This window comes from Armigeres subalbatus, chromosome 2 (assembly GCF_024139115.2).
Source record: "Armigeres subalbatus isolate Guangzhou_Male chromosome 2, GZ_Asu_2, whole genome shotgun sequence".
NCBI lineage: Eukaryota > Metazoa > Arthropoda > Insecta > Diptera > Culicidae > Armigeres > Armigeres subalbatus.
The window spans coordinates 366,942,090-367,206,935 of NC_085140.1; the positions used below are offsets into that span (position 1 = coordinate 366,942,090).

The window sequence follows — 264,846 nt, forward strand, 5'->3', positions numbered from 1 at the left end:
AGGTCTTTAATACACCACAAAATCTATTGATACTTTTGTGAATAACACATTATAAAAACAAAACTATGCATAAAGAAGTGCTATGTATAATCAATGTAATCATGACGAATAATGTATAATGTTCAATTATCAAAAGTATTAATTCGTCTCGGAGTTCGTTCATTGTTGTCAGAAAACGAGAGAAGGGTAAAGCAAAGTCCGATAGATTTTTTCTTAAAAATACTCATGTTGAAGATACTTCCCAGCTTAAAATGCTATATTGGGAATTTGGAACCGTTTTCTGCTGTGACCTATGGATTATTTGTATGGGATTCGTCTGTGAGGGAATACCCGAAAAATGTAGTGTAGAGAACAATCATGAGAACATAGAGCAACATTGAATTTATCCCAGGGTCTTGGAGAAAAAACTTTGATGTTATGTCAAACCGCTAGAGTCAGTGGAGTGGAGCCCTATTGTTAAAATTTAAGGACACGATATGTGGTTGAGAGCTGGGCTCAGTGAGTATGACAGGGGTCATAGGAAAATCCAATACTATCTGTTCGAATTCCAGTTCAGTAAACTTCCTGTCAGATCATTTAGTAACATGGTATCATATGTTCTGGCATCAACCATATAGTTTTGGTATCAATAATGTCTGAAATGAGAGAGAAATTAGTAAATTTTTTAATGACTTTAATTGACGGCTTTTGATCTTGCGCAAATATCCTTGTTGTTTGAAAAATAAACAACTTAATGGATGTCGTTGGTAACGGTACCAATGTTTGCTCTGATGGAAATTCCAGTTCAGTGTCGGGAAACAGTTCTTATCAATCTTTTTATAGCATCCGCCATTATGGTGAGCGTGGAAAGCTGGATAATGAAAGCACTTCTTTAGCACCACTGATGCTATTTTAATGCAGCAAATGGTCCTGTCAAGTCTGACAGCCCGTTTATAACACTGGTAATGCTATTGCTATGCAGTAATGCTATGCATTCAATGTTTTTCAAGCTCCCTTTAGGATTTTTTTTGTATTTTTAACGGTTTTAGTTTTCAATGAAGATGCAATAGAAATGATAAAATAGAGTTGTCTTCTACCCTTTCGTTACATTATTTCGGGATATGAATTAGCAGAAATTTAACATAATTGAAATTGACTTCTTCTAGTCTCGAACTGAAGTATCTCTTGTTGTTTCGTCGTCCTTCACTGGAGTGTTTCTTTGCTGCCTGGGCCATACGGGATGTATCCAGTTTTCCGCGAGCGGTAATGGCTGCCGGCTTGCTTGCGGGTTGGTCTCTGATTTGACGTTTGTGGAGGTCAACTGCACCCACCGCTCCGAGCATTCTGACCAATGTGGTATATAAAAAGGTGCTGATTCAGTGAATTCAAGCCTTCTCATATATACCACATTGATAAAAATGCTCGAATGGTGGGTGCAGTTGACCTCCAGAAACGTCAAATCAGAGACCAACCCGCAGGCAGGCTGGCGGCCATTACCGCTCGCGGAAAACTGGATATGAATACGGTGGAATGTGATCAATTTAAACCGATTCAATTTATATCAAGCTCAAATTCACAGGGGTGCCAGTATCGTGTTGTAGTCGTAACAATGTAAAAGTTTCCATTCCATTTCGAATTCCAACAAGATTATGTTGATCATATACAGGCTTATAAATAATATAAACATACATATGTATACATAATTTTTGCACGATCCATACAAGCTATTCATTTATATATTTTATAATTACAATTTGAAAATATATCTATTACAGTGCTTCAGTTTTATTTACTGTAAAACTGGCAACTCTGCTCTAAAATTCGAAGGTGCATGAAACGTCAAATTCGATTTCAAAGCAAAACATAAATAGTGCCTGATGTGATGTTATTAATCCAGCCTTGTTCCAATTATTATAATATGTACAGCTACAATTTTGGAATCATTTGATACTCCTAATTATCCCAGCGTTATCGGTAAGTTGTTTATAACGAAATAAAACACCTATGTATAGTGAAAATATGGAAAATACATTTTATCCCGTACAGGTGCAATGAGCTGTCTGATCTACCTTCGCTGTGGGCCGGTAAAAACCAATGGAGTACGGAAGACCTGGACATCGAGTTCGATTAGTGCTACTCTTGGTGCTACTATAGCTGAAAGGCATACCGGCGAGTACCAAAAAGCTTCGCGCATACCGGCTCAAATTGAAGCGGAACAAATTTCTTATGTAAGCTGCCTTTAGTTTAGTTAACATATGACTGCATAAGTTATTATATTATTTTATTTTCCTACAGACAATTTTGGAGTGAAAACGAACGGGGAATTGAGGCAGCGTCGCACGACGAGAATTTAGTTACAACCTTGCTTACAACCCAAAATACTAGCGAGATCAAAATGCGACGGAGAAATGAAACGAGCTACAAAGACACTTCACCGACACGGATGTCACAAAAAAGAAAAAACAACCAAATCCTCTGTCCCAAAGCTCCACGTATATACCATCAACCCCATCCTCAGACCTCAGTTTGATTTAGTAATTCATCAGGAAGAATGAGAAGAAACCTACCATTGGAACGAATCTTACTTTTTCTTCTGGTTTATGGAGTTTTGGACGAAGCGACTTCCTTTGCCACTGGTGTGCCAATGAACTTGAATGCAGGACCGGATAAATAAATATTGCATTATTGCTGAATAATAAAAGGCTTATAATTATTTAGCACTGATATTTTTTCAGCTTTGCTACGACATGCTTTTTTATCTATACAGCTGCTCATGATTGACAACAAAGTTTTCAATATCTAAAAATAGATTTAAGGATTGCATTCCTAATGCAGGTTAACAGCAAATATGCTTTTGAAGTGTCCAGTGTTTCAATGCACTAAATGAGCCGTGTAACCGAATATAATGTTGCTATTAATGCCGTATTTGTGTATGCTGTAATGCATTAGCGATGCTAGTATAAGGCATGTAAGCTTCAAGAATGCTATTATTTGGCTTCCATGCAGCTCAAATGCCAATTTAAGGCCATTACCATGCAGTCGCTTAATGCTTACGGTTACCTGGGTAGAGAAGTTGAATTTTTCTCGTAATCCGTATGCTAAACCTAACTACGCTAGTACGCTAATTAGACTAAATCATCACTAGCGATGTAAACTTTAACATACGGATCGCGAGAAAAATCCAAGTTCGAGTCCACCATTGATTGAGTATATGGACGTCATACACATTATGCGTCAATTTTTCGCGCCAAATTACCTTCTTTTGTGATAAGTTTTTCACCCCTACCTACATTGAGTATTATGAGTGAGCATCATGCGTCGGGCATGGATTTATTATTTAAGCTACAGTGTGGTTCAGTGTGTATTAATAGTTTTGAGTCATCTTTATTAATACAATGTGATCGCGTAGCTCCTATTTTTAAGCTATCAGTCTTGTCACTTTTGCCAATCAGTAGCTTCAACGTTATACTATAAATTTTCATCCACAGGTTGCTTTGTATGCATCCTATATAGTTTATAAAGTAAACCAGAGAAAATTGTTGTTCATTCTAGATTACGAGAACTTTCCAAATCTCACCGACAAAGAGATATTCAACTCAACCTACATCTTGAACAACAGCTCCGTCAATCAAATAAATTTAAGACTTAACAAATCTGTCAATCTAACGCGCTGCATAGTGGATGAGTTCCAAGCATAACTGGTAATTGATTTTAAAATGATTTTTTTAAATTATATTTCTCAATATTGCTTATTTTGCTCATTGAAACACAATCTATTTTTTTCTTTTATCACTACTCTGTCAAAAATCTCTCGCCTATTAAAACTCCTTATTTTTTTCATGTGTGTAATTTTTTTCATTACTTTTCTTAATTTGTTTTGGCCATATTATTTTCTCTCTCTCTCTCTCTTTCTATATGCCCTATTTTTATCATGAAATAAGAAATACGTTCCACTTTATCCATCAATGTAACCAACAAATGCAAATGCATTTTCGGACTTACTTTATTCCCCACAATTGTGTGTTTCGTTTAGCATGCAAATACAACAGACCATGACCAGACCAAATACAACATGCCAACAGATAATTCTAACATGAATACCTGTTTTTGCAGTATTCTTCTATGGGGCTGTTCATATGCCACGAGGGCAGGTTTTAATCAGTTTAATATACCCCCCTCACCCAGCGTTAAGAACTGCTCATATAAATTTTCAATAATTTGTGTGAGTCGTGGAAATTCGCCATACACCCTTCCCCCCTAAACTGTTCACGTGGTATATGGACAGTCCCCATTATGGTTCCAGTTGAAAGTCGAATATCGAACTCGCAAAAACCGATTTTATTCGCGTTCAACTTATGGCGCATCATTGCGCAACTAGTGTTATTGGAACAAAAAAAAATATAAACACTTAACTGATTGAGTTGAAACATAATTTTAAAGTGCGTCAAATTAGGAATGACCGTGTCAAATAAGTAAGTAAGTCAGCGTCAAATAACACACATGTGCGTCAAGTAGTTAGGCACCTCAAGTACCACATAAAAACTTATTATTAATCTAAGAAATACACCTATCTTGAAGTTTTATTATTTGTACTCGCTCTATAACATAAAGAAGCTAGCTAATATCCAGCTTTCCACGCTAGCCATAATGGCGGCTGCTATAAAGCAATCTGACAGCAACTGCTTCCGACGCTGAGCTGCTTGCGACGCTTGTAGTAGCTTAGCAACCATTCTACATTGTTTATTTATTCTTACGAAAATGGTCACCAAACGAAAAAAATCTGGAAGAACAATTTCGTAACAAGAATTTCAGAATTAGAAGCTATTTTTTATAAGAATAATAATTAAATCTTTCTTTATTTTAGGTTGACGTAATATTCCCAAATAACTTTTCCGCTGCCTGGCTGAAACAAACAATGTTAAGCTTAAACGTAAGATGATTGAAACACAATTACCAATCCTATCTGCATAAAGAAACCTAATCCGCAAATATACTAAAGGAACATCACAGTGGTTTAGATTGGTTTCAGTAGTATTTAAGTATTTTCGAGGTGTTCCGGTTTAAATAACACGGACATATACACCCATCTGTATATTTTCGGCTAATTTATTCACCAAGCGTCTCCGTTGCTAACGGGTTGAAATTATTGCAAGTTTCTATCTCCGAAAGTCAGTCTCGGAGAAGTCCAAGCTGAGATTGCAGTTCTCAAATAAAATCGAAATACGACATAGAGCCTCCATGCGGCTTTGTTATCCGTGTCAACCCCTTGGTAGTACATATTCAGAATCGTTTAATAAAACTCATCCAAAGAATGGAATGGAGAGTACAAGTACCAGAAGTATCAGCGATTGTTCAAATTCAATAGCGCTCGTAACCCATACGATATGTTTCTTGCTAATCAACGTGGTTGAAAGATTCTCAGGAGTTTTTTCAAGTAACAAATTAAATAAGGTTTCACTTATCCAGATATGTTACATTCTAGCGCACATTGTATCTAAGCATGAAAAGTTGTGTATTGCGTCTGAGAAATAGACTTGCAACCGATTCGTAGGTGTTTTACATTTTTTTTAATAATTTGTTCATCATTTTTTGGAATCTCGAAAAGCCACCGATTTATGTTTAGATTAGCTTAGAACAACCGATGTGAAATTGGTAAAGGAAGTTATGATTTGGCACATGATGAATAAAGAAATTGACGACAAACCCTGCTCTTTACTTTACATTTAACTGAGATATAGGACCAGAAGCTGTCATCGTTCATGTCCGCTACCTCCACACAAATGCCATCGTCCAACACAAACGCCTTATCAAAAAATCTATAATTTCTGTAGTCATTGCTTCCGTCAGCCGTTAGCAATAATTAAGACAACTAAATTATACTAGGTATAACAATAACTTCTACAATATCAGCAATTACTTCCAATATGATTCGCATAATGATAGAAACGGGAGTTGCAACTTTGGAAAGAGTATCAGTGCGTAGGTATAAGTTTTCTTTGTGCAGATAGTAGGACATTCCAGCCGAATTGTGCGAAGCTATCTGGAGAATTGCGTCAATCTAAAAGAAATAATGAACATGTTAATCATATCTAAAAATAGTTTCTAATTCAGGAATGCTCGTCACGAATTTTTTTTTCCAGATTTTACGTTTCGTAACAATTTTCGAAAGAATAAACAAACAATGTAAAATGGTTACTAAGCTACTACAAGCGTCGGAAGCAGGTCAGCGTCGGAAGCAGTTACTGTCAGATTTATTTATGGCACCCGCCATTATGGCTAGCGTGGAAAGCTGGATAAAGAAGCAGAATATTTTGTTAATCAATTTTATCCCATGTCCCATTTGCCTCAAAATTGATCCTGTGTATCCATTAGGGATATAGCAAGTGGGTAAACGATCTACATCATGCGCAATATATATTACAGTACAAATTCGAAAGGAAATTGGAACAATTATTTTGCGTTGAAGTATTTTGTGAGTAAAAATTACTAGTGAGTGAGTAAATAATTTCTTCATACTCACTCGCGAGTATGAGTATTACAGTTCAAACTCACGTGTGAGTATACTCACAGTGAGCTTGAATTGGAATACTCATACTCGCGAGTGAGTGAGCAGGTTTCAAGCGATGCATTGTACAAACTCGTCTTATGACAAGTGAAGACATTACTCTAATTTTCTTAACAGAAATAATGTAGTTTGAGTCACAGAACATATTATTCTTGATTTATATGATCCATATGATTGTCTTATAAAACTTAGTATTAGTCAAAATTATAAATTTTAAAAGTCTAATAATTTTTTTTAAAATACTAAGCAATGATTAAAAATGTTTTTTTTTGTTGTATTTAGCGGGACATTATCTAGAAATAAGCTGAATGCGGGACGTTTAGCGGGACGCTTTTCAGCGTGGGACAAATAGTGAAAATGTGGGACTGTCCCGCGAAACGCGTATGGTCAAATTAATCTTCACGATAGTTACGGATATTACTATTCTATTATTACGGAAGAAGGTGGTATTTCGCACTCATTGTTCACCAGAGTGGTATTTTTTTCACTGGAGTGTGTAACTGATCCAAACATGGTTTTCTTAATGATAATTTCTTCAATAACCGTGAGCCAATGTTAGAGTTGAAAGGGAAGAAGTTCCATGCAACTGGACCTTTGAGGGAGAATAGAGTGGCCTAATCAGAGCATAAAATATTCGGCTTCATGAAGAAACTTCAGCCCGAATATTGACAAACGTCGCATGACTATTCAAAACATAGAATGACTTACTCAGTTTTCTCTTTCACAATTTCACTCATATGACTGCTACTGAGAATGGTTACTGCGTTCGAAGAAAACATAATAAACCGTTAATAAATTGATTTTTGGCGCTTAAAGTGTCCCTCAGTTGAACATCAGGGTCAGATCTGTGTAGGTCATTGTTTAAATCAAGAAGGGCAATACGCTTCACCAAGAACTTTCGATTATTTAAAAAGTTCTGCTCTGTAGTCTGAAAAACCAATGCAGAAAATTACGAGAGGCCATGATTTCTATGATATCAAGAGCCAATAAGTAGACGTTCGATAACTGCAAGTCATTAAACTGCAATGCTTTTTGACTGCAATTCGATAGTTGCAACAGTTTTGCAGTTATCGGACCGCTAAACTTCAAACTGATGTCAAACGCATTGACAGCTGCATTGCGCTGCACATTTAGATGAACTTTTATTGCATCTGGCGTCGATTGACAACCGTTTGACGTTTAGAATGCGTTGCAGTTATCGAACGGCATTCGTTAACTGAAAAGTAAACATTTTGCAGTTATCGAACGGCTACTGTACATTGTCAAATGACAAAACAATATCCGGACGTCTAAACTAGACCGCCGCAACTGCCTTAAACTCTCATCAGCTCGAAAAAATGTAATAGATGTGTGTGTAAAACACTTGGAGAAATGATGTCGGTATTGAAATTAAATCACCCGTCCAACATTCGAATCAAAATATGATTGTCATCAGCTAAATGGATGTGGAACTCTTGGGACTGACAATTAAAAATAAAATTTATTCTCATAAATATTGTACAAATTTTAAATATGTTTCCATCATTTTTAATCCTTAACAAATACGTATTTACAAACAATATTCGCATCACTCATTTCCATCTTGTTTCTTCTTCAGTTCAACGCCATTCGTCTACCCATTCCTTGTCAGCAAATAATTGTTTTCACTATCATCGTGAAAATCCTAGTTTGGGAATAGCTTTGTTGACCTAAGGAAAATGCTTGACGATTTGCGTTTAGTTCGATTTAATTATAAATATAAATAAATAAATAATTTTGTTATTCTAATTTCTAACAAACCCTCACACTCTCGAGCAACCTTCGATTGCATTGTTTCAACAAATCATTCTAAACTCACATTCACAACCAAATATCACAACTAAGATAAGATTGTCTAAAAGTACGATGCACATTCCGAAACGTAATCACTCCAATCATTCACGCATGTCAATATCCGAATATCAAATTCATCTCGCGCTACGTAAGTCACGAATGGTTTTTTTTCCGTAGTTTAAAACTTCTATCCCCTTCAATTTCTCCAATTAAAACAAAATATAACGAGTACAGTTTCTTGATACTTTTGAGGTGTTTTCGTTCACTGGTTGTTGCTTTGAGCGATTTTTCTTGTGCTAAAATGTTTCCCCTAGATGTGGTTGTATATTTATCGATCTATCGATAAAATTCTCCACCAACCGAGTGTGAAATCAGTTGTAAAATTCGATTCCATCGACAGATCAATGCATTTCGCTTACCCTCATTAGCCAACTAATAACAAATCAACAATGAAGGAACAAATTCTTGGATTCTGTTCCGCTTCGTACTACCATCGTTGCGCCAATTTCTCATCGTGAATACTGAACACTGCGTTCGTTGATCCCAGCTGTCGTGGTTCTTACTTGTTCGGAGTATCCGGAAGAAGCATCTGAACCACTGGGAACGAAATGCAACTGATTTTCCCTTGTACGTTTAATTCTTTTCCCGTCAGTCGCTTAGAATTGCAAAATCTGATTGATCCAGTCCCGGAACTCCGATATCCTCGTGTAGACACCGGGTTGGTTTGGTTCCGCACAACCGATACCCCACGATATGACACCAGCTAGGAGGAAGCGTTTGTCCGGTCGCTGGATCACCATCGGTCCACCAGAGTCACCTACAATTAGAGAAACAATTGTAAGGATTGTTCCAAGCATCAGGTTTTGTAAACATTACCTTCACAGGAATCGTATCCTCCCTTTTTCCAACCGGCACAAATAAAGATATGTGGAATGTGCTCGATGTAGCCCGCACTTCGGTACATTGTCTCACAGATCTTGTTTTCGATCACGGGAACCGTCACCTCCTGCAGAACACTTGGCAATGGTCCATCTGAAATATAAATTTGTGATTAGTATACTGCCCACAATCGCATATTTTCCCCATATTCATATGGAGAAAATCCAACAAAGATGGGACTAATACACGATCATAGGTAGTATATGATATCGGAATGAAATGAATTCTCAAATTGCTAACTACGAGCGAAAGGGTTATACGTTATACGCAAGACCATGGTGCACGCATCTGACCAAGATTTTTTTATGTACAGGTTATCCGACTTGTCAATATCCCCAACTCAGCCATCTTGGATTTTTGTATGGAATTTATGCTCGTTTGTTTACGTTTTGCACTGAAAATGTATGTTCCCCCCCCGCGCTGGTTATTCCCATCTACTGACGAGGTCGGATAACCTGTACATAAAAAAAATCTTGCATCTGACGTCATACGTGATGAGTGAGTGCGAAAAACGAAATCTAGTTTTCCACGAGCGGTAATGGCCTCCAGCTTTCCTGTGGGCAAGTCTCTGATATGACGTTTCTGGAGGCCAACTGCACCCACCGTTCCAAGCATCAATGTGGTAAATATAAAGGCGTGAATTCACTTCAACATCACCTTCTTATTTACCGCTGCGGTAGCTTGTAGACGGATTGTTCTACAACAATTCCATTCCATGCATAAAAGAAAAATATCCCGACGCCATTCATGGAATTTGTAGGGGAAAAAACTGACAGTCAACAAATGTGGACACTGTACATCCCAAGGGCGATGTAATGCCAATAAGTGAGTTAATATATTCTGGTGGAATACCTGAACAATATTCCGGGAAAAAAGTTTTCTGGGTGATTTCTTGACGAAATGTTGAGGGAAGTACATGGATAACTTTTAGAAGAGAACTTTTTGAAGAAGTTATAAAGTACACCGGGGCAAGATGAAATGCGGGGTAAGTTGAAACGAAAGCTGTCATTAAGACCGGAAATGACCGAAAGCTCTGGTTATTTTTCTCAAAAAAACTACTCCACTAAATGCACCTTCTGAGAGTCATTTCCGGAAGCTTGCAGCTTCTCATAGCACTCCCTGCCATTGTTTACTTTTCGCCATTGGCAAAATTCAAACCAACTTTACAGATCTCATAAAAAAATTATTGGAACAGTTTCACGGTAGATAATCATCCAATGCTGAATAAGCATAATTCTTCTAAAAAAAATGTTTAAAGACCTGATTTTTCTTTAGATTTTAATCGTTTTAAATTGCTCCGCATTTTCAACCCATCGGGGCAATTATAAATGCGTGCTGCAAGTTGAAACAACAATTCAGAACGTCACCCTTGCATTTAAAAGTAATATTTTGTTCAAGAATTCAATGTCCGTGAATACATCCGGCAAGCCAGCTTGGCTTAGTTTGATTGACTGTACACTTCGTTGTTGCTAGTCGTAATTGGCCGAGAAAATAAAGACACACATGTCACTGTAGAGTCCATATCATTCATTTATTTAGTTTACATCTAAACAGATAACACTGAATCAACAATTTGACGCCACAATACACGGTTCGAGGCCGCATCTCTCCAACCTCGGATACGCCCCACGCTCGCCAAGTCGTTTTGCACCTGGTCTGCCCATCTCGATCGCTGCGCTCCACGTCGTCTCGTACCTGCTGGATCGGAAGCGAACACCATATTTGCAGGGTTACTGTCCGGCATTCTTGCAACATATCCTGCCCATCGTACCCTTCCGGCTTTAGCTACCCTCTGGATACTGGGTTCGCCGTAGAGTTGGGCGAGCTCATGGTTCATTCTTCGCCGCCACACACCGTCTTCTTGCACACCGCCAAAGATGGTCCTAAGCACCCATCTCTCGAATACTCCGAGTGCTTGCAAGTCCTCCTCGAGCATTGTCCATGTTTCATGTCCGTAGAGGACAACCGGTCTTATAAGCGTCTTGTACATGACACATTTGGTGCGGTGGCGAATCTTTTTCGACCGCAGTTTCTTCTGGAGCCCGTAGTAGGCCCGACTTCCACAGATGATGCGCCTTCGTATTTCACGACTTACGTTGTTGTCAGCCGTTAGCAAGGATCCGAGGTAGACGAATTCCTCGACCACCTCGAAGGTATCCCCGTCTATCGTAACACTGCTTCCCAGGCGGGCCCTGTCGCGCTTGGTTCCGCCCACAAGAATGTACTTTATCTTTGACGCATTCACCACCAGTCCAACTTTTGTTACTTCACGTTTCAGCCGGGTGTACAGTTCTGCCACCTTTGCAAATGTTCGGCCGACAATGTCCATGTCATCCGCAAAACAAATGAATTGACTGGATCTGTTAAAAATCGTACCCCGGCTGTTACACCCGGCTCTCCGCATGACACCTTCTAGCGCAATGTTGAACAACAGGCACGAAAGTCCATCACCTTGTCTTAGTCCCCGGCGCGATTCGAACGAACTGGAGTGTTCGCCCAAAATCTTCTCACAGTTTTGCACCATTCACCGTTGCTTTGATCAGTCTGGTAAGCTTCCCAGGGAAGCTGTTCTCGTCCATAATTTTCCATAGCTCTACGCGGTCTACACTGTCGTATGCCGCCTTGAAATCAACGAACAGATGGTGCGTTGGGACCTGGTATTCACGGCATTTTTGAAGGATTTGCCGTACAGTAAAGATCTGGTCCGTTGTCGAGCGGCCGTCAACGAAGCCGGCTTGATAACTTCCCACGAACTCGTTCACTAATGGTGACAGACGACGGAAGATGATCTGGGATATCACTTTGTAGGCGGCATTAAGGATGGTGATCGCTCGAAAGTTCTCACACTCCAGTTGGTCGCCTTTCTTGTAGATGGGGCATATAACCCCTTCCTTCCACTCCTCCGGTAGCTGTTCGGTTTCCCAGATTCTGACTATCAGTTTGTGCAGGCAAGTGGCCAGCTTTTCCGGGGCCATCTTGATGAGCTCAGTTCCCATACCATTCTTACCAGCTGCTTTATTGGTCTTTAGCTGTTGGATGGCATCCTTAACTTCCCTCAAGGTGGGGGCTGGTTGGCTTCCATCGTCCGCTGAACTGACGTAGTCATCTACTCCGCTGCCTTGACTTTCACTGCCTGTACTCTCAGCGCCATGTCCCTCGTAGTGCTGCTTCCACCTTTCGATCACCACACATTCGTCCTTCAAGATGCTCCCATCCTTATCCCGGCACATTTCGGCTCGCGGCACGAAGCCTTTTCGGGATGCGTTGAGCTTCTGGTAGAACTTGCGTGTTTCTTGAGAACGGAACAGCTGTTTCATCTCCTCGCACTTCGCTTCTTCCAGGCGGCTTTTCTTCTCCTGAAAAGGCGGGTCTGCTGTCTCCGCTTCCGTCTATAACGTTCCACGTTCTGCCGGGTACCTTGCTGCAGCGTGACCGCCCGCGCTGCGTCCTTCTCCTCCAGAATCGTCGACTTCGTCCCATATACCCGACGTTGTTCTCCGCTGCGTCATTAATGGCTGCTTTGACTGTATTCTAGCAGTCCTCAAGAGGGGCCCCATCGAGCTAACCCTCTTCCGGCAACGTTGCCTCGAGATACTGTGCGTATGCAGTGGCGACATCAGGTTGCCTCAGTCACTCTAGGTCGTACCGCGGCGGTCGTCGGTACCGAACATTGTTGACGCTATCCGTCGTGGGCGCAGTTTAACCATCACCAGATAGTAGTCAGAGTCGATGCTAGCGCCACGATATGTCCTGACGTCGATAATGTCGGAGAAGTGCCGTCGATCAATCAGAACGTGGTCGATTTGTGATTCTGTCTGCAGTGGTGATCTCCAGGTGTACCGATACGGGAGGCTGTGTTGGAAGTAGGTGCTGCGAATGGCCATATTCTTGGAGGCGGCGAAATCAATTAGTCGTAGGCCGTTTTCGTTCGTCAGCCGGTGAGCGCTGAACTTCCCAATAGTCGGTCTAAACTCCTCCTCTTGGCCAACCTGAGCGTTCAAATCTCCTATGATGATTTTGACGTCGTGGCTTGGGCAGCTGTCGTATTCACGTTCTAGCTATGCGTAGAATGCGTCCTTGTCATCATCAGTGCCTCTGGAGTGTGGGCTATGGGCGTTGATTATGCTGAATTAAAGAAATGGCCTTTGATCCTCAACCTGCACATTCTTTCATTGATCGGCCACCACCCGATCACGCGCCTTTGAATATCGCCCATCACTATGAAAGCTGTTCCCAGCTCGTGTGTGTTGCTGCAGCTCTGATAGATGGTATGATTACCTCTAAACGTTCACACCATTGATCCCGTCCAACAAACCTCCTGCAGCGCTACGATGCCGAATCCACGGCCCATGAGCACATTGGCGAGTATGCGTGTGCTCCCGATGAAGTTGAGAGATTTGCAGTTCCATGAACCGAGTTTCCAATCGCTAGTCCCTTTTCGTCGCGTTGGTTTTCGCCGATGGTTCCGGCCCGTACTCTCTTGTTGATTGTTCATTGCTTATGTTTTTTAAAGGCTGGTTTGCAGGGCCTGACACCAAACCCCCTAAATTTCCGGAGGACCATTCCTCCTTATTTCCGGTGGACCATGGTGCACAGTTTCAATTAGAGTCCCTCACTGGCACTTGGACGATGATCAGCCGCACCTAACATGGAGAACAGACGCTGTTGTGAGCCGATCCTGACATGGAGAACAGACGGTCAGTAAGTTTTGCACCTCCGGAGAAGAGCAAACTCCCCCTTCCCTGACAGCATACGACCATAGTTCCCACCGGGGTTGGTTACCCGATCTTCCCTAAGGATACTCGTATCCCGGTCAGCACCACGGGGAGGTAGGGATAGGAGTTGCTGGGTAAGAGGCTAAGGACCGCGAGATGGGGTCTATTTTATTCCTTCATGTACGCGAAGTACCAATGCTACGCTTTACCCGTACAACCACGGCGCTGCAGATACGTATTTCGACCACAACTGTGATGCAGTCTTCAGTGTCTCGTACTTGACTCGATGTCGAAGTGACCTTGTCTAAGTAATCAAGATGAAAAAGAAATCTCAATCTGGTATTTCCCAGAGAAGCATTTCCCAAGATTTTTTAAATTTTTTTTGTTTAGTTCACTTCAACAAATTTGATTTGTAATTTGTGGAGGCTCCTCTTTCGATATTGATTTTCTAACTAAACAAGAAAGCCATTTATCCGAATGCCACTAACCATTAGGCCGAAATCCATCAGGCTAAAAGTCATTCTGACCGATCCCGTTTGGCTGAAAAGGTAATTTTTCCATTTGGTTCAATAGGTCATTTAGCCAAACAGTTCATTTGGCCGAATAAGTCATTTCAACGAAAATTACATTTGGCCGAAACGGTCGTTCAGTAGAAAGGGGCATTTGTCCGAAAATGTCGTTTGGCCGAACAGATCATTTAGTCGAAAAAGTAGTTTGGTCAAATAGGTCATTTGGACGAAAAATGCCGCTTGACCTTAATGGCAAAAAGGGTCACTGTGAAAAGGGAGACATGACGAGCGAGAGTGAATCCTCTGACTTATTACTTCGCACTTCTCACTTTCCACAGTGTGAGTAATGAGGAGTGAGGAGTGATTCTGAATCGATGGAAGCAAAAGCCTTGTTCGCTTCATACATTTCTCCCGGTGTCGAATGTTGGGAGCCGGATACTAAATTTTGATCACATTCATGAGATTCTACACGTGGTGTGTGTTCGGATGCCACTTTCGGTTGTTAGATAAATGTTTTCAAGAAAAAGGTAAGTGGCTAACTAGTTCACATTTGTTCAAAAACTAATTTACTATTTCTCAAATTAATTCACACATTTTTTTTCTTTGCTTTTTATCCAATTCATAAATGCATTAATCTCTTAGACTGTGTATCCCATGATTGATCAGCACTATCCTCCTTATGTGCTGAGCTGAAATGATTTGTTTCATATTTCAATTGTCTGGCTGACGGAATTTTTTCACTGGTTGAATTGAATCATGTGTCCATGTATAATATTTTTAACTTACATTGAACTTAACCTTATTGGTACTGGATGTACAAGGAGATAGTCGTAACAATGAAAGATTGTCACGATTTTTGACGAAAAATTGGAAATTATTTCGTTTGATATTCGTCCAGTGTTTCAATATTAAAAGAGAGATGACGCTCATTGGCACTACATCAGAGAGTCAGCTTCAAAATCAATCAATTTTTATGATCAACATTCTTCACTCATTTTTTCTGATATTTCAGCAACTAGTACATATTTGCTTGCATATTTGCACTGTCACTAATCAGTTTCATTGATTGATGATTAAAGTAATATGAATTCCCGAACAAGGTTTTTTGTAAGTATGAAATTTTGGTTTTGTTTTGGATTTTATTTTATTCTATTATATTTTATTTTGTATTATCTCGTTTCAGAGAGCGAGTAATGGCGCTTCAGCCTAGGCACTGAGCCAGGACATATGGAAGAAAATCTTATGTCCCATCCCTGGAAGTTGGATCAGCAAGGAGTGACAACAACCCACCGAAGGGGCGGTTACCCTCCAATACCTTTTCCGAACTAAATCTATCACATGTTGTACATATGCATAATCAAGTTTCAGACATAGTAATTAATTTCCACTCCGGGTGGCTTAATACCCGGCATATAGGCAATTAGCTTTGAATGTACTTCTTAGCAATGTCACTCCCAACGTCACCTTTCGTATACACCCTGAATGTGAAACGGTTGGTACGGCTATGTCCTCGATTCCTTCCTTTCGTGAATTTAAAACTTCTCGTTGATCATGTTATTCATTACCAAATAATCTGATTGCCAGTGAGTTATGAATTATCACCCAGTTTCAAGAATGCACGGTGGGCATGGCCGCTTTAAAATTTGTGTCATATTTATGATATGCTACAAATATTAAGGCCCAAATTACCGTAATCCAGTCATTGACAAGAAAACAGCCACGTGCTTGTACCACCCCCAGGAAGAAATCCGCCCACTGAGGAGAAAATGCATTCCCCAGCTGAATCGGAGAAGCACTCTTGTTTTAAAACTACATCAACATATATTGGTGACTTCAATACATCCGTGGGATGCTTCATTTGGATGAATTTCGTAATATTTTTTGAAAAAACTGCCTTTTGCAGAAAATATTGCAAAGTTGAAAAAATATTTTTCCAGGAGGGGAAACCGTCGATTTACTTTCACGCTCTCTTATATTGTAGATCCAGTTGAAAACCGAACTGAGCTCTCGCGACAATCGCATTTTCTCCCATTTCCGAATGTCGCGACTGCATCACGAGTGATGCGCATGATGGCGCACGGCTATGGTATAGATGCGCTCTACTCGCGATGCAATTGTGACATCCGGAAATGGGAGAAAATGCGATTGTCGCGGGAGCTTAGTTCGGTTTTCAACTGGATCTACAATACTTTGCAGATACTCGAAAATCATCGTTCAGTGTTGCGTGTTGATTTGTTCTATATGTTATGCCTGGTTTCTCGAATATGTACGTAAACATCAAGCAATTATCTATGAAAATTATGCTTTTCATGCTATATATTGACACTAAATATTAGATGTGAGCTAGAACTGTAAAAACGCAAGCATTCATAAGCAACGCAGGATATTTATTTTTTCATAATTCAAGTGTTGATAATGTAATGTAATGCTAAAATAATAATGTAGTGCTAAAACGGCATCACTTTTCATGTACACAGAGAGAAGACCGATCATATGGTCATGTAAACAATCCATTGAATCTGGACGAACATTTGAGAAGGTAGTCAACTACATCATAATTTTACATTCATGTAAAATGCATGTAGGAAATTGTGTAATTAGGAGAAGGATGCACAACAAATCAATCTCAGATGCATGTTTGAGGTAGGTATCACTATAATCTGTGCGCTGTACAGGTATTGAAAAGGACGTTAATATTTTGTGGAAATATATAGAGTTTGATACCTTTTGAAATGTTTGTGTACTTTGTACAAAATCAGATCTGAGCGAATGAGTAGGCTCTCCGTAAAAAAAGAAGCGAACAGCAAGAAAAAGAAGTCGATTTGATGTATGACATTTGAACCTTAATGCTGACAAGAAAGTTCTCGAATATACAGACGACATTTCCAGTATGCTTTTCAATACTGGCTGTCCAGTAAACCACATATCGTATAACAAACATTAAATAAAGTCACATCCCAAGTAACATTTTAAGATTTATCATGCTCTATAAGAGGTTTTCATGACAAGTTGCTAATAAAACTAATAACTCCAACAAATCCTCTTCCTAACATCATTAAGATAGCCTTCCGGGCCTAATGGACCAATCTAGAAGAAGTTATTAAAACCGTATTAAGAGTAGTAATAAAACTGCAATAAAACATTGTATTGAATTTGTTGATACTCTATAAGAGGTTTTCGTGACCATCGTAAGAGTAACAATAAAACTGTTTCAATTTCATATTATGGATTAAATTTATTGTCATTCCATTGCCTTTGTTTTTATTTTCACTAGAAAACAATGTCCCCTGATGTGTGGAAAATGAAGCTTCCGATTTTACTTGTAATGGTTGATGTTGAAAATGAAGTATTGTTTAAGTAGCTCATACAACAGAATGACATGTGCAACCAAATTTATCGTGAATATTGAGTTTGTAGAAGCTTAAAATTAAAGCGCCTCGAAATTATCGAATAATCCCATGAAAATAGGAAATTAAATAATTTTCTAAACTGCTCAAAATATTTCAATTTCAAATAGTTTTCAATAAAGCAACTGTGCTTCTATCAGGAAACCTCTGAAATAATTTAATTCCACTAATGAATAATCAATTTGGTCGTAATTGATGTAATTTTTCAACCACGGCTATGACGTTGATCATTTTTTCAACATGGCGACATTCCTTTTTATGAAAACAAAAAATCTGACGATAAATAGCTCAATGGCTTTTGTGATAACCTCAATAATTCTCATTGGTTACTTCATGACCTTTTTAAACTTGCTATAAAACTTTGTCAAGATTACACTTCTCTACAACAGATGGCTTTCGATTCGATAACACGCAGTCTAGTGGCTGAGGCGGGAAGCACTTTTTCATCCTACGGGCAACGATGCCAAATCTGTGGGAATTAAAGCTCTCGGCAGATTTGCGGATCCGTATAAGAAATTTACGAATGCTAGTTATTTCCTGAAATTAGTGAACCTGCGAATATATGGAATATTACCCATTTGTATTTTTGGTGTAATTTGTAGGAATCAAAAATGTGAATTTCTTTTTTTTTTTTTTGAAATGGAATCGTGCGCAAAACTTTTCAGTACTTCAATTCCCAAAATGTTCTTTGGAGCCTTTCTGCTGGCCTCTCTATTCGCGTCCCAAGTGAGATAAAAAATGGCATCCAATCCAGCTGTACAGCTCTACTCCAGCGGCTTCCGTAATATCCAGCAGCTCTGCGGACTAAGTGGTCAGACAGCTTTTCATGAAAACCAATGAAAAGAAGGCAATGAAAAGAAGATTAAGACTCAGGAAAGTCGTTGGTCGATTTGTGTTCTATTACTTAATTTGCGATGCATCAGTGGTGCAACGGAATCGGAATAACATACCAATAGTGTCATCTGGATTTCTCGGAAATTGTGTAAAAGTGATGCCTAGACACTAATTCGTGCACGTTGAGGTGGAAACCGTCTAGTAATTTCCCGGAAACTATCAAGAAGAAAAGTATTGTCACGGATTCGCCAAATTGGATGTTCCCCGGATATGTCGATTCAAGTATAACCTGATTTTAACCAGAACCTCGACGAACAATTGGTCTTTCCATCTCTGGAGAAAACCATTCATATCAAAACAGTCTGATGTTGAAGAAAGGATCCTGCATATTCAGGACAGATTTGGTGAGAAAATTCCATTGCAAATTATCATAATTTACATTAAAACTATATAATTATATATAAAATATCTATCAGGGCACCCGATTGAAGCGATTTGGATAGGAAGAGTGGAATTGCCAACTTCCTATTGTTAACATTTCGTGGATAAAGGGCGGGCTCTTCTCCCCATCTATTGGGTCAATCTGGGGAACGAGGGCTAGGTTGTATTATTGTATGTACGAACTTTCACGTACGAACTTTCATGTACGCCAGTGTTATCGGCAGGTGCCTTGCTACAATAGATGGTAGTATACCGCCGGAAATAAGTATAAAGACAAGCATGATTTTTATACATTTTCATCATGATTGAGGATCGATATCTCGATTCGTAGCGATTCGATTTGGCTGAAATTTTACTAGGCACCTGTTTTTAACTTGAACTTTCGATCTTTGAGTAAATTTTATACATCTCTGTTGATTTTGACCTCAAAATCTGGAAATAATTATAAAGACACCACTTTTTTATATGGAGCTTCATACAACGGAACTGTCTTTATAATTATTTCCAACAGAAACGCGTATAACCAGAATATATGCATAAATATAACTATCATTGAATAAAAATTTAAGTCATTTTAGGCTTGTTGGCAAAAAATCAGCACAATCGAATCGCTAAGAATCGAGATATTGACTTCCCAATATGGCCATTTTGTATGGAAACCGAGCTTGTCTTTATACTTATTTCCACCAGTGTATCATCATCATCATCATCAATTTGTAGGAATCAAATATGTGTGTATGTTACAAGGACAAATTCTTTAACCAGTAGCACATTAGCATGAGGAAAAATGCAAAAATTATTTTCTCCTTCACTTTTTTTTAGAAATCGGAAACTCGAAATCATCGTGAATTAAAATGATTTTTCATCGCATCGGCTTTTCATGAAAAGCCGCAAGTCAATTAAATGCATATATTCAATAGCATTTCACATTTATGTATCTCATTTCCCAAATCTAAATCAAAACTAACTTTTTTTTTAATTTGGGAAATGAGAAGCATCTTAAGTTTATCAGACACACATGTCACTCACATTATGTCGGTAAAAATATGCTAACCTCATCATGCGTCTTATTGCGTAATTCACGTATGAGTTATACAGCAACACTGCTTTCCAAATTCAACATGGCGAATAGATCGAGTCACGTTGAGTAGTTTGGAAGCAGTGACCCAAACTGGTTTCATGACGCATTTGAAAGCAATAATAAAACTATTATTAAAACTTCATAGCTAACAAAAAGTTTAGTTTTAAAACATGGTTTATATGTGTTTTATGGATATCCCAAGAGTAACTTAAAACCTTTGTTCGTAAGCATTATTTATGACCACCATAGAACAATAGGCTTTAATTATTCCAATAATAAAACCTTATTAAAATACATATAAAACCCAACGGTCACAGAATTGTTATTTGGAATTTGCGTCCATCAAAAATCTAAATCGCATTGCATATCAAACTTTGTCAGATTGTTTTCGAAAAATGTTGTATAGAATGGATAGTTTACGATAATTTTTACCGTAGTGAAAATCATTCGTAATTGTATGAATAAAAACTCGTAATCACTTATCTTCCTTGCAATATCCTATATCAGTGCGAATGAATGTGTATGTGATTCGTTAAACAATCGAAACCACTTCAGTGCAAATGACTTGTAGAAGTTTCAAGCAGTTGTAAATATAAAAGTTGTGTAGTTTGTGTTGGACAACAATCCGATTAAAGATTTGCAGTAGAGTATCCGCCTGCGAATCCAAAAATCGCATGTTCAAGACTTGGTACAGGTGAGACTTATTTTTATTTTTATATTTTAATGTTTAATCGTAACACTGTTCTTATGATGAGCGGAAAAATCGTAAAATAAAACTCGTATTACTTATATCCTCTCCACTTTGGTACGTATATAGCCAATCTGTGCACTATATACGATTAAGTTGGTTCTTATAGAATAACCTATATCAAGAGTTACCAAAATGTTGACTGGTTGTGCCAAGAGTCTCACCAGGCATGGGAAAAATCAAATTTTCAAATAATCGAGGATGAGCAACACTCTCATGCGATCACAAATCCAAATTATTAATTGATAAAAACTCGCTAGCGAGTGAAAATCGTTCGACAATTGTATCTCGATTTAAGCACTTACCGTTACTTTCTGAACTTAGTTCTCTACATAACAATAAAACACAATGCCAAGCATCAGATTGACCTTCATTGTTGACATTAAATTTGTATTGGAAAGGTTTACATTTAATTGATAATTTTGTGTTTATTATCAATTGATTCCAAAATTTGAAAAGTTATCGCCGAGGACAACTCGCCTACTTCTCACACCTGAGCAGTAATCAAATGATAACTCCAATCATTATCGTGCGAGAATGATTCAGCACAACCCTGGCTAAGACAAGACAAGACAAACTACATTTTCGGCCAAATGGCCCTTTCTACCTAACGACCGTTCTGGCCAAACTGCATTTACGTTAAGATGACCTTTTCGGCCAAATGACCTATTCGGCTATATGACCCTTCTGGCCTAATGGTCGGAATGGTAAATTCAGCAAAATAACTTTCGGCCTAGTCGCTTTTGGACCAAATGCCTTTCGGTCAAAAAGTTTTAGGCCAAATGGCCCTTCCCCGTTCAGGTTGGTATAATGTTCGTGCAATTAAAAAATTTTAAACAATTTTTGTAAAGAGTTACTCCAGGATTTTTTCAAGAAACTTCTCCAGGAATAGGTCCAGGGAGAGAAATACCTCTAAATGTCTAGAGGTGAAAATCCACTGAAGAATAACTGAGGTGCTTAGAGAATGAAATTCCCAAACTTCATAGGAGAAGATTCGAATTCTTGTAGCGGCAGTTCCTCAGAACTTTTGGGGTAACCAATTTTTCAGGATTCCTGGATGAAAATTCTATAAAACTCCGTGGGAGAGTTTCCCCAGAACACCTGAGGGTAAAATTCAACTGAACCTCTGCAACAAAAATGAATTGAAAGCAAAAACTGCTTTCTAACCCAAAAGTTTACGGAGAAAGTCAAAGATAAATTTGTGGAGGAAAGAAAAGCTCCCAAGAGAAATGGCGGAAATGTACAATGGGTACATCAACACTGTCACCCTGCAGGGAACGTATCGACAGTTTGAATTGATGTGATGAACTCATTGTTTGAAATTCAAGAACAATTATTAGAAAAATTTCAATATTTAGTTTTCAAATTTTGAATCATAATGCACCACACTTCTACAAATTTAGCAGATCCAGTTTATCACAAATCGTATCGGACGTCCCTCACCTGATAATTGATAATATCCTACAGCAAACGCAGACAGAATTAATTTAAGCTTTATTTTTTACGAGGTAAATGAAAAAGGCGTTTTGTGCGAATTCGCAGAACTCTGACCAATGTCATTTTAAAATACATAAACTGCTTACCTTCATACAGGCGACCCCACCCGGTGACGAAGGCCGTTCGTCCGATGAAGTTCTCGTCGCTTTCTGGCACGCAAACCGGAATAATGTTCGGCTGGAATACCACTGGCTCGTAGAACCTAAAATCGATACCACCCGTTAGATGTTCGTCGATTGGAGATAAACTCCGTCGCAAAAAAATGAAAACTGATCGCTATCCACTGGAAGCCCAGCAGCAGCGTGGTTTACCTCAGCAGGGCCAGATCATATTCGAACGTTCGCGGGTCGAACTGCGGGTGGGAGGCCACAATCTGCACACGTCGCTCCTGGTAGCCGTAGGGTTCCTCTTCCAGGGCCAAATCGTACTCGCCCAGCCGCAGCAGCAGGTCCGATGGTGGAACGCTGAAAATTCCAAAATATAGAAATAATAAAATCAATGAAGTAATCACGCCCATACTTATCCACGCAGTGAGCCGCCGTGATGGCCCAGTTCTCGTTCAGCAGAGCGGCGCCACACTTGTGCAGGTAGGTCGATGTTCGCCACTGACGCAGCGAAATTTGCCACGGCCACCGCCCAAAGGCCGCCTTCGTTCCACCGACGATTCGAGGCTCCGGGAACATTCGCTTACCGCACACTGTCAATATAATAAAAGTAGAGCTTAATACGGGAGATAAGCCGGAGGGGAAACAGTTCGTCACGGGAAGGCGGATTTTTTATGTATCAAGAATGAGAAGGGTGTAAATAATAAATTTGGCAAATGTCGACCGACAGAAACCCCGCCTTTGTATTCTTTAAGGGGTAACAACTGCTGCGATCAAAAGTTGAAGCTTAATAGAACAAATTTATTCAGATTATTTGCTTAAACTGAAACGGATAAGATTGCTTGGTAATGACGAGAAAAAAGAGAAAAACATTGGATTAACTTGTTCCAATCCCCCAAGAGAAGATCGAGTATTTAATTTTAAATATCCGTAAGGCACTGTAGAAGACTCATTTATTTTAACTAGACAGGCAAATGAGTTTATACTTTTGCCATAAAGGAATACAAAATAAACTAGATTTCCGACAAATAACAATTCAGGCAAAATGTTCGTTGCGTTTACTTTCGTCTGCTTATTTTGCATAAGCTGAATTAGCAAAAAATGAAGTTGCGAGCAATATATAATTAAATTTAAATTATATGTTAAGCGATGAGGAAGCAAAATTTGCCTCCGGGTTCAATAGAACAAACAGCCAACGATCAGATCATTATTTGATCAGGGAGAGTAGCCTTACTGTCGATTGCGGATCTTGCGTGAACCGTGATTGCATGTGGGTGCTAAATTTTCAGACGATGATTCTTTTTTGGTTGTACTGACTAGGTCGTGACACTGAACGATTTTTTATTGTGTTGCACGCTTGAAGGTTAGATATGAAAACGACTAGGGCTCAAAGGAGATACGATCTGAATGATTCATTTTATACAAATGCGATACATTTGGAGTCTTTATGTTTTCATCATTAGCATATACAGTGTTGACCCGATTTTGTCACCATCCGAATTTTTTCCGCCCCCGATTTTATCACGTCCCGATTTTATCATGTTTTGACCTGATTTAGGGGAAAGGTCTTTTGGCCGAAAACCATTCGGCCGAATGCCAGTTGGCCGAAAGCCAGTGGGTCGAAAGTTGTTTGGCCGAACAGGTCATTGGGCCGAATATGTCATTAGGCCGAATAGGTCATTTCGGCATCAACATTTCAAAAGGGCGAAACTGCTTTGGTAAACAAGAACTTGTCACGTCGCTGGTGGGCTAATTTGAGCCCACTCACGCAATCCAACGCCATTGATGGAAGCAGCGAATCCTCTTCTATCAATCAATGGTGCTGGATGTTGTGGGTGGGCTCAAATTAGGCCACCAACGACGTGAGAAGCTCTTGTTTACAAAAGCAGTTTCGCCCTTTTGAAATGTTGGTGCCGATTTGGCCGAAAACGTCATTTGTTCCAATAGATCATTTGGTCGGACAGGTCATTTGGCCGAATAAGTCATTTGGCCGAACAAGTCATTCGGTTGAATATGTTATTTGACCAAATAGGTCATTTGACTTTTTATTTCTCACTTTTGCAGTGAGAAGTGAGAAATGTGAGTTAGAAGTGGAACGTCATATGACCTATTTGGTCGGCCTATTTTTCGGTAAAATGACCTGTCCGACCACATGTTTTGTTCTCCCAAATGATCTATTCGACCAAATGACGTTTCCGGCCAAATGATCTATTCTTCCATATGACTTTCGCCCAGATGGGTTTCGGCCTAATGGTTTGTTTGGCCAAATGGCTTTCGGCTGAATGAGCCAATCGACGCTTCGATTTTGTCACTCCAAACAATTTTGAAAGTTTGCGTCGTTCTTTTTATTTTCGTAAATAATACCGCGAACAACAATGATTTTCATAAAATAACTTTCGCCGTCTGAAGTTTATTATGAATGGATTCTGAGTACCTGTGAAGGATTGTATGCGAGGTTTCTAAGCCAAATTACCATTTTTGCATTCGTATATCATGAGGCTAACACGATGATACTTTTATGCCCAGGGAAGTCGCGACAATTTCCAATCCGAAAATTGACTAGCCGGCACCGGGAATCGAACCCAGCCACCCTTAGCATGGTCTTGCTTAGTAGCCGCGCGTCTTACCGCACGGCTAAGGAGGGCCCACATGAGCATTATCGACTAGAAATAACGGGTACCATTAACGCATTTTGACTTCCCAAAGCATTAATTGAATCATAATTGTGAAACGAATTGAAAAATTGGAATTTTTTTTTCGATTTTGTCAACCCAAACTTCACCAAAGAAGTGATAAAATCAGGATGTAACTGTATTTATTAATTTCTAAGCTTGTTGTGGGTTTCAACTGATTAAGTTTTGCTGTATAGATAGAAAATGTATTTTGGCTACTATTACTGAGAAGTAAATTAGTTATGTTTAATATATTTTTATTGATGATCAAACCTCTTATCACAATATTGTGATTATTGAATACGAACCATCAAGAATACAATTCTTTTAACATGATAAAGCATTTATGTATTCTCCCACAATAATCTACGAACACAATCTCTCTGTGATATGAATCTGTACTCTTCTATACTCGCTTATTCTAGATGACTCCGCACCACGCAAATCGCCAACCGCATGCATGTTTTGCCCAATCAAATCCCATTAGCGTCTCTGTCAACATTACGAGCGATTTCCCCCGCTGTGTGCTTTAAATGCATTTAATCCTTTCAACCACGCATAAATAATCCTTCGCCGGCGAAGATCCTCCACAGTCGCAGCCCCACCACGCAGTTAACGCACGCAGTTCTGCACAGAATGAGTTGTAATCGATCGAAACTGGTTTATCCATCGCTCGGTCTGCGATCCCGCATCCCGGTCGTCCATTCGTATCTTTGTTGCGGTCTTTGCCTCGAGCTTGTATCCCATAAAGGCCACCCCGGAGAACCCTGCTGACCCACGCACAATATGATTCTTACTATGCGTGTCGAATTGCGCCATCCGATCGACTTTCCTCGGCGGGGCTCTGGACCGACGACAATGCAACAATCCGGTTCGCCGTTGTGTTACCTCAATTAATTACATAATGTTAACAATTGTTACCGAATAAGAGCACGGCAACGACATCATAAAGAATAAAAAGCAACATCAGGGGGAAAAGGAGGAATGACACACGATCGCTCGATATCGGATCGCGTTTTCCTTCACCTTGTGTGTGAACTCGACTCAGCATGAGAACTTGTTCTGATCCGCCGATGCTGTAATACAAACTTACTGGCTGGTTTGCTTTGGGCAAAAAGGATGCTGGATGGTGTTCTGTTCATGCACCTTTAACACTTGAGTGATCGCGATCTTTTTTTTGTTGCTGTTTTGATATTTCAAAAAATATTTCTTTAGTGGAATTGATCTCTTCTGAGAAAATTGTTTTCAGGACATTCCTACAATTCTCCGTTTGAAACATGCTTGAAATTATGTCGTGTGTAAAAAAAAGTGCTTATTTCGAATCGAATCTTCAAAGGCCAGATGTCGATGGTCATCCGAAGTATTCTTGCCGGTAGGTGTAGAATAAAAGCACTGGCACTAATTAGTTTTGCCGAAGAGGCTCCAGGAGATTGGACGCCCTTGGTGACCGACTCCTTCCAGTTCGTTAGCAATGCCATTCCCACATATTCCTCAGTGCTGCAGGGGGCGCTGTTAAACCACTATCAAAGCCACCATGCGCCGCTTAAAGTACACTAGCCCAGGCTAGGAGCTTCGACAACGGCAACATCAGCAGACATGACCGGAAACCGAAATGGATGCAATGTATCAAGGGTTGGAATGGGAAAAGCATGATGACGCCGTCTTGAAATGACGGGTGGAGTAATGATATTAGCTGCCTTCGTTCCCGTAAAATTGTGGTAGGATTTTGGGCACGCCGTCTTAATCCGGCCGTCCGGCTCACCCAACCAGATGAGAGTAGGACCAGTTGAATTCTTCGTGGCTTATGTTGCCGGTCCAGCTCTAAACGCCGAGGTATCAACCCCCACATGGCCTCACTGCATCAGCAAATACAAACATGCACACCAAAAAAATATGAATATTACAGGTGACGTACGTGAATAAAATGACACAAAACCACATGACATAAACTGAATCGCATATTTTTCCATGTTAGATGATTTAAAATTACATGTCATGAAACCCAAACACAGCACCCGATGCGACGCACCTAATGCTTTGACAGTCGATGCCTTGATGCAGTGAAATACTTGTTCAGTGCAAATCGTGGAACATGCTTTACTTCGATCACCCCTCTTTCAAGAGACGAAGATAGCTGAGTGGTAACGTGTTGGGCTCTCACTCAGCGGGCTTATGTTCGATCCTCGTTCTAATCCTTCATTTTTTTTTGTCAATATAGCTGTGATGTAAAAATTAAATTATCACCTAATTTTACGTCAAAATGACGCTCGAATATGTCGTTGTCACAGCACCTAAAATTACATTATTATTTTTAGGTGTGTGGGATCAAGAAGACGACTATTCCAGGTGGGTTCGAGGGCAGCCCAAGGGGCAGCCCTAAGGGAGCCCAACAAACATGAATCAAGCTCAACCAACCAACAAAGCAACAGAAGTAATCCCCTTCAATAGGTGAGGTTTAGAGAGGTCTCCAACCACGAAACAGTAGTCGAGGAGAGCGATAACGGCGTGCTAATGGCCGGCATGGAGCAACACAATACGGTGTAGACAGGGTCGAGTGACATCCTGTCGAGAATAACCATCGTCATGTTGCAATTCGATGGCTTTATCGACTTCACCAAAGGGGGCAACATGTCAAGAGACCTGAAGCTGAACCTTATTAAGGTGATTATAGAACGAAGCCCGTGGTGAATTTCAAATTCACCACAAGTTTATCTACATACATTTCAAGAAGCCCAAATCTGGCTTAATAGTTTTCGTACAGTGCCGAAACTCAAATTATGATTGTTCAGCATAACTAAGCAAACGATCTGCCATTATTTCAGCCCCATACGCATTATGGTTTTTTCATCTCGTGCTCTTAAAAAAATATTGGAAAAGCACGTGGTTTACAAAATGGCTGATTTCTGGCTTTATTGTATAATCACTTTAAGAAACATGAATAGTTCATTGTTTGTGGCTGGGATGGAAGTCTGTGGCAAGGCGGAAAAGAGCACACATACAGCTCCCTTCTCCATCCATAGTACCATAACCATGGCACAGAAGGCATTAGATTTTGCACTTCGATAGAGCGGCAGAAAGTAGGACATACAATTATGTCAGAGATTCACCTGGCCATAAGCGCCATCCGCAGAATGCAAAAAAGGCGCCAGAAGAGCGCAAACCAGGAGAGCAGGCCCACGAAAGTCATAAGAAAAGGCGAAGATCGTTAGAAGAGAGCAAGGGCGAAATCACTGGAGGCGACAAGCCAAACCGACCAAGAGAACCAGCGATCGGGCGGTCCATGGAAAACGATAGCCAGGAAATCGAAGAAGGGGATAGCGGCAAACAGACACCCTGCGAGAGCCAGGGAGAAGCAGAATGTGCTGCTTAACTAAACAAAGAGAGAGAGCTACGCTGACGTTCTCAAGACGAAACCGTGTTGAGAAGGTGGCGGACCTCGGTGAGGAGGTTCGCAGCATGAGAGTGGGCGAGATGATCCTTGTCCTAAAGAAGGGATCACAGACGGGCGGTACCTCATATAAAGCACCATCCCAGGAAACCCTAGGTGAGGGTGTAAAATTGAGAGGCTGGTGACCCGCCGACGAGGTGATCCGCCAATGTAAGCAGCTGGACGAGGTCACGACATCGGAAGAGATAGCCTCGTCCATCAAGGGCCAAGGAGTAGTGGTGGTAGTAAAGGCGTCCAGACGTATGCCTGTGAAGAGGACCGCAGAGGATGCAGATTGCCACGGTGAAGTTACCTGCCACCGATCCCAACAAGGTGATCAAAGCTGGTGAGTTGAAAGATCGCTGGTCAGTATGTTCAGTCAGCCTCTACCAACCACCGGTAGTCGATAAGTGCTTCCACTGACTGTTTAAAAGTTGGACATAAACCGTGTGCGTGCAAAGGCTTCGGACATGAGTAACCTATGTAGCCGGTGCGGCGAAGATGGCCATAAAGCGGACATGTGCAATAAAGTACCATCGTTCAAGCTATGTACGGGCAGGAAACAGGCACAGAACAGGCTTGATTGTCCGTTCGGTATTAATAGGGCATTGCACGGACAATTTTCTTTCTCTTTCGTTATTCATAAATTTTGACATTTACTGGCCTTGTTGTTTTCTAATTTTTTTTTTCTGCGAGAAAGAGACAAAGCAGTCCGTGCAGTGCCGTATACGAGGAAGCCGCGTTAGTAATATGCAGCTCAACCTGAGAAATTGTACGGCCGCTCAGTAGTTGCTGTGGAAGTTGGTACCAAGCGCGAGCATGGAAATCGCTATCCTGGCAGACCCGTACCGCATCCCCGCGAATAACGGGAACTGGGTACCGGATGGATCCAGATCAGCGGTGATTTTTACGATGGAAAGACTCCCGATACAGGAAGCGCTGAACACAGCTTCAGCAAAAATAAATGGAGTGTAATACGGCAGCTGCTATGCTAAACAAAGGTGACCGATAGAACAATTCATTGAGATGGTCGATCGGCTGACATCAGACCTGGTGGATCGCAAGCCAGCAGTCATTGCAGGAGACTTTCATGTGTGGGTGACAGCGTAGGGAAGGCGCTGAACTAACCGGAGAAGAAGCCCTTATCCAAGCTGGACGTCGAGCTGCAAAGGACGGTTCGAGAAGTTCCTTACAGCGAAATGCAATGGACAGCAACAACATACTTTGTCAGAGCGCTAACTCGAACTTATGGGGAGACGCCTATCGGGTGGTGAAGCCCAAAACAAGAGGAGCACTGGTTCCTTCCAAGCGATCTCCAATGAGGCTGAGGGAGGGCGATAATTGAAGTACTATTCCCGCATCACGGCCCAACCCACTAGCCGCAAGCAGCGAGGTTTGGGGCAGGAGACGAAGAGGTTTCAAGGGTGACGGTAGAAGAGCCAATGGTGGTGGCAAAGTCGGTCAACCTGAGTAAAGCACCTGTTGGGAATAGTCACTTTCAAAAACCATTTGACAACAGGTTCATTTTGATCAGCTTCAAAGCTAAAAATTGAATTATTTATTATTCTTATAATCGTTCACCTTCATTCGTACTTCCGCACTTTCTACCCAGTCAATACAAAATCGTATATGATGCGATATAAGATGCTAAAGTGGAGACGATTTACGCACATGTTGTATGGGGAAGTACGTATGTATATCGCCTCCATTTTCGCATCTTATATAACATCATTTACGATTGGTCATATTGATTGCATGAATTCGATCCATTTCTGGCATATGACGTAAAAATTGTAAAGAAGAGGGCTCAAACATACCTGAGTCGAGGGGGTGAAGTTGCCGAGTCACCATGAGAATAAATCCTCTGATAACAAATTGTACAAATAGTTGTCCAAATTTGGTGGAAGTTTACTCGAGTGGAGTTTGTCGGATAAGACATCGACGCAAACTGAATCAAAAGCCCCCTAATGTCCAAAAACACTGAGCCCATTTGCTTTGTTTTAGCGAAAGTAAGTTGAATTTCTGAAGAAAGCAACGTAAGGCAGTCGTTCGCAGAGGCGGAAACCATCTGACAAAATACTATTCGATTGAACCCATTTGTCTACCCGGAAGAGAATCATTTTCTCCAACAGCTTTCGAAGACAGGACAGCATCGCGATGGGGTGATACGAGTTACAATCCGACGCGGGTTTTCTGGGCTTCTGGATGGCTATCAACCTCACTTGCTTCCAATCATCCGGAAAAATGTTGCACGCCAGAAACTGATTGAACAAGCTCAATACGCCTGGGAGGGTTTTGAGTAAATTGAACTTGATTCTATCTATTCCGGGAGCGGAATTGTTACACGGAAGGAGAGCAAGCGAGAATTCAATCATCGAAAGGCGCGATCCATATCATCCCTGTCAGCAAAAGTATCACGTGACTCTTGCTTTACCGGCACTGAATCCGGATAAACTTTCTTCGCGAAGTCGAGTATCCACCGCGACGAGCTTTCACGATCTTCGTTTACGGACGACACGTTGCGATTTCTTCTTCCGACGGAACACTTTGACCAGTTTCTTGAACTGGATCTCGAGCCGTGATCGAACCGTGTTTCCGATTTTTTTTTAACGCGCCGAATTTGTCGCATTAAGTTGTGTACACTCGACATCCCACCACGGACTGTGTGGTTTCCTACGAGCCAAAGCTCCTGGCACTGGCCGGCGTTGTGCCTGAAAAGCGCTGTCAAGGATCAACTGGGATAGAAACTCGTACTCTTCTCGCGGGGGAAGTGCTTCTATCGACATTACGCCATCATCGATGGCCTCCACATATTTTCCCCAATCGATGTGCTTCGTGTGGTAATATGAGAGATCGATATCAACAGATTGATTACGTCCATTGGAGATCGAGACTTGAACCACCTTCCAAGTACAGTCTAACGATAATGAGCTCGAACAAATGGAAAGATTTAGATGGCTATCTCTTGCTGAAGTAGTCACTCATGTAACTTCTCCTGTATTCAAAATTGACATATAAAAGTCGTTGCAGAGGTTGTATATCATTGTTGAACGGTTGTCGTCGTACAGCTCCCCCCAGCCGGTTAAAATCTCCCAAAAGCAACGGTGGCTCGGGCATAACCGAGCAGATGTGCGAAAGATATTTACGAGATATCGCGGGGTTTGGAGGAAGATATATCGAGGCGATAATGAGATCTTTTCCTCGGATAGTCACCTGGCATGCGACAGCTTCGCACACTGGTTCAAAAGCCCCCAAAACGTGCGTTTTTGAGTTTTCGACCTGAAAACTACCTTTTAGAGTCACGATGTCTTCAGAAGAGTTGAAGGATATTTCTTGGGCTTTCTTTTGATAAGAAAATATCAATGATCTATCCACCTTGAAGGGCGGTATGGAATAAAAATTTACGCAGATGTACAAAAGCAGTGGTTGTTCTATGCAATGTTATATAGAATGTGAATTGGAATATCTTTTCTGAAGATACACTATTGGAATAACGGTTTGGTAACGTAACTCGTTTTGTATGAAGCGCGTTTTGTATGAATGACTCCCAACAATCATATTTTGAGGATAACTTTTTATAAAATGATTTTAGCAGTATGATTTATTCTAGAAAGTTGTTCATAATGCCAAAAAAACATGTTTGTCTAGAAGACTACATGTTTGTCTAGTTTCAAGATCAATCTTGAAACCTGTCAAAGTTATTGAGAAATCTTTAGAAAAATAGTCAATTTTCACATCAACACACCATGAAAAGCGGCAAGAGGCGGCAAGCCAAACAGCTACCATCTAAAAGATTCGGTTTGAGCTACCGAATGCACGATGTTTTGTTTTTTTCCGTCGTGTTCCACTATTGTTTTGAATCAACTTAAAATAGTCCTTAGTGTACGTTTTTCAGTACAACTGTTATGTAAACAATTAAAAAGTGGCTAACATGATTGGTTATTTATTGCATAGTAACAATCTCCATCAAGACGAAACAGCAGCATTTAAGACAAATGGCTGCCATTTGTCGAGATTGTAACCATGCAATAAATAACTAGGTAATCATGTTAGCCACTTTTTAATGAATCGCCTGCTTTGAGCGTGCTTACAGTGGCACACTAAGAGTTAATTTTCCGAAATCAATATGGCGAAAGGTATCTAAGATTCGATTTCTCAAAATTAAGCACCTTCATCAAAAAATATTTGGTGGGCGTAGTAGCGAACACCTTCCTATACAACTGGTACCAAATAGTTTTTCGTGAAAAGTTCCTACTGTTGATAAATCCTTAGATAACTTTCGCCATATAAATTTCTGGTGGTTAACTCATGCTGGCATATACGATAGCGCCTGGATGTGGCAGCAGCGGGTAGAAAATCAGCCACTGCCAATAATTCATTGTTTACGTAACACTTGTACTGAAAAACGTACATTAAGGACTATTTTAATTTGATTCAAAACAATAGTGGAACACGATGGAACAAAATAAAACATTGTGCATTCGGTAGCTTAAAACCGAATCTTTCAGATGGTGGCTGTTTGGCTTGCCGCTTCTTGCCGCTTTTCATGGTGTTTTGATGTGAAAATTGACTATTTTTTCTAAAGATTCCTTAATAACTTTGACAGGTTTCACGATAGATCAAAGTAGTCTTCTAGACAAACATGTTTTGCCTTTCTCGTATACTAAGTATACGTAAAGGCTATATGATCACTCCAAAAACAAGCTTTTGATAGAAGGCTCGGAGACCCATAGTGTTATATACCCATCGACTCAGCTCGACGAATCGAGGTGATGTTTGTTTGTGTGTGCGTGTGTGTGTGTTTGTGTGTGTGTGTGTGTGTGTGTGTGTATGTGCGCACCAAAAGAGCAAAAGTTTGGCTCACTTTTTTTCACTTACCCTCAACCAATTTACTCGCAACAGGTTGCATTCGACGCAGTATACTGCCCCATTGTTTCCTATTGAAAATTGGGCGATTCGGACTATGGGCTCAGAAGTTATGGCCAAAATACTTTTCCTCATAAAAAAGCGCGTAGAAAAGTCTAGCTCACTTTTAATGCACTTACTCTAAACGGATTCCCTCACTACAGGCTGTATTCGACGCAGTATACTGCCCCATTATTTCCTATTGAAAATTGGACGGATCGGACAATGGGCTTGGTAGTTATGGCCAAAATACTTTTTCTCAGAAAAAAGCGCGTAAACAAATCTAGCTCACTTTTTTTAATGCACTTATCCTGAACCGATTTCCTCGCAACAGGTTGCATTAGACGCAGAATCTTGTCTATTATTTCCTATTGAAAATTGGCCCAAACGGACGATGGGCTTAGAAGTAATGCCCAAAATACTATTTTTTTTACCGCACGAGAAAGGCATCATCACCGCTAGGTGGATTAATCTGGGTTTTGTCATTATGAACAACTTTCTAGAATACAGTCGGAATTCGCTGGTTGGGATCTTAATACTTGGGTCACTTTTTGGTTGGGCCTCCGCTGGTTGGGCCTCCGCTGGTTGGGCAATGGCCCAACTAAAAAGCAACCGTACGTCAAAATTCAATGTAAACACGGAAAACGGGATTGGGCGTCACTGTACATCATTTGTGATGTTCAAGTCGAAATACACGTGTGTTTTGCATTGCGCGGCCGGTAATAAAGTTAATTAGTTCAGTGCGTGTTGGCTCTTGTTTCCGGACGTCAGAACGACCGCGCGATTTCCCAAAATTTTGTGTTTTGCATTGCGCGGCCGGTAATAAAGTTAATTAGTTCAGTGCGTGTTGGCTCTTGTTTCGGACGGCAGAACGATTGCGCGATTTGCGAAATTTTGTGTTTTGTTTTGTTTTTCCCTTAGGATGGTTCGTAAGTAAATTGATGAATATATTTTATTATTTTTACAGCAAATACTGTTATTGACAAACGCTCTATATTGTCGAATAGAGCTCCCTATTATTCATTTTTCCCACTAACACAAATTTTCCTTCCCGAGACATTTATGAAGGTAGTATGGGTTCCCTGCATCTTCACTAGTAGATGTTGAACTAACATTCCTTCCCTTCCTTCCGTGATTGTAAGGACGTGGCCAGGTGTACAACTGCTACTGTATAGGAAAAGGTACTAATCCCAAGTACCAATTTGCGACAATATACAGTAGATTGCGCAATTCAAGCTCTGTCTGGTAGGTGGGCGGGTGTCGCGGGAGAGGTTCTTTTCGTCGACTTCCCTCATTTGAATGAAAGTGACAGACAGGGAGTTTCTTTGCAGTTTATCACCTCAGAATGCAAGTTCGCATTGTTTTCTTTCGTTCTGAAGTGATAAACCATAGAGAGATCTGCTGCTTGTCACTTTTTGTTTAAGGGGGGGTCGACAGGGAGAGTCTTCTCTTGCGACCTTCGCCCTTATTCCGGATGGAGCTTGAATTGAGCATTGTATAGCCACCCACGATTTGTACAATCACATATGCTATGCTATGCTATGCTATGCTTCAAGTCGAAATACACGTGTTTAAATGGCTGTCAGTTAACCCAACTAAAAAACCGAATTCGTTAGTTGGGCCGAGGTCGTGGCCCAACCATCGAATCGCGACTGTAAACCATAGTGCTAAAATCATTTCCAAAAAAGTTATGCTCAAAATATGATTTTTGGTCTAATTCCTTACAAAACCGTTTGTCCAATATTGTGTCTTCAGAAAAGATGTTCCAATTCACATTCTTTATAACATTGCAAAGAACAACCACTGCTTTTGTACATCTGCGTAAATTTTTTATTCCATACCGCCCTTCAAGGTGGATAGATCATTGATATTTTCTTATCAAAAGAAAGCCCAAGAAATATCCTTCAACTCTTCTGAAGACATCATGACTCTAAAATGTACTTTTCAGGTCGAAAACTAAAAAACGCACGTTTTGGGGGCTCCTGAACCAGTGTGCTTCGGTGCCAGACATTGGCGCAAGATTGACAAGAAGGAGTGCTGTTTTTTTTATCCCTAAAAGCACCCCTCCATATCGATTTGCTCGATCGCGGCGGATTATGTTGAAATCAGGAAGACGAAGGTTCACATCTGGTGTTAGACATGTTTTACATAAAGCAAAAGCATCGCACTGTTATTTGTTTACTAAAAATTTGAAAATATCTAATATCGTTCTTCGTTCTTCAGAAGCATCAAAGAAGTTGAGGGTGGGCTCCATGACACCAGAAAGCGTGAACATAGCCCTAGTAACATTTTGGTTTTATGCTGGTTTCAAAACACTCTTGTAGAGTTAAGGTTCCCCCAGACCTAGTCGACAACTAGTCGCCGCGATTCTATCGTTTCGTCGCTGCAGGCAATGTTCTATTTACACTTCCAAACCAACGGCGACAGAATCGCTGTCGCCAAGCGATAGAATCGTGTCGCGACTGTAGCGTCGCGTGTGTTTGGGGGAACCTTTAATTATGATCTTCAAGAGCATTATAAAACTTGATATGTTACTTGGGAGGAATGCCCGGAGGTTGCTCTCTTTCTGGCTGAAAATTCGAAAAACTTGAACGTCTGGGATTTCCTGATCCTGATATGGAACCACAAAAGTCGATCTTTTTCGAGTATTTCCAACCGTTTGCGGATTGACCATGGTGTATTGGGAAACACTTTGTGGCTGTTTTCTAGGCTTTTTGGTCGTTGGTTCTATTTTACTCTTTTCTTGTCGAGCCTTTGAAAACAAAGAGGACCCCATTTTGAACTTCAGAAACAAAGCTTCCTTGATCGTCCAAAGAAATAGACGAGTAGATGGTGTCAGGAACAACCGGTGAAGCGACTTTCCTCAGCATCTCGAGCCGTAATATTGTCTTAAATATGTAGGCCAGCTTCCACAGCTTTCTTTGACAACCGTTAAGTGGCTCCGGAAGGTGAGGCACCTTTCGATGCTGACTCCTAATATCCGGATGGTCCATGATTCATGACGTCATCATCATTAGGAAAGTGACCGTAAAGTAAACGCCCTTAGAGACCTACATCGGGAAGCCTACTTCAGTTCTGCGGTGGATGGCGGAATTGGCCGTTCAAGCACAAAACACAACAACACAAAACAGACCTGACACGACGGCCCTCTGACGAGACAGGAGGTTTGCACAGGCCCAATAAGCCGCCTGGAAAACCAATAATTACGAGCAATATAAGAGATGATACGACTCGATATAATCGGCAAAGACCTAGGCGACGAAAAAAGGATCACGAGTGGAAGCTTGGAACATGGAACTGCAAGTCGCTAGGTTTCGCAGGTTGCGACAGAAAGTGTGGAAAAGCGGGCATCGAGCGGCTACCTTCTACCAAAGCTGTGGCACCACCAACGAGCTGGGAACCAGCTTCATAGTGCTGGGTGGCAGCCAATCAACGCAAGGATATGCAAGCTGAAGATAAAAGGTCGTTTCTTCAACTATGGTCATCAACGTGCACTGCCCACACGAAGGGAGACCCGACGACGAGAAAGAAGCGTTCTACGCACAGCTGAAGCAGACATACAATAGATGCCCACTGCGGGATGCCCAAAATGTATAGACCGGTCATCGGACCGGATAGTCTGCACACCGTATCGAATGATAACGGCCAACTATGCATAAACTTCGCCGCCTCCCGCGGAATGGTAGTCCGAAGCACATTCTCTCCCCGCAAAAATATCCACAAGGCCACATGGAGATCACCTAATCAAGAAACGAAAAACCAAATCAACCACGTTCTAGTTGACGGTAAATTCTTCTCTGACATCACGAACGTACGCACTTACCGGAGTGCGAATATTGAATTCGACCACTACCTCGTTGCAGGAGGAAGTTTTGCCGCAGGAATGGATGGAAGGCGTCGTGTGTCCCATCTACAAGAAGGGCGATAAGCTGGATTGTAGCAACTACCACGCAATCACATTTCTGAACGCCGCCTACAAGGTACTCTCCCAAATTGTATGCCGTCGACTAGCACCAATTGCAAGGGAGTTCGTGGGGCAATACCAGGCGGAATTTATGGGCGAACGCTCCACCACGGACCAGGTGTTCGCCATTCGCCAAGTACTGCAGAAATGCCGCGAATACAACGTGCCCACACATCATCTATTCATCGACTTCAAAGCCGCATATGATACAATCGATTGGGACCAGCTATGGCAGCTAATGCACGAACATGGATTTCCGGATAAACTGACACGGTTGATCAAAGCGACGATGGATCGGGTGATGTGCGTAGTTCGAGTTTCAGGGGCATTACGGCAAGGTGATGGTCTTTCGTGTCTGCTATTCAACATCGCTTATGAAGGGGTAATTCGAAGAGCAGGGATTAATACGAGTGGTACAATTTTCAATAAGTCCGTCCAGCTATTTGGCTTCGCCGACAACATAGATATTATGGCACGTAACTTTGAGAAGATGGAGAAAGCCTACATCAGGCTGAAGAGGGAAGCTAAGCGGTCGACTGCGGTGGGCCGGGCACGTAGCCAGAATGTCGTACAGTAACCTGGTTAAAATGGTTTTCGACAACGATCCGACGGGCACAAGAAGATGAGGTGCACAGCGGGCAAGGTGGAAGATGACTTGCGGACCCTCCGTAGAGTGCGTGGATGGCAACGTGTAGCCAAGGACCGAGCTGAATCGAGAAGACTCTTATATACCGCACAGGCCACTTCGGCCTTAGTCTGAATAAATAATAATAATAGCTATGAGGTTTCCTGTGAACATCCAACAGCTGGTGGAGTATCATGGGGTCCGTTGTAGACATTGTAGATGTTCAGAGACACCAAGAGAACACACACAGAGAATGCTCCTTGATGATGAGGATGTGCTGTGTATCGGGACAACTAAAATGTATCTCTATTTCCCTAGGAATAGGATAGAGTAGATTAGATATAGGGTAAAGGTGATCAAGGGAAGATTCTTGTGTAGGCAAATTACATGGATATTTTGTAGTATTTCCCGTTAGATTTCTCGTGAAATCTCCCAAGAATTTCCTATTCAAATTTAACTTTAAAGTTAACTTTAAAGTTAACTTTAAAAAATGACTAGTAGATTTTTTAAAAAGAATTTCCCGTGGAAATTTCGGAGAGAGTTTCCCGGAAACATTCAAACGAACCTCTAGGGTAATTCAGAAGATTTCCGATGATAATGAATAATATTTTCCTGGGAATAGTGAAAAATAAAAAAGTAGAAGGTTGTATCTGAGTCACGACCGCAAATTAGACGCAAGATTACGTAAAATGTAAAATACCGTCGTCGGAGGTGACAATGGGTCACTGTTTCAACTACTTAGCATGCTTGTAGAATCCGTTAACTGTCGTTGAGAGAAATGACCCATTCTCACCCCATAGACCCATTGTCACTCCCGATAGCGGTATTCAATTTTGAAATATTTAAGACGTTTACTAAAGCTGATGGTAAATCGCTGGGACCTTCCCCGATGTCATCGCTGTGAATGATTTCTAGTCCTCAGGCGATTGTGGTTTTCATTTTTAAGAAAATTCTTGTCGAATTAACTTTCTCTTGTATTAAGTGATGGCATTGAAAAATTCTGATTTATTTTCAATATTGTGCTTTTCCAAACACTTACAGCAACAAAACCGAAATCTGAATGCTGAGAAAATAATGGCAGCTAAATAAAATTTCCATTTAAAATTAGAAATTTTCCATAAACAATTAGGAAATTGCCAATAAAAAAATCAGGGTATGAGCAATAAATAATTATAAAATTTCCACAAATAAAACAAATTTTCCATAAACTATTAAGAATTTTCAACAAAACAAAAATAAATTAGCACTTTCAAAAGCAAAAATTGCAATTAAAAAAGAAATTTTCCATAAAGAAATAAAAACATTCCACAAAAAAATCCAAAATTTCCATAACATAAAACAATAAATGTTAGCAAGAAACAATTACAAAATTTTCCACAAAATAAATATATTTTTTCCATAAAAAATCAAAATTTTCCACAAAATAATCAATAAAGAGCAAGAAAAAAATAAGAAAATTTCCATTAAAAAATACAAGAAAGCAATAAAGCTAATGAAATTTTACATGAATTTTAAACGCTTTTAAAGAAGGGTCATCTATGGAAAAAAGCACAGTTTGATTGCTTTTTATAGTTCTTTATGGACATTTTCTTATTTTTTTATGGCTTTTTATTGATCATTTCGTGGAAATTTTTATTTTTTTATGGAAAAAAATATTTATTGTTTGGAAAATTTTGTTATTGTTTATTGCAAAAATTGATTTATTTATGGAATTTTTTTTTCGTGGAACATTTAAATTTTTTATGAAAATTCTTCTTTATAATTGCAATTTTGTTTTTAAAAGCGCTTATTTATTTTGTTTTGTTGTAAATTTTTAATTGTTTATGGAAATTTTATTTATTTGTGGAAATTTTATATTTATTTATTGCTCATACTGATTTCTTTATTGGCAATTTTCTATTTTCATGGGAAATTTTCTAATTGTTTAGGGGAGTATTTATTTTAGTCGAAAATAATACTTTTGACTATTATTGACGACAACGTCAATTATTCGATGATTTGCCACCAAACCCCGATAGACGCCATTCATGCGAATTCATTTTCCCAGCGTCTCTCTCCGACGAGCGTTTGCATTGCTACCGACTTCAAGAGAATAGGATTTGCACTTGAAGAAAATGCCTTGACTCTGTTTTTGTACTGGAGCACTGGCATCCAACGAACGAAAGGCGGAGCCAACGAGCCGGCACCAACGGAATTTCAATCGGATATTTGTTTTTTATTCATTGCTTCTATTGATCGTTGTAGCCACAGGAAATCTGTTTCATTTTCCTGTTCTTGTGAACGTTCGATATTTCTTCCAGAAATTCAGAGGTGACAACTGGGTTAGTTTCTCCTTTCCTGTTTAGCACTGAAATACTCTGATGTTTCACGAAGTTCGTAAAGTTAACATTTTTCTGCTCCAGCAGTCGAACTGTTACCAGCGCAGAGCACGGTGAAGAACGATCTACAGACGACGATGGCGACGATCCAAAACCGGGCAGGATAAAACCCGCCTTTTGTTGTACTGATTCTTTAGGAAATAAATCAATTTTTGCTTTTGGCTGCTGCCTGCTGTTGCCCGGATAGTAATGAGACCATTAAGTAAATACAAATAATTTATATCGGCAGTGGCACGAAGGGATGAACTGGAGCGAACCCGTATAAATCAGGTGATTGCATTGTGTTCCGCGAAGACCGGTGCAGGGCGTTCCTGTGACTAAGTGCAGATGAACGGGTTCGAAATGTTCTTCGGCTGTTTGTGTCGTACTGGCTTGCGCAAGCGGACCTGCGGCAGGAGTGCGAGCAGAAGAAAAATGTGGGCATGTCGGCTAAGGGTCGGATGAACCGTATCGGAACAACTTTTATGTGTAATGCGCATGCCAAAGGCGATAATTCATGGTTTTCATTATGCATTCTGATCTGATTTTTTATCACTCTTTTTGCGATTCGCGAATATGCATGAGATGCAGAATGAGAGCATCGCCGCTTTTTTACATAAACAAGTCGAGGGCAAAGGATAATACTGCGCAATCATGATGCGACACAGTAGCTATTGCTTGGCAGGAGCATGCTGGGCAAATTATACTTAGTCGGGATTTTATGTCGTCCTCGTGTCATTTGGTTATGGGTAATATCATTTAACAATTTATGCAATAGAAAGAGGATACTATTAAATTAAGAAATGCACTTTCGCACCAACCTCAATTTTGAAAACGAAGAATTTTTGTTGTCATATCTTTTTTGTGTACATCTTCCTTCACCACTTTTAGGATCTTCATTGGTTTACAGGATTGGTTACTTGGTTTTCCGAGGTATTCCAGGTTTCAAATTCCTGCTGAAGTTCTAAAAAAAATCTCAAGGAAATTCAGTAGCAGTAGCCTTGGAAATTCTATAAATTATACTCTGAAGAATTCTTAAATTGGCCGAGTTTTCCTAATTTGCCAAATTGATTTATGAACTAATTCTACCATTTCACAATATTTGATTGTTAATCTTATGTTTGCCCAATTTATCAACCAAGCCATTTTTTTTTCTTTTCACTAGTTTTGCCGATTTTTCACACGTTTAGGTTGTTAAATTCAATAAAATTCCGATACTTGCAATAGCAATACCAGAGTATTATCTTAGCTGTGATCTTTGATAAGTTAAATTGGACACCCAATAAAATCAAGTAGAATCTTGCCTGAATATTTGTTTGAAGCCAACTCTTATGTTGAGCCTTTTTGCATTATCGTCTCCTACAGATATCTGTTTATTTCTTATCTCCTTACTCAATATCCATTTGAATGATCGTAATTGTATCTTTGCGGTTTTATGCAATCGATTCAAACATCAACCAAGAGCAGCACACCAACAACACTATAAACAACTTTCCCCACTAGGCTACCCCGCTGCCCGTCCTTCACCATGACCACCGCAGTCGCGTCGATCGTGACTCATGATACCAAAGCAATGAACTTCTCCGACCACCCTTCAAGGTCAAGATTGTTTTACGCTATTATCAATTATTTATGTTATAGTTTATTACTGCAGCAAGGTTCATCTTTCTCGGTTTGATCGCATCTGGCGCATATTACGAGATAGAACTGCATCCTCGGAAGCTGTGACGGTGAAGAGCAGCACCCAACCATAACCGGCGAACGATCGCCCGGTGATGATCTGTTCGTTCGGTGCTCGATCCACAGCAGTACCAAACAACACAAGGAATGATAAAAATTTGCTCTCGCTTTGTTGCGCCCCACGTCGTCGTTGACCGGGTGCGAAGTAAGAAGTAAAGGACTTTCCATCTCGTGGCGAACTGGTAGTTATTAGAGTAGGAATTGTTTTGAACTTACCGGCACGATAATCGATGCCCTCGAGCAGCGAACTGGGCGAGGAGGTGGAGAAGTCGGACGACATCGTGACTCGATCCGGAGTGGCCGAGGTGACATTGTCTGCCGGGAACCGCACCGGCATCCCGGTACTGGTGCTGATGTTGAACATCGACGCTATCGATTGCAGCGAGCTGGTGATGTTGAGGGTTGTTGTGCTGGTGACGGTTGTACTTTCGGCGGCTGTGCTGGAACTGCTGCTCGGTGAACTGCTGGATAATGTCGAGTTGGGGTACCTGCTCGCATCGGTAACGGTTGAACCGGTCGGTTCCGAAGTGGATTCGTAGCTTTCATAGCTGGAGCTTTCTTCTTCGCCGGATTCTTCTTCGCTACCACTTCCTTCCTCAGAACCGGACTCTTCGGTAGTGGAATCCGTAATGGTTTCAATGGTGGATGGCTCAACGGTAGAAGAGGCCAGTGTGGTAGACGGCACTTTGGGTGAACTCGTTGTTGGACTGAATATTTCAATGAGAATCTCTGGAGAGATCGTCGTTGTGGTTGCTGTGTTGGATCAAGAGTTGAAGCGTTAGTTGAAGTTTAGATTTAGTAGAATGCGGAAAGGTTAGACGTTCTACAAGATAGAAGTGAATCAAGCGGTCAACACATGCACAAAATATTACCCGGTGACATCTCCTGTTCTGTAGTAGTAGTAGTGGTAGTGGTGAGCACCATGCTTGTTGGATCTAAAGAGTTGGGATATGATTCTGAGGTTGAACTACTAGTAACATGCGATGGGGTGGTGTCAGCTACCGTACTGCTACTGGTTGAAACAGTAGCAGCCGCACTGACACTCGGAGTAGTTCGTTCACTGGTCGACGTGGTGGTTGTTGTAATAAGCGCTGGAGTTGTCGGCACTGTTGGGGTCGTTGCAATTGTCTCTTTCTCAGTGGTTAAAGTGCTTGGGCTACCAGCAGTGCTGGTAGTGGCACTAACGGCTGTAGTCTTGCTCGGGGTAGTTGTTTCAAGCGTACTACTAACAGCCTCAATATTGCTAATAGTGATTTCTTCGGATTTGCTAGATGTAGAAGCTGATGGACTATCCTCTGTGGTGTGCGAAGAAGCAAGTTGCGAATGAGGGATGAGATCGCCGGATTGTGTTTGATTAGTTTCGTCATGAATGGTGTAGATATAGGCCGCTTCGGGAAGCAGCGGATCGAGTGGAGGTAGAATGATGTCCGGCGAGAGATCCGGATCCACGAGGTCGATTAACGATGCGGATGGCGATGAGGGTTGAGTGAGTGAACTGTGATTGTTAGTCTGATTGGCGCCGAGCACCTCTTCCGGGGTTAATGTGTGAATCAGTATCCAACTATTGGACGTAGTGGGACCTGTTGGCACTGATGGGCAAATGGCATTAGTTACGGCTGGATGGTTACCGACGAATGATGCTAAACTAAATGAGATGGATGATTCTTACCTGAATCGGAGGGGATTTTTTCACTGCTAGAAGGCTCGTCTACGATGCTGGACCAGGTAACCAAACCGGCAGCTCCGGTAGTTTCATCCAGCGAACCTTCGGTTTGCGAGGTTTCTGGTTGATAGTCAGCGTCAGCTGGTGGTGTTATTCGTCCTGCAGGTGTAGTCTTCGTCGTTCGGGTTGTCGTCGTTGTCGGAGGTTCAGTCGTGGTCGTTGTGGTCGTTGTAGTTGTTGTCGTCGTGCTGGCCGTGGTCCGAACAGGGGTTGTTGTCGTAATCGTAGACGTAGATGTTTTGGTAGTCGTTATAGGAGATGTTTCAGTTGTTGATGGTGTTGTCGATGGTGTTGTCGATTGAGTTGTGCTGGCCGTCGTGGTTGTTCTTCGTTGTGTCGATGTCGTCTGAGGAGTCGTGGATGGTTTTTCCCGAGTTTCTTTTATGGTAGGGCTAGTAGAGGTTTCAATTGTAGTGATATCCTGACCGGTAGATGTGAGCAGGTCTTCAATAAGATGTTCGAGAGATGTCGCGGGTACAGTTGCAATCTCTGCAGTTGGTCTTGGACGGGGTCGAGGTGCTTTGGTAGTATCGGGTTCGACTACAGTTGTGGGACTCGTTGTAGGTCTTCGTCGAACGGTAGGTCGTGTTAGCGGTTGAATTGAAGGAGGTCTTCGCGAAGGAATTATGTAAGTCGAGTCATCGGAAATTTGAAACGAAGTGGTTGGCTTTTTCGTCTGCGTCGTTGTTCGCCTTATTGTCGTTGAACTAGCGGTAGTTGGTTGGTGAGATGAAGTTGTAATCAAATCAGCAGACGTGACCGGTATTCTTGTAACCGTTGTCCACGTGGTTACGTTCCGCTTAGTTTCCGGGAAGGTTGTTATTACAGATTTAGAAGTTGTAGTTTGCGTAGTGGGCCTTCTGGTTGTATTTCTATTGGGAGTTGGTCTTCTAGTTTTATACGGTTTGGTCGTATTTCTTGGTGGAGTCCTCCTGGTAGTTGTCGTTCGGCGAGTTGTCTCTGTCGAACCGGGAGTCGGATTTTTACTGCTTTGAACGTATTGGAAGGTGGAAAATTCTTGATACTCAGTCGTAGAAGGTACATCATCCTTCTGATCTAGTTTTACAGTCGTAGCTGTTGCTGTAGTGTTTCTTCGACTAAACTTCGTAGTCGTTCGGCGGGTAGTTGTCGATGAAGTGCTTATCAGTTCGTATTTGGTAGTGTTGTTTGGTTTTCCAGTCGTTGGCAGTATCGTTTCCGTTAGTGGAGGTTTCTTATTCATATCGATCACAGTTGGAAAGTGTTGGTAGTGTGAACCAGAATGGTTATTGTCTATGCTGTTGTCCGTAATTTCGTTTTTGAACAACAGAGTATCATCCTACAGGGTAAGGAAGAAAAATAATGCATGTTCACTGAATTGTCATAAAGGTAAAGATTTGAATGGCTTACGTGAACTTGGCAGCAAGATCCGAAGAATATTTTGTCTATGCAGACACCGAGATGGGTGCCGTTGGCTTTGAAGCAATCGATGGCAAACATGCATACGCCTTCCGCGCCCGAACTCCGCACCACGCATGGTAGATGCCGCAGATTTCGACTGATTACTGGAAATAAATTAAGATAACAATCATATCAGTAATTAGACATAGAACATAGTTGACGAGGGGACGAGGGAACGAAAATTATGTCAAGCTTCCCTGCAGCACATATTGTAAAAGCGGAAGAATGGATTCAATTTTTGCCACACATTTTCAATTTTCGCCACCTCCGTGATCTAGCTTTCGCCACCCCTTTTTTGTCCTCTTGAAATAGTGGTTTGAACGGATACCCAAGAAACAATTCAGAGCCATAAATCAACAAGCTTGTTGAACAATTGTTGTATAGAAGCGATGGTAGTTGAACAATAAAGCATGTTTAAGAAGTTGTTTAATAAATGTTATACTGATTGAAATCATTGCATTAGTTCCCTGTTTTGTTGTTATTTGAATAAAGCATCGAATAAAAGTTTAACAAATGTTGCCCTAAAATTTCCCTGGCAGGGTGAAGTACAGTTGTATTATTCACTGTAAATATTCTTTATTCCACCAAAATAAATCCTATTTTGTGAAATCAAGTTGATATTGAATAACATGTTTATGTGATGCTTAATAACATTTGTTAGAATTTGTTATTCAGCACTAATAAAAATTCAAACCTAAACATTATGTCCTCAATTCTTATACCTTTTATTTGATATCAAAGGCATTAGTATTATGAATATTTGCATAATCTTCATGAGCTTATTTTTCGATGTTATAATAAAAACCATAACACTCATTTGTATTCGCATCGTACGTATATATGATCACACATAACGATTATGGTTAGAAACTTATAGTTGAAAATTATAAATTTTTCCACATAGTCCATACGTTTGACCATTTATCAAAGGCAAGTAAGATGGCGTTTGGCTTTTGCATTAGTCTTGCCGATGTTCGATAATGTTCCAAGAGGTTTTTTGTTTTGTGATCTCGATCTGCAGAATACATATAAGGTATTGGATCTGGTTTATAAACTATTTGCTTATTTAATTATATTTTAATTTGCATTTCAGCTAAATCGTTCAGTTCAAACGAAAGCACTCCAAGTGTCCAAGAGGCGTTGGAGTTTTCCACCAGCACATCTTACTTTATGAGCATGTGGATAGGCAGATTTCATGACCTAAAGATGGTAAGACGATTGTTTCGTTTATTGGAAATGCTTGGTAATTAATCTGTGGACTCTATCGTCATTCCTAGGTACATTTTCCTAACGCAAAGAACAGCTGAGACAGTAAAACGAGAAGTTGCAATCACACCTTTCCATCAAACTTTGAATCTGAAAATGCTAGCTTCATCGTCTACCGGAACTTCGAAATGCCGCCCATGGGAGATCCTCGCAATAATAATTAAATATTACTGTTTTGTAATAAATTTCTAATAATCACTTCAGCCAATATTTTCATTGCATCTTATTTTTGCATACTACCAAATTATTAAATCTGAAACATAAAGTTTATTGACCAATCACTATATAAAAGTTATGTGTTTCCGAAACATAAAATTTATTTTCGCACACCACATAAAACTTATTGGAGCAAATCCTTATATTTTTTATGTTCCTCGTACATATTTGTTATTTACAATTTCTAATTGCAAAAATTTATGTAGTTTCACACATAATGGGTATGCGGAAATTTGCCTCGGTGAACAGCGCTGCCGAAGTTGTACAATTCAATGAAGTAATGTGTCTTATATTAGATTGTAAGTCTTTGAACCAAACATGTTGATTAATTGTGAATGAATGAATTGTGAATTAATACTGTATGACAACTATTAAAATAACTTACTTATTTATTTATAGTGATGTTCTTTCAAATGTTGTTCAACACAACATAATTGCTGTTGATTCATCATTATTGACTAAATCAATTATGTCGTATCTGGCTGTGCGGATGTCACTGTGCATTGAATTTTTGTAAAGTTGGATAAATCTTGTTGTTGTGTAGGACGCTACAAATACAACACAAAACAGTGGAAAATGCAGCGACATTCGCAGAACTCAAAGCTGTACCAGATCCTACGAATGGTATAAAGCTTGTTTTTGCTTAATACTATAAAATTATACTAAAAAGCATAATTTCAGACCGAAATACGCGAGACAATACATCGATACCTTATCAATATAAAGAATCAAATTGTAAACCTTCACAAAATTCAATCGTGGGGGCCCTTTGCAATGAAGGGTCTCCAGTGACCTTGCGATAAAAGGCGTAGAATTATCAATCCGGAGATCGCGAGTTCGATTCTCGGTCCGGTCTTGGATGTTTTCGGAAACATTCTCGACTCCCTGGACACAGTGTATCCATTGTACTTGCAACGCAATATACATACTCATGCAATGGCGGGCATAGAAAAGCTTTCAAGTAATAACTGAGGAAATGGTAATAGAATAGTTGAAAAGCAGGCCAAGTTCCAGTTGGAATGTAGAGCCATTGAAGAAGAAGAAGAAGAAGGCCCTGTGCAATTGAATTTTGCAATTACCTCAAAAAGACTGCCGGCCTCGATTGTCTCCACAACAAGAATGAAATCTACAATAAATTAACTTTTGATACTTTTGCTCATTTTTTTTGATTACTGCACCGCACTGTTTGTTGTTGATGTTTAGACAGTGATGGGCAACAGATGCGCGCACGGATTAACTATTGGAAGCAGGTTGTTTCAGAATTCATTATTCAACGATTCTTAAACTGCAATCGGGGCAACTACATTCGATGCTTATCTGAATTTGTATAAACGTTGCTGTGCAAACGTTTTCAACAATATTGTTGTCATGTACATTCTATTTAATAAACATGTTCAAATGTTGTTTATTCAATGTTTGTGCAATAAATTGTTCAATTTGGTAATAAATAATTTATAACTACATTTAACATGGTCGATTTATATGACCTTGCATGGAGCAGCGGAAGAGCAGACGGATGTCAATCGAAGGGTCCTGGGTTCGAGCCTCACATCGTTCGAGATTGTAATAGCTAGTTGATGTAAAAAAACAAGTCACAGTTCTATAAATTAATTAGTTGAAAAATCGATAGCTCTTGAAAGCCATAAAAAATTAATATCAAGATCAAAATTATCCCTAAGAATTAGTCCTCTTTTAACATTTTTATAAAAAATGCTTGTTGTGGAAACTTGTAATAAGCTTTATTTGAGATATACCTTACAACAATTGAGATGTATTATAGCCACCAAAATCAACGTTATTTCTCAAACTAATGTTGAATAATAGTTTCCTCCAATCTTCTATATTACACAATCAACAGTATATCAAACAGCCTTATTTGTAAAACATTGAACAAACGCTTTATTAGTTCGGGTAATACGCTTTGTAGTAACAAGCGTTGAATTAATGTTGTTGTAGCTCTTTTATTGTTTTTGCAGTTGAACAATCGAGGCAAGGTGATAGCTTAAACATTTATTTCAACATGCTTATAGAACTACTGCTGTTGAATAGATTCTCCACTTTTAGGCGAACAAGGTTGGTATAGAAGTATCAAATGCAATAAATCAATCATAATTAAACATACAGCTGAATAGCGTAGCTGTAAGAGACATTTCTTCAAACAACAATTGTTTCTTGGGTATTGAATTCACTACCGCCCGTAGCCTAGGCAACACGCTCATAAAATCTGTTTTAAATAGACGAATCTAAATAAAAATAAGAAGAAGCCAACCGATGCTGGTGATGGTGGCGAAAATTAACTCAGGCCTAAATTTCAGAACTATGAATAGAATTTCACCAGTGGTAATAATTGAAATCACCAAATTTGATATGTTAAATTTCGCCACCTTTTATTTAACTAATTTAAGACAAAAACATGAACTCTATTATATAAAACCGTTAGTAATCGCATTTCTGAATAGTTTTAATGATTGTGTACGTATGTTGTTAATATTTTTGAAGGTTTGATCAGTTATCCGGAATTTGTTTATTTTGGCCTGTTCTTCGAACGGACAAAAATTGCCATGGTATCGAGATAACTATTTTTAGATGCATTTTTCATCAGTAATCGTAGACAACATTTTTAGTCAACGTATGCGTGTTTACTAGAGCTATATGATTGTTTAATACAGTTAGGTAAAATATTGCATTGGAGCGTTAAAAAATTATTTGTTTTACCAAGATGGCAAAATATAACACAGTGGGTAGTACATCTACCTTATCGAGAAAGCGGTCGACCAGGTTTCATTGGATTCAACGCCAATCCATGCCCATTTTATTTATTTCCTAGGAAAAGTGAGTGACTTATTCCTTTATCAATAAACCTTGGAATGTTTGTGAGAATCGTTACGTTAACTCACATCCCGAAATATATCAGTAAGAGGGCTGAATCGGATTTGTTGAAGTTGTCAATCAAGGGGCACTATGCCAAGCTAGAGAGGATGAACTTGGTGTGCTACAATCTGCACCTCAAGCTGGCAAAGGAGAACCCAGACTCTTTCGATCTATTCCTAAAGAAGGTACAGCGAGCCGAAGAGTGTGAAGCGGACAGGAAGAGGAGACTGCACAGGAAGAAATTGACCATTCTACGAGGGAAATCAGCGACGGAAGGTAGAACGACTAACCCCACAGTACAAATGATCGAGGGATTCGTCGTTAACCGTTCGACACAGCAGTTTACGGAGGAACAATTAGCACACCTCAACAAGGGGAAAGGGTATGCGACAACCCAGAAAGCGGACCTAGAGCAGATAATCGTGGATACTGAGACAGCGATTTCACGAAATGTTGATCAACGGGACCAGAATAGTGTGAGAAACATCGTAGCAGACGCCATCAAAGCAGGACAGCATGGGACATCGAACAAAGACAAGAGGAGGGTTTTAAAGGAGTTGAAGGAGTTTACTACATGAAGGCGGACAAAGGCGGACAACGCAGTGGTGATAATTGACAAAGAAGACTACGATGAACAGATGACAACAAAAATCAACGGAGGACCATACAGGCATTTGAGAGTGGACTACCCGGAATAATCAGACTTACGGATAAAACGATAAAGGAATGCAAGACGATCATCGGAGAAGCCCGGCTTAAAATGACGAACCCTGTGTTACCAATCAAGAATCAAAGGATTACCAAAGATACATAAACCAGGTACAGAGACGCGAGAAATAGTTTCATCAGTGGGATCCCCTACGCAAAACTTGGCCAAGTGGTTAGTCAAGGAGTTCCAAAGTATGCCGAAGCCGTTCCCCAGCAGATCAGTTGTAAACGCCCAGGAGTTCACCAAGAGGATATTGGAATCAGGAAACATCGGAGAAGAGGACATCATGGTATCATTCGACGTAGCGGCATTGTTCCCAAACGTTCTAGTGAAGGACGCTCTGAACCTTTTGGAGGATTCCCAAGGAACCGAAAGTTCGGATAAGCGGGGATGTTTTGGCTTAATCAGCTCGCATTTCAGGTAATGTTTTGTATGGTGGGAGCGCAAAAGTGAACTTTGAAGTTGCGTTAAGGTGCTTGGAACTCAATGTGAACCAAAAGTGAACCAATTGGTTCGGTTAGGAACAAATTTAAGTAAAATCTGAACTTTTGGTTACTTGGGTTGGTTACTAAAGCTCGATCCACTTAGTATTTGGCCGTTTCTTTCCAATTACTGCGGCGCCTCTGGTGGCCGTACCGAGAAATAAAATACATCACATCGTTGCTGAAGGTTTGGTTAATTTACGGTGAATGTTTCATCAGTATTGATGATCACGTTCAAAAATTATCGAAAATGGAACGCGAGAGATGGGAACAAATTTTGTACACTAGCGTTGGAAATCCAATATGGTCTGGAGGAATGATTCCTCAAATAATCTGTCGGCGCGAAGGTTTCAAGTCGTATGATGTCTGTAACGTCCCAACAGGACCCTGAAACAGAACCTAGTTGCCAATCATCGCGCAAGAATGTTGGTCGAGCAAGTTCTGATGAAATACAATTGATGTATTTTGATGGGCAATGAAGTTAATATTAAAATTGACTTTCAATTCCCGGGACACAAGTTTTACCTTGCCAAAGAAAGCGTAATGCCCCAGAAAAATTGAAATATGTATATGCAGGCAAGATTGCCCACAAATTAATGGTATGTCAAAGCATCTGCAGTTGTGGAAAGAAAACTAAAGTTTTCATCACTGGAGCGACCATAAATGGGCAAATATACAAGGAGGAGTGTCTTCAGAAGCGATTTTTGCCATCCATTAAATCATACGACTGTCCGGTGTTGCTTTGGCCTGACTTAACAAGCTGCCATCACAGACGGGATGTAATGGAATGTATGAACCGAATGATAATGACGTTATTGAAAAAACTTCATCCCAACGAAAAATATTAGGCAATTATCATGGGGAAACTTGAAAAATGGTGCAAAACAATCAGAAAACCATCTTATATGGAGAAGTGGTGTGAAAAAATGGCAGATTAAGTTGACCGTTCTACTGTGCAAAAAATAACGAGTGGTATTGAGAGAAAAATCCGAGAATTCATCCGAAATGCCAATTAATCATTTTTCTATATTTTTTCCTTCAAAGTTTATTAAATTTCCTGTATAATAAAACCTGAACCACCTTTTTATGTACTTTTTCGGCAAAGAAATGTCTAATTTCGTGCGGCCAAATTCTAAGTGGATCAAGCTTTAGCACAAAAGACGGATACAGCATGGCGAGAAAAGGTAAAGATGTATCTCAAGCTTGCAAGATTGTGCATGAATGAGAACTACTTCACATTCCGTGGAAGCTTCTACAAACGAACGAAGGGTGCACCGATGGGAAATCCGCTATCACCGTTTTTGTGCGAATTATTCATGGGAAATTTGGAGGACAACCTAGAGGAACAAGGAGTACTATCATAGAAATGGTGGAGATACGTGGACGACATTTTCAGCATTATCAACCGGAAAGATCTACCCAGGATTCTGGAAGCGATAAACAACGTGCATAGAGAAATCAAACTCACCCACGAGGAGGAAAAAGAAGGTAAATTATTTTTGTCGGATTTACTGGTTATCCTACATGGAAAAGTTCTAAAAAAATTGCAGAAGTATGTTCTAAAGGAGTTTCTGGAGGATTTTTTTTAGCAATTCCTGCAAGAATTTCTGTAGAAATTTCTGCAGGTATTTTTGAAAGAATCCTCATAGGAATTTCCTAAGGAACTCCTAAATAAATCCCTCAAAAAAACAAAAGTAATTTTTGAAGCAATTTTCAAAGAAATTTCAAAACCTCAAGAAATTTTCAAAAGAATTTCCGAATAAATCTTCTAAGGACTGGTCAAAGGAATTTCCGTAGGTATTCCAGGAGTTTCCGAAGGTATTATCGAAATTAATTCTAAAGGAATTCGTAATGTATTTCTTGTGTTTGGATGAATTTAATTGGATTACTGGTGAAATTTTCGAAAGCATAATTACCTGGGGCTATTTTCGAAGGAATTCCTGGAGAAATCCGAAATGAAAAAAATCCAAAAGGTATTCTTGAAGGAGATCCTGAGGAAATTTCCGGAAGAATTCCTGGATGAATCTAAGGGGTTTGTACGGAAATTCTATTTGGAGTTACTTCCTAGAAACCTTCAAGAATTTCCTTTCGGAATTTTTTTTGAAATTTCATTGGAAATTCTTTAAAATATTCTTCCATAAATTTCATTATGAATTCGTTACATTTTTTTTTTTCGAGAATCGATACCGAAATTTCTCCTGAAATTATCTTAGAAATTCCTACAAGAACTCCTCCAAAAATCCTCCAGAAAATTATTCTGGAGCTCCTCTAGAAATTTCTTTTAGGATTCTCCAATTCCGCTGAAGAATTGTGAGGATCATATTGTCAGGGTTCTGCCACCCAGCGCCAACAAAAAATAACCTATTTTTCTGCCCATTTTCGTTTGATGGATCTTATTGATCGCAAATCGTATCGAATATCCCCCAACCCCATAACTGAAGATATCGTACAACAAATATAAGTATGAATTGATATGTAATGATTCCCGTTCTCCTTGTGCGAACATAATATTACAAGTCAGTCAAAAAACCGCTAGGTGCGGTTTGGCAGAGTCCAGACCATATTGTGAAATGAATAACACAGAAACAAGAATGCCTCTAGGCCAGCGGTTCCCAACCTGGCTCAGAAGCTTCCTTTCAAGAGGCTCGGAAGCCTCCTTCCAAGAGGCTCGGAAGCCTCCTTCCAAGAGGCTCGGAAGCCTCCTTCCAAGAGGCTCGGGAAGCCTCCTTCCAAGAGGCTCGGGAAGCCTCCTTCCAAGAGGCTCGGGAAGCCTCCTTCCAAGAGGCTCGGGAAGCCTCCTTCCAAGAGGCTCGGGAAGCCTCCTTCCAAGAGGCTCGGGAAGCCTCCTTCCAAGAGGCTCGGGAAGCCTCCTTCCAAGAGGCTCGGGAAGCCTCCTTCCAAGAGGCTCGGGAAGCCTCCTTCCAAGAGGCTGGGAAGCCTCCTTTAAAGGGGCTCGAAAGCCTCCTTCCAAGAGGCCTCAAAGCCTCCTTCCAAGAGGCTCGGAAGCCTCCTTCCAAGAGCTCGGAAGCCTCCTTGCAAGGGGCTCTGTAGCCTCCTTCCAAGAGGCACGGAAGCCCCCCTCCTAGAGGCTCGGCAGCCTCCTTCCAAGAGGCTCGGAAGCCTCCTTCCAAGAGGCTCGGAAGCCTCCTTCCTAGAGGATCAGAGCCTCCTTCCAAGAGGCTCGGAAGCCTCCTTCCAAGAGGCTCAGAAGCCTCCTTCCAAGAGGCTCAGGAAGCCTCCTTCCAAGAGGCTCAGAAGCCTCCTTCCAAGAGGCTCAGGAAGCCTCCTTCCAAGGGGCTCAGAAGCCTACTTCCAAGAGGCTCGGAAGCCTCCTTTCAAGAGGCTTGGAAGCCTCCTGCCAGGAGGCTCAGCCGCCTCCTTCCAAGAGGCTCGGAAGCTTCCTTTCAAGAGGCTCGGAAGCCTCCTTTCAAGAGGCTCGGAAGCCTCCTTTCAAGAGGCTCAGGCCTCCTTCCTAGAGGCTCGAATGCCACCTACCAAGAGGCTCAGAAGATTCCTTCCAAGAGGCTCGGAAGCCTCCTTCCAAGAGGCTCGGAAGCCTCCTTCCAAGAGGCTCGGAAGCCTCCTCCAAGAGGCTCAGAAGCCTCCTTCCAAGAGGCTCAGAAGCCTCCTTCCAAGAGGCTCGGAAGCCTCCTTCCAAGAGGCTCAGGAAGCCTCCTTCCAAGAGGCTCAGGAAGCCTCCTTCCAAGAGGCTCAGAAGCCTCCTTCCAAGAGGCTCGGAAGCCTCCTTCCAAGAGGCTCGGAAGCCTCCTTCCAAGAGGCTCAGAAGCCTCCTTCCAAGAGGCTCAGAAGCCTCCTTCCAAGAGGCTCAGGAAGCCTCCTTCCAAGAGGCTCAGAAGCCTCCTTCCAAGAGGCTCAGAAGCCTCCCTTCCAAGAGGCTCAGGAAGCCTCCTTCCAAGAGGCTCAGAAGCCTCCTTCCAAGAGGCTCAGAAGCCTCCTTCCAAGAGGCTCAGGAAGCCTCCTTCCAAGAGGCTCAGGAAGCCTCCTTCCAAGAGGCTCAAAGCCTCCTTCCAAGAGGCTCAGAGCCTCCTTCCAAGAGGCTCAGGAAGCCTCCTTCCAAGAGGCTCCAGGCCTCCTTCCAAGAGGCTCAGAAGCCTCCTTCCAAGAGGCTCAGAAGCCTCCTTCCAAGAGGCTCAGAAGCCTCCTTCCAAGAGGCTCGGAAGCCTCCTTCCAAGAGGCTCGGAAGCCTCCTTCCAAGAGGCTCAGAAGCCTCCTTCCAAGAGGCTCGGAAGCCTCCTTCCAAGAGGCTCGGAAGCCTCCTTCCAAGAGGCTCGGAAGCCTCCTTCCAAGAGGCTCGGAAGCCTCCTTCCAAGAGGCTCGGAAGCCTCCTTCCAAGAGGCTCGGAAGCCTCCTTCCAAGAGGCTCGGAAGCCTCCTTCCAAGAGGCTCGGAAGCCTCCTTCCAAGAAGCTCAGAAGTTCCTTTCCAAGAGGCTCGGAAGCCTTCTTTCAAGAAGCTCTGAAGCCTCCTTGTATTCGGCTCAGAACTTTCAAACGGTTTAAAGGTATCCTTCCAAGAGGCTCGGAAGCCTTTAAAAATCCTCAAAGTATTGTAAGAAGCTTGATGTATGAACTTAATATGAATTGAAAACTTTCACGGAATAATGAAATAGGTAACGCTTATTTTCGCGGAAAAAATAGTGGTACCTGAGTTAATGCAAAAGTAATTAGGGGTACCTCTCAAGAAAAAGGTTGAGAACCGCTGCTCTAGGCGATAAAATTAGACTTCATAAGATTATATCATCCCTATATGAATGATCATAACAATTTAGTTGATTATTACAGAATAACTACCCAAATTAAAGTTATTTCTCAAAGTGTACGTTATATCGGGGGAAAATGTACGCTATATTGAGTTATCGAGTATACGTTCTACTGGGGGTACGATATATCAAAGATTACCTGTATGACCTATTTGTCCTGAAAGAGTTGAAGATCACTTCATTACATTCACAAAGAATGCTGCAAAGAATTTCCGAAGACGGGTTTCCAAATAATCCTGAGAAGGATTCATAAAGAATCATGTTTGAAATTTTCGTACAACCCAGAGATCGATGGTTAAATAATCCTACAAACGATTTAGTAAGAATCTGGCAAAGGTACTTCGAAGAATTAATCTTCTTATGCCATGCTATAGATTCTAAGGCATCTGGGAGTTGGAATTGAACGCAGTGGACATCTATTTGCGCTATTTACTTCTATGTACTATGTACTTCTGTACTACTTTGTTTTCAGTGATCAAAATTAGTGATAAAGAACACGTTTGAGGCTTGGCGTAAGCATGGTCAATATCACCACCATAAGGGTAGTCGAGTTTAAGTTGCAGATTTTGCGTGAAGGAAAAAAACACTAAAAACTTCGAATGCTTTACTTTATTTCAATTACTCATGCTATTTTTGCAAAAATAAGTTTGCTCAGCACGAGTTTTTTTCTAACATCCCAAATGTTCGTGTCTCATCAATGTTTAAAAAACGCACAAGTACGAATGCACGAATTTCAAACATTTTTAAACTGTAGTCTAAGACAAGAACTGACTACGAATCTAACCGAATTGGAATTTTGAAAAAGCTGAGTCAATGCTATTTTCAACAAGAAGTCAAAGATCTTCGAACAGATTCAAAACAGGTTTACACAATTCCAAAGCGTGTTTACAATGATAACGCACCAACTGTGACTTTCGACGCTTACTAAAGCGCACCAGATTATACGAGTACAACGAACAGTAAAAACATGTGCTTCCAGTAATTATAGTTTTTATCACAACACGTATCACATATGTTACCGGTGTGATGTTTGGTCAATCACCTTCCTAAAATAATGACCCAAGGCGTCATATTTGTGTGTTTTTCTTAATTGATTAATTTATGACATGACTTTCAATTGAACCGGTGCCAGCGAAAGTGGTACATAAACCATTTTTGTCAATTTTGAGTTTTTTACACCAACGGCTTCTATTTGCAAATATCTAGCAAAGGAATAACGAAAATGTAATTTTTGGCTACTAAATCTGGAGATATGCACATTTTATTTTCTGGTATATATCACAATAGCCATTTCGTTGCCAGAAAAAGTGGTACATGTACAGTTCCACCCGCTAAAATCAGCTTATTTAAAAGAAAACTCGGCAACATGACTGTTTTTACAACAGATTTTAATCCTATTTTGAATTTCAAGATAGTTTACTGCCGTTTAGAATGATTTTAAAAATGTACATGTACCACTTTTACTGTCAACGTTTTTCGGTTTCTGTTTCCTTTTGTACCCATTAATAGTGGTACATGTGCAATTTTTTCTAATAAACTTGAATTTTGTCATAAAATTCGCTTATTTTTCACTACTATCTTTAGGCACATCAGTCATAACATGTTGGTACAGTTTAGTTGCAAAAAATTGCAAATATGAATTTATTATTCGATGTTTTTGGGAAAATGCGTCTCCTGAAAAATTTACTCAATGTAACATGTACCACTTTCGCTGGCACCGGTTCAATTAGTCTTGAATTTTTGTCCATTGTTTTCACACGATGGACTCTTCATTCGATCGAGTTGATACCACCTAATAAATAAGATCGGTGACAGGCAATGTGGCTTCGGGATCAAATATGCATTTTTCAGCATTTCTCCTTGGTCCGAAAACGAGGTGATTGCGCTCGCAGCAAATCAGCTCTCATTGTACATCCTACTCGAAACTAAATCAACTGCATGCAACCACCACCACCGCTCGGAAATGGGTCAATATTGTTCCATTTCGCCGTGTTGTGTACCTCGCAGCGGGCTCGCTGCAATTTGCATTTCTCTGAATCCAAGTGAAATCAACGCGTACACGATCCTGCCAATTTGTTTGCGGGGAATCGCCCCAAAATCCAGTTTCAGTCACGATCGAATATAATAAATCTGCACAGTGTCTTCATTGGACTTTACGATATTAGTGTTGGTGGGTATAATGCAATAATTAGGATAGGCATACATTCATATTTTCTATAATATTCCTAACATCACCACCATAAAGGTTTATTATCTACCATTTGTGATTTAGCAGCTGTTTTTGTTGACCTCTTACATATGATGATTGGTTGAATTAAATGACAAGAGTTGCTCTGCGGAAATCAAGTACTCGAATAACTGTAAACTAGTTGTATTAGATACAGTAATTGTCCTTAGAAGTTTTTTTTTCTCGATTATGCGAATTCAAACCATTTATGCCTGAAAACCTGTACATATGAAACAACTTAGCCAAGAGCGATACAATCGTGTATGTGCGATATTGCATGGAGAGTACATTGTCTATTGTGTATATGCAACTTCCAAATATAAGAGAAAAGATTTTTTTTCAGTTTCAGACTGTTAGAATCATGATAGTCATCTAATTTTTTACTAACTTTTAATTATGTATCTAATAATTTGTATCCAACTAATTAATGCAGCATCATGTGAACCTTTCGGTCGCATATTGTTTTCATACATCGATTGCCCCTCTTGTACGAACTAAACCACATTCCTCTCGGTTGCCAGTGGACAATATCGAGAAGAAGGAAACCATCCAGCAGGGAAACATGCGACCAATACCTCGCGTCATTGTTGTGTATCTTGGAGAAAGCGAAGGTAAAAGTCAATTACTAAGTGGGTCACTTTACTTTCTTTCCGCGTGCGCGCGCGCGGGTTCTTGTATAATCGTGAGGTGCGCGCGCGCTCCTCTTTCGGCCGGATTGAAACGTGTTTGTGTTTCGTTTCGGAATGAGATGGGGATAAGAAGGGAATGCGATCGAGTCGAGAGGCTGCTGAAGCGCCTGGACTCCGTAGCGCCGTGTACGTGTTCTCGGGGGAGACAATTTATAGTCGTCTTGCGGCAGTGAAAGTTGTTGAGACATGTGCATGGGTAAATTTACTGAGATGCTGTTTTGATTCATCGGTTTAAGATTGACGTAGGACCACGTAGGACGTTGGACGATGAAGAATCAATAATTGTTCTATCTGTTTAATGTACAACTTTTCATTTACTATAATCCAATGTGGCATCATTATATTTAAGTGTTGTCACACTTTTCCAATACAGACAATTCCAAAACATCAATCTTATTGATCAATTTATTTATTTTTATCTCCAATGAAATAAAAATGATATTTTGAGTTCTTTATATGCGTACATAATTATTATCGAACCCAGCAACAATGCACACTTGACATACATTTCGCTGTTCAGTAATTTTTTGACGAAAAATAAGAGATTTGTGAAAAATTACAGTGATTTCGGTAAACATAAATAAAAAAAAAATAAATTCATACTCATTTCACTGAATTCGGTAAATAAAAATACAATTCGTTCGGTAATACCAACTAATGCAGCGGTTCTCAACCTTTTTCTTAAGAGGTACCCCTTCGAACTTTTGCATTAATTGAGGTACCCCCTCTCGAAAGTAGGCTTCAAATTCTCTTGAAAAAATAATTCCGAGCCCTTTGAAGAAAAGTTTCTTTCACCTTTTGAACCCCTTTAAAGTAGGTCTCCGCGCCTCTTGATCAAAGGCTTCTGAGCCTCTTGTAAATAGGTGTCTAAGCCTCTTGAAGGCGGTTTTCGAGCCACTTAAAAGGAAGCTTCTTTTGCATGAAAGGACGCTTCTGAGCCTCTTGGTAGTATGCTGAGCCTCTTGAAAGAAGAATTCCGAGTTTCTTAAAGCGAGACTTCCAAGCCTCTTGAAAGGAGGCTTCCAAACCACTTGAAAGTACACTGCCAAGCCTCTTGAAAGCAGGCTTCCGAGCCCAAAGGAAAGCTCCTTTTAAATCCCTTTAAAGTAGGTTTCCGCGCCTCTTGATTAAAGGCTTCTGAGCCTCTTGTAGATAGGTCTTCAAGCCTCTTGAAGGCGGTTTTCGAGCCACTTAAAAGTAGGCTTTTTGTGCATGAAAGAACGCTTCTGAGCCACTTGAAAGTACACTGCCGAGCCTCTTAAAAGCAGGCATACGAGCTTCTTGAAAGGAGGCAACCTAACCACTTGAAAGGAGGCTTCCGAACTTCTTGAAAAGAGGCTTCCGAGCCTCTCTATAGCTGCCTTCCGAGCCTCTTGGAAAAAGGCTTCAGAGCCTCTTGAAAGGAGGGTTTTGAGCCTCATGAAAGGAGGCTTCTGAGCCTCTACAAAGGAGACTTTTGAGCCTCTTGAAAGGAGGCTCCCTAGCCACTTGGAAGAAGGCTTCCGAGCCTCTTGAAAGGATCTTGAAAAGAGGCTTCAGAGCCTCTTGGAAGGAGGCTTTTGAGCCTCTCTCAAATGAGGCTTTTGAGCCTCCCGAAAAGAAGGCTTTTGAGCTTCCTGAAAAGAGGCTTTCGAGCCTCTTGAAAGAAGACTTCCGAGCGTCTTGAAAGAAGGCTTCCGGGCCTCTTGAAAGAAGGCTTCCGAACCTCTTGAAGGAGGCTTTTGAGCCTCTTGAAAGGATGCTTTTGAGCCTCTTGAAAGCGACTTCCGAGGAGGGTTCCGAGCCTTCCGAGCCTCTTTAAAGGAGGCTTCAGAGCCTCTTGGAAGGAGGTTTTGTGGCCTCTTGGAAGGAGGCTTTTGAGCCTCTTGGAAAAAGGCTTTTGAGCCTCTTGAAAGGAGGCTTCTGAGCCTGGAAGGAGGTTTTTGAGCCTCTTGAAAGGAGGTTTCTGAGACTTTTAAAAAGAGGCTTCCGAGCCTCTTGAAAGGATCTTGAAAGGAGGCTTCCAAGCCTCTTGAAAGAAGACTTCCAAGCCTCTTGAAAGAAAGCTTCCAAGCCTCTTGAAAGAAGGCTTCCAAGCCTCTTGAAAAAAGGCTTCCGAGCCTCTAGAAAGAAGGTTTTAAAGATTCTTGAAAGGAGGCTTCCGAACATTTTAAAAGGAGGCTTACGAGCCTCTTGAAAGAAGGCTTACAAGCCTCTTGGAAGGAGGGTCACGAGCCTCTTGAAAGGAGGCCTTCGAGCTGCTTATCAGAAGGCTTCCGAGAAGCGTAGAAGGATGCTTCTAATCCTCAAGGCAAACGAGCTTTAGAAAAAAATCATTTTGTTCATTCGACGTTTTGTTCGTTTGATCTTTTGTTCCGCAGCCCTTCATACATTGTGCTGGTTGTGGAAGGCAGGATTCAATTGGGATTTATTGATCGCATTGCATATTATCTATATAATAAAAATAAAATGGTCTGTGTTCGTATCCGTACCGAAAACGGTTGGATGGATTTTCTTCATTCCTTCAGCAGATATGTTCGTTACAGTTTCCAACGGGCTTATATGATATTTTCTCATGTAAAAATTACGAGTAAGGATGGGAAAACTGAAATTAAGATTTGTATAGGAATTTCGCTTGAGTAGTTCAGAACGCGCATTTTCGCCTGCTATGCAGGACAACGTCTGCCGGGTCGACTAGTGTAGGTGCTTTCCCTACTAAGCTACGAAGGACCTCCGACGTCCACCGCAGCTTAGCGGGTACTGATGAAACCAAATTCCCAGCACCAGGTATCAGCCGATCTCTCGCAATACATTTTTAGAACTAACTCTCTCAAATGTATTTTTGTACACATGTCAACCAAGTAGGATGGGTATTTAGTATTGTCCGGCTCCTACACACTTGCTTCATCAGCAACGGCGCTCAATGAAGTAGGGTTGAGTGAGGTTGTGCCAGAAAATGTATTGCGAGAGATCGGCTGATACCTGGTGCTGGGAATTTGGTTTCATCAGTACCCGCTAAGCTGCGGTGGACGTCGGAGGTCCTTCGTAGCTTAGTAGGGAAAGCACCTGTCATGCGAACTGGGGTCGTGGGATCAAACCCCACCGAAGGGGCGGTTACCCTCCAATACCTTTTCCGAACTAAATCTATCACATGTTGTACATATGCATTATCAAGTTTCAGACATAGTAATTAATTTCCACACCGGGTGGCTTAATACCCGGCATATAGGCAATAAACTTTGAATGTGCTGAATGAATGAATTATTGGTAGTAGCTGATTTTCTACCCGCCGCTGGCACATCCAGGCGCTATAGTATATGCGCAAAATAGCCAGCATGAGTTAACCGCCAGAAATTTGCATGGCGAAAGACATCTAACGCGGATTTTCTCGAAATTAGGAGCTTTTCATGAAAAACTATTTGGTACCGTTTATAAAGGATGGTGTCCGCTACTACGCCTACCGAATATTTTTTCGATGAAGGTGCTTGATTTTGAGAAATCGAGCCTTAGATGCCTTTCGCCGTACTGATTTCAGAAAGTTAACTCCTAGTGTGCCGCTGTAAGCACGCTCAAAGCAGGCGATTTATTATTGGCAGTGGCTGATTTTCTACCCGCCACTGTCACATCCAGGCGCTATAGTATATGCATAGAATAGCCAGTTTTCTCAAAATTAGGAACTTTTCATGAAAAAATATTTACATTATATTTTATATACCGGTTATGTAGGAAGGTATCTGCTACTACGGCTACCAAATATTTTTTCGATGAAGGTGCTTAATTTTGAGAAATCGAACCTTAGATGCCTTTCGCCATACTGAAAATGGGAGATTCATTGACATTCTAACGTCATTAAGGTCACTCCTGACGGAATCCAAGTTTCAAAGTGCTCGCGATTTCGGGGGCACACCACTCGATACGGAGGCAACGCACAACTGTCATTTTTTTGACTTAGCTTTGCTGCGTCGCAGCATGCGTGAAATAATAAAAATGACAGTTGTGCGTTGCTTCCGTATCGAGTAGAAAAACGCGAGCACTTTGAAACTTGGATTCCGTTAGGAGTGACCTTAAAACGTGAATTCCGAACGGTGAGTCCCATCGCAATCACTTAATTTAAGTACCATATCTATTATAGCGGCGGCGCCAGAGCATAACGTGGAGTTGGTTTCATGGTGATCGGAAACCAGATGAAGCGAGTTATCCGGTGGAAGCCGATAAGCGATCGCATTTATGTGTTAATAAGTATCTATGCCCCACCGAACGATAATCCTGATAACGTGAAGGATTCATAGAACATATCCTATCCTCCTAGAGCCTTGATAATACCTACGAATAGTGCACAATACACGATGTAAAGATTTTCATCCCAGGATGCAATAGCACAGATTAGGAGAGAAGGCTTCTTTCGTCTTGTTATTGGTACGGAAAGTCTGCATCCCGCTATTAACGATTATGGTCTATGGCTTTTTCTAACATTAGAGTGTTGGCAATCAGCAGTACCTATTTCGCACGTAAGAATGTCCGCAAACACACCTGGCAACACCTGAGTGGCGACACTTTCTCACAGATATACTCACGTGGTCTAATCCATGGACTTGGTTGTCAACGAGATGTTAACGGATTTGGCGACGTCAACAGATTGTCGGCGAATATCCACGGAACTGTGACTACAACAGGAAAGCAGGAATTCTTAGGCACTGCACAGCGACACCAATGAAATGGTTGGTTTGATGAGGAGTGCCAGCGAGTGACGGACGAGAAAAATGTTGCTAGGAGTCGAATGCTAATGGCTCGTACCCGTTCCAACAGAGAGCCAGTGTAGCAAAGGCAGAAGAGAAACGAATCCACCGCAGAAAGAAAAGGCAACACGAAGAGAGAGTGATAGCTGAAGCGCAGGAGAACATGGATATAAACGATATACAGAGGTTTTACGCGACAGTCAATGGCACGAGGGATAAGACTGCCCCATGTGCAATGAGTGAGAGGTGAATTTGCTGTCAGACAAGACTATGGTGGCAGCCAGGTGGAAGGAGCACTTCCAAGATTTGTTGAACGGAGAAAACTAAAGTGTATTAAAAAGCAGGATGGACATAGTCGGTGCCGGTCTAGCTGTGGAACCACCAACGCTGGATGAGGTTCAAAAGGTTCTAAATGAGCTGAAAATAGTGAAGCTGTTGAGAATGCCGAGATCCCGGTCGACATTCTCAAACTTGGACAAACGATCGAAATAAAAATCAGAAGGGTTGTGTACAAGACACGACCGCTCGACGTAAACTACGTAAAACCTCTTAGTGCAATGGGAATATTAATATCATATGAACATTAGGTTGTATACATGACACAATAGCGAATTTCAACCAAAAATTATCTTAAACTGTTTTCAGAACAAACATTTTTCTCAATGACCACCGACGAACATACAGATGTTACTTGGACCACTACCGACGCAGCCATCGTCTCAAGTCAATTCAAAAAGCTGCTCTAACGCGCGCGTTTGCGGTTTTGCTTGAAATCATCGTGCGGTTGTCATCAGCATCGGCAGCGTTCAATAGAATTTGTTTAAATTTTTTAGTGGAACAGGTTTGTCGACAGCGAGTTAAAATGAAGAGAAAATTGCATTTTCACAATTCTGCTGTCACCGGCGACAGCCACTCAATGGGTCGTATGAATAAAAAGTAGTAAGTTCAACTTTACTACATTTTCAGTAGTAAACGTCACTTGTGGAACATGTTCGTATGAATAAAAGAGGCTTTACTACACTACACATTTCGAACATACTACAAACAACTGATTCGGTATGAATAAAACAAGAGTTTACTACTGATTTCTTGTAGTCTGCTCAAGACGTTGCTACTCATGTTTCAAATGCAGATTATTCATCAGAATCGAAGCGAATCGGCTTTGTGTGTGTGTGTGTTATTACAATCTAACTCCCACTGTCTGGCAGTGGCATTATGGGTAGAATATTCGTGCAACCATTTAATTAATAAAATTGCGAGAATCTTAGACCCGGGAGCTAGAAGGTGATAGCTCTATTGTAACTCCATTAGCCCGTTTCAAGAACGCATGCATTCCGAAGCTTTTGTTGTGTACAATAAGCCCCGCATGATTACACCCACATATCACAATGATATATGTAGTGCATTCACACTTCCTGGATCAAACATGAATACTTTTGATCCTGGCCTTGATACAAATATTATATTAATATATCATCATTGACCTGACTTACCAATTTTTATTACCCTTTTATCAATTTACTTACGTGTTGTTCTAAGGAAAACCATTTATCATTTATCATTAGAAACTTATATAATTACATATTTATTAGTTTTATTTGCTTTAATTCTACGCTCCTATTCTTCTAACTCTGATTCCGATTCTTCTTCACTCGCTTCAGTTTTATAAATCTCCTCCGCTTTTCTCTTCAATTTATATTAATCTTTTGCTAGCTCTATCCATTCTTCTTCTCCTACCCAAGGTAACTTTGCCTTATCTTCTTGGAGCGAATCTTTCCAAGTTTTTGCAGGTCTTCCTCTTTTCTTTTCATTAAATTTCACCTTTTCTGCCATTTTAACGGATGACCTGGATTCCTTCTTTGTATATGTCCCCAGTAACTTATTCGCATTACTCTTACTTTTTTCACAGCAGTTTTACCATCCAAAATGGTTGAAATTCTAAACCTACCTTTTGGGGCTTCCCTAGAGTATGTTAGCATTTCCTTTAGAATCTGACTTTCATACCTTGCCACCGATCTTCTATTACTCTTTACCAATGATGCAGCTTTGAGACCATACGTAATTGCTGGTGAAATTACCGTTTTGTACATTAGCTTAGTTAACGACCAAGGAGGTTTGTACTTTTTTTAAATATTCTATTATTAGTTTCGAACCTCCGATTGCCTGTTTGCATCTCTTTCTCGTAGTTTGCGGTCGATCTAATGTTTCAGAGAGAAAAGTTCCTAAATATCTCAATAATTTTACTACTTCATACTGCTCTCCATCTAATTCAACATTATTTGGTATGTTTCTGTCGCTCTGCGGTTCTCTTATTAATATTTTACTTTTATCTGCGTTAATCACAAGCCCTACCTTTCTCAACTCGTTCTTCAAATGCTTTATAAATATTTCAATATCTTCTAGATTATCGGCTATCATCAAAATATCATCTGCAAAAGCTAACACAATGGGAAGTTTCTTATTATTCATCTCGAGTAGGTTTAACTTCTTCATTTTTTCTTTACTTCCATTAAAACTTTTTAAATAATTAATGTGAATAAATATGGCGACATTGGACACCTGCTTAATACCTTTGCTTTTGTTTACCTTTTGTGTACTTATTCCTTCCCATTGAATGCTAGCCTTTTACGCTTTTATTGCTTGACACACTCTATTAACTATATGGTTTGGTACTGTTAATTCAATTATTATTTTCCTAATAGATTTGATGTCTACACAATCAAAAGCTTTTTAATGTCCAATGAACCAACAATCAGTGTCTTGCCTGTGTTCCAATATGCTTCCATGTATCGCCTTGCACAAAACATATGATCATCTGTAGATCTATTTTCCGTGAAAGCCGCCTGATGCAAACTGGGCTCTCCTGCATACTCTTTTAGTCTACCTAAAAGCCATTTCGTATAAACTCTGTATCCCATATTTGTTAACGAAATTCTCCTGTAATCATTTGTGACTGACGCCTTACTTTTTTTTGGGATCGGAATCTGAAGCGAATCTCTCCATTGCTGTGGAATTTTATTGGTAATCCATGCTTCTTTGATTATCCTATGCAGTTCGTTGATCGTGTCTTCATCTGCGTATTTGATGAACTCATTTCTCACTTTATCTTCTCCTGCAGCTTTCCCGTTAGCCAAGCAATTAATTATTCTAAGAATTTCTTCTTTTGTGGGAGCAGGGGTGAGTTCGTCATCATCCTCTTCAATGGTCATCGGTTCTCCTTCTGATGTTCTCAACTCCTGTATCCAGTTTTTCATAGGTATAATTGACCTAGCTGCTTTTTTCCTTCTCACATATTTTCTAAGAAATCGGTTCGATCGACTTATTCGCTCCCCTACTTCGTAGTCCTTAAGATTGTTATAGAAATCAAATATCTCCTTCTCGTTGTGTTCCTTTACTTTGCTTTGGTATTCTTGCCTTTTAATATTTACGTTTCCTCTATACCATTCTACATCTATTCCTCTCTCCTTCGCTAATCTTAACTTTTTCCTAGCTGCTGACAATGCTCTTAACGCCATTTTACGCTTTGGGGTTAATGTGCTTACGGCAGTTTTAAGGTCTCATTTGCACAGTGGTTTAATTTTTCGTCAATTCCTCGTACGCTGATTCCATTTCCGTTGATTTTTCATCTTTTGATTCCCATTCTCGTAATTTTTGTGGTATTGTTTCATTGCTTCCTTCTGTTGCAACGTATGAGCTGGTAAATGCCTTCCTTTTAATTTTCTCTGTCGGTCTTTCTGCCTTACTGTTCTCCTGAGCTCTACTAGTATCCTCTTGTGATCCGTTTGCACCGTAGTCCATTTTGCATCAATATTAATCACGTTCAAGATTGTATCAGCTGATAGTACAACGTGATCTATCTGTGAGGAACGATGGCCGTTACTCCATGTAGTTAGCAACGAATCGTTGAAACGCAACGAAACTATGTCCATTAAATGTATTCGTAGGAACATCTTTAGATAATCCCCACTCTCATTTGCTACGTCATGTCCTATGAATTCTCCAAGCCTGTCAATTTCGTCGATGTCTATGTCGTTTCTACCAATTTGCGAGTTGAAGTCTCCAATCACTATCAATGCTTGTTTCTTAGGGTTACCATTCACATACGCCCCAAATTCGCATAGAATGAATTGTTTTATCATTAGGCGCATGCACATTTACCACCAGAAGACTTTCTGTATCTCCTTCTATGAAAACCTGAACTGACATAATATTTTTTCGACGTGTCTAACATCTCGCACCATCCATTTTGATACCCTCTGCCTCAGAATTGCTAGCCCTCGAGATTGATTAGATGTACTCCTGTCTGATATGATCCAGTCGTAATTGCTTGTTGTCACGCTTTGACCAATAATGTTCACTTCTTGTAATACCGCCAAATCGATATTCTCTCGCATTAATTCTGAATCAATCTCCTCTCTTTTAACTGATTGGCAACATCCTCGAACATTCAAAGAGACTATTCTGATGTTTTGATGACTATCTCTCACATTATCTGAATTAGAAGGTTCCTAGTTGTGCACGTACAAACAATTAATTATTATTCTAGAATATTCACTATTTGCTATCCTTACCTTTTTCTTTGATTTTGCTTTTACAGATTATTTCAATACTGTCTATTTGTAATTCCCCAAATATACTTGTCTCGAACAATTTTATTGAATCCATTTTATTGTTGAACTGTGATGGCTTAACTGATTTAGCGCTTCCACCAATTGTGTATAGTAGAACTTCCACATTATACATTTCTGCAATGGCTGTCCACACAGCATTATCTGGTGATACCACCTCATTGTTTGATGGTAGTCCTAGATATTTCTTTATATCCTCCCACAACGCTATTGGCAGTTCTTCAAATGCTTCTGAATCGGGCATAATTTTACTTAGTTGGTGACTAACCGCCCATAAATAACTGTGCCTTCCATTCATCATGCTCCTTACTTTGATTCGACACTGGGCTGCAGTAACCCAATAACATCCAAATGGTTTCTCAATAATTGTCACTTCCGGTTCTAAAATAGTTGCTTTGGGCGTCGTAATAGTCTTCTCAATATCCTTATCCACCACCGCTCTATTCGTGATGGCTTCGCTTACGGTCGATTGACAAATGTTAGTTGTAGTTTCCTTGCTTGTGTTTAAACCTTCCTTCTGCTCCTCATCAATTCCTCCATCTTCTTCCATTCGATATTTGCCTCCATTTTCGAAATATCCGACTATTTGTTCGATTCCGTCACCATCCTGCCGTTCTATTAACATGCTGTCGTAATGATTGCAGCCATTGTAATACAGCTCTATCGTTCGATCCTCTCTCCCCGTACCACCGGTAAATAGTATGGCGTTATATAACGGGTTGTGGATCCGGATGTTGCACTGGAACATTTTGTAATTGCCAGTATTGTTTCTGTTCCTGCCCATGTTCCATCTTTCTCCAATTCTTGTACGTAATTCCTTATTACTTCTTCCGCCTGGTTGCTTTCGCCTCCTTTCGAAGTTTGCTGGTGGCATTTCAGCCGGAATAGCATTTTTATACTCGTTGACGTGGCACGCAATAAAACATGCCACCTGTTTACGTAAACCATCTGCCATGTTTTTAAACTCTCTATCAAAATGTCGCCAACCTAAATCATCATCACATTTCAATTGATATTCACAATTTTACCCAGCCAAATAATTACCTGTTATTTGCTGCACAACCGCATAAAAAAGACAATTTCCATCTCCTGGTATATTTACAACATCCTTGAGGCCTTTTTGCCATACTGGCTTTTGTATAATGTTTAACATTTTAGCATCGCTCATAATTTATTCGCATATAGACGAGATTACTGTTTGAAAAAAAAAAAAATAACACTTCAAAGCAGCGAGTAGAAGTCCTAACCATGAAAGCTTACAACGCATATCTGAATTTTTCGATCATGTCCAGTGTTTGAAGTTTCTTTCATAAAGCTTTTCTCTCTCAATTAGATGTTGGAATGGATGTGGAGTTAATTCACATAACATTTCAACGCCAGTACTGAATGTTTCTTAAAAGTATTGGATACATATACATTTTTATATATTTGTTTAACTTACATCTTGACAGTCATAGATTAAAAATTCAGAATATGCACCAGAACATAATATGGCAACCCTACTCCATCATTCAACGTCTGTTTCTTCGTTTTATTTACCGTTATATGAAAACCACTCATTCATTCATCCGTCTTTTATCAATTGATTCTACACCACTACTATTTCATTTCATTCATCTGCTCATTCTTATCCTACACTCCACTTTTTCTTCCTGACCACTACGATTCACAGCTTTCATACACCATTCATCGTCACAACTACTCTTACAGACCAGCGCGCAGGTTAACCGCAATCCACCCAACGTATACGTATGCGTACATAATAAAAAAAATCAGACGCCACAGTAGTGCTATGCATTGTCGCTGTTTACGAACTATTTCTTTGCAAACAACTTGTTTTTAGTCAGAAATTACCCTGTTTCTGCTCGGACCTAGTGCGCCTCAAACGATCTAACTTTCTACAAATTAACATCAGCCGGCTGCAATGGCATATCCTAATACGATCATCGAAGCGAATCGGCTTTGTTCTTGAAAATAGAAGTCCAATTTAGGGAAACCAAACAAAACAGACATGTCTTTTGTTGATTAGCCGCAAAAAAAATGATGAAATCATCATCGTCATCATGGGGTCTATTTTGTTTTGACGTTACTCCGTGTAGTAAATGGTAGTAAACTGTAGTAAAGGCTTAGTTCGAATGTAGCATATGCCATAAGTTCGAAAATGTTTTTATTCATATCAAACATGTAGTTTTCTCTGTGGACTTTATTTTTGAGTAGATGCTACAAGAGTTGAGTTTTGCTACTTTTTATTCATACGACCCAATGATTTTCCGCTTATTTGCTACATACGTCATCTTTGTGAATAATTTTCTGCAACAACTACCCGTCGACGGCCGCCAATGGCCGCAAGACACGACTATGCACAGGAAAAATGAAGCGGTGGGCCAAAAGGTGCGTGCGTTACAGCAATCTGATGTCCGTGTTGGGGATGCATGAACGGAGTTGGTTAGTTCTGAATCTTTTACCAGACGTGAAAGAACTAAAATTTTCAATAGTTTTACGTTGATAATCAATAGTTTTAAAACAATTAACGAATTGGTGGAAAGTTTCCGAATCTATTGATAATAAAATCTCGAAAATTTATCGAAAGATAAAGTCACTATTAACTTTTGAAATCTTACATGATTTCGTGACGGTCCCCAATTTGGAAATTTTCATTTGGCACCCTGTATCCGAGGCTTCCTCTTAGACGTAGTTTACGTCAAAATGCTGGCAAATTAATTCTTTTGTGTAAAATGGTGATTCTGAAAAAAACATAATCTTGAGAGAAAATTTCACTTGACAACAACTGACGCCATCCATACGAATACATATTTGCAGCATCTACGATGCGCGCCCGTAATTGTGCTGCTGGAATAACAAAACCGAATAAGAATTTCACTGCCACTGAAACCATCTCCGTCCGACGCGCACTCGTGATTCTGCTACGGACGGCAGGCAACTTTATGGCGTCGCCAAGCGGTTAATTTTCACTTTGAATGAAATTCGCCTCTTCTCAATCTTCCTTTGGGTAGAATGGTGGCCCTGAGAAGAACCGATTGATTCCCCAAATATGTCGACGACGACCACACGATCCACGACACGGGCTGGAGTTCGCTCAGCAACTCTACCGATGCTGGGACCGCTCTCCACGACATTTCAAATGAAAAGCCTCGCGCGCGGGGGAAAGCAGTTTTCTTATAATGAATAAAGATGGCTCATTAGTCCCGCCTCTTTGTTGTCCGGTATGACTGCAAATATTGTGTAACCGAATCGCTCACCAAAGAGGCGTGGCTACAGGTTTAACTTGATTGATCACAAGAAAGCAGCTTTTCCGCGCGCGCAAGGCCATTTCGTTCGAGATGTCACGAAAAGCAGATCGTGGTCCATTCTGCACAGTTTGTCGGAGAGAGACGTTGCAATAAATTTATTCGCAGACGATGGCTGAAAATTTCTTCCCTATGGTGGGGTCTTCATTGGTTTGGCTGGTGTCGGTGAAAAGTGAAATTTTTCTCAAGATTCTGAGATGAATTGACGAGTGCGGTTCATAAATTCTGTGCGAAATCATGCGCGCAACAGTTTGAATTCATGGTTTTACACAGATTTTGTGAACTCCACTCAAACAACATAAAATGGGATATCAGAAAATCAAGTACATATCACAACACAATCTTTCTTCTACCAAAATATTTGGTGGCCCTGAAAAAGGGCCGTTTGTTTCTGTTGGCATGAAGCCATTTGAAGTGATGTTCATCGCGTGCCGGTGAATGTAATCACTTAGATGATATCTCTGATAATGGTGGTCCTTCAACGTGACGTCTGTCGGGTTGGTCCGTTGAAAGTGATGTTGAGCACTGCTGACCAGTAAACATACACCAACGGCGGGAAAATAGTTGAACTGCTGAATGTCCAGGCAAGAAAAGACATCCTTCGGTGGGCGTCACATGGAGCACCAAAACTCACAGTACATGAATTGCTTTATTGATTACTCTTCCGCGCGCGCGAGCCATTTCGTTCGAGATGTCGCGGAGAGCAGACCGTGGTACCACCTTCGGCATCGGCGGAGCTCCTACCGGAAATTTTATTCCCGGCGATGGTGTGGGTCGCGCGGTCGTCGTCATTAACATTAGCAGCGCTCAGATTAAATTTTCTTGTATGAAGTAGGGGGAATGACGGCTTTGGCAGGTTTTGTTCTATTATTGTCCGGAGGTTTTTGTTGGCCAAATTTTTATGAAATTTGGCCACAATATTCTTTGATATGCAAAACATGTTTAGGCCAAATTTGAGCATAATTAGTTACAGTTACTCCCCTGACAATAATAGAACCTGCCAAAGCCGTAATTTCCCCTACTAACGATTGGCTACCATCAATGAAAGTAGCTCTTAAGTCACAACTTGAGGCGAGATGAATTTTGATCAAGGTAAAACTTAATTGCTTGGTGATGTCAGATTGTTTTCCGTCGGTAGTAGAATCACGAGATCACGATTCAGAGAAAGACTTATAATTTTAGTAGATAGTCATCCATGCGAATACATATTTGCAGCTTCTCCGTTTGACGCGCGCTGGTGATTCTACATACATACAGTGATTCCACATACATACAGAAAACATACGATGATTCAACTTATCCATGAGTTTTTAGGTGCTGAGTTGGGCTTGATTTGAATCGTCCATGAATTTTTACCACAACAGACCAAACCAATTTTTGTGACAGTCTCGAATTTGGAAATTTCCGTTTTAAACCCTGTATCTGAGTCTTCCCATTAGACGAAGTTTACATCAAAAAATCTGTAGCAAACATCAATACTGACGCCATACATTTTTTTTCAGTCATAATGCGAATCAATTTTTTGCATGGTCTCCTTCCGATACTTGCTTGGGATTCAACTACCGACGTTAGCGTTGCGCTTTGAATAAAGTTAATCTCAGAACCGATTTCTTTTTCAATCATAAACAGGAAAAATACAAAATTAGTGTCTCGCGGGAAAATTTCATGTTGTGCCGACAACATCCAAATCGTTGCAAACGCCAAATTAGTGAATAAATTGCTGTAGCAATCTTCCGATGACAGCCTATGCTCGGACCGGCACTAATGCTATGATTCCGCTACCGATGACAAACAATAATGCTTTGTTCTATGAAGAAAGTTTGTCTAATATCAACATTCTCAATCAATAAAATCATATAACTCCGAATTACGCTAGAAAATTTCACCGAAATATTGTCCAGTTCCTAACGGTTGCACTTTAGGAAAATTATTTCAACTTAACCTTCCTCCCAAATATAATGATGGTCCTGAAAAGAACCGATTAATTTCCACTTATGTGCCTTATTAACAGCAGCCACTGGGCTGCGCGACCGCCAGATCCGCCGAAGATGGGACACGGATGTAAATGATGTGCTGCTGCTTCCACGACCGCCACCACCACCGACCGAAAAAATTTCATCCGCACCACCACCGCTGAGACAGCCGTTGTCACTGGGACCGCTTCTAGACGCCCTGGTCCGCTCGCCGTGACATCCAGAATGAAAATGACGCGCGCACGCGAAACACGGGGCTTTTTATACACAGGGGAAAACGAAACAGTGGATCAAAAGGCCCGTACCTTACTGCAATCTGATGTCCGTGTTGGGGATTTATGAACGGAATTGAATTTTTCACCCGGTTTGGAAAGAAACAACATTTTCAATAGTTTAACGTTGATAATCAATAGTATCAATAGAATTGGCAAATTGCTGAAGAGTTTCTGAATCGATTGATAAGCAAATGTCGAAAATCCATCGAAAGATAAAGACGCTATTAGCATTTGAAATCTATCCTAATTTCGTGACGGTCTCGAATTTGGAAATTTCGGTTTTACACCCTGTATCTGAGTCTTCCCCTTAGACGTAGTTTACGTCAAAAATGGAAGGATAATGAACTGTCTACCGGCTGGTTCTATGGCCTTATATGCCCGATATGTAAGAAAGGGCACATACTTAAGTGAGCCAATTATAGAGCAATCACCATTTTAAGCTCAGCGTACAAAATGCTGTAGCGTATTCTGTTTAACAGTCTGACACCGCGTGAGGAGTCCTTCGTCGTCCTTCGAGCGACTACCAGGCAGGTTTTCGTGAGAGCCGATCAACGACGATCAGAGCTGATGAATTCCAGGAATACAACTTGCAGACTCATCATCTGTTCAATGATTTTAAACCAGCGTACGATTCAGTGAAAAGAAATGAGCTGTGGCTTATAATGTCTGATCATGGTTTTCCGGCGAACCTGATGAGATGATACGTGCAACGATTGATGGCTTCCCAATCAACACAAGATCGTACATAATGTCACATAAGATGCAAAAGTGGAGACGATATACGTACTTTCCCATACTTCTTCTTCTTCTTCTTCTTATTGGCATTACATCCCCACACTGGGACAGAGCCGCCTCACAGCTTAGTGTTCATTAAGCACTTCCACAGTTATTAACTGCAAGGTTTCTAAGCCAAGTTACCATTTTTGCATTCGTATATCATGAGGCTAACACGATGATACTTTTATGCCCAGGGAAGTCGAGACAATTTCCAGTCCGAAAATTGCCTAAACCGGCACCGGGAATCGAACCCAGCCACCCTCAGCATGGTCTTGCTTTGTAGCCGCGCGTCTTACCACATGGCTAAGGAGGGCTTTCCCATACAATATGTGCGTATATCGCCTTCACTTTAGCATCTTATGTAGCATCATATACGATTTTGTGTTGACTGGGTTGAAATCAAGTATTTGGATTGCAGGCGATGGACAGATGGATTGAAGTAGGGTGATTTACTTTCGAATAAAAACTAGGCCCAGTATATTTTAAAACTATATAACGATATCTGTTGACCCAGCCAGATATAATTAAATGCATATTGAAGCTTTCAGTACTACAAAAAGATTTTCTTGGAGCTGTAGATCTCAAATCCCGAATACAGTTTGGATTGCCCAGAATATCTTAAAACTATCTTGCGATATCCGTTGACCTTCGTTTACGTTGGATATAATTGAAGGCATGTTGAAGCTTAGAGTACTGAAAAACGATGTTCTCACAGTTGTAGATCCCAAGTTCCGAACTCAAGAACAGTTTGATATCTGATATTTGATATCAGTCAGATATCTGTTGACTTACCAGGATATGTAATGAATATAATTGAATGCAGAAGCTCTTTTCGGTACTCAAAGCTTCGATTGAGTACCGGAAAGAGCTTCTTAGCAGCTGTAGATCTCAAGTCCTGAACTCAAGGACAGTTTGGATTGTCCAGAATATCTCAAAACCATCTTGCGATATCCGTTGTCTTCCCGGGAGGTGTTATGGATATAGTTGAAAGCATACTGATATATTTAGTTCAGAAAAGAGCTTCTAAGCAGCTCTATATCTCAAGTCCTGAACTTAAGGATAGTTTGGATAACCCATAATATCCCAGAACTACCTTGCGGCATACATTGACCTCTTGGGAGGTGTAATGGTAATAGTTAAATGCATATTGAAGCTTTGAGTACTGAAAAACTATGTTCTCGCAGTTGTAGATCTCATGTTCCGGACTCAAGGACAGTTTGGAAGAAGCAGAATATCTCAAAACTTTCTTACGATATCCGTTTGCCTCCCGGGAGGTGTAATTGAATGCATATTTTAGCATTGAGTACAGAAAAGAGATTCCAAGCAGCTCTACGTTTAAAGTCCCGAGCTCAAGAATAGTTTGGATAACCCAGAATATCCCTGAACTACCTTGCGATATACGTTGACCTCCCGAGAAGTGCACATTGAAGCTTTCAGTACTGAAAAAAGATTTTCTTGCAGCAGTAGATATCAAATCCCAAACTCAATTACACCTTGGATTGCCCAAAATATCTCAAAACTATCCTACGATACCCGTTGACCTGTCAGGAGATGCAACGGATATAATTGAATGTATATCGAAGCTTTGAGTTCCGAAAAAGCTTATAAGCAGCTGCAGATCTCAAGCCCCAAACTGAAGGATAGTTCGGATTGCCTAGAATATCCTCGAGTGGACGAGGGTTACACCCATAGTGATCATCTAGCAATTCGCTTTAAGATCAACTATGGCGTGCAACATCCGGAGCCCGGGGATCCCTGTCAGGTCCGTGGGTGGAGAACCAACCACTTCGACAGCGAAGTTTTCACCGCGGCCCTGGAACCGGAAGCCAACACTGAAGGTCTAAGCGGGGATGCGTTGAGAGCTGTCCTATCACGCGCGTGCGACGCCACCATGAAGAGAAAAGCCCTGCCGAGAAATGGCAGACGCCCGGTATACTGGTGGAGTCCCGAGATTGCGGCCCTTCGATCAACCTGCCTCAAGGCTAGACGAAGCGGACCGCCGTGAAGTGTTTCGAGCTGCGAAACTGGCCTTTAACAAGACCATCAAGAGCAGTGAGAGAGCATGTTTCGACAACCTATGCGAAGGGTCCAACGCGAATCCGTGGGTTGACGCCTACAGGATAGTGATGGCCAAGACTAAAGGCAGCTCTTCACCCCCCGAACGGTCCACGGATAGGTTGGCGAAGATTATCGAGGTACTCTTCCCGTCCCGAGTCACAAGGCCCTGGCCTCCTGCACCGCAAGGCAATATGGGTGCGAACGAAATGGTGGCTCAAATAATAAACGAAGAGTTACTTGCGGTGGCCAAATGCCTGGTAACGAACAAAGCTCCAGGGCCTAATGATGTTCCGAACAGCGCTCTCAAGGCAGCAATCATAGCGAACCCGAACATGTTCAGGCAAGCTATGCAGAGATGCCTCGATGAGTGTAGATTCCCCGAAAGATGGAAAAGGCAGAAATTGGTATTGTTGCCGAAGGCCGGGAAGCCGCTGGGCGACCCATCGGCGCATATACCAATCTGTCTTATAGACACGACGGGCAAGTTGCTAGAGAGGATCATCCTCAACAGGCTGACTCCGTATCCAGAGGGTACAAATGGCCTGTCAAGCAATCAGTATGGTTTTCGCAAGGGTAAGTCCACGTTGGACGCTATTAACTCGGTGGTAAAGACCGCCGAGATAGCGATCCAACAAAAAAGGCGAGGTATTCGATATTGTGCGTTAGTGACACTTGATGTGAAGAACGCATTAAACAGTGCAAGCTGGGATGCCATCGCGCTATCGTTACACCGGCTTAGTTCAATAATGGGCCCGGTATTATTGAGCATTATGTATGACAGGGTTCTGAAGCTAAAGTTCCCACCTGGTGTTAAGATCGTCGGCTTTGCCGATGATGTAACCTTGGAAGTCTGGCTTCGACTGCTGTTGCGGTATTGTTGAGGATGATGTCCAACAGTTCCAAGGTGTGTGCCAGTAGACGTAGGCTACTGCAGGCCTTGTCGTATCTATTCTTAGGTACGGCGGCCGGTCCTGGGCGAGAGCTCTGGGGGTAACCAGTTACCGGCGGAGGCCTGAAAGCACGTACTGCTTGATGTGTCTCAGAGTGATATCTGCCTACCGCACGATATAACACGATGCAGCCTGATTGCGAGCCCGTGAGCGCATCAGGGTGACTTCGGTTTCCAGATGGCAGCGCGAGTGGAATAACTCTTCTAAAGGTAGGTGGACCTACCGACTGATACCTAACATATCGAGCAGGGTGGGGAGACCCCACCCTGTCAGGCCATGGCTGCTTCCGCCAGTACCTCCACAAGTTTGGGCACGCGGAGAGCCCCGTCTGCCCTGACTGCCCAGGTGTTGATGAGTGCATACATCGTAAGTCCTCGTTTCGACGTCGAAAGAAGAGCTATGCTGGACGTTTGCGGTCTGGACACAACCCCGGATATCCTTATCCAGAGGATGTGCCAAGCGGTGGAGAAGTGAAACGCAGTTTCGACTGCAACCACTCAGATTGCCTGCAGCTTGCAGAGAATCTGGCGCGCAGAGCAGCAGTCCACAAGCATGTCTAACGAGGAAGTGAATGAGAGGTTTGCACATGTCGAGGTAAGGGTGTCGCAGCGGGTGGCAACCGCAGTCGCCACCACGAAGCATGGCAGAAGAATGAGCGCATAGGTGTTAGTATGGACTGCATATGCCAAGGTAGGAGGGTCGTAGCGTAGAACTGTTGATACCTATCGCTATCGACACCTCGAGGCATGGCAGAGGAGAGTACAGTGAGCGTCCAAGTCAGCCTCGCATGGTATGTCAGAAGTGAGAACCTAAGTAAGTCCCACATGGCGTGTGTCAGAAATAGTGGCAGGGTGTGCTAGAGTGAGCACCCAAATAAGTCTCAGATTGGTGAGCTAGAGCGTGAACTAGGTAGTAGGGTGAGCATCCAAGTTAGTCTTACATGGTGCGTAAAGGGTGAGCACCCAATGTTAGAGAGAGCACCCAAGTAAGCCTCATACGGGATGAGTGCCTATGTGAGCGTGAATAAGCGAGTACATTAAGTACTGCCTATTCCCCAAAAGTAATGCTGGGAGGCAGTTCCTGGGGGAACCAGGGTATTAGCAGAAAGGGTAACTCAAGTAACCTTCCGTTGCTTGGGTAGGTTTAGTGGGTCCGGCGCTCCGTCAACCCCACTCCCTGAGTGATAATTTCAGGTGTCTGTATGCAGATTTGACTTTATCTATCTATAATAAAAACCCAGAATAATAATAAAACAAGAAAACACATAGGAGTAACAAGAAAAGCATATAAGAGAGGTCAAAATTGCACTTCAGGGAGATAGATTCAGTTCATTCATTGCAGCAGTTTAAAAAAAATCGATTTTGAAAATTGTTTACCATTTGTTGGACCCTTGGGAAAAATGGAAAAAAAATCAATGTTTTTTGAATAACTCCGGAATACAATGGCCGATTGTGTTAATTTTCTATAGCGAAAAAATAGGAAGGATTCCGCGTCGAATGCAAACAATGTTGCAAGCAAATCGGGTAAGGCTAAGTACAAAAAAGTGTGTCTCACATTTTTTGTACACACACACATACATACATAAATACATACACACATATTAGGGGCAGCAGGGACTTTGTCCAAGGGCTTGACGACCCCTCCCCATGGCCACTGCGAGTTAGACCGGGACCATCGTCCCTAACCCCTAATCCCAAGGCGTTAAGCGACCCGTGCCGAGGATGCATGGCCAGGGGGTGAAATAATGAGCTAGGCCTTTAACGGAGCCTGTGGGGTACCTGGGCACCCTCCACAGTAATTGTCCCTTACCGCGTCATGCTGGGCTCTGGCGTGGTGGACCTCTTTTCCCGAGAAACTTGTGGGGCCAAAACGGAAAACCAAGTCAATTCTTCAATTAGTGGTAGTAGTGTAGGCGACAATTCCCAAGAGGTGGGTTGTTCAGGTCTCCGCCTAGGAGGCCAGAGGCAATAGTCGGCAGCACAGTGCGCAGCCGTGGGTCACTCAACCTTCCTCTCGGCTAAAAAAACGCCGGTAGGGGTTATTGACGGCCCATGGCTTGTGGAGGCGATGAACCGCAAACGCGATGGGCTTTCGGCCTTCGAGGTGGCGACGGAACAGCTGGACGCCATCATCGACTTTGCGTCATCGAAGCATAATATCAGCAAGGACCTCAAGAGGAGCTTGCAGAAACTTCGAAAGTCGATGCTGGACGCCAAGCTGGAGAGGGCGGTCGGGACGGCCAAGTGTAAACCCGTGAAATCCTTGGAGTCGAGGTCTGCCCAGATTGAGGCCCAAGAATTCGCGGGCTCGGGCAAGGTCGAATCGACCGAGGGCGTGCCAGTGAAGATGGTGGTGCCAAAGTCTACCCAGACTGAGGCTCAAGTATTTACAGGTATGTCGGGGGTGACTGTTCCAACGGAGCAGACACAAAAACAGGAGAGACAGTCTCCAGAGGATGAGCTCCATGGGGGCCGCTCCAAAACGCGGAGGGTTACTACCCCGATCAAGGGTAGTGGGGCTGGGAAGCTGAACCCCGGCCAGGTACCTCCAAAACCGGGGGAGGAAGGTGCTGGAAAGGTCCGTCCACTCAGGATAGACGGAGGCTAGGGGTTACGGCAGGCTGAAAGTTCTCAGCCGCACCAGACCAGGGAAATAGAGGGGGATGACGCCTCCTCGACCCTGGTCAAGAACAAGAGGACACCGAAGTCGTCCAGTGCCGAAAAGAAGGCCAAGGCGTATGAGGGTAGCAAGAAGTCTAGGGTTGGTGCGAATCACTCCAGGGGCGATGCCATAGTCCTCACGGCGGACGAGGCTAAGTACTCGGACGTCTTGAAGGCGATGAGGAGTGACGTCAAGCTCGGTGAACTCGGCGGCGCCGTGCGTCGAATAAGACGTACCGGATGGGCGAGATGATCCTCGAGCTGAATCGGGGCGTCTCGCAAAAGGACGCCGCCTACAAGAAGTTGGCGGAGGAAGTCCTAGGCACTCACTCACTCACGACGGAGATGAATCTAAGAATTAAAGACCTGGACGAGATTATCTAAGTCGAAGAGCTCGTCACGGCACTGCGGCGACAATGTGAAGTGGAGACGCCCACCGCAGCCATTCGGCTACGGAAAGGTCCGGCAGGGACGCAGGTAGCATTGGTTCGGCTATCTGCAGCGGACGCCTCCAAGGTAGTCAAGTTAGGGAGCGTCAAAGTGGGATGGTCGGTATGCCCTGTGCGCATATACGAGCAACCCGAAGTTTGCTTCAAGTGCCTGGAACCGGGGTACAAGCAATGGGACTGCAAAGGCCCTGACAGAAGCAATCTCTGCCGACGCTGCGGATTAGAGGGACATAAGGCACAATGCTGCACGAACCCTCCCAATTGTTTGATTTGTTCCAGCAAAGCTGTGAACAGCAAGCACCCCATGGGGGGTTCGATGTGCCCGGCGTTTAAGCGTGCTGCAAAATCAAAATGCAGGTAACGCAGCTGGCTTGCTCGGCCTCGCCCGAGTGTTTGGTGTGCGCAGGTTTAGAGGAAACGGCGGAACACGTGTTGTTCGTGTGCTCACGTTTTCGCGCAATGGTGACCACATGCTTGCCACATGTGGTCTGGACACTACCGGACAACCTAGTTCGGAGGATGGGTAAAGATGAAGTTGGCTGGAATGCCGTTTTATCGGCTATCGCCCAAATCGTCTCGGAGCTACATAAAAGGTGGCGCGTGGACTCAAGGATGGCTAACTCGAACTCGATCCTTTCAACGAACAAGTGGCCGAGCGAAGAACAACATGCACACTCAGTTTTTATTTCCGCAGCTCGGTAAATATCCGCACAGCCGTGTTCCCAGCAAAATAAAAACTGATATTCCGGTAAAAATGACGTTTGTTGGCTGATTTTCAGCGAGTTATTTGCTGACAGAAATATCAGCAAAAAACATGTTTGCTGGGGCTCGGCTTTGCGAAACTCGTTAAAAGTTCAACAATTTGTTGACATCCTGGTAATAAACATCAAGTGTGTGGTATCGTCGCTTTCGCGGCGTTGGTCAACCGGGCGGGTTCCGAGCCCGAGGACGGAAAGGGGTCCTCGTCAAGGCTGGGGCAGGCGTAGGCACCGCGTCGGCAAGTCCCTCTGTGTGCTGGCGAATAGGCCCTATCGCAGAAAGGTCAATTTGGGGTGCACGCGGCATCATCATTCTTGATACCAGTCGTGCAGAGGGAAGCAGGCGCGAAGTCGACCCTGCCCACCTTCCGAGGACATAGGGCGTCGGTAAGGCCACCTGGAAAGCCGGCAACGCGCTGGCACGATACCATGGTGTTCTTCTAAAAAAGCGAGTCACGTTGTTCAGTGCTGCAAGGACACGCAGCTAACCTCGAGAGGCAGCATTACTTTCTGGTTGTACCGAAGGGACTATGGGCTTGGCGGCAATGGAAACGGTTTAGCGGGTCAGGAATGCTGTCCTGCCTCCCTCGGTGATCCCTAACCCCGCACTTCCTGGTCAACCCAGGATGTCTGTTGAGCAGACTCCCCCTCCATTGTTTAGGAAGAAGAAAAAAAAACACATACAGACATCACCTCAATTCGTCGAGCTGAGTTGATTGGTAAATGGGTCTCCGAGCTTTTCATCAAAAGTTCAGGTTTGGAGTGATCCTACAGCCTTTACGTATACTTAGTATACGCGAAAGGCAAAAAGAAGTTGTAATCCGCCCCCAGATGTAATGCTGGAAGGCAATTCGTGGGGAAAATAATGGGTGGAGCCCAAGGGAGTTCAGTCGGTATTACCTCCACTTGTCGAGTCCGACACTCCACTACACTTCCGTGTGGTAGCTTGGCAACTACTAAGCACGTGTGCTGGGTCATGCGTGAATGCATTCTCCCTTAAAAAAGGGGTGGTAATCCTTATGCTTTTGTTACTTTTTTAAATCTCTGACTGGAATCAACGATCAATTTCCTTCTTGATTTCTGATAGCATTCTAGATAGGGACATCGAACGAAAAACATGAGTACCACAAATTTTCAATTACGAATTACACCGTAACAACGCTTATGCTATGCTAAATTTGATCCGGCGTGAGAAATCAGTTGTAGTGAAACATTTAAAAAGCGGAACATCGATGCCAAAATTTCGGCGGCAGCGGCGCTCACCTCTACTCACAAACACAAACCCGATATCAGCCAGTGTTCTTTGAACCTGACACTGGGAGGTGATTAAATGGCCGGTAATGACCGTGACAAACAAGAAGAAGGAAACAGCAAAGATAAAACGAAAAATCTCAACTGCGATTAGCGACTTTAGCACCAGTTCATGTTGCTGGTCTAATCGCGAAGCGGATGGTGGAACATGGACGGAAGATGTTATTTCGTCTTACCGGGCGGGCGGCAGCAACGCCGGTCGACAGACGGACGTGACGGTGATGATAATGTTGTTGATGGAGAGAAGCAGAAACCACCACCAGGAGGAAACAAGTTTGGTACGAAAACATTAATTTTCAGATGCCGGCTGCCGTTGCTTATGGGGTCAATGGGGTGATATCGCGCATTTACACGAACTCACGGACCTCTCGTCTATCCTTTTTTGTTGGAAATAAAAAAGTTTTTTTTTGCGGCGAGGAAATGGACGACGAATATAAGACAAAGGAAATTTCAGCCTCTTAAGTGAGCACCAGATTCTAGAAACAAGATGCTTGGTTATACTTTAATAAGGTTAGGGTCCATGGATTACTGGCAATTGGATTTCTGGACGATAATAATGGTCTCAATGAAAAATTGAGGGGTCAAACGCAAAGTTATGAAACAATGGGTGCAAAGTTTTTCAATATTTTTTCGTTTCATACAAATTGTATGAAGCTTAAAAAAAAATTAAATTTTCACATTTATTATAAATATTGTACGAACTATATCAGCATATTACTGTAAAGCTCTGGAACCAAAGAATTCTCGCTTAACTTTTCAAAAGGACCTAAGTAACATTTTTTTCATGAATTAATTTGAATACAGCAATCAATAGCTTTCATGGTGTTCTTTTGATTGCGCTATTCAAATTAATTCATGAAAAAAATGTTACTTAGGTCCTTTTGAAAAGTTAAGCGAGAATTGTATGCTCAGGTAAACTCAATTGTAACTTGTTCGTCATTGTTATGTTCACAACGGAAGGAAGATCGATGCAAGGTATGGGGGTAGGTAGGAATATACTTCTTGATCAATCTCAGCAGCTAAAGATTCCTTTTCACGCGAAATTTTATCTAGGAACTCGTTTTGCAAAAACAAGAAAACGAGCTGTGTAGATTTGCACTCATTCTTCCATTTTGCAGCCTTCCAATGTGTTCTCCATAAGAACGAATAATTTTCTACTATTCAAATCTTTTTGATTTTGGCACATCGAAATGAAAACTCTGAAATCGGCGTAGATTATATAAAACATAAATTTAAGAGATTAAAATACTATACAAAAGTGAGTGAGCTCCTAAAAGTACCTCTAAACAAAAGTCCAACAATCGTCCTCATCGACTCATACACAGAGATTCACTCCACAGCAATCCAAGTTCCGTTATTCATTAGCGCAATTAATGCTCCGACATGTGACCTCATCGCACTTCGCGTGAAAGAACAACTTTGGGCGAACAATGAATGTTGCTTCACCTTTTGGTGCTATTTACCGACTGAAGTTGCTGCGCAAGTTGAGAATCTGGATGACCGGACCAGAAGCCACCACCACCCGTGGCGCTGTATGTTGGCTGGTTTCGTGCGAACGGTTCTAAAGACGACGACGGTGCGGTGGCACCTGTGCCTGTGTCGTTCGACGACGACGACGGGTCGAGAATCAGCACACACCGTTGATCGCCGAAGGAAAACTGGTGTACCAAGTGCTATTATGCAATTTTATTACCGGTACGCTTGGATTACCCAATGGGGGCATTGTGGCAATGGACAAGAATGGTGTGAAATGTGGTGCGAGTGAGGAAATAAAACTTATTGGTACATGAAGAGATTTTAGATCATTTTTACGAGATTTGATTGAGAAACGAGATAAGTACTCTAAGGTTAAGATAATGTCTCGTAGTATTATAATGATTATGGAAATTCAAGATTTGATATCACATTGACAACACACTTCATTTTGGTTTTAGTTGGTGTGCTAGAGTTGTTGATTTTACTACTGTTTACTACTTCTAATTCTATGACTCTACATCCCACCTGGAACTTGGCCTGCTTTTCAAATTAATATTCTTTTAGCATTTGGCAGTATGTATTCCGTATTGGCAACCCTACGTCTTTGCTCGCAGCTAACTGAAGAACGGACTTGTATATTTTATTGCTATCGAATAGTGTAGTGGATGATCGGATTGTATTTGCAGTTTCTAAAAAAAAGTCTTTAGTTGTTAACAGAGCGTTAATGAATAAAGCTTCCAATGAATGATTAAATTTGTTTTGATTAAATCATTCAACTATATGATTAAAGATTATGAATAATGATTTATACGTTTTTCACAGTGATTAATGATTATGATTAAAGATTAAATTATTTTTTGACAATGATTAACGAGTATGATTAATGAATAAAACGTTTGGAGTGCGATTAACGATTACCAATCATGATTAAATGTTGACACAATATGTGTATGATTAATGATTAACGATCGATATGATTAATGATTATGAATAATCAAATTGAATGATTTGCATAGTGATCAAAAAGCAAGTAACCTTTCTTCCAAATTGGGTATAAAAATTATATGATTATGATTAAAGATTAATGAATAAAAGCGATGTATGCAATGATTAAAATTGATGATTAATGAATAAACTCAAAACAATTATGAATATGATTAGTGATTAATGATTAAATGTAAAATTCTATGATTAACGATTAGTGATTAATGATTAAATCGTATTTTTTGTATGATTATGATTAATGAATAATGATTAAATAACCCATTATTCATTAATCATGATTAAATCTATGATTAATCACTAATGCTCTGGTTGTTAAATACTTATGTATTTAATGATGTTGTCAAAATATAGTTTAATTACCCATAATCAAGTACAATTTAATAGTTGTCATTCCAAACGAATGATTCATTCCCTGCACTGCGCGTTGTCCACGCATACCTCACATAACCGGACTCAACTCGAACAAAGACCATCTACCCACTTCATGGCCTTTCCTTACCACGTTGTGACTGTTTCTGCGACCAACTCGCTTGTGCTCAGCTGTTTGTGCCAATTGAATTCACTTTCACCTTTTTCCTATGGCCGTTCCGGCAATGCTGTGACAGCGGCAGCTGATTTTGGCGTGCAGCCTTAAGCCCCGTGGAATCCGGTTTTCAACATTTGCGAGTGACGCTGAAGGTTGGCAGCGACTTTGCATATATGTATTTCGTGGTCGCACAGGGTCTCTGATGAACGGCTTCAGGTCAAAATATTGCTTGACTGAGTCATAATAGTGGAGACGTTGGTGTGTCGCAGTAGCTGATCTATCAGCTTCGAATCAGCTAAAGATTTCGAAATGGAAACCACAGTCATCTTCGGGATATACAGCGACAAAGTTCACGTGTTTATCCTTTCCCGTTCAACAAAGTGATACTGAAAGAAAATCATTTCACTCCAAAATCGAACATTTTTTTAGAAGGCTCGGAGGCCCGCAGAGCCACATATGTACCTATCAATCGATTCAGCACGGCAAAGCGAGCAAATGTTCATCAGTCCAATGTGTGTGTATGCATATGTGTTCATAAAAGCCAATCAATTTATTAGATAACTTTACATATAGTAATACTCAATCGATTTTCTCGCATCAAGTTGGATTTGAAAAGGGGTAGAGGTTAGTTGATTGTTAGTTAATCGTCTATGTTACGGGTATTAGACAACCCGACTTGGACATTAATTTACAATGCTCCGAAAACTCAGATGTGAATATGTAGGGGGAGATCCCCCAGCGCCGGACACCTCCCAATACCGGACACTTCTAAAAACAACACTTGCAGAGATCCCTCCATCATCTAATGTAGTACAAAAGAAAGCTATTGAAAAGTCATTTACCTGCATAGAATATCAGATCATCATGTTGTAAACTTTGTACAAAATTTGAAATTGAAAAAAAATGACGAAAACTTTTCAAATTTTTTAGAAGGTTTGAATCAACAATATTAAAATCAATTGAATGCATTCTGATTATGTCGAGATGGTCGATATTAGTCATGTATCAAATAGCGATCATTATTTCTAGACCAACATTTGAAAAGGGCGTAACAGCCAAATTTTATTCTTTCTGATTCTTCGTCCACATAAACAGCTATATATGTAGACAGGGATGCACTGCTGGCGAACATGAGTCGATTCACGATTGTTCTTTCCACCGCTTTGTTATTGAACAAGTGAATCGGAGCATGCGGTTGTTGGTAGCTTCTGGAGAGTAAGCTGCCTCATCCGAAAAAGTTGTTCGGGATTCAAAACAAAGACGAATAAACTTGCTCTCCATGCGCTATCGACTAAGGTTTGTGGGAGAGTGTAACACTCAGCGATTAACTAGAATCGTAAGTTGTAACAAGAGAGGAGTAAGCTTGTTCGCTGTTGAAATAAGAGAGCGACAAAGATGATAAGCTGGCGATATAGAGTGAATGGTGCGGGTGGGTTTTATTTCATTTAGTGTGGCTCAAAAGCGCATTGGTCGATTTCAACTAAATTCAAACTACATAATATTATTCTCTATATCACGAAGCTAATCATTTCTGTTTTAGAAAATAGGGAGGATATATGGGTAGTGGATTTTTTTTAGAAAACCAATGTTTATTGGTTTTTAAAGCATTTGTAGATTTCAATCAAATTTGGAATACATCATTAATATCAAGAGGTCGATTATTCAAGGGTTGAGTAGTTTTTTTGCCTTTCTCGTACAACTAAGTTGTACCGAAAGGCTATCATTTCACTCCGAAAACGAACTTTTTATAGAAGTCCCTGAGACCTATAGTATTATATACCAATCGACTCAGCTCGACGAGCTGAGCACATATCTGTCTGTCCGTGTGTATGTGTGTGTATGTGTGCACAAAAGCTATAAAAACACTAGACAACTTTTCGTATAGTAATCCTTAACCGATTTTCTCGCAACAAGTTTCATTCGACAGGGGACAAAGCCTTGTTGATCACTATTGAATTTTATAACGATCGGTCACTGCGTTTAAAAGTTATGAAGAAAATGGTACATCGGACCATATAAACCCCATATAAGGTTGGTGTCTCAACTAAATGCGAGAAAGGCACCACCAACGCTAGGTGGATTAATCTGGGTTTTAGTAGATGGAGAGGGTATGAATGAGGAGTTCATTTAGTGGAGTGGGAGCGGTTTTTCGAAAATGAATATGTTATTCGGTATCACTTCCAAGCACATGAATCGATTTCAACCAGCTAAATTTGTATTACATTCAGGAATTGGAATAGTCATTTATAAAAAAAAGAGAAGATAAATCAGATATTTTATTTTCTGCATTCATAATATTGCAGCCTACCTGTGTTTTTTAGTGGAACGTCTTCATTTGTCATGAGACGAGTTAAGTACAAGACACTGAAGACGGTCGAAATACGTATCTGTAATATTACAATCAAGTGGTGGAAGAATTAAATGGGATAGTACTAACTCATCTTATAACAAATGGGGAAAAACTTTCCCTTTTAGGAAAACGGCTCAGAAGGTTGTGGAATTTCATTGGAATTCCAAAAAATTGGTGGGTATGGGAGGATATTTTTTTTAGAAAACAAAAAATTAAGCGTAACTTATCAAAGCTCGATTTCAATCAGATTCGGAACATAACTTCTAGGAGGAGAGGAGAGAAATTTTCGTGGTTTAGTTTAGAAAACTTCTGAACACAACGGTCGATTCCAACGAAATTTAGAACACATTTTCAATCTATCTATCGATTGATCTATTTCGGAAAGAAACAATGATTTCAAGCTGTCTAAATAAAACACATTACTTGAAGTTTGTAGTTTTGAACAATTTATTCCATATTGTTTAAATGTTGTTCGAGAATTTAAAAAAAGTGTTATTTTTCATTCCATTTTTAAATCCTTAAAACTATAGGTCCAAATTAGAAATCGTAAAAAAACGCTTGATCACAGCTCATGAGTGTTGCTTTTCATGGGTTGAAATCTTTGTTCGATTTAATGTTTTCCAGAGCCACTGGAATTGCAAACGGAAGTAAATCTTTGTTCAATTTAACCTGAAGTATGTATTGTTCGTGTTCTGTCCACTCAACCTGCTTCGTAGTGCCGTATAAACGTTATTGAATTGAGAAAAATCTCGCTCGACATCGGCCTGCGATGCAGCGGCCGCTAAAACGACCCTAGCAGTTTTCCACAGTAAATCGTCTTCCGTCCTTTTCGTGAAAAAGTAATGCACAATGTTAAAGGCTGTGTCACTGGCCGGAACTCTTGCTTGATACTGAATATTAGTAAGAATGTGTTCTAGGGAGTTGTGACTTGAACCTTTTTGAGTGTCCAGACCTGATCCTTCTCCAAACATCTCGGTGATAAACTCGGTTCGAACTCACATCACTTTTTTTTTAAATCATTTTCATAAGGCAACTTTTTGTATGAAACATAATGTAGACTAGGAATCAGAAGGATTAAATTTTGGCTGTTACGCCCTTTTCAAATGTTGGTCTAGATTTGTTAGATATATAATGTATCTATAGTGCATAATCAATTTCTGTATTTCGGTAGCTGTCCCCTGGGTTCGGAATGTTAGTTTTGACATAGGACTACGTCTTTATTTTCTATATTGGGGTACACTTTACGATTGCGAGAATCGGGGTGTTGACGAAACTGCAGACCACATACTGTTCGTATGTCCTCGTTTCGACGTTGAAAGAAGAGCAATGCTAGACGTTTGCGGCCGGGACACAACTCCGGATAATCTTATCCAGAGGATGTGTCAAGCGGTGGAGAAGTGGAACGCAGTCTCGACTGCAACCACTCAGATTGCCTGCAGCTTGCAGAGAATCTGGCGCGCCGAGCAACAATCGACAAGCATGACTAACTTGTGATTGGTTAGTTAGAGCGAAAGTGCCGAACGCGGAGAAGTGTGTGAATGGTCTGCCCATGCAGAGGTAATGGCGCAGCGGGTGGCAACCGAGATCGTCACCTCGAAGCATGGCAGAAGTGTGAATGAATAGGTGTATGTATGGACTGCACACGCCGCGCTGGGAGTAACGCAGGAATGTTGGTTCCGGTGACTACTGATACCCCGCGGCGTGGCAGAGGAGTGTGGGTGAGCATCCAAGTCAGTCTCACATGGTACGAAAGGAATGAGTTGAGTCGAGTTGAGCTAGTCTCATATGGCATGAACGAGGTGAGTCAGACTCACATGGTATGTCAGAAGTGGGAACCTAAGCGAAACGTCCCACAAGGGATGTCAGAGGGAGTGTTAGGTCGAATGACTCGAGTAGTATGTGTCAGCGCGAACTGAATGAAAGAGGTGAGCAGATAAAGGTGGGCATACAAGTTAGTCCCACATGGCATGAGAAGGGTGGGCACAAAAGTTAGACCCGCACGGCATGAGAAGGGTGGGCACACAAGTCAGACCCATAGGAGCGTTAGCGTGTGTGCAAGCATGGAGTGCATGAGCATGAATCAAGGGTTTGGGTGGGCATACAAGTTAGACCCACATGGCATGAGAAGGGTGGGCACACAAGTTAGACCCACACGGCATGACAGAGGTGCAACAGAGTATGTAGGGTGTGTTTGAGGGTGCGATAGAGCGAGCACCCAAGTCAGTCTCGCATGGGACGGGTGCCTGTGTGAGCGAGAATGAGCGAGTACGTTTAGTACTGCCATCCCCCAGAAGTAGTACTGGGAGGTAGTTCCTGGGGGAAACGATGGTGGAGCCCAAGGGAGTTTAGTCGGTATTACCGGTATGGTCGAGTCCGACACTCCAGTACACTTCCGTGTGGTAGTTTGGCAACTACAATGCACGTATACTGGGTTAGTGTGTAAATGCATTCTCCCTTGTAAAAAAAGAATCGGGGACCGCCTCGAAAATATGATAGACTTTAAACTTTAATATCTCAGCCGTTCCTTGATGGATTTTCAATTTTTTTGGACCATTCGATCAAGGACAACGCTTAACCGGTAAACCAACCAATCAGGTACATGCTAAGCATATGCGGTATTTCGAAAAATTTCGTTTCAGGTGGTTCGAAACGAAATTCCGCGGAATTTCGCGGAATTTGAGCATGGCGAAATCTGATTTCTTGATTTCGTTTCGTTTCGTATAATTACAAAAATTTCGCTAGAAAAAACTAGCTTCTAATGAAATTAAACGGAATTCCGCGGAATTTCGAAACAAATTTAAACTTAAACCATACTTTATATTATCGAAAATTTTGGCTGCGCCGCTGAACAAAACCGTAAAGTTGTTTTCAAAACTTTATGTTATACAATTTTTTCTATTAATGCTTACTACATAAACCTCATTCTTAGTCGTCAAATATGCATGTAGTTTTCTTCTATAAAACGTCTTTAGTGTTTCCATGATTAAAATTCAAATTTTGTGATATTTTTTTTTACTATTTGCACAATATGAATGCAGAATCGATCGTGTTGCTGCAGGTCATGGGACGGCACCTAGTCCAGGAAAACGCGAAGTGATAAAAATCTACCTCGCGTAGCAGAAATTTATTTAACTAGTGTGCAATCGATAGTGTTGATGCTGATCACGCCAGCTAGTGTGGGAGAATGCGAAGTGATAAAACTAATGTCTGCATCGAAGAGCACAAAATTATTTAGTGCGGAATCGATCGTGTTGTAGAAGGTTATTAAACGAAGCACATTGGTCTTGCGTTGGATTGAATCGAAACACATTTTTCATCTTCTTGTTTTCAAAATAAGTTCGTTCACAATAAATATTTTGTCGCTTACCAAGGGGTTTCACGTGAATTACCTTCTCAACTAATCAACGATTCCTTTCCCGTAGCGCTCACGGAGATGCAGAGCATTCCTCGATCTCTTATAACAATGAGTGTGACACTAAGCAAGCAAGCATACAATAAAAATAACTTTTTTATATCGCAAGAATATTATTTAATTGGTGAGCTGTGCATATTTGCTGTTTCTCGGCCAATCATGATTAGCAACTACGATGTGTACAGTTAATCAAGCTGACAAGCTTTATTTTGACTATTTGCACAATATGTAAGGCACATTGCAGATTTGTGGACATTTCTAGATCTTCGCATAGAATTTGCAAAAAAAAAACCAGAACGGGTTGAAAGATCATTAAAATTGCTGAAAGTTCTTTACTTATGATTGCTTTCAGCTTATACTGACCATAACAGCTGTTCTCATATGCCAAGGACACACAGAAAAAAGCTCGGTTTGTCGAGCTGATTGTATATAACTATGGGTCTGTGAATTTCAATCTGAACTACATATCTTTGTGCATTTTAGAAAGGTATGCTAAATATGTGGACGAAGAATAAGAAGGAATAAATTTTGGCTGATACGCTCTTTTCAAATGTTGGTCTAGTAATATCAGTTCTCTATCTACTGTTACCAAATATATTAACAATGGACGAACCATCGGCATACTTGCATAACATGTATACATAGGAAACAATATTGAGGCTTTTCACCTATTTCATAGTTAAAGTGTACCCACTGTCCTATCCCCTCTCCCTATTTCGGCCCTTGGAGCAAAATTGAAAGAAAGACGGAAATACCATTTCCGCTATACCGAAACCGAACGTCGAAGGAGGGGTGCAGAGACAGAGAAAATCGAGGGAGCCGAGCGAAATAGCGTGGTCGTGGACTAGTCGAGGAGTCGTGTTTTGACTGTGATCGGGTACAGACCTCTCGATTGACCGCAGAAAAGCTGTGAAAGAAGATCCTTGTGGAGCGTTGTTTTAGCGAGGACTTAGTGTGCTGGTGAAGGGAGCCTAGAACGTCCCGAATATTGAAGAGTGTGCGCGGTGAACGGCTGCTATCCGTCGGGAGGATTATTTCCGATAGAAAAGCCCGTAGTGCGTCGTGAGTCCCGCGAAGCCGGAAAAAACCTCGACTATTTCTCAAGCTGCGTCCACGTGCTAAACGCTACCGTCTCGCCGGCTGTCTATCCCACCGAGCTGGGAACAAACCTCGAAGAATCACCAATCGTCGCAGTTTTCAACGTCGCGGCTCATCCCGCGGAACCGAGACAGAGCATCGACAATCCGCCCACGTGTCCAACATTTCAGCCTCGTCGGCTGCCGGCCCCTTGAGGCCGTGAAAGTGTATCAAAGAGAATTTCAAGACCCCCCCCCCCCCCGTCAACGTGTCCAACGCTGCAGATCACTGAAGCCGAGAAAAATCATCGACAAATCGCCTATGTGTTCAACGCTGCAGATCACTGGCTGCGATCCCCAAGAGGTGTCGGCTGCCCTCGCGGAGCCGGAAAGACGACATAACGAGTCATCGAGCCCTCCCCTTCCACGTGTCCAAGACTACAGCCCTGTCGGCAACCTATTCAGAGGACCTGAAGAAGCATAGTTGCTTCAAACTACCAACTACTGTCAGCCCGGTCAGTAATCCACTAGCGGAGCCGAGGAGGAGCTCCTTCAAACCCCGTTGCAGGTACCGTTGAGTACCCAGGTATGTCAAAATACCTGAGCTTGACAATGTCGACCAACCTAGTAAGGCCGCAACCCTTCCTTTCCTCCCACTAATCCAAAACCAAGGAATATCAAATGAAAAATAAAATATAATTAGAAATGTGTCTTTAAATCTTCGGTTCTTTCAAACGCTGACCCTATGTGCATGCAATTGCGTCGAACCTCAACAGTGAGCTAGTTTGGGATGTGTAGACGTTCACTGCATAGAAGGCGGACGTCACTGGCAGTTACACTACGTATACGCCTGACAGATGTGGATACATAATAGAGTATCTAAATAAGAAATTAAATCTAAGCATTCATTTTCTAATTTTGACTAAGTCAAAACTGTAAAACCACGCTTATGAAGTATGCTTCAGCATAATTACATAATTCTTGAGTGAACCAAGGTTTTAAGCGAAATTTGAATCCGTATATGAAAAATCCCACAATTTCTTTATTTTCATATTTAGTAGGGGAGGAGGTTCGGTTGTGGGCACCGTTCGGTTATGGGCACCCCTATGTATCTTTTGACAGATAAGAGATGCTGTCATTCTGACAACCGTCATTTGTTTGCTATAATAGCATGATGTTTTGTGCTCAATATCAAACCGGATGGGCATCTCTACTTTGAACTAGAAACAAATAAATTTTTCATACAAGAAAAACAACACGAAAGTTTTTTTTGGCCTTTTTCAAAGTGTCATAAATTAAAGGATTTAATTCAAAAAGTGAGTTCTAATGCGTATTTACACAGATCTATTTTGAGGCCCAATGTCGATTGCCATCAAAATTTTAGCGCGATTTTTTTTTTTCAAATTCGGTTGTGGGCACCTTTATTGGTTCGGTTATGGGCACCCTCATTTTATTGATAAATCATTCAATATCGTTTTACTTGTCCCTTAACTTATTTTTAATAACGTTTTAAGGCAGTTTTTATAATTAGTTTGACATAATTGTTCGAAATAATGAGTTTATTTAATATTTTTGTTCTTTGGGCATGTCTAGTCATTATACACAACTTTTTGGAACAAAGCGTTGACCGATTTGCTTGCAACAAGTTGCATTCGACAGGGAATGCTTTCCCATTGTTTCCTATTGAAAATTGGTCAGATCGGACTATGGGATCAAAATTTATGGCCAAAATATTATTTTTTGAGTTGAACGAGAAACCAGGGCCAAAGTTAAGGACCAAACACAAAAGGGTGCCCACAACCGAACCTCCTCCCCTACATAAAACTGATATGAAATTGAACTGATATAAAATTGATCTGATACGGGAACACACGCTCCACGATGAATTCCTTTGAAAACGGCACAAATGCTGGGGTATTGCCTTATCGCCAATGGTATATGCGGCGAGAATGTGGCGATTTATCACAGATTGCCTCTTCTGTTATTATAATACTTTTGGTCGTAAAACAGTTATTCGACTTCGAAAAAGTGAAATCAGAATTGCGTAGGGGGAATGACGGCTTTGACAGGTTTTGTTCTATTATTGGCAGGGGGTTTTTTATGACTGACTAGGCTAAAGTTTGGCCTAAACATTCTTTTCATATCAAAGAATATTGTGGCCAAATTTCATAAAATTTGGTCGACAAAAACCCCCCTGCCAATAATAGAACAAAACCTGCCAAAGCCGTTTTTCCCCCTACGCAATTCTGATTTCACTTTTTCGAAGTCGAATAACTGTTTTGCGACCAAAAGAGTTATAATAACAGAAGAGGCAATCTGTGATAAATCGCCACATTCTCGCCGCATATACCATTGGCGATAAGGCAATTAATAAAAATTCCGCGAAAAAAAAAATTAAATTTCGTTTCGTTTCGAAAAATTTCGAAATAAATGAACCTTAATTTCGTATCGTTTCGAAGTCTCGAAAGAAATCTATATTTCGTTTCGTTTCGATCTGAATCAACATAGACATTTTAAATTTCGTTTCGTTTCGTTTCGTTAGGAAAAAGAGTGTTATCGCATACCCTTAGTACATGCATCACTAGCACAGACATCAAAAATCAATCACTTGCGGGTTTGGATCTAATCCTCAGTTTGAACAAGATTTCACGTAGAGCGGACGAAGGTTTGATTACGAAAATGAAATGTTTCGGTGGCATCGGCGTTTGGCGCCGAAGCCTGGTTTCTGTTAGTGATTCTTCTATTCGAATTTACGGGCTTAATTTATTGAATACGAAATGGCGCTCGAGCCATTTTGATCGGGATTCCGCATAGCGCTGTTTAACCATTTATAAGGCAGTGGCAACTATATTGCCACCAACAAGTTATATGTTTTTCTGTTTATTAACAAGAGCTCCACTTATTATTTACCACGTAGTGCCTGTATTTGGTACCTAGTAACCCCCCAGAAAAATTTGTGCTATAAAAAATTGAAATGTCAATTTGAGAACGGTTTTTTTACGAAGTGGAAGAAGTATTTTCAGTTATAATTTGTTGATAAAAGACGACAAAGATATGCTTTTTTCCATTGATAATAATTATTTTGAATCCCATGTGTTAGATTATGGCGTGATTAGCGTGTAAAATGCTTTGCCTTTCTTATATATTTTGGTTTTTAGATTTTTGACGAAATTGCTTGGGAAAAAAAGTGCAAAACAAACTTATAATGTGTTTTCCAACTAGGACTCTTCGCAAAAAAATAACCTAATTTTTTTAAATCATATATTTATTTTTGTTGTTGCCTTTTCTCCCGCTTGCAAGGCAGTGGAAAATTACATTCTCCAAACGGGCCTGTTGTCTGCGGAATCCCGATCAAAATGGCTTGCGCGCACTGGAAAGCAGCTTTCATATATCTAATGAAGTAATTCCATTAGCCCCACCCCTTTATGATTCGTTATGAGTGCACATTATTAATCAACTTCAAAGCCGCATATGATACAATTGATCGGAACCAGCTATGGCAGATAATGCACGTAAATGGATTTCCGGATAAACTGATAGGTTGATCAAGGCGACGATGGATCGGGTGATGTGCGTAGTTCGAGTTTCAGGGGCATTCTCGAGCCCTTCGAAACGCGCAGAGGGTTACGGCAAGATGATGGTATTTCGTGTCTGCTATCCAACATCGCTTTGGAAGGGGTCAACCGAAGGGCACGGATCGACACGAGTGGTACAATTATCACAAAGTCCGGCTTTATTTGGTTCCGCCGACGACATTGATATCATGGCACGTCGAAGACGAAATACATGATAGGAAGAGACTCAAGAGAGGTCAATGTAAGCCACTCACCACGAGTTTCTATCGGCGGTGACGAAATCGAGGTGGTTGAAGAATTCGTGTACTTGGGCTCACTGGTGACCGGCGATAACGATAATAGCAGAGACATTCGGAGACGCATCATTTCAGGAAATCATATACGTACTTTAGACTCCGCAAAGCGCTTCGATCGAATAGAGTTTGCCGCCGTACCAAACTGACTATCTACAAAACGCTTATAAGACCGGTAGTTCTCTACGGATACTAGACCTGGACGATGCTCGTGGAGGACCAACGCGCACTGGGAGTTTTCGAAAGAAAAGTCGGATAGAATGTCGGACAGTAAGTAATCCGGTGAAAATTGTTCTGGACAATGATCCGACAGGAACAAGAGGGCGAGGTGCAAAGCGGGCAAGGTGGATCGATCAGGTGGAGGACGATTTGCGGACCCTCCGCAGACTGCGTGTGGAGAAGTCTTTTATGTATTGCACAGGCCACTCCGGTCTTAGTTTGGTAATAAATTAAATAAAAAAATACACCTGACGTCACCACGTTTTTTTTTTATTGGTTTTCATACACAATAGGTTTTCTACATGAAGTCTTAGAAATTCTTAAATATAAATCAGCTATGATGAGTTGTAAAGAGCTTGATTGTGGAATTGTTTTAGACGAAATGAATTTGGACGAAGCGAACGAGTTTTGTCCGAACAATCCAAAACTTTTTGGAATGACTAATTTGCCGCCCACCAATGATCTGGCAGCACACGGTCATCATAGTTGTGGAAATACACTCAAGATGGAAACAAGTGTTAGCATATGAGTTCACTGTGAACTGGGAACAGCAGGTGTATTGAAGTTGAGCCAATCGATGTGAAAGTCCGGTTCGTTACTTCAGATTGCGGAGCGAGCAACAAGGCTGAAACCATGCGGGGTGAGTTGCGCCAGTGGATGGATTAAAACGCGCATGTGCCCATCGTACTGATTTTATTTTAATTGCCTACATTAAGGCAATTAATCGAATGTTTCAGCTGTTTCGGTCATACGAAATGTGCATGGGCCCCACACTGATCTCAGAAGTCAGGCCCATAAAATCGTATCAAGACCAATTTTGACAACAATTTCGTGTGGAACATAAAGAATACGAAAAAGCAGCATGGCTCATGGCTAAATTCTTAATTTATCAATGTATAACAGTGATAGAAAGACTAAATGCCACCGAACCAAAACTGCATCAAAACATGCAAAAATCATTTTTTCGAGTTTTTCATGTATAGTTAGAGTAAAATCATGACTCCTATGGGCGTGTTACCCGGACTTCCCCTAACACACCCTTTCGCAAAGGATCGTAAACTCGTAAACTAATTGATTTCCAAACCTTGAAAATTTCTAACGTTGATAAAATGAAAGTCAGCAATTCCACAAAGTATTGCAGCTAAGGCGTCGCAGCAGCAATGGACATAATCGCTGATCAACAGCTGCTTTCCTGGAGGATCTATCGAAATGGTACGAACTTATGACATCCAGATGAACAGAATCATCTCTCAATCCAAAGAACGAAGTGAAATACTCAGCTGATATCGAACATCTCAAAATGATGATAAAACTTTTTTTTCGGGCTAATAATTTGTTGGGCCAAATGACATATTTGACCAAACACCTTCCCATTGTTCGACCGCAAGTCATTCGGCTGAAAGTTATATGGTCGAATGCATTTTTGGCCGAATTTTATGTTTGGCCAATACGTTTATTAGGCCAAAATGGTTTGGCCGAAAATGTCATTTGGTCGGAAGCGACGTCAAAAGCGATATACGGGGCTGAATTTATAATTTCAATGAAAGGTCAGTCAAAGTCCGAAAACATCGTTTGATCGAAATGGTAGTTTTGACGAAAAAGTCGTTTGGTCGAACAGGTAGGGGAAACTGGGGTAATATGCACCCCTGGGGCAAAACGACCCTTTGGCATTTTTGAGTACATTTTCGGCAGCTTTTCGATAGTATTTACTACAGAGCATGTAGTTCGGATCTCGAACTACCAACTCAGTAGTAAACATTCTTGAAAATATTCCTGGAACCCCGCTAAAAAAGCCAAAAGGTCGTTTTGCCCCGGGGGTGCATATTACCCCAGTTTACCCTAATTTGGCCGAAAATATCATTTGGATGTTATGATCGTGCAAAAGTGCCATTAGCCCGAACGAGTAATACGGCCCGACCATTTCGGTCAAATGGTAAATCGCGTTATTTTTAATTTTCATTTAATTTTATTTGATTAAATATGCATATGAAATACTAGCAGATCGGATCCTGCTTTGCTCGGAATCGGCACTTTTGCTTTCCAATGTCAAATATTTCAGCACCGCATTCTAGATCGATTGATGTATAATATTTTGTATTTCTTCTCTACTTTTGTATTTCTAGAACAACATTTGAAAAGGACGTAACAGCCAAAATTTGTTCCTTCTGATTCTTCGTCTACATATATAGCAATATATGTGGACGAAGAATCAAAAGCAATAAATTTTGACTGTTACGCCCTTTTCAAATGGTGGTCTAGATTTGTCGATTATATGACATTTGCCAGAATGATTTTTGCCAGAAAGCCATTCCCCAGAATAGACCATTGGCCAGAATGTAATTTGTCAGAATGCACCATTCCTCAGAAATAGAATAACTGGAAATTCCGATTATTATTGATGGATAAAGAATAGAAAAAGAATTATATAAAGAAGGTAATTTTGCAAAACGGGAGTTTTGTATTATTTACTAATTAAAAGGTTTTCGGTATACATAATTAATTTTCATAAAATTGATTATTTAACATATTAGACAATTTATCAAAAAAAAAATACATTCATATTTGTCTAATACCAAACAAACTGATTACGAATGGATATCATATTTCTTCGCCTCATTCCAAACGCAGACTGCATTTGATTGAATCATATCTACAATTGGATAATATCACTAGTCATACTAGACAACCTAGTCCGGACGATGTGTGAAGATGAAGTTGGCTGGAACGCCGTTTTATCGGCTATCGTCCAAATCGTCTATGAGCTACACAGAAGGTGGCGCGTGGACTCGAGGAATGGCTAGTTCAGGCGCAAATAAGAGGTGGTCCAAGGGTTCGGAGTCGGCTTCATGGGTCATACCGGTGCCCTGTGGTCGAATCCTTTTATCGAACAAGTGATCGCGCGAAGAACAACATGGTATCGTCGCTTTCGTCGTCAATCAACCGGGCGGGTTACGAGCCCGAGGACGGAAAGGGGTCCTCGTCAAGACTGGGGCAGGCGTAAGCACCGCGTCGGCAAGTTCCTCTGTGTGTTGGCGAATCGACCTATCGCAGAGAGGTCAATTTGGGGTGCACGCGGCATCATCATTCTTGATATCAGTCGTGCAGAGGGAAGCAGGCGCGATCTCGATCCTTCCCACCTTCCGAGGACATAGGGCGTGGTAAGGCCATCTGGAAAGCCGGCAATGCGCTGGCACGATACCATGGTGTTCTTCTAAAAAAGCGAGTCACGATGTTCGGTGCTGCAAGGACACGCAGCTAACCTCGAGGGTGCGTTGTGCACTGGCCCCTCTTTGAAGCATTACTTTCTGGTTGTACCGAAGGAATGATGGGCTTGGCAGCAAGGAAACGGTTTAGCGGGTCGGGGATGTAGTCCTGCCGCCCTCGTTTGCTGTTGGCGGTGGGCCCTAACCCCGCACTTCCTGGACAACCCAGGATGTCTGTTAAGCAGATTCCCCCTCCATTGCTTAGGAAGAAAAAAACTAGTCATACTGGACAGCTATTTGTCCTCATTGAAGAGGTTGTAGTAGAAGCACGGACAAACACCTAGGGATAACAACTACCGTTGCCTTAATCAAAGCAAGTACTTGGATGCTTGGATGCAATAATATTACCTTGATCAAAATAAGTATTGCACCGGAGACTTTTTCAAAAGCCACAGCTGGTTGCAGCATAAATTTGGATCTCATCGCTGTCAGGATCTTACTTCACAAATTGAACACATTTCCGTTTATCAATGTGCAACAACAAGAAAAAAAAACTTTTGGAAGTTTTCTAAAATATCACTAGGAAAAAGAAAACACGACTTTCCACATACGCAGACTGCTGCGATCCATCTCTAGGGCGTTACTATCCGTTATTCTAAAAATTCATGGCTTTTTCTATACATAAACGCAGCCCATTCTGGATCAAATCTAACCGTGCATAAATCATGCAAATCGGTTAACCCGTTCGTGAGTTATATTGTATAACTCGCAGTTTGCAGTATACTAAAATTCGAAATCGCAAGAATACCTCGATTTATTGTTTGTTCAAATTGCGGCATTATCCGTGTTCGCTAAAATCTCAACTTAATAAATTAACTCAACATGAAAGTGTTATCATGGATTCCATCTGTTGATAATTTTTCAGTGATCTCTAAGCAAATAAAACTAATAATGAGATACATCTGTGGGCACGTGCTTGTTGAAATGTTAATGTACTCCTAACCAACCGTTTGATTGGGCTACTTATTTCTCTCCACTGATATTCGTCGGAAAATCGAAACAGATGAAAGAGTGGTGGAGGGCATTTGCTTCCAATCCTACCGAGCCCAATGAAGACCGCCGCGCTGCGATCAAGCGCGTCAAAAGTGAAACGAGCCATGTCAAATGATTATATACTTCTCAAAATAACCCGAATTTTGACTAATGGCATTTTACGCGCTCACTTAAGCCCATCACCACCACTCAATGGTTGCTCGCTCACTTTTCCGCTTTGATTTTTTTGGTTGGACACCGTTCAGAGGGGAAGAGTAGAAAGATATTAATTTTCCTCCCACTTTAAAACAGCAGCTTGTTGTTACCGCACACCACCGCCTATGATGTTATTTCGACTACGCCGTTTAATTAATCCAACAGCGTGGTTAAACGATCGGCGAACAATGGAAGCTCTGCGAAAGGGAAATTGCGGCGCACACTCAAAAATATGAATCTGGTCGCGTGAGACGCTAGACAGTGAACAGCCGCTGTTGGTGGGATGCTGCACAGCGTGATGAAAGTGACAAAAGTCTGGCCAAAGATCCGCGATTGCTTCGTGATCAAACTGTTGATGTCGGTGTGTCAATTATTGTTTGCTGGGCGGAAATTCCATATCAGAATGAGTTGGCGTTCGTTTATATGGGCGAATGGCTTTCACTTTCTTTTTGTTTCTGATGTCTAATCCGTAAATATTTTGTGACTGTTGCAACGCGTTATAACGTTCGTACTCTAGGTGTAGCATATATTAACTCGCTAGTAAAATACTCAAGAAGGCCAAGACATCTGTTTAATAAAAAAATTACCTACTCATGAGCGGGCTTCGACCTTAACTGATGAAGGTTATTGCTTTAAAATTTGAACTTTGATTGCACGCATCCTACTACTGGGTCAAGCCAGATGACTATTGTTTTAATTATTTAACTCCATAACGATTGTTTGCATGTGAGTACAGTAATAAAGCAATAAATAAATATAATTTCACATATGTACTCGACATGACGAAAACTCCTTTTGATAGTCCCACGCGCAAAAGGCAAACTTCCTTCATCAAACCCCTTAGTGTCCAAAGTAAAAAATAAAACTGGAAACTCACCATTGCCGTCAACAACATCAACACAAACAAGCTAAACCCGGTAGCCAAAAAAGCTTATTCCTTCTCCATTCATAATTGATCCGTCAAACAGAAGTGCTCATAACGCAGTATCATACAGTCGAAATCTATTCGTCACGAACAACAACAATGAAGCCCACGGCGGTGACGGGGATGGTGCTCGCGGCAGCCAAGAAGCACCGTTAATGTTTAATTTCTATGCAGCGACATCGACGGCTTAGCTTTTAGCTCCGCCATCCAATGTGACAAAAGGCCAGAGGTTTTCACCACCGGAGCCATATTTGCTTCCAGAGGCAGAGAAGCGGATGGTAACGACAATAAAAACCTAGACAACGAGTTGGCGCGTGGATGTCCGACCACCATCAGTGACTGACATCAAAGTTGTTTCGAAACGAAAGTGAATTTCCAACAACCCGTTTGAATCGGTCTTCGACAATCAGACAGTGTGACCCACATCGCGCGCAGCTGCGGCGGTGGTAATCAAAATTTTCTGTTAATGGATTGCAAAATTTGAAGCTTGTTGAGTTGAGTGTGGGGGATTTTCCTCTCCTCTTAAGTTAGGGGATGCTACGCAACGAGTCGATGAACTCAACGAGTTGTGCTCAGAGATAGTGACGGGCGTAGTTGGGAGGGGGAGTCACAGATGTGTAAGAAATGGCGCTTTCTTCAAGCTGCTGTATGTATTATGAGCACTCGTGCCGTGTTCCACTCAGATGACGCCAATGGAATGATAAACGAATTCTAGACGAAGCATCAAGACTCAAGAGTCCGATACATGACGCGTGTTGCTTATGTTAAAGAATGAATTGGAGAACAGTAAACGAAGATAATTGAACCTTTTGTTTGGATTGTCATTCGAATGATTTGTGGCTTTTGTCTTTTTCGCTGTTATTGATTATTTCTTCACAGTTTGAAGACATGGGTGTTTGAATAAATCGATCATCAACCTGTGTGATTTACGCCAATGAATGTTTGAATAAATTGGTTAGGTTCGTCGCCTGCCATAATAATCTTTCGAGCTCAACTTAAAACAAATGACACATCTGGACACAATACATCATGTAAGAATGCTGATCAATTCATCATGTGGTAAAAGTCCTGACAAACAATTTAAGCTGAATAAGCTAGTTTTTAATCAGAAGGAGCACATTTTTTAATGGAATAAGGGGTTTTGCCGCTCCCAATGTTTGTTGGGGTGTGTGTCTCTCTCTCTATAGCTTGTTACCAATGCCGTTTTCAACAATTCAAGCTCTATCTGGAATAAGGGCGAATGTCGCAAGAGTGAATTCTATGACTTCAGTCGAGTCAAGTACGAGATACTGAACACGGCCTTACAGTCGCGATTCGCTGGTTGGACCACAGCCTCGACCCAACAAACGAATTCGGTTTTTAGTTGAGTTAACTGACAAGGTTATTGTATTGTAGTGGAATTAAATTGAATAAGATATTTTACGGGACGGGTGAAAAGACAGTAGACCTAACATTAATATGTATTCACTTTTAATACGGAACACTTGCAAAAATGAGCAACGAAATTATGATGATGATGATAAAAAGATGATGGTTGCCATGCAAATTTACCAAAACAAAACGCCGAGCCGTCCAATCAATTGATTGTGAATTCTCGATCAGCTGATCGAAGCTGTCTCATAGTACAAACTTGTCTTATGACAAGTGACCATTTGTAACCTTATACAGATTGAAGCAGGCTGATACACTCTCGAATTTATTGTTCAATATAGCCAATACTAACCATTATCACAAGATCGCATATGCTTCTGACAAAGCCCAGGACGATATCGATATTATCGGGATTGATCGCCATGCCCATGCCTGTAATAAAAATTCTACAGGATACGCTAATTTTTTTTCCTCACCACCCCTCCTGATAAAGGTAGCCTCACACCTCGGAAATATTTTCCGTCGGATTTTCAATGGGGCCGGGATTTTGATTTTCCGTGCCCAAATCCTGAAAACATATGTAAAAATACAGGGGAAAAAATCCGTGAACTAAATTCCCAAGTTGTGAAGCTACCTCAATGCTAGGATTTCCTTCTGAAATTCTTTATCTTTCAATAGTCCAACATAGAAAACATAACAACGTTTTGCTCCGGAAGTTCCCTGCAGGTTTTATCTCTACATGTTCCTTGAGGAAATCTTACGAAAGTTCCTTGTGGATTTTTTCCGGAAGTTCCATGAAGGATTCCTCAGAAAGTTCAGTTCCTTCAGGAATTCATCCGAAAGTTCATTGGGAATTCCTCCACTAATTCATCCGGGAATTTCTTCGAAAAACTTCCTGCTTCCTGGAGGAGCTTTCGTTAGAATTTCTGTTTTAGCTTCGGTTAAACTCCTGAAGGACTTCCGTGGGAATTCCTGGAGGATTTTGCGGAAGATTTCTTGGAGGAACTTCCGGCAGAACTCCTCCAAGAACTTCCAGAAGAGCTCCTTCCCTTCCAGAGGAATTCCTCAAGGAACTTCCGGAGGAATTCCTCAAGGAACTTCCGGAGGAATTCTTCAAGGAACTTCCGGAGAAATTCCTTAAAGACCTTCCGGAGGAATTCCTCAATAAACTTCCAGTGGAGTTCCTAAAGGATCTTCCGGGGGAATTCCTTCAAAACCTTCCGGATGAATTCCTCAATTAACTTCCAGAGGAGTTCCTAAAGGATCTTTCGGAGGAATCCCTCAAGGAACTTCCGGAGAAATTCCTCAAAGAACTTTCAGAGGAATTCCTCCAAATTAATTCCTGGACCAACTTTCAAAGAACATCCTGGAACAGTATTCAAAAATATTCCTAGAAGATTTTCAAAGGAACTCATCTCGAAGGGATCTCTTGGAAAAAAAATATGGAGGAATTCCTGAAAGATATCGCCAATGAATGCATACAAGAATTCAAGAAAGAATTACGGGAATTAAATTCTGAAACGCACGAAAGAGTTTTTGGAATAATTTTATAAGAAATTCTGCATATTATTTAAGAAAGAATTCTATTCGGTATTCCTCAAATATATTTGTCTGACAATTCTTAGCGGATTTTGTGAACGGGTTTCAAGGGGAATTCCCAAAATAATTCCATCCACCGACTTAATTTAGGACACAATCTGTGAGGAAAACCCTGAATGAACGTAAGAATAACTTCCCTAGCAATTATTTTTAAAACTGAATCTAGACAACAGCACCGGATTAATTTCATTTAAAACTACAATAACAAATATAACGAATTTCTGAAAAAAAAATTCAACGCGCATTTTATTTGAATAACAGACAGTTTCGTTCTTCCCTTCTGCTTGTTTATTCCGCCCAGTCCCACCCACTCATATGGTTTTGACAGTTGAAGTAAAGTTGCATTGGTGAACCCGGTGCGAAACCGTGAAACAACACAGTGCGAACCCGACAGCCTTGGGGTTGGAACTAGTGCGAACCTAGTTCCAACCTGAGCGAATAAAAAAACACTTTGACAGCATTCAAGGTTGGAACTTTTTAAAAACGAACTCGACAAAAGTTTTTTTTCTACAACTTTTTGATATTGATCTTTTCTATCAAATAAAAACTATCAAAAAGCTAATCTTTTACGCTTTGAAATGGTGTATGATACCCAGTATTTGGAGAAAAATTGACTTCATGACGTACAAATCAAAGTAAGGAAAAGGAATGATTTTTATTATCATCAGCTTTTTTACTTCGCCAGCCCATATATTTTAACTGAATAAACACAGCACTTCAGAATTTTCCGATTCTCTTATCCAGGGTATATACTTTCATAATATATATAAATTAGAGAAATTGGAGATAGTCAACTTTTCGATTTATAGTCACCCTTTTCCCCATAGTGCAGTGGCATGCAACGCTGATCTGCGCAACCTTAATAAAGTCTAGTGCTTTGGTGACCACCGTTAGAGGTGTGCGTCGATAAGCAAATCGTCGGCGGTGGCATTTATCATAATTTTGGCCGGCGAAGTTTTCGGCGTCAAGCCGTATATCATTTAGCCACCGGCGGCTTGAATCGGCGAGGCGATTTTTTATATTGTGTTTGTTACCTAAAGATTTTTTCAGAATGTTTTTGAAACATTAAGGTGAAGGTGGGTTGTGTACCAAAACAATGCTTTGAAAGTATTGGTACAATAAAAACTGTCATATACTATAGTAGTATTGGTGTCGTTTTTATAAAAAAAAAACAAAGAATATTAGTAGGGTGGTTCGTAAAACGACCCAGCTGCACCACGCTCAATCGATTCCGTCCCAAGCTCCGAGTGTCCTCCAAAAGTCGATTTAAACAAAAACTGATGGAGCACAAGCCAAGTTTGTATGAATGCTATTATGGGAAACTAAACCTTTCATTACACTAACTACAATGCCTCTCTTCCAAACTCTGGCGAAAAGAGAACCCACATAGCTGACTGCAACCCGCACCTTGAGTACGAACCATTGATTACGTAACGCAAGAACTAGCATTTTATACCCCGCTCCCTCCCATGTCACACTTTTTGTCTGAAGTATCTGCTCGTGGTGCGATAGATAAATATCACAGACCAAATCTGGCTATTGTGTTGAATTACACGTTTCGCTGAGGCTCTCTGAGAAGCCTAATTATCATGCTAATGATTCGCAATCTCGATGAGAATCGACTCCCAACTATCGGATCAACAATTCAATATGCATTGTCTATGGAGTCAAAGCTCTTGAATATTTCATCCAATCGTATGCTCTCCCCCCTCGCAAGGGCTCAATGATGAAGCGCCACAATCAGAATAATGTAAAATTCAACCTCGCCATATCAACTGTCATACAAACCTGAAACGACCTGTGCACTGTAAGCCCCTACTCAAACTAGCCCGAACCATCGCATCGGAAGACATCCAGAATATGAAACATATTCGACTGAGCGCGGCGGAGCAAAATAATTTTTAAGCCACCCTAAATATTAGTTTGCTGCTGCCGCTGCCGGTGTTTACATTCGTTCCGCGATCCGTTTTTAGTGGTTTTTTTCGATCAAAAATAGCAGTTTTTATTGAGTTTTCGCTTCAAACAAGTGACTGATTTCAAAAAGTGATGTTTAATTGGCATTCCATCAACATTTCGGGCTGCTCATGTGCGGAGAAGTGTGTGAAAACTTGATTTTTTCAATGCCCTTTGAGAAGAAGTAAAGTGCAGTGATAAGCCCACCAAATCGCAAACGGCTATTATATTGGCACGAAACTGGTGATTTATGCTGTTATTCGAGCCGAAATCCATAGGACTCTTTGAAGAAACATGTTAATTATCACGGGACGTAAATAAGTATGCTGTGAGCAGGTTAGTAATTTGAATATTAAACTTTTGTTCGATGCGTTCGAATGTTGGTGGGAGAGGAGTGCGGGAGGTGTGGTGTAGGCCCGTGGAAGGTCCGGTGCCATATTGGCTGCCATCGTGGTACTCTTCCAACTATGTCCTTAACGATAGTTTTTTTTTATTTTCGCATGAGCATGAATATTATAGGGACCGAAAAAGTCAGTTCAACTATACTCAAACAGTTGATATCAAACACACAATCAAATCGCCAGTCCTTTACAAATTTGAATGTGCGAATGAATAGGAAACATCCATTAATAACGTAAAGCAAAAATGACCATTTTCAACCCCCCTCCCCCCTATGTCACACTTTTTGTATGAAGCATTCGAAAATTTTGTATGGGTTGTTACACTTCAGGCATCGCCCCCTCCCCCTCTAAACGTTACGTAATTTATGGATGTTCCCATAGGACGGCATGTCCATGAACAGCAGCAAGCGTCAACCGACTCTCGGTGTCAGCATTGTTATGTGCTCTGCAACAATGTATCTGCAGCTCGGCACATTGATATTCAATTTTATAGGGGGAGATCCCCCAGTGCCAGACACATAAGCCATTTAACGAAAAACACCCTAATTATCCGGATTTTGTTTACTTGTATATACCATATACACAAAATATGATCATTAATGATTCATTCAAAATATATTTAATCATTTGAACTAATTTTCGACGAAGTATTTTGATGATGAATTTCAGTAAAAATTTTTACGGTTCATAAAAGTGTCCCCGAATATCGGTCACTATTGCATCATGATCAAATATGACCAAGTTCCTATTAAATGAGTGAAGACATCATTTAGAATGGTAATATTTTGGGATTGGGAGGTGTCCGGCGCTGGGGGATCTCCCCCTATCTAAAAATATGATTTTTTTTTAATTAAAAAATGACAGTTATTCGTTGCTTATTTGTTGAGATGTTGAAATTGGTGCCTCTGAAAATTTGAGGTGAACATTATTTGGATCCTGAACAATTTAACCTGAATAATTATTACCAGCATTTTAGTAACAAAAGAAGCTGGCTATAGTGCTTTGCACAGATGATTCTCTTTCTCTTTTGTTCTTCCTAAAAGTTAGAAAACAACAAGGACAGTACCTAAATGTTAATTTTGGCTTTTAGTGGCCTTGTTGTTTTGTAATTTCTTTGCAGTGAGACAGAGTCAAAGCAGTCCACTTTCGTTTATTTACCACCAGACGATAGTTTTATCGAACTGTTAGTTTCAGTGATACACTCCAAATAATTTTCACTTGATCAGCCTCCTTTAACGTCCATATTTCATGGCCGTATAAAGTTACCGTAAGAATCAGAGTAGTATACAGCGCGAGTTTTGTTTTCGTTTGCAGACTACGGGTTTTAAACTGGTTACGAAGTCCGTAATAAGCCCTATTTGCAGTTGCAATACGCCTTTTCACCTCGCGGGTAACATCATTATCGCACGTCACTGATGTTCCAAGATACACAAATTCTTCTACCACTTCAAACTTTTCACTATCCAGCACCATTTCGCTACCACCACCACTAATGAACCCACGTTGATTGCCAGCGACCATATACTTCGGTTTGCTGGTATTGATCGTGAGTCCAATCCTCGCTGTCTCCCTCTTAAAATGCACAACAGCTTCTTCCACGGCATGGCGATCAATTCCGATAATATCGAAATCGTCCGCAAATCCCAGGAGCATATACGATATTGTGATAATGGAACCGCTTCTTTACACACCAGCTCTCCTAATCGCTCCTCGAGCGCTATATAGAACAGTAGATTCGAGAGTGCATCACCCTGCTTTAATCCATCTAAGGTAACAAATGACGTCGATATTTCATCCGCAACCCTTATACTTTATTTTGATCTGTCCAACGTTAAACAAATCAGCCGTAACAGTTTCGCCGGAAAACCATGTTCTAGCATAATTTGCCATAACTTATTCCTTTTCACTGAATCGTACGCCGCCTTGAAATCAATAAACAGATGATGTGTCTGCAAGTTGTACTCCCGGAATTTATCAAGGATTTGTCTTAGGGTAAACATTTGATCCGTCGTTGATCGTCCCTCACGAAAACCTGCTTGGTATTCGCCGGTCTCAATCTGTTGAACAGAATACGGGACATGAATTTGTACGCCGAATAAGGGAGGGTTATTCCTCGGTAATTGGCGCACTCCAGTCTGTGCCCTTTCTTAAAGACAGGGCAAATGAGGCCGTTCAACCAGCTAGCAGGTATTTCCTCGTCTTCCCATATTTTAGACATAATATGGTGCAGAACTTCATAAAGCTGCTCACTACCATGTTTCGGAAGTTCAGCCGGAGCTGGTCCTTCCCCGCAGCCTTATTGTTTTTCAGCTCTTTAACAGCTTCTTTAACCTCATCTAGTGTAGGCGACTCCACAGCTTGTCCATCGTTGCTAATATTTATTCTGCTCACCGATGCACCATCACTTCCACTATTCAACAAAGTCTCGAAGTGTTGCCACCGACAAACCGACGTGCCTTACCATATAAAGTTCTTCAAATTTATTGGCAATTACTCTCCTTTCATTACCTAGCTCCATCTGTGCGATGGTTTACACAACAGCTCTCACAAATGTTCGGTCAAACTTGGTCATGCACTCTTTAATTTATTTCATCAACTTCCACATAATAAATATCAAGAGTTTTATGATAGGATTTGTTAGCCAAATGAAAAACATTCGACTTTCAAAAATGTGTGTTAAGATGCTGAAGACTTAAATGTTGATTTGAGCATCGAAAAAGATTTTCCAAGTAGAAAAAAATAACCAAGAATTTTTATCTTCATCGCTGTGTAGATTGTTCGAAACGTGCATATAATGTTGACGTCGACCAGCTGGTGAATTGCGCGCATTTTGCTTTTTCTATCAAATGAACGTTAATGTCAGTAATGACAGAACGAGTTACTACACTCGGAGTAAAACGATTGTAATTTTTTTTTTGCCAATTTTGGAATCGGAGAGGCCCGTCGGTTTGTCGGTGGTGTTGCTTCCACTTGGCAGCCTCTTCAGTTTTATCTGTCAGCAAATTCTCTTGTTGGTCGTTGCACATGACGGGAGATGGCGCTGTCTTTCTCCGCACGCCATTGACAGACTCATAGAACCTCCGCATATCATTCTGCTCCATTTTTTTCTGCGCCTCGCTAATCACTTGTTCTTCATATTCTTTCTTCTTCCTGCGGTGGGTTCGTTTTTCGGCTACTCTTGCTTCCTTGTACCGACCTCTATTCGATCGGGTACCCGACACCAACATCCGGCTTCTGGCAACGTTCTTCTCATCTGTCACTCTCTGACATTCCACATCGAACCAACCCATCCTGGGTCGCCTCTGTGCAGTGCCTACCACTTCTCGTGCTGTTGTGCTCACCGCTCCATGGATCGACTCCCATAGATCGTTGATGTTGTCGCTAACGTTGATTGCACTTAACCGTTCGTCGAGCTTCTGGCGGTACTCAGCCGATACTCCTTCCGCCGACAATCGCTGGATATTGTAACGCATCGTTTGCTGTGATCTTTCGTTCGATACAGTTGACAACCGTGATCGAATTTTACTGACAACGAGGTAGTGATCACCGTTACCGTTCGCGTTACCTACATCGCGCTGGTGGGTCTGCCACCTTAGGTATAGCTGACGCTACACGGTGCCCCCAGACGCGAATATTATCGCACTTTCATGAACCTCCGTGGTTTTCTCACGAAAAGAAAGCTCAGAGCACCAGGAAAAGGATACGGGGTGTTTTAAAATCTTTCATCGGTGAAATTTTGAATACGCCCTATTTTAAAAATTGATTTTTCCCATATACATACATGTTAGCTGCAAAATATTAATATATAGTGCATACCTTTTCAACAGTAATTAAATAAAGTATTTTTGAAATGCCAGTAGCAATAAGAAATCATGCAGATGAATGAATGTTCCTGAATGTGCCCAGCCCAGGTAGGTCTGTCATACATTAACCCTTAAGGGTGCAAGGCGATTTTTTTAGAAATCGTCGAAAATATGTTTAACGTAAACGTAATTAAAATCATTAACATTAAACGTATTTTAAGTTTGTTTTTTAAAAACAACATTGCGCATTTAAGGGTTAAGATTGGTCGATCTATGAATCTGATGGAACAACAGTGCTGAGCGCGTAAGTTTTTGCTCTTAATTGCACAGTTTACGCTCCAGATTAGACAATCCAATGTTTTCAAGGTAATAAACTCATATGTCAAGACATGTTATAATATTGAGTAAGTGATATGTCCCCAATAGCCATGAAGATCGATCACGAAAAGCGCCGCAACTTAGTTTGCGTTCTGTGTTTGGAAAGCAAATCCTAATAAAAGATGTGTCCAAATGCCATTTTACTATTGCATTATCACGATAAATTCAACGAATTTTATTGGATAATTGATATTATTAGAAACGTGTCACATGTAAACATAATAAATTAAAACAAGCATAAAATATTCGCTTTTCTAATGCATCAGTAATTATCTGAGCACAGAGAATGCAGCTGAGTAATAAACGCTAAAATAAGAATAATGATGATGTCTTTTCCCTATTGTTCGCTTTTGGACAAGTTTTAGAATGATTGAAATGCGATATTTTCAGTGTTAAACAATAGAACTTGCTAAGCTTACCGTGTACCGATTGCATAGGTATTGAGTCTTTTGCTAGATTTTTGTAACCAGTGATTTGTTTTCATTATAATCATACACTTTTACATATTTGTGCTCTGACAATTGCTGATTCATTAGGAGAGCGAATATTGTATGCTTGTTTTAATTTATTATGTTTACATGTGACACTTTTCTTACAATACCAATTATTCAATAAAATTCGTTGAATTTATCGTGATAATGCAATAGTGAAATTGTGAGGATCGTAGTGTGCATTGATACAGACAGGATGGAAAAATTTCAAGTGTCACAATTTTTTCACAATTTTCATAATTTTTTCATAATTTATCACCTTGAATTTGCTAACACTGTATTTCGGATAATATGTGATTTGCCGAGTTGCCGAGAGGTTGCCGAGTTATTATAGTAGGACAATTGTGGAGCTTAGATGGTCGTGTTAAAAATTATTTTAAGAAAAAAATCGGGCTGGTTTTGCTGAACGAAAATTACTCAATTTAACCATCGGAGGAACAGGATCTGAAGGACTCAAACTCTTTGGATTTGCAGCTAAGTACATCATATTTTGTCCCTCTGTATAACAAAACACATCAACATTACCTCAGTTATATTATCTGATGGTTTTGTCAAACAGCTTTACTTCGGTCATACGCATGTTTGTCTCACGTCTGTTGGGATTCCTTGGAGCATGGGACGGTTATGCGTGTGACGGAGGCTAAGTAACTTTATTCCAGCATTCGTTATATTATGGAGCTCAAGACTAAAAGAGAAGATTTTTGTTTTACTTTATTTTTTACCTAATCTAATTTCCATTTCCTTACTATTTTGTTTAATTTTTATTTCAAGATTTTTATCCCAACTCATAAGTTTTTAGTTTTTCGTTTACTCTATTAGTATAATAATATTATTCGATCAAATAACAGTTATTGATGCGGATTTTTCTAAATTATTCCTTATCATAACCGTTGAGATGAATTAATTGAATTACACTGTAGTTATATACCGTCGTCGGGGTGACAATGGGTCAAATGGGGGTGAGAGTGAGACACTGTTTCAACTACTTAGAATGCTTGTAGAACAGATTTAATGTATCTGAGGGCGGGAAGACTAAAATATAAAAGACCTTTTTGAACGATTTTGCCCCCCAGACAAATTGTACATAAATATAAACGCTTGGAAATAAAAATATGTTCAGTAACAATTAACAGTACCAATAAAAAAACAAAGATTCAAGTCTTGTTTACAGTAATAACTAGAAACAAACCAATCAAGATTACTATCGATGTGGTTGAGCAATCGTGAATATTTCCTTATTTTCAATTTCAATCCCACTTTTTTCTACTTTCCTTACGTTAAAGAAATAATAACGCTGGCTCTTGATCCAAAATTAAAATGACCAATCGCTCGTTTTGAGCGGTTGATTGTTTGTCCTCTCGAGGGATGAACAATTGAACAAGATAGGGAAATGCTAATACTTTTGTATAAAAGTTGCATAGGTCACATCACTTTCCATGGTGAATCCCGATCTATGTTATTGATTGCCCGACCCAATTAATGCAACTTCCTTTCCGTGGTAAATTGTGGAGATGCAGAGGTATTCTCGGTCTCTAGTAGCAACACTCGCTCACTTTGAGCGATTGATTGTTTATCCTCGCGATGGATGAACAATTAAAGAATCATAAAAAGTTTTAACCACAGCAAATCGTTCAACATAACGACCACCAACGACAAACCTGTCCCAATTCCAAGCACCTGTTCATGTTCTAGTCCACTTTATTATGCTATGAGTATATGTTTATCTGTTTACACAAAAAGTATATTTATGGGAAATAACTGAGAATCCGAGAGATAATGCTCAATATTCGGTATAAATACATACATACATTAAACAATTAATAATACTATTCAAATCAATGTTCTCAAACATCATTGGTGTTTGATTTACTTTTTACTATCTTTTTTCGTTTCCTTCTCTATATTTCGATTGATAAATCCACACGAAAATAATAACCATTATACACACACTTTTTTCACTTGTTTTGCGTGAGAGTTTTTCGCTTATGTGCACTGGGATACCATCCCCTAATAGTAGGGACATCTAGCGCTCAGAAAGATCACCAAATTATTTTGTTTTGTGTTGCGCGAACGAGTAATTTAATTTACAAATTCAGAATGATCACGCGATCTTCGAAACATTTTGTTCTGCTTTGTATAGGTGCATTAATTAATTAGCAAATGAAATATTGGTGCGCATCCGATCGTGTTTCTTCTAATAAGCAGAACGATGGCACGATCATTGAGATATTTGGCTCTGCGTTGTGCGGGTAATTAAATTAATTAACAAATAAAAATTAAGTGCGTGTTCTATCGTGTTTGTATTAGTACGCAGAGCGATCGTGCGATCATTGAAATATTTTGTTCTGCTCTGTGCGGTTATTAAGTCGATTAATCAGTGCGCGTTCAATTGTATATTTGTTTAAACTTCATCAAACTACACGCTTCACACGGCAAACCGTTTACCAAAACGAACCCTGCTACAATACCTACCTCATATATCCAACATCCCAGTGATTTCTCGTGGAAGTGCAGATGACTCGTCGGCTTCCATCAAAGCGAGTATCACGTCAACATTCTCCTACCCATTCCTTAATTGACCTGCATTCGGACACGGCCGGCGCTGGTATTGCTTAATATTTGGGTCACCAGTTCTTACACATTGAGGATGATGTTAGTCCCAAACATCATCTGTTGGTTCTCTGTGTAATTACAGCTGGCCTGGCAATAACGGAGGAGCAACCGTGGGCGGTCAATCATGCTCATGCTCATGCTCATAATGCAATAGTGAAATTGCATTTGCACACAGAACGCAAACTAAGCTGCGGAACTTTTCGTGATCGGTTTTCATGACTATTGGGAACATATCACTTACTCAATATTTTAACATGTCTTGACATATGGGTTTATTACCTTGAAAACATTGGATTGTCTAATCTGGAGAGTGAAGTGTGCAGTTAAGAGCAAAAGCTTACGCATTCAGCACTGTTGTTCCATCAGATTCATTGTTCGACCAATCTTAATGTATGACAGACCTACGTGGGCTGGACACATTTCCCAAATGTCGAAGAACATTCATTTATTTGGAAGATTTCGTATTGCTACTGGCAGTACTTGATTTAATTACTATTGAAAAGGTAACCACTATATATTTATATTTTGCAGCTAACATGTATCCCTAGTAGCACAATTCACGTTGATATGGTTGAAATAACTCATATATGACCAAATTTAGTCGTATATGAGTATAATAGACTGATTTATAACATGTGTGTTGCTCGGGATGTTTATGGGAAAAACCATAAAACTTTAAAATAGGGCGTTTTCAAAATTTCACCGATGAAAGATTTTAAAACACCCCGTATCCTTTTCCTGGTGTTCTGAGCTTTCTTTTCGTGAGAAAAACACTACTAGCTAAGTACACAACCTTTAGCTGGCGGTCTTTTGTCATCGGACGACCCGTGGAAACGTGAGATAGGAACTTGTGGGACCAGAGCTCTGTTGGGCGCTCCTTCCTTGATGTCAACCCACCATTTTGTAGAACCCCCCCCCCCCTTATTACGCATATGTAACTCATTTGTGCTTATTTGTTTCAACTGACATGATGTTGTCTTATTGAAAACTTGTATCACATAGATTTCAGGTGAATTGGCATTTTTGCGCAATATCCGTGTTAGTGATAATAATTCTAGTCCACTAGAAGCGGATGGGACCAAAAATAGAGTAGTGAAATATTTATTTCATATTTCAGACTTATTTTTATAAATTGCTCGCATGATGTTTCTGCACAATTTTTCATTAGCGATTGATGCAAAATATACACTTCTATCTGAGTACCCCACAAAATGTTTTTGATGTCGATCAACAACATGATTTTCAATGCATGTTTAAATGTGCTGACCACCGCGAACATCGGAAGACTGCGGTGGGCCGAGCACGTAGCCAGAATGTCGGATAGTAATCCGGTGAAAATGGTTCTCAACAACGATCCGACGGGAACAAGAAGGCGAGGTGCACAGCGGGCAAGGTGGATCGATCAGGTGGAGGACGATTTGCGGACCCTCCGCAGACTACGTGGTTGGCGAAGTGCAGCCATGGACCGAGCTGAATGGAGAAGACTTGTGCAGCACAGGCCACTCCGGCCTTAGTCTGATAATAAATAAATAAATAAATTTAAATGTGATTTGAAGTTAATTTTGAATATTGTACACATTTATAAAAAAATAATAATTAAAATTGAGCATTTTTTTGTTCCTCCGTGTTTTTACCCGTACACCTTTGAGGAGTGAAATATTTGTAGTTTAGTATTTTTCCAAAACTAACGTTATTTAATAGAAGGCTATGGTGATGAATGATACAAAGTCTGTAAAAATTGCAGTAAGTCAGCAATGAATTGAATTTTCAAGCTCCAAATATGTTGAAAAATCAAAATAGATGTTAAGAAAATTATGTTGAGCTTTTTAGTGGAATGTCTTCACTTGTCATAAGACGAGTTTGTACAATCCCATTGAATTCCACCACTTAAGTGGTGTTCCACTTTAAATGGTGGAATTCAATGGGATTGTACAAACTCGTCATATGATAAGCAAAATAGATGACTAGATTGGGGACATTTTTTATTGGATGGAAAACTCAAAATACAAAATTCTAGAAAATCAAAATGTGATTTGATGGAATTGCGAATTAAAAATTTTAATTCCCCAAAATGATTAATAAGCAAAATAGTGATTTTGAACGAAAACAAAGATTTGGGTTGTAGAGGGTCAAGTTGATTCCAGCAGCGCACCATATTCTTGATCGATTTCAGTGTGATTTTTATGCTTTTAAATCAGTTGGTAATAGATGCCTCTTATGATAAAATTCTTATCTTATCGTGAGTGTATACCGCAATGAAAAGAGAGAGATTTTTCTAATTGGATTTAAACCCTGGTAAAAATCTTAGTTCACTTGGCTTGTTTATGCTAAATCATACCTTCATATTGTCCTGTCGCTGTGGAATCGAACGAATCTTAATTTAAGTTTTTCACAATTTACGTAAACTAACTCGTGAATTTCGCATGAAGAAATATCTTATGAACCCGTTGGATACGATAACGAACATATCTGCTGAAGGAATGAAGAAAATCCATCCAGCCGTTTTCAAGGATACGAACACAGACCATTTTATTTTTGTATAGTATAGATAGATAGATGATAATATTTACTATATACAATATATTTTACTATGTAACATTACTTGCAATCTGTAGATTCGAAAGAATCTGCAAATATTTCAAAAATATAGTTTTCCCAGAAACCCAGCTTCATAAGGAAATCCAGTTGAGAGTATTTATATTAGCAGACAAAAACCAAAAACATTTATTTCTGATGCATGACTCCTGAAAACCTTTTTTCACCATACAAACCGGCGATCTTATCACTGAGACAGCAATTTATGAACGCGATATAATTAACCACGACTCATCCACTTACGGAATAAAAGAGCTGGTTCAGGTCCGGAATCGCCACAAAGCTACTAAATCACGAAGAGCCCCATTAAAATCAACAAAATTCAAACGGGGACCCGGAGTAATGAAAAAGTAAATTTTGCGCTCAGCAGGCTCTTCAGGGATAAGTGCGGTCTGCGAAAAAATCCCCATTTTTGCGAAGCCACGTTCTTAATTTGGCCGGGTCCAAGCGCTTCGCGGGTGGCTGCCGATCGGAACAGGTCATTCAGGTTCGCAACCGTGTCCAAATGGGCAGAAGGGTAGACAAATTTTGAGTCGCGGCATGCGAGGTTAATGAATTGGGTGAGACAATGGCACCGACCGACCAATAGCTGGGAATGGTTCGTTCCCTAGGGAATGGCATGAGTTCTTAATTTTGGGCTGAATTCCACCGCGAAATACTTACATGATGAGCTAAATGGGTGCAGTGGATTCCCACTGGCGGCACTGAGCAGGTTGCTGAGGAACACAGTCAAGGAGGTGAGGAGCAAGGCGTGTGTTGTGCAGGAAGAACTGCTGGCAGGTCGTTGATGGCTCCATCTGACTGTCCCTCGACGCGGCTTACTGGACATCTGAAATATGATAAAATAAGAAATGAACAACGTTAATAAGATCGCAAGTCATGATTTTCAGCGGTTCAACGATGAAGTTATTCATAATTCACCACTCCAAGCCAGCCCAGAGGAGGAAGCCCACCCACGAAACCGACGAACCGTTTCCATGAAAACAATGGCGAGAAACTGCAACCTTCAACTTGAACCTACTTCGAAGCCTTTATGCGAAGATGCTTCCATCATAAAGACACTCACGGCAAGATCTGATACGAGCACAGTTTCAACGTTCAATCATTCGCATCATCATCCTCATCAAAACGAGCGAATTCGATTGGGTGTGGATGCCACGAAGATGAAGCCAATAAAGACGGACGACTAATTAAACCTCAATTTCAAATTGTGTCGTGGAAAAAAAAACGTTGGAAATTTCTCAGTCAATCAAATGTGTTTCAACCTCTGAAGCAGCGCGGCTAATTAACGCCTGGCGCAGGAACCGTCCGATTCTACGTTTGGGAAACCAGCACAGGAACCACAACAAAACCACGAAACGAGGTCAGCGGCTTGCTCATCGTCACACTTCAAACAGCTCAAATTAACAAGTTTGTATTAATATAATTAATTTAATTGCGATCCGGAATAATCAGTTGGGGATGGGATGTTGATGATATTCAAACGCATACACATTTGGTGATAGGCATAAGAAAAGATTCTAAGGCCGAGAAAAAAATATATTCATTGGTTGAACGATTATTTTCAAGATATAAAACAACTGGTAAGCATTATTTTAATTAGATTAAAAGAAGTGGGAAGAGATACAACATGAACATACAATTAAACAAATGAAGAATTTCTGTTCTAAATCCAATCCAAATCCAATCCAAATCCAATCCAAATCCAATCCAAATCCAATCCAAATCCAATCCAAATCCAATCCAAATCCAATCCAAATCCAATCCAAATCCAATCCAAATCCAATCCAAATCCAATCCAAATCCAATCCAAATCAATCCAAACCAATCCAAACCAATCCAAACCAATCCAAACCAATCCAAACCAATCCAAACCAATCCAAACCAATCCAAACCAATCCAAACCAACCAAACCAATCCAAACCAATCCAAACCAATCCAAACCAATCCAAACCAACCCAAACCAACCAAACCAACCAAATCCAAACCATCCAAACCAATCCAAACCAATCCAAACCAATCCAAATCCAATCCAAACCAATCCAAACCAATCCAAACCAATCCAAACCAATCCAAACCAATCCAAACCAATCCAAACCAATCCAAACCAATCCAAACCAATCCAAACCAACCAAACCAATCCAAACCAACCAAACCAATCCAAACCAACCAAACCAATCCAAACCAATCCAAACCAATCCAAACCAATCCAAACCAATCCAAACCAACCCAAACCAATCGAAACCAATCCAAACCCATCCAAACCAATCAAACCAATCCAAACCAACCAAACCAATCCAAACCAATCCAAACCAATCCAAACCAATCCAAACCAATCCAAACCAAATCCAAACCAATCCAAACCAACCAAACCAATCCAAACCAATCCAAACCAATCCAAACCAATCCAAACCAATCCAAACCAATCCAAACCAATCCAAACCAACCAAACCAACCAAACCAATCCAAACCAACCAAACCAATCCAAACCAATCCAAACCAACCAAACCAATCCCAAACCAACCCAAACCAACCGAACCAACCAAAATCCCATCCAAACCAATCAAACCAATCCAAACCAATCCAAACCAATCCAAACCAATCCAAACCAATCCAAACCAATCCAAACCAACCAAACCAATCCAAACCAATCCAAACCAATCAAACCAACCAAACCAACCAAACCAATCCAAACCAATCCAAACCAATCCAAACCAATCCAAACCAATCCAAACCAATCCAAACCAACCAAACCAATCCAAACCAATCCAAACCAATCCAAACCAATCCAAACCAATCCAAACCAATCCAAACCAACCAAACCAATCCAAACCAATCCAAACCAACCAAACCAATCCAACCAATCCAAACCAACCAAACCAATCCAAACCAATCCAAACCAACCAAACCAATCCAAACCAATCCAAACCAATCCAAACCAATCCAAACCAATCCAAACCAATCCAAACCAATCCCAAACCAATCCAAACCAACCAACCAAATCCCAAACCAATCCAAACCAATCCAAACCAATCCAAACCAATCCAAACCAATCCCAAACCAACCAAACCAATCCAAACCAATCCAAACCAATCCAAACCAATCCAAACCAATCCAAACCAACCCAAACCAATCCAAACCAATCCAAACCAATCCAAACCAACCAAACCAATCCAAACCAATCCAAACCAATCCAACCAATCCAAACCAATCCAAACCAACCGAAACCAACCAAACCAATCCAAACCAACCAAACCAATCCAAACCAATCCAATCCAAACCAATCCAAACCAATCCAAGTCCAACCAAACCAATCCAAACCAACCAAACCAATCCAAACCAATCCAAACCAACCAAACCAAATCCAACCAAACCAATCCAAACCAACCAAACCAATCCAAACCAATCCAACCAATCCAAACCAACCAAACCAATCCAAACCAAACCAACCAAACCAATCCAAACCAATCCAAACCAATCCAAACCAACCAAACCAATCCAAACCAATCCAAACCAACCAAACCAACCAAACCAATCCAAACCAATCCAAACCAATCCAAACCAATCCAAACCAATCCAACCAAACCAACCAAACCAATCCAAACCAATCCAAACCAATCCAAACCAATCCAAACCAATCCAAACCAACCAAACCAATCCAAACCAATCCAAACCAATCCAAACCAACCAAACCAATCCAAACCAAACCAATCCAAACCAATCCCAAACCAATCCAAACCAACCCAAACCAATCCAAACCAATCCAAACCAATCCAAACCAATCCAAACCAATCCAAACCAATCCAAACCAATCCAACCAACCAAACCAATCCAAACCAATCCAAACCAACCAAACCAACCAAACCAATCCAAACCAATCCAAACCAATCCAACCAAATCCAACCAATCCAAACCAATCCAAACCAATCCAAACCAACCAAACCAAACCAACCAAACCAATCCAAACCAACCAAACCAATCCAAACCAATCCAAACCAATCCAACCAAACCAACCAACCAACCAATCCAAACCAATCCAAACCAAACCAACCAAACCAATCCCAAACCAATCCAAACCAATCCAACCAAACCAATCCAAACCAATCCAAACCAATCCAAACCAATCCAAACCAATCCAAACCAATCCAAACCAATCCAAACCAATCCAAACCAACCAAACCAATCCAACCAACCAACCAATCCAACCAAACCAAACCAATCCAACCAATCCAACCAAACCAACCAAACCAATCCAAACCAATCCAAACCAATCCAAACCAATCCAAACCAACCAAACCAACCAAACCAATCCAAACCAATCCAAACCAATCCAAACCAATCCAAACCAATCCAAACCAATCCAAACCAACCAAACCAATCCAAACCAATCCAAACCAATCCAACCAATCCAAACCAACCAAACCAATCCAAACCAACCAAACCAATCCAAACCAACCAAACCAATCCAAACCAATCCAAACCAACCAAACCAACCGAACCAATCCAAACCAATCCAAACCAATCCAAACCAACCCAAACCAATCCAAACCGAATCCAAACCAACCAAACCAATCCAAACCAATCCGAACCAATCCAAACCAATCCAAACCAATCCAAACCAATCCAAACCAACCAAACCAATCCAAACCAATCCAAACCAATCCAAACCAATCCAAACCAATCCAAACCAATCCAAACCAATCCAAACCAACCAAACCAACCAAACCAACCAAACCAATCCAAACCAATCCAAACCAATCCAAACCAACCAAACCAAACCAAACCAATCCAAACCAATCCAAACCAATCCAAACCAACCAAACCAATCCAAACCAACCAAACCAACCAAACCAATCCAAACCAATCCCAAACCAATCCACATCCAATCCAAACCAAACCAAACCAATCCAAACCAACCAAACCAATCCAAACCAATCCAAACCAACCAAACCAATCCAAACCAATCCAAACCAATCCAAACCAACCAAATCCAATCCAAACCAACCAAACCAATCCAAACCAACCAAACCAATCCAAACCAATCCAAACCAATCCAAACCAACCAAACCAATCCAAACCAATCCAACCAATCCAAACCAATCCAAACCAACCAAACCAATCCAAACCAACCAAACCAATCCAAACCAATCCAAACCAATCCAAACCAACCAAACCAATCCAAACCAATCCAAACCAACCAATCCAAACCAATCCAAACCAACCAAACCAATCCAAACCAACCAAACCAATCCAAACCAACCAAACCAATCCAAACCAATCCAACCAATCCAAACCAATCCAAACCAATCCAAACCAACCAAACCAATCCAAACCAACCAAACCAATCCAAACCAATCCAAATCCAATCCAAACCAACCAAACCAATCCAACCAAACCAAACCAATCCAAACCAACCAATCCAAATCCAATCCAAACCAATCCAAACCAATCCAAACCAATCCAAACCAATCCAAACCAATCCAAACCAACCAAACCAATCCAAACCAATCCAAACCAATCCAAACCAATCCAAACCAACCAAACCAATCCAAACCCAACCAAACCAATCCAAACCAATCCAAACCAATCCAAACCAATCCAAACCAACCAAACCAATCCAAACCAACCAAACCAATCCAAACCAATCCAAACCAACCAAACCAATCCAAACCAATCCAAACCAATCCAAACCAATCCAAACCAATCCAAACCAATCCAAACCAATCCAAACCAACCAAACCAACCAAACCAACCAAACCAATCCAAACCAACCAAACCAATCCAAACCAATCCAAACCAATCCAAACCAACCAAACCAACCAAACCAATCCAAACCAATCCAAACCAATCCAAACCAACCAAACCAATCCAAACCAATCCAAACCAACCAAACCAATCCAAACCAATCCAACCAATCCAAACCAATCCAAACCAACCAAACCAATCCAAACCAATCCAAACCAATCCAAACCAACCAAACCAACCAAACCAATCCAAACCAACCAAACCAATCCAAACCAATCCAAACCAACCAAACCAATCCAAACCAACCAAACCAACCAAACCAATCCAAACCAACCAAACCAATCCAAACCAATCCAAACCAATCCAAACCAATCCAAACCAACCAAACCAATCCAAACCAATCCAAACCAACCAAACCAATCCAAACCAAACCAATCCAAACCAATCCAAACCAATCCAAACCAATCCAAACCAATCCAAACCAATCCAAACCAATCCAAACCAATCCAAACCAATCCAAACCAATCCAAATCCAATCCAAACCAACCAACCAAATTTAATCCAAATCTTAATCCACTCCTAATCCAATCCAAATCCAATCCAAATCCAATCCAAATCCAATCCAAATCTAATCCAAATCCAATCCAATTCAAATTTAATCCAAATCTTAATCCACTCCAATGCCAATCCAATTCCAAATCCAATCCAAATACAATCCAAATCTAAATCCAATCCGAATCCAATCCAAATTCAACCAATTCGAAACCAAATCAAACCAAACCAATCCAAACCAATCCAACCAACCCAAACCAATCCAAACCAATCCAAACCATTCCAAATCAAACCAAACCAACCAAACCAATCCAAACCAATCCCAAACCAATCCAAATCCAATCCAAACCAACCAACCAAATTTAATCCAAATCTAATCCACCCTAATCCAATCCAAACCAAACCAATCCAAACACAATCCAAATCCAAACCAATCCAAACCAATCCAAACCAACCAACCTGGAAACCAAATCAAACCAAACCCAACCACATCCAATCCAAACCAACCCAAACCAATCCAAACCAATCCAAACCATCCCAAATCAAACCAAACCAAACCCAAACCAATCCAAACCAATCCAAACCAATCCAAACCAATCCAAATCCAATCCAAACCAATCCAAACCAATCCAAACCAATCCAAACCAATCCAAACCAACCAAACCAATCCAAACCAATCCAAACCAATCCAAACCAATCCAAACCAATCCAAACCAACCAAACCAACCAAACCAACCAAACCAATCCAAACCAATCCAAACCAACCAAACCAATCCAAACCAATCCAAACCAATCCAAACCAATCCAAACCAATCCAAACCAATCCAAACCAATCCAAACCAACCAAACCAATCCAAACCAATCCAAACCAATCCAAACCAACCAAACCAATCCAAACCAATCCAAACCAACCAAACCAATCCAAACCAATCCAAACCAATCCAAACCAATCCAAACCAATCCAAACCAATCCAAACCAACCAAACCAACCAAACCAATCCAAACCAATCCAAACCAATCCAAACCAATCCAAACCAATCCAAACCAATCCAAACCAATCCAAACCAACCAAACCAATCCAAACCAATCCAAACCAATCCAAACCAATCCAAACCAATCCAAATCTAATCCAAACCAATCCAATCCAAATTTAATCCAAATCTTAATCCACCCCAATCCAATCCAAACCAATCCAAACCAATCCAAACCAATCCAAATCTAATCCAAACCAATCCAATCCAAACTTTAATCCAAATCTTAATCCACCCTAATCCAATCCAAACCAAACCAATCCAAACACAATCCAAATCTAAACCAATCCAACCAATCCAAATTCAATTCAATTCGAAACCAAATCAACCAAACCAATCCAAACCAATCCAACCAAACCCAAACCAATCCAAACCAATCCAAATCCATTCCAAATCAAACCAAACCAATCCAAACCAATCCAAACCAATCCAAACCAATCCAAATCTAATCCAAACCAATCCAATCCAAATTTAATCCAAATCTAATCCCAATCCAATCCAAACCAAACCAATCCAAACACAATCCAACCCAAACCAATCCAAACCAATCCAAACCAACCAATCTGAAACCAAACCAAACCAAACCAATCCAAACCAATCCAAATCCAACCCAAACCAATCCAAACCAATCCAAACCATCCAAACCAAACCCAAACCAATCCAAACCAATCCAAACCAATCCAAACCAATCCAAACCAATCCAAACCAATCCAAACCAATCCAAACCAATCCAAACCAATCCAAACCAATCCAAACCAATCCAAACCAATCCAAACCAATCCAATCCAAACCAAACCAAACCAAAACCAATCCAAACCAATCCAAACCAATCCAAACCAATCCAAACCAATCCAAACCAATCCAAACCAATCCAAACCAATCCAAACCAACCAATCCAAACCAACCAAACCAACCAAACCAATCCAAACCAATCCAAACCAATCCAAACCAATCCAACCAACCCAAACCAATCCAAATCCAATCCAAACCAATCCAAACCAACCAAACCAATCCAAACCAATCCAAACCAATCCAAACCAATCCCAAACCAATCCAAACCAAATCCAAACCAACCAAACCAATCCAAACCAATCCAAACCAACCAAACCAATCCAAACCAACCAACCAACCAAACCAATCCCAAACCAATCCAAACCAATCCAAACCAATCCAAACCAATCCAAACCAATCCAAACCAACCAAACCAACCAAACCAATCCAAACCAATCCAAACCAATCCAAACCAATCCAAACCAATCCAAACCAATCCAAACCAACCAAACCAACCAAACCAATCCAAACCAACCAAACCAATCCAAACCAACCAAACCAATCCAAACCAACCAAACCAATCCAAACCAACCAAACCAATCCAAACCAATCCAAACCAATCCAAACCAATCCAAACCAATCCAAACCAATCCAAACCAACCAAACCAACCAAACCAACCAAACCAATCCAAACCAATCCAAACCAACCAAACCAATCCAAACCAATCCAAACCAACCAAACCAATCCAAACCAATCCAAACCAATCCAAACCAATCCAAACCAATCCAAACCAACCAAATCCAATCCAAACCAATCCAAACCAATCCAAATCCAATCCAAACCAATCCAAACCAATCCAAACCAATCCAAACCAATCCAAACCAATCCAAACCAACCAAACCAACCAAACCAACCAAACCAATCCAAACCAATCCAAACCAATCCAAACCAACCCAAACCAACCAAACCAACCAAACCAATCCAAACCAATCCAAACCAACCAAACCAATCCAAACCAATCCAAACCAACCAAACCAATCCAAACCAACCAAACCAATCCAAACCAACCCAAACCAATCCAAACCAATCCAAACCAATCCAAACCAATCCAAACCAATCCAAACCAATCCAAACCAATCCAAACCAACCAAACCAATCCAAACCAATCCAAACCAACCAAACCAACCAAACCAATCCAAACCAACCAAACCAATCCAAACCAATCCAAACCAATCCAAACCAATCCAAATCCAATCCAAATGCGATCCAAATCCAATCCAAATCCAATCCAAATCCAATCCAAATCCAATCCAAATCCAATCCAAATCCAATCCAAATCTAATCCAAATCCAATCCAATTCAAATTTAATCCAAATCTAAATCCACTCCAAATCCAATCCAAATCCAAATCCAATCCAAATACAATCCAAATCTAAATCCAATCCAAATCCAATCCAAATCCAATTCAATTCGAATCCAAATCAAATTCAAATCCAATCCAAATCCAATCCAAATCCAATCCAAATCCATTCCAAATCAAATCCAAATCCAATCCAAATCCAATCCAAATCCAATCCAAATCCAATCCAAATCCAATCCAAATCCAATTCAATTCGAATCCAAATCAAATCCAAATCCAATCCAAATCCAAATCCAAATCCAATCCAAATCCAATCAAAATTTAATCCAATTCCAATACGCGAACCCATTGCAACCAAATTGTTTTGAGTCTTGGAGTAGTTCTTCTTTATTTTATCAATTCTAAATCCTTCTATTCAGCTGCAGAAGTATCTGTTTTGATTTGAACTGGAAATCGGCAAGTCTCAGTCCTCCGTCAATTGCAATCATTCGAAATTTTTTAGCTACTAATGATGACTTTGTTGATGGATGAATGAAATGAGGCAACTGTTTATCAACGATGGTGAATGTATGATTGGTAGTTTATAAATCATTGACATATACTCATGATAAATAAAGAAGCTATCATCTTAAAATAACAAAGATAAATCATTTGTAAGGAAAATCCGCTTTGGTGATATTGTCGGACTCTGTGCATATCACCCTCACTGACTCCAATTTGATTGATTCACTCAGCTAGTCCCATTCATCTCTTACTTCCGCTCATCTGACAAATCGCTAATTAGCATCTCTGGCCCTACTAACACATTAATTCAGCCTCAACATTCCACGCTCGGATGAATCTACGAGACAGAAATAAAAAAACGCTACCCCTTTCCTGTCAGCTTGTTCCAATCAGCATCGAACATGCGGTAGAGTCAATCAGCCTAACGAGCAACGCGTCGATCTTCGTCGTCTGATTGCACCGCGCGGTGGCTTGTCCCGAGTTAATCTCTGAGGTACACCTGCGAAATGCGAGCCATGGTAAAGCCCAGTGCGAATCATCAATTGGAAGACGTATGCTTCTATGCAACGATTAGTGCTGATTAAGCTGCATGTAAGTCTGACCGGATCCGATGCATTTTCGTTTAAACGGCACAACCCAAAAATTGAGTAAATAATTCCTACTACTTCTTTAGAATGATGATTATCTATGCACGAGAATTGTGGATCTGTTTGCAGTAATGAAAATACGATGTGCAATCCCTTGGCCTTAGCCTTGCGTATATGACTTCGATACTATCGATAGTAAAGTTTTAACAAGGGAATGAGAGAATAATGCTAAACAAAAATTCCCACAAGACCAAGCACAGAATGCTGTAGTCCAAATGGCAATCTTCAGGGATAGCAAACGTTCGTTCAGGTGGACTACAACAACTGCTTTGTTCACTGTAATTATTTAGGCATGGTAATTAGACAAACCGTTCGTAGAGAAAAGAGGAATTCAATGGGAGCACCAACAGGCGCCTGTCATTCATTGGAATTTCTGCACCAGCAGATCATCAACCAACTGCCTACAGTGACAAATAGGCAATAATTATGGTTGATTTATTATCTCGTGATAATTATTCGCCTGATTCGAAGCATTGCGATCATCGAAAGTAGAAGGATGCAGTTTCTTCAGCAGATTCCGACCCATCAACTCGTCAGAGATTATCATTTTTCTTAGTTCGACGGATGGCTTCGGTGGAACGCCGATGCAGTAAGACAATCTGCGAGCAACCGGACGATCACTGAACCTGTTCTCGGATGCTTCATACATGGCTAAATTCCACCAGGTCTGTTTTTGGAAGACCTGCACCTTGGTCGGAGAAAGGTGTTGGTTGATCTGGGCGAGCCCAGCACGAGTAACGGAACCGGTTTGAAGAGTTGCACGAGAAGTGAAACAATGAATTATCATCTTTCGGAATTGGGTCACATTTGTCAGAGGTTTTTGTGACGGAGCATTCAGAAGAAAAAAAAGGTGCACCACAACACGAAATGGAATGTCTGGCATACTGTAAGGAAAATCTACTTGGGCCATCTCCAGTCTTCACCACTTAATTACAGTTTTCTTTCATCACCAGAAATGAATAAAGTTTGAATATTACGTGATCTACTGTCACATATTCTAATCAATAAATGGCGATCGCTTGAGATGTAAAAAATTGTTTAACTTCCATCATCTGTTATTAGTTTCATTTGTCTGTAAATACAATACTCAGCACCGGTTAACTAATCATTAGACAAAAATTGATTATGAACATCAAACATCTTTTTATGCACGCCATTTAGAATAGATACCCATCTGTAGCGATTAAGTCCAAAGATACGGAAGAAGTCCACGTCTTCCGATCTTCATCAGAAGGCAAATGAAAAAAAAATAAAGATCCACCCAAGCGATGTTCCTGTCATGAGTAATGGTTTTCAGCTCGCGTGTGAGGTCCAACCCCTGCCGCAGTGCGGTGATTGATCGTTTGACTCCTTAATCACCGGGCAAGATTGCCACGAGCATCGAAGATGCTCCTCCGACGGAAGACCTACTCGTGGGATGGACATAATTCGAAAACCAGTGTTTCATTGTTGCCTCTCCGACGCACGGGCAGCAATAAACCAATTTGCTCTTGTAGCAACACCTCGGAATCACAGTCAACCCGAGCGTTGATTGGATGCTGGCGTTGTTTGTCTGTGCAGTAAGTGTGAAACTGCTGCCACGTAATTGATTCGTGAATTAGTTAAGTACCGACGTGTACGTTCGAAGTGACTGATTGGGTGTTGTTACAGCAGATACGTTGCCAGGTGGATGGGAGATGACGCTGCTGATCATTTGGGGTGGAAACAAAACAAATCACAGTCGACGCGGAACAATGTCAGCAGCTTACATGCTTTTTCCTCAGACAACTGAAACAAACCGACAGATGAAGATTTAATGACTTCCAATGAGAGTTTTTTCGTTACTCATCTCTTAATAACCGCTGCGGCGGTGTGAATTAAGAGTATGTGATATTTTTACATTTTTATGTTTTGGGATTGAAGTCTCATTTTCATTCAGTTTTTTTCCTTTCTCAAGAAAAGATGATCCGAAAGGCCATCATTTCACTCTGAAAACCGTTTTTTTATATAAGGCTAATTTCTGTGAACTTGAATAACATTATCAGTTCTTCTTTGCTCATAGTATTTAATACAATTTTAAATTTGCCAGATTTGATACATATGCGGATTAATTCGTCCAATTTGACAAAATGTTCCTAGAAGAATGTTTTGATTTGATAAATTTGTGCAATTTGTTCAAACTTTTGAATAAGCACTAAATGTCCATCTTTACCAATTTGTTTGCTTTTATAAATTGACATTTTGACATTTTGACATAGAGGCGTAATATAAAATGGCTAGGATTTTCAGTAATAAGTAACATAAGCATGAAAAATAACCGATTTTGTACCCTTTTTTACGAAAACTCCTCCCGCGCGCTAGTGACCCATCTGTGGTCAATCTTGAAAGACGTAACGTACTGATTAGTATTCGAAACAATTCTACAAATCCGAAATCGGTCAAATAGTAAAAAAGCAATCACAATTTCAGTATGGGGTCAATGTAACCCCAGAGCACAGACAATGTAATTCTTTAGCTAAGCTTAGCGGTTCTCAACCTTTTTCTTGAGAGGTACCCCTCCAAAGTTTCCCCTCTTGAAAGTAGGCTTCCAAGTCTTTGAAAGAATAATTCCGAGCCCTTTAAATGGAGACTTTCGAGCCTCTTGAAAGAAGCTTCTGAATCTCTTGAAAGTAGGCTTCCGCACCTCTTGACAAGCAACTTACAAGCCTCTTGAATGGCGGCTTTCGAGTCACTTAAAAGAAGACTTCCTTTGCGTCTCTTGAAAAAAGAATTTTGAGCTTCTTGAAGGGAGGCTTCAGAGCTTTTTGAAATGAGGCTTCCGTTTCACTTGAGAGTAAGTTTGTTTTTGAGCCTCTTAAAAAGCACCTCCGAGCTTTTTGCAAGTAGGCTACCGGCACCTCTTAAAAATAGGTCGAGCCTCTTGAAAGGAGCTTCTGGATCTCTTGAAAGTAGGCTTTCTCACCTCTTGATAAGTAACTTCTGAGTAGAGGTGTGCGCCGGTCCTATATACGTCGGCGGCGGCGTTTGACAGAATTTTGGTCGGTGGTGAATTGGCGTGGCGATTTTTTTTATTACGTTTCTTATTTTTTTTTGCATTTTTTGGGATATTTTCAAGACATTAAAGGAAGAATCTTTTGAATTTCGCATGAAAAATCTAATGAACTTCTCCAGAAAATTCTATAAGTTTTTCCAAAATTTGGAAATTATTTTCGGATTTTCCATGGGAACTACTTTGAAGTTTCGAGAAATATTCTGAATTTTCAAATAAAATTGTTTGGAATTTCACCAGAAAATGGGAAACTTCAGAATTTTAACGAAAATTTGTTCTTAACTTCTACAGGAAAATCTTCGGAAATTAACGGAAAGTGTCTGTTGAGTATTCTTCGAAATTTGCACAAAAATGTTCATAGATGCAGGAGAGTGTGGCTGGTAGAATGGTTGTTTTCAGGTTGACTTTCTCAGTCTAGAATAATTAGGAAGGCTAGATTGGCATGGCCAACGATAAAACAGTAAATTCTTAAGAATTTAAGGTCTGAGGGAAGGGTTTTCCGTTAAAAAAGCACGTGGTAGCACTCTCTGAGAGAGAAAATTGCCCAATTCAGCCCGCCAGAATGACGCTGTCAGTGTCGCCAAAATTACTTCATCATTATGCAGTTTACATTTGCTTGAGAATTTGCCGTAAACGGAGAACAAAAGGAATTGGCAACAATGGGGAAGAAATTTATCACTCATGCAGTGGTTCGGCGAGAGAACAGCAGCAGTGCCGACCAATCACGCAATGAGAAGATCAAAATAAACAAACTCCAGCTGGTTTTGGAAAATGAAAACATGAGCCGTTTCTAGAACAACATTAGAAAATATCGTGAGAGGATTTTTGTACAAGGTTTCCACACAAGCTTTGAAAATGATTTGGGTAATAAAAGTGGTGCTGGTGTAAATAGTACAAATAAGACAAATAAGACAAATAAAACAAATAAGACAAATACGACAAATAAGACAAATAAAACAAATAAGACAAAAAAGACAAATAATACAAAAAAGACAAATAAGATAAAGAAGAAATTTAAAGTAAATTCATCCGGGAATTCTCCTGTGAATTCCTCCGGAAGTTCCTCCGAAGTTCCTTCGGAATTCCTGCAAGAACTGGAGAAAATTTCCCGGAGGATTTCCTGGAGGAACTTCCGGTGGAATTCCTGGAAGAACGTCTGGAGGAACTTTCGGAGGAATTTCCGGAGGAGCTTCCTGAAGCACTTCCGGAGGAATTCCCGTAGGAACTTCTGGAGGATTTCCTGGAGCAACTTCCGGAGGCATTCCCGGAGGAATTCCCGTAGGAACTTCCGGAGGAATTCCCGGAGGAACTTCTGGAAGAACTTCCGGACGAATTCCCGGAGGAACTTCCGGAGGAGTTCCCGGTGGAACTTCCGGAGGAATTCCCGGTCTTATTCACCATCAATTATTTATATTGTCCCATTCCTACATTTGATTTCTATTTATTTGTTTGGTATCTCCGTGTTTACAAATGGGAATAGGCTTTTTTCTAGTGTCACGCTACATACAAAGTTGACGGGCTTTCTATCGCTCTCACCGGTCCTTTCCTGCCGTGCGTCACAAGAAAATATGGTGTTGACTACTCTCCCAAAATGGTAATTTTTGTATGGAATTTCGAAAACTTGGTGAAGTAAAAAGAGCTTCCTGCAAAATTTATTGCGGTCACATATACTTTTTATTACATCAAAATGATCGTTGAAAAATTTCAAAACTTTTGTCAGTTGGGTTTTGCGAAATTCGGTTTCTTTATGCGTCAAATCATCGGAGAGAGGTACTGAGAAGCGAAAATTTTAGTTGTACAATAGTTTAATTCAAATTTGGGAAATAGTTGGTCCACAAAATTTTCTAGGAACATTCCTTGATAAATTCCAAAGAGATTGTCAGTTGGGATAAGCGAAATTCGTTCCCAATTCCGAGTTATAGACATTTTAGTATGAAAATAGCGCTCTACCGCGAGAGAGCTTCCCTCAGACCTTAAGAGAGGCTTTAAGGAGTTTTCAAGGAAAATTTTCAGGAATTTTCATGAGAAATTCTCCGTAGGTTAAACATAAACTTCCTAGAATTTCCACGCAAAAAAGTAGATTTCAATAAAAAAAATGGAATTTTCTGTCAAATGATATATTCGGCTGATCGTCTTTTTGGGAAAATGATCAATTGAGCCGAACGACACTTTTCAAAGAAGGAAGTAAGATTGCAGAAAAGGCATTCTTGGGACAAACGGCTTTTTCTGCAAAATGATAATTCTGGTACTTTTGGTCAAATGATCCATATTCGGTCAAACGACTTTTTCGACGAGTGTAAATGACCTGTTAGGGCAAGTAACTTTTTACAAGTACGGCAAAATTTTCTTTTTGCTATCAGCCAAACTACATTTTCGGTCAAACCAGTTTTGACCTGATAACAGTTTCCGTTAAACGTTTAGTTTTGCTAAATGGTACTTGGCTAGATGTCTTTTGGCCTAAGGGCCAGTGTCGACTCAAAAATAGAAAGGCTACGGAATTTTGTTAAATGATCAAATGACAAAAGGCCTATTTAACCAAACTAGTGACCATTTTTGATCATATTACCCGCTCAGTTCGAGGTTCAGTGTCATTGATAGTTGGTCGTATGACCCGTTGAACCGAATTAAATTTTCGGCCAAATGCACCATTCTGTCTAAAAACCATTTCAGCTAAACGGCATTTTTGGCCAACGATCGTTTCGCCAGATGACCTACTAGCAAACGGCTTTTTCGGCCAAGTTCGGCCGTCTGTCGCATTTCTGCATTCGTATATCATGACTCATGAGACTAACACGATGATCTGAAAATTGTCTAGACCGGCACCGGGAATCGAACCCAGCCACCCTCAGCATGGTCTTGCTTTGCAGCCGCGCATCTTACCGCACGGTTAAGGAGGGCCCCCTTCAAATTTGAATCAGCATGAAAATGATAGATCAGCGGCGTAACAAATTTTAAAGGGCGTGCAAAATTGTCGACGGCGGCGGCGTGGCGCGGCGGCGCACACCTCTACTTCTAAGCGTCTTGTAGAGAAGCTTTCCAGCCTCTCGAATGGCGGCTTTCGATCCCCTTAAAAGGAGGCTTCTTTTGCATCTTAAAAGGATGCTTCTTAGCCTCTTGAAAGTAAACTTCTAAGCCTTTTGAACAAAGAATTTCAAGCTTCTTGAAATGAGGCCTCAAGAAGGCTTCCGGGCGTTTTATAAGAAGGCTTCCGGCCATATTAAAATGAGACTTCCGAGCCTCATGAAAGTAGGCTTCCGGGCCTCTTAAAACGAGGCTTCCGGGTCTCTTGAAAAGAGGCGTCCGGGCCTCTTGAAAGCAGGCTTCCGAGTTTCTTGAAAGGAGCTTTCCGAGCCTTTTGCAAAGAACCTTCCAAGCCTCTTGAAAGCATGCTTCCGAGCCTCTGGAAAGGAGGCTTCCGAGCCCTTTTTAAAGAAGACTTCCGAGCCTCTTGCAAGGAGACTTCCGAGCTTCTTGCAAGGAGGCTTCCGAGCCTCTTGGAAGGAGTTTTCCGAGCTTTTTGAATTTTTCCGAGTCACTTGAAAAGAGGCATCCGAGCTTTTTGTAAGAAGGCTTCCGACTTTCTTGAAAGGAGCTTTCCGACCCTCTTAAAACGAGGCTTCCTGGTCTCTTGGAAGGAGACTTCCAAGCCTCTTGGAAGGAGACTTCCGAGCCTTTGGGAAGAAGGCTTCCGAGCATCTTGGAAGGAGGCTTCCGAACCTTTTGAAAATAACCTTCCGAGCCTCTTGGAAGTAGGCTTCCAAGGAGTATCTTGAAAGTAGGCTTACGAGTATTTTGAAAATAGGTTTCCGAGTCTTTTGTAAAGAACCTTCCGAGCCTCTTGAAAGAAGGCTTTCAAGCTTTTCGTAAAAAGGCTTCCGACTTTCTTGAAACTTTCTTGAAAGGAGTCTTCTCTGAAAAAAAAAACCTTCATGCCTCTCAAACGAAGGCTTCCAAACCTTTAAATTCTAGATTTCAGTTCAAAAGCATATTCCTAATATATTATTCAACATTTTGTTTAGATCAGGTAGATTGCATTGAAGATTTTTCAAATTTGCTCCTTTGACGTTTTGTACGTTTGATCTTTTGTTCCACAGCCTTTCAAACGCTGTGGTGGTTGAGCAGGGCATGATTCAATTGGCTTTGATTTACTGATCGCCATGCATATTATGTACTAGACAAAGTTTTGAAATAAAAAAAATAAATAATTATCAAAACTTCATCAATAAGTTTCGATTGGAATTTAATACGTCCGCCATTATGCATTTTTGTCCGAGGATTCCCCAGGACCAGCGAAGGTACCCCCAGGGGTACATGTACCCCAGGTTGAGAACCACTGGGTTAGGCCATTTGACCAAATAGGTCATTTGGTCGAATAGATAATTTGGCTGAATATGTCATTTGACCGAACAAGTAATTTGGCCAAATAAGTCATGCCAAATGAGTCATTTGACGTTTCACTTCTCACTTCTCAATCATCATTTCTAACTTCTCACTGCAATAGTGAGAAATAGGAAGTAAGAAATGATTAGTGAGTAAAGAGACGTTTCCTTTCTTATCCCGCTCTTCCCACTTTTAACAGTAAGAAATGATAAATGATTAGTAAGAAGTGAGAAGTTAGAAGTCTCAAGACGTTTCTCTTCTTACATGAGATGTCTCACTACTCACTTTTTACAGTAAGAAGTGCGAAATGAGGAATGAGAAGTGAGATGTCTAACTTCTCTCTCCTCGTTTCTCATTTATTACTCTCATTGTGAAAAGTGGGGAGAGCGAGGTAAGAAAAAAAAACGTCTCTTTCCTCAGTGAGAGGTAAAAAATGATAATTGAGAAGTGAGAAGACAGTCGTCAAATGACCTATTCAGTCGAATAACCTTGTCCGCCGAATGACTTGTTCGGTCAAATAACATATTTGGCCAAATTATCTATTCGGCTAAATGACTTTCGGTCGAATGGTATATTCGGCCAAACAACTTTCGGCCTAGTGGCCTTCGTCCAAGTGGCATCCGGCCGAATGGGTTTCAGCCCTTCACCATAATTGATTTTTCCCATTACCGTCGAAATCCATTATAAAATAAAGGCAATCCTCACGGAATACAAATTTAAAAGGACTTGTGTTTTCAAGGGCACCCCATTTAAAACGACCCGAATAGAAGAAAATAGCAAAAGAATAACATATTTTACCAGTAATATATTAATAACAGGATATCAAAATCTGATGTTAGTTTGTTCGATATAGTTGCTAAAATAACAAAAATAATAACAGAAATTGTTCGAGCAAAAAACTCAAAAACAACTCATTTTGCCATTATAAGAGCAAACCAGTAGCAAAATATTTGCAGAAAAGGAAATATCTAAATTAGTTATTATTTGTATATTGAAAAATGATGAATGAATAAAAACCTTTGTTTAGTTTGTTGTTGGGATGCTATTTTATGTTATTTACGAATAACTTACGAATAACAAAACCTGATATTACAGTAAAATTTGTTATTTTTATGTTATTTGTTTGTCATCTCTGTGTTTGTTGGTTGGTCTAACTGTCATTTTTATCATTCCAGCTTTGCTGCGTCGTAGCATGCGTGGAATAATGTAAGTGACAGTTCTGCGGGTACTTCTAAATTTTGAACACATGAGGATTGTCCTTGATATGATCTTAGATGGACGAAGCATCTCGCTTCAAACTTTTTTCGCACGAAGAATTCGCAGATTAAATGCAATTGATTAAAAACTAATAACACACCAATAAACAACATATGATGGTGATAACTGTGAATGTATTTAATGACCGCAATCTCGCCAGTTTATATATCATCGCGTAAAGACAACTTACATTTAGAGGATCAATATGGATTACCATATTAATGAATAGTACCAATCATTCAATATTGAGCACTCAAAGTTAAAGCTTAACTACGGTTGCCTTCGCTTATTAACTGATATAACTGGGATATTGTGGGTTGAATAGTTCTTCCTGGTTTGAAATAGTAAAGATTTTTAGTTGCTTTACTCCTATATTACATTACTTTTCAACCCTTAACCCTTTTAACCCTAACTTTTTAAGTTCAGCTTTGTTCAGTTTCTTTAATTTCAGTTTTTGTATTTGTTTTTTACTAAATCAGGTAGAATAATGCGCCATTCAGTGTCATACTCTTACATTATTTGGTTAAAAGCTGAACAATTGGACTAATTATATGAATAGAGTGGCGGGAGTTCAATCGAAAGAAGTGCAAATGGTCTTATACTCGACGAAAGGGTTCTGTAGTATAAAATAGTGTCAATTGTGAAAATCCGCGCCGTCTGTTTGGAATTATAGTTTATGCCAGCAGAACTCAGAGATTTGGACGGAAAATATTTTGCATCATAAGGGTGATTCAACGGCAATGTCTATTTGGAGACAGATTTCCTCTATGGAATGACAGATGACTACATGCACTGTGCAATCACATTCCGCATAACGGAGCAAACGTGTTGGTTAATAAGTATTCAGCAGGCCATGACTCGTCCTCTTTCACAATGGACCATCAACGGACTCGGACGCTTCAAGGTCCCGCAGCACCATTTATACTAGAGCCTAGCAGTGCAGAAACCGGCCACACATTTTCTACCAGTTTACATGCCCTTATAATATCAAGCCTATAAATTTGCTCAAGTATCAGTTCTCTGGATTTGCTGTGATTTGGTGAGATAGTTGCGATTTGTTTGTACTTTGAAGTATTTTTTTTAAATTTCTTTATTAAAGTTATTTTTAAGTTGCAAAAAAGTTCACCACTAAATACTATGATGTAATTTTCAAAACTATATCCGTGAAGGAATGATAAATCCGGAAGTTTGTTTATGGATCCATTAACCAATTGACAATGGTAGCATAAACAGGCGCGGCTTATTGTACGCAAAAGTGACTTCAGACTGGTCATGAAATACCAGGCAGTCTGAAATGTGACCACTTGAGCCGCCTTCGTTTCCTTTGTTAACTACCCGAGCAGAGTCCGCTATCAAAATATTATCAAAATGATAACAAATTGAGTTTAATTTGATATCATAACTATAACAGTGGGGTCTCCAGTAGCCTTGCGAGCAAAGGCGTAGGATTGCCAATCCGGAGATGTCGAGTTCGATTCTCGGTCCGGTCTATGATGTTTTCGGGTGGGAAACATTCTCGACACCCTGGGCATAGTGTATCCATTGTACTTGCCACACAAGATACATACTCATGCAAAGGCGGGTATAGAAGAGCTTTCAACTTAATAACTGAGGAAATGCTAATAGAATACTAAGTTGCAAAGCAGGCCAAGTTCCATTTGGAATGTAGAGCCACTGAAGAAGAAGAAGAAGAACTATAACATATTTTGATATAGAATTGGAGAGATAAAAACATATTTGAGGCCGTATACTTATTACGTGACAGCTTAAAGAGGGAGGAGTGGTCTGTCATTTTTATGTTCCTATGAATGAAAAGTTATTTGCAAAAAAGTTATTGAAGGAAATCTAACATTGGGAAAGGGGGGTTGAAAAATCCAGAAAAATATCATCATAATAAAATTACGATCCCTATCTTCTATATGAATAGAAATTATTTTCCGTTCAACGGTATATGAAGATTTTTCTTACGGATTGAAAAGATAAATTATAAAGTCAATGCATTGAAAGTCTTTGAATTTTTGTTGATTAAAATTTATTTATTTTAATCTATATGAGTGTTGAACTTGCAAACTGATAGAAAAATTGCTCACTTTGTGTTCTAATTCCATAGTAATACTAACGAAATGACGAATGTTATCATCAATCTTTTTTAAACTTAACATATGTTCTAGTTTATACCTACATAAACATATTTTCAAAAATTTGATTAGTTTCCAATTTTCGTCCAACAACGTAAACAGTATTCTCCATGTCAGTTAATATTGTCTCTATGTGTAAAAATTGATCTATTCTAATGTGTGAGTCGTCATACCATAAGAGTTTACAAGATTCAATTGATCGATATTGTACATGATTGAATTGAAATCTGTCATGATAAGTAAGTTCTAATTTTTAAATATTCAGCTCACCTGTTTCTATGGAGGTGGAAAATGTAAATTTTAATCATTCGTCATATTTTAACTTTACCGCTTTTTTAAGTACCAAATCCGCGAATGCCAATTTATAACTATTGATGACTCTGGTATTATTGCCTAAAATAACAAAACCTGTTCGTTCATAATATATTTTTTGGATCTTTGTACAACTGGGTGATTGTTCCCCTTTCTATATTTTAGGATCATACCATTTGCACTTTCATAAGGAAATAAAGAAGAATTCCAAAATGCTCCAAAGTTTCGTGCGCATGTTACTTTTTTTATAATTTGCAGATCGACCACTTGAACAAAGGTATCTCCTACACGACGATCATTCTGCAGCCATCAAAATGGCTTCGAACTACTTCTTCGAACTAAGAAGCTTATTCATTACGTGATAAGCAATAAATCGAGATAGAATTATTTTCTATTACCAGTTAACGAATAAGACTGAATAATAATGAAATAAAATAATTCAATACCAAAAGTCAAAATTTTGATATTTATATTTCGATATTACCTCAAATAAACAGGGTTTCGACTTTCGTTTCAATGAGACCAAAGCAAGCGTTTATCGAGCCAAGGGAGAATCTTTCTTCGTTGTTTATGTTGAGGATCATCTTTCACCCATCGATCTTTTATCTGGAATTAGCCTTGGAAGATATAAACGAACATCTTGCCTATTAGATGAAAATCCTTTTTCGTTTCATCACTTTTACTGCCGCTAACCGCAAGTCGAGCACATCTGTATATGGGCCTCCATATACAGATGTGCTCGACTTGCGGTTAGCGGCAGTTTACCTCTCACTCACTTTTCGCGAGAATTATCGCAGAACAATTACAAAATTGTATGGCCGCGCCGGGATTCTAACCAAGAATAGTAACAATAATAGCTGTGGGGATGCGCTTACTCTAGCCACGCCACCACGCTATCTGTATGAAAGCGTTAAGTTATTTGGTCCACATAAGCTACTACCATTTGCATTGATGATGCCACGAAAAGACTCGAATATAAAAGAAAAAGAGCAGACCAACGTTTGGCGCCAATCAAAGTGAGCGAAAAATGGTTATCATTGTCCAGTCTGTTTTTTTTTCCCGAAAGGCGATTTCTCCCCGAATTTTTTTGTGAGGGAGCATCTTGTGCTCCTGAGATTGAGTGAGCATTACGAACCCTGCAAATAAATTAAAAAACAGGAACTGAATAAGATATTTTTCTGATATCTAGACTTACAGAAAATAACTAAATGATAACTAATCTAGTTTGTTAATCTTGATATCGCATAATATGTGTTCGATCAAACGAGTAACTAAATAAGATATCAGAATTTTGATATCACTATATCTACTATGAATCAAAATAATATCAAATTGAGATATTTTTTTTGCTTCTGCTCGACATAGTAATTATCATAATGAAAACTCATTATGTAAACCGTAGAAAATATGCCCAATATCAAAATAAGTTTTTTTTTGCTTTCCGTGGTATCAAAAATCGTTATCATTTTGTTTATTTGGATACAACATATAGTTCTCAACTTTTGATGTGATCTCTATTAACTCGACCACAGGGTCACCAAAATTTGATATTGCAAATGAAAGTATCAAAATAAGTTTTCAGTTGGTGGTCACCAACAAATCTCCAATTAAATTCTGAGGAAAATCTATCGCTCATACCCAACTATTTTACCATGTTTCGTTTCGTCCGGTGTAGATGGAACAACCCACAAAACATCGTACTGCGTTGAAGAATAGTTGGAACGTACTGAAACTATTGCTGGGTCAATTTTGGATCAGGTGGAGAATAACACATATTTTCTCTCATTACACATATATTAATTTCATAAATATGATTTCAGTAAAAGGTTTTCGGTGAAAGATATTCCGTTATGTAATTGCTATTCAGACTTAAAATTTTGTTTGTTGCGATTTTTATTTATCTGGCTCGGAGATATGATTACTTTGCTTGCTATTCTGTTTTAAATTATATTTATTGAACGGCTACTCAGTCTTGCAATTGAATCATTTGTTTGAGAAACTGCATAAGTCCATTTTACACAATTTCGAGAAAACAACAAAAAACTGTTTTTGAACAAATTGGCACCGAACCTTTCAATTTCTTCGATACAGATCAATAGTTTTTGGCAAAACTCAACACCCTGGTGCACTTCCAGTGCAAAAACTGTAAGCAGTACTCCATAATTGCTCCTCAAAGTGCGTGGACATATGTAGTTTCTCAAACAAACGAAAAAAAAAATTCATACACTCCTGAACAAAAATTTTTTTTTCGTATTTTTTGCCAGAATACGTATTTTTGGAAGAGGATTCAGAATATATAAAAATCTCATTTTGGCCAAAAATGTTACATATGCAGTTTCTCAAACAAACGGTTAAATTATTACAACGAGTTTTTTATTTACCCGACGTTTCGACACGGGGATTGTGTCTTTTTCAAGGGACAAAGTCCCCGTGTCGAAACGTTGGGTAAAAAAAACAAACTCGTTGTAATAATTGCAAGACGGAGTAGCCGCTCAATAAATATAATTAAAACGTACAGTCGATCCATAATCAGTAATCTGTTTTAAATGTATTTCGTTCTCAAAAAATTTTGCTCTTTCCAGCTTTATAACAGGAACCTACCTATCGATCATGACACAAACTATTATGCTCTTTATTTATGGCTTTATGTTATTAAATAAATACAAATGCAAATACAGTGAACTCTCTCTAACTCGATGTTCTGTAACTCGATATTTTCTCTTACTCGATGAAATTGAAAGTCCCTTGAATTTTCCATACCTCCGTAAGTCGATATCTCCCGAACTCGATATTCTCTAAGTCGAAGTAATTTCCCAAAGCATTTCCACCTCGCTAACTCGATGTTGTCAGAATCATTTCGTATGCACAATATTTGACGTTTGAGCGGTGTCGAAATTCATTTTGAATGAACTCGATATATGAACGAGTGTTCATTTTTAGTAAACAGCGCACCGCTTAAACGTCATTGTGTTCATTCGATGCACCTACCCATATATACTGTGTCGGGCCATTTGGTTGAATACCGTTTGGTCGAATGTCGTTTGGCCGAAAAGTTAAAAAACTTATTTTGTGAGTAATGAGTAGTTGGAATTACATGAAGTGTGCAGCGAGAAGTGAGGAATGAGACATTTCGCACATCTCATAGTAGGAAATAGGAAGTGAATAGTGAAAAGTGAAAAGTGAGAAGTAAGAATTGAGAAGTGAAAAGTGAGAAGTTAGATATGAGAAATTTGAGAAGTGAGAAATGAGAATTGAGAAATAAGAGGCGAGAAGCGAAAAGTAAAATGTGTCAAATTCGAAGTGAGAAGTGAGAAATGCAAAGTGAGAAAAGAAAAGTTAAAATGTGAAAAGTGAGAAGTAAGAATTGAGAAGTGAGAAGTTAGAAGTAAGAAATTAGAGAAGTGAGAACTGTGGAGTGAGAAGTGAAAGCGAAAAATGAGAACGGAAAAGTAAAAAGTCAGAAGTGAGAAGTAAGAAGCGAGTAATAAGAAGTAAAAAGTTAAAAGAAAGACGTGAGAAGTGACCAATTCGAAGTGAGAATTGTAAAGTGAGATGTGAGAAATGAAAAGTGAGAAAAGAAAAGTGAAAAGCAAATTGTGAAAAGTGAGAAGGAAGAATTAAGATTTGAGAGATAAAAATGAGAATAGAAAAGTGAGAAGTGATGTGATGAAGTGATGAAGTGAGAAGAGAAAAGTGAGGAGTGCTGACTTCAAAAATTTCATTTCTCACTTCTCAATTCTTACTTTTCACTATTCATTTCAAACATCTCACTCCTCACTTCACTTAAAAAGGAAATCAATTTTAACTATTCAGACAAAAGTCATTTGGCCAAACGGCATTCTGTCAAATGATCCTAAACCATATGTCTACATGTTATCAAAAATGTTTGATATTTTGGACGAAAAATATAAATGTGTTTTCTACCTCGATACCTCCCTAACTCGATGGTCCCTTCAATATCGGATAGGGGAGAGTTCATTGTACAAATTTTGGCAAAAAAAACTTAACAACTTATACAATTTATCTTAAAATATATTACACGTTCTTATGCTATCGAAACCTTTACTTGCGGTATCCACCGACATTAATCACAAGCTCATTTTAAAATTCAGCTTTTTCAATAATGATAAATGAGGCAATGAAAAATGAGTCAAACTTTAGCCAAATGATCTGATCCATCCTTGATTCTTCATTTATTTTATTCCAATGCGTCACTACATCATCTTATATCGCATATCCCTAAGTATGAATCGTGAACGAACAGCTATTACAAAACACGGCCCCACAAGTTAGTCATAAACGCATTTTTTCCGCTAGCTTTTGCCCATTATGCAACATGCATATCAACATCTCGTGGTGTGGATGAGTGTTTCGATTTCGAGCCAACTCAACCAGGATATATGGATCACCGCGCACCGGAACCGATTGTTGGAAGCGGGAGCTACATAGACTCCAATTCAAGATGCCTGTCAGCGTGAGCTCACCGCTCGGTGTGTTTCATAACGCAATACCGAGGAGTTTAATCGAATTTAAAAAATGAAGATATAAAAAAAAACTCATTTTAAAAGAAACATTAACGATTGCTCTCGGCGATAGTTTCCTGGCGAGGAAGTCGTGATCGCTGCCTTGCACTTGAACTTTCCGCGAAGAAACCAATCTTCCCGCGTAATTTAAATTTCTCGCCAATTTAATGTCTTGCAGCTATCCCTAAGTGGCTGATTGGGCGGCCAACAACCGTAATTACGACCAGTTGTTGAAAGGCCTTTTAACACCTTTCGGTTTACTGGTTTCTCCCTGGGCAACGACGAAAGAAGATGCAATTTTCCTAGCGTTCAAAGAGCGCTTCTTTACCGTCAGATCAGTGGACTTCAATGCCGTTGCAAGCTTGCAACCCAGGCGATGACTGATCCCGTCAAATGGAATCACGATTGTCTGCATGAGCATTGGCAAATTACCGCAACCAATTGGGATTGCTGAGTTATGTGGCACTTGTGGCATTGCGTCAGGGTCACGGCTGGCCTTCTTGAAACTGATGTCGAGAAAATGTTCTTTCCATCTGCAGCATCAATCGAAAATAGGAATGGCGGTGCGAACAAAAAGTCTATTCAGATATGCTGCAATTTCAATAAAGTGGACACTCTTTTTCTTGAAGACGCATTATCTGAATCAATGCCTTTAATATTATTCCTCCTCCCAGATAAACATCGCATTCATCACATTACTTCTTGTAATCAATCATTGCTGGTCATGAGGTATGTACACGTTATCAACATAAGAGACGATTAACTCGAACCCTCCCTTCCTGTCCCGCTCAGAACAATCCTCACACTCACCTTGACGGCACGTCTTCAACCTGACTTTGACAGAGACGATTTGTGATCTTCCTGTGCAAACGGCCTGTCACGCAGCAAACGATAATAAACGCTGAGGCTACGACGGCACCGAACTCGATCTCGAACTTGATTAGTCACACCGGACGACGGATTTGCATGCCTGCACTATCTCAAAGTTCCACACCGCGTGTCGCGCACTATTCCCTCCCTCTGCTTGTCGGAGATTTGGTTCTTCGATGCGCTCCGGTTGATCCGTTAGATTTCCGACGGTTAGACAGCACCGGATGCTTTGAGCTGGAGAAGCTGACCGGGACGCTAATCTTTCGCGGCAGTGTTCCACTTTTATTTTGACGCGGTGGCTACGCCATAAAGCGGATGGAAAACTAGAAAACGCGAACCCGGACAGGTGGATGGCAGAGCCGGCAGCAATCCCGGTCTTGCAGTTGAAAGGCTTGGGGCCTATTTCTGTTAATATTATTATTCACTTTTACACTAGTTCACGAAAAGAAACAGAAATGGTGAAATTTTTTGCTTTTGGTGCGAATAGAATATTTTAGAGAATATGAATGTTTCTTTTTGCGGACTTATTTAGGAATTCAATATACATAATAATTCTCATCAATATTTATAAACCGTCTAAATGCTGTGAAATTTGAGGATTGAACTCTGCATTGGCGCTTCAATGGCACAGCGAGCTTAATCAATATTATAATATTTATTAGGGAAGGATGGGAAGCTCCAATTTGAATTTATTCATGATTAAAAAAGTTGCAAATTCTAAGCCTTGATGCAGTTCAAGACCTATGAAAGCTTGAAGTCTTTATGTTTTTTTCAAATCCGCTGTTTCGTTAATAAGAAAATATGAAGCCTAACGTAAAAAAAGATTGAATGTTTTTTTTATTCACATTTTTATCAATAATTTTATAAAGATTCCGATTTGTCTTTCGGCATTGGTAAAAAACAATCAGGATCTTGAAAAAAAAGTCGAAGCACTTTACAATCAATAAGAAAATCCACAAAACTCATCACCTTACTGAGATTTAAAACTCTGTTGACCCGTGTTATCTGCTGTTTAAACTTCTCGCGGTTGGCGATTAAAGAGAAATTGCGACGACAGGAAATCGATCGATTTTCTTTTCTAGCACGGATGTTGCTGATGGCTGTTTTTAAGCTGGAATGAAAGACCACGACCTGTTGCTGCTAATGTTGCGGGGCTAGTCCGGAGGAATCTGGCTGACGATGGAAGGCGGCACTACGACTATAACTGGCACAATCGTTAGCACAAATCGGTATCATTATGAACTGGTTCTTCGCAATAACCCGACTTCAAGTCACCGCACACTGGCATCTAATCGATTACTGCTTCGTTTACAACACTTTCTTCTTCCCAGAGGCACTTGATATTGTTATGAGGAGGTCACGGTTTCCTACAACATCCTGAGCACTATTGAGGGCCAAGTTTCGGTCGCTTCGAAACCGTGAGAGCGTAGTCACACGTTATTACTAAACGATCGTTGTCGCAGTCACGGAGTTGCTGAGAGTTCACCACCGACGAATCAGAAATATTTACACTTTATTTCCTTTCCCGTTTCAAAGGCACATAACTCTTTCCGTTTCCTCTCGATGACACTTATGTTTGGCCAACATCACCGTCATTATAATAATTTCACTTTTTTGCTCTCACTCCACTTTGCGTGCAGCACTCAGACGTTCATGCGCGGGCACACCTGTCTTGTTCACAAATTCTTACCCCAAAAGCAATGCTTGGCTGTTGTTGCGTGTGGATCGTTCAATTTCACTACCGCAGGTACTGACAGCGCGGATGACCACCGACAACACACTGCTGACGGCCGATGGACGGTGGACAGGCGGTCATGTATCGGCTAGAGACTTCTTCACTTTGTTGATGTTGAAGTAGTGCTGCTTCCTCGCTATTGTGGCAGCAGCTGCCGCTCGTACTCCTCTGGTCGGTCGTGGCGCACACCGAAGACCGGGTAACGTCAGCGGGCTCGGAAATTGCGATATGCAAATACCTGCCGAAAGAGAAGAGAAGGAGAAATTAGGAAAGGGGGATCTCGACATGATGATTGGCAATTGAAGCGCGCGCAGACACTTTTGTGCGGCGCGCGGCCGAACACACTCTCTAAAATCAACAATCAACAACTCTCAAATGCTTTTTCGATCGGGTATTTGGAGTATCATCATTAGTCATTCGGTTTGAATTGAGATGGTTTCGAATTTCAGCGGATAACGCATCATATTATTCAATCAACCAGCTTCCGATGGGAAGCTCAATTCATTATGCGGATAAGAGCTCCGAGGTGGATTGTATTTATTATCTAATAAGTCATTGAAAATAATGCTCAGATCGATTTGGTCGCTCGGAATCATAACACTTTAAACTTAAGCGCAATAACGTGTGGATAGGAACAACATGCGGAAGACGTTTTTCCTCAAATAAGATACGATTAATTCTTTGATGTTTTCTCTATTTTCTTAATAGTATTTTTTATGAATCCATATTTGATTCCGATTGCACACCAGGCGTAGTTGACCTTGTAGACCAATTGATCTGAATTCCAGAAGAATTTGGAGAACCTAGGACAACAACAACTAATTTGGACAGCACTTAACTGAATTCCAGAACAGTTTGGAGGGCCTAGATCATCTGCATCAAACCAATATAATATGCAAGGGCTTTAGGGGCTTGCAGGGACAAGCTGGGCTGATTTCCACTGTGAAGTTCTTTCTAATCGGTAAATTTTACTCATACTGAATTTTATACATCGAAATTTTCTACATTTTCTATGACAGTATCCTGAAACCTGCTGTTTGAAATCATGATTCTAATGATTCATTGATTGCAGTAGTCGGCATGTTAACCAAGAACATGTAGTTCCCAACACGCAATTAAGCTCAGTTTCCCACAATACAAAATCCAATTGAATTATTTAATAAAACGGATGAGATGAAATTTGTATAAAAAGTTTAGTCACAAAATTAATCATCATATAAATGTACCATGCGTCTCCATATGCTTTTATGCCTATATGCTGCTGAACAGTTTTCAAAATACCTACCTGGAAGGCTCATTTTTGATTGAAAACACCCATGGGGACATTTCAATATCGTAAAAACTTAGATTATCGTATAAACTTAGAATTTTAACTTAGAATCTGAACATGCAATCATGTAAACATGCAAGTGACTTCAACGCCGTTGAAGCGAAGATCCCGTTCCTACTTTGTGACCAAAATCTCGTTATCTTCTTCTTCTTCGTTGGCATTACATCCCCCACTGGGACATTGCCGCCTCGCAGCTTAGTGTTCATTAAGCACTTCCACAGTTATTAACCGCGAGGTTTCTAAGCCAAGTTACCATTTCTGCATTCGTATATCATGAGGCTAGCACGATGATACTTTTATGCCCAAGGAAGTCGAGACAATTTCCAAGCCGAAAATTATCTAGACCGGCACCGGGAATCGAACCCAGCCACCCTCAGCATGGTCTTGCTTTGTAGCCGCGCATCTTACCGCACGGCTAAGGAGGGCCCCCAAAATCTCGTTATTTTCCCAATCAAACAACAAACGCCAGTAACCAGTTGATTTTAGAGGTCGAGTACTACGAATGCAATACAGGAGCACCGCAAATACAAACTTTTTTTTTCTGATTTTGTTGTCCATTGTAATTACAAACATGTAGCAACTTTGAGAAATAATGTGTAAAGTGTAGTTTGGGTGAGCCAGAATATCAGAAATTATCTTACGATGTCTGTAGATTTCCAGGATATGCAATTAATATAGTGGAATACTTATCAAAAAGTTTGAGTAGTGAAAAAACCACTGCTACAACTATTGATTGCCCCTCATGGATAGTATGGATGACCCAGAACATGTGAACTTCTGGCGATGTATGTTATACTTCCGGGAGATGTAATGAGTGTGGTTGAAGACGCATCAAAAAGCTACTGTCAACTGTCGATCGCAAGTCACCACCTAAAGACCAGTTTGGATTTCTCAGACTATTACAGAACAATCTAGCGTTTTTTTTTCAATAGATGTGATGAAAAGGTTTGAACATTCATACAAATATTTTTGAACATATTTGAAAGCTCAAGATCGTAGATTCTGTTCTAAAATACAGTTTGGATTACCTAGAATATTACAAAGCTGTCTTTCGGTGTCTGTTGACCTTCCAGGAGATGAAATATTCATAGTTATGTATGTATTATATAGAAAATATATGTGACGAGAAACGCGTTTCAGTAGCAGTTGATCTAAAGTCCCGAACTAAAAGACAGTTTTGGTGACCTTCAGTAAATCCAAACAATCAGCCGATATATACAAGGACAATCCCAAGTAAAATTTTAAGATTTATTATGATCTATAAGTGGTTTTTATGATCAGTTGCTAATAAAACTAAGAGTTCCACCAAAACCTCTTCATAAGCTTTCCGGCTAAATGGACCACCCTGCTTCTTCCTTTTCGTGCCTTCACCAATTGCAAAAGGAGTAGCCTTTATGGAACAAACAACCTGCAGTCAAGGTGGTGGTATGGCTATTGTGACCGCTTGCCTTTTTTGTTGAAGTTCTTGGTTCAAATCCCGTTGAGGTCCTAAACTTTTTGTAATTGCTTACCGTAATTGCTTCGCGTAGAGTGAGTGATGCGTAAAAGTGATGAAACGAAAAAAGAAATTCATCAAGTAGGCACGATTTTTGTTTATCTTCTAGGTTCGCTCTAGAGAAAAGAGGTGTAGGAGAAAAATATTTTTATTTACAAACTCCGAAAAAAGATTCTCCCGCCACCCGAAAAACGCTTGATTTCGTCTAATCAAAACGAAAAGTACGAACCCTGACAGTGACCAAAATTGGTTTTATACTGGATTTGAAAGCAATCTTATTATATCTAGTCTATCTTCTCTATCTATATACATAAAAATGAATTTTTGTCTGTCTGATCCTTATAGACTCCGAAACTACTGAACCGATCGACGTGACAATTTGTATGCAGAGGTTTTTGGAACCGAAGAAGGTTCTTAAGATGGTTTCCTTCATTTGAATGGGGGTCTCCCATACAAATGAAACACCAATTTCTTCATAACTCGAGAAGTAATCAAGCAAATGGAACCAAATTTGGCGTGAAATGGTTTTGGAAGGAAAAATATGTTTCTGTGGTGGATCAACCCCCCCTTCTGGAAAGGGAGGCTCTTATACAAATGAAGCACACATTTTTGCATAACTCAAGAACTAATCGGAGAATAAATCAATTTTAGGCGAAAAAAAGTTCGTCGGGTCTGCTAGTGATAAAACGTATAAGCTAACAAAAGGCTCAGTTTTGAAACTGGATTTATTGAGGTTTCATAGATAACTCAAGAGTGATATAAAACTTTTCTTCGTCAGCATTTTATATGATCATCATAAAACAAAAGACTTTAATCATTCCCACAATAAAACCTTATTAAAATTCATGAAATTCACATAAAACCCATTGGCAATACATTTGTTATTTAATTGGGATCACTAATAACATTTCAAGATTTATTATGCTCTATAAGAGGTTTTCATGACCAATTGCTAATAAGACTAAAAACTCTACAAAAGCCTCTTTATAACCTCTTTAAGAAAGCTTTCTGGATAAATTAGTTAGACGTTATTTAAACCGTGTCAAGAGTATTGATAAAACTGCGATGAAACGTTGTTTATTATTTGTTTATACTCTATAGCAGGTTATCGTGACCCTTATTAGAGTAATAAAAAAACAGTTTTAATTTTAAATCATGGATTATTGTCAATCCATTCCCTACGAATCTTTTGAGCATGAGCATGAACATTACGACCGCACAATTCGTAGTTGCTATGACGTAGTTCCGTGATTGGCTAGAACTTGCAAAATTGTACAGAGAACACAATGAATGGGCCTTGGGATTAACTACCCATTCTCAATGTACAAGTTTCGGGAGCTCAAATATTTTAAGTCAATCACGGTACCAGCCACGTCCTTACGGTCATATAGGAAGGGAAGGATTGTTAGTCCAACTCTCGTTGTTACTATACACCTAGTATACGTCTGCATCTCCACGATTGTCTTGCGATAGGATATCGTTTTAGTTACAAAGGATGAGAAAAACAAGTTAAATTATGCACGCCCGGTGGCATATGCAACTTGTGAAGAATCGCGTTTTGGGCGACCGAATCGACGTGCAGCACTCAGTACATATCCACAGTGCATATCCACAGCACATGGTTCGAAATGGACAAATTGATATGAAATTTTTGAAAAAGAATCCACGGGTCTTGGAGGGACTCGAACCCTCAACCTCCTTTTCTTTAGAAAGGTGTGATAATCCCTACACAACAGAATGATTTTCATACGGCCGAGTTGCCGAATAATATGCCGTTAAATGCTTGTTGGTAAGGCCGAAGTATTGTTATCACTAGAGGGTCTTGTTTCCCGGACTATGAAAAATCCCGGGATCCGGGATTAAATTTTCCGTTATACCGGGATATCCCGGGATCCCGGGATAAAAATAAAAATACTTGCAATTTCAATTTCATATATTTGTTACATTTTTAAGAATGGTAAAATATGTATGAGTTCAATTTTCTAACGAATCGCCACTTGTCTACTCGCTGGCAATACGGTTTAAGAAATGTTTAGACGTTGATGCTTGAATCCAAATCTTCTTAGTGCAGTTATTTTAGAATTATAGTTAGTCAAGTTTCACGCGCTGTTTATTTTTCATATTTTTTTCTGTGTAGTTTTCAGAACATCCTGAACGAGTTGAAGTTGTTGCCTAAACCGTTTTTCATCCTTTCTCTGGAACATTGAGTTCTCCACTGGCGAGCGACGGACAATTCGAGCAATGTTTCGGATCCGTTTAAATGTTTCTCCAAAATCGGTTTTATATAATCGTGAATTGAATTCAAGAATTAATTAAGAAAATCAATATAACATAAGTTCAGATACTACCGAATGAGAATGAATTAACTACGTCATCTGATTCTTCACTACTATTGATTCGTTGAAACAATCGTTGTCATTAATATATGAAAATTTTGATTCGGACATGATCGTCTTGGACTTGGGCGCTTCGATTACTGTGAAATCTAGAAAGATGATTACTTATTTTCATCAGCTCCAAAAACAAGTTCGCTCCAAAAACAAAGTCAGAAGGCTAGGAGACCTATAGAATTGAGAAGATATCTGTGATTGCTTGTTTGTGTATGTTTGTATGCATGGGTGTGCATAAGACATGCGGGCAAAATAAAAGTCGATGGGCTAACAAACTAGAATCGGTGCAATTATGCAGAACATACATATATTAATTTATTAAAAAAAAAAAATAAAAATATTTTTGTTATCGTGTATTTTTTTATTTTCGAGAAATCCCGGGATTTACATAAAAAATCCCGGGATCCGGGATGCATTACATCCCGGGATATCCCGGGATTTTTGTCCCGGGATTTCCCGAACAAGATCCTCTAGTTATCACCTAATGATTATTATGGTGAATTAAAACGTAAGAACTGAATTGTTCTAGATTTGTTCTAGAAACAGCTTCAAAACACTTCAATACACCCCTCAATGAAGAAGCTACCAGAAATTCACGTATTTGCACTGTGTGGGTAACTTGGTTGTTGAATTAAAAAGTTTTAAAAGTGAACACTCCCGTGATGTCAGTTGAAGGGTAAAACAAAAATGAAAGTTGCAAACATAGTAACAAGAGCATTATTCTGAATGATGTGTTTTTTTTTATAGAGGGATGAAGGCAAATCTGCATACAGACACCTGAAATTATCACTCAGGGAGTGGGGTTGGCGCGGAAGGCAGAAGGCCAGCGCGCCGGACCCACTACACCCACCCAAGCAACAAAAGGTTATTTGAGTTACCCTCTCTGCTAATGCCCTGGTTCTCCCAGGAACTGCATCCCAGCATTACTTCTGGGGGATAGGCAGTACTTAATGTACTCGCTCATTCACGCTCACACAGGCACTGATCCCGTATGAGTCTTACTTGGGTGCTCTCTCTAACACAACCTCTGACACACCCTGACACTCTTTCTGACGCACCAGATGAGTCTTACTTGGATGCTCACCACTGACATACCATGTGAGTCTAACTTGAGTGCTCACCTAACCACCTTATTCACGCTCTAGCACACAAATCTGAGCCTTATTTGGGTGCTCACTCTAGCACACTCTACCACTCCTCCTGACACACGCTCTGACACACCATGTGGGACTTATTTAGGTTCTCACTTCTGACATGCCACGCGAGTCTGACTTGGATGCTCGCTCTACTAATCTCTGCCATGCCTCAAGCTAACCATAGCGATAGGTACCAACAGTTCTATGCTATGACCCTCCCACCTCGGCATATGCAGTCCACCTATATGCGGTCACTCTTCTGCCATGCCTCGTGGTGGTGACTGCGGTTGCCACCCGCTGCGACACTCTTACCTCGACATGTGCAAACCTCTCATTCACTTCCCCGCGCTCAGCCTGTTTTCGCTCTAACTAACCAATCACAAGTTAGTCATGCTTGTCGACTGCTTCTCGGCGCGCCAGATTCTATGCAACCTGCATGCAATCTGAGTGGCTGCAGTCGAAACTGCGTTCCACCGCTTGGCACATCCTCTGGATAAGGGTATCCGGGGTTGTGTCCCGACCGCAAACGTCTAGCATAGCTCTTCTTTCGACGTCGAAACGAGGACATACGACAACAGTATGTGCTCTGCAGTTTCGTCAAAACCTGGGCAGTCAGGGCAGACGGGGCTCTCCGCGTGCCCAAACCTGTGGAGGTACTGCCGGAAGCAGCCATGGCCTGACAGGAATTGTGTCAGACGGAAGTGAACTTCCCCATGGGGTCTCCCCACCCAGCTCGATATGTTAGGTATCAGTAGGTGGGTCCACCTACCTTTAGAAGAGTTATCCCACTCGCGCTGCCATCTGGCAACCGCAGTCACCCGCAGGCTCCTCTGGTGTCACGTAGCTCGAAACACTCTTCATCTCCACATCTTGGAACATCTTGGAACTCTCGATAATACCCCAACAGCAGTCGAAGCCCTCTTGCACGCGTAGTCGACATGGCTGCCGAAGTGACCTAGTACGACCCCAGGGAGCTTCAAATTCCGCTTTGATGCGATCGCGACTTCACCCACGTGAATCACTGCATGTTGAACCGACTTGCAGTTGTTGACGATAACCACCACCGTCTTATGTTGAGCGAGCTGCAGGCCTCTAGCGCTCATCCAATCCTTCACCGTGCTGATCGCGTGTGCTGCGGTCAGTTCTACCTCGGAAATTGACTCCCCATAGACCTTCAAGGTTACGTCATCTGCGAAACCGACGATCTTAACAACAGGAGGGAACTTTAGTTTCAGAACCCCGTCATACATGAGGTTCCATAGTACCGGGCCCAGTATTGAACCTTGCGGAGATCTTGCGGTAATAGGTACGCTTCTCTGACCGACATCGGTCTCGTGTACCTTGTACTATTATGGTTCTGGAAATAGCTTTCCAAAATCCGGTACAGGCCCACCGGCAGGCTAAGCTGGTGTAACGATAGCCACGGTGTGTCTGTGACCATTATTAACGAAAAAAAATGTCCATCCATTCTGAACTCGCCTTTCGAAAGATATAATATCCAGGCGTCTGCTATGAAAATTTCAAAATCTTTCATCTAGGGAATCAAAAGTTATAGCAGTTACAAATTTAATGATTTTTGCGTTCGATATCTCACTAATATGCAACCATATATACCGTGAATTTCCTCCTGATTACATCCAAATAAATTATCATCACATATGCAATTTGCAACCTCAATCAACTATAACCTAAAACCTATTCTTTGAATAATAGAAAAAAATAGCAAAGGATGTTAGAGATAACATTGTACAAATATCGATGGCAAAATAGACAATACAACCAAAATACAGTATTCAAATTACAGAATTATTGCACTTCAATCTCCTAATCATACCAAAGTGTGAATATTGTCTATGACAGACAAGTAACTACACTCTGTATGATGATTCTGCTTTTATTTATTTTTTTATTTTTTTTTTAACAAATTTTATTTGCTAATTTTCTAATACATGCATTTATCTCTTAGACTAGGTGTTCCGTGTTTTCTTAACACTATCATCCTTATTTGCTATGTTACTTTTTAGTTATTATTAATACATTTCAATTGCATCTGGCAGTTAGAATTTTCCTCTGGTTGAATTGAACCATGTAGGAATTACAATGTTTTCAACTTAAACTAATCTTCACCTATTTTATACTAAGGGTACAAGGAGTTAATCGTTGCAATAGAAGATCGCAACGATTTTTGTCTAAATTTGGAAATTATTTTGTTGGACATTTGTTGCAATGTCTCAATATTAGAAATTCTATGAAGTTCATTGGTACTATACCACGGAGGCAACTTTAGAATCATTTTCAGAATTTTATTTTGAATCCTCTGAAGTGCCTTCTTTCTGGTATTGCAGCAACTAGTCCATATTGGCACAGCATACAACATGGCAGGTCTAAAAATTTGTTTGTAAATCAAAAGTTTGTTTTAAGACAAAGTTTTGATTTTCTGTTTATAAGTGGATATAGACACTTAATATATTTGTTACATTTGGCTTGAAGGCCTTCAATGTGATTTTTAAAAGTTAATTTTTGATCTAGCAGAAGTCCTAAATATTTAGCTTCGCTAGACCAATTAATTGGAACCCCATTCATAGTGACAATATGTCTGCTAGAAGGTTTCAATAAGAAGCTCTCGGCTTATGTGGGAAAATTATAAGCTGAGTTTTGGAAGCATTCGGGGAAATTTTTCATTTTGTAAGTAAGTGGAGAAAATATCCAAACTTTTTGCAATCTACTACAAATGACACGAAGGCTTCGCCCTTTGGCTGAGAGACCTGTGTCATCTGCAAACAAAGATTTTTGACACCCTGGTGGTAAATCAGGTAAGTCCGATGTAAAAATGTTATATAATAAGGGCCCCAGTATGCTGCTTTGGGGAACACCAGCCCTTACAGGTAATCTATCAGATTTAGTATTCTGATAGTTTACCTGCAGTGAGCGATCTGATAAATAATTTTGGATCAGTTTAATGATGTACAGAGGAAAATTAAAATTCATCAATTTTACAATCAAACCTTCATGCCAAACACTGTCAAATGCTTTCTCTATATCAAGAAGAGCAACTCCAGTCGAATATCCTTCAGATTTGTTGAGCCGAATTAAGTTCGTAACTCTTAATAACTGATGAGTGGTTGAATGCCCATGGCGAAAACCAAATTGCTCATCAGCAAAAATAGAATTGTCATTAATATCAACCATCATTCTATTTAAAATAATCTTTTCAAACAGGTTGCTTATTGAAGAAAGCAAACTGATTGGGCGATAACTAGAAGCCTCAGCTGGATTTTTGTCCGGCTTCAAAATTGGAACAACTTTGGCGGTTTTCCATTTATCTGGGAAGTATGCCAATTGAAAACATTTGTTAAATAAATTAACCAAAAAGGATAAAGAGCTCTCAGGAAGTTTTGTATGTAGAAAATACCATTATCACCCGGTGCTTTCATATTTTTAAATTGTCTAGTAATAGATCTCACTTCATCCAGATTAGTTCCCAACGAAGGGTCAAAAACATTCTCTTGATTGAGAATGTCTTCGAAGCTCCGTGTAACCTGATCCTCAATTGGACTTGTGAGACCTAGACTAAAATTGTGGGCACTCTCGAACTGCTGAGCAAGTTTTTGAGCCTTTTCGCCATTTGTTAATAAAATTTTATTTCCCTCTTTAAGCGCTGGAATTGGCTTTTGAGGTTTTTTAAGAATTTTCGTTAATTTCCAAAAGGGTTTCGAACTGGGATCCAACTTCGAGACATTATTCTCAAAGTTGGTATTTCTCAGAATAGCGAAACGTTTTTTAATTTCATTTTGCAAATCTCGCCAAATAACTTTCAACGCGGGATCGCTAGTTCTTTGGTATTTGGTATTTGAAGATCGTCGTCAATAATAATGGAGTTGAATTTAATTTCACATTTAGGAATTGCAATGCCTCTGGCTTCGACAATTAAATTAAATTTGTCAAAGATACGAGAGCATTATCAATATCACTTTTGGTATCGAGAGAAATATCAACATCAAAATTCCTATCAATATACGTTTTATATAAATTTATATATAAATTCTGCTTTTATTAAATATGATAATAGTTGGTAACATAGAATACCGCGCTGAAACAATGTTTCATGGGTACTGGGTAGTTAGTGAGACTAGTAACCAACATTTAAACAACAATGTGCATCATTTGTTGTAAGTTATACAACCATCATCCAGTTCGATTCAAGCAGTGGTACGAAAACGAGTTCCATTTAAAAAAATGGGAAAGGCTAGATCACACGAGGAAAACCGCCTTCTCCGAGAACGATAGACGGAAAAAGCATATATGCACCACTTCGGAATGTCTCAACAATTTAACTGACTTGCTGAACTACGATGCATTTACTTCATAAAGTTATGCATTTACTACATAACTTAACTGACACAGGGAATACTAATATCCGACTAGAAGATGGAAACCATCGCATTTCCATGAAGCCAGGTAAGAACATGAGAGATTTCAAACGACTGAAACTATTTAAGAAATATTTCACTGTCATGAGACGATTTTAGTACAATTCCATTTAATTCCACCAAATCATATTACATATCGTATTTAGACCTCAACTGTATGGTCGTCTTCAGTGTCTCGTACTTGACTCGACTCAAGTCGAGACACTGAAGACGACCTTACAAGTCAACAGACTAAATACTCACGCTCCTCTAATGTGGACGTGTACTATACACATATGGAAGTGTTGGCTTGACAAATGGATTGCGAGTGATATGACTATGCGTCCAATTTAGGAATCTCGAGCTCATTCAGTAGCCTCTAGGTTGCGAAGGCCGATGGAGGTCCTTCGTAGCAGCGTACTGTAGGGTCGTGGGTTCGAGTCCTACCGAAGGGAAAGTGGTTACCTCCAATACATTTTCAATTCATTATCTTCCACAAAATGTACATATTCACATGTAAGTTTTCATAACATTGTAAATTAATTTATGTAGTAAATGCATTATTTTATGAAGTAAATGCATCGTTTTTCAGCAAATCAGTTAAACTGTTGAGACGTTCCAAAGTGGTGCATATATGCTTTTTCCGTCTACCGTTCTCGGAAAAGGCGGTTTTCCTCGTGTGATCTAGCCTTTTTTTCCAAATGGAACTCGTTTTCGTACCACTGCTTGAATCGAACTGGATGATGGTTGTATAACTGACAACAAATGATGCACATTGTTGTTTAAATGTTGGTTACTAGTTTTACTAACTACCCAGTACCCATGAAAGACAACATTGTTCCAGCGCGGTATTCTATGTTACCAACTATTATCATATTTAATAAAAGCAGAATCATCATACAGAGTGTAGTTACTTGTCTGTCATAGACAATATTCACACTTTGGTATGATTAGGAGATTGAAGTGCAATAATTCTGTAATTTGAATACTGTATTTTGGTTGTATTGTCTATTTTGCCATCGATATTTGTACAATGTTATCTCTAACATCCTTTGCTATTTTTTTCTATTATTCAAAGAATAGGTTTTAGGTTATAGTTGATTGAGGTTGCAAATTGCATATTTGAAATTATTTATTTGGATGTAATCAGGAGGAAATTCACGGTATATATGGTTGCATATTAGTGAGATATCGAACGCAAAAATTATTAAATTTGTAACTGCTATAACTTTCGATTCCCTAGATGAAAGATTTTGAAATTTTCACAGCAGACGCCTGGATATTATATCTTTCGAAAGGCGAGTTCAGAATGGATGGACATTTTTTTTCGTTAATAATGGTCACAGACACACCGTAGCGCGATGGCATCCTAGCATGCGCTGTCACTAACGCACAGTATCGAATACCTCGCCTTTTCTGTTGGATCGCAATCTCGGCGGTCTTTACCACCGAGTTAATAGATTCCAACGTGGACTTACCCTTGCGAAAACCGAACTGGTTGTTAGACAGGCCGTTCGTATCCTCTGAGTACGGGGTCAGCATGTTGAGGATGACCCTCTCTAGCAACTTGCCGGTCGTGTCTATAAGGTCGCCCGGTGGCTTCCCGGCCTTCGGCAACAACACCAGTTTCTGTCTTTTACGTTTTTCGGGTAATCTACACTCATCTAGGCATCTTTGCATAGCTAGCCTGAACATGTTCGGGTTTGCTATGATTGCTGCCTTGAGAGCGCTGTTCGCAATTCCATCAGACCCTGGAGCTTTGTTCGTTACCAGTGATTTGCCCACCGCGAGTAACTCTTCGTTCGACACCGGAGCCACCATTTCGGCCGCACCCATATTGCCTTGTGGTGCAGGAGGACAGGGACTTGTGGCTCGAGACGGGAATAGTACCTCAATAATCCTCGCCAACCTATCCGGGGACCGTTCCAGCTTAGCCTCGCCAACCTATCCGGCCATCACTATCCTGTAGGCGTCACCCCACGGATTCGCATTGGCTCCTTCGCATAGGTAGTCGAAACACGCTCTATTACTGTTCTTAATGGCCTTGTTAAGGGCCAGTTGCGCAGCTCGAAACACTTCACGGCGGTCCGCTCTTTCATCCTCGGTGCGGGCACGCTGCATCCTTCACCTAGCCTTGAGGCAGGTTGATCGAAGAGACGCAATCTCGGGACTCCGCCAGTATACCGGGCGTCTGCCATTTTTCGGCAGGGCTTTCTTCGGCATGGTGGCGTCACACGCGCGTAATAAGACAGCTTCCAACGCATCCCCGCTTATACCTTCAGTGTTGGCTTCCAGTCCTAGGGCCGCGGTGAAAACTTCGCTGTCGAAGTTATTGGTTCTCCACCCCCCAGAATGAGTGTAAACATAATGTAAATGCATAATGTAAACAGGAATTGTCATCTGCGAATAACGTTTTCATTATGCTAATTTTGAGCTAGTATTATCGAATGGAAAGGGTCGTTTGGCCGAAACCCATTCGGCCGAACAAACCATTATGCCGAAACCCATTTGGCCGAAAGTGTCGTTTGGCCGAAAGGGTCTTTTGGCCGAACGGGTCGTTTGGCCGAAAGGGTCGTTTGGCCGAAAGGGTCGTTTGGCCGAAAGGGTCGTTTGAGCTTGAGCTTGAGCTTGATTGACTGCTCGTAGTTGCTACTCCATTATGACCAGATCAGCTGTTCTTGCAATAGGGAACCAACAGATGTTTGCTTGGGACTAGCACACATCTTCAGTGTACAAGTACTGGTGATCTCATTTGTTAGGGTCATACTGGCGCCTGCCACGTCAGAATGCAAGTCAATGTAGGGAAGGGGAGGAAATGATGATGCAATCACTCGCCCACTGCAAGCCGAATATACCTCTGCACTTGCCACGAGTTCATGCGGAATTTGTTGGAATTTATGGGTTAGGTTGGAGAGGCAGAGGTCCGTCTTGGTTAACGAGCTGCCAATGTAATAGATAGGAGAAGGTAACTGATGGAATTTCTAATTGGATGTAGGAAACGAGCTATATAAGTTCATTTCCGATTCTAGCAGATTACTGTTAGAATACTCAAGTTGAAGGTATAAGAATAGTAATGGAAACAGTATGGAAGTCCATTTCCAGTTCTAGCAATTGTTAGAACATGAGAAATAAAGAGAAAGATACAAAGTGGGAGAATGGAACGGACCTGGGATTTAACCCACGACCTCCTGCGTATGAGGCAGAAGCAGTAGCCATATGACTACCAAGCCCGCTTACGTTTGGCCGGAAGGGTCGTTTGATCGAAATGGTCATTTGGCCGAAAAGGACATTTGGCCGAATAGGTCATTTGAAAAGTGAGAAATTGGGAGTTAGAAAAAAGACGTCTCACTTCTCATTTATCACTTCTCGCTGTAAAAAGTGAGAAGCACGAAGTGAGTAGTGAGACGTCTCACTTCTTACTCCTAATTTCTCACTTTTCAAATGACCTATTCGGCCAAATGTCTTATTCGGCCAAATGTCCTATTCGGCCGAATGACCCTTTCGGCCAAATGTCCTATTCGGCCGAATGACCCTTTCGGCCTAATGATTATTTCGGTCAAACGACCCTTTCGGACTAACGTCCCTTTTGGCCAAATGACCATTTCGGCCAAACGACGATTTCTGCCTAATGACCCTTTTGGTCAAATTACCCTTTCGGCCAAATGACCCTTTCGTCCTGAGGACCCTCGGCCAAACAACCCTTTCGGCGAAACGATCCTTTTGGCAAAACGACCCTTTCGGCCAAATGATACTTTCGGCCTAATGGTCTGATCAGCCAAATAATATATTTGTCCACAACTTTCGGCCTAGTGGCATTCGGCCAAATGGCTTTCGGCTGGGATTTTCAGAGATTTAGTGTTTTGTTTTTATGTATGCTATCTTGAATTATTTGAAATTTTTCCCAATGAAAAAAAAAAAATATCTCGAAGCAATTTCTTGTACATTGTGATTTTTTTTAGTTGAACTAAAATACTCTCTGGTTCTTCATAGAACTTACGATAAAATTATTTGCATTTGCGTGGGACCCATATTACGGCATTTCTTATTACATTTTAGGACAATCAATAACACACAGTAACACAGTTATAAAGCTATCCTAACGAAAAGCTAGCGACTTGAGTATCATTCTGTGAATTTAATACTTGGCGCTTTTCTTCTTTCTACTTTTTCTTATTGGCATTACATACCTCACTTGTACATATTCGCCTCGCTGCCTCGTTCATTAACAGCCACCTTCAACATGCTCTTGCATTGACTCAACCAGAGTGTGGAAGATTTTAATACAATCCATACAAAGTTTGCCATATTTGTGGACATATGCACAGTTTGATAGTTGAATGATAGTTTGTGTAACTAGTTGCAAAAAGGTAATTTTTCTAGCGCGAATTGTACGTTTATCCTGCGAGGCTTACCAAGTATGGTTACCAACCTTAACTTGCTTACGAAAAAAAAACTCTACCACGGTTAGCACTTCGTGACTGACACGCTAACCAGTGGCGTAGCCAGAAAATTGGTCTGGGGGGTTTTTCTGAACATTTTTTTCGAAAAAAATTGCATCCAAAATTTTGTCTCTGGGGGTTGTTTTATACCCAAAACCACCCCCGTGGCTACGCCACTGACGCTAACCATCTGGACCATAGCTTCCATAACTGTAGGTTACAACCCCCTTCCATTAAATTTAGGGGTTCCATACACGCTCCGAAGTGTTGTTCAACTTTGACGGTCCGATTTTACTCCGACCGAATCAAATTTTCTGGGGCGGAGTCAAAGTTGTGCAACATGCCGGAGCGTGTATAGGGTCCCTTACACAGGCAGGGGAGTTAAGACCCACCACTTTGAAAAACTATGATCTGAACAATATATCAAATGAGAGTGATCAATGGCAATCATAATCTACGTTAGGGGTCGTACACTTATTACGTAAGCATTTTTTCTGGGTTTTTCGACCCCCCTCCCCCCTCGTAAGATTTTTTTTTTCATACAAATTATTTTTTATTTATATGGAGCGTAAGATATTGACCGACGACCCCCCCCCCTCTCCAAATAAGTGCTTACGTAACATGTGTACGGCCCCTTATATGTTAATGATATATTTATCAAATAATCTTAGGTAGATGGGTAACAGAGATAGCAATGGGTGATGTTAGGATAGTATTGGTACCTGGTTTATTGTGTCCTTCTCCATCATCAAGCTGAACGGAATCGGGAAGATTATTGACAAGTTATATTGCTATACACGATTTATTTACTTGTTCCTGGAGGTATCATTGTGAGAGGTTTAGATGTATTGATGTTGATGATGATGATGATGATACTACCATCTATTGTAGCAAGGCACCTGCCGATAGCACTGGCCATATATGACAAACGATTTGATTGTACTATTGTTTGTATTTAATCAGACTCCTGTATGAAGGGCCAAAAAGGGGTGGGGTGAATATAATCTCCTTACAGAATAAGCTCGTACATCCAACAAGAGAATGCATGATTTTATTACAATCTTGCATGGAATCCTTGCACAGATTGCATTAAGCTGAAGCTCATGCACAGATTGCATTAAGTCAGTATAGCAAGCCATTGCATTATGTCTCTGGTAACGAAGAAAAAAGATCTAGGTATGTGTTTGTGTATACATAGAACCTATTTTTAAACTTCCGTCGAGGAACGAATTCTTTATACATATTTCGCCAACCTTATTTGCTTACAAAAAAATTTGACCGAAAACGAGAATTGAACCTATGCCGTCCACCAAGCCTAGCGCTATTCGACTGACGCGCTTGCCATCTGGGCTATACACTAGCTGAGAGAAGCAGTGATATAAGACTATTATAATCCTCGTTCTATACTATGTGAATGAAGTAGAAGGATAATAGAGATAGCAAAGGGCGATGAAAATGGAATCAAGTTGAACGGAGTCGGGAAGATTGTGTGAGTCGAAGCTATGCTGCTGTACACGATGCATATATTTGTTGCTGGAGGAGCTAAAGAGAGTCGTTTAGATGTGTTGGTCGAAACCAAATAAACCGATTTAATGCAATGAGTTGACGTAACAAGTATAACATTCTGTGAGTGGTTTGCATGCGAGATTTGATACAAAATGATTAATGCAAAGAATGTCACAACTTTTTGTTTTGCGTGTACATACAATATTATAAACTTTCCCTCGTTTCCCAGATTGACCCGATAGATGGGGAGAAGAGCCCGCCCTTTATCCACGAGATGTTAATAATAGGAAGTTGGCGATCCCACTCTTCCTATCCAAATCGCTTCAATCGGGTGGCCTGACAGTTTTTTTTTATTGTATATAATCATATAGTTTCAATATAATTTGGTAAATATATAATGGAATTTTTTCACTAAGTTTCAATTTCATGTCCAGGATGAGAAAGGACCTCATTCTGGTTCAAAGATCGAGAAATATACTTCTTGATTTCTGCGAAAACGGCAGATGTATTGATCAAACCCAAATATACCTACTTAATGCAATGAGCTGACTGCATAAATATAGCATTCTCTGGTTGGTTTGCCTGCGAGGTTTAATACAACCCGCTTGATGCAATGAATGTCATAAATTTTTGTTTTGGGTGTTGTAGTCGCGCATCTTATCGCACGGCTAAGGAAGGCTCCAACGTGCTTTTAGCTTCTCGATCAATTCCTCGATAATATTTATCTCCCATTTTCTAGAAACCAACTGTTTTCTCACGCATTGTTTCAGTACAATATCATGCTCGGCTTTCAATGTCTGCTTTATCATCAAGTTTCCAGCATTCCATCGGGTACACGCTGCTAAAGACAACCAAAGATGGGTCGATACACGTATGAATGATGCCATTGTTTAAATAATATTGTAACTACATGGTTTCGTATTTCTGGGCCGTTCGTTGACAGTAAGTTGTCTTTTCTCCGCTAATTGTCAAGCAACTCTACAACCGGCCAAACTCAGATGAACGGATTGTTGCTGTATGGAAGCGATGGAGACAATTTGCTCAGTGCGATCAAATATGTCGCATTATAACACTGGTAATGAACACAACTATTTCAGCGCCATAATTATCTCAATCAATTGTGTTCTATGAATAAATATGATTGCAGTTTATGTTTGAAATTAGTTCTTTTCTTGTTTATTTTTACACTTGAGAAATATTGATTTTATTACTGCATACTGAATTCCACTTGAAATCGGAATATACGATTCCAGCTTGACTAAAATCAAGAAAAAATAGATATCTGGATTCCTATCAAAGTTGAACACTTGGCACAACCACCCCAAAAGATTGTGAAAACACCAATCCATCCATTGATCCATTATACCGAGATGAACCCCTAAAGAAATATGGAAAACGAGAAATTCCTCCCCAGGCTTTAATATCGAGTATTGAGGTTACCACGACAAACTGGACCCCCTTTCATTGCGATGGCTTGCGTCTCCGAGCAGTTGTGTGTTGTCCATCAGCATGCAAACGAAGCGTTGTCGGTTGTCGCTTTTTATTTCTGTCCAACCAACTCGGGCGGGTTGACTGTTTCCGAACCGTATTATGAGGTCATTCGCTGTTTCGTATATGAGGTTCTGTTTTGTTCGGCAAACTGCTTTCCCCAGCCGAGGGCAGTTGTGGTGTGTGCCCACTTACATACATTTGTTCACAAATCGATTATCTATATTCGACTTTTGGCAGCGTCCAGCAAGCAAAGTTTGTTTGGGTTAGTTGTTCGATTGGAATTTGCGCGTGCCCCTTCGACCAAATTCAGCAATATGCGTGGCGGTGCGGTAAGTGATGACTCTTTCACGGTAGCCCATCGTTGTCATACGTTTTCGGTATGTGTGAAACGATTTGGATGATTGGCCATGGCACAATTCGGACGACGAACTGAAGTGGACCTGTTCCACGCTAATTGTCGGAGTCATGATTCACCAACGAAGACAAGTTTCTCGCTTACTGAAGTACCGCAAGGTCGTCATAGAAAATTTCAGTCCGTTCAACTGTTTAAAAATTCTGTCCAATCTAACCACCTGCCAAATTAGGTAGGTCAATAGCAAATTATCCCCCATTCATATCGAATAACTATATGGCGGTGATGATGAACTGCAATTTCCTGACTACGGCAGCCCCAATAAATGCGTTTAGCAGAAACCTACTATTACAAGCGGATTTACTTCTCTCTGGACTGAGACCAGGCGCTTGCTGTTGGCTTTGGTGTCCATAACGCCTGGAGCACAGAATAAATCGATCTCCCGTCGTTCGCTGCTTCTTCAGAATACCGTTAGTGAAAATAACCGTTTTTCCACTATGCGCTGCGGCTATTGCTGCTCTTGTCCGAGTCTGGTTCTATGGTTAGCGTTTTTGTTTTTAATATTTATATCTCTTCGTGTGCTAATGCTGGCTGCTCGTGCGAGCTGGTTGTGGTGTCTCGGTAATTATGAATTCCATCGTAGTTTGTATCCACACGCACAGAACTCGAAGATGGTTCTATGGCTGCACTGCCAGTTGCGTTGTAGAAACGAATGAGGAAGTTTATTGCTTGGCCGTGTTAATATAGCCAGCAAGCTTTGATACTGGAAATGAAAAACGAGCTGAAGGGAGGTTCTGCCTAGAAACGGGCGAGGCCGCCGGAATGAGATGGTAATGAGTGGCTTAAATGTTCACGTGAGAAACATGTCCAATTGTGCTTCAGTTTCCAGAGCGTACAGGAACATCTGGCACTACAAGCAGGAAAAATGCGAACGTATTGTTAAAGGGAAACAGGTGGTTGCGGCGCGGAGCGAAAAATGTGTTTGTATAGTTAGTGAGGAATTGAGGTCAAAGTTGTTTCATGCCGGTCTTTATTGGTTTTGGGTTTTCTGTAGCCTTGAATCTGGAGAAGCCGCGGTTCAGAAGTCCTATCATTAAAATTGGTAAAAAACTTATGATTTTTTTTGCAATTCCTGATCATAATAGGTACACACCTGGTTTACAATTCATATTTGAGTAATAAAACAGCCTATTTTCCATAACATCGAAAAGGGTGCTTTAATGACCATTATGTAACTCAAATCAGTTGCATGAAATCCATTACAACACTAGTGCTATTGACTATATTTTGTTGAATAAGCTTAGTTTGGGTAAGTGTTCAAAGAGTGTATTCTCTGCGTCGCATAATAATTGAATTATTTTGATGGACATGGACATTAAAAGTTTTTCAAAGACAAGTTCATCTATCGCTTTATGATTTATCGGGGAAGAGGCCCCAGAACACACCCCCCTCCCAGGCAAAACGCCCTTTGTGGTTTTCCTTATATTTACCGTCAATAAGATGGCCGTAACAAAACTAGATCTAAAATTATGTAGGTTAGGCGAATAAAGTTTCAAAATAGTGTATGGGAAGGTCGGAAACCCCGACAATTTTCACATTTTGAAGTAACATCTAACATTTTGGCGAGGCAAAACGCTCTTGTGGCACTAACCTACAATGTACTTGCGTCTCCACGCACTATCCATACCAGAATGCTAATTCGCCGACGCGTGGTGCTTTGTTCCCTAGGAGTTACCAACTAAAAGGCGTTTTGCCTCATGAGTTTTCCTGCAACAGAATATCACCACTTTTTTGAAATGTGAATATTATCAATATGATTGAGATTTTTGACAATTTTTGAATGGCATCAACTAGCTATCTTGCAAGATGTTTAAGTTAAGTTAAGTTAAGTTAAGTTAAGTTAAGTTAAGTTAAGTTAAGTTAAACATGTTTAGCTGTTGCATAATGTAAAAATACCCATGAATAGCGTTACAAATAAGACAATAAAGCAGTGTTTGCTTAGCTAAGGCATATTGTCCCGCTTCCCCTATGTGTACAGTAGGGTGAACCATACTTATATGAAAAAATTCAAAATATTTTTTTTGTGACGTATTATACCCCTTGAAAAGGAAGTATTTTGCTCCCAGATTTCAGCCAGATCCGTCAAGTCTAAGTAGATGCTCAACGAGCATGAAGTTTATATGGAAAAAATCGACTAAATATATGGGAAAATGCACACCTTCCACTCTTTTACCTCTAGGTGCCGCTGTAGTCATTCAATCCCGCTCATTAGTGATATTTACAATTTGCAAAGAGGCTCCTAAAACCTCGAGCGTAGAGGTGTGCGCCGCCGCCTACAGTTTTTGGCACGCCGCCGCCGCCTACATTTTTGCATCGGCGCGCCGCCGTTTAAAATGTGTCACGCCGGTGGGCTATAATTGTTCACGCCGATACAAAATTGAAGAAGTTTGCAACATTTTCCGTGAAAATACCAATGATATCCTTAAAAATTTAATACAATTTCTCGTAGAAATTTTGAAAATATCCGTGAAATCTAAGAAAAACTGAGAGTGTAAATTTCGAAAGATTTCCCGTTATATCCAAAAAAATCTTGTTGTAATTTAATTTTTGAACGGAGAAGAGTCGTTTGGTAGATAGCCTTTTTCCGAATGCCACAACGCCCAACAAACATTGGAGGAGAGTAGAGCGCTTCTATGACAAAAATTAGTCCTCTATAGCTTATAACCAAAATTGTTGGTTGGTAAGGTCGAAACTTGTTTGACCTAATATGTTGTTCGACCAAACAAACAATTTTGCTGAAGCCCATCTAGTCTAGAATTATTTAGTCGAATTGTCATTTGTCATTTGGTCAAACAGTTCCTCCGGCTGAAAGATTAGTTGGCTGAATAGCTGAATTGGCAGAAAGGATCAATTGTTCGAAGTAGGCATTTGGCCGAAGGTGTCGTTCGTTTTGTCAAAAACGTCGTTTAGTTAAATAGGTCATTTGGCAGAAAATGCCGTTTTGCAGAAAGGACATTTTCGGGCCAAACGACCATTTCTACCAAACGGAATTTTCGGCCAAATGATCTAGTCGGTCAAATAACGTTTTCGGCCAAACGACCATTTCGGTTAAATGTCATTTTCAGCCAAATAAACTGCAAGGACAAACAACTTTTTCGGTCAAATTACCATTCGGTCGAATGAGCCTTTCGGCTGTTTGTCGCTTTCCGCCAAATGTCATTTTCGGTCGAACTATTCTCAACGTAATACAGTTCCGGACAAACGTTTAATTCTGCCTAATGAAATTTGGCCACATGACTTTTGGTCTAACCTGTTATTTGAATACATGGCTTTTCGTAGAATGACTTTCGGCCAAACAACCGATAGGGCTATTTGACCTATAGACACAAGGCCGAAAGGTGTTTGGCTGAAAAGGTCATTTGGCCGAACAAATCATTACACCAAAACCCACCAGACCGACAATTTCATTTAGCTGAAATTGACCTACGGCCGAAAATGTCGTTCAACCGACAGCCATTTGGCTAACACGTTGTTTGGCCGAAATGGTCGTTGGGCAGAAAGGCCATATTACCCGTTCAATAATCAACATTTAGCTGTTGGACCAAATGACTTTTCGTGCCAAATGGTCTTTCTGTCAAACACCATTTTCAGCCTTAACCTATTCGGCCAAGCGACCATTCCAGTCAAACGAAGAGTGCTTTTTCGCCAAATTAGTGATTTGGCCGTATGTCGCTTTGGCCAATTTTTTTTGGCCACACTAATTTACGTTACATAACTGTTTTGCATAAACCAGGTTTGCCCAACTTTTTCAAGCCACGGGCCAGTTTTCAGAATAAACACCTGATGGCGGGCCAGAAAATCTCGTTTAACTTTTCAAAAGGACCCAAGTAACATTTTTTTCAAGAATTCATTTGATTTATACAATCAAAAGCTTTCATATTGGTCTATTGATTGCAATATTCAAACTAATTCAAGAATATAATGTGAGGCACTGCGGAAAAGTTAAGCTAGAAATATTCGGTACATGTTTTCAAAATAACAGGCATTTATTTTTCCACTAATTTTCAAATGTATATTTTGGAGAAGCTCAGAGAATTTTCGGGAGAAGATCATCAGATTCTTCTGACGAAAGTCAAATAATTCTCCCGTTGATGTCTTAAAACGATGTCTGAAATGCAGAAAAAAAATTCAAAAAACAAAAAATAAAAAAGTAAAAAATCTCCACGCCGATTCACGCTGCCGCCGCCTCCGCCAACTTCTGGACCGGCGTACACTTCTACTCGAGTGATTTTTACAAAATCTATCATATTTCCGAAAGCAGCGTTTCTTACCCCATTCCCGGCCTAACATGCGTACGACTGCATTAATTAATTGATATTTATGACAAGGAGCAACTTTTCCTGAATTTTGGTGTTTGTGAAAAAGCTTTTATTGCGAGAACAGAGAAAACTTCTAATTTTGCGGAGCAAAAAGGAGAAGACTGAGTGTCGGAAACTTCAAATGACATGCACTGTGCGAAAAGTGTTGATATTCCTTAATATCAAGAATATTAGAGAACTCAAAAATGTTTCAAAATCGCATAAATACGCTCCGAAATGCCGTGAAAGAACCATAAAACTTATTTAAAACATATACCGGCATGTAACACTCATTTAAAGTTACATATTTTCTTTGATTTCAATAATCAACATTCACACCGAAAAAATCAACCAGCATTATTTCCCGTGCATCAAGTGATTTGACGTTTGCGGAACAACTTTCCGACGGTCTACCGTCGGACCCTCGTTCGAATTTTTCTATCTTCTCGCAATATTTGATTTAAATTAACAAGGTGCAGCATACCGGCATACCCCAAGTCTTTTCGGCATACGCAATTTTTTACTCAATCTCTCAATATCTTACTCTCATTCTCTCTCTCGGGACGGTAGGAAATGCGACGTAAGCAAAAATATGCACGTTCCACGACAACGTGATGCCAGAAGGTATTATTCATAATAATTTTTATTTGTTCGAGAGCATATATTCATCAGGATTCCAAACACTTGAAAAAATATTTTTTTTTCACTTTTAGAAATCGAAATAAATAATATGACAGCATCAACGTATTAGACAGTTTTCACATTAACGATGAAGGATTATTTTCATACTAAAATAAGGTTCTTGGCCTTTTGGCAGCACGGAACGGCTAGACCTTCTTGGGCCGAGGTGGTTTTTTGTTCGGTTTGAGGATATAGTTTCAAATGTATTTTAATAAGTTTAAAGAAGTTCTAGAGCTACAAACAAATAGAAGGGATTAAAGTGCGTGAGTATAGAATTATTGTGTGGTGATTAACAGATTCAAGCAATGGTTGTATCGAGCACTGTGACGATTTTCAGGTAGGTGTTTATATTGATGATACCGTTTTGTAAAAGTAGGAAGATTCACTTCGGCTCAGTGGTGTTTCAACGAAGGGCGAAAGTACATTTTTATTTTCTATATTTGGGTCAATTAGGAGTAAAATAAATAACGGCTTCCAAGCAGTATGAATCATAAGTTTTAGGTGCAGTGAGCCGGAAATCAGGTCCATAGGCCCAATCAATTTATTTGATAAACCTTTCAAAACTAGGGGAAGGAGTTCGGTTATGGCACCCTTACGTATCTTTTGACAGATAACAGATGCTGTCATTCTGACAACCGTCATTTGTTTGCTATAACAACATGATGTTTTGTGCTCAACATCGAACCAAATAGACATCTCTACTTTGAACTGAGAATAAGAAAAACAACACGAAATTTTTATTTAACCTTTTTTAACGTTTTTAAATTAAAGTGATTTATTGAAAAAGTGAGTTCCCATGCGTATTCATACAGTAAACTCTATTTAGAGGATCTTTTTTTTCTTCACATTTCAAAAAGGCTGCAAAATTCGGTTGTTCATTGACAAATCAATCGATATCGCTGTAGTTGTTCCCTAACTTATTTTTAATGATATTTTTAAGCAGTTTTTATAACTATTTAGACATAATTGATAGAAATAATGAGTTTAATTTATATTTTTATTTTTTGGGCATGTCTAGTTATTGTACACACACCTGTTGGAACTAAGTATTGACCGATTTTCTTGCAACAAAATGACAAATTCGACGGGGAATCCTGTCCTATTGTTTTCTATTGAAAACTGGTAGATGGTATCAAAATGTAAAGGATTGATCACACTATCCAACAAAATTGAACTTTTTTCGCTCCCTTCAACCATTTTCAATGTAGGGTATAAAGGCTCAAACCTTAGCCTATTACGCTGTGGCAGGCTTGTAAAATGTCATCTGCATGTCATTTGACTAATTTGTTTATAACTTTCTTTAGAAGCCAAATTTATTCCATAATTTTTAATGTACTCATAACGCTTGAGTAGGGCTATACTTTTGTCCAAGGGTACATTGCTCTAAATATAACATCTGAGGCTGGAGAGTGAAAACTCTACAAAATGTCACGTGTCATTTGACATAATGTCATTTGAATGACATTTTGCCTCCCACGCCCCAGATTACATATTTACAGCAATGTCTTGTTAGACAAAGTTGTAGGCACATTTAAGCGCTATAAGTTCGTCATACATCATGAACTGATAGCTACCTTCTGGAAAAAGTTCTGGGAAAATTATACAAACGAATGCAAATGACATTTTACAACACTGCGCTGTGGTTGAGCACATTTATCGATTTAAATATTCATATATTGAAGATCTTACCGAAATTATGCCACCGAACGGCTTTCTTACTTTCGGGCTAAGTATTCAAAAACAACAATAATGGTTCAATATCTATTATTTAATTCATCAAAAGTTTTGTGTGAAATGGACTTTATGTTCGGCCAATTTTCCCAATCTCTGCTCTGGTGTTGGATGCTTTTTCGGCCCATGAAATGTTGGTGCATAGGGGAGGAGAAGACCACCAGCTGTCATCGAGAGAAAAAGTAGAATCATTGAAACTTCACACGGTGTGGTATAGGAAATGAAGTATATTTTTGTTATAAAACAAAAATTAAGGACGTTTCTTAAAAAATCTTGGTTTACGGGGTTAGAATTTTTAAATCACACAAAATAGACATGATATCACGATTTTTATATTTTTTTCGAATAAGCAGTTAATGCTTAAGTTTGTTCGATTTCTAACCCCACAAACTAAAAATTGTTCGACAAAAAATTACTATAACGTTGTAGAGACATTTTAATCCTCATTTTCTATATCAAGCCATGTCAAATTTCCATGGTTCTACTTTTTCTCTCAACTTTTCCAAGTGGCAGCACTGATGAAGGAACCTCCCCTATTATTCACTGTGAATAGAGATGTCGCAAATTAATCGATTACTTCGATTAATCGATTAATCGTTGTGATAATCGATTAATTTTGAATCGATTATTACCCAACGATTAATCGATTCAATAATCGAGAGGAATCGTGAGTAATCGATTAGTTACTAATCGATTAATCAGGATTTTACGACATGATAAGGGTGTTGAAAATTAATTGATTATTTCGATTAATCGATGCATCGTTGTGATAATCGATTAATTTTGAATCGATTACTATACAATGATTAATCGATTCAATAATCGACAAGAATCAAGAGTAATCGATTAGTAACTAATCGATTAATCGGGATTACGACATCTCTAACTGTGAATCGTTTATATAAGCCGTAAGGTAGGCAATTATAATGTGCTGCTTAAGTGAAAATTGTCAGCCGAATTTTGGCAACGAGTGTTCTAATGTTGTTCAAACAAGTTTTGGTTAATTGTGTCACTATACTAATGAAAATAGTGAATTTAACATGAATGCTAACCGTTCATCTAATGTGCGAAAATAGGTTAGTCCATTCCAAAAACTACTTTATTGGGCAAAAGAAAAATCTCTTGCACTGCCTGCCTACTTAAGTAGTTGCTAACAAACCGAGTCAAAGCAATTTTTCACGTAGATTTATTGCGTTTATCAATTGAAGAAGTGCATGAATCTTGCGTATTATAAATAAAGTCGGCTTGATACACTTTTTCAAAGAAGCATTGATAAATATCTCTCTACAAAACGATGTATTATTGTTGAATTATTGATTAATTTGCATGATGAGCCAACGTTGGATCTAGGCCTAGCATTGCATCCCGTTACCCTACTCAATAGATTTTTTAACGCTGAATTCAGAAAAATGTTCGGATTTTCTGTAACACGTCCAGTATTTGAGATAAGCGGGTTTTATTTCACAACAGTGCGTATTTTCATAGAAATTTGGATTTTCTGCTTTACAAAGCTGAATATCGTCTTTTCACTTGAGAATAAAATTTGAATTTCACCGAAACGACCATATAGAATGCGTATGGTTTGTTGGATTTTATTTGGTACGCACATTTGTTATGAAAAATGGAGTTAAATTCTAGATTTTTTTTAGAAATTTGGTTTCACTGCACTGCAAAGCTGAACGCCAGCATCTCACTTCGTGATAGTGGTGGTGGTAGTTGAACAAACTAACTGATGATACACCCGTTATGGTCATTGAGCACCCCACTCTTAATACTACCCGTTGTGTAGTCACACGTAGGGATGTCATTGACATGTCGGAAAAAGAGTTAAAGACTGAACTCAGCTCTCAAGGGGTAATAGAAGTCCGCCGTATAACCAGAAGAAGCGGTGATACAAGGGAAAATACGCCATCGATCATTCTGTCGTGTCGGGGAACACAGGCCCCGAATTCGTCGACTTCGGATACATCAGGTGTACAAACCGCCACCCGAAAGAAAGGATGAAGAGCTAGCTAGCCTAAAAGCTGCCCTATAATCCCGCTCACAGCCAGCTGCTCCGGACCTTAGACAGTAACACATTTATATCAGACCTTGTTATTCTGTTACAGCAGTTTTGACGTAAACTACGTCTAAGGGGAAGACTCGGATACAGGGTGACAAATGAAAATTTCAAAACTGGGGACCGTCACGAAATCATGTAAGATTTGTAACATTAATAGGTCCTTTATCTTTCAATGGATTTTAATGATTTATATATTAATCGATTCGTAAACTCTCCACCAATTTGCCAGTAGTATTGAAACAGTTGATTATCAACACTAAACTATTGAAAATTTTAGTTTTTTCATGCATCATGTATCCCCGTTCCAATTCTTGGTAATTGCCTACTTTTAGGGTATTAACTATTATTGAACTGGGTTGTATGAATGGGGTGGACCAGCCGCTAGACAGTGAAGTCTCTATCTCTCTCATAGAGTGGGAGATCCTGCTAAAGCTGGGTAGCATTGTCGTGGTTGTCGATGGTTCCTTCTCTTCTATATAGAGCGGAATAGCTGGTTAAGTGTACTATATTTGGTTTTACGTAGTTTACGTCGAGCGGTCGTGTCTTGTATACAACCCCAAATTTTTTTTAACAGCGGTTGTTATGAAACATGTACTATTAGTAGTTAAAATAACAAAAAATGTAACAAAATCTCTTCTAGTTTTAACAAAAATATTATTAAATATGTTATTTATTGAACAACAATATAACTCGTTGTGTTTCATAAAAAGTGGTGAAAATAGCTTATACTATAACAAATTATATTCTTGAAACCATTGTGGTTCAACTTTGAATGTAGGTTCAAGTTATATTGAAGGTGGTACCTTCGTTTTCTTTCTATCTTCTATCTACCAAAACTGTAGGTAATTTTTTTCGGTATAAATAAACATAACACATCATGTTATAATCATGTTATGACGATCATAAAAATTTTCTTTCCTCCATTTTGACAGAAAATTTATAACAAAATTATTGCAAGTTTTGTTATTTGTAACACATATTGATATAATTGTGATAAAATGTTTTTATGACTAACTGATCGGGCTGTCAGCGACCAAACGGAAATCGCAGATTTGAAAGCTATCATCGCCAAACAGTCTCTCCAAATCGACGCACTCACCACGCAACTGAACAACGGACTAATGTCTCATTGCCAGTCACCCCATCGAAACGCTCCTTGTCGAGCGTCTCCCCTGCGGAAACAGGAAATCAGCACCAACAGAAGAAAACAAAACAAAAGTCCAACCGTTAACTCTTCATCCTCCAATAATCAACAATGCCTCTCCATCACCATCCACCAATCGAGTCATCATCGGCTCCGAAGGAAGACATAGCAAGAATACCACCGACTAATGAAAAAATCAGAAGGGTTATATACAAGATACGACCGCCCGACGTAAACTACGTAAAACAGATCATAAGATAATTATTTTGGTTAGAGCCGTGATTGAAATTTTGACTTTTGCGCACCCTTATGTTTGAACGATAACATTTGCTGTTTTGGTGAACCTCCTAAATTTTCAACTGAATTGGTTATAATTTAACTGAGTATTAGCAGTTAGAAGTTTGTATGGAAATCACTATAGAAATCGCCCCGTATGTGAGAGATCGTTTCGTGAGGCGGATCATTAACTATTTAGGGAGAAATCTCTCAGCGCCGGACACCTCCCAATACCGGACACTTCTTAAAACGACACTACTTGCAAAGGTCCGTCCAAGGTCCTCCGAGGTCCCGGCAAGGAAAATCAGATCTTCATGTGATAAACTTTGTACAAAATTTTAAGTTGAATACAAATTCTTCACACCTGTTTTGTTACATTTACTTCAATTCAATTGTTTCTTCTTGCTGAGAAAGCCACAGAAATTAGCAGGAACAAAAATTGAAGAGGACTTTGAAAAATGTGGGAGTTTGGATTTGGATTTAAAAACTTTAGCTGAAGAGTCAAATAAGCTCCACTAACAATTTTTAATATTTACAACTTAAAGCACGTGAATAATATTACTATTCTGAATGATGTCTTTATTCATGTAACAGGAACTTAGTCACATTTGAACATGATGCAATAGCGTCCGGTACTAGAAGACATTTTTCTAAATAGTAAAATTTTTCACCAAAATTCATCGTCGAAAAACGTGTTCAAATGATCAAATTCAAAGTTTGTATGAATCATCAATGGTCAATGATCATATTTTGTGTTTCTTTCTTCTATCTATTCTTCCTTTGAGGCATTATAACTCACGAAGAGGATGACCGATTTGCGAGATTTCCTCACTAATCGATTCGTATTGGGATCAGCTGTGTTTCTATATTGTCAAAAAACAATAGCGAGTTTGGAGAAAACCTAATGCGATCGCTCGAAAAATGATCTAGAGTGCGGCGTCGCAATCAACGCAGAAAATGACATTTCGAACGTTAAACGTAAAAACCCGAGCAACGCAACGCTAGTATGGTATAAAAGGAAACATAATCCGGATAGTAAAAGTTTTTTTTTGTTAAATAGTTTATGTGTCCGGCACTGGAGGTTTTCCTCCTAAATATAATCAACCCGAAGATTTCGTAGAATATTTCTAAATCTGTAAGACGATTGTTGTTGCAAACCGATCGGATTTTGGTAAGCAAAGTTATAAAGAAAATAAAAGGAAATTGGTATGTTATTCTTTTACGAGCTCAATTTAATTTCCCACGATTTAGTATTTCCTTAATCATTTTTCATGCAAGCAGCGAATTGTTTTGCAATAAAGACGATTTACTCACTTGCTAAGTTTCCTATGTTGCTGACGTACTCATATATTTTTAGATATTAATGACCAACGTTGCAAAACGGTTTTCCGAAAAAAATACTGTTTTCATAGTAATTCTCATACAAACTTCGAACCGCGCGTGCGTGCCTAGTCAAATTACAACCATTGATGTTGGATATATGGGGTCGGAGGTAGCGAGGCTCGGAGCTGAGCTCATCAAGATGGGCCCGGAAAAGCTAGCCACTTGCCTGCACAAATTGATAGTCAGAATCTGGGAAACTGAACAGCTACCGGAGGAGTGGAAGGAAGGGGTTATATGCCCCATCTACAAGAAAGGCGACAAGCTGGAGTATGAGAACTTTCGAGCGATCACCATCCTTAATGCCGCCTACAAAGTGATATCCCAGATCATCTTCCGTCGTCTGTCACCATTAGTGAATGAGTTCGTGGGAAGTTATCAAGCCGGCTTCGTTGACGGCCGCTCGACAACGGACCAGATCTTTACTGTACGGCAAATTCTACAAAATACCGTGAATACCAGGTCCCAACACACCATCTATTCGTTGATTTCAAGGCGGCATACGACAGTATAGACCGCGTAGAGCTATGGAAAGTTATAGACGAGAACAGCTTCCCTGGGAAGCTTACCAGACTAATCAAAGCAACGGTAGATGGTGTGCAAAACTGTGTGAAGATTTCGGGCGAACACTCCAGTTCGTTCGAATCGCGCTGGGGACTAAGACAAGGTGATGGACTTTCGTGCCTGTTGTTCAACATTGCGCTAGAAGGTGTCATGCGGAGAGCCGTTTGTAACAGCCGGGATACGATTTTCAACAGATCCAGTCAATTTATTTGCTTCGCGGATGACATGGACATTGTCGGCCGAACATTTGCAAATGTGACAGAACTGTACACCCGCCTGAAACGTGAAGCAACAAAAGTTGGACTGGTGGTGAATGCGTCAAAGACAAAGTACATGCTTGTGGGCGGAACCGAGCAGACAGGGCCCGCCAGGGAAGCTGTGTTACGATAGACGGGGATACCTTCGAGGTGGTCGAGGAATTCGTCTACCTCGGGTCCTCGGATCCTTGCTAACGGCTGACAACAACGTTAGTCGTGAAATACGAAGGCGCATCATCTGTGGTAGTCGGGCCTACTACGGGCTCCAGAAGAAACTGCGGTCGAAAAAGATTCGCCACCGCACCAAATGTGTCATGTACAAGACGCTTATAAGACCGGTTGTCCTCTACGGACATGAAACATGGACAATGCTCGAGGAGGACTTGCAAGCACTCGGAGTATTCGAGAGACGGGTGCTTAGGACCATCTTTAGCGGTGTGCAAGAAGACGGTGTGTGGCGGCGAAGAATGAACCATGAGCTCGCCCAACTCTACGGCGAACCCAGTATCCAGAAGGTAGCTAAAGCCGGAAGGGTACGATGGGCAGGACATGTTGCAAGAATGCCGGACAGCAACCCTGCAAAGATGGTGTTCGCTTCCGATCCGGCAGGTACGAGACGGCGTGGAGCGCAGCGAGCGAGGTGGGCAGACCAGGTGCAAAACGACTTGGCGAGCGTGGGGCGTATCCGAGGATGGAGAGATGCGGCCTCGAACCGTGTATTGTGGCGTTAAATTTTTGATTCAGTGTGATTTGTTTAGATGTAAACAAAATAAATGGAAGGTAGCGAGGTTTGTTTTGTTAAACGTTTTGCCGCGTGCAATGTGTAGTTTTTCCGCAAATCATGTTCGATCGCACACAAATTCATTTATGTTTCGAACAAAATTGGCGTAACTCACTATATATGAAAATGGTTGGATATGACAATTTAAAAATTTTCATTAAAAAACCCCAAATTTATTATTCCGCAGTAGTGATGATGCCTTTCTCCGATTGTTATTAGACTTAGAGTGATCAATGCATCTCATAGTTAATTGCCTATTAAATGGCGATTAAATGTTTTTAAAGTGCTATTTTAAAGGGATGCTGCCTAAATAGTAGGATACACGCTAACTTTCACCTACTCAGTAACTGAGTAAAATTGCATTGCTCTCTCTCTTTCTATCCCACAGAAATTTTACTCAATATCCGTCAAAAGTTAAAATGCAACCTTGTTTAAAGTTGATAATCAATTTTAATATTCACCTCTTGCTTACATGAACATGTCCAGCATCTGTAGCACTTTTCATAAACACTACTTTTTGATCCGACCGCGGTCACTGCTCTGGTTCTATTGTTGTACTTTTGTGCGAATCACCGCACAAAAGTAGAGCGCAAGAACCAACTGCAGACGGCGGTCGTAACGAAACTGTGAAATTTTACTGGGTTTTTTAAAGATTTGGAATTTTAATGTGTTTACGTTGATAATCAATAGTTCCCATGGGCTTTAAAAATTGCTGGAGAGTTACCGATTCGATTGATAATAAAATCTCGAAAATCCATTGAAAGATAAAGGAGCTATTAGCGTTTGAAATCTATCCTAATTTCGTGACGGTCTCGAATTTGGAAATTTCCGTTTTACACCCTGTATCAGAGTCTTCCCCTTAGACGTAGTTTACGTCAAAAACCCTCTACCTACTCGCTATCTGTAGCTGCCCTATCCAATCCGGTCATCTACGACAGAATCAGCACAGAAGCCCTCGACCCCAATCTCCAAATGGGAGTCGAGTTTTCGTCCATAACCCACCTTTTGCCTGCCGTCGGGGCGGCCCTGCCCATGGTTGGTCAACCAGCGGTACCGATCATGGGTGGCAAACCGCCTTGTTCGTGCCTCTTCAGCTCATTATCACCACTTGCTAAGTACATTCAAAGTTAATTGCCTATATGCCGGGTATTAAGCCACCCGGAGTGGAAATTAATTACTATGTCTGAAACTCGATTACGCATGTGCACAACATGTGATAGTTTTGCTAAGCCATTCTCCCCTCGTCGAGCACGAAGTGACCTGTCCTTCCTCCCAGCGAAGGAGCTTGGGCAGCCCAAGTTCCGCAGCCCGGTCTTGGGTCGCAAGTCCCACCCCGGTGATCCCCGCAACGCTGAAAGAAGAGTGCAACTACCCTACGTCCTACCAACAGCAGCGCTGACAAACTCGATGATTCATGACAAGTTCCTAATATAAATACTTGGTCCTGTACCTGGAATAGGAACTGCTTCCTCCTCCAACAACCACCAACCAGCCCGGTCTTGAGTCGTAAGTCCCACCAAGGTAGCTGCAGCATAATGAGCAAGGGAACAGTCGACCGATCACCGCCAGCTTCGCCTACCCTCCCAATACCAGCGCAGCGGAGGCCAATAAATTTCTGCCTCCAGTGGAATTTAAATGGCTTTTGGAATAACCTTCCAAACCTAGAACTCCTCACCCATGCCAGCTCGCCATGGGTGATAGCCTTGCAGGAGAGTAACAAGGCGTCCGCCGCTACAAATGGACGACAAAAATTGGTTCCAATTTCCGGCATTCGGTTGCTATCGGGGTTCATGAAAGAATCCCCTTTGATGTCCTCAAAATTTACGAGAACTTGCCCATCGTAGGCATCACGGACATTTCGGTCATCAACTGCTACCTTCCCTGCGGAACCATTTCCAACATTAGGGCTAAAATTGAAGCAATTGTCGCGGCGACCCCGCCCCCACACATGGTGCTTGGCGATTTCAACGCACACCATGTCTGCTGGGGAGGCGAACGGTCCGACGCCAGGGGCACAATACTCAATAGTCTCATCGAGGAGTCAGATCCTAGTAGTCCTTAACGACGGTGCTTCAACCTACTTCAACGGACACTCCCACACGACCATTGATGTCACCGCAGTCAGTCGATCCCACGTTCCCGTCTTCAAGTGGGCAGCAGGAAGCGATCTATACGGAAGCAATCATTTCCCAATACAGATCAGTGCCAACCTTCCCCTTGGCGAAGTCACTCGTCGACCTCGTTGGAAGTACGAGAAAGGAAGCATACCCGATCAGGAATGCATAACAAAATTATAACTCAATTTTATCAATTGTTGTTATTTAAAACAACGTGTGTTATAATTAGACGAGTTTATTTGTGGACGCAGTAGCGCCCGTGGCAAGTGTTTTTTTCAATCAAAATATTCAACGTCTGTTATCTGTGATATTTTTTCAAATGCTGTGTATGATTGTCTAAGGTGGTTTTGTTTTCTGCATCTGATAGTAAAAAATAATTGAAGTGTCAAATATTTTATTTTTTGTGAGAATTTCCCCGCGTGCTGCGTCTGGTTGGCTAGTCACCGGACAGACAAACAGGGCAATTATATATAGTATATAATATAATTTGATAAAAATGTGTTTTCGGCCAGTTTTATTTTATATCAACATTAGTTATGAATATTTTCTCAAAATAATTGCCTACATTTTTTGTAGACATTGGAAAAAAAATCGGAGGTAATCACCTTCAGTCAGGGTTTTGACTTTTCGTTTCAATGAGACCAAAAAGCAAGCGTTTTTCGGGCCAAGGGAAAATCTTGTTTCGTTGTTTATGTTGAGGATCATCTTTCACCCATCAATTTTTTCTCTAGAATTAGCATTGGAAGATGAACGAAAATCTTGCCTATTAGATGAAAATCCTTTTTCGTTTCATTACTTTTACCTCTCACTCACTTTTCGCGAGAATTATCGCAGAACAATTACAAAATTGTATGGCCGCGCCGGGATTCGAACCCAGAATAGTAACAATAATAGCTGTTGGGATGCGCTTACTTTAGCCACACCACCACGCTATCTGTATGAAAGCGTTAAGTTATTTGTTCCACATAAGCTACTACCATTTGCATTGATGATGCCACGAAAAGACTCGAATATGAAAGAAAAAGAGCAAACCAACGTTTAGCGGCATCCAGGCTGTTTTTCTGTCCCGAAAAGCGATTTCTACCCGAAAACTTTCATGAGGGAAAATCATGTGCTCCTGAGATTGAGTGAGCATTACAAATCCTGCCTTCAGTATAACTTGAACCCGCTCGATGTTAATACATAGTTGGAACAAAGTTAATTGCCTACATTATGGAAATGGAAATCCACGATGGGAATCCGTCGTGGTGGCGTACCAGATTTCTGTCCGTGATGTAGGCAATTACCTTGAAAGTAGATTTTTGTACAGAAAATTTATATCAACGTTTGTTATAATGTTGATATGAAGGTATCAACCTCTGTTTTAGTTGTGTTACGGCCAAAGCTATTTATGATATAATTTATAACACATTTTGTTACAATATTTTTCTGAAATAAATAACTCCCCTTGTTATAATTTTGTTATGCATTATTGATCGGGTATGCGACTTTTATATCGGCAGAACTGGAGATGCATCCCCCAACGGATATGGCGGCCTTCGCGGAGGCAATAAAGCTCTCCGCCTCCAAGAACGAGCAACAAACCTGGTCGCAGATCTCTTCGCTGATGGACAGATAAAACCCGTCGAGCGGTTAAAGCGCGTCGGAAGGCTCTTAGAGCATTAAGGAGGCTCCCGTCGTCCCATCCAGTCTCCGTCAGTAGCTAACATACGGCCTTCCAATCGACGATGAGGAAATGGCAGCCATCGATCGATCGATTGCTATTCCAGAAAGTGAAAGAGAAATCGCCACTCGATCGACCCTTTTCCCTGCGTGAGCTTACCTTTGCCCTGTCTAGGAGCAACGCGCGGGTCTGGACGATGTAGGGTACCCTTGCCTTAAGCAACTACCTTTCCACGGTAAGGTTACGTTCCTAGACCTAATCAACCAACTATGGAGGGAAGGTTCCTTCGCGTATAGTTGGAGAGAGACCATTGTAATCGCTATTCCAAAGAGCTCCCGTCCCATCAAGAGACACTGCGAAGTTCCGCACAATCTCGTTGACTGGCTGCTTGTCAAAGGTGGTAGAGACACAATCTGTGATAAAAAATACCATCCATTTCGTAGAGCTACGCAGTCATACGGCACCTTTGCGTACAACCCGATTGGATTGCACCTTTGAGTTTTTCTACCTTTTTTACAAAAAGATGTTTTGCAATATAAAACTTTTGATTAGGTTCCAAACCAGTCCAAGCAGTTACAGTTCGACTGGGGTGTTTATGGCTATGCGAATATAAACCCGTTTGAATATATCAGACTGAAAAAGCCAAAATATAAGTTATTAAGAAATTTGAATTTGGTTTTTCTTAGATCTGCTCCATTTGATATTACAAAACATTATTCATTGGTACTCCGCGTACCTGAAGGAATAAAATAGACAGCGGGAGTGAAATTGTGAGATGCAGTGTTACGATAGTCGAGGATACCTCTAGGTGGTCGATAAATTCGTCTACCTTCGATCGTGGTAGACGTGGGGCGTATTTGAGGATGTAGAGATGCGGACTCGAAATGAGTATTGTGGCGTCAAATAGTTGATTCAGTGTTATCTGTTTAGATGTAAACTAAATAATTGAATGAACGTTAAATTCACTGTTTTAACGTTGGCTTTCTTCAACTAAATTTGTAAATTTAGCATAGCTCGACGTTTCGACGATCATTTTTGTCAATTTGGTCAATTTGGATTCATCACGAAAGTGTCCCGTGATTTCACCGACCCTCATTGCCTCAAAGCACTTTATTGTGCATTAGTACGACCAATACTGGGCAACTCAGCTGTTGTGTGGACTTCTTACCATCTATTTTGGATTGCCAGAATTGAAAGCGTTCAACGAAGATTCATCTGCATTGCGCTAAGAGATCTACCATGGAGAGATTCGCTAAATCTTCCTCCGTAGCGTTGGTGGGACTTGATACGCTGCTTCGACGCCGAAAGATTCAGCAGGCTTCACTAGTTGCTAAAATATTAATAGGTGAGATTGATGCTTCTGAACTCCTGTCCCGCATCGAATTTCGTACCATTGGTAGACAACTGCGATCTTCGTCTTTGCTGATGACCATATTCCAACGAATGTTCGAATTTTCTCGTTATTAGACGATCTCTTCGATTTTGGGGAAAATTGTAGATTGTTCATTGGTAGGGTAGAAAGGTCCGGAAGAGTTTAGTCAGACATTCATGTAGACTGCTGTCAGATGAATTAAATAAATAAATAAATAATAATAATAATAAGTAGGTGGGAGCTCAGGTGAAATACCCTGGGCGTCCATGAAAAACCACCATTTCGAGTAGGTGGGAGCTGAAGGCCCAATTCCTAAGCACCAATGAAAAACCACCCTCGGGCGAGCACTGGCGCTTGAACCTAGCTATTTAGCACTGTAAAGAATTAAATAACTTTACAGAACCCGTAGCTTCCGGGAATGAAAGCACACCCAAATATGGAGTTACGCTCAAGAACAATACCACCCATGCGATTGCCCGAGGAGGGAGCCCCTACTGGAGCTGGTCCTGGAACGGGGGACAGAGCGAGCGGCCAGCGGCTAGAGGAAGGAGAGGTGCAACAGCGACCCTCTAGTCATCGGGCTCAGCCCGTGCCGACAAGGCAAAACAGAAACGGCAGCAGAAGAAATCACCAAGGCAATGCTGCACCTGCTGATGTTGCTGTGGTTGATCGACGTCAATCACTCACGTTAGCGGGCCGCCGACGGCAACGGATCATGTGGACAAGGGAGATGAATCAGTACGTGATCCGTTGCTACTACGTTTGCACCAGGATGGAGACGGATATGTCCGGCAGACCGGCGATGCTGGAGATGTTCAATGCGAGGTTCAATCGGTTTGCACCCCAGCTTGACCAGAACAAGTTGTACACACGCCAGAGAGCTATTATGTCACATAATATGTTGACTCCAGAAGACGTAGAGTACATCAAGCGGGAAGTGCAGAGGGAACTAGGAGAGGATGAGGAGGCAAGATCGAGCGATACGTCGAGAAGGAGTTCTGTTGGGTTGGATGCATCAATCGCAAGTAACCGTCGCGATTCGATTGCACCCGCCGCTCCAGGACCAACAGTGGAATTGCAACGACAGCAATTGAAGGACGAACTAGCTAATAATATGGGCACAGCAGTTACACAGTTCCGTGGGACAGACCCCATGTCCCGACACCGGATACCCAAGTTGCAGTACTCCTATCGGTTGACGAGTACAGTAAGCATCCTTAACCAGGATATTTTGCCACAGTACTTGGAAACCGTGGAGAACCTTGAGGAGCTGCAATTTATCGTGTATTCGGCTGCAGTGGCTGCTGTAAGAACGTTGGGATTGCGAACGCGCCCACAAGGTGAGAGTGATGGACGCGCACGCCCCAAAGCACGAAAACCCGCGTGGATGCGACGTCTGGAGACCCGCATCGCCACACTGCGGTCAAAGGTTGGTCGATTAACACAGTACAAGCAGGGGAATCGATCAACCAGGCTAGTTCGGAATGTTGCTGAAATTGTGAAACCCACAGAACTCCGTGATCTCACCGAGGCGAACATAACTGAGATCCTCGACACCCATGTACAGCGGTTGAGTGCTCTTGCTAAACGACTGCGACGTTATGGAGAATGTTCGAAGAGGAAGGAGCAAAATCGAATGTTCAACATCAACGAAAAGGAGTTCTACAACCACATCCGAAACGACGAAGCCGACTTTGGCGAGGGCCTCCGGAGATTGGAGAAGTCACGCAGTTTTGGTCCAATCTATGGGAGAACCCCGTCATACACAACGGCGATGGGGTGTGGATGGCAGAAGAAGAGCAATATTGTGGTGGAATTGGAGACATGACCGCTATCAACGTGACCGCCCAAGACATACGTGAGGCTACCCGGTATACCAGGAATTGGGCTGCACCAGGACTCGATTTTGTGCATAATTTCTGGTATAAAAAACTCACAACGGTCCACGGGCGGATGGCGGAATGCTTCAACACGGTACTAGATAACCCCGGGCAGCTACCGGAATTCATCACTAGGGGTGTCACTTATCTTCTGCCGAATAATCGGAACACTTTGAACCCAGCCAAGTACAGACCAATAAGGGAAGATCCATAAAGTACGTCACGCAAAAATTGGCGATTTTCAACCCCCCTCCCCCCTTCGTCACACTTTTTGTATTAAAACTCCAAAATTTTTGTATGAGTCGTCACGCTGCTCGGAACACCCCCCCCCTAGGCGCGTGACGTACTTTGTGGATGGTCCCTAACGTGCCTTTCAAGTCTGTACAAAGTGCTGTCATCGTTAATAGCGAAGAGGGTGCAGAACCATTGCAACATCAACAACCTGATGACCGAGGAACAAAAAGGTTGTCGACGCAACACACGAGGCTGCAAGGATCAGGTCATCATTGATGCAGTCGTTGTTGGGCAAGCCACCCACAAGCAAAGAAACCTGAGCATGGCGTATATCGACAACAAAGACGGTTACGTCATCAGGCTAATGCAGCACGCTATGAGGATGTGGAGCACATACCTACACATTACCGACGGAGAAAAGGTGTTATGGTCCAGGACTCTCAGCATCAGGAGGGGCATATTCCAAGGCGATACCTTTAGTCCTCTATGGTTTTGCCTTTGCCTTAGCAGAGCACTCAACCAACACAACTATGGCTATCATTTGAAGAGTGGGGAAAGGAGTACAAACATTACCCACACCTTCTTTATGGACGACTTGAAGCTGTTTGCGGAATCTGTGGAGAAGCTGCACCAATTTCTGCGGCTTGTAACGGTATTCAGCAACGACATCCGGATGGAGTTTGGTATCGATAAATGTCGATCCATACATCTACACCGGGGTCACCTGGTGGATGCCGACAGTTTCCGCGTCAACGAACAGGAGGAGATTCGAAACATGGTTGAAGGCGAAACGTACAAGTTCCTAGGTTTCCTGCAACTGAAAGGAATTCGCCATACGACGATCAAGAAAGAGCTGCAGGAAAAGTTCTTGCATCGTGTCAACGGTATTTTGAAGAGCCTCTTGTCGGCCGGCAACAAGGTGAAGGCGATAAACACGTTTGCTGTGCCCTTGTTGACATACAGTTTCTGGGTGGTGAAGTGGACCAAGACTGACTTGGAGGCGTTAGAACGAGCAGTACGAGTGGCGTTCACTAAGCATCGCATGCGCCATCCAAAATCGTCCATTGAGAGAGTCACCCTGCCACGTACAGTAGGAGGAAGAGGCGTCACCGATATACAAACACTATGTGTTTCCCAGATCCAGCAGTTACGAAGATACTTCGTGGAAAGCCAGAACCGCCACGAAATCTATCGCGCTGTGTGTGAAGCTGACCACGGATTCTGTGCCCTGAATCTGGCGCAGGAGGACTATCAGCTGAATTGCGACATCAAATCTGTCGACGAGATGATCGCATCGTGGAAGCAGAAGGAGTTGCATGGGACGCACCCCTATCAACTGGAGCTGGAATATATCGACAAAGCGGCGTCGAATACGTGGCTGGTGCGGGGTGAACTCTTCTCAGAAACAGAAGGATTCATGATAGCCATTCAGAACCGGGTAATTGCGACGAAGAACTATCGGCACTATATATTGCACGGAAACGTAGAGGACCGCTGCAGGAAGTGCAATTCAGTAGGAGAGACGATCGAACATATCGTGTCCGGGTGTTCAGCCTTAGCTGATTCAGCCTATCTCGGTCGTCATAACGAAGTAGCCAAGATTGTGCACCAACAGCTTGCTTTAAAGCACAACTTGGTTAACCAGTTTGTCGCCTACTACAAATATGTGCCTGTCCCGGTTCTGGAAAATAGTTTCGTGAAGCTGTACTGGGATCGCGAGATCATAACGGATGTCCTCATTCGTGCCAATCGGCCCGAAATTGTGGTCTACGACAAAAGGATGAAGCGAGTAACCCTCATCGACATTGCTGTAATTGCTAGGCCATAATGTCCAAACAACATTCTCCAACAAGATAACGAAGTACCACGGCTTGGCGGAGGAGTTGAAGCAGATGTGGCACCTGGAGGACGTGTGTATAACTCCGGTTGTTATCTCAGCAAAATCTCTTCTGAGATCCTTAGGAGAGCTGGAACTATCTCATAACCTACATAGCATCCAAAAGACAGTGGTTCTTGGAACTTGCAGCATCGTAAGAAGATTCCTGAACCACCATAACTAATACATCCGGTGCAAACGTTTATTATAGGATTTTAAGTCAACCGGCGAATGAGATCCATAGAGCATAATCCCCTTTGGCATTCAGATTGCCCGGGGTAGGTGAAAATTCCCAGCACGCTTGCGGAGGAAGTGCCAAAACTCTATAATAATAATAATGTGAAAGACCGTTTCGTGAGGTGGCCCATGAACTATTTCATTATAATCAACACATTGACTACACAGAATACTTCTCAAGCTTAAAGGCAGTTGTTGTTGCGAAGCTATTTCTCGCTTAGAAGCAGTTATGTAGAAAATAAAAATGCTCTTTACTGATATTGATATGTTATTCTTTTACGTGTTAAATTGAATTTCCCACGATTCAGTGTATCCTTGATAACTTATTTTGCGAACGTTAAATCGTTCCGCAACAAAAACGGCCTGTTTCTTTGTAAAATCTCCTATGTTGCTGTTTTTAGAGCTTGAAGATAATCGTTGGGAAACGGTTTCCCATGAAAGTTACTGTTTCCATAGTAATTTTCACACGAACCTCAAACTGCTCGTGCTCACTCAAATTACATCCAAATTTTCTAAAAATTTAGGAGAATTATTAAAAGTTTTGTTGATTATTAAAATGGCAAATGCAATCGTTTAAGCATCGGGGGCGAAAAAGTCGAAATTTAAATCACTCTAATGACTACTAAATACCGTTTTTAATACTGATTTGACACCAAAATTCCTCAAAACTTCTACCAAGAAAACATGTATGATGTCCTTCTGTGGATACCTAGTAAAGAGGAAAACATAATTTAAGTTCAGTATCAAAAAGATAACATTATGAAAAATATTAAAAATCGTTTTGTATGGGACATTGGGGCGAAACGAGCTCAATAACTGCATAAACCTAGACCAACATTTGAAAAGAGCGTTACAGCCAAAATTTATTCCTTCTGATTCCTCGTCTACATGTATAGCTGTATATCTGGACGAAAAATCAGAAGAAATAAATATTGGCTGCTACGCCATTTTCAAATGTAGGTCTAGAAATAAGTGTCCTACGTCAATGGAACAGCACTCACTGAATTCTATTGATTTTTTTTTTTAATAAACACTTGATTTTCTCTGTGAGTTGTTCGAGAAGAAATTTAGGCTTTCTGATCGGCGTACGACCCAGATTACTCCTGTATCCCTGAACCATCTAGTCCATCTGTTATAACATGTCCTGATTCATTCCAGAGTTGGGGAAGGGGCAGTATACCCTAGCTAACCAGAGACTGCTTAGATGTCTTAGCTGTAACGATTTTCATGCGGCGTTTTTGCCTCCTGCAACAGTTCAACAATATAGCTAGCTGATGCCATCTTCAAATTGTAGAAAATCTCACTCAACCATATTGACAATGGTTAAAAGACTATTATTCTTCCATTTTCTTCCACTATTCACTTTTTATGTATCAACAACCAGATACGTATTTCGTTTCCTACTTGGAAACTTCTTCAGTGTTTGTTATCGACTCGAGTCGATAAAAAACACTGAAGAAGTTTCCAAGTAGGAAACGAAATACGTATCTGGTTGTTGATACATAAAAAGTGAATAGTGGAAGTAAATGGAAGAATAATAGTCTTATAACCTTGTAGCATTTCCCCTAAGACGCTCTAAAATAATTAATCATTAAATTGACAATGTTAACATTTCCGAAAGTGGTGATATTTTGTTGCCGGAAAACTCATGAGGCAAAATTCATTTCAACTATCAGCTCTTAGGAAACACCGCACCACGCGGGAATTCTGGTAGACAATTCGTGGAGACGCGTAGAACATTGTAGGTTAGTTCTGGCGTTTTGCCTCGCCTAAAATTTAGATGTTCCCTCAAAATGCGGAAAATTTCGGTTTTCCTACCTTCTTTTTGATTATTTTGCCACTTGTTTGCCTAACTTACATAATTTTGGGTCTAGTTTTGTTACGAACATTTAAAATACAGAAAATATGAAGGTATATCCAAAAGGCGTTTTGGGGGCTTTTCGTACAAAGGTGCTGTATTGATAGTTTGAAAAAAAAATGTAAAGTCTACTCTTGGCATACCCCCGCCCTTCTTCGTAAGCAAACGTAGACTTGTGTGGTTTAAATGTGCTGCGAACTCTATCAAATTAATTGTTAGTTTAGTTATTCAATTGCAAATAATACAAATAAAAATAATAATAAAAATCGTTTATTTATATTTAAAATCGTTCCAGATATTTGGTTTTCTTCAGAGTGAATTAAACCAAGTACGGGGCAATCCACAAACATTTAATATTTCTAGCATAATCCATATTTGTCGCATTTTCAATATAATCGAGTTACTTTCATCAGGTTATTGTTAGGAATGTTTTGATTATAGATTTTTAACCAAAACTAACGTGCTGCTATGAGTCAAATCCGCAAGTCATATTTTTGCAACTGGTGCCCCAAATATTGTTTCAAAAAGTTTCGGTTAAGGACAAGCCTCCTGGAATTGAAGTTTAAATTTACTCACGTTTTCAAGGTTATACCACTCAATACGGGAGCAACGCACAACTGTCATTTTTATTATGTCAGCTATGCTGCGTCACAGCATGCGTAAAATAATAAAAAATGACAGTTGTGCGTTGCTTCTGGATTTGGTGTGTACTAAGGTGGCCCACTTTTATATGAAAAAAAAAACAAAATAATTTTTTAGAGACATATTTTTAGTGAATATAAAGGTTTTTGCTCCCAGGAGCTCTTGTAAAAATTTCAGCCAGATCCGTCAAGTCTAAGTGGATGCTCAACGAGCATGAAGTTTAGTTGGGAATTATCGATTGATTATATGGGAAAATGCATACTTTCACCTTTTTGACTTCTGAGCGACGCTGTAGTCATTCAATCCCGCTCAATAGTGACATTTACTATCGTTACATTATTACGAAGAGGCTCCCGAAAACCGCGAGTGATTTTGTCAAAAAGCAAAAAAGTTATACCTAGATGAAAAAAGTTGAAAAAAATAAATTACTTTCCCGAGGTGAAACGCTCCATCCAACAAATTCGCATACAAAGTCGATCGGAAAAGGTAGTGAGCTCCAATATCGTCAATTTCAGTCAATTTCAAAACTAGTATCGAACAATACAAGTAAATCGAAGCACATCCATCCGATCGATTCTGCATATAGAATAGCTGGATGGCACGTTTTCCCGCAGCTGAAAAACCAACGTTATTTTTTGACGAAATCACTCGCGGTTTTCGGGAGCCTCATCTCAGTGCCATCTCCCGTAATGTGCAATGACCCAGAAGGGAATTTGCTGACAGATAAAACCAAAGTGGCTACCAGGTGGAAGCAACACTTCGAGACTTTACTGAATAGTGGAAGTGACCGTGCAGCGGTAAACAGAATGAATATTAGCGACGATGGACAAGCTATGGAGTCACCTACACTAGATGAGGTTAAAAAAGCTATAGCTGAAAAACAATAGGGCTGTGGAGAAGGACCAGCTCCCGACAGAACTTCTCAAACATAGCAGTGAGCAGCTTTATGAAGCTCTGCACCATATTATGTCGAAAATATGGAAAGAGGGGAATTGCCTGCTAGCTGGTTGGACGACGGATCAAATGTTCACCGGAGTACAACTTCACTGGAGTACAACTGGAGTACAACTTGCAGATACATCATCCGTTTATTGATTTCAAGGCGGCGTACAATTCAGTGAAACAGAATGAATTATGGAAAGTTATGCCAGAACATGGTTTTCCGGCTAAACTGTTTAACGTTGGACAGATCAAAATCAAGTGTAAGGGTTGCGGATGAAATATCGACATCCTTTATTGATGATGCACTCTCGAATGTACTGTTCAATATAGCGCTCGAAGGAGCGATTAGGAGAGCTGGTGTGCAAAGAAGCGGTACCACTATCACAAGATCGCATATGGTCCTGGGATTTGCGGACTATATCGATATTATCGGGATTGATCACCGTGCCGTGTAAGAGGCTTTTGTGCCTTTTAAGAGGGACACAGCGCGGGTTGGAATCACGATCAATATCAGCAAAACGAAGTATATGGTCGCTGGCAATCAACGTGGGTACATTAGTGGTGGTGGTAGCGTAATGATGCTGAATGGTGAAAATTTTGAAGTGGTAGAAGAATTTGTGTATCTTGGAACATTAGTGACGTGGGATAATGATGTTACTCGTGAGGTGAAAAGGTGTATTGCAGCTGCAAATAGGGCTTGTTACGGACTTCGTAACCAGCTTAAGTCCCGTAGTCTGCAAACGAAGACAAAATTCGCGCTGTATACTACTCTGATTCTTCCGGTGGCTTTATACGGCCATGAAACATGGACGTCAAAGGAGGCTGATCGGAGAGCTTTCAGAGTGTTTGAGCGTAAGGTGCTCGGACAATACTCGGTGCACGCTTAAAATCAATAACACAGAGATGTGTTTGCTTCACACAAAACTGACCTAATGCAGAACATCCCCTAGATGAGCGACAGTTACACAGGCACAAAAATAGCGGACAAATAGCTGGTAAACAGGAGAACGGTAACTGGCGGCGTCGCATGAATCACGAGTTGTACCAGGTGTATAAAGGGCTGAATAATATTAAGCTTATACAACACGGCAGACTACGGTGGGCTTGACACGTTGTTCGTATGTCGGAAGAACGTCAAGTGAAGATAATATTTAGTAGAGAACCCGGGAGAGGCCGCAGGCTTCGTGGAAGGCCGCGTACACGATAGCTTTTTGAAGTTGAAGAGGACCTGAGGGCGCTCAATGTTCAGGGTGACTGGAAGCGATTGCCCCAGGATCGAGTCCAGTGGAGAAGGATACTCCATTCGGCGTAGGTTCATCGAAGAGCTGGAGTCCATCAAGTATCAAGTAAGTACCCGATACACTGTTCTAAAGCAGCTGTGCTAAATATTACCCTACAAATCGATGTATTACCGTTGAATTATTGGTTTATTTTCGTGATGAGCCAACATTTCATACTGACATTACCTCTCGTGACCCTATGTAATTTTTTCAAGCGGCATTATAATAATTATTTGAAACACGAAAAGGACCTTTGAAATCCTAAGAGATTTTCTATCCCACAACATGAATCATTTACATTTTGCTATGTAGCATAAAATAGCGTGGAAACGTTAAATGACCTAAGAGCATGCAAGCTCCGGAAGTTCATAAATCATAGCTTCTTCAATGGTAACGGTCTAAATTTTAAAAGTGAAAGCACCTGTCACGCTGTCAAGCATGCTCTGGTCTTGGTTTTGAAAGGCAGTAATTAACTTTTTTGTTAGGCCGAATCAAAACTTCGTGTAATGTGATTTAAGAGCTGTCCATTGATAGGGTTTCTTACCCCATTCCCGGCCTAACATGCGTACGACTGCATTATTTAATTGATATTTATGACAGGAAGCAACTTTTTCTGAAATTTGTAGGCTGTATAATACTGCATTGGGGTTCACTTCTGCTTGAAAAATAGCTATTCGTGCTAAATATCGTTCAAAGAAGCTTTTATTTGATTTAAATGAACGAGGTGCAGCACTCATTTCAGTCATAGCGATTCCCAATCCGGCATACAAAAAATCCAGTTCCCGGCCTAAGCAAAATTTCACTCAATCTCTCAACATTTTACTCTCATTCTCTCTCGGGACGGTAGAAAATGCGATGTAAACAAAAATATGCACGTTCCACGACAACAAGATGCCAGATGGTATTATTCATAATCATTTTTATTTGGTTGAGAAGATATATAAACTCATCCAAATTTGTTCCAAATACTTTAAAACAATATTTATTTCACCTTTTAAAATCGAGAGAACTATAAATAACATGATAACGTCAACATATTAGACAATTTTCCTATTAACGATGAAAGATCATTTTTATAATCCTGGCCTTTTGGCAGCACGGTGCGGCTAGAAGTTCTTGGGCCGAGGTGAATTTTTGTTCGGTTTGTGAATACATTTTAAAATGTATTCTAGTATGTTTAAATAAGTTCTAGTGAAACGAACAAATAAGAATAATTGAAGTGCGGGTGTTTAGAATTATGGTGTGGTGATTAACAGCTTCATGCAATGGTTGTATCGTTCACTGTGACGATTTTCAGGTAGGTGTTTATTCGATAATACCGTTTTGTAAAAGTGGAAAGAATCACTCCGGCTCAGTGGTGTGGCATCGGAGAGTGAAATTTTGAATTCTACATTTTTATTTTCTACAATTGAATCAATTAGGAGTAAAACAAGTGATAGAAAAATATTGAGTATTGTGAAAAATAAATGGGAGACTTTTTAAAAATTATCAACCATAAACCTACGACTTCCAAACAGTTTAAATCATTAGTTTTCTGTGCAGTGAGCCGGGAACCGGGTCCATAGGCCCAAGTAGTGATTTACCCTATACTTCATATTATTAGAGAGATTGTTTTTAAGTTCAGGTGCGATATGATAAATGTTGCTCATCACTTACATTAAAGTTCGCCTCTACCACAAAAGTGGGCCAGCAACAACATCAAATCGGACGTAATTCTTAACATGTTATACCATGTGATATAAGTTTCACCCTCCACATAATTAAAGTCTAAATACATCACTGACCGAATGTTGAAAGCTAACTATTGCTATCATTTATTAAAATGTCATTGATCTTGTAGGTAAATAACTAATATATTTTTTATACCGTGCAATATTTTTAAATATATGCCTTGTATTTGACCACTCCAAAATTTAATTTCAATAAAATGTTTGATTTATATTCAAACACACAATACATAGCTTCGAGGATTTTTTGAATTGCAACCGTCATTGGATTATCAAGTTCAATAATCCAATTTTGCTCGCCAGCCAAGTTGAGAACATGGAAATATTGATTCAATAACATACAGATTATTTCCTTGCATACTAACCAGGGAATACATTTTCAAGCAACACTGAACAATATATTCGCTTCTCTCATGAGTCTGTCGAACATATTCATGTGCCTGTTTTGATGTTACAGATGTAAACAGTTGGGGATTGTGCAATCAAATAAATACAAACGAAAAAAAAATGTAAATGCTTGTGTAAATGCATCCAAACCGTAAAAAAATAAAATGACAACGATTATAATAGTTCCTCGCTTTTTGTAATCAAATTGAAATCTATGATTGCTGAATGTCCAAAATGGAGATAAAAACCCAGATTAATCCACCTAGCGGTGATGGTGCCTTTCTCGTTTGTTCAAAAGGTTTGGAAAAATCTCAAATAACACCAATATGTGGATTGGTCTTATTTTTCATTTTTGTTTATATCCATAAAAAAAATATAGCCAGACGCTATTTGTTGCAAACAAATCGGATGAGCATAAGAGCAAAAAATGGCATTTTATTTTGTAGTTTTAAAATTAGTATTTTCGCCATAACTTTTGACCCATTTGTACGATCCGGCCAAGTTTCTATAGGAAACAATGGGACAAGATTCTGCGAGCGACCTGAGAAGCACACATATTGCACATCAATCACAGTAACTTATATATGACCGGAATCAGTCAGAATATAGTAACTGCAACCAGATTTGTTGAACTTGTGTTGCTTGGGGAATAGATGAAGTGCTAAAAAAGTGAGCTAGACTTTTTTGAACTCTTTTTCGCAATAAATAGTAATTTGACCATAAGACGAGCTCGGTGGTCTAGTGGCTACCGCTTCTGCCTTATAAGCAGGAGGTCGTGGGTTCAATTCCAGGCTCGTCCCTTTCCTACTTTGTATTTCTATCTTAGTTCTTTCCGTGTTTCACGTTCTACCAAAACGATTCCTACTGTTGTAACCTTCCACACAATCCCAAAACCTCCCGTGGCACCTATGAGAGGTCGTAGAGTTCTCTGCATCTTTCTTAAGTAGGTGTCCAACAAACCATCCTTCCCCTTCCTCAGCATTCGCAAGGACGTGGCCAGGACAGATCTCGACTATTGGAGAGTGCATTGTTTCCATCTAAGAGATATTGATTAGTCCCAAATCAATATCTGTGGTAACGGATGAAAGTGATGCTACTTTCATACAATAGTCTTGGCTTGTACCACCTACGAATTTGTGCGAAATGCTCAATGCTAATGCTAATGCTAATGCTAAATAGTAATTTGACCATAACATCTAAGCCCATAGTCTGATCTGGCCAATTTTCAATAAGAAAATATGAGACATTCTGCGTCGAATGCAATTTAATGCGAGCAAATCGGTTAAGGATAAGTGCCCGAAAAATGAGTGACGTTTTTTACGCGATTTTTTCGTATGAATTTGTATTTTGGCCATAACTTTCGATCCCATAGTCCGATCTGGCCAATTTCAAATTGGAAACAATGGGACAGGATTCTGCGTCGAATGCAACTTGTTGCGAGCAAATCGCTTGAGGATAAGTGCCCGAAAATGAGTGACGTTTTTTACGCGTTTTTTCGTATGAATTTGTATTTTGGCCATAACTTTCGATCCCATTGTCCGACCAGACCAATTTCAAATAGAAAACAATGGGTCAGGATTCTGCGTCGAATGCAACTTGTTGCGAGCAAATCGGTTAAGGATAAGTGCCCGAAAAATAAGTGACGTTTTTTACGCGTTTTTTCGTATGAATTTGTATTTTGGCCATAACTTTCGATCCCATAGTCCGATCTGGCCAATTTCAAATTGGAAACAATGGGACAGGATTCTGCGTCGAATGCAACTTGTTGCAATTGAATCGGTTAAGGATAAGTGCCCGAAAAATGAGTGACAAATTTCAAGCGATTTTTTCGTATGTATTTGTATTTGGCCATAACTTTCAATCCCATAGTCCGATCTGGCAAATTTCAAATAGGAAACAATGGGCAAGGATTTAACGTCGAATGCAACTTGTTGCGAGCAAATCGGTTGAAGATAAGTGTCCGAAAAATGAGTGACATTTTTTACGCGGTGTTTTCGTATGAATTTGTATTTTGGCCAAAACATTCGATCCCATAGTCCGATCTGGCCAATTTTCAATAGGAAACAATGGGAGAGTATTCTGCGTCGAATGCAACTTGTTGCGAGTAAATCGGTTAAGGATAAGTGCCTGAAAAATGAGTGACTTTTTTTAGGGTTGAGGATAAGTGCCCGAAAAATGAGTGACATTTTTTGAGTAGTTTTGCGCACACACACACACATACACACACACATACACACACACACACACACACACACACACACACACACACACACACACACACACACACACACACACACACACACAGACATCACCTCAATTCGTCGAACTGAGTCGATTGGTATATAACACTATGGGTCTCCGAAGCTTCTATAAAAAGTTTAGTTTTGGAGCGATCATATAGCCTTTACCGTATACTTAGTATACGAGAAAGGCAAAACGCCGAAATGACTTATTTTAATTCTAGAAAGCGTACGAACATTAGCAAGAATCGTTTTCAACAAAGTAGTTTTCCCGTACGATCTGCTCCAGTTAAGTACCGTTTTAATGTCAAGCGTGACCACGAGTAGAACAACTGATTCGACACACTTGATGTTGTGCAATTACTTCCGAAAACTGTTTACGACCAGAAACATGACTGCTGTATCCAAGATATAAATCTACAGTAGACCGCTAAAATGGTTCATGAAATTGTCATGCAGAAAAAGATCACAAAATTTTCCACTTCAACTTTTGAGGTGTATCACCATTCTATGATTTTTTTTTGTCATTTCATTTTTCTTTTCGTCTTGTCCGACCAAATAAGGCCACCCAATTCTTGCTTCAACATTATATGTATTTCGATCCACCACTCACTCGTTTTATTTTCACAATTTCACACCTTTACAGCGCAACAATTCCGATCATCGATCGTCTATGTGCCGAAGAATCGAATCGAACCACTTGTCGGTGCGGAATAAGCCAAATGAAACGAAGAAGAAATACACAAGCAGAAAAAAAACGAAAGTATGACCTTCCCAAATTCAATCGCCGGTTTCTAGAACCAGAATTCCTTTTAGACAGCTCCATCCTCCCAGAAATTTGATAGAACCAGTTTGGCTTATTCAAATGAGCACTAATGTGGGAATCGATCGGCGAGGAAAGCCAAGTTTATTTAACCCAGTCAGTCCGCATCAACAAGTCGGTCATTGATCTCCCACCTAAGCGGAATAGGGTTTGTTTCTGTGTCTACCAGAGGTCCAACGCTGTAATTCCAATCTAATCGCGGCTCCCGACTTGGAATGCGGGTTCATTGTTTCCCAGCTTAGTGGGAGGAGAAATTGCTCCATTCTGGTGGTGCGATCATAGTGAAAACGAAAGCACCTCAAGCTTTATTATTGAGGGGGACGTCCTTCTCACGAGATAGAGGTGGCAAAACTGGAGGCAGGGTAAGATATGGGAAGTTTCATCATCCATTGTCAAGAGGCGGGTGGACTGAAGACAATGCACAGAGTGGCCGATCGTTTCGTCAATATTGGATGGAATATGAAAAATGGTTCAAAATGGGGGAAACGTTTCCGAAAGGTACCTTCCGACCACTGGGGAACACCGATTCCGCGGCCAACCAGCATCACCAACGCGACAAGCACCTATCTGTCCAGCTATCTTTCGCTTTCTCTTCTGGTAAACTGCCGGTCTGAGTGCGCGCGCCGCATATATGAGGAGAGTGTTATTTACCACGTCTGTCCACCGATCAACGCGTCGTCCGTATTTAAATGTTTGTGCTGCTGCGGGTGGAGCACACTTTAAGAACCGCGATCTTGCGCACGCAGCTGAGGCAGCCTTTGGAGCTCCCGCATGTTTTTGTTTTTCGAGGTGAAACGTGAGATGTTTGCTTTACCGATTAACCTAAATTTAGAAAGCTGACGGGGTGTGGACGAAGGTGATTCAGGTGAATGTGGATGAGATAGAGACTCGGCTGAGTTTTAATTGGGCTAATAATTGAGTTTTTTGACGTCTATTATGAAATACTGGTGTTAATTGTGGGTAGAGATTTAAACGATTCTGTGATATCAATTTGTTACACTTCAAAATATCGAGACACATCCAGAAATATTTAAGAATTACACCTGGACAGTTCGATACTTTTGTTAAATGTATAGGTAATAGGTAAAACAATATTTCAATAATAAAACTATAAATAACCGTTTTTTCTTCATCTACATTACAAAACGTGTTCAATTTGGAGCAAACCATGATTTGATATCCGTCATCAATTTTTTACATTTAAGCAAAATGCTGCAGAAAACAAAAAAAAGCTTTCGCTATCGGTTCGAAACAGTTTTGCAAACCGAAATCTTTCGGCATCAGAAGAAAAAAAATCTCACTCTCATTCATTTTGCTCAATCAGGTAAGAAAATTTCACCAATTTTCATCCCCTATCATTACGGCCTCGTTCACTGAAGATATCATTTAAATACGACCGGAAACTTTTCGAACTACCAGCCAGCGGCAGTCAGAGCAGGATGCTGCAAACCGCACAGTTCGCAGAGCTTGATTGCCTCCGCTGACAGTCGGTAGGTACTTTTCGATGAGTGCAATCACAAACACAACAGTGCAGTGTCTTACGCGACGCGTCATCGTGGTTTCACTTTCACCTCCCGAGTGGGCAATTATTGAAAAATTATTCATTAACATACATCTCTCGGTGCTGCTGGTTGGTATGGTACCGATGTAAAGCTAATCTTGCATTCTGTTTTACAAGATGGGTGCAACTGTTCCCAGTCGGTTTTGAAAATGTTCCCCGAAATACGTTTTCCGAGGGAACCGTTTGATGTATTTCAATTCACTAAAGAAGAATGGAAGCCTACATATATGTATCTTTATGTTGAATTTTTGATTTACATCCAGTACTATTTAGAATTGATTTTGGTGACCATTACTTCCTTTATTATGAAGGTTTTGTCTGCATGAAATATGACAAGTGTATTAGAGTAACCAATGTTTACGAAGGGACCGCATTGAAATTACTGTAGAAATATTTTTATTTCGATTTAAATTTGCCTTTCGAAAAAGCCATTCTTTCAACTATACTGTGGACTGCTCTAGCAGTGAGCACTTTTTTCCCGTGCTCTTGCCCAAATATGCATCTGGCGGATGACCTTATTGAAGCGACCGGCTGCTGCACATAAAGAAACACAATTTATTTCTTACCCATGGCTAGCCGAAGTACTTTCTTTGTTGTCCACTTGGCCACAACTGTGGGACCTGCGCGAAGCTACTCGATCTGTTTAAATATTTTTTGTTAGTTTTTCGAACAATGACGCTTTGTCGGATTTGGATGATGACCGGAACAATGGAACCGTTTCGCTCTGCGTGCCTTCTGTGCGAGAGATGCATCAACCGTCGCGTCAGTGCTTCGGTCGAAAGCATGAAACATCCGAGATAAAGGCGTAAGCAACGCATTTTCACGGGACATTGAGCGATCACCGGGATGAAATTAGGGAAATGAACGCTAAGAGGCGTTGTAAGTTTTCGGAGAAAGTGATGATGGTTTTGGTACAATTTTGATCGGTCTCACGGGAACGTTTTCGAATCAGATACACCGTCCAACAGTGTTTTGAATGCTAAAATCACCTAAATATCATGGAATCAATATATGGATGCAAGGTATAAGAAACAAAAACCAAGCACTCACACCTGAGAAATAGTTGAGGGTTTTGTCAATTTAACCCGGAAATAAAATTGTTTTTGTCAGCTAAGACTTCACTTATCAATAGGATTTTTCTTAAATTATCTGTTTTATATTCAGAAAAATATATTAAGCTCTTTTAGTGGAATGTATTAAACCGTCTAAGACGAATTAAGTACTGTCCATTTAATTCCACTAGTTAATTTCCGTTATCTTTGCAGATACGTATTTCGACCACAACTGTGTGGTCGTCTTCAGTGTCTTGTACTCGACTCGACTTGGTCGAGTCGAGTGATCGAGTCGAGTCGAGTACAAGACACTGAAGACGACCACACACAGTTGTGGTCGAAATACGTATCTGCAAAGATAACGGAAATTAACTAGTGGAATTAAATGGACAGTACTTAATTCGTCTTAGACGGTTTGTCTTATATTGTCTGAATATCCTGCTTGCAAGCCCTATTTCTATCAAAAAAGTATTAAAGTATTTTTTAAAAAGATGCAATCGAAGAATGATGATTTAACGGGCTTGGAAATTAACGTATTCAAATAACAGACAAGGTATGAAAAACATAAATTTACAATATAAAGATAAATCATTCAACGATATGCGAGGTTGCGAGGCAACACAGCTTCGGGACACTAAACTAGAATGTATCATGCGTCTCCATTCGCTTTCATGCATTGCTCACAGCGAATAAAAAATTCAAACAATAAAAAAATATTTCTATAGCAACATTCTTCATGCCTGCTGTACCCCAACGAAAGTAACCAACTAATAATTCTATCGTAAAATGTAAACTTCTTAGTTTGAAAATGAAATTATCATCTCCATATCATTGTAAAAAGCGTTTAACTTCACGTATGAATAGCACACTCAATTCATCTGTCATCTCCAAAAGAGCTTAATATTTTTTTCAAAATCACATTCAACTTAATAATTAAAACAGAATCAAATTATAACACAAGCGCTCGTAATTATCGCAAGTATGGCAAGTATTAATGAATAGAATCTGAGAATTAGCAGAGTAATAATTGGGAGACCAAGCATTGTTGAAATCGACGTATCAATTGATTATATTTCTTTATTGCTTTATTTACTCCCAATAAATTCAGGTCGAGAAAGTCACGCAGTGATCGAAGCCAATCGAATTAAAAAGCAGTTGGCTAAAAACAGACAGACAGACAGACAGAACTGCAATCCAAATAAGATTTAGTTTGGACAAAGCACCATCATTATGCACACCGTTCCTGGGTGAGCGATGGTTTCCCAGCCTCTGATAATTTTTGTTTGTTTGGTTTAGCTTCTATAAATTTCGTACTTGCCCCTTGCATGTAGTATCAGTTGATCCTATTTCTCTTTTATTTTATGTACCGCCATCGGGGGTGACAATGGGTTTGGGGGGTTAGAATGGGTCATCGCTCTCACCGGCAGCCTGGAGGTCGTAGAGAAAAATCGTTCAAAACGGTCGCTTATACTAACTTTGTACTAAATTTTGAATAGTGTAATTTTTGCCAGAAATGAAATGAAATCATTTTGATAAAGTCACGCGGGGGTCAGAACCAATCCTATTTAATTAATTTAATTAACACTTGAAGCAATACAAATTAGATCCACATGGACATTAGTATCCAATTAGTGTTGCAGTCAAGAATCAATCAATTTGAAAATTCATGTTTATAGTCATTCTTGAGACGTAAAAAGCTTCAAGATTCCCTCGGAGTAATGTATTTTCTCTCGTAAAGCCAGGATATTGTTTGCGTTTGTAAGAATTTATGAACACTACCTAGGAAACGAGGTGATAAAATAAACAGTTGGCTATATTTAGATTAAAACACTATTTAGGCGTATGTTATCCATGTACAAGTCTTCCTCGAAATAAAATAAGGTACCTGAGCTAATTTATTGGTTTTCAGACCGAACGAATAGCTGTTATTATCCAAAATAGCTTTAGAAATTTCCTTCAGCCTTGGCAGTCTGTATAAGCACCAAAAACGAGTTTGCCTTTACATCCGACGCTTTTGGATTTATATTAACAAAAAACGAGCCTATATTCCTTGAAAAAGGTTTAAAATAAAACCGAAACCGTCGGATGTGAATGCAAACTCGTTTTTGCTGCTTTTACAAACTGCTACGGCTGAAGCTGAAGAAATTCCTAAGGTCGTTAAGCAAGTACTGTATTATTCAACATATCAAACGAGGACGTAAAAAATGGGTCTGATCATATTTTTAAACATTTTCCGTACGCTTTAATTCTTAATAAATTCTTCTACAGCAGCAAATACTTTAAACTTTACAAAGATGTTCCAGGGGTAAATAGTAAAGACGAAGGGCCATTTGGCCGAATACCGTTAGGCCGAACGCCATTTGGCCGAATGCCATTTGACTGAATGCCACTAGGCCGAAATTTGTATAGCCGAATATACCATTTGGCCGAAAGGGGGATTCAGCCGAAGGGGCATTTGGCCGAAAGGGGCATTTGGCCGAACGGGTAATTATGCCGAAAGGGTAATTTGGCCGAAAGGGTCGTTTGGCCGAAAGGGTCATTTGGTCGAAATGGTTATTCTGCCGAAAGGGTTATTTGGCCGAAAGGGTCATTTGGCTGAAAGGGTAATTTGGTCGACAGGGTCGTTTGGCCGAAAGGGTCATTTGGACGAATAGGACATTCGACCGCATAGGTCATTTGATACATCTCACTACTCATTTCGCGCTTCTCACTTTTTACAGCGAAGAGTGATAAATGAGGAGTGAGAAATGAGACGTCTCACTTTTGACTCTTCATTTTTATCTTCTCACTGTAAAAAGTGAGAAGCGCGAAGTGAGTAGTGAGATGTCGCACTACTCACTTCGCGAATCTTATGTTTTACAATGAGAAGAGAGTAGTGTAAAGTGGTAGTGAGACGTCTCACTACTCTCTTCGCGCTTTTCACTTTATACAGCAAGAAGTGAGACATGAGGAGTGAGAAATGAGACGTTTCACTTCTCACTCCTCATTTCCCACTTCTTACTGTGGAAAGTGAGTAGTGTGAAGTGGGTAGTGAGATGTCTCACTACTCACTTCACGTTTCTCACTTTTTACAGAGAGAAGTGAGAAATGAGGAATGAGAATTGAGACGTCTCTCTTCTCACTCCTAATTTCTCACTTTTAAAATATCCTATTCGGCCAAATGACTTTTTCTACCTAATGACTCTTTCGGTCAAATGACCCTTTCGGCCAAATGACCCTTTCGATCAAATGACCCTTTCGCCCTAATGGCCGTTTCGAACAAATGACCCATTCGACCTATTGTCTTTTTCGGCCAAATGACCTATTCGGCCTAATGACCCTTTTGGCCAAATGACCATTTCGGCCAAATGACCTTTTCGGCCAAACGTCTTTTTTGGCCAAATGAACCGATCGGCCGAATAACCCTTTCGGCCAAATGACTTTCGGTTCAATGGTTGGTTCGGCCTAGTGGCATTCGGCTAAATGGCTTTCGGACAAATGACCCTTCCCCTTGAACGCTTGTATCAAACTTACACAAATTTACGATAAAACCCGAGCAGGAAAGACGACCTCGATAACAGAAATTGGTATGAACTAGAGGTAAAATACCAAAAAATAATATGCAAAATATTGTAGGCATAACATGCTTAGGTATTTCAATGGTTCTATACCAATCGCCCGAAAATCATTCGCTTGAAACCCATTCGCTTGAATGCCAAACGCCAAATGCCCGAATGAGTCAAACGCCCGAATGAGCCAAACGCCCGAAAGCCCTTGAAATGAAAAATGGTTGATTTTTTAACAGTGTTTCGCAGTTGTATTCTTCTTCTTATTGGCATTACATCCCCACACTGGGGGACAGAGCCGCCTCGCAGCTTAGTGTTCATTAAGCACTTCCACAGTTATTAACTGCGAGGTATCTAAGCCGTTACCATTTTGCATTCGTATATCATGAGGCTAACGATGATACTTTTATGCCCAGGGAAGTCGAGACAATTTCAATCCGAAAATTGCCTAGACCGGCACCGGGAATCGAACCCTGCCACCCTCAGCATGGTCTTGTTTTGTAGCCGCGCGTCTTACTGCACGGCTAAGGAGGGCCCTCGCAGTTGTATTATTATAAATAAATAAATAAATAAATACCATCAGAGGCGCCGTCACGTTCTGAGGCGTGGGTAGGACAAACTGGATTATCAAATCTATTGAATACTTTTAGAGACTTTCCGGAGATGCCCCATTTCTAGAGATTTTTTTCGGACATCCTCATAAATTCCCTGTTAAGGCAGTCTTTAAATTTTATAAAATATTTGATGGTCTCAAGCAATTATCACTAACTTCTAAGAACTCGAACCCTCAGAAATATTCGGAAACAGCTACGAGCAATCAGTGAAGCTTATGATCGTCCAAAAATCTCTAAGGGAGTTCAGTACTACAGTGACCGGCATAATAAAAAGCCCACTTGTCGTTTTTCATACAAAATGATCAACTTTGGAGATCTAGATCTCGATTGCGTGTGAACCAATTTTGCTGAAAATTTGACCAGAGCTCAGATGTAACTTGAATTTTACCACACCTGAGTTTCGACCATATTGATTCATAGGATAAACAATTATTGCGGTAATGCCAAAATGAATTTTTCGACAAAAAATTATTATTTAAATATATTGAATTCTATAGGTTGCAAACTGATGACTTATTCAGTAAAATCGCGTATTTTGGCAGTACAAAAAAGTTTGCGGAATATACTTGTACACTAAGAGTTGTAGTTTTCAAGATATTATAAAATCAATTTTTAGCCAAAAAAAAATCGTTTTGGTATTACCGCGATAATTTTTTTACTCTATGAATCAATATGGTCGAAACTTTAGGTGTGGTAAAATTCAAGTTATATCTAAGCTCTGGTAAAATTTTCAGCAAAATTGGTTCACACGCAATCGAGATCTAGATCTCCAAAGTTGACCATTTTGTATGAACAACGGCAAGTGGGCTTTTTATTATACAGGTCACTGTATTAACAGTTTTCCCGTTCTCTTTCTAACTTCTAAGATTTTATGCAAACGTGGGTATATTTGTGATTCCTGTAGATTCCAATAAACTCTAGAAGCTTTAAACATTTTTCTCTCTCATAGGCTTACTACCAGACATCCGCATAGGCTACAATCATTATAAAATGCTTCATATTCGCATGTTTCTGCGCATTTTCTCATATCTATGCTTCTTTTCTCAACTTTTGGAGACGAGCTCGGCAGTCTATTGACTACCGCTTCTGCCTTATAGACAGGAGGTTTGGCGAAGACTAAACAACTACATCACATAATGTTAAATATGCTACATATTTTTTAGGTGAATTAGGTGAATTAGGTCTTTAGTAGCAACAATAACCACACTAACATTTCTCTCCTTTCCCAACTGACTGGACCGGTATGTAGTGAATACCAACTTTTATTCACTTGCATCGTAGCACAATTTACACAAGTTATGACCAGTCACGGAGAAGCAACCATTGAAAAGTTCAATCAGTCTTAGCTAAGTTAAGCTAAGCTATATTCTTGTTTAGATATTCATATTTTGATTACTTCACCTGTCTGTCTGTCAATTTTTATAAAATTTCAGAAATTATCTCCTGAGCTAGCAGAAATAATTACGTACTTCCAAAAATGTTCAACAAATAGAGAACGACGGCTTTGGCAGGTTTTGTTCTATTATTGTCCGGGGTTTTGTCGACCAAATTTTATGAAATTTAGCCACAATATTCTTTGATATGCAAAACATGTTTATGCTAAATTTGAGTATAATCAGTCATAAAAAACCCCCCTGACAATAATAGAACAAAACCTGCCAAAGCCGTCGTTCCCCCTATATGGAACAGCAGAAACTATTAGAAACTTGAAAACTTCTTGGAAATCTCAATACATCATTAAGAACTTTTTAAATGGAAAGAATTCTTCATAGACTCTAAGAAGTTTTTCGGAATAGATTTCTCCTTTACAATCCCGGAAACTTCGACGACTGTCAGTTTTACCACTATTTAACTGTGAAACGTTTAATGATATTTTTTAGATCTATTTCAAACAGTATTGATAGTATTAGATCTTTTAGTCATCCATATGGTATTTTCTTACCATAATCATGGGTAGGACAATGCTTCGACTGTCCTACCCAGGTATTTTCATGCGTAGGACATGTCCTACTTGTCCCACCCACTCCCGGCGCCACTGAATACCATAGAATCATAACAACGTAAGTCTAAGGTGGTATAAAACTTAGGAACTAATTAACACAAGCGCGATCCCCGTCAAAAAGCTCAACCCCTCACCTGGCTTATATGATGCACCGAGCCCTTCTAACTTTATGTTCTTCTCAATGTTTTTTAAAGGCAATATCGACTGAGACTGAAGCGATCGCAAAATATCAGTGCTAGCTTGTCGTTCTTTTAGCTGGAATTGTTTTACAACACTGTAGAAGGGAGGTTGGTAAATACTTTCAAACAGTATTTTCCTTCTCAATTTCACATGCTGTTCTTTTTGATTTAAAACTAAGAGCAAAATCTAGAAGAACCTAAATCAGCATTAGAATATAAGAAGGAAAAAATACCAATAATCGGAAATTTTGATAGTCACCTTAGGTTGTGTTGATTCCGATACAGCTTTGATAACTTTATCAGGTTTGTCTCTACACTTCGCCGCTCGTTGAGAGAGTTTGGTTCGGTATCGGATTTCCTGCGCATTTGTTTTATGGTTGTGGGTTCCCGAAACAGATATTACTTCATCTCCTTTGTATTTTATGTAAAATCAGGTCATTCGGACGATTGGCTTATTCGGGCGATTAGCTCATTCGGGCGATTGGTATAGAACCATTTTAATACCAAATGCATCTCAAACTATTATTCGTTTGGTATTGAAATACTTAAGCAAATCATGCCTTAGGTATTTTGCATATCAATTTTGGTATTATTTTTCGGTGTTTTACCACCTATGCAAGGCTAGTTCATAATAGAGTATGGTATTATTAACAGATTGAGGTGTTACTGAGTTAATTTCTCCTGCTCGGAAAGTTGTGCAATTGTGAAGCGGAGGTTTTAGAAACAAATCGTATCAAATGACCAAGAATAAACTTTGAATATTTAAATTTTATATCAAAATAATTGATATTCCACAACTCTTTTCCTTCTTTTAATTGTTTTGATAATTATAAGCTTTTCAAAAGATACACCAGATTTTTCAAAAGACTATATATTTATTCTGTTATATTTACAGTGATGGAGTTAAAAATAAAAATTAAATGGTTTAAATTGGTTTTAAAAGCGATGTTTATTTCACCACCAGCAGTGTTCATTTTACACGCACTATCTTTGTACATACGAAATTTTCTTATTTCGAAGTAAAACTATGTAAAACAATGTTTATTGGCGAAAAAACTGTTTAGTGCAATATGAATATAGTTTAAACTGTTGGACTAAGTGGTAAAACAAGCAAATTATTCTCCTTTTATGAATGAATTCAACGCAAGTCCTTAACGTGTTCATTTTACCACCTATTCCCTCTTATCAGCGGTTCTCAACCTGGGGGTACCTTCGCTGGTCTCAGGGGGTACCTGAGACAAAATGCATAATGGCGGATATTGTATTGAAGTTAAAACCCTAATTTATCCCCCGGTGGTGATGATGCCTTTCTCGATTCAATATGTTGAATTCGAATTAATGTTGTAAATGCAGTGCTTATTGCCTACATTTCGGCGGTTTAAAGATTTGATGCAATTCTAGCAAGCTGCTTACACCCTTACCTTACCACCCTTACTCACTTATGAGAGTAATAGGTTGCGCTACGGCTAAAACGATTAATGATTCAATTTGTGAATGTAAACAGTGTTTTTGTGATTGAAAAATGAAAAATAGAACTTTTTTTCGACTTCATTATGGAGACTTTCAGCCCGAGGCTGGCTCGTCTCGAAGAATAAAACTTCGAACCGCTTGATTTATTGTTCGAGAAAGGCCAAAAATTATGAAAAATTCTTGATTTTCAATGTTTACACAGTGATACAATGCATACATTGAGCTTGTTGAAAAATTCACAGTGTCCACTAGTTTTAAGTTTTAAAATATCAAACTATGACAACCATCGGATCATAACTGGATTCAGAAACCATGTGAACAGTGATTATGGGTTTTTTGCCTTAAATCATTTTTCGAATTCGATTTCTACCATTTATCAATTCACGCGCCAGATGACTAGTAGCTGAAATGTAAAATTAACTGTGTATAACAACTTTTCAGCAATACCTGACAAAATCAATGTTTCAATAGTTTAGCGCCTTTATTCAATTGTTTCTAATAATTGTGCAAAATCTTAAAGAGTTTGTCGATCGATTAATACAAAAATCATCAAAATCGGTTGGAAGATGGCTGAGTTATTAGCCCATACTTCCTGACCACATGACCCCCCTATATTTTCCCGAAGGACGTATTCTACGTTAAAAAGTTAATTGAAAAAATACACGCTCTGTGGCATTAAAAACTGAGGAGAATCACGTTTTTGACGACCGAACGGATGCGTAGCACTCTGTACTTACTTGTCCGATAGCTACTGCAAAGTATGGAAAATCGCTCTTGTCTCGGCCGGAGCAAAGCGCAATACAAGCGCATTATCTACCGAATATCAAACAGGTATTTTTTCTTCTGATCGCGACGAATAAAACACGTGCTGTAGTTACTTGCTCGATGGCTACTGCAAAATATTGAAGATCGCGCATGTTTCGACCGGAGCAAAGCGCAATACATGCGAACAGAGCTTTAAATAATCGAATATTTTTGGTGAAGCCCATCGGCCTTCTTTGTCATTCTCATTTCGTACATATTCATATTCGGCTGAACATTGACAATTTTCGATCAATTATCAGTCAGTGAGTATTTATTTAGATTTCGTAAACTAATAAATAACTGTAAATCTAAACACATAAATGATGATTTCAACAATTGAATTACTCACATAGATCTGACCTCGACGTTGAACTGAAGGGAAATTTTAGTGCCACAAGTCAACATAATCAAGGCCGATTAAGTTTTCTTAAACGCAGTGACCATTCTCAGTACCAATCAAATTAATGAATATGTGCAGAATAAAACTGAGTGAGTCATTCTATGTTTTGAATAGTCATGCGACGTTTGTCAATATTCAGTCCGACGTTGCTTCGCGAAGGTGATTATTTTATGCTCTGCATGCGAAAAAGCCACAGCACATAAATATATATTTTGCTATTTTCGCGACGACTAAACTGCCCATGGTTGCATATTTGTAACATTTGCATTTTGGTTGATTTTGTAAATCGTTTGTCAATCATCCTCACAAACTCAATCATGTCGAACTTATCATAGATAAGCAAGATGGTCTATTTCACCTTTTTTACTGTTGTGGGATTAGATGCAACAAATTGAGCTTTCAGAACGATTCACACGCTTTTTTACAAAATGAACAAGAAAGCTAGTGTTACAAATATGCGATCATGGGCAGTAAAACACGCACTTACTTGCTCGATGGCTACTGCCTTGTCAGTAGGTAAAGTTTTCAGTCATTAAAGTATAAACTAGGCTTTGAAATTAAAACACAAATCAAAGATAAATCGACACCCAGTAAACGCAAAGCTTCTGGTGTCATATGTTTGCGTGTTGAGTTGACCATAATTGTATAATACTGACTGTGCTTAAAGTGGTTGTACAACAGAGCCACAAATCGGCCATCATGGAAACCACGTGCTTTTTTCAGTTAATTTTCAAGAGCACGGATTGAGCCATAACGCACATAGTGGTGATACAATCGTAGAATCATTTGCTTACTTATGCTATACACTCGACTTCAGTTTCAGTACTGTATGAAAAGTAGTAGATATGTCATATTTTACAAATTAAAGATGGGAGTGGAAAAACATGTGGTGAATTTGAAATTCACCACGGAACTGATTGTATAATCACCTTAAACTGCAAATCGTACTGAATAAAGTAAGATCAGCGCAATATAAATCAAATGGATCCTTTCTCGAGGTGCGTGTTGAACTATTTACAGTAGTGGTCCAGTGACTTCGTCTACTTTCAAACATTCAGTCTAATGATAGCTGTACGAATTTGGATATTTTGATTTGAGGAACGGATTTTGATTTGGGAGAAGTGGATTTTGTTCATTATTTTAAAAAGTTTACCGTAGTTTTTAAGACGTAGAAACGGACCACATCAAAAATAGTGGCCCTTGTGGTTTTTTATCAACGACGAATGTTTGTCGTATTTCAGAAGACTTTTCCATGTGTTCGGATCTCGATGCCCTACGATTCAGCACGAGCGCGTATCAGAGTACCAAATGCTATCTCACTTGTGCTGTAAACATCAATCCACGATTTTAATTCTGCTCCTGTTTGAACTCAATTAAAGTGATTTTTAAAATATTCTTATTTATTGAAACGGTGTTGTACAAAGTACAACATTAGGAGACAATTTAAGGTTTTTAGCGCTGTCAAACGGTTTGATTGACATATGAATAAAATGGGCAAATAGTGCTACTCAACAAAGGCAAAAAACTTCTAAATCAATGAGACATCCGCTAGCTTATTGTATTGCGGAAATTGAAGTTGAACAATCAAATTCGTCACTATTTGAAAGCTGTACAACGATTTAAAAAAAAATTCCCTTGTGAATTGCCTATGGATGAGAAAATTACCATATTCTCGTAGAACATAACGGAAAATATTTGGCATTATTGTTTGTTTGTTGATTCCGGGGTGAGTGCCAATGTTTTTCAATCGAGGCCTACATTGATTAAAAAGTGTAAATATTTTCTACCTCTTGAATGTCAAAAAGGCACTCACTCGTCGTTATTATGGAGCGCAAAATACTGGATATATATCTCGCGCTTAGTTTCATAGGGACGTAACTGTATTGATCGATTTCTTTTGATCGATTTTATATTTTATTAATAACTTAATTTTTTCAAAAGCTACAACCATGATTATTGATTCTGGTGCAAGATACAATCATCCTTTATCACAACAAATTATTAAATCATCGACAAACTAGCGCAATTTGTAACAATAATTAAAAGAAAACATCGACGAAGAGAAATCGATCAATGCAGTTACGTCCCTATGAAACTAAGCGCGAGATATATATTAAATATATGTACACTGTAAATCGATTTAGGGCCCTCCTTAGCCGTGCGGTAAGACGCGCGGCTACAAAGCAAGACCATGCTGAGGGTGGCTGGGTTCGATTCCTGGTGCCGGTCTAGGCAATTTTCGGATTGGAAATTGTCTCGACTTCCCTGGGCATAAAAGTATTATCGTGTTAGCCTCATGATATACGAATGCAAAAATGGTAACCTGGCTTAGAAACCTCGCAGTTAATAACTTTGGAAGTGCTTAATGAACACTAAGCTGTGAGGCGGCGCTGTCTCAGTAATGTGGGGATGTAATGCCAATAAGAAGAAGAAGAAGAAGAACACTGTAAATCGGGTAAATATGTAAAATTAGTAAAACCAAAAAAAAACAAATTGTAAAAATTATAAAAACCAACTTGAGTATTTTGAACATATGCGATAAAATAGGATCGCACATTGAATGCAAAAATCAAATATATTTGACTACTTAAAATTCCTCGAATATTGCTTGATTTTATACTAATTGATCTTTGTTAGCATTAGCATTCCTAGGCCACTGCAGTTTTGATCAATGCACTTTATTGCAATCATTTTGCCATACAGTATTTGTCACAAATTTGCACCTTAGGATTTCTTCGAACAAGCTATTCAAACAAAAGATATATCAAATCATATGATCATAACGACTTCCAAATTGGTTCTGTATGTTTTTATAATTGAGTGCATCGTAGTAACAAGCGAAATCAAAGCTTCTTTGTTCGAACAACTTGTTTGAGGAAATCCTAACGAACAAATTTATGACAAATACCCAGCTCCTGGTCTTCAAGAATTGAACGGTAAATCACACATTAGCAATTATATTACTCACAAGTCCAGGGAAAAAAGAGAATAATAATATAACAAATTATCATTGATTCGTAATAAATTCAAGAATTTTGAGGAACAACGACTTTTAGGGAAAACAGTATTTTTATGCACCTGAAAGCATTTTTGAGCTTTAACATGGTCAAATCGTGAACGGAACGAATCAAAATGTTCACAAGACCAAAAGCTTCCGTTTAGAGGTTGTTGTGATGATTTCCGGCGTTTATATCCCTCGTTAGATTTTTTTAATTGAAAATAGCCCAAAAACACTAAATCGACTTGGGATTTTATCCTCATTAGTTGAAAATTGAACAGGAGGCTTATTTTTGCATAAGCATTGTGATTCTGGCCTGAACGGTTGAATTTGAATACTTTTTTGAAAACATGAATAGGTCTAATGCAGATTAAGGGTATGCGATAACACACTTTTTCCTGACGAAACGAAACAAAAAGAAATTAAAAATGTTAATACTGATTCGAAATGAAACGAAATGAGATATAGGTTTCCTTTCGAACCTTCGAAACGAAACGAAATCAAGGTCCATTTAATTCGAAATTTTACGAAACGAAACGAAATTTTAATTTTTTTTTCCGCGGAATTTTTATTGAATTGGTTTACCTTATGTTCGCAATTCTGATTTCAATGTTTCGAAATCAAATAACTTCTTTGCGATCAATGAAGTTATAGTAACAAAAGAAGCAGTCTGTGATAAATTTCCGTATTCCTATTAATATATCATTAGCGTTAAGGTAATACCCCATTAACCATGAAGTGTGTGATCTCGAATCTGATCAACTTTATATCTGTTCCGTTTAATATCAGTAAGTATAAAAAATATAGAAACTGTGGGATTTTTTCTGTGTTTGAATTAAAATTGTGTTCAAAACCTTATTTTACTTAAGAATTATTTAATTATGCTAAAGCATTCTTAACATTGTCTTACCAGCGAAGTTTTATAGAATTGAGCTAACTCAAAACCAGAAAATGGATGCATAGATTTCGATTTTTATCTAGTGAGATACTCATTTATATATCCACATCTGTCTGGCGTATACGCAGATAAAGAGTTGTCAATAGCATATATTTGCTCTATATAATAGTGCTCTGCATCTTTATAAAATGAACAAAGATGTGTATTTTAGATTGTATTTCAGAAATTTGATCGAAACATTTTGCGGAAGCTGTTTGCCAGATATGAAGAAATAATTTTTCTTTTCTCATACAAAAAGTTGCATCAAAAGGCTATCATTTCCTTCCAAATTCGACCTTTTTATATGAGGCTTGGATACCCACAGTTAGTGTTGTCCTACACTCAAGACGAAAAATTCTGCTCTTTGATTTTACTCCATATAAACGATTTTATAGTCTTAACTGAGGAAGTTCAACTAATAGAGGGATATTTGGATTTTCTAAATGTCATGTCAAACTGTCAAAAAAATGCACACCAGAGCCAAAGGAGCGCGCGCGCTGAAAATACATTCCAGAGAAAACACTCCAGTGTATTTTCAGTGCACTTACTTAGTTAGGACTATAAAATCGTTTAGATGGAGTAAAATCAAAGAGCAGAATTTTTTGGCTTGAGTGTAGGACTGCCCAGTCTTATAAACAATCAGCTCGACGAACTGCTATTAGCAGAGGAAAATTAGTTTGACACTCATTGTTAGAAGAGACCGAGGAATGCTCTACATCTCCGTGAGCGACACGGGAAAGAATAGCTGGTTAGTGGAAAAGGTAATTCAAGTGAAGTCACCTTGGTAAGTGACTAAATAATAGACTTCTTCATGTATTCAAAAAGTATCAAAAATTCAACCGGTCAGCTCAGAATCACAATTCTTATGCTAAAATAAGCGTCCTGTCAAAATTTCGAATAAAATTTCGAGGTGGCTCAAGTCGATTTAGTGTGTTTGAGCTATTTTCAATTTTGAAAAAAATCTAACAAGAGATATAAACGCCGAAAACTATCGCAACAACCTCTATACGGAAGCTTTTGGTGTGCTCTACAAGTCTTGTGAACATTGCGATTCGTTCCGTTCACGTTTTGACCATGTTAAAGTGATTTTCGGGCTTTTAAGTGAGTAAAAACACTGTTTCCCCTAAAAGTCATTGTTCTACAAAATTCTTGAATTTATGACAAATCATTGCTAATTTATTTTATTATTATTCCTCTGTAGAGCACACCAAAAGCTTCCGTACAGAGGTTGTTGCGATAGTTTTTGGCGTTTATATCTCTTGTTAGATCTTTTTCAAAATTGAAAATAGCCCAAAAACACTAAATCGACTTGAGCCACCTCTAAATGTTATCCGAATAAGCTGAAAATTTGACAGGAGGCTTATTTTGGCATAAGAATTGTGATTCTGGGCTGACCGGTTGAATTTTTGATACTTTTTGAAAACATGAAGAGGTCTACTAAATATTCATTGTGGACAAAGTTATTTTTAAAACTTGAAAATGAAAACCGTGTTTCAAATCAATCCAACGCCAAATCAATCGAAAGGAAAATGAATTACGTATTTGTCAACTCAGAATAAGATCATGTAGTAAGCGTCCATAAAAAAAATGTATATAATAAAGTTTTGAGAATAATTTTATGATTTTGTTCAGCGGCGCAGCCAAATTTTTTGATAATACACGACCATACAAGGCAGTATGGTTTAAGTTTAAATTTGATTCGAAATTCCGCGGAATTCCGTTAAATTTCGTTAAAAGCAATTTTTTTTTCTAGCGAAATTTTTATAATTTTACGAAACGAAACTAAATCAAGAAATCAGATTTCGCCGTGCTTAAATTCCGTGAAATTTCGCGGAATTTCGTTTCGAACCATCTGAAACGAAATTTTTCGAAATACCGCATATGCTTAATGCAGATACCGTTTTTAAATAATTCAAACAGTAATATTTCAATACAATGGTTGTATGAAAGTGTTTCGAAATTTTAGTGGGACTGCTCCGTTTTCCATCTCACTGAACATATATTCATCTCTTCGCGAAACAAAGAAATACGGCACCAATTTCGTTGCTTCTTTTTGCTAACATGCGTGCTCATTGCTAAAAAATCACAAAAATAAGAAATATAAATCATATACCTTTTAATTGTTATATTTTTCTTCGTGGTATGAATATCGGAATTATGAGATGAAGTCCAGGAGCAGTAACCCTATATGCTAAAATTTAAAACAGTTTATGTAAGGTTCTTATGCAGAACTGCATGAAAATCTGCATTCTTCCATATTACAATCCAGAAAACTTTGCCCAGAGAACCATTTGCACAATTGTCCGCTTTTCGGCTATTTTAGGCAAGACCTGTGCGCCGAAGAATTCGTGAGCGGCGGCGGCGTAAGCCCATTTTTACATCGGCGACGGCGGCGTCGGCGGCGTCAAGCCGTAGGCAATGTTCGGTGGCGGCGGCGCCGCGGCGGCGTGAATCGGCGTGAAGAATTTTGAGCTGAGAAAAAAATGTTACACCGCAAGGCATATGATGCTTTTTATGAATTTTAGGGTTTTTGTACAATTACTAGCTACAGTCGAACATCCTAATAGCTATATCTTGTATCTCCACAGCAAAAGTTTACATTACATCCTACACTAGGACATTGCCGCATCACAGCACATAAGTTCATTGGAAAGTAATTCGAATAGAAATCAAGAAATTTATTTGAATATTACTCAAGATATTCTAATAATTAATATAGAATTTCTCTAATGAAGTCCTTCAGAATTTCCTCTAAGAATTCCCTTTAAAATTTATTTGGGTATTCGAAAATTCGCTTCGAAATTTATCCAAAAGTTCCTTCAGGAATTTCCTTACAAATTACTTTGGGAATTGCTTCGCGAATTCCTTTATTCCTTCCTATTCTTTTGGGACTTACTTACGGAAAATCTTTCAAGAATTTCTTCTATAGGAATACCTACGGACACTGTTTTGGGAATACATTTGGAAATTCCTTCAAAAGAAAACCATCGGGATTTTTTTCTAAAAGTTTTTTTTTTTTTGAGTTCGAAATAAGTTCAGCTCAAATACCTTTGGAAATTTCTTCGAAAAATCCATTAAAAAAAATTCCAAATTAGAATTCGTTCCGGAATAATTCCTGCAGGAATTTTGTGTTGTTTACTGAAGGAATTTCTTAAGGACTTCCTGGAGGAAGTTCCAAAAGAATTTCTGAAAAAAATTAAGGCCTTTCCGAAGGAAGGGATCCCTGGATGTATGTCCAAATTAATTCCTGGTGGTTTTTCTATAGATATTTTCAAATAAATTCTTGGAGGAACTTCCGACTCAATTCTTGAAGGAATAACCTAAAAATAACTTGAAAAGATTTTCAAACAGAACTTTATAATGATTTTTTGAAGGAATATCCGAAAGAATTCTGAAAGGAATTTACGAAGGAATTTTTAATGGTAGACAATGCAATCCAAACAAATTGCTATAGGAATTTAAAGATAAATTTCTTTATTTCTCAAAGAATATCTCCGGAAAGTAGTAAAACAAACTCAGTTTTGATTCTAGAATCAAGACTACATACCAAAAAAAACTCCCAAAATATCGAGATTGCGAATATTCTCAAAAATTTCTTGGAAACTCACTGTAGGAGTTCCTTGGAAAATTTCTAAAGATTTTTTCGTAGCTACTTCAAATAATTCCATGGAAAATATATTCAAGAATTAATCCGATAAGTCACCAAGAAACTCATTAATATATCTTCAAAAATTCCGTCAAGAATTCCTTCAAAAAACCTCCACAAATGAAACTTTTTACTACCACCGAAAAAACGTCATCTTTTGCATTAATCGTTTTGACTGCTACCTTATTCCATCAGGAATTCCTTCAGCTCCGCTTTTGCCCTTCATAAAGCAGTGCATTGAAAGTAGAATGCTAATTAAATTCGACTGTACTATTGGGTGGAGCCGTATGCAAAGCAAAATTCAAGCCAGGACGGTGGATAGCTACGTACATACAAATATACTTTTAAATATTTCTACAAAATTCCTTCTGAAATTATTTCAACAATTCTTCTGGAACTTTTCCAGGTATTCCATTCCCTCGGAAATGCATATGGTAATTCCTTCAAAATTTCTTTCGCCATTTCCTCTCAAAATTCTAGGACTAGTTTTCAGATATATCAGGTATAATTTCCAAAGGAACTCCAAGAGGAATTACCGACATTCTTAAATTTATAATAGAATTTCTTTGGACATTCCTCCTTCGGATTTTTCTCCATGGATTCCTTCAGAAAATCCTCCAGAAGTTACTACGGAGATAGATCCAGAAACTCCAGAATTTTCTTCAAATATTGCTTCAGGACGTCCTTCGGAAATTATTTCAAGAAAATAAAGAAAATTATTTGGGAATTGTTCATAAAAATAAAGCATTGTGAATCTATACATTAGTCTGTTGGATTGCATAATTGAAAGGAGATTCTCTCTATCCCGCGGGCATCGCGTAAGTGTCTCTGCTCTACCTAGGAAATTCATCTAGCAATTCCTTAGAAATTCGCCACTTCCTTCCAAATTCTAGAACGAATTTTCGGAAATCTTTGTACGAATTCCTAGAGCGATTTCCAAAAGAACTCCCAAAGGAATTACCGACATTCTTAAATTTCTGAAATAATTAGTTTGGACCTTCCTCCAAGAATTTCTTCAAAATTTTCTTAAGGGATTCTTTCAGAAAATACTCCAGAAATTACTACGAGGATAAATCCAGAAATTCTTCAAGACTCCAAGAATTTTCATTAGGTATTTCTTCAGAACTTCCTCCAAGACATACTACGGGAATTATTTCAGGAAAACAAAGAAATTTCTTTGGGAATATTAAAATAAATCGAAACTAATTTGTTTTTTCAGAACCATTCTGGCATTTTCAGTACAAGGAGGAGCGAAGGAGATGTTCAATTTGGTGGGTCACATGCCCCATCGTACTTCAGCTCCAGAAGCCAAGTTACCATTTTTGCATTCGCATATTACGAGGCTATCACAATGACACTCCATGCCGATTGAAGTTTGAAAAATCCTACCAGACTGTGAATCCAAATCCAACATACATAGTGTTGACTTGTAACGCGTATATAAGCACTAGACCAATTAAGATATGTTACATTCAAACCTTTAAAAAGATGACGCACCACCCAATGCGACTTGGACGACCTAACATTTAACACGCCAATGCAGGTAAAAGTGACAGAGATGAAAGTGAACAAATCTGCTAAAGGTGATTATAATAATAGCTATTTAATTAATTCCTGATAGGTTGCCTTGGTTATGCAGACGCAAACGCACTGCGTCCTGTGATTTTTGGTGATGACCAATCATCGGCGTGAAATACGAAATTCGGCGGCGTGGAGCCAACTGGAGTATGGCGCGCCCCCGATACCTTGACCGGCGTTGGCGTACGTCAAAAAGTATCGGCGGCGGTGGCGCACATGTCTATTTTGGCAAAATAAAACCGGTAGACAATCTTGTTATCCCTATGATAGCCTTGTATTCGAACGTACGGCTAACTTTAATGATTATGGTTATTATGAGCACACTATGGCAGAACCTAATGTACGTTTACCAACAATTGTAGGGAATGCTTAATCACAGTCGCTCTTACCGACAGTCTAGATATCGGATAGTAAAATCGTTCAAAAATGTTCTCATAATTTAGTATTCTTGCCTTCAGATACATTCGATCTTTTCTAGAAGCATTCTAAATACTTTTAAAATTTTACCCATTGTCACCCCAGGTGATGGTAGCCAAATTTAAATGTGATGACAAAAAACTACTAAAATAATTCTTATGCGCCTGGGGGCTTCCGAGTGTCCAGTTCCCGGCCCTCTCTCAACCCGTTTTTTCATAAACTATACTTCCTTTCCAAAATTTGAAATTTATTAGCAAAACATGACGATGGAGTGTTGCCCCATGTGAGAACAATACGTCAACTGTGAAACTGTTAATGCAAAGCAATCCGAAAGATGACCTGAGCCCCGTGACGCAACGAATCAACATAATCGTCGTTGTCGGTCAACAGCACAAAGCTATTATCAAAACAAAAGCCTCAACCTGTTGTCACGTCCGTTCCGTGCCGTTCCCAAGAACCTGCTCGCATGCGCCCGTGGACAATTAAACCTCGAGAATCAAGAAGTACAGTTACCTTCCTCGCACGGTCGCCACTGGTACGACCGCGGCGCACTTAATAACTGTATCCGCAACGAGTATCCGTCCGATCTTTCCCAAGTGCCCAGCAGTTCAACGCCGCGGTCAGACTCGAATAAAAAAGAACACTGAAATTGCGAGTTGTCTCCAACAATTGCAGCAATCTTCCATCATTGCCAACTGGAAAATTTGAAAGTTCTCGCCAATTATAATTCTATGGGAACCGCGGCACACAGCGAATCGGAGATCGTCTGCGAAATTCTCAGAAATCTCCCGCGGGACCACCGTCCGTCCGTATTCCGCAGAGGAACAAAACATTAATTTATTTGTACCTTCTTTATCTTAATTAATGACCAGATTTTCTCCTCGTCGCATCGCTTGGTCGAAATTCCGACCCTCTTTCGTGTTTGCGGCAGCCGCTGCCTGAATTGGGAGCTGCACACAGCGAGGCACCAAAGCAGATCATCCCGATCGACGACGACGACGACGAAGACCGACGTCCACGATCCCGGGAGGAGAAAGAAAGTCATCCAACTCGTTTCACGGGTGATTTTTATGTTTTCCTTGTCATGGCGTTAACAGCGAGGGCTTAAAAAGTGGAAAGCGTTGATGTGCCCCTTTTAAAAGTGCTTCAGAAAAACCAGAGTACCATCGTTATCACAAAAAGAAAGACCAGCGAAAGAAATAAAGTCCTTGAGAAAAACATGGGGTCTATCGGACACCAAAGCTGAATCTACATTTGACATCCAACGACTTGTAAAAAAATGTGAAATTAAAATCAAAATCGTTTATGATAAGGTTGAACCTGCTTGAGGTTTACATGGCAGTTTATATCAAATCAATTGAAATCAAAATAAAAAAAACGCGATGTGTGATTATAACTTTTTCCAGACAAATTAGTATTTTTCAGGCAATTTCGAATAAAATTTAATGACCATGGCTCTCGATGACTTATGTATTTCGAGCCTTAGGAAAATCAATTGAATAACAATTTGAAAGTCGATGATTTTCTCAAACGAACAAATATTTTAAACATTTTTCCTACTCGATAATTGATTTAATTTTTTTTCTAATACCTAAAATGGAACGTTTAAGTGTGTATATTGTAGTAATCTGATGTGAAAAACCACAAAATCAATCATATGACATATACTGAGTCCAAACTCTAGTTACGCCTATGCCCCTCACACTGGCACCAAACTCCTTTGGCCTCGACCGCAGCATCAGCATCGAACACTCTGCTCTAAAGTAGATATGCCTTAATACATGATCGCACTCGCAACAACGGACCGCGAATGCGTGTCCCCCTTCTCCGAATCTGGTCCGACGTGATCTTTTTAATTTAGTTCACAGTTATTTCCACTTGAAAGTTGTTTTGCATCTTGTTTCTCTTCCTCCCGGGGTTCGAAGCTCGGGCGATGTGGAGGAGAAAAAACTGAAAGATGAGCATAGATTCAAAGCACTCCGTTCTACAAAATAGCTCAGCTGGTTATTGCACAATTCTTGATTCCCTCCAGGCTGATCATTATTCTTACACTACAAGATAGGAAATGGCACTCACTTTGAACTTCAATTCGCAGTTCACCTCACAGGAGCACAGGAAGGTCAGCCAAAAGACAATCTGCACAGGCACTTGACTCCACCGCGACCGTCTTCAATTAATGCTTAAACGGGCTCTTCAACCAACAGGTGTACGGTCTAAATCGTTAGCACAACAAATCACACGCCTCGGTTGTACTCAAGATCACTTTTAACCAAAGTTCAACCGATTGCTCTCAGAAAATACACCAAACTCTTCAAGAGTCAAGTTCAAGAACATCCACTCGGTCGGCGGTCTGAATTCCAAACAACAACGGTTCCAACCAGACCTTGGTCCGAGGTCCAACACTCCAATTGGAACTTCAAACTGAAACTGGAACTGGAACTGCAAAACTACCTTCCGCTTGGCTCCGGCGCACTCTTTCTCCTGCTCACAAACCCACCAAACCGTTTCTTCCGCTCTCCAGTGACGGAGAAAGATCCAAGAGACCTTGACACTGAAGACGTTAGACGTAAACTGAAATCGTGCGGCCGTTCCTCGCCGATGCGACCTATGAGTCCACGGACGGACACGGCGAGCTCGTCTCGTCGTTCAGCGATGAGCGCACGCGAGGTTTATGTGTGCGAGTGTGCTACCTTTGGCCAATTCGGGAAGACATCGCTTTGAGACCTCGGTCCGCATCAGGCAGACCCGCAGCAGGAGAGCGGTTGGCTCGCTCGTTCGTTCGGAGAGAAGTGCAGCGCGAAGAAGCGGCCGGAAGAAAAAGTGTGTTGTTAGAGAGAGCGCTGATCCATCGATCGGCGACGGAAGAAAGGCAAACGGCAAAAAGAAGCGAAAAACAACAGTTTCATGCTACAAATATGCGGGGACTGGACTGGAGGTGGGGTGGTAGTTGCAGGTGGTGAGGTTGAAATTTTATGTTGCCGGCGGTGGTGAACGCCATGGATGGTGGCCATGTGATGGTGTGTTTGTGGCGGAGCTGTGGAGAGATAACGCGAAACGATTTGAAGATGCCACAATACTAAGCTCCGTAGGTTTTTTTTGTTAGTTCATGAATAGTTTTCTGTTTTGTCGTATGTGTTAAAATTAGGCTGTCGTGAATTGTTGGAATGTTTATGTTTTTAACAAACGTTCCAGCGAAGAAAGGTATAGTCGGATTGTCTTTCGCACAATATGTGTTGACAAACTTGGTTGAAACTATCCAAGTCAAGACTCGTCGCATTGGAAAAGTATTCGAGATTTGTAGAGAATGAAGAGCTTGCCATTGGCGTTGCTGGTGCGGGTTTGAGAACCGTTCATCGCACAACGAGCCACCAGAGGATGTGCGTGACTTCTATCTATATTACTGAGCAGGTTCATCGCTTCGCGAGCGTTCAGGTCGTTTGTTTTTCTTGGAGCGTTTGTTATGCATTGACTAGCGATGAACGATAAGAGAAGACCGCATGTTAGACTGGTCAATATTTTGCAATGTAATGCAGTTTCCTTTCCACATTTTGATGTTAAAGGGACCATAAGGTTATTTCTTTACGTGTTGGGAAAATTCTTCCAAGTCTTGACGTTTACTGGCCTTGTTGTTTACGTTTCAGAAGGTAAAGGTGAAGGTGTGATTGGTGTATCGCTAATGTGACCAGCAAGCGTCCTGCGAAATGCGGGACTAGATTGCGTCACTGGCTTGCAAATGGATCCTCCAAAAGTGCATTTCGCATAGATTTTGACACAAAAAAAAAAATGGAAAAATATTCGTAAGTCTCTATGAATTGTAATAAATTTGTGAAACGAAGTTGAAAAATGCAGCGTCCCGTGAAGCGAAGGACGTCTGGTCACATTGTGTATCGCGCACTTTTTGCTCGTGGTATATTGTGCCTTGCAACCGAATGATAACTTTCATGATCATTTTCCAAGGCTCTCATAGATGTTAAAAAATTTATGGAGGCCCTTATACAGATGTGCTCGACTTACGGTTAGCGGCAGTATAGCAGTTTTATAAAAAACACATGAATATTAGTGCTTGGTAATATTTCCTTCTAAGTTCCAGAAACTTTGAAACCAAATCCACAACCAACAGTAGAGGCTGAATCACAATAGCGTGTTGCGCGTCGCATCGTGCTGGGCGTTGGTGTCAGCGTTTTGTACTGGATGGATTAAAAATGCATGATTTATTACTCATCCGATATTTTTAAATAAAGTGAGAAAATTATTACCAAACTTAGTATTCAGAAATAATTTAAAATCGGCTATAACAGTTATTATAAAAATCATGCATTCCTCCATAAGAAAACTAGAATCATACATCTGAATTTCTAAACAAATCCTCTCCAAAATAATATTTATTATAAAATAGGCAGAAAAACTATATTCAAGCAAGCTTTCTACAGGAATTCCTTCGACATTGGCTCCAGGCATTCTATCAGGGATTAATTAGGAATGCCTCCAGCAACTTTTTCGGCAATGTCTTCAGGTATTCCACCAGCAATTTCGCCGAGAATTGATTCGAAAATTCCATTATTATTTGCTCCGAGAATACTTCTGATAGTATCACTCCCGGGGTTCTTTTGAAAATTCACCCGAGAGTTTCTTCAGAAATTCTGCCGGAAGTTCCTTCAAGAATTCCTCGGAGAGTTCCTCTGGAAATTCCACTGGGAGCTCCACCAGTAGCTCTTCCAGGAAATCATGCAGGCTTTTTTTTTCAGAGGAAAATGGAAAATGGGGCTTTCTTCAGAAATTTAGCTGGATGTTCCTCCCGAAGTTCTTCCGATATTTTCTCTGGAAGTTCGTCCGGGAGATCCTATAGGAATTCTTCTGGGAGCTCCTCCTGAAATTCCTGCGGGAGTTCTTACGGGAGCTTCTCCGGCAGTTCCTTCGGGAATTCCTCCGAGAGATCCACCAGGAGTTTCTACGAGAATTCCTCCGGGAGTTTCACCGGAAGTTCCTCCGGGTGTTCTTCTAAGAAGGAACTCCCAGAGTCATTTCCGAAGGAAGTCCCGGAGGAATTTCTGGAGGAATTTTTGGAGAAATTATCAGAGGAATTTTCGGATGAACTGCCGGTGGAACTTCTGGAGGAATTTTTCGAAGAACTACAGGAAAATTCTTCCGGAGAAAATCCTGGAGAAACTCTCGTAAGAGCTCCTGGATAAACTGAACTCCCATGAACTTCCGCAAGAATTCCAGGTGCAACTCCTGGAAGAATTCTTAAAGGACCTCCCGGGGGAGTTCCCGGAGGTACTCCCAGAGAAATTCTCCGATGAACTTCTGGAGGAATTTGTAGATAAATTCCTAAAGAAAGTCTAAATTAACTCCTGAAAGAAAGCCTGAATGAATTACCGGAGGAACTGGTGAAACTCCCGGAGGAATTTTCAAAGGAACAGCCGGTGGAAGATATCCTGGAGGAACTCCGAAAATAATTCTAGGAAAATTCCGCGGAAAAAATCTCGGAGAAATTCCTGGAGAAGTACCTGAAGTAATTCCCGAAAAAATACCTGGAAGAATTTCCTGGAAAATACCTCCTGGAGAAATTCCTCAAGAAATTTCTAGAGGAATTCTTGTAGGATATTCTGAAGTAATTGCGGAAAGAATTCCAGAATGAAATCCTAAAGGATTTCGCTATTGAACTTATGGAGGAATTCCCAGAGAATTTTGGGAGGAAATTCCGTTGTAATCTTGAAGGAATTCTCGAATGCATTCCTGAAGGAAATACCGGATATCTTTCTGGAAGAATAGCCGAAGAAATGTGTAGAAGTAAAACTTGGAGAAAAGAAAAGAAATCTTCCTGGAATTTCCCCATGAATTTCCTAAAAAGAAACCATTTTAATTCACCGAGTAGTGATACGGCCTTTCTTGCATTTAGTCAAGACACCAACCTTACATGGGGCTTATATGATTCGATGTACCATTTTCTTTAAAACTTTTAAACGCAACGGTCGATCGTTATCAAATTCAATAGAGATCAACAAGGTTTTGTCCCCTGTCGAATTGTTGCGAGAAAATCGGTTAAAGATTACTACACTGGATTTTGTTTTTACACGATTTGCATTTTCTCAATTTTCCATTCATCCTAAATGTTTAACGCATATTAATTATCATATGATTTTTCTTTGATTTATTCTGCCTATTTTGAAACATGTTGCGAAGATTTTGGAGGTAAATTGAAGTCACAAGATCGAAAATACGAGCGGAAAAAAATCGTGTAAAAACAAAATCCTGTGTATACGAAAAGTTGTCTAATGTTTTTCTTAGCTTTTGTGCACACACATACACACATACATACACACGGACAGACAGACATGTGCTCAGTTCCTCGAGTCTCCGAGGGTTCTATAATAAGTTCGTTTTCGGAGTAAAATTATAGCCTTTCGGTGCAACTTCGTTGTACGAAAAAGGCAAAAATTTAGTGAGGGGTTTCTAAATAAGGAGGAATTACAATTACATGAGAATGATTTTCGAACGATTTTCAGAGGAATTTTTCGATAACTTTCCGGAGGAAGTTCCCAGGGGAGCTTCTAGAAGGATTTCAAGGAGAATTCTTGGGCCCGAAATGTTTCAAGTTGTTTTGAGTTTTCATATATTATGGACCCTATATACCCAAATAAATTTTTGGGAATCTTTTGAATTTTAATTTATTTCTGAATATTATTGGATCGTAAAGTGCAAATGTTTAAGAGAAATTATTTCAGTACCCGTTCAATATTTCCACCATTTAAGAGAGGGGGCGACACCCCCCCCCTTGCCCCCCTCTGGCTACGCCCTTGGCCACATCATTGGTTCGAAGCTGGTCTCAGCTAATTTATATTTTTACACGCAAAAAAAAAGCGTTCCCGAATTCGTGAACCAGCAAAAATACACCGTGGTTTAATTCATGGATTCGAGAACACCAGTCACATTTTCCAGAACGTTCCAGAAAACGTGACTGTATTCCCGAGTTCGTGACTGTTGTTCACGAAAAAATACACCGTGAACTCGTTAGTTCACGAATTCATGAACACTTTTTTTGCGTGTAGTTTTTGGTATCCTGATGGCTATTCTCGGGGTTTCGGAATTCTATCTTTTCGGAAGAATACAGTATTCATGACAGACTAAGATAAAGATTGTTGTGGCTCTGATTTTGGTAAAGATTAATTTGCTACTTCATAGTGGCATTTCATTGAATTTAAAATGAAGCTTTGATTTATAGCTTGTTAGGTAATAATTCCCTCGACCCTTAGTAAAATGTCACTTAAGTTTTGCATTTTTTGGAACGATTCTGATGATTTTTCTCTTTTTTTAACTATTTAGGAAGCCTGTATAATAGATTGAATGTATCTTAGGGCAAAAAAACAAATTACATTTCCAGAGGTGAGCCAGCCTAGGGCTGCAAGCCTCTTTAATAAAGAAATAAAAAAACAAATTAGATAAGATCTTTTTCAATGATTGTATTATCCGACCTCCAGGCTATTGGTAAGATCTATGACCCATTCTCACCCCGACGAAGGTAATAAATAGTTAAGCACCAGCTATTTTGGCATAATCGATACAGTGATAATTTGGTGTCAATGGCTAAAACTGTTTATTTGCAGGAGAAATGATAAATCCGTTTGAACAACTTCACAATTATTCTGAAACAATGAATGATTTGATTCAGAAATTCGTCCAGCAACTAAATGAGATATTCCTCCATATTTTTTTTTAGGAATTCCTCTAGATGTTTCATTTAGAAATATCTTTTTAATTTTTTTCGTGATTTCTTCCAAATTCTTATGGCACTTGCTCCAGAGTTGGAGTTCCTTTAGGAGTTTCCTGGGAAATTCTTTCAGAATTTCTTAAGAATGACCAAAATTCCTTTACGAATTCCTTCGGAAATCCCCCAGATGTTACTTATGAGTTTACTTCGGACGAATTTAGTACATTTCCATTGAATTTCACCACGTTGTATTCCTTTACAGATACGTATTTCGACTTCAACTGTAAGGCCTTCACCAGTGTCTCGTACTTGACTCGACTGAGTCGAGTGACAGTGACAGTGAAAGTATTCCACTAAAAAGAGCCTATTTTTTGACGTAAGCTACGTCTAAGGGGAAGACTCGGATACAGGGTGTAAAATGAAAATTTAAAAATTGGGGACCGTCATGAAATCATGTAAGATTTGTAACATTAATAGGTCCTTTATCTTTCAATGGATTTTGAAGATTTATATATCAATCGATTCGCAAACTCTCCACCAATTTGCCAGTAGTATTGAAATCAAGCTTAACTATTGAAAATTTTAGTTCTTTCATGCATTATGCATCTCCTATGCAGCAATCCGTTCCAATCCTTGGTAGGGGAGAACGGTCCAAAATGAACTTGAACCTAATTGCCTACTTCTATGGTATTATCAATTGTTAAACTGGGGTGTATGAATGGGGCGCTCTTGCTGCTAGACAGTGAGGTCCCTACTAGAGATGTCGCAAATTAATCGATTACTTCGAATCATCGTTGCGATAATCGATTAATTTTGAATCGATTACTTGGATTACTTAGCAAAGATTAATCGATTAAATAATCGACAAGAATCGAGAGTCATCGATTAGTTACTAATCGATTAATCTGGATTTTACGACTACTCTAACTACTACTCTAATCTTTGTGATAATCAATCAACTTTGAATCGATTAAATAATCGTCAAGAATCGAGAGTAATCGTTTAGTTACTAATCGATTAATCGAGAATTTACGACATCTCTAGTCCCTACTCCCTCACAGAGTGGGAGACATGCTAAAGCTGGGTAGTAGTGTCGGTGGGATAGTTGCCTTATTTCTATATAGAGCGGAATAATTGGTTCAGTGTACTACAGTATACCCCCGCTGCTGATCCGACAAATGTATGGCCGGACTATCGAGGTTTCTCTCGTTAATCCGACTGTCAAATCCATACAAATGAACCAAAACAAAATCACAGCACAAATTTGAAAACTGACAGCATAATGTGTTTAAATGGGTGTTGATACTTTTTAATCCGGAAAATTCCGAACTAACGAGATTCGGACTAACTAGTCGTCGGATTAGTGAGGTCCGGATGAGCGGGGGGATACTGTATATTTGTTATTACGTAGTTTACGTCGAGCGGTCGTGTCTTGTATACAAGCCCCAATTTTTTTACCTCGTAGAATGCCACAGAAATTTCTCCATTTCTCGGAAGATCCTCAGTGAATTCTTCAAAAATTTCGAGAATTTCTCATGGACTCACTTCGGAAATTTCTGCGAATAATCATCAAAGAATTTGATCAATCAGGTGGTAGGGTAGGAATAAGGGTTCGGTTTCTTCGCACGACAATAACTTAAAAATCACCAACGTTTCCCAAATTTATTTATTAAGGAAGACCATTACGACCAGACACCCTACGTTATATAAGATCATCATATCTCGTCGGTAAAAAATTTCGCTTCCGCTGTGTGCCGTGAAAAGCCTTCGTGAATACTTCCCACAAAAACTGGTTATTTGCGGGAGAAACGATCAATCCAATAGAGCAATGTCTTGATTTGACAATTACTCTGTTACAATGAATGATTTGATTGATACCCCAGCAACTCCATGGTATATTCTTCCAGAAATTTTTCTTCTAAGTACCTATAGATATTTCGTTTACAATTATCTTTTCAATATTCATCGTGACTTCCTCCAGAAATGTTTAAGTAACTTGCTCCAGATGTTGCTTATGAACTTCTTTCAGGGATTTCTTCAAAAATTCCTTCATAATTTCATTGGGAAGTTCCTTAAGGAGTTATTTCGGATGTTCCTCTAAAAAAATCTTTGAAAATTCCTCCTCGAATTCCTACGCAAATTGTTCCAGAAACTTATTTGAGAATTTCTCCAGAAATTCTTTCAGGAATTCCTTCCAAAAATTCTGCGAAATTTCCGGGGAACGGAAATTCCCCCAGATGTTGATTATGAACTTTCCTCAAGAATTTTCTCAGAAATTATTTTTTTCCTTTGGAAGATTTTTACTTTGGAAATTCCTCCAAAAATTCCATTGAAAATTCCTTCTAAAATAATTCGAAAATTCTTCGAGTCATTTCTTAGGAAATACCTCCACGAATTTCTCTGGAAATTACTCCAGGGATATTTCTACAGATATTGCTAAAGAACTTCCTTCAGGAATTCCTTCAAAAAATATTTTGGAAATACCTTTAATTCTTCCGTAAGTTCTTTAAGGAGTTACTTCGAGAATTCATCCCATTAGAATTTCCTTCTGAAATCCCCAACGAGTTTAACTTTAAATTTTCGGAGGAACTCCCTACGAGTTCAAGCAGAAACTGCCCTCCGAACTCCCAGAGGAATTCCTGTTCGGATGACCGGAAGAATTCCCCACCGATTTTTTTTTTTGAAGAATTCCCCTTCGAATTCACGAAGGAATCTTCGTTCGAATTCTTGAATAAATTCTCCTTCAGCTTCCCAACGAAAATGCGTTACGAATTCTCGGAATTGTTCCCCTCTGAATCCACGGATGAATGCCCCTCCTAGTTTTCTCATCGAATTCATTTCCGAATTCCCGAGTTGCATTCTTGAAGAAATCAACTTTCGAACTCCCGGAGGAACTTTCTCCGAATTCCTGAGAGAATTTACTACCGAATTCCTAGATAAATTCTTTTTTGAAATCCCCTTCAAATTTACAGAGAGATTTCCCTCCGAGGAACTCCCGTTCGATTTTTTTGAGGAATTGTTCTTCGAATTCCCGCATGAATTCACGAAGGAAGAATTATTATTTTTATTTATTCAGACTAAGGCCGAAGTGGCCTGTGCGGTATATAAGAGTCTTCTCCATTCGGCTCGGTCCATGGCTACACGTCGCCAACCACGCAGTCTACGGAGGGTCCGCAAGTCATCTTCCACCTGATCGATCCACCTTGCCCGCTGCGCACCTCGCCTTCTTGTGCCCGTCGGATCGTTGTCGAGAACCATTTTCACCGGGTTACTGTCCGACATTCTGGCTACGTGCCCGGCCCATCGCAGTCGTCCGATTTTCGCGGTGTGAACGATGGATGGTTCTCCCAACAGCTGATGCAATTCGTGGTGCATTCGCCTCCTCCACGTACCGTCCGCCATCTGCACCCCACCATAGATGGTACGCAGCACTTTCCTTTCGAAAACTCCAAGTGCGCGTTGGTCCTCCACGAGCATCGTCCAGGTCTCGTGTCCGTAGAGGACTACCGGTCTAATTAGCGTTTTGTAGATTGTCAGTTTGGTACGGCGTCGAACTCTATTCGATCGGAGCGTCTTGCGGAGTCCAAAGTACGTACGATTTCCAGCCACTATGCGTCTCCGAATTTCTCTGCTGGTGTCATTTTCGGCAGTCACCAGTGAGCCCAAGTACACAAATTCTTCTACCACCTCGATTTCGTCACCACCGATGCAAACTCGCGGTGGGTGGCTCACATTGTCTTCTCTTGAACCTCTTCCTATCATGTACTTCGTCTTCGACGTGTTGATGACTAGTCCGATCCGCTTAGCTTCCCTCTTCAGTCTGATGTAGGCTTCCTCCATCTTTTCAAAGTTACGTGCCATAATATCTATGTCGTCGGCGAAACCAAATAGCTGGACGGACTTATTGAAAATTGTACCACTCGTGTTAATCCCTGCTCTTCGTATTACCCTTCCAAAGCGATGTTGAATAGCAAACACGAAAGACCATCACCTTGCCGTAACCCTCTGCGGGTTTCGAAGGGACTCGGGAATGCCCTGAAACTCGAACTACGCACATCACCCGCTCCATCGTCGCTTTGATCAACCGTGTCAGTTTATCCGGAAAACCGTGTTCGTGCATTAGCTGCCATAGCTGGTCCCGATCGATTGTATCATATGCGGCTTTGAAGTCGATGAATAGATGATGTGTGGGCACGTTGTATTCGCGGTCACCTGGTCCGTGGTGGAGCGTTCGCCCATAAAACCCGCCTGGTACTGCCCCACGAACTCCCTTGCAGTTGGTGCTAGTCGACGGCATAAAATTTGGGAGAGTACCTTGTAGGCGGCGTTCAGCAATGTGATTGCGCGGTAGTTGCTACAATCCAGCTTATCGCCCTTTTTGTAGATGGGATACACGACACCTTCTATCCACTCCTGCGGCAAAACTTCCTCCTTCCAAATCTTTGTAATGACCCAGTGCAGCGCTCTAGCCAGTGCCTCACCACCGTGTTTAAATAGCTCTCCTGGTAGTTGGTCAACCCCAGGGGCTTTGTTGTTCTTCAGCCGGCCAATCTCCTCCTGGATTTCCTGGAGATCCGGAGCCGGTAGAATTCTGTCCTGCGCGCGTTCTCCCAGGTCCATCACCATACCGCCATCTTCGTCTGCCACATCGCCATTCAGGTGTTCTTCGTAGTGCTGCCGCCACCTTTGGATCACCTCACGCTCGTTCGTAAGAAGGTTCCCGTTTATGTCCTTACACATATCAGGCTGTGGCACGTGGCTCTTACGTGAACGGTTTAACTTCTCATAGAACTTTCGTGTGTTATTAGCGCGGTACAGTTGCTCCGTTTCTTCACGGTCTCGATCTTCCTGCTGGCGCTTTTCCTCCGGAAAATCGAGTTTTGTCTGTTCCGCGCCTGTTTATATCGTGCTTCGTTCGCCCTCGTGCGGTGTTGCAGCAATCTCGCCCATGCTGCATTCTTCTCTTCCACTAACTGCTCACATTCGCCGTCATACCAGTCGTTTCTCTGATCCGAGGGCACCGTGCCAAGTGCAGCGGTTGCGGTGCTACCAATGGCGGATCGAATATCTCTCCAGCCATCTTCAAGAGACGCTGCGCCTAGCTGCTCTTCCGTTGGAAGTGCCACTTCCAGCTGCTGCGCGTATTCTTGGGCTAGTCTACCGTCTTGTAGCCGCCCAATGTTAAGCCGCGGCGTCCGACTTCGACGCGTGTTGTACACCGTCGAGAGTTTTGAGCGCAGGCATACTGCAACGAGGTAGTGGTCGGATTCAATATTCGCACTGCGGTAAGTGCGGACGTTCGTGATGTCGGAGAAGAATTTACCGTCGATTAGAACGTGGTCGATTTGGTTTTCCGTTTCTTGGTTAGGTGATCTCCATGTGGCCTTGTGGATATTTTTGCGGGGAAAGAAGGTGCACCCAGGAAGAATTGCCTTTCGAATTCCTGGAGAAACTCTCGAATGGTTTGCTCTTCCTTCTGAAATTGGAATTCCTGGAGAAATTTTCGATGGAACACATGAAAGAATTTCCAAAAGAATTGCAAGGGGGATTCAATTAGGATAATATTTCTAAAATGTCTTTGGAAATTCATAAAGAGGAAATTTAAATAAAAATTCCGGTGCACTTTTCCAGAGCAAACAATCCGGGAATCTAGTAAGAATCTAGTAATATACTAACGAATTCCTTGTATAATTTCTGAAGGAATTCCTGTAGTAATGTCAAAGGCAATCCAAAGAAATTACTGGGAGAATTTTGGTTGGAATCCATGGAAGAGAGAAGTTTATTTGGAAATCTGGAGGCCTTTTCAATAAACCTTTCAGAGGAATTTTCGAATGAGTTCCTGGAGGGATTTCCGAGAGGTTTTTCGGTGGAGTTTATGAAGCAATTCCTGAGTGAAGTTCATCAGCAATTTCTGGAGAAATTTTTGAAAGAATTCGAGAAGGAATTTTCGAAGGAATGCCGGGAGGAATTTCTGAACGAATAATTCTGAAATAGAATTTCTGGAAATATTTTTGAAGAGTTTCTATAGAAATTTCCAAAAGAATTTTCAGAGGAATTAAGGAAGTAACTCCTTGAGGTACTCCTCATAGAATTCCTAGAGGAATTTCCACGACAATTCCTAAGGGCAGTGTTGTCCTACACTAAAGGCAAAAAATTCTGCTCTTTGATTTTACTCCATCTAAACGATTTTATAGTCTTAACTAAGTAAGTTCAACAAATAGAGGGCAGAATTTCCAGGAATTTCCACGGCATTAGGGAGTGCAGGACAACACTGCCTAAGAGAAGTAAATTATAACTATTTGGAGAATTTTCTGATAAAGTTATTGAAGAATTTTGCAAAGAAATGCCTAAGGGAATGTCCAGAGGAATCTCCAAAGGAATTCCTGGATAACGTTAGGAATCTAAGGATAAGTTTCCTAAAGAATTCTAGTGAGTATCTTCAAGGAATTATGCCTTCATGCCTTAAGGAATTTCCGAAAGAATTTCGATGCAGTTCCCGAAGTAACTCCATGAGGAATTTTTGAAAGAGTACTCAAAGTAATTTCCGAGGGAATTCTTGGGGAAGTTTATAAACAACATCTGGAGGAATTTCCGAAGAAATTACAGTAAGAAATTGCAAAGAAAGCCAGGAGTACTGTCCAAAAGAATTTCCAAATAAACTCCCGGAAAACTTGGAGTAGATGGAAGGAGCGAATAAAACTCCGAAGTTATTTCTTGAGGTATTTCTGAAAGAATTTTTGGAGGAATTTCCTAGGTAATTTCTGAGAGTTTTTCCAAAATATTTGTTTGAAAATTATTTTCGGATTTTCCACAGGAACTCCATCGAAGTTTAGAGAACTCTTTGGAATCCCCATAGAAAATTGTTTGGAATTTCTGCAAAAATTTGATCGGATATTTTTCAAAATTTTCACGGGATTTTGTTCCAAATTTCTACAAGAAAATGATCGGAATATCCACGTAAAGTTCCTGTTGAGCATCTGTTAAGTATTCTTTGAAATTTACCCAAAAAATTCTTCGGAATATCCGCTGGAGACTCTAAGTAGTTTTCGTGGGAAACTCTCTCGAATTTTCAGAGAAATTATTAGAAGTTTCCACAAAAAAAATCAGAGTTTTCGCGGGAGATTGCTCAAAATGTAGATTTTGGCTTAATTTTTTTTCGCAATTTAAAAAAAAATCGTTGATTACTACGGGAAATTCTTTGTATTGCATTTGGTGGAAATAATAGTTATGGTGAAACGGTTATTCATCGAAGCGACATACGACCGAACTGGTAATTTGACCGAAAAAGGCGTTTTCCCTAACAGGTCGTTTGACAGGAAATTCCAATTGGTCGAAAATGTTATTTAGCCCAACGCGTGGCCACGGGTCATGCAGTCAAGTATCAGTTACTGAACGGGAAATTTTATCAAAAATGTCTACCCGTTTGGCCAAATGACCATTTTGACTAATGTTATTTTTGGTCAACTGACCTATTTGGCCAAACGGGTTTTCGGCCAAACGACATTTTATGTCGTAAGCCCAATTCGGTAGAATGAAACTTTCGGTCAGTTGGGTTTGGCCTAATGGTTTGTTTTGGCCAAACACCTTTCGGCAAAATGGCTCTTCTAGTCGTTTCATCGAAAATCATTCGGCGAAAAGCTATTCTTTAGAATTGCTTATAGATGTGGCTTTCTCAGTCTGAGGATACACAAATTTTCAAGGGAAATTACATTCGGTCGAAACGTCGGGTAATTTCAAAATCTAGCCGTTTTGATAATCCTCAGACAGAGAAAGCCACATCCATAAGCAACTTTAATTCCAGTCGACAATTAACAATAGTTATTTAGAATGTCACTTGGCTGCATAACACGTTAAGCCACAGCCATCGAAGGTCGAGTCAACTGCGAGACACAGAAGACGACCACACAGTAGCGGTCGAAATACGAATCTGCAAAGATAAAAAAACGTAGTGGAATTAAATTGAGAGTACTAAACTCGTCTTAGACGGTCTAAATTACTGTTTTTAGATGCTTCTTTATACAATTTTCTATATAAACTTCCAATGAGTTTAGCACCGCCCAAACGTTGACTGATTCGGTTGAAACTTTATCCAGCGTTTCAAGGCGTAAAATAGAACGAGCTAGATACCTGAATACACACCTACAGACACTACCTCAATTTGTCGATTGGTATATAACACTACGGGTCTCCGAGCCTTCTATCAAAAGTTCGATTTTGGAGTGATTCTATAGCCTTTACGTATACGCGAAAACTAAAAAAAATAAGTCCGAATGGTATCTTTGCCCACGTTTCCAATGATGGATAGAAGCATGTTATCATCATGGGAACATATTTTCATGAATAACGAATTCTGCCGCCACAAACGTAACTATCCCATATTGATATGAAATCCACATCAATATGGGACAGTTATGGTCGCGACATCAGCCACTCTAAAATCGCTTCGCGTTCTCTACAATGTCTAATCCATCTAATGCATGGGGATAAAGTCTCCAAATCTTTCAAGTTCATTCCAGCCATTCCGTTGTGTTTGAACCCACATATGTTTCACCACTCACTTATGCTCTCACTCATTCATCTAGCGCAGAAATTAATCTTCCTCGTCGGAGTATTCCGCTTGTGGTCGTTCTGCAGCTTAACTTCTGAATGATCAGCATGAAAATTTGTTGAAAAGCGAGAGCCAACTGACTCGAGAGTCATATTTGGCCATGGAGTATTAAAGAGCTTCAACACCTTCATGCCATAGCGTATAAACACGGACCATCTTTCATTGTAGAGGGAGCTCCAATCAGTGTGCTTCGTTTTTCGAATCTGACGAGAGAAAGAGCGAATGAACTTCATGCCGCGTACTGATAAAAATCTCATGTCGCCGCCGCTGTTGACCAAGTAAGCGACTACTGATGGTAGCTGCGCGAGTAGTTGGTAAGGGTGGACCCAGAGTTACTTTTTTCTCATGCGTACAAAAATGTGCTACTGAGACTCTTACCAAGTTGGCTCATAGAACATAAGAATCGAAGCGTGCTGGATTATAGAGGGACGCATGAATCAAAGTTTTGAGCTCGCAATAAATGTGACACCTCAGAAAAATCAAGTGCGCGTGCCCCGCGCTTGTCGCCGGGCGCTATCTCATGCGCTCCTTTAAAATAAATGAAATGTTTTGAATGAAAATGCTAAGGCGTATCCATGTTTTTTTAATGCGTCCATCAACAAAAAATGAATGATTTTTGTTTCCATTGAGGTTCAAGCTAATCAATTTTCAAACCTTGGACGTTAACGAACAACAGTTTTTTTTTAGGATTCTGAAAAAATAGTTATTACGTCGAAAAAGCGAATGCTCTCCGGATGGCCATAATGTGGACCCTCAAATCTACCAGAAAACGGGCTTGACTGAACACAAGCGAAACAGGAATTAGTTGGTGTGTTACATACATCTTTCGGCTACAGGTGTTGAATCTTTTAATCGTGATAATTTCGGTGTAAACCTTTTGTATGACAGTAGACGGAAAGCGATCAATATAATTAGCATGAGTTCCAAATAATTTAACGTAACAAAGCATGTTTTAACGACACATATCATTTCAGCTATGGGATTATCAGAATTAAAACGACTATTTTTAAATAAAATACGTCTACAATTGGGAACTGTATCTTGAAGTTTTACGATTACTTCCGGACTGATTAACAAAATCCCACAACTAAAACCTTCACAGTAACTATTTATATGTGCACTTATTTCACACGCAAACAATTCGATTATTTTTCATCTATGGAGGGGCCTATAAAGAACAAAATTGTCGCTGCTGTCTAAATGATTTGATTTTTTGTTAACATCCTTTCTGTCCGTGTGTCCTTGCCAGCTAAAGATGTTTCGCCATTAAATCAGCTACAATTATCCTGGAATTTATTAAGTGCTCCATCCCATCCGATGCTTGTGAAGATGTCAAGTTCTATGAAAAGCGCACCAGTGTATTTTTTCTTGACTCTGTTTATTTCCCCTAGCGATTCGTCACTAGGGTCACTAGGTGATCAGCTCATGCGACGAGCGCATGAGACGGATCGCATGTGCAGCCCATGAGGTACATAGCAACTAGTAGGAGGCGCGCAATTTAGAAGCGCATCACCTACTTCGCTCATACGAGAAAGCTAAATATGCGTCTCATGCACCACCAAGTTAAGCACGTGCACAGTAACTCTGGGTGGACCAAAGAAATCAATAACTCTTGGATAATTTTTCAGCTTCAAAGTGATTTAATATTGAACGGTGATATTTAATTCAATTTGCATTAGAGCCCTATTCCATAGCTGCATCACGCTTTCAGTGGCACAAATCTCGAACGAACAACAAACAACAGGCAATAGATAACACTATTTTTTCGTATATTTTGGCATACAAAAAAATCCAAAATTTTCATTTCTGCCGTCAAAAACACGAGTCGAGGGCGAGGGCCATTTTAGTTAATGAATCTATAAAAGCGTCAAGAATTTTCTCATCCATATTAGCCATGGAAATAAACGAGTACACTTTTCGTGTACAGGCAGGGCACACCCTAATGCTGGAAGAAAGCAAACGAGACCGCCACCAACCGTCCGGTCAGCAAGCTCGCAAAATCCCGCTGTTGGAGGGAAAACTTGATCTTGACTTTGTGAAAAGTGGCAGATTTACCTTGAGAAGCGATGGACAGGATGGGAGCCTGTTCGGCAGGTATCGCCCGTCAGTAGTGTTGCTTCGCTGCTCTGCTATGTGCCCGTTGCAGTTCGCTGCTGTGATGCATTTCCAGTCCATCATCATCTGCAGTGCTTTCGTCGTCGTCGTCGTCCCTATTATTGGGTGGTGGAGGATGGCTTCAGCTGAATTCTTCGAGGTCTGGTTTCCCTCTTGAGAGGGGTTTGGAAAATAGCCTTCGGGCCAGTGGTGGTCATCCTCACAGAAGAAGTTTATGGACGTGGTCGATCGGTGGGTTGATGTGGGGCTCGTTCTGTGGAGCAGCATATATTATGAGGATGAGCCAGTTTTCTCCAGAGGCCAATTGCGAACCAACACATTATTATGTGGGACTGAAGATGTCCATCGGGGCTGATTGCGGAGCTGGTTTTAGTGGATGTGCTTCAATGCAACAATTTATTTCAAGTGAGAAGGATGGAAGGCAGCCTCGACACCTTAGGTGTTCGACATTAGGAGCAAATCGCTACTGGGAGTGGTTTGAACTGTTTTTTAATAACTGTATTTTGCACAATTGTTTGGGTAAGGGTTACATGTCCAATCCAGAAAACGAGTAAATAGTATTCTAATACTTTGTGTATGTATCTCTTTATCGTGTACTTCGGGATATACTGAAAATGGAAATCTGAATTGTATTGCACTTGGCTCGACTTTATTAGTCAAATACTAAAGCCGAACTGATCTCATTCTGTACAAAGAACTTGACCCTAGACTTACAATAGCTCATAATTTACCATATGGAAGGTAAGATCCGGGAAAGATCCAAACATAAAATATGTAATGTGAATAAAAACAAATTCAATTGACAGGTTAGTGCTATTTCATTTAACTCCAACGTGTAGAATTGACAATCTGTAATCTGTCAATATCAGTAGTAGATAGAAATGATTTACTATGAAATACAAACCAATACACAGTCATGCGCTATGCTAATACCTTTTGCACTTGCGAACGATAAAGTATTTATTGAAAAAAGGAAAAATAAAAAAAGGCAGATTAGCTCAGTAGATTGTATCATCTCTCAAATGAACTCATCTTCTGAGGATAAATCCAGCATTGAGTACGATCCTTCTTAAAACGACCTTCCTCAAGGTTGCCAAGTATGAAGATTGATGGTTCGTCTACAGTCAGCCAGCTGTATAATCAGTGTTCTTGGAATCCCATCATTCTCGATGAACCAATCCTAATTATGTTTACAACCATCATCCTCAGGACCCCCTTCCGGGCAATAGAATTATCTCTTCAATATCCTCAATAGCCAAAGATAATCTCCAGTTTGAAGCAAAAGGCCACCCAGCTGAACTTCACCCTCGATCATGAACCCACGTCGTTTGGGCCCATCTTCCTAGCCATTTCGAACATTCAAGACACGCAACTTCTCGCACAATCGTCGGCTTCCACCACGTTCCTCTATAACCCAGTAGTGATTGGCAGCAAATAATAAGCCATAACAAGCGTTTACCTACCAGGAATTCCTCACAGAAAAATAGCCATAAAATTTCTGGCCCATCTTCGTTGAAGACGGGTAACCTTCCTCTCAGCCACCATCACGATGTGTGACCTGATATGAAGTAATGCATCCCCCCATACCAGATAGAGGCTAGATGCGTAGATGGTCGGTTGACGCTTCTTCCATTGATTTCGTTTAATGAGAAGCGTAAAAACAGCGACCATAATGATGACAGCACTCTGTCGTCGTCCAGCTTAGAGCCTTCTGCTGGCTGCTAGAAGAAAGACAACCCAACCGACTCGGTGTACTCCGGTTCCACGATTCGTGCTGATAATAATGATGCTCCTCCGCTCGGACTTGGATGCTTCGTGTGCCATGTGATGATCATGTTAAGGTCGTTCAACTAATATCCATCGCGTCGCGCGGGTCGGTTCCCCAGCCCAGGTCGAACGACCCACGACTCGACTAAGACCGAGAGACGCAGTCGAGTCGAGGATGATGACTGAAGGATGCTGCGGGAAAGCGAATAGAACCACCACCAATGCCAGTGGAGCATCTTCACTCAAAACCAGAAATCTGATCGTGATTGGAACGAACGCGCAGCAGCAGCAGCGCAGCGGCGGTGCCATCTTAATCTGACCATGGATGTGGACGTCATCATCGGTGGATTCGAGCTCAGAATGGAGGGCGGTATGTCCTTTTGTTTTATGGGAGCATATGCGCGCGCGGTAGCTTCGAGGTGGGATGTTCTTATGCGTTGGATAGCGACGATGGGTCGGCCGATAGCAATCATAAAACAACCGAGACGGATTATGATTTTATAATGCGGCTCTCCTCGGTAATTGAATGAGATGGAATCGGATGAACGGATTGGTTCCACCACATTGTACGCTGCGAGGCTGCCGTTGACGGTGGAAGTGCATATAAAATATGTGATGTGCTGTAAAACAGGCATAATTATGTAGTAGAACTCATTTATACCAGTGAATTGGTTGTACGTAGTGTAACAGTACAATATTCGATCGTTTTATGAACAACTGCAATCAAATATAACCAGGATGAACAGCAATGGTCGTATTCTATATAAGCCTGTTTATGTAGTTGTAGTTTGTTTGCTATTAATTATTCGCTCATTTGGCTTGTTGATTCAATCTCTGGCGATGCGTGCTGGTCAATCACGGAGTAGCAACTACGAAATGCACGATCCTCTTGCTCATGCTCATGTTAACATTTTTCATATTTCTAAACAAAAATACTGTTTATAAGCATATGTCGACTTTGGCTATTCATGAAACACTTTTGGTTTGTGTGATTATGTATACGTTTTTTGTTTTTTTTTTAATAAAAAAAATCTGGACAATGTGTCAGGTTCAGATGATATGACACCAACTTTTTCTTATTTGCTGCTTAACACTCTAGCACACATATCGAGTAGTGACGGTTAACTAAATCAAGTTGCAAAAAAAACCTTACTCCTGTTCCAATGAACATTTATCAAAACTCGTATCTTTAAGCGTTCATCCATGTACAACCTCTGCGTCACTGTCAGTTAACAACTTCATATCCTTTGCCAAATAACCTTCTGTACAAAGAGTAAACCCAAACCCTAAGCAATTATCGCAGTCTGTCACAATATAAAACGATTGGCCGAGTAGTAATTTTAAATCCATTTTTACTCAAGTTGTGCACTCTGTTTTTGCACTCTGCAAACAGTAACCTTCACATGATTTCGAAGCACTATTACGATTAACATATTGATCTAAAAGACTATTGGTATGAAGTTCATAAGTGAGTATGGAAAAAGGAGCATACTGAGGATTGTTCTCTTGTTTCACCGCGAATTGAAATTGGATTCGCCGCAAGGTTGCCTCTGCATGGTCCACTTTATGAACCTGTTTTTGCACGATACTGCATCCAAATAAATCATATAACTGATGAAAAATTTCCAATTGAAAAGCTATACTAATTTTAACAGAAAAGCTAAGAACAATTGCCGCAGAATAGTGAATATAATGCGTAAAACAATAGTGATTACATGTTTTTCATGAATATTTGGAGATATTCTGTTGGAAAATTGTTTGTAAATTGTTACAGCTGTCCTGCATAAAGGGCTCCATACACGCTCCGATGTGTTGTACAACTTTGACTCCGCCGCCATGAAACTTAGATCGGTCGGAGTGAAGTCGGAGCGTATGTGGGCAAGTTGTACTGTCCAACAGTCGTACAACTTGCTCACAGACCTCCCTGACAATAATAGAACAAAACCTGCCAAAGCCGTCATTTCCCCTATTAGATTTTGATGTCAGAAGAACAAAGAAAACCATAAATGGCCTGCATATAGACTACATCACGAACTCCCAAAACACCTCGAACTTCCCTGAAGGGTTGTTTACCTCGGGCCACAAGGGTACCCAATAGTCGCTCTCATTTTCGCGTCACGTCATTTTCCGAGCAGAACCAAACTACGTGATCGATGTCATCATAATCGGCTCCGCACCTACATTGCTATCGACAAGCTTTATTCTGTACAGATGTGCGTTTAATATGGGGCCCTCCTTTGAGGTACGACGCGCGGCTACAAAGCAAGACCATGCTGAGGGTGGCTGGGTTCGATTCCCGGTGCCGATCTAGGCAATTTTCGGATTGGAAATTGTCTCGACTTCTCTGGGCATAAAAGTATCATCGTGCTAGCCTCATGATATACGAATGCATGAACGACGTATTCGTGCATGGTTGAACATCTTAGCAGGTACACCGAGCCGATTGATTTATTATTTATTTAATCAGACTAAGGCCGAAGTAGCCTGTGCGGTATATAAGAGTCTTCTCCATTCGGCTCGGTCCATGGCTACACGTCGCCAACCACGCAGTCTACGGAGGGTCCGCAAGTCATCTTCCACCTGATCGATCCACCTTGCCCGCTGCGCACCTCGCCTTGTTGTGCCCGTCGGATCGTTGTCGAGAACCATTTTCACCGGGTTACTGTCCGACATTCTGGCTACGTGCCCGGCCCATCGCAGTCGTCCGATTTTCGCGGTGTGAACGATGGATGGTTCTCCCAACAGCTGATGCATTTCGTGGTTCATTCGCCTCCTCCACGTACCGTCCGCCATCTGCACCCCACCATAGATGGTACGCAGCACTTTCCTTTCGAAAACTCCAAGTGCGCGTTGGTCCTCCACGAGCATCGTCCAGGTCTCGTGTCCGTAGAAGACTACCGGTCTAATTAGCGTTTTGTAGATTGTCAGTTTGGTACGGCGGCGAACTCTATTCGATCGGAGTGTCTTGCGGAGTCCAAAGTACGTACGATTTCCAGCCACTATGCGTCTCCGAATTTCTCTGCTGGTGTCATTTTCGGCAGTTACCAGTGAGCCCAAGTACACAAATTCTTCTACCACCTCGATTTCGTCACCACCGATGCAAACTCGCGGTGGGTGGCTCACATTGTCTTCTCTTGAACCTCTTCCTATCATGTGCTTCGTCTTCGACGTGTTGATGACTAGTCCGATCCGCTTAGCTTCCCTCTTCAGTCTGATGCAGGCTTCCTCCATCTTCTCAAAGTTACGTGCCATAATATCTATGTCGTCGGCGAAACCAAATAGCTGGACGGACTTATTGAAAATCGTACCACTCGTGTCAATCCCTGCTCTACGTATTACCCCTTCCAAAGCGATGTTGAATAGCAAACACGAAAGACCATCACCTTGCCGTAACCCTCTACGCGTTTCGAAGGGACTCGAGAATGCCCCTGAAACTCGAACTACGCACATCACCCGATCCATCGTCGCTTTGATCAACCGTGTCAGTTTATCCGGAAAACCGTGTTCGTGCATTAGCTGCCATAGCTGGTCCCGATCGATTGTATCATATGCGGCTTTGAAGTCGATGAAAAGATGATGTGTGGGCACGTTGTATTCGCGGCATTTCTGCAGTACTTGGCGAATGTTGAAAACCTGGTCCGTGGTGGAGCGTTCGCCCATAAAACCCGCCTGGTACTGCCCCACGAACTCCCTTGCAGTTGGTGCTAGTCGACGGCATAAAATTTGGGAGAGTACCTTGTAGGCGGCGTTCAGCAATGTGATTGCGCGGTAGTTGCTACAATCCAGCTTATCGCCCTTTTTGTAGATGGGACACACGACACCTTCCATCCACTCCTGCGGCAAAACTTCCTCCTCCCAAAGCTTGGTAATGACCCAGTGCAGCGCTCTAGCCAGTGCCTCACCACCGTGTTTAAATAGCTCTCCTGGTAGTTGGTCAACCCCAGGGGCTTTGTTGTTCTTCAGCCGGCCAATCTCCTCCTGGATTTCCGGGGGATCCGGAGCCGGTAGAATTATGTCCTGCGCGCGTTCTCCCAGGTCCATCACCATACCGCCATCTTCGTCTGCCACATCGCCATTCAGGTGTTCTTCGTAGTGCTGCCGCCACCTTCGGATCACCTCACGCTCGTTCGTAAGAAGGTTCCCGTTTATGTCCTTACACATATCAGGCTGTGGCACATGGCCCTTACGTGAACGGTTTAACTTCTCATAGAACTTTCGTGTGTTATTAGCGCGGTACAGTTGCTCCGTTTCTTCACGGTCTCGATCTTCCTGCTGGCGCTTTTCCTCCGGAAAATCGAGTTTTGTCTGTTCCGCGCCTGTTTATATCGTGCCTCGTTCGCCCTCGTGCGGTGTTGCAGCAATCTCGCCCATGCTGCATTCTTCTCTTCCACTAACTGCTCACATTCGCCGTCATACCAGTCGTTTCTCTGATCCGGGGGCACCGTGCCAAGTGCAGCGGTTGCGGTGCTACCAATGGCGGATCGAATATCTCTCCAGCCATCTTCAAGAGACGCTGCGCCTAGCTGCTCTTCCGTTGGGAGTGCCACTTCCAGCTGCTGCGCGTATTCTTGGGCTAGTCTACCGTCATGAAGCCGCCCAATGGTTAGCCGCGTTCGACTTCGATGCGTGTTGTACGCCGTCGAGAGTTTTTAGCGCAGGCATACTGCAACGAAGTAGTGGTCGGATTCAATATTCGCACTGCGGTAAGTGCGGACGTTCGTGATGTCGGAGAAGAATTTACCGTCGATTAGAACGTGGTCGATTTGGTTTTCCGTTTCTTGGTTAGGTGATCTCCATGTGGCCTTGTGGATATTTTTGCGGGGAAAGAAGGTGCTTCGGACTACCATTCCGCGGGAGGCTGCGAAGTTTATGCATCGTTGGCCGTTGTCATTCGATACGGTGTGCAGACTATCCGGTCCGATGACCGGTCTATACATTTCCTCCCTTCCTACCTGTGCGTTCATGTCACCGATGACGATTTTAACGTCCCGCAGTGGGCATCCATCGTATGTCTGCTCCAGCTGTGCGTAGAACGCTTCTTTCTCGTCGTCGGGTCTCCCTTCGTGTGGGCAGTGCACGTTGATGATGCTATAGTTGAAGAAACGGCCTTTAATCCTCAGCTTGCACATCCTTGCGTTGATTGGCTGCCACCCAATCACGCGTTGGCGCATCTTACCCAGCACTATGAAGCCGGTTTCCAGCTCGGTAGCAGGTAGCCGCTCGATGCCCGCTTTTCCACACTTTCTGTCCTGTCCAGCAAATCTCCTGCAGCGCCACGACGTCGAAGTTACGGGGATGTAATTCATCGTAGATCATCCTGTCGCAACCTGCGAAACCTAGCGACTTGCAATTCCATGTTCCAAGCTTCCAATCGTGATCCTGTATTCGTCGCCTAGGTCTTTGCCGATTATATCGAGTCGCATTATCTCTTATATTGTTCGTAATGATTGGTTTTCTAGGCGGCTTATTGGGCCTGCGCAAACCTCCTGTCTCGTCGGAGGGCCGTCGTGTCAGGGCTGTTTAGCGTCCCACCTAACACCAGGACTTGGGCTTGTGCGCTTTGAGCGACACACGGTCGCTTTGGTGGGGCCTACTTGCGGGTACATGCAGCTTTTTATAGAGGTTTAACAGGGCCCACTGTCAAACCCCACCACATCCTAGGCAAGCCCCACAACTCGCAGATGGCCTGGGGAGGGATCGTCAAGCCCTTGGACATAGTCCCTGCTGCCCGCAAGCCGAGCCGATTGAATTTCACTCATTACTTTTTAACGCAACTACAGGCATTTTGGTTTTCCAAAACGTCCTTGAGTTCCAAACGTTCATAACATGTGATCTACCCGACACAATCCTGAATGATGTATCCGTGCATTATTGAACATACCAGCAGGTCTATTAAGTCGACAGGATTTCATTCAATATTTTTACAAGCTAATACAGGCCTTTTCGGTTCTCAAGACATGCGTCATGAACAACCAAGTCATGAACGATGTGCCTGTGTATTGCAAAACATCCCAACAGGTCCGTCGAGCCAAAAAATGGTACTCATTAATTTTAAAGGGTACTACAAGCCTGTTCTGTTCTCCAAAACGTCCTGGAGTTCCGAACATGCGATATACCCGATCAACCAAGGCCTAAATGATATATCTGTGCATCACTTAACATCCCAGTAGATCTATCGAGCCGGTAGGATATCACTTAATTCTTTTATAAGTTATAGTGGACCCTCCATGAGTTGATGTTCTAAGACTCAATGTCAAATCGTTGAAACAAATGATGCCCAGTGAGTCCATTAGCTTATATGACTTCAATCATCACTTGTACTAGTCATTGCAGGCCTTTGGCTAAAATATCATGTAAGTCACGTATTGTTTAATGTAATCATCCAAATCCGTTATACGCCTCAACAAAAAAGTCCGCAGGAAAATTGCTCGACACAAACACCTCCTTAGCTATTGTGCATTTAGTAGATATATTGATCTTAACTCAATGTTCATTTTGGAGGACTTTGGACATCTTCTTCTTTTTTCTATGGCTCTACATTCCAACTGGAACTTGGCCGGCTTCTTAACTTAGTATTCTATTAGCATTTCCTCAGTTATTAATTGAAAGCTTTTCTATGTCCGCCTTTCATGAGTATGTATTTTGCGGGGCAAGTACAAAGGAAACGCTATGCCCAGGGAGTCTAAAATGTTCCCCACCCGAAAACATCCTAGACCGGACCGGATCTAACTCACCATCTCCGGATTGGCAATCCGGCGCCTATGCTCGCAAGGCTAACTGGAGACCCCTTGGACATCTTATGTTCATGAAAATTAGGGTCCTATGCTTTTTGAACTGGATTTGGAACATACTGACGATGAGGACATTGCAAAAGTTATGATTTATCTAGTAGAAACTTTGAACTGAATTCGAAAACGTTTTGGAGTACCAAGGTGCCTATTGGACTGTATTGGGTATATGCCGATGATGAAGGCATTGCATAAGCCTTGGTTGATCTGGTAGATACTGAAATTGAAAACCTTTTGCAGAACCTTGAGCATCTCGTATTCCAGAAAATTGATCACTGCCTCAACTATCAAGATGACTAAACATGATTGAGTGTTTAGATTTATTAAACAATGTGGAATAATATCCAAATATTTTGCTGTCAGAAGCCAAATCTTCCCAAGGTTTTGGATATCTAGGTATTCAGGGTATAGTCAAACTAGACTTCCAATATTTTTCCTAGGTAGCCGACATCCTGATGAACGACCTAGCTCTCTCTCTTCTGTGATTTTTCACAGCAAATCTCAAACGCTGGGTATATATAACCCGAAAGAGTTAAGGAGGTCTAACATTTTAAAATTAATTGTTATGTTATCAACGGCTGCCATCTTATCTTGGGGAGCATCCATAAATTACGTCAAAAAGTATGACTACTCATTTTTCATACAAAAGAAATTTCATACAAAAAGTGGGACAATGAAAGGAGAAGGGATTGAGGCTATTTTTTGCTTGACATAATTTATGGACGTCTTAACCGCTACAGTGCCATGATCTACTGTGGTATTCTGCTGTACAGAATCCACTTACTTACTTGATACTTGATGGGCTACAGCTCTTCGATGAACCTACGCCGAATGGAGTATCTTTCTCCACTGGACTCGATCCTGGGCCAATCGCTTCCAGTCGCCCTGAACATTAAGCGCCTTCAGGTCCTCTTCAACTGCAAAAAGCCATCGTGTACGCGGCCTCTTCCGGGTTCTCTATTTGACGTTCTTCCGACATACGAACAAAGGGTCCAGCCCACCGTAGTCTTCCGTGTTGTAAAAGCTTAATAATATCCAGCCCTTTATACACCTGGTACAACTCGTGATTCATGCGACGCCGCCAGATACCGTTCTCCTGTTTACCGCCGAGTATTGTCCGCAGCACCTTACGCTCAAACACCGGAAGAATCAGAGTAGTATACAGCGCAAATTTTGTCTTTGTTTGCAGACTACGGGACTTAAGTTGATTACAAAGTTTATAAGCCCTATTTGCAGTTGTAAAACATCTTTTCACCTCGCGGATAACATCATTATCACACGTCACTAATGTTCCAAGATACACAAATTCTTCTACCACTTCAAGTTTTTCACCATCCAGCACCATTTCCTTACCAGCAACCATGTTCTTCGTTTTGCTGGTATTGATCGTGAGTCCATTCCTCTTAAAATGCGCAAAAGCCTATACCACGGCACGGCGATCAATCCCGCTAATATAGATATCGTCCGCAAATCCCAAGAGCATATGCGATCTTGTGATTCTTTGCTTCTTTGCACACCAGCTCTCCTAATCGCTCCCTCGTGCGCTTTATAGAACAGTAGATTATTGATTGATTTTCATTGGCTTTTATCGGTGAGATCGAACTACCTTAGCTCAAAGTGGAAGGGATCATGTTTACAAAGCACGATGAAGCCCAGAATTGAAAGTTATCGCAAGCGAGCGACAAGTATGAAATTGAATAGAAGTTGAAAACGTAAGCAGAGGGCCATTGTAGAACAACACGAAATTGAAATCGCTGTTATTTTGCCTAATGTCCACCCAGGAACGGATTGGCTGATAGCGTGGGAACTGTCTTACCAAGACAGGCAAAATAACAGTGATTTAAATCTGCTCATTATGTTGTTCGGCGTTCGGAGACAGTTCTAACGATCAATGGCATTTTTCAGATATTTCTGCAAATTGGCGCTACTAATTGGAATTTTTCACGCAACAATTCACACGTTCCTAGCGATCTAATACGAACCGTATTTGTCATTATTTTGACAATTGGATTCCTTGTTTATGAGGTTTCATCACCGCGAGAAACTTATTGATTGATTTTCATTGGCTTTTATCGGTGAGATCGAGACCTAAGCTCAGTGGAAGGGAGCATGTTTACATCGTGCTTTGTAAACATTCTCCCTTCCACTTTGAGCTTAGGTAGTTCAATCTCACCGATAAAAGCCAATGAAAATCAATCAATAAGTTTTTCGCGGTGATGAAACCTCATAAACGTAGATTCGAGAGTGCATCTCCCTGCTTCAATCCATCTAAGGTAACAAATGATGTCGATATTTCATCCGCAACCCTTACACTTGATTTCGATTTGTCCAACGTTACACAAATCAGCCGGAAAATCATGTTCTAGCATAATTTGCCATAATTCATTCCGTTTCACTGAGTCGTACGCCGCCTTGGAATCAATAAACAGATGATGTGTCTGCAAGTTGTACTCCCGGAATTTATCAAGGATTTGTCTCAGGGTAAACATTTGAACCGTCGTTGATCGGCCCTCACGAAAACCTATTTGGTATTCGCCGACGAAGGACTCTTTAAGCAGTCTCAATCTGTTGAACAGAATAAGGCACATAATTGTGTACGCCGAATTAAGTAGGGTTATTCCTCGGTAACTTGCGCACTCCAGTCTCTGCCCTTTCTTAAGGAGAGGGCAAATGAGGCCGTCCAACCAGCTAGGCAATTCCTCGTCTTCCCATATTTTTGACATAATATGGTGCAGAACTTCATAAACATGCTCACTGCCATGCTTGAGAAGTTCAGTCGAGAGCTGGTCCTTCCGCGCAGCCTTATTGTTTTTCACCTCTTTAATACCTTTTCTAACCTCATCAGGGCGGCTCCGCAGTTGGTCCATCGACGCTAATATTTATTCTGTTCACCGATGCACCGTCACTTCCACTACTCAACAACGTCTCGAAGTGCTGCTTCCACCTGGCAGCCACTTCGGTTTTATCTGTCAGAAAATTCCCTTGTTGGTCGTTGCACATGACGGGAGATAACGCTGTCTTTCTCCGCACGTCATTGACAGTCTCATGAAACGTCCGCATATAATTCTGCTCCATTTTTTTCTGTGCCTCACTAATAACTCGTTCTTCGTAATCTTTTTTCTTCCTGCGGTGGGTTCGTTTTTCGGCTGCTCTTGCTTCCTTGTACCGATTTCTATACGATCGGGTACCTGACAACAACATCCGACTTCTGGCAACGGTCTTCTCGTATATCACTTTCTGACACTCCACATCGAACCAATCCATCCTGGGTCGCCTCTGTGCAGTGCCTACCACTTCTCGTGCTGTTGTACTAACCGCTCCATGGATCGACTCCCAGAGATCGTTGATGTTGTCGCTAACGTTGATTGCACTTAGCCGTTCGTCGAGCTTCTGGCGGTACTCAACCGATACTCCTTCCGCCGACAATCGCTGGATATTGTAATGCATCTACGCTGTGATCTTTCGTTCGATACAGTTGTCAATCGTGATCGAATTTTACTGATAACGAGGAAGTGATCAGAGTCAATGTTCGGACCTCTGAATATCCGCACATCAATAACATCCGAGAAATGGCGCCCATCCACCAGAACATTGTCTATCTCTGCCGTAATCTGAAAAAGTGACGTATACGCCATTTTCCAAAAATGGTCTAAGACGAATTAAGTACTGTCCATTTAATTCCACCAGTTAATTTTCGTTATCTTTGCAGATACGTATTTCGACCACAACTGTGTGGTCGTCTTCAGTGTCTTGTACTTGACTCGACGTACTTGAGTCGAGTCAAGTACAAGACACTGAAGACGACCACACAGTTGTGGTCGAAATACGTATCTGCAAAGATAACGAAAACTAACTGGTGGAATTAAATGGACAGTACTTAATTCGTCTTAGACGGTTTAATACATTCCACTAAACGAGCTTAATATATTTTTCCAAAAATGGTGTTAACGAGTACCGTCAACTGGGGGGAAGATGATCATTGAGGTGAAGATGATCATTTGATGTGTCAGTCAAAAGTGCCAAATTTTTTAATGAAACGGTAGTCAACAATATTCTCCGTTCAAGTAATGTTACCGCTAGGTAGAAATCCGAGTTTTTCGATTAAAATCATGAAAATGTATTTTGTGGAAGAAAGAGAGAGATAGTCATAAATGACGCTATTTTCGTTTCAAATATTGACTTCGTAGACTTCTTTACGTAGTAAATTCAACATTCATACAAATAACCTAGTGTATTTTGACTACTAGGTCATAATGATTTTAGTAGAGCTGTCTTGATCAACTTCACCCCAAACCAGATTACTCAAAAAATGTGTGATAATTTAATTTATTTTAATAAATGCGAATGCATTTCAGAAAACTAAAGTTGTTGATTATTGCAACATATAGCAGTACATGTTTTGAAATGTTTCGATTTAAAATGTAAACACACATAGTTATTGCATGTTTTGTCTTAAAAATGATCATCTTCCCCCAGTTGACGGTACTACTCATTGGGATCTTTAACAGAGAAATGGAAAACATGCATGTTGTAAAATGGCTGTTACGTCACTTTTCCAGATTAAGGCAGATCTGGTTGCAAGTTTCATCATTTGGGTGTCTCCAAATGCTAATGGGTTTCCATCGCATCACTCGCTTCATCTACTTGCCCATCACTACGAAACCAACTCCATGCTCTGCTTTTCCGCCAACGCTGTGATATATGTTATATTTGAATGCAATGTTGGTCGTGGGGTCCACGGCTCGGAATTCACGTTCTCCGGATCTAAGCCATCGGACTTCTTGAATAGCGGCAACGTTCACTCTAACCTTCTGCAGTTCACGAGCCATAAGGCTCACTCGTTCTGGTTCATTTAGGGTCCTGACATTCCAGGTACCGAGTTTCCAATAATAGTCCTTATTTCCTTGCCGGGTCGATTGCCAAAAATAACTATCTCTTTTTCTTCTATCTCAATTTTTCGTGGACTACCTTACCGGGGTCGCGTCCCTACATCGCGATACAGCATTTCGTTAATCAGTCGCTGGGTACCAGGTAACGTTGTTTGAGCCGCACCTTCTGGTGAACAGACGCTCGAAGCATACCTTCTCACTCACTCTGATGTCAGAAGGATAACAGTGCCCAGGCTGCACTACCAGCTAAGTACACAACCCTTAGCTGGCGGTCTTTTGTCATCGGACGACCCGTGGAAGCGTGAGATAGGAACTTGTGGGGACCAGAGCAATGTTGGGCGCTCCTGCCCTGATTTCAGCCCATCATTTTGCAGCCCAGAATCCACACAGAATCTATTTTTAGACATTCGTTGTTGTTATCATTGCCGGGTCCATCTCATCGTGAATCCATTGTGTCCTTTAGTTCGTATCGTGTATCCTATTACTCGTTCGGTTGCCTTTTACCCGGGTACGTTGGAGGAATGCCTCCGAGAAGAACAATTTGTCACTCGTGTCGGTAAGACTGCCCGAAACTCCACCGTTTGGGCAGCACCTCAGGCGACTGACAAAGGCTTGGGCTGGGAATCGAACCCATGACCGTCCGCTTATAAGGCGAACGTATAGCCAACTACGCCACTTTTTCAGAACATACTCTTATCCGCTTAACCTTATTGCTCGCAATAACTTGCATTCGACGGGTAATCCTGTCTCATTGATTCTTATTGACGATTGATAGGCTCAGAAAAAATGGTCGAAAAACAACTTTTTTATATCAAAAATTAATTTAAAAAAAAATCAGGGTTTTCATTAATTAATTTCGGAATGTTTTGTAGGGTAGCATAGTTACGGTGTACTTCGTAGATTGGACACTAGCGATACTCATGTTTTTCTTTTGAAATCCTTATGCAGATTACTATCAGAAATCAAGGTGGGTGGGGTCCTTGATTTCAATCTAGGATAAAAATCACAAAAGCATGAGGATTACTACTCCTGGCCACGTCCATCTTCACCGTAACTTGGGAGGGGAAGGAAATGTTGGTATAGTACTTACTTAACGAGAGGCCCCCGACTCAGCGACACCCTCATAAGTACCACGGAGTTGGATATTGGGGAAGGTATTCATTGGGTCAGGATTTTCCTGTAGCTGACAATGTGACCGTGGTAGATCTTACACCGTAATACACCACGCAAAGGTGTCTACCCAGCGTTACGGGGGAATTTCGGAATGTTTTGTAGGGTAATCTCATTTATTTATTTACTTAGACTAAGGTCGGAGTGGCCTGTATAGTACATAAAAGTCTTCTGCATTCAGCTCGGGCCAGGGCTGCACGTCGCCAACCACGCAGTCTACGGAGTGACTGCAAATCGTCCTCGTCCTCCATCTGATCGATCGACTTTGCTCACTGTGCACCTCGCCTTTTTGTGTCCGTCGGATCGTTGTCGAGAACCATTTTCACCGGATTACTATCTGACATTCTGACTACGAGCCCGGCCCACCGTAGTGGTCCGATTTTCGCGGTGTGAACGATGGTTGGTTCTCCCAACAGCTGATGCAACTCGTGGTTCATTCACCTCCTCCACGTACCGTCTGCCATCTGCACCCCATCATAGATGGTACGCAGCACTTACTTTTCGAAAACTCCAAGTGCGCGTTGGTCCTCCATGAGCATCGTGTTGGTCTCGTGTCCGTAGAGGACTTCCGGTATAATGAGCGTTTTGTAGATAGTCGGTTTGGTACGGCGGCGAACTCTATTCGATCGGAGCGGTTTGCGGAGTCCAAAGTAGGGTAGGGTAATTAATCTCAATGTTGCATTAAATCTAAAGGTCAAAAATAAGCAAAAATAAAGCGCACAAATAGCGACCCCAGAGTGAATATCCATTTCTAGAAACTACCTATAACAACTTTTAATGTGGAATTCGGTACGTTTGGAAAAAATATAAATAGAGACTTTTTAAAAGAAGAGATCGAGGATTCTTTGAGAAGGGACACGATATCTTAGGAATTCCATACGCATCGATCAATTATACATCCCCTTTTATGCTTTATACTCTGAAACACATCAAAAGAATGATTTACAGCGATAAACCCATCAGCTTTCTCTGACCACTGCCGGCAATCATTGTCACATTTCAACCATGCGCCGGATGAAATTTTCCGAAAGAGGTCAAATGCCAGTTGTGAACCCTTACTTTCCGTCGTCCGCATTCAATGCTGCTGTCCTTAACATCGATGCCACGAAGTTTAGTTATAATTATGTTTCGCCTGTATGTATTACAAACCATTTCTGCTTCCTCCCGAGACTGCTGCATCGATGATGAGTAATTGCACTTTCAGCGCCTGGTCGACGACTGGACGGCGGATCTAGAGTTTATTGCATCCCGCCAAGTATGCAGGTCAGTGTTAAGAAATTAATAAAAATACAGCAGAAAATATGAAAGGAAAACGCGATACTGGTTGTAAGGAAAGGAGGCTCATACTTTACGAGCACTTTGCCTTTATTACAGTGTAGGGGAGAGTGTAACATAACACACAAATAAGGGATTGCTGGTCAGTTTCTTCCGTCTAATGCATACTAAGGTCTAACACATTATATTCCTCATTGCTTATAACAAATTTCAAACTATTATATAAAATTCAACCTTGCAGAGCTGGTACCTTTTCATGCTAAGTAAAATACAAAAAAAAAACATCGAAGTAACGGAGAAAACTAACGCTGATAATCAGATAGGCATCAATATTTATTAACATTTACATTCAATACATTTATTCATGTTCATCAGCATTCGACTATAACTTCTTTGCTCAACGGAAGCCTAAAAAGCACATACGAAAGATAAACATTGTTGTTTTACATTCAATAATATTCTTTTATATTTATTATTGCATTTTTTTCCAGCCAAAGGCTGGCTCGTATTTATTATTACCGCTTTTTTACGATTAATTAGCATCATTATTCTGATTTGACAAGCTGATAATCATATCGATTTTACAATTGAAAGACAAAATAAATATTTATAATATGTAGTTAGGTAGTTCAGGTAAATCGAAAAAAAAAATGAAATTTAATTAAAATTTATATAAATCAAATAAAAAAATATGTTCAAGATGATACGCTGGTAATTTTTTTTTGTCTTTATTAAAAAGACTTTCAACCCTATGCTGGCTCATGTCCGGTGAAAATTTTATTTTTACCGCATTTTGGTTACAACACAAGAAATCACGACTACTTGGGCTCGTACGACCCTTCTGGTTCGTTATGTGCGGTCCTCTCCATCACGGAGATAAACGGCGCGCGCATCGTCTTCTTCGACATGTGTGCGAGTACCTGTAGCGAAATTGAGATTACTCCTCGGTGGCGAGATTAGATTCCCATTTTTCCAGCTCGCACTGGACTGGACTGGATCCGCAACGCAAGTAACCGGGAGAAACGCTGATAGGATCGATGGCTGCAATTAGTCGGCAATTTCCACCCCGTGTTTAGTGCGGAATCGCGGTCTATTTCTGGAGTTTCATCTTCTTGAAGTCTGTAGATGCTCACTATGATGATGATCATGATGAAGCAAGGAAGGAATCGTAGTTGCCATTTTGTGTGTCAAGTGCATTCCTAAACCCCAAGTCTTGTATTGATGTTATCTGTAATCAGGTAGGATAATTATTTCTGTTTTCATCCCCTGCATTCTAACTGAAAACAATTTAGCGTTATATTTAGAAGCTGTTAATATTTTATCCGTTTTGTATGTTATGTTTAAGGAAGGCAGCTGACTTCTCGAATAGTCGTTTTCAGAAGTGTCCGGGCCTTGGTGGGCCCAGATTTAAATTTAACAATCATGTGACTGTTTGTAGTAGGCCAAAACTTCTTTCTTCTTATCTTATCTTATCTTATTCTTATTATATACATAAAAATGATTTTCTGTCTGTCTGACTCTTATAGACTCGGAAACTACTGAACCGATTGGCATGAAAATTTGTTTGCGAAGGTTTTTGGGGCCGGGGAAGGTTCTTAAGATGGTTCGAGACCCCTCCCCCATTTGGAAAAGGGGGGCTCCCATACAAATGAAACAGCAATTTCTTCATAACTCGAGAACTGATCAGAGCATAAATCAATTTTAGGCGAAACGAAGTTGTCGGGTCTGCTAGTATGTAATAAATGAAATGCCCAAATGAAAGAAAGAGTAACACTTAGCTCTTTTTATTCCTTTTTCTCGTTCAATCTTTCAGAGCATCTTATTTCAAGAAGCAAAAAAATGAAACTATTCCATGTCTGTTGAAACTTGCACGCAATATTGCACATGATATGTCGTCGCATGAGAACAATTTTGGTTTATATTATATTAAAATAAAAATAATTAAATTACTTAGACCTTTATAGGTGAATGTTCTTTCTTGTCATAAGACGAGTTGGTACTGATAGGTTATTCGCCCTCAACAGTAAGGCGGTCTCCAGTGTCAAGTACGGATTTTGTCTGTGCTCTGGGGTCAAATTGACTCCAAATTGAAATTGCTATAACTTTTTTATTGTTGGGCCGATTTTGGATTTTTGGGGCTGTTTCGAAAGATAATTTAATCATCTTTCAGATCATAACCGAAGATTAACTATTGGTGGGCGGGTACATCGCGGGGAGCGGTTTTAGTGAACAAGGGCATAAAAACAGTGATTTTTCATGATTATTTTACTTATATCCGAAAATCCTACCCATTTTGAACTGCACCTTTTTCAAAAAGGTTATGCAGGAAGGCGTGTGCTTTGGCATGAGGCGTTGATAAGTTTAGAACTTGGCCGCCAGGTGGTGGTATATTTGAATTCATTATTTTAGACTACTCAAGATATTCCAATATATAGAATTCTCCTCAGTGTAAATATTCTTACCACACAAATTTAAAATTTGTTAAAATGGCGTCTTCATCAAAGGTCGTCTAGTGGGAATGGACTGTCTTGTGACGGAAGTGATAATTGGGAATTTTACAAATATTTTACAAACTTAATTCCAGTGTTTTCTTGGCTGACCTAAAACATTTTCTGTGAACACATTCTATTATTTGCAGCATCGCTGGAGCAGGTTGAATACACAGAAAACTTTTGATGAACTCTACCACAACATTCATGTTTGCCAAAAATGCTACATTACTTTACCAAAATACATCAGATCTCACATGGAACAATACACTCAAATATAACAGCTATGAGTAAAATAAGCATGAAAAATCATTGTTTGTACTGAGATGTACCCGCCCACCTATAGTCAATCTTTGATAACGACCTGAAAGATGATTAAATTATCTTTCGAAACAGCCCCAAAAAAATCCAAATTGGTTAAACATTAAAAAAGTCATAGCAATTTTAATTTGGGGTCAATTTGACCCCAGAGCACAGACAGCGTAAGTTTTTTTTTAAGTACACTGTAGCGCATACTTTCAAGATTTTTCAAGCGAATTCGCACCTAGGTGACAGATCTCGGCAAATTTTACCAAACTACCAAAAATTAGGAGTATCGGTTGAAAACTAAAAAAATTACAGCCACTCAAAGTGGCCTGGGGTCATATTGACCCCAAAGCACAGACAAAAAGGTTAAAGAGGTGAAAATGCATTGGAAAATTTCTTCGACTTCGAGAATATTGAGTATGGGAGGTATCGACAAACGGAGAGAACGCAGCATGTTAGATTCAAAGGACTTATCGAGCTACAGATCATCGAGTTAGGGAGAGCTTACTGTATTATGTTTGTTCATTTTCTTTGCTGAAAGCAGACAGATCGGAAATCGGTCAAGAATTATAAGGATCGGAAGCACCTTAGACTTAACCACAAGTGTTATCATTGCTATGTTGTGGCTAGATGAATATGCTGTGTTTATTAAACCACTAGCAGGCCTGACGAACTTTGTTTCGCCTAAAATTTATTCTCTGATTAGATCTCGGTTTATGAAGATATTTTTGTTTCATTTGTATGGGAGCCCCCCTTTTCAAACGGGGGAGGGGTCTCGAACCATCTTAAGAACCTTCCCGGCCCCAAAAACCTCTGCATACAAATTTTCACGTTAATCGTTTCAGTAGTTTCCGAGTCTATAAGGTTCAGACAGACAGAAATTCATTTTTATGTATATAGAAGAAGAAGATTAGGGTTACCGCTCCTGGACTTCAGCTCATGGCTCATATGTTTATCCCATGAAAAATTGAGTAATGAACAGGAATTTGATTTGTTCCTCATTTTTGTGATTTTTTCAGCACTGAGCACGGATGTAAGTAAAAAGAAGCGACGAATATTTCGTAGATTGATGAATGTATGTCTGTACTTTCTGAAAATATATTTCTTATAAGTGTTACAAGTACGTAGTGAATAATGGCGTCGAAGGAATTGCAGGTTCGGAAAGAATTGTGTGCAGTTGCAATTGAAATTCGGGTCTCTCGATCCAGAAACTGACCAAAAACATTTTGTTTTCATGTGAACACTGCTCAGAGCGTTTTAAAATTTGTCGATGCTTGTTTGACAATATATAAAACGTCAGAGAGTGAAACAAAAACGTATTTTATGTACCACCAGAAGGATATGAGCTCGAAACAAATTCTACTGAGGATGCCAGATCTTTCCATTTGAAGTGAAAAACGTAACGAAATAAACCAACAGCAGTTTATTTTTATTCTTAAAGTTATGTGTCCAGATTTTGTCACGATCAAAAAACACTACAGAGCAGTCCATTAAAAATATGCTGGGTCATTAGGCCGAAGGCCATTAGTCCGAATGGTCATTAGGCCGAACGGTCATTAGGTCGAATGAAAACGGGGGAATGAGAAGTGAAGTAAGAAGAAAGAAGAAGGAAGAAGGATTAAGGAGGAATGAGAATGAAGGAAGAAGAAAAAGGAAAAAGGATTAAGGAAGAAGAAAGAAGGAAGAAGAAAGAAGGAAGAAGGACGAAGGAAGGAAGGAAGAATGAAGAAGGAAGAAGAAAGAAGGAAGAGGAAGAAGGAAGAAGAAAGAAGGGAGAAGAAAGAAGGAAAAAGGAAGAGGGAAAAAGAAAGAAGGAAGAGGGAAGAAGAAAGAAGGAAGGAGGAAGCAGCGAGAAAGAAGAAGGGAGAAGGAAGAAGGAACAGGGAAGAAGAAAGAAAGAAGGAGGAAGAAGAAAGGAGGAAAAAGGAAGAAGGAAGAAGAAAAAAAGGAATACGAAAGAAGGTGGAAGGAAGAAAGAAGAAGGAAATGGAAGAAGGATCAAGTAACAGGGAAGAAGAAACAAGGAAGGTGGATGAAGAAGGAAGAAGGAAGTAGGAAGGAGGAAGCAGGGAGAAAGAAGAAGGGAGAAGGAAGAATGAAAAAGGAAGAAGGAAGAGAGAAAAAGAAAGAAGGAAGGAGGAAAAGGAAGAAGAAAAAAGGAAGACGGAAGAAGGTGGAAGGGAGAAAGAAGAAGAAAATGGAAGAAGAAACAGTGAACAAGGAAGAAGGAAGAAGGAAGAAGGAAGAAGGAAGAAGGAAGAAGGAAAAAGGAAGAAAGATGAAGGAATAATGAATGACCTTCGACCTAATGGCCTGACGCCCATTAAAGTGTACTGACTTTAAATGTAAAGGGTCTGGTCACGTGTAGCAGGTATGATCATCATGAAACACAAAATAACAATGCACGACAGAAAAAAAAACGTTAAAACGTTATAATATACGTAACAAGAGAAACAAATCTACATAATAAAAATGAAATGGTCTGTGCTCGTATCCGCATAACTCGAAAACGGCTGGACGGATTTTCTTCATTCCTTCAGCAGATATGTTTGTTATCCTTTCCGACGGGTTTATATGATATTTCCTTATGCGAAAATTACGGTTAGGTTGAGTAAATCGTGAAAAACTAAAATTAGGAATCGTATGGAAACATCGCATGGGTTGCTCAGATCGCGCATTTTCGCCTACTATGCAGGACAACGTCTGCCGGGTCGACTAGTGGAATATAATTTTGAATGTGATGAGTATCAATATATACAAAGTATAAATATTACAGTTAATTATATGCTGAGCCCGCTTTTTACGCATTTCTTTTGCGAATTGAGGGATTTATAAGTTATTTCCAGGTGCGATGATCTTACCATCTCACTTTCTAAGCGTATATATGTCGACTAATTATATGATAGTATATAACAAGAGATTATTCAGCTTCAGGGAGATTTTATTTGGCCGTATTGCGCTTGTGTAACATGGGGTAAAATGATTCCTTAATTATAATAACTCGAAGGAATGTCGTTTTTTCACAACTTTAATGTTAAATCCATTTTATAAAACCAATACAGTTCAAGTCTTCTTGTTATTATTTGAAAGGTTACTAAAGGGCGCCCAGGAAGGTTGTGATTTGTGAATGGCTCCAACACAATAGTATAAAATAATAGAATAAAGATACAAAGTTGTTGAGTGTTCAAAAGGGTTGAGATGTTAAAAATAATAAACTGAATAATAAAGTATACTGAAGTCGGGTTTTATAAGAAGGTTACGCGCCATGCAAATCAAAACCACGGTAATCCCAAAGTACGCGGTTGTAAAATTGTATAATCTAAGTGAATTAAAAACTTATAGAGAAATACGCGTAAAAAGTCGCGTAACAAGCGACCTCAGCGTAAACTAAACCATTCCGTTGGATCAAGTTGATATTACGGAGAACATCAAAACTCTTCCTAAAAGAAATAGCTTTTGGGTATCTTCTCAGTCAGCTGATAGACAAAATAACGAAGAATGAGGATGCGTCGGAACAGAAGGTAAAATCAGTCCGATGTTTAAATGGTTTAGTGAAGACTAACTCATTCATTATAGTTTTCAATCTATCTTAAACATTCAGTCACTCACATTATCACATATTCGCATATTCGTTCACTCTTTTGTTCTCATCTACGCACTAACTGATACTTTTACTCATTTTTTTTCACTTTTCCACTTAATCGCATTCTCACCCACTAACTGACACACATATTTGCTCGTTATCTCACTCCCTTATCCACTAATATATTTTTACATTTGCTTACTCACTCACTGAATCACTTATTCACCTATCCACCCACTACCTCGCATACTCACTTAGTCACTTACTCACTCTCTTTCTCACCTATTATTAATTCGTCCGTTATCTTCTTTTATTCTTACTCTAATATTCATACATTTGTTGTCTCGTTTACTAATTCCCCATTTAATTACTCACTTACTTACTAATCAATTTGCTTATTCACCCAATTAGTCTTTGACTGTTTCTCACGCTCACTTCAACACTAATTGATTAACCAGTCATTTTACTAATTCACTCAATCACTTGTTCCCCTCGTTCACTCACTTCTTCTCACTAAATTCACCATCTGAATAACTCATCACTCTTTCACTTATACACTGATTTAATTACTCACTCTCTTCCTCATTCACTCACTCTCTTACTTACTCATTCACTTACTTACTCACTCACTCATTTAATCACTCGCTCACTTACTCACTCACTCACTCATTTACTCACTCACTTAAGTAGTTGCTCATACGATTATATCTTCATTTATTGATTTATCATGTTCTTACTTACTTATGGGTCCTGTACCCCTCCGGTGGTGCAAAGTTCGTTCACCCTCTATTTATACTCTAATGAACAATAATCTTCCTTTCACACGTTTGCTTGCTCACTCACTTACTCACTCAATTACTTACTCACTCTCTCACGCACGTGGGAAATCACCCGATCGAATTCTACATACAGTCATATATTTATTACACGAGGTGCACTGGGGTCGCTTTTCATTCAATTTGATGTTGATTGTTGTTGGCTTTTTGACCTAATAAAGCTTTACGTTTATTGATAAAACAAAATCTACGAAAAATCTTGGAAGAATTGTTACTAGGAAAAATTGTTGAATTGTTAAGAATTGTTATTGATGGGAAATTAAATACATATTGATGTTTTTCTACATCAATTAAAGAATGAGTAATGTCGTGTAATTGTGTAATCGTGTAATTTTATATCTTTTTCAATGCTCTAAATATGTGCATCGATTTCGATGGAATTTTCAATCAAATGACATATTCAATTACTGTATTATTACGACTGGGTCTGTTTACATGTCATTAAACCGTCTAAGACAATTAAGTACTGTCATTAATTTCACTAGTTAATTTTCGTTATCTTTGCAGAATACCGTATTTCGACCACAACTGTGTGGTCGTCTTCAATGTCTTGTTACTTAAGTCGAGTCAAGTACAAGACACTGAAGACGACCACACAGTTGTGGTCGAAATACGTATCTGCAAAGATAACGAAAATTAACTAGTGGAATTAAATGGACAGTACTTAATTCGTCTTAGACGGTTTAATACATTCCACTAAAAGAGCTTAATATATTTTTCTGATGTCATTAAAATTTAAACATTTGGTGCTGATCAAAGTGCCAACCTGATCAACTCCCAGGGAGAAGCACTTAGATTAATAGTGTTGAAGTTTTGAAATTGTCTCTACTTAACGCACTTTTAAAATGTGTGACATTACTCCAAAATCTCCAAAATCAAAGGAATATCACTATCAATCATAGTGATTGTAAAGAAGGACTTTCAAAAAATAGAACAGTTGAAATGAGCGTGTTTATTATTTACCGTGTGTAATTGAGTAATTTTACAGCACCATACGGGCGTTTTGCCACATGCCCATTTTTTTATAACATATTTTAAATGCGTAATAAAAACCTTGTTGTTTTAAATAGGAGATCATTTTTATGGTGGCTAGTTTTGTAAATTTTTGTGGGACGCTAAACAGCCCTGACACGACGGCCCTCCGACGAGACAGGAGGTTTGCGCAGGCCCAATAAGCCGCCTAGAAAACCAATCATTACGAACAATATAAGAGATAATGCGACTCGATATAATCGGCAAAGACCTAGGGCGACGAATACAGGATCACGATTGGAAGCTTGGAATATGGAATTGCAAGTCGCTAGGGTTTCGCAGGTTGCGACAGGATGATCTACGATGAATTACATCCCCGCAACTTCGACGTCGTGGCGCTGCAGGAGATTTGCTGGACAGGACAGAAAGTGTGGAAAAGCGGGCATCGAGCGGCTACCTTCTACCAAAGCTGTGGCACCACCAACGAGCTGGGAACCGGCTTCATAGTGCTGGGTAAGATGCGCCAACGCGTGATTGGGTGGCAGCCAATCAACGCAAGGATGTGCAAGCTGAGGATTAAAGGCCGTTTCTTCAACTATAGCATCATCAACGTGCACTGCCCACACGAAGGGAAACCCGACGACGAGAAAGAAGCGTTCTACGCACAGCTGGAGCAGACATACGATGGATGCCGCACATGAACGCACAGGTACGAAGGGAGGAATGTATAGACCGGTCATCGGACCGGATAGTCTGCACGCCGTATCGAACGACAACGGCCAACGATGCATAAACTTCGCAGCCTCCCGCGGAATGGTAGTCCGAAGCACCTTCTTTCCCCGCAAAAATATCCACAAGGCCACATGGAAATCACCTAACCAAGAAACGGAAAACCAAATCGATCACGTTCTAATCGACGGTAAATTCTTCTCCGACATCACGAACGTCCGCACTTACCGCAGTGCGAATATTGAATCCGACCACTACCTCGTTGCAGTATGCCTGCGCTCAAAACTCTCGACGGTGTACAACACGCGTCGAAGTCGGACGCCGCGGCATAATATTGGGCGGCTACAAGACGGTAGACTAGCCCAAGAATACGCGCAGCAGCTGGAAGTGGCACTCCCAACGGAAGAGCAGCTAGGCGCAGCGTCTCTTGAAGATGGCTGGAGAGATATTCGATCCGCCATTGGTAGCACCGCAACCGCTGCACTTGGCACGGTGCCCCGGATCAGAGAAACGACGGGTAGGACGGCGAATGTGAGCAGTTAGTAGAAGAGAAGAATGCGGCATGGGCGAGATTGCTGCAACACCGCACGAGGGCGAACGAGGCACGATATAAACAGGCGCGGAACAGACAAAACTCGATTTTCCGGAGGAAAAGCGCCAGCAGGAAGATCGAGACCGTGAAGAAACGGAGCAACTGTACCGCGCTAATAACACACGAAAGTTCTATGAGAAGTTAAACCGTTCACGTAAGGGCCACGTGCCACAGCCTGATATGTGTAAGGATATAAACGGGAACCTTCTTACGAGCGAGCGTGAGGTGATCCAAAGGTGGCGGCAGCACTACGAAGAACACCTGAATGGCGATGTGGCAGACGAAGATGGCGGTATGGTGATGGACCTGGGAGAACGCGCGCAGGACATAATTTCCCGGATCCGGATCTCCAGGCAATCCAGGAGGAGATTGGCCGGCTGAAGAACAACAAAGCCCCTGGGTTGACCAACTACCAGAAGAGCTATTTAAACACGGCGGTGAGGCACTGGCTAGAGCGCTGCACTGGTTCATTACCAAGATTTGAGAGGAGGAAGTTTTGCCGCATGAGTGGATGGAAGGTGTCGTGTGTCCCATCTACAAAAAGGGCGATAAGCTGGATTGTAGCAACTACCGCGCAATCACATTGCTGAACGCCGCCTACAAGGTACTCTCCCAAATTTTATGCCGTCGACTAGCACCAACTGCAAGGGAGTTCGTGGGGCAGTACCAGGCGGGTTTTATGGGCGAACGCTCCACTACGGACCAGGTGTTCGCCATTCGCCAAGTACTGCAGAAATGCCGCGAATACAACGTGCCCACACATCATCTATTTATCGACTTCAAAGCCGCATATGATACAATCGATCGGGACCAGCTATGGCAGCTAATGCACGAACACGGTTTTCCGGATAAACTGATACGGTTGATCAAGGCGACGATGGATCGGGTGATGTGCGTAGTTCGAGTTTCAGGGGCATTCTCGAGTCCCTTCGAAACTCGCAGAGGGTTACGGCAAGGTGATGGTCTTTCGTGTTTGCTATTCAACATCGCTTTGGAAGGGGTAATACGAAGAGCAGGGATTAACACGAGTGGTACAATTTTCAATAAGTCCGTCCAGCTATTTGGTTTCATCGACGACATAGATATTATGGCACGTAACTTTGAGAAGATGGAGGAAGCCTACATCAGACTGAAGAGGGAAGCTAAGCGGATCGGACTAGTCATCAACACGTCGAAGACGAAGTACATGATAGGAAGAGGTTCAAGAGAAGACAATGTGAGCCACCCACCGCGAGTTTGCATCGGTGGTGACGAAATCGAGGTGGTAGAAGAATTTGTGTACTTGGGCTCACTGGTGACTGCCGAAAATGACACCAGCAGAGAAATTCGGAGACGCATAGTGGCTGGAAATCGTACGTACTTTGACTCCGCAAGACGCTCCGATCGAATAGAGTTCGCCGCCGTACCAAACTGACAATCTACAAAACGCTCATTAGACCGGTAGTCCTCTACGGACACGAGACCTGGACGATGCTCGTGGAGGACCAACGCGCACTTGGAGTTTTCGAAAGGAAAGTGCTGCGTACCATCTATGGTGGGGTGCAGATGGCGGACGGTACGTGGAGGAGGCGAATGAACCACGAATTGCATCAGCTGTTGGGAGAACCATCCATCGTTCACACCGCGAAAATCGGACGACTGCGATGGGCCGGGCACGTAGCCAGAATGTCGGACAGTAACCCGGTGAAAATGGTTCTCGACAACGATCCGACGGGCACAAGAAGGCGAGGTGCGCAGCGGGCAAGGTGGATCGATCAGGTGGAAGATGACTTGCGGACCCTCCGTAGACTGCGTGGTTGGGGACGTGTAGCCATGGACCGAGCCGAATGGAGGAGACTCTTATATACCGCACAGGCCACTTCGGCCTTAGTCTGAATAAATAAATATAGTTTTGTAAATTTTGTTCTTCCATACATTTTTTCCTGTACGGGTGTGCCACTGCGACCTGTTATTAGATCTATTGTAGCGTTACCCGTATCCTTAGTGTTTCAGTGCATGTCGAATTACTTCATTACTATTGATAAGCAATGCAGTATCGGTTTCGATACAGTTGTTGTTTTGTTTTCTCAAAAGCACCATGACAAGGTCCCGCTATTTAGACCTTTCACAGAGAGCAATCCCATTGAAGGCGCGCCTCTCATCAATAGGAAATCAATCCTTTCTTGAGAAAAATGAGCAGTGATACTGTTTTTGGCCATGCATCGGAGCCCTAGCCACATCCTTGTCTTGCTTCTAGAATATCACCAGTAAACAGAGGCGCATCCACGTTCCGAGTCGTGGGTAGGACAAATAGGTAATACCGATTTGGGCACAAGTCCTAATATTAGCATTAGCACTAGACGATTCGCACAAATTCGAATGTGTTACAAGCCTAGAATATTGTTTGCGAGTTGCATCATTTCAAACCGTTCTCAGATAATGATTTGGGACTAATCGCTATCTCTGACAATCGTTTTTGGTTCTGGTCACGTTCTTGCGAATGCTGGAGAAGAAAGGAAGGCGCAGATAACTCTACGACTTCTTATAGGTGCCACGGAATATTAGTCTGGAAGGTACAACAATTCTAAAAATCATCTGGATTTGAGAAAATCTGGACAGAATACTCACATCATTTGAGAAAATTTCTTCAATTTTCTGGACAAATATTGCTTTTCCAAAATGGTTTATGATTTTCTAAAGAAGCATGACATACATCTTGGAATCCTTAGGTTATCGAATATATTTACAAGGTTTCAGCAGAAATCATAGATCACAGAAATTTGTATAAATCTGCAATGGTTTCATAAAAAAACGGACGTCTCACTTA

The 264,846-nt window shown here is 40.5% G+C and overlaps 1 protein-coding gene and 1 long non-coding RNA gene across 8 annotated transcripts; one reads left to right on the forward strand and one right to left on the reverse strand.

Annotated features, from left to right (window-relative positions):
• Nucleotides 1-1,834: 1,834 nt before the first annotated feature.
• Nucleotides 1,835-2,469, forward strand: LOC134217205 (uncharacterized). Its single transcript, XR_009980943.1, has 3 exons — nt 1,835-1,953; nt 2,026-2,207; nt 2,275-2,469. It is a non-coding gene; the product is annotated as an uncharacterized LOC134217205 (long non-coding RNA).
• A 5,536-nt stretch (nt 2,470-8,005) lies between these two features.
• Nucleotides 8,006-220,820, reverse strand: LOC134213034 (serine proteinase stubble). 7 transcript variants are annotated; one of them, XM_062691514.1, is made up of 13 exons: nt 220,290-220,817; nt 145,906-146,188; nt 144,156-144,647; nt 117,760-117,925; nt 45,434-45,588; nt 43,991-45,362; nt 43,194-43,910; nt 42,538-43,074; nt 23,047-23,224; nt 22,839-22,991; nt 22,614-22,729; nt 9,233-9,388; nt 8,006-9,173 (listed from the first exon to the last, which is right to left on the reverse strand). In XM_062691514.1, exons 4-13 carry the CDS (start codon nt 117,923-117,925, stop codon nt 9,013-9,015), a joined length of 3,711 nt encoding a protein of 1,236 aa, XP_062547498.1. In that variant the 5' UTR covers nt 144,156-144,647; nt 145,906-146,188; nt 220,290-220,817; the 3' UTR covers nt 8,006-9,012. The 7 variants fall into 7 exon arrangements, with proteins under 7 accessions (XP_062547498.1, XP_062547497.1, XP_062547501.1 ...); XM_062691513.1 differs by having other exon boundaries at nt 145,190-146,188; XM_062691517.1 differs by having other exon boundaries at nt 43,194-43,616; nt 145,185-146,188.
• Between the last annotated feature and the right edge of the window lie 44,026 nt (nt 220,821-264,846).

Bases quoted from the DNA above. Each gene is read 5' to 3' on its own strand.
- LOC134213034 (XM_062691516.1), bottom strand. From the start codon at position 117,925: ATGTCCAGTAAGCCGCGTCGAGGGACAGTCAGATGGAGCCATCAACGA. The intron at 45,363-45,433 runs GTAAGCCATTCA...CTTACCCTGTAG, and splicing joins GATCTTGCTGCCAAGTTCAC to GATGATACTCTGTTGTTCAA. The intron at 9,174-9,232 runs GTAATGTTTACA...CTCTAATTGTAG, and splicing joins AGGATACGATTCCTGTGAAG to GTGACTCTGGTGGACCGATG.